Source organism: Bos mutus, chromosome 11, assembly GCF_027580195.1.
Source record: "Bos mutus isolate GX-2022 chromosome 11, NWIPB_WYAK_1.1, whole genome shotgun sequence".
Classification (NCBI taxonomy): Eukaryota; Metazoa; Chordata; class Mammalia; order Artiodactyla; family Bovidae; genus Bos; species Bos mutus.
The window spans coordinates 11,135,593-11,375,382 of record NC_091627.1 but is presented as its reverse complement, the minus strand read 5'-3'; the positions used below and the strand labels follow the sequence as shown (position 1 = coordinate 11,375,382).

At 40.1% G+C, this 239,790-nt stretch overlaps 1 protein-coding gene, 2 long non-coding RNA genes and 1 pseudogene across 8 annotated transcripts; 1 reads left to right on the top strand and 3 right to left on the bottom strand.

Annotated features, from left to right (window-relative positions):
• Nucleotides 1–8,261: 8,261 nt before the first annotated feature.
• NR6A1 (nuclear receptor subfamily 6 group A member 1) lies at nt 8,262–234,804 on the bottom strand. 3 transcript variants are annotated; one of them, XM_070379006.1, is made up of 10 exons: nt 234,672–234,804; nt 202,109–202,150; nt 46,682–46,924; nt 36,737–36,792; nt 30,189–30,343; nt 28,618–28,845; nt 26,958–27,212; nt 19,755–19,876; nt 15,169–15,321; nt 8,262–13,453 (listed from the first exon to the last, which is right to left on the bottom strand). In XM_070379006.1, exons 1-10 carry the CDS (start codon nt 234,769–234,771, stop codon nt 13,365–13,367), a joined length of 1,443 nt encoding a protein of 480 aa, XP_070235107.1. In that variant the 5' UTR covers nt 234,772–234,804; the 3' UTR covers nt 8,262–13,364. The 3 variants fall into 3 exon arrangements, with proteins under 3 accessions (XP_070235107.1, XP_070235108.1, XP_070235109.1); XM_070379007.1 differs by having other exon boundaries at nt 28,618–28,842; XM_070379008.1 differs by lacking the exons at nt 202,109–202,150; nt 234,672–234,804 and adding an exon at nt 76,134–76,268.
• LOC138989851 (uncharacterized) lies at nt 132,758–179,828 on the top strand. Of its 4 annotated transcripts, none has more exons than XR_011465983.1 (4): nt 132,758–133,116; nt 166,090–166,195; nt 177,614–177,741; nt 178,550–179,828. It is a non-coding gene; the product is annotated as an uncharacterized lncRNA (long non-coding RNA). The 4 variants fall into 4 exon arrangements; XR_011465982.1 differs by having other exon boundaries at nt 177,609–177,741; XR_011465981.1 differs by lacking the exon at nt 177,614–177,741 and having other exon boundaries at nt 132,761–133,116; nt 178,550–179,824.
• On the bottom strand, nt 212,590–213,426 carry LOC102286368 (large ribosomal subunit protein eL6 pseudogene; annotated as a pseudogene).
• A 398-nt stretch (nt 234,805–235,202) lies between the features above and the next one.
• LOC138989953 (uncharacterized) lies at nt 235,203–236,453 on the bottom strand. The gene is made up of 3 exons (XR_011466144.1): nt 236,364–236,453; nt 235,824–235,952; nt 235,203–235,693 (listed from the first exon to the last, which is right to left on the bottom strand). It is a non-coding gene; the product is annotated as an uncharacterized lncRNA (long non-coding RNA).
• Between the last annotated feature and the right edge of the window lie 3,337 nt (nt 236,454–239,790).

Sequence of the window (239,790 nt, the reverse complement as noted above, 5' to 3'; positions counted from 1 at the left end):
GAGGTCCCAGTTGGTCTGCTCTGTGCCCCTCCCATGCATGCCTCACTCTTTTGTGTATTCCTTCATTCGTCTCACATTCACTGAGGGCACACGACGTGCCAAGCACTGGTCTAGGCACTGGAGGAAAGGGAAAGAAAGAAGTCTCTGTCCTCAGAGAATTTACCTCCCAGCCTTTTGTCTTAGGGGGTGGGGAGGGGGCACAGGGGACCATGGAGCAATAACTGGGGAATCCACACACAACCCTTTTCATTTGCGGAAACAGACAAATCACGTAGAACACTTCACTCATCTGGCTTGGAAATGATAAGGGTTTTTCTGTATGACTAAAGCCAACTATATATATATATATATTTTTTTTTTTTTTTTTTTGTATTTTTTTTCTGGGTTTTTTTTTGACACACCCCAAGTCACATGGTATCTTAGTTCACTGACCAGGGATTGAACCACTGCCACCTGCAGGAGAAGTACCGTGTCTTAACCACTGGACCACTGGTGATGGTTTAGTCGCTAAGTTGTGTCCAACTCTTGTGACCCCATGGACTGTAGTCTGCCAGACTCCTCTGTCCATGGGATTCTCCAGGCAAGAATACTGGAGTGGGTTGCCATTTCTTTCTCCAGGGGATCTTCCCGACCCAGGAATTGAACCCAGGTCTCCTGCACTGCAGACAGATTCTTTACCAACTGAGCTACAAGGGAAGTCCTTAAAGCCAACTATATTTAAAACCTAGTGTGTCTTCCTCAATATGCCATGTAAAACATTGTCCCCCAGTTTTATTGAGAAATAATTAACACACACCATTGTATAAGTTTAAGGCATACAGCACGATGATCTGATTTACATATTGCATTAATCATATTATGAAATGATTAATGCAATAAGACATTTTATTGTGAAAATATACACAGGACAAAACGTTTACCGACAATCATAACTGATTCTGTTGATCCAATATACTCTAACTGTACTGTGATATAATTTGCAACTTATTCCCCAATGTGCATGACCTCATAATTATGTCTTTTTTTACCCACAGAAGTTCTTACAGGATACACTTCTCTTGTATATGACTGAATTCAACTAGTATCTCCATTTTAATATGATTTTGTTTCTAGATTGATACCACTCATCCTCTGAATTTAAAAAATAAATATTCCAGCAAATATCCTATTATCACCAACATATTGCTTACATGTGACAACAATGAAAAAACAAGTGCAAAGTCTTTTGCGCTTCTTTTGATGGGATACTTTGTGAAGATTTGGGGATGAAGTTAAAATATTTTTTAGTTTTTACAAATCATGGAGTCATTCTAAAACTACTTGACAAAGTATCTACTACTTGACAAAGTATGAAAAGAGGGGCAAATGTGCTTTCTCCACCTTCTTAAACAGGACAAACAGTGTCTTTCAACATCACAGCACCATGGAAAGAACCAGCCTGGCTTTGCCAGTCTCCTCACAAGGCCTTGAGTCTAGAGAAGAACTGCCAAGGTGCTAGTGGCAGAGACTCAATTAAATCCCAACTCTTCTGTGTTCTTGCTGTGTGACCTGGGACCTCTCACAGCTGGGACCTCTCTCTGGGTCTCATATCCTCTCCCATAAAATGAGGACAACATGAAACAACACACATAACATACTCAGCGGCTGCCTGATATGTCATATATGCTCAGTAAATATTAGCAAAACGCAACCAAATGGACCGAAGGACTGGCAGGTCTGTCCTCAGGGGCCCTTTCTGCGTTGAGATTGCAACATCATCCTGAACACTGTTTGCCCTTCTGTGATAGAATGATTCACCCCCACTTGGGGAACCCTCAAGGAAAGGCTCAGGGCTGATTTATTTCTGAGTCCACAGCAGCCAGCACAGAGCCAGCAGCAGTGTTTGTTGAATGACTGCTTGCCGCTATACCCGCAGGCTGGCTGTGAGTGTACAGTCCTGCTGCCTGTTTCCCTACCTGCCCTCCTTCTCTGTATGCAGTCAGCTGTCACTTTCCACCACTCGGGCTGGGTGTTCCTCACCCCAGGCATGCTGGATATTTAGACATCCTCTTCCTCTATGCCACCCCCTCTGCCCTCAGCCTTACTGGATGAGGGCTTGCTGGCAGTGGCAAGGCCCTAACACAAAAGGGCCTCCTTGGTTCCCTACTAACCATTCCACACCTGTGGTCAGTCTCAGACCCTCTCTACCATCCTGGAGGTAGTTAATTTTCCCCTTCACCTCCCATGAGTAACACTTGAGAGATAAGGAAACTCAGGCTCAGAGAGATGAGGTGTCTTCCCAAAGTCACAGAACAGGATGTGATGGAATTAGGATTCAAATCTAGGCAGGAGGAGCTGGGAACCTAGGCTTGCAGGCAGAGTCCTCTTCACTCCGTAGGAGCCCCTGGGTGGCCTATTTGTCCTTTCCTTCCAGTTCCTGCCTAGTGGTCTCAGGCCATGAGACCCACCCAGAGGGGAAGGAGGAGTGTAGTCCTGAACCAGGCTCCCTCCCTCCGTCCCCAAGTAAACAAAGCCCAGGGTCTCTCTTCTAAGTGGGGACTTTCCCAAAGTGCCAGGCGTATTTCCTGGAGGTGGACAAGGAACAAACAAACTAGAGACCCAGAAACTGAAATGGAAAAGAGAAAGAATCATCAGGCTGGGTTTGGGGTACAGTGTAGAAAGACAGAAAGAAACCACAGAGAGACAGAAAATGAGAGAGAAAAGGGAGACCTCCTGACAGTGTAACAGACACAGAGATGGCCAGACAGAGGGAGGGAGAGACAGACAGAGACAGAGAGAAGAGGGGAAAGCAGGGTGGGGGGTGTTGAGAAGGAATGAGTGCAGAAATGGGAGAGGGAGAGGGAAAGAGAAAGAGAGGGGAGAGAGAGACTGGCTGAAGCAGAGAGTGAGAAAAGAGAGAGGAGCAGGGGCCCTGAGCTGGAAGGAGAAACTGTGGATGTGAAGACCCCTCGCAGGGCAGTGGAGGGGGTGGGGCTGCTGGCAGCAGCAGAGGCTGTTTCCGCTGCACCCCTTATCAGCCTGCTGCCAGATGTTCAGATCCGATGCCAATGTCAGAGCAGTCCATAGTGCGGGGTCAAGGCCGTGGCCAGCGGGAGCCTCAGCTGCAGTGTGGGGAGGAGGACTGGGGGGACGGCAGTAGACCTGCTTGCTCTTCCCCCTCTGCCTCATGGCTCTTGGGGCTGGACCACCTGGTCAGGGTGGGAGAGACCAGGTGTCTCTGGGGGCTACTTCTCTACTCTGAGAGCAAGGACTTGTGGAGGCAGAGTGGGGCTCCTGGCAACACGTGGAAATGTACATCCTCGCACACCCCCATAAGCAAGGAAGCACATGGACACAGACTCACACACGTGCACGTGAGTGTGCAAAGCCACACGGGGGACAAGTCACAGTCCTGCTCATCGCTGTTCCACCACAGCACCCCTCTGCTGGAGCCCTGCTCTGCATGGAGAGCTTAGAGACCACCCACCCACCCCAACCCGGTCCCCCACCCCCCAACCCCCTCACCTGAGCCAGGACTACAGCCAGAGCTGGAGAAGTGACTCTGTGGCTGGCAGGGTTGCCAGGGCCCACCTTGGTCTATGAATGAGAATCTGCATGCCCTCAGGACTGGGCTGTGGGTCCTGAGACCTTCTAGACTGTGAGGCCTGGTGGAAACTCCCAGGAGGAGATGCAGGAACTGGGCGTCTGGGCAGTGCTGGGGCTCCAACCTTGGGCCCGGGCCTCTCCGCCATGCTCCTGGAGCGTGCAGCCGCAGCTGGGGCCCCCTTCCTGGGGTAGTTTATCTCACACTGCACACGCTTGGCCCTCAAGGGGTGACCCAGCCTTGCTCCCCACATTCCTCTTTAGCCATGCAGCCAGTGGGCCCCACACAGCCCTGAGACAGGGCCTGTACTTGGGGGTGGTCAGGAGCAACCACTCAGAGACACCCCACTGCCCTCTTGGCCCCAGCCCTGTGCAGCTGTGTCTTTATTTCTCTCTGCTTTTGCCTCTGTCACAGTCTATCTGTGTTTGCCTCCATCTTTCTCTGGGAATGTCCCAGCTTCTAAGATCCTTGAGTGGGACCAAATCTGGAGATACTCTGCTCTTCTGGCTCACAGTGGCCAGCCTCTATAGGAATGTGTAGGAGAAATCAGGCTGCGGGCGAGGGGACGAAGATCTTGGGCAAGTGGAGGCCTAGACTTGCAATGGGTGAACTGGGGTGGCCTGAGCAGCAGAAATCCAGACCCCCTCCCACCCACCTTCCAGGAGACAGCCCAGATGATGGACACTGGTCAGGGCCTGGAACTGGTGGGCTCCCCCATGTATTAGTGAAGACTGGGGGGTGAGGGGCAGGAGGAGGAAGCTGGGGCTGGAGGTCTCTCGGCCTGAGAGCCTCCTTCCTGTTTGTAGGGAAGTGACTGCCTCAGAAAGCTGCTCAGGGGGGGAGGGAGGCCATGGCGACTTCCGGGAAGCTGGCCAAGGGCCTGAGGCCACCCTCCCTGTGCCCACATGGGGCCTACTGGCCCTGGCTTAAAATAGTGCAGTTCCTCCACTGCTGCTGCCACTGACGCCCAGCCCAGAACTCAAGAAGGGCTGCTAGCTGCTGCTCATGCTACCAGCAGAGGCCTAGAGCTGAAGGGATTCACCCAACTTTCTAACCCTCCCCAGACTGAAGCTGGTGGCTGTGTCTTGACAATGTGTGTGTGTGTGGTGGGGTGGAGGGATTCAGAAAAAGGAGGCGTTCCTGGGTCAAAACCCTGTATTCAAGTCCTGCTCCAAGACTGACCATCAGCTGTAAGACTTTGGTCTGTCTTGTCTCTTTGAGCCTCAGGTTCCACTGATGTAAAATAGGGTGAGTGCCTGGCTTTTAACCTAATGAAACCACATAGGTAAGCTCCTCAGAACCTTGCCAGTCAAACAGTAGACACAAAAAACGGGAGTTCCTTTTGCCTCTCTTGCTGGCTGTGCCTCAAACTCCTCAGCCTGAGGAAGGGCCTCCTTGAAGCTTTCCTTGGTACCTACACTGCTCCCAGGACTAGGTGTTGAACAGGGAAGGTCTGTGGAAAGGGAGTTTGCAGGGAGGGCAAGGATGGGGCTGTGGTCTCCATGGTGAGACTTGTTGCCAAGGGAACAAGACTCCAAGAGCCCTGGGTCTGACAGTTGGGCACTTTTGCCATAGGATCTCAGAGAAGCTGATTACCACTATGGGCCTAAAAACCTGGTGGGCAGCCAGGCCAAGTGAGAGGAAGCAGCTTCTAGATTTCCTGGGTTTCTGCTATTGGGAGTATGAGGGGCTGCAGCTCCCTCCCCTTCCTTTTAGGGATTGATTTAACAGAGCCTCTCCTTGGAACCAGCTACAGTGAATCCTCCTTAAACCCCCAAGACACAGACACGGTCATCTCCATTTATCTCCCAGGGGCAGTGAGGACCAGAGGGGTATCTATCTGGGCCAAGGCCACACAAGGTAAAGGAAGGAGTGAAATTAGGACTCAGGTGGTGAGACCCCTGGTTGATGTGTATATTGTCACACAAACTGCCTGACGAAATGACCCCTGGGCAGGGCTCCATGGAGTCACTTTCGACTTCATCCTAACACCCTCCCCTGTTCACCATTTCTGGGGGTTTCTGGCTCCAGACTCTGAAAACCCAGAGCTGCCAGCATACCCTGTTTCCTCCTCAGTTAAACAGAGATGATGTTACCTCAGAGGATTTGCATAAAAATGAATAAGGAAGGATTTCTGCAGATCCTAATAGTGGGCATTCAATCAGTGCTGGTTTTTATTCATTCCTGAGGTTACCTACAAGTTGTATAACCTTAAGCAAACTACTTACCTTTTTGGGTCTTGGTTTTCTTATCTGTAAAATGGGATCATCAACTCCATAAGACGGCCCTGAGGAATCAGTAATCAAATGCACATAAAATACTTCTCTATACAGCACTTAGCTTTGCTCTATATATGTTACTTTATTATTCTTTACTTCCAGGTTATTGCTTGGCACTCAAAAAAAAAAAAAAAGTTCAGCATTAGTTAAGTAGCAATTTATAAATTTAGAGCAGTGTCCTCAATTTATTCCATGGAACACTGTCCCAACAGAATTTTACCAGGAGCAAAGAATGCTCCATGGTCGAATACTTTTGGTAGACCCTGGGAAACAAAATTAAAGCTTTCTTCAGGTAGGACTTCTCAGAGCCTTTAATAAGCCATTAAAGGTTGGGAACCAATAAGAGGAAGGTAGAAAAAGTGCAGTATTTCCCGGACTTTTGGCAGAACTCCTATTTTTTTTTTTTTTGGCCTCTCCATGGAGCCATATATGGGTTATCCATGTTCTGAGAAACCACAACATATATTTGGGACAACAATGCTTTTCAGATCAATTTGGGTCTGTTCATTCATCTCTTATAGAAATTAATCCTTTATGAATTTAATAGTTTTGTTAAGAGCAAAAAGTTCAACCAAAGGCCATTCCTGAGCTTTGTTACAAACTCCAGACATTCACATTCAGCAGTATTTGAGCTGCTACGGCCGAGCAGGGAGGAAGCTTGTTGTAACTTTGGTATCAGATAGACCTGGATTCAAAAGCCAATTTTGTCACTTATTCACGTGTCATTTGGTGTAAATGGCTGAACTTCCTCAAGCCTCAATTTGCTTATGAGTGAAATGGTGTTGAGATCTAAACCTTGCAAAATTCTTGAAGATTACAGGAGACAGTGTATGTAAAACACCAACCCTAGTGCCTGGCACTCACTAGGCTTTCAGCAAATACGTTCTCTTTCTTGCACCTCTGAATTATCTGTTCCCTCCTGTGGGGCAAGGAAGAATCTACTAATTAGTTCTGCTGCTTCCTTTATTCTAAAACCATCTCTTTCAAACCTCAAGAGCTCTCTGGTTGCTTGTGCTAGAGGAGGCTGAGGTGTGGGAAGGCAGCTGGACTTCCCCTCATTTCACACATGGGATTTAGTAGACTTTGACCAGACTCCTCAGCCTTTTACTTTTATTTCTGTATGTGTTTTTGGCTGTGCTGGATCTTTTTTGCTGCGCGGTCTCTCTCCAGTTGTGGCAAGCAGGGGCTACTCTACATTTGTGGCGCGTGGTTTCTCTTGTTGAGGAGCATGGGCTCTAGGCTGCTCGGGTTGCAGCAGTCGTGGTGCACAGGCTTAGTTGCTCTGTGGCATGCAGGATCTTCGCAAATCCTGGGTCAAATTTGTGTCTCTTGTGTTGGCAAGCGGATTCTTTTATCAACTGAGGCACCAGGCCAAGCCCAGACTCCTTAGCCTTCATCTTTCCAAACTGAAGACCTTTCATCTCTCCCATCTGTCTTCATAAAACCCTCAAACCAAACACTGCCACTCCTCTGACTGTATGGACTGCAGGATTACAGGACAGTTGGGCAGATCTTAGGTTCAAGTCAGGACCCTGACATTTAGTGTGTGACTTTGGGCACATACCTTGACCTCTCAGAGCTTCTGTTTTCTCAGCTCTAGGAAATTTATTTTCTGGAAAAACAAGTATGAACTGGTTGGACTAGAGTGACAGACAGGCAGGTCACTCAACAGCACATGTGGTCACTGAGGTTTAATTCTTTCCTGAGATGCAGCAGGTGGCTTTCCTTCCTCTAACTCTTCAATGTGGCATTCAAGGTTCCCAAGGGCTTCTCCAGCTTCAACTCTCACTAAAACTCCCACCTGCCCCCATTCCTGCCATGGCAGCCCCTTGTTATGTCTGGGTATTTTTACGCTTCTGACTCACAGCTGGACCTTCAAACATGTTGTTGACCACTCTACCTGGTCTGTCCCCCTCTTCCTGTCTGGTGACTTTCTTCAAGGCCTGCCTTTAATACTCATCTGTGAAGCTCATCCTAAGTCCAGAGACTTTTCAGAGCCTCTATTTTCTCAACTCTAGAAAACTTCACCTATTTTCTGGAAAGACAGGGATTAACTGGTTAGACCACAGTGACATACCGGCCCATACACATCAGCATGTATCAATACATCCTGAGTTTCAATCGTGATCCCACTGTGTGTGTGTTTGCCCCTCCCATTAGACTCAGTTCCTCTAGTTGTGCCACTTTCTGGCAGGTTAGTGTCCCTTCATCAGTATTTAACTTTCATTTCTTCATTTACAAAGTAAAGGTAGTAATTCTTGAAGTTCAAGGAGGTTCAGGTTTGTGAAAAGTCCCAACACATTGCTGAGCACAGGTCTGAAGGCAGAGCCCACTCCTTAGAACAACCCATCGTCCCGCCTCAGAATCCCAGACATGCTTCACAGACAAGATGCCGTGTGCAGAAGGATTCACATTTATTGGTTCAAATACAGTACCTAACATTTGCTAAACATGCATTTCACACTAATTGGTCACATTTCCACAGGTAGTCAATTCACAGAAAAGGGCCCATTCCTTGCCAGATGGCAGGGTGGGAGGTAGCAGAGGGCCTGGGTAGCAGAGCCCGCCAACTATCACTTGATCATGCAGGACTGATGGAGCCAGGTTGGCGGGCAGCCCTTGGCCGGCCCTTTGGGGACAAGGGCTCAGAGACATCCTGTTTACTCGACTCCTGTACAGGACTGTGGGTAGAGGTGGGCCTCGGGTAGGTAGCCCAGGGGGAGGCTCATGGATGCACGTGCCATTGGAACTCCTGAAGGTGGTGTCATGGGAGGTGGTGCTCCCTGTGCCTTGCATCATAGGAAGGAAAAGGAGGCCTCTTCAAGGGGATGGCTAGTCCCTGGCTGGGCAGGTGGGAAGGACTCCCCAGACATGGCCCAGACATTACAATGTAGCCACAAGCCCCTATCGCAGGCCTGGGATGGCAACACAGACAAAAACACCCAACACTCCAGGGTAGGCAGGGTTTCTTTCTCCACAGAAACATGTAAACAGAGCAGGAGCTACAGTATTCTTTTCCCACAAGATTCCTCAGAGAGGAATACACCAGGATGTCACTCAAGAGGTAGTTTTTTTTTTTTTTTTTTCATGGAAATTTGAGTCAACAACATTATCATCTAAGACATTTCAGAGAAAGAAAACAATGGTCACCAAAGGGCAAAAATGATCCTTTGGCTGGCAGGGCTGGCTCCAGGATTTGGAAGACTAGCCTCCACCAGTTAAGACAAATTTTTTCTTGGGCTTAAAGCAAGCTCTTGCCTGATTCATGGCTTCCCTTTGAGCCTGCAACTGATTCCTGAGCAGGCTGTAGCCCATTGAGGGCTGCAGGCCGAGAAGGGAGGCCAGATGGGTACTGCATTAGGCAGAGGAACCTGGCATCATGTGAGCCAGTAGAGGCAGGGTCACTGTGGTTCATATTACAGGACAGACTGAAGTCTTCCCAAGTCTCAAGGGAGCCCAGCTCTGGTCAAAGAGGAAGCCCCACCGTGGTCTGTGGGGCCCCTGCCTCTGAGGAAACAGTCCAGGTCTGGCTCCTAAGCCCAGAAAAGAAGCTGTTGCTTGTGGTAGCCAGGAGATGGGTTTCTGGGGACCCTGTAATTAAATACACATCCCTGAGCTGTGGCCCTAGAAACCCTTGCCTCAAGGCTAACCAGTTTCCAGCACCTGGTGGAATGATTGCCGTTTCTTATCCTGAGACACAGATAAAACATCATTTCACAGACACTGGACATAGATGCATCAAGCTGAGGGAAAAGGGAGGAATGATCAGATGCAAAAGCAGAGGGGAGTGCAGGGGGACTCTCATGGATCAAGTTAGGAAAGTAAGAGTGGTGGGTTTTAGTGGGGGGTTTTTTTTGCCTTTAAAAAATTTTTTTTTAACTTTAAAAAATCAATAAAGAAAAATTTAAAGTTTAATAAAAGGGTTGGTCTAAAAAATTGGATTTCTCAAAACAATTGCAGAATTTTAAAAAGCAACAAGAAAAGAAGACACAGACCAGGGGCCCAGAGCTAAAGACTTGGAACCACTGCTCAACTTCCTGCCCTGCTGGGAGGCCAGTCTTTTTACTTTGGCCAACCTTGGACATGGCCTAGATGTTGCCAATACTGGGTTTGTCTGTCTCTATCTGTCCCATTCCCCAGTAAACTGAGAACAAACAAAGGTAAGAAATGGGCAGCAGAGCAAGGCAGCTAGCTCAGAAAGCCCAGGGTTTTAAGGACTTGGTGACATACTGGCCATGGCAAGACTCCGTGCCCTGACAACAGGCGGCAGGTGTGAGGCAGGGTGCTGTGAAGTGGGTGGCTGTAGTGATGCCATGGAGACCCCTCAGGTGCCTCTACCCCTCCTCCTCTGGATCTGCTTTCCATCCCTGGAGGTTTGCCCACCTCACTATGCAACAGGCCTGGGGGATTGGGTATCCTCTGAGACAGGTGGAGTGCTTTGAGACAGGTTCTGGGGAGTCTCTCCAGACTGAGGGTAAAACCACCAAGCCTGTGAAAGACTCCAAAAGCCAACAAAGGAGCCAGAGAGCGTGAGTTGTGGGTGAAGTTCCAAGATTCCATAGTTTCGTCTTGGGTCAAGAAAACATGCAAAGGGAAAGGAAGAGAAAAGCTTGTATGTTTCAATGCAGTGCAATGATTGGGATTCTCCTTTAACACACAGCTTTCAGGGTCATATTTTTATGGTGGAAAGGTTCTCACTCAAAGTGAGTGCTGTTGGTGGCAGGGGATCAGAGAGAGGACAGAAGAGAGGGGAATTACAGACAAGATGCACAACTTTTTTCTTTTCCACTAGCAAAAAGGCTACCTGTTAACCAAACATCATGGAAAGAAAGGCAAAAAACAACACATCAAACCTCCCCCTCCAACCTTTCTCTGTGTCCTTCAAACTGAATTCACAAATACATCTAGTGGCTGACCTAATGTCTCCACACTGCTAGCTACACTCCTACCTTCCTCTCATAATACCTGAGTTTGCGACGCAACACAGTCACTTTACCCTGTTTAAAAAAAGCCCACGTCATAAAAGGACTGGGTGCAGAAGACATTAAAGGCGGTCCACAGGTCAGGCTCCGGCTCGGAACACATGGCCACTTGGCTCAGAGATTCTGCAGGGCTCTCGGCAATGAATGGGCTCTTTGTTCTGTGGAATCTGCTGCAAACATTTGTAAAAATGGATTTGTACAATGGCAACTTGCAGAACCTTTCCCCACTCCACAAATTAACAACTTGCTCTGTTTAATGCTGCAGTATTAAAGAGACATGTTCCTGCCTCATCAGAGAGCAATTCCTTTCAGTACCCGACCCAACCAGTAAAACACTTAATTTAAGAGAAAAACAATTTGAAAAAAATAATGATGATTTGACCAATGGAGGTCTAGCAAAGAAAGATAAGCACACAGGAGCTGTCTTGGAGAAGGGGTCTCTGACATGTGTATCCTCCCCTACTTTGAGGAAAGTGCCTCGGAGTCTGACCTGTAGCCAAAGACTGTGATCTAGTTTGGTTAAATAAAAGATCAGAGAAACAAAAATACTGTGAAATAAACAGATACATACAAATCTTCCCATTGACATGTGAAAAACATTCTGGTTGGAGCTTTTCCTGAGGAACATGTCTCTCCTTTCCTTTTTTTTTTTTCCTTTTCTCAGAGCAACTGGAGAAACAACATTCAGAAGAAATGCTCTGAGTTTTAGATCCATCAAAGGACAAAGTCTTCACTTTCTGTACCCGTAACAATTCACCGGAAAGAAAAAATTACAATCTGACACAGACTACCTGATATGCACACAGTGTGGTGGCCCTCTGAGTAAGTGTACTAGGTTGGGCTGGGAAGAGAGCAAACGGCCTTTGACTAAACAGGCAAAAAAAAGAGGTCCTGTAGGCCCCTCAAGCCTACCCAGGGATGTAACCAGCTAAATGGCCTGTCTGCTGCACTGGCTGTGGGAGGGACCTGGGTTTAGGCAGGGACAACTGCTGCAGTAAGGCAGAGAAGGAAAAAGCGCCTGAAAGAATTCCACGACAGACCTGGTGCGGCTGCTGGCCAAAGCCAAGAGGGTAGGGGACGTTTCCCGGGACTAGGTGGGGCAGGTAGTGAAAGAATAAGGGGTCAAGGCCACACCTGCAGAGGGGGCAGCCAGGCCTTTAGGAACATGAGGTAGTTTAAAGCCCCCCCTTCCCTTCCAGGAGCTTTGGACTCTAGGCTTCCAGACCTTGGTCAGCCAGGCCACGGATACTCTAAGGGGCAGCTGAGCCACGCTGGATCTTGGGCTTATTATTCTGAGGAAACCTTATCTTATTTTGGGAGACATTAGGAGAGCCTGGAGTAGAATGTAGGGGTAAAAATTCTGGTCAGGAGATGGGTGAATGGTCCTTCCAGCTGTTTGAGAAAGAGATTGCAGTTTCTGATTCAGATCTGGAGGTGGGATGGGACGGGGTGGGGAGATAAACGGGACCTCCAAAGGAAGAGTGTTCATTCTGTTAGCAGTCTGGCTTTTGTCCCACTAACCTCTGAAGGTGAAAACAGAATAAATCAGTAGTGGGCATCAGGATTTAGAATGACATTTTGTTCAGCTGTTTTTTCAAAGGGTCAATAGGAAGTCACGTTTATAAGGGAGAGGCGATGAGTGTGAGGAGAGTAAGCAAACTAGGTAGCTGTGAGTCCCAAGATAGCTTGTAGGCTAGTCCCAAGGATCGCTTATCACCAGGGCTTTGCCTTGGTGAAAAGGTGACAGCGGCAGAAATTAGTACTGGTGGTATGGATGGCGGGGAGCGGAGGCCCCAGAGTGTGATGTGAGCATAGAAACCCTTCTCCCTGAGGACTTGCTTGGAGGGTGGACACCTAACTTAGATTTGGTCACTGTGCCCAACTCTCAACTTCCATGCTTTCCAAAGAAAAGAGATGGTTAACTCCTCATCTCGTGATCTGTTCCCAATGTCTCACTCACTCTGCTTAGTAAACCTCCTAACACCACTTCCCCTTTTATGGTGTGCTCTTTTACCTGGTAATTCTGTAGCTAGAAAAAGGCAATTTGCTCTCTGACAGACAAATATATGAGTCTGCTGAGAACGTGTGGAAAAAGTAGGGTTGTTGACACCCTTCCCTTTCCACTGAGGTAGTCATCTTTGTCAACATTATGGAAATAGTCATCTCAGCCCCATCCCACCCTCTCCCTCAAAATACAAAAGAACTATCTCTAAACAATGACAACACTGTAACATTAAACATCTTCACATTCTGTAAACTGCAAGGAAATGCATTGGCTGCATTCACACAAAAGCATGTGCATCATGTTGAAGGCCATACATTCAACTCTGTCGTGAAATAAATATATAGAAAAATGAGGTTAAAAAACAAGACAAACAAACAAAAACTCTTCTTGCTGTGGAGGCAACTGGCAACGCTGCTCCACAGCCTCCATCTTGGTCTCTCTGGCTCTTTCTTCCGGAGCCTGTCCTGCCCACCCCAGGCGTTAGGGTTAGCCTGAGGAGGGGTGCTGAGGACAGGTCACTCCTTGCCCACACTTGTCTTGCAGGAATGCAGCACCACCTTAAAGAGGAGGGGCAGCTGCTCCAGGGGAACATTCACCATCTTTCCTGGGAAAGGTGGAAAAAGAAGAGTCAGCTTTGGCAGCCAGTGAAATGGTGTGTTTGCCTCCTCTTGGGCTGGGGAAAGAAGAACACTGCCTTTTTGAGTGACTGGGGTGTGGAAAGTGCCAGGACTATTACAAAGGTAAAACAGACTGGGCTAACATTCTAATATGCAGCCCCATTTCGGTGCCCTAGGGAGTCTAGTAATGGTGCAAGCTATAATTCTGGCTACTATCCAAAGAATACTGAACTCTGTGGTAAGTGTTTAAATACATTATCTCATTTAATTCTCACAATATTTCTGTATGATAGATATTATAACTTTTTATACCCATTTTACAAATGAGGATTCTGAAACTGAGAAGTATTCTTAGATGTCCTCTTAGAGAAACTTATATCCTGTTTTATTTCCTAGCAGAATCTTTAACTAGCATTCTATGAAACATTGCTCTTCAGAATGGTATAATGGGAATAAAATGTACTGAGGAAAGAGGTGGAGTTTACAGGGGAAGATAAATTGAGAAATTCAGGGTTAAAATAGGTTTGCTTGTTTTAAGCTGGAGGACTTCTAAGAGCATGCAGTGTGCTAATATACTTTGTAAATATCTGAGGCTACAGTTCTCCCTGACACAGCACTAGAGTTACCGGGGAGTTTTTTTTTTTTTAAATACTGATGACCAGGCTCCACTCCATTATCAATTAAGTCAGAATCTCTAGAGGTGCAACCCAAGCATGGGTATTTATTAAAAGCTTCCCATGTAAGTCAAAGGGTTGACAACTCTGTCAGTTCTGTGGGGGAGAGTGGGGTATAATTACTAACTTCTCTCTATTTCATAAAGCACCTGATTCATATCTCGTTTGGAAGAACATAGTTTTGAAAATGCTGAGACATAAACTACCAAAACACTCCTAAAATTCTACCAGTTTATTTAGGTCCAGGTCATATCTCCTAGACTATTCCGTGGCCCAAAAGTTAAAAATTGATTTTAATAGATTGAACATTTTTTCCCTTCAAAAATACATTCCTTAATTTTACAGAAACAATCTTAGCCCAGACATCACAATTCTGAGTTGCCCCTCAGTATGTGCAAGATAACAGTAAACAAGATTCTTTACCAAACGAAGTAAAACAACAACAGTAAAAGCCAGGATTTTATGTTGAAATGGACTTAATTAAATGTTAAGAAGCTCAGAAGGGGGTCAAGACCACAAAACAACGACAACAAAAGTTGCTTTGTGAACACAGGATCTTTGACAATTATTTTAAAGACACCACTTTAAGTGAAAGATCCTCAAAAACCTATAGGCAATTCTACTCAATAAAATTAATTTTAAAAATTGAGATATAGTTAGTTCACATGCTGTAAAACCCACCCTTTTAAGGTATATAATTCAGGAAATGAAGTTAATATGAAAAACTTTGAGCCTGTTTCCCCATCCATAGAGTGGTCAACCACAAGTCTTGCAGAAATTGTTCTGAAGTTGAGTAACAGGCCACCAAGTACCCTGCACTTTACAGGAGCCTAGGAAATGTTAGATTCTCTTCCCTACAAAGAAAAAATAAACTTCTCATTATAATGTAAATTTTTCTGAGGGCAGGGCTAGTACTTCTTTTATTCAGCTGGTGATGGGCCTGGCATCAGCATCCTGAAAACACTTTCCTCATTCCCTTCACAAGTTAAGAAAACCAAGGAAGGACTGGGAAGCCCAGGACCCGTTACCTGCAATATAGCGAATCTCAGGTAAGCACATCATGAGGTCAGGAAAACGGTTCGGCTGATGTGTATATTTATATTCAGTGAAATCCTGGCAAATGTACCAATATCGTTTGTTCAACTGTTCCAGCTGTGAGGCACTGGTCAGACCCCTGATATCTGTGAAAAAAGACCACAGGAAATGGGAGGGACTTCCGCCAGCTCCTTGAATATGTGTATCTTTCACTGAAAAGTTATTAAACACTGTCTCAACAGGGGATTTTTTTTTTTTTTTCTGACATGGAGGAATAAAAGCTCTGGGTAAGAGAAGAGAAATTAGATAAACGAAAAAATTGTCAAGGACTATCACTAGACTGAGCTCCTTGAGGGCTAGGCTGTCATCTTCCTCAACTTCATACTCAGCTCCCAGCACAGGGTTTGGCACAAAACTAGTGGATGCTGAACAAGAGACTGAATAATTTCCCAATTTATCCTTCACAATAGCTTTAAATTTGCTCTTTGCTGGACCCATTCAGAAATCATGCTGACACCCATACTCTCATGCTTGTACACACACTCACACATGGTCTCCTGTGTGCTTCTACTCAGACTATTCTATTCTAGTTGCCACTGGCATTCTTGGGTCCCTCCAGTTTTTGTTTTTTTTCTTCATATAAGCATATCTTGTTTTATTGTGCTTTGCTTTACTGCACTTCACAGATACTGCATTTTTGACAAATTGAAGGTTTGTGGCAACTCCGTACCAAGCAAGTCTATTGGTGCCATTTTTCCCAACAGCATTTGCTCATTTCATGTTTCTTTGTCACATCAGGTATCTCGCAATACTTCAAACATTTTCATTATTATAAGATTTGTTATGTGAATCTATGGTCAGTGATTTCTGATGTTGCTAAGTCGCTTCAGTCGTGTCCGACTCTGTGCAACCCCAGAGACGGCAGCCCACCAGGCTCCCCCGTCCCTGGGATTCTCCAGGCAAGAACACTGGAGTGGGTTGCCATTTCCTTCTCCAATGCATGAAAGTGAAAAGTGAAAGTCAAGTCTCTCAGTTGTGTCCGACTCTTAGTGACCCCATGGACTGCGGCCCACCAGGCTCCTCGGTCCATGGGATTTTCCAGGTAAGAGTGCTGGAGTGGGGTGCCATTCCACTGTAATTGTTTTGGGGTGCCAGAAACTATGATCATACAAGATGGTGAACCTAATCAGTAAATGCTGTGTGTTCTGACTGTTCCTTTGGCTGTTTCCCTGTGTCTCTCCCTCTCCTTGGTCCTCCCAATTCCCTGAGAAACAACAATAGTGAAATTAGGCCAATTAATAACTGTACAATTGCCTATAAGTGTTCAAGTGAAAGGAAAACTCACATATCTCTCACTTTAAATCATAAGCTAGAAATGATTAAGCTCAGTTTAAGAAGGCATGTCAACAGTCAAGACAGGCTGAAAGCTAGGCCTCTTGTGAGTTAGCAATTGTAAATGCAAAGGAAAATTTCTTGAAGGAAATTAAAAAGCACTACTCCAGTGAACACAAAAGTAACCAGAAAGTAAGACAGCCTTATTGCTGATAAGGAGAAAGTTTGAGTGGTCTGGATAGAAGATCAAACCATCCACAATATACTTAGGCCTAAGCCTCGTCCAGAGAAAGGACAACTCCTTTCAATCCTATAAAGCCTAAGAGAGGTGAGGAAGCTGCAGAAGAAAAGTTTGAAGGTAGTAGAGGTTGGTTCATGAGATTTAAGGAAAGACGTGGTCTTCATAAAAGGGTGAGGTAAAGAAGCAAGTGCTGACATAGAAGCTGCAGCATGTTATTCAGATGATCTAGCTAATAAGATAATTAAAGAAGATGGCTACACTAAACAAAGATTTTCAATACAGACAAAACAGCCTTATGTTGGAAGAAGATGCTATCTAGGACTTTTCATAGCTAGAGAGTAGAAGTCAATGACTGGCTTCAAAGGACAAGCTGACTGTCTTGTTAGGGGCTAATGCAGCTGATGACTTTAAGTTGAGGACAATGCTCATTTACCATTTCAAAAACTCTAATGCCCTTAAGAATTACACTAAATCTACTTTGCTTGTGTTCCATAAATGGAACATCAAAGCCTGGATGACAGGATATCTGTTCACAATGTGGTTTACTGAATACTTCAAGTCCACTGTGGAGAACTACTCCTCAGAAAAAAAGATTCCTTTCAAAATATTACTGCTCACTGACAAAGCACCTGGTCACCCAAGAGCTCTGATGGAGATGTGCAGTGAGATTAATGTTGTTTTCACGCCTGTAACACATCCATTCTTCAGCCCATGGATCAAGGAGTCTTTTCAACATTCACGTCTTACTATTTAAGAAATACATTTCCTAAGGCTATAGCTGCCCACAGATAGTGATTCCTCTGACGGATATGGACAAAATAAATCAAAAACCTTCTGGAAAGGATTCACCATTTCAGAGGCCATTCCTGAGTCACTGAAAGAGGTCAACATATCAACATTTACAGGATTTTGAAACAAGTTGATTCCAACCTTCATGGATAACTTTGAGGAGCTCAAAACTTCAGTGGAGAAAGTAACTGCAGATGTGGTAGACATAGCAAGAGAACTAGAATGAGAAGTGAAGCCTGAAAATGGGACTGAACTGATGCAATCTCATGAAAAAAATTTTAACAGATGAGTTGCTTCTTATGGATGAATGAAGAAACTGGTTCCTTGAGATGGAATCTACTCCTGGTGAAGAAGCTGTAAAGACCGTTGAAACAGTAACAAAGGATTTATTTAGAATATTACATAAACTTAGTTGATAAAGCAGCAGCAGGGTTTGAGAGTACTGACTCCAATTTTGGAAGAGGTTCTACTGGGGGTAAAATGTTCAAACAGCATTGCATGCTATACAGAATACACTGATGAAAGAAAAAGAGAATTCATGTGGAAAACTTCAGTGCTATCTTATTTTAAGAAATCACCACAGCTACCCCAATCTTTAATAACCACCACCCTGATCAATCAGAAGCCATCAACACTGAGGCAAGACCATCCACCAGCAAAAAGATTATGACTCACTGAAGGCTCAGATGGTGGCTAGCGTTTTTCAGCAATAAAGCAATTTTTTTTTTTTTGAGGTATATACTCTGTTTTTTAAGACAAAATGCTACTGCACACTTAACAGACCACAGCATAGTATAAATATAAATTTTATAGGCACTGGAGTCAAGAAATACATGTGACTCACTCTATTGCAACACTCACTTCACTATGGTCGTGTGGAACCAAACATGCAATACCTCCAAGGCGTGCCTGTAGATGTCTTTCTCATGTATGTGTATATATTATATAGTGTGTTCATATACATATAAATACACACAATCCCCTTTCTTCATACACAGAATATATTAATAAATATTCTCTATATAAATCTTACCCTGCCTTTGAGGCCCTACTATCAGATTTCTCTTTCTCCAAGTAGTTGTTACTGATCTCTTCCCATTTAAGCAGTAGAGGGTGTTTTTTGGTAAGATTTTTTAAAAATGTGGACCATTTTTAAAGTCTTTATTGAATTTGTTACAATACTGCTTCTGTTTCACGTTTTGATTTTTTGGCCAGAAGGCACGCGGGATCTTAGTTTCCTCACCAGGGATCGAACCTGCACCCCCTGCATTGGAAGGTGAAGTCTTAACCACTGGACCACCAGGGAAGGCCCTCTCCCCTCATCTGAGGCTCAAGCAATGTATCAAGTGCCATCAGAATGTGTACTTCTTGAGGCCAGGAGCCTGGGATCTAATTTATCGCAATGTCTTTAATGCTTGACACAGGGCCTGGCCTAAGGGAGGCACACAGAACACCAGACAAATGCATAAAAGGTGCGGAAGCAAGAGGAGGAGGTTCAGTTAGTACCAAGGGAGGAGTTGGCAAAGAGGAGGGGATCAAGAGTCTCTGGACTAGGAAACTGAATACAGGAATAGACCACTTTCAATGTCACAGGCAGCAAAATAGCCCAGTTCCACTCTGAGCAGCTTACTCACATGCTATTCTGGAAAAAAGGGAACACAAATTCTCTTGCATATTCTGGTTACCAGCAGCTACACGACGCCACTTCGCAGGTAATACTCTGTGTAAATCACAATCACCACTCTTCTAACTAAAGCCATGCTTGATATGGGCGTGAGTTTTTGTGCACCTCCACTCTGCCCTGAAGGGGCCCGTCAGAACCACTGCCAGCTTGTCACAGATTCCTTATCTCCAATAGTTTCATCAGTCACTCTGCTCTTCTTCAGTCACTGGTAAATTTGTGCATATTTTAAATGACGCATGTACTGTCCTTGGTGTCTGTGTTTAAATGCACTAAAACTGACTAAACAAAGCAAATCCTCTTCCTTCCTCTATGAGTTATAGAGGCTGTGGCATTTAGGTTTGAAGAAAAAAATCCAAACCATGCCCTGCACTACAGTGGGGCAGGGTGATGAGGAGGGCAGCGCAGGACTTCCAAGATCAGTACCTGTATGATGCCACAGGCCTGAGGGTAAAGGGGGTAGGGGGGAATCATGAGGGCAAATATCTGCTGGCCAAAGAAAACTAAGTCCTTTCTTCCTATCCTCAGTTACTCACCTTGATTTAGGAAGTTAATTGCTTTCATGCAAGCATACTCCTCATTGCTCACTTTTAGCTGATGGAACTTGTGATACAGGTAGATGAGCCGCTCAATCACCTCCATCCCTTCATCACTAAATCTGGAAAATAGACACAGGTGTTAATAGTGGGCTCTGACTACCAGTGGAGGTAATGGAAGGGAGACAGAAGTCTCCTACAGCTCCTTAAGGCAGATAAGACAGGAAAGAGGTTAAGCTTGGGGGAAATGGGAATCCAGAAGCACTTGTGAAGGACAGGTGAATTCATGGTTTCTCTAGAGGCCAAGGCAGCTCATACAAGCTGCTATTCTCAAGGTCAATTAGGGTCAGTCAAATTCAAGTTCAAATCCTCCTCCATCACATACAAGCTCTAAGACTTTGGGAAAGTCCTTGGACCCCTCTAAGTTTTGAGGATCTCTTCTGTAAATAACGCTTGCCTGCCTGGGGTGCAAGGCTCAATGTAAATGTAGAGAAATACATCATTAAGATACTGCTGCTGTGATGCAGCCTTCAGTAACAATGGCAGCTACCATGAGTTGTGACTCTATGTGTGCAACTGCCACAATGAAGAAAAAAGCTGCTGACTGTATCTAAGTTCACTGTTTCCAGCAGGGCTACTGGCAGGCCTGACTTCAGCTAGGGAGGGAGGGAAACATAAATTGAGCCTCCATGTCATGCCAGTCTCTGTGCTGGGTACTTTATATGTATGATCTCATTTAATTTAATGTTCTCAGTCCTATGGGCTAAGTGAGATTACAATTACCACTGTACAGATGAGACACTGAAGTTTCAAGGAACAGAGGAGACTGGTCCATAAGCACATGGCTAGCTTGAAACAGACTGAGAACCCTGAATCTGGGCCAACTCCCTAAGATCTTGTTTTTCTCAAAATCCGAAGTGCCCTCCATTAGCAGAGAAAACTCAATGCTGACCATGCTGCTTTCTTTGGATGAGAAGTTAGTTCCTTGAGGCAAAGACCAAGTTTTAGGCAAAGGAGCCCTGGGCTGGGGGACTAATATTCCAGGTCATAGTGGGGAATATCTTATACCAAAAATGGAGATACTCCCAAACCAAGAAGGCAAAGACTTAGTGGGGAAATAGGAGTCTATAAAAGCTGGGTTCAGGCCCAGTGTCTAGTCTTCTTGTTCCAGACAGCTGAGTCACAGAGAAGGTGCTTAGCTGCAGAGCTGCTTCCTGGCGACATGTTCAGATCTGGGTACTGTAGCCCCTTGCCAGGCAAGAAGGCCGTGTCTGGGTAGGGTCCAGAACTCCTGGGGATATTCTACTGCTGTCTGGGTCCTACTGCTTTCTGTGCTGACTCTGAAGGCTTTGCAAGGGCTTGGCTTCCTGGGCAAGCAGGACATTTTCTCTTCCCTGGGGCAAGTCTGGCTCTAGTTGGGGCCAGAGGCACCTGCACTTCTCAAGCAGCAGGGGGAGCTGCAGCAGCAGCGACTCGCAATCCAGAGCCCCGCCCCTCTGCCTCAAGGCTTGGCTCCCAGTCAGTTCACTGATTTGAACCAGCATGGCTGACTGTTTCTCTCTGGCTCTTGGCCCAATGGCTTTTACAACTTTACTAATACTTTCCCAGATTGGTTGATAGATTTATACTTAATAACCACTATAATAACCATATCTACTCTTCTACCATTTGTTGAGTGTTTGCTACTTGCCAGATACTTAGTTAAGTATTTTACATACATTATTTCACTGGATATTCCCAATAAATTCACAAAATGGATATTATAATCCTCTTTGTTCACACGTGGAAACAATGGCTCAGACAGATTGTTTACCATACCTTTATTGTGGTCTTATATTTTACCTTCTTGAAAATCTGATAATCTGTGAGATAAGTAATACCACCTTCATGTTAGGGATGAGGATGCAGAAGAGCTGTCTTCCCCAACGTTGCAAGTGAATAACATAAGTAAGTGGTGGTGGGGCCAAGGCTGAACGTTTTCTCATCCCAAGCCTGTTGCTTTCTCAGCATTATGTTGTCCATCTCCTGACCGTCTTGTTCTTAACTGGCAACTGGGAAAGGCCACTGCAGGAGGTCTGTGTTCCCAGAGCAACTCAGTTCAGCGCCCAACCCAGAGTGGGTGCTGCACTTGCTGCAGTGCACAGAACAGCCCCTCCACTGCTTCCAAGATGCGGAGACCTGCAGCAGGCAGTGTGCCCGGGGGGTGAAGATCACTCCTCATCACAGTACTTTGCCAGCTACTTCTGTTCTTGAGACGTAAAAGGTCTTTACTGAAAATGCCCACTAGTATCTGTGTGGAGGGGTAGGGAGGAGATGGGATGGGGTAGGGCATGAAAGAGGAGGATGCAAGTAAAGCAGCAGTGTCAGCATCTGTCTGGTGGCCAAGCAGTGTAGCGAGCAAAGATAACTCGCTCTCCCCTCATCAGTAACCTCTTGCCCCAAGTGCTCACTCTGGCTCTGCAGACCCTGCAGGTGTGTGGCTGGCAGCCAGTCCCCCAGACAGCAATGCCAAACCTATTCCTAGTTGAGTCTTGACCTGAGGGACACAAAAGAACTCCCACATGCCTGGCTTGGGTATATGACCCAGCTCTGCCCTCTCGCTTGGGGAGAGCACATACCCGTTTTCCCAAGTTTTCTAGGACAGGCAATCATCATGGACCCCTGGCAATCATGGTGGGGGGCTGGCAGCCAGCCCGGCAGCCCCCACTCAGTCTCCACAGCCTGACTGCGAAGCTTTCCTCCACACCCCGCATCCCACCCCCTGATAAACAAATTGTTCTCTGTTCCATGGGCCTGCTTTCTCCTGCAGCCGTGCCTCCTCCACATCTGCCCACTCCACAGTTCTAACGCCCCTGTATTCCCTGTCTACAAATTATCAGCACTCAAAGGCAGAAAGCAGGACAAACACACCCATTCTTCTTCTAGGTTACCATTACACAAGCATGCTGGGACAAGGAAAACACGCCTGCAAGGATCCCCCAAACCACTGGACCATTCAGTCAGCAATTGAAGCTGACACTGTGTAAGTTATGTCCCATTAAGGGAGCTGAAAGGCCCAGTTGTCTCTCTTTCATTCATCTAAATGCACCTACTCCCAGAGGCAGTCATCGGCCACAGCCTTAGAGGAACTGCCATCTCAGCACTCATACAGACTCCAAGATGAGAAGACAGACTGTGGCTGCAGGACAGAAAGTCAAACTTTTGAGAAGGCTAAAAAATGTAGCAATGGTAGAGTCTGGGCTTTGGAGCACAACAGATCAAGGTGATAATCTCAACTCCATCTCTTTTAGCTTTGCAGCCTTGAGTTTTCTCTCTTTGAACCTTTTGCTCCTCATGTGTGGAACAGGGATAATATCAGTATGGTCCCTTACGGAAGTGGTGAGGACTAAATAAATAATGTTTGTAGAGCACTTAAGGTGGATTTTGGCACAATAAACAGTCTCTAATCGTTAGCTATTATCATTATTAACGGCAGCAGCAGTAGCATCACTTCTGTTATCACAACCAAAAGACAAGACTGAGTTTCCTTGAACCTACAGCTAGGGCCTTAGCAAGGAAGCTAGGAGGCAACTTTCCAGAGATCTAGCAGAAACGGAGCTAGTGCTCACAAGATAGACATGCCCATTAAAGTCCATCTAGTGCAAGGCATCTTCTCCTAAGAGTGAAGGAGTCTTGATTAGGGCCAGGAGCAGTCACTGGCTGGTGCTACAATCTGCTTTAAATCAAACTCACCCAGCTCACTGTCTGATAACAGCCTGATTAAGGAAAATGGGCACCATAAATTTGATTCAATATTTGAGAAAAGAAAAGGAGGTGGTCATGTATCATCTGAGAAAAGTCTTTTCATGACAGCAGGAACTCACGTGCATTCAGCAGTTGTGAAAAACTAAAGGCATTTTGGGGGAGTGGGAGTAATGCTGGAGCAGGCAAGGTAGGAAAGAGCTATGGCCAATTACAGACTCCACAGTCTGGGTTTCCAGCAGAGTGGGGACTGCCTTACAGTGATGAGCCCGATTCCAAAGGTTCTTGTCCTTCTATTTCCTCTGGCCTCCTGGGCAGTTCCACATGCATCTCAGACTCTGAGTCAATCTCAGACAGGCACATCTCTCTTCCCAGGCTCCATTATCTTGGTTAAGAGAACTGGTGCCCACTTGCCTGGCAGTATCCCAACTTCTTCACTCACTGAGGTTTACCTCCCACTGACTTTACCTCCCTGGCATCTCTTAACTCTGTGCTGCCCTCTCTAATCCCATTGTCACTGTTGCCTTATCCAGGACTTGTTGACTTTTCCTGGGCTATGGACCAGCTTCTTACACTGTATTCTAGCCTTATCCATGCAACCCATCCTGAACTCTATAGCCACAGCAATCTTTGTAAAATGCAACCTGACACGCAATTGCTTCACTTTAAAATGTCCTATGACTTAATACCACTGACACAATAAAATCCAATTTTTTTTAGATTAGCATTTGAGTACCACGATGACTTGTCTTTCCTGTATCTTTCTCTCCTGTCATTCCTCCCCTCATTTCTCTCACTCTCAGATGTATTCTCCCTATACTCTAATCCACAGGATTGCATTTTGGTTACATGTTCAAACCACTCACTCAGAATCTCTCTAATTTTTAGGACTCTGTGTTATTCTCCTGCCTGCCTCCTATTCTCTATAATCTGTTTACAAAAATTCCTCTACAAGATGCAGCTCAAACGTCTTCTCCTCTTTGGCAAGCATTCCCTGATCATGCAAGTAGAGGTACTTATTCCCTAGTCTATGCTTTCACAGTCCCTCATACGCCCTCCTCGGAGAAGGCAATGGCACCCCACTCCAGTACTCTTGCCTGGAAAATCCCATGGACGGAGGAGCCTGGTGGGCTCCAGTCCATGGGGTCGCTAAGAGTCGGGCACGACTGAGCGACTTCACTTTGACTTTCCACTTTCATGCACTGGAGAAGGAAATGGCAACCCACCCCAGTGTTCTTGCCTGGAGAATCCCAGGGACGGGGGAGCCTGGTGGGCTGCATCTATGGGGTCGCACAGAATCGGACACGACTGAAGCAACTTAGCAGCAGCAGCATACGCCCTCCTCAATCTCCACTAGTATCACCCTGAACTGTAGATTCTATCTGCTTCTATTTGTCCCACAACCCCCTAAATCAAGAATATGAGCTTTCATCTCAGAGTCAGAAAGCATGTCTGCACCATCTGTTATCTCAACACCTCTCCTCCCAGCACACACAAAAGGTGCTCAATAAATCAGCGTCACATCAGAAATGACATGCTGACGTTTAACTTGTATTTTTCCACTGAAGAATTCCATAGTGGAGTGGGAGTACTAACAACGAATCTATTTCTTATCCTCAGAACTCACTTGAGAGCTCAGCTGCAACTCATGTTTCAGAGTTAGCACTGTTCAACAGAACTTTCTATGATGATGGAAATGTTCTATTGTGTATCTGCAATTGTCCGATACAGCAGCCACTAGCCACATGTGGCTCCAGAGCTCTTGAAATGTGGCTAGTGTAGAACTAAATTTTTAATTTTAAGTAATGTAAACAGGCACTTGAGGCTAGCAGCTATTATGCTGGATAGTGGAGCTCTAGATTCTCTCTGCTAAAGGCCCTTTGTAGAAAGTAAAACTTCCCTCACTATTTCAGCTGTTACTGGTCCCTGCCTTGTTCTTTCAGCTCAAGGGATTGGAAAGAGTGGGACAGGGTGTTTTTTATGAAGCATAAAGCCAGGGAACCCCGCACAGTCAGTTCAGGGTCAGTGATCCCTGCCTACCTGAAGAGGGTTTGAGAAAAATCATCATCCCACAGAGGGCAGAAAACACTTTTTAGACAGCCTCAGGCTGCACTGGTGGATTCCAGGCAAACAGGGAGGCCAAGCTCACTGGGCCAGCTCTGCAAACTCTGACAATATTAGAGCTGGCTTAGGCTATCCAAACACTCAGCTGGCCCAGAGCAGGAGACAGGAGATTGATGGAAACGAGTGAATTAGAGGCTCAAGACAAGGGGTTAGGTTATCTGCAAAATCAGATAGCTCTGTTTGAGGACAAAATGTCAGCTGGGTTAAAACTCCTGTCATTTACAGATTACCATCAAGACAGTAAGCATCATTAATAAGGAAATATTAGAAAACTGGTGGAGAAAGTACCCAGACTCTTCTATCCCTCAGCTATGCAAAGGGCCCTTGAAGGTGTTGGAGCTTTGTTCCTAGCCCAAGTCTCAGCTTATTATGATGAAGTGGCAGAGGGAGACGTGCAGAGAAGTTTGGGGGCTGGTATTCCACCTTCTCCAGCTTCCTTCCACGGAGGTACCTTTTCCTTTCTTTCTTGGTGTTCTACAATGTCGTGACTTCCATTATTTTAAATTGTCTAGTAAAGGTGAAATATTAAAATAGGATTTAAACTTTCTTTTTCACATAAATAAGTCAGCAAGTCAGAAATGTATCAATGAATCATTTTTTTCCTGATTTTGGGGTGTCACCTGCTCTAGGCAAGGGGTTTAGAAGGATCCTAGTCAGTGGAAAACATCAAGAAAGGAGAGTTCAGTATTTCAGTCCCATGATCTTATCTTACTGCATCTGAGATACAGTGAAAGAGCCTAAGATTTCAGTTGGGCAGGCACAGATTCAAATATAGACACTGGGTTCAAATCTAAAACCCTCAAGGGCAAGTCCCTCCAAACTTCAGTTTTCTCATCTATAAAATGGGCATAACAACACCTATAATGCTAGCGGCTGTGAGAAAGACAGACAATAATGTCAAATACCAAGCCCAGTGCTTGGCACACAGTAGGTATTACAATAACTCCAGGGTCCTGTTCTTGGATTGTAAACGATAGTTCACAGCCCCTCACCTTACAGGAAAATCTCAGATTTCTGTTTTTTCCAGATACATTAACTCAGTAATCCAGATGTGATCAAAGTAACAGCTTAGCACTTGCTAAGTGTTGCTGCACATTATCATTTTTTCCTTGCAACTACTCTGTTGGGGCGGTTATTGTCACTACCCTACTTTATGAATTCAGAACCTGAGGATGAGAGATCTGACCAAAGTTACAAGTAAGTCAGCATCTGAGTGAAGATTCGTGCCCACCCCCGGGTGGCTTTAATGCTCATCCTGTGGAGTGCCAGGCACCCTGCCTTGCAGAGATGACAATGGTCTGGTTGCCTGAGACTCCCTCCCCAGCAAGGAGCTCTCACCTGTGTAGTTCTTCATCTGAGGGTGAGTACTTAGCAGTGACATCAGCCAGCTCCCCGAAGATCTGCTTGCTGTAAACAGTGAGGGAGGAGAGCAGGATTAATTCCTGCCAAGTAGAGCTCAGGAGGCACGTGTAATCCTTGATTGAGAGCTCGCAGAAGAAAGGCAGTTTCTTGATCCAGGCAATCTGCCTAAAAAGCAGCTCGTCAGCCAGGCGGCAAAGCAGGGCAAATAGCTCTGCTTGAGTCACAGCATATCTGGAGGGGGTATGGAGAGGGGAGTTACTTCAAGTGGCCAAAGCAGTGAGGATGGGGGCCGAGGAGGAGGATACTCCTAAGGGCACAAAGGGTCTCTGGCAGTGGGCTCTTTGCCCTTGACCATGGATCTCCAGCTCCATTCAATTCAGTCTAATGATAAAAGGACAGGACTGGGGCCCGCAGCAAGCTCAGGGCTGGAGGGGTAGGTTTGGTAAGAAAAGGTTACAAAGGGGAAAGGAGGCTTAGACATTTGGGCAGTTGTCAGGAGTATGACTTTTTATGTCAGTGTCCACTAATGCTTCACGTGTTACAAAAAAATTCCCAGTCATTCGTGCACCAGTTTTGGCAATGAAAGCTCCATTAGGGTACCTCTGGTGCCCACTCAATACACGGGCTGACGTAAAACTGAGCCTCGGGGCAAGATAGCTGAAAGAGAATACAACACATTCAGAAGCTTTTCTTGCTCTCACTGCACCCCCTGGTGGTGAGAGTTCAGGAAACTAGAGTTGCTCGGCCCTTCTAAGCTACTGTGCCACGGAAGGAACAGGGCCTTCCTCATCTCTCGGCTGGAGGAAATAGGGTCCCAGTTATCTTTTTCTCAAAGCCCTGTGGTGTGACTCTTCTCCACACCCCAACACCCGATATGTAAAGGTTTGATGATGGCTTCATGGGGTCGCAAAGAGTCAGACACAACTGAGTGACTGAACTGAACTCAAGTGATGTCTTCCCTATAGGAAGATAATTGAATTTCCTCTTCTGAAACTGGAGACTAGCTTAAGAAATCTCAGGGTATCTTGGGCGGGCGGGGCAAAGGAGGAGATCTAAGCTTAATAACACTGAAAGAGCCTATGGTCCAGGTCAAATGACTACTGAGTACAGCAATGGGTAGGCCTAAATGGCTGAACTATTATCTACTCAAGCAGAGCTGACAGGATTGAGAGTATTTCTTCCACGTACTCAGGCCTGCACACAGAGCACATGGCACTAGGCTACCCCTGAGTATGTTGACTAGGGATACAGATGGGCCACAACCAGTACCATGTTAAGAAGCCTAAACTTAAAGTATGATTATATCCAGAATTACAGCTCATCTCTGGCACAGAAGTGGTCAAACCCATTCCAAGGTCTGGCTTACCTAAATCCAATCAGAAACAAAAGCCCTTTAATCCCAGTTCTGTAGGAAAAGATAAATAGCTCCAGTACTATGAGAAAAGATGTTCAAGAGAAAAATGAAGAGACCACTGACTTCAATGATAAGCACAAATTTGTCCTCTGATGCCTGAGTCATCACTTATTATACCCTGACTCATTTCAAAGCCTGGGGTAGAGAAGCCTGGGATGAAGGTGGGGGTGGGGAAGGGACCACATTGAAGCTGCAGGGCTAAATACAGCAAGGCTCACTCACCCATCTTCAATCAACATGGGTGTGCCCAATGGCTCCAGGTCCTCGGCTGACACCAGCTGATGAATCAGACTGTATGACTGGGGATCCAGGCTTCGAGCTTGTGGGGGCAGAAGTGGCGAGTGGGCAGAATAGCTAAAAAGGTGCGGTATATATTGATAGTGTGGAGGCACAGACATCCCCATGTACTGATCCCTGAACGCCACGAATCCATTTAGTTCCACAGACCTGCTGGAGAGAAAAGTCTCATGTCAAGCAGAACCATCACAGGTCCACTGCCTCCTCAGAGGAAGTGAGCCAGGAGGTGGCTCAGGTGTTCTTTGGCTATGCTCTCTGTCTTCAGTAAGCCAGGACCATAGTCAATGGTAACATGCATGTCTCCCCTACTCAATGGGGACTCTGTGCAAGTGTGTATAGGCGTGGCTCACCTTTGGACACTCAGGACCTGGCAGAGTTGTACTGAATAAATATTGATTACATGATCTCTTTGCCACATTTGGGGAGTTTCACAGAATATTCATAGACTGTGATGACAAGGTGTTTATATTTTATACTGCTAGGACAACTAAGTCAGAGACAGGCTAAATGTCTTGCCAGACCACAAAACAAATCAGCACCAAGCAAAGAACTTGGCATGTGGCAACAACTCCCTGGATATTCAAAGGAAGGAACAAACTAGGGAACAAATGAATGAATAAAAACGATAATGAAATATCAAGAGAAAGGCACATTCTTATCTTCCCCCCTTTTTGGAGAAATCTAACCATTCAGTCAACTAATATTACCTAGATGAATCTCCTGTAACAGGGCTGGCAAACTATGGCCCATGGCCTGTTTTGGTAAATGAAGCTTTATTAGAACACAGCCATGCTCATTCATTTACCTATTGTCTCTGGCTGCTTTTGCACTACAATGTAAGAACTGAGAAGCAGGTCTGTAAGACGTAGACTGTATGGCCAGCAAAGCCTAAAATATTTACTATTTGGCCTTTATAAAAAATGTCCTATTGTAGAGATTTCTGGAGAAAAGAATCTTCCTTGGTGATGGTTATATTTCACACCTAGCAGCTAACTTGAGATACCATTCTAGAACCAAGAGTCTTCAAAAACTGTTATTTCATGATACCAGCAAATCTGACTAACTTGAAAAGTTTTCACTGTTTCTTAAAATTTGTAATGTGAAAATCTTCATTCTTGCTGAGGCAGAGAAATGATAGCTTAGTCCAAAATTGTCAATTCCCGCCCCCCACCCCCCACCAAGTGAAAAAATAGCCAAGAGAAAAGAGCTACAATTAAAATGTCTTTCTGTTAGGTGAAGAAAGTATGGACACAAATAGTGGCTACAGCACTTTAGCAGTCTGCAAGAGAATGTCAACATTTTTCAGGTCTTTAGCTAAAATATGGCTGCAAAATGCTGCTTTGCATTATCCTGACTCCTACCCCAAAAGCCTGAGGAAGCAAGAGTACAGTGGCTGAGACAGATGGGCAGGAATATCAGCCCAGCCCAGAGGCTGCTTGCTTACGAGTCCACTCTGAGTGATCCCCAGATGATGCTGGGTTTGCCTTGAAGCTCACCTGGAGGAGAGTGTAGAGCCGGGTGAGGGCTGGTTGCTCTCTGAAGCCCTGTTCCCAGGGGAACTGTGGTCGCTGTCACCATGGTTGCTCCAATGATTGGCCTCTTCCTCAAATTCTTGCCCAGACATAATCCTTTCGATCTCTTCCTCTGATATCTTTGATAAGGTATTGATATATGTTAGACTGAGTGCTCAGGATACTCTCTGTTCCTTTTTTAGGACTGAGAACTTATTTAAACTTCATGGGGATTCCTAGAACTCTCTAGAGAGAAAACCAAATTTCCTCCCCTCCACTCCCATACTTCAGGTCTTTCTCTCATAATCTTAGGACAGCTTGGTTGCTTGCCTACCAGCACTATGGCTCACCACAGCCTTCCTTTTGCCCATTTCCCCTCCTCTCAAGACACAAAGCCTCTAGGTTCCTCATCATTCCTCTTTGTCCTTCATCTAGTCTTTCCTACTGCTGAAACACCACTCTTCAATAACAAACTCCTACTTGCCCTTTAAGATCCAATTCAAATGTCACCTTCATTTTGAATCCTTCTATTACTAACTACAGATAGAATTTTAGGTCTTTCTTCTATCCACTCATATAATTCCATGTATTCTGAGACAGAATAGCATAACAGTTAGAGAGTTTGAATTTTACAGTCAAATCACCTTTGTTCTAATCCAGGTTCTGCCACTTTCTAGTTGTACCATCTTAGAGCAAGTCATATAATTATGTAAACCTAAGTTCCTTCATCTGTATAGTGGAGAGAATAATAGTAAGTATCGTATAGGATTGTTGTGAGGATTAAATTAGTTAATATATTAATACATGTTTAGAAAAGAGCCTAGCAGATAGTAACTATTATAGAAAGTTGACAATGATATCTTCATTACCACTGGATAATGTATCACAAAAATATCCCCAATAAGACCTCAGGCTATGACAGGATCTAGAAGAAAGCAGTACTCAAATAAATGCATGATGGATAAATGAATAAATGTCCACTTATTAAGTACTGACTATACCACCTTTACACAAGTTTTCTTAGTAAGAAAGACATTTCTAAGCCTATTGAATAAAAGAAATTACAGCTCCAACAAGCAAACTGACCTGCCCATGTCTGAGCAGGAGTTTGAGGAAGAGGCCGGAGCAGCCATGTATGCAGTCCAGTGCTCTAACGACAATGCCATACAGGGAGTGGACAAACACTTCTTCCATAAAGTGTTTAACCCAGGGTTGAGGCCAAGGTGGCTAAAGTCAGCACACAGAATGAGAGTGAGTGTTGAGTAGGAAGAATCAGATGAATTTTTGCTTTTTGTTCCTAAGAAAAGCCTGGGAGGACATTTTCTCCCAAGTCTATCTGACTCAAAAGTGCATACTTCTTTGTTGCAGCAGCCTATGAGGGAACCTAGAGCTGCTCCAGTCATAAACACAGGAGACATTTAGAACTGGAAGCCAGCCAACACAGAGGACTTGGAGGGAAAACAAGAAATGTTTACCTGGTGCTCAAGCTGAGTGATTGGTTTTAAGTAGCTTGGACTGCATATTGAATTAGAGGGCTTGTCTTTTTTTATTCAGTCACACGTAGGCAGGAAAAAAACCCCCAAAACCAAACCAACCCAAATCTTTTTTCTTAGAAGTCCGTAGAACACAGAACATTGTTTACATTTTATGAGACATGCGAAGACAAATGGTGCCATCAAACTACAAAATATCTACTGAGGCTCTGAATGTGTAGCCTCAGTGATGGTGGTGAGAGCAAGACCAGAGCATGGAGGGCATGAAAGTACTTGAGTTTGGTGAGAAGGGCCAGTTATGGCGAAATCCTGCTGATTCTGGCTGGAGTCAAAGTTGGACTGTAGAGTCCCTCCCTGCGGGTCCCCTGGGACACTGAACAATACTAATGCCTTGAACAGGAGATGGGGCGAGTGGGAGTGCCTGAATCTGGGTTTAAATCTCATCCACATTTCCTGTCTGGGTACTTACTGTTGAGCAAATCACTCAAGTTCTCTGAACCTTAACTCCCTCATCAGTAAAACAGAGATAATAACACTCCCTCTTAGCTCCTGGTTCCCTCACTAGATGCTGGAGCAAACCTCACTATCTTACAGGTTTAAGTCAGATAGACTTGAAAGGTTAATCTAAGATAAAATTATTAAGTGCATGAACACAACAGGTGCTCAATAAGTGGAAATTCTATTCCTTTTTAAGTACAATTAAGGACTTGGAGATAACAGCTCTCTCTTCCTAACATACCACCTAGAAACAGAAAAAGACTAAAAGGAAAATTATATGTCCAGTATCAAAACCACAAATGCAATGACAGATGAAACAGATTTTTCTGAGCATCAGCTTCCTCAATTCTGGGGAGAGAGTCTGTAGATGTAAATGACTGAAGATCCCTTGGCATGGTGAGAGAGCCACAGAAGGTACAAAGGAACATTAGGTAATACTGAGGAAGGTTTTCATTGAGGAAATGCTTAAGAATTCTTCCCAATGGATAAACTTTCTATTGTATCTAAATATAAAATGAACAAATACAAATAAAGACTATATGTGAAAAGCCCATAGCTAATATCATACCCAATGGTAAAAAATGGAAAGTTTTTCCTCTTAGATTAGGATCAAGGCAAGGATGCCCACTCTTACCACATTTATTCTAGATATTAATGGAAGTCCTCGCAGAGCACTAGGCAAATTTAAAAAAAAGAAATAAAGAAAAGCCATTCAAGTTAGAAAGGAAGAAGTAAAACTATTTCTGTTCACACAAGACATACAGTCTTTCTATGTCTTAAAGATGTCACCAAAAAGCTATTAGAACTAATCAAAGAATTCAGCAAGGCTGTAGGATACAAAGCCAACACGGAAAATTAGTTGCATTTTTATATACTAACAATGAATTACCTGAAGAGAAAATTAAGAAAGCAATCTCATTTACAATAGCATTAAAAAAGAATAAAATACTTAGGAATAAACTTAACTAAGGAGGTGAAAGAAATTAAAGACACAAATAAATGGAAAGACATCCTGTGTTTACAGACTTAACATTGTTAAAAACTCCATACTCTCTGAAGTGTCCTATAGATTCAATGCAATCCCTATCAAAATTCCAATGGCATTTTTTTCTGCAGAAAAAAAAAAATCCTAAAATTCATATGAAATCACAAAGAACCCCAAACAGCCAAAACAATCCTGAGAAAGAACAACAAAGCTAGAGGCCTTGCATTTTCTGATTTCAAAACATATTACAAAGCTAAAGTAATCAAAACAGTAAAGTGCTGGCACAAGGACAGATATACAGATCCCCCAAATAAGCCCAGACATACAGTCAAAATATCTTTGACAAAGCTGCCAAGACTACACAATGGGAAAAGGAGAGCCTCTGGGAAAACCAGCTATCCATATGCAAAAGAATGGAATTAGAGTTTTACCCACACTATATGCAACTCAATGGATTAAAGACAAACATAAAATTAAAAAAGCTCCTAAAAGCAAACATAGAGAAAAAGTTTCTTGACACTAATTTTTTTTTTACATTGAAGTAGATGATTTACAACATTGTGTTAGTTTCAGGTTTATAGCACAATGATTCAGTATTTTTGCAGAGTCTATTCCATTATAGGTATAAGATAATGTGTGTAATTCCCTGTGCTATAAAGTATTATCCTGTTGCTTATCTATTTTATATATAGTAGCTCATATGTGTTAATTCAATAAGCCTAATTTATCAATGAATTTGTGACTATGACACCAAAGCAAAAACAGACAAATGGAATTACATTAAACTAAAGATTTCTGCAAAACAAAGTCAACAAAGTGAATAGGCACCATCCAGAAAATTTTTACAAACCACGTATCTGATAAAGGTTAATATTCAAAATATATAGGGAATTCCTACAACCCAATAGTCAACTAAACTAATCAGCCTGATTAAAAAATAGCAAAATACTTAATAGGTATTTCTCCAAAGAAAACACATGAATACCCAAAAGGCATAAGAAAAGATGCTCAATGTCACCAATCACCAGGGAAATGCAAATCAAAGCCATAATGAGAGATCACCTCATACTTATTTGGATGGCCAGAATCAAACAAACAACTATACAGACAAACAAAAACCCCCAAGAAAACAAGAAGTGCTGGAGAGGATGGGGAAAATTAGAACCCTGTGCACTTGGGTGGGAACATAAAATGGTGTGTAACTACATAAAAATAGTATGGAGGTTTCTCAAAAACTTAAAAACAAAATTACCATATGACACAGTAATCCCACTCAGGGTATTTATCCAAAAGAGTTGAAATTAGGATCTTGAAGTGATATTTGCACTCCCATGTTCATTGCAGCCAAGGCCACTGTCACTACAAGCCAAGAGGTAGAAACAATCTAACTGTCCATCAATGGATGAATAAACAAAATGTGCTACATATTACTTACAATAACCAGGCCATGGAAGCAACCTAAATGTCCATCAACAGAGGAATGGATAAAGGTGTGGTACATATATATGGTGGAATATTATTTAGCCATAAAAAAAGAATGAAATAAAAGAAGAAATAATGCCATCTGCAGCAACATGGATGGGACCCAGAGATTGTCATACTGAGTGAAAGTAAGCTAAAGAAAGACAAATATCATATGATATAGCTTTTATGTGGAATCTAAAAAAAATAGTACAAATGAATTTATGTAGAAAACAAACTTATGGTTACCAGAGGGGTAATGGGTGGGGGAAAAATTGGGAGATTGGGATTGAGAATCTCCTATACTACTACTATCTATAAAATAGGTAACTAAAAGGGACCTATTCTACAGTACAGGGAACTCTACTCAGCACTCAGTAATGGCCTATAATGGGAACAGAATCTAAAACAAGAGTGGATATATGTGTAACTAATTCACTTTGTTGTACAACAGAAACACAACACTGTAAGTCAACTATACTTCAATAAAAATTAAAAGCAAAAACCATAGAACAAAACCATAGAGCAAAAACAAAAAACCCAAAATGTGCTATATACAAAAATGGAGTATTACTCAGCTTTAAAAAGGAAGGAATCCTATCATGTGCTACACCATGGATGAATCTTAAGGACATTATGCTAAGTGAAATAAGGCAATCACAAAAGGACAAGTACTGCATGATTCCACTTATATAATGTATCAAAAGTTGTCAAACTCTTAGAAGGGGAAAGTAGAATGATGGTTGTCAGGGACTGGGGGGAGGGAGAAATACGGAATTACTATTGAAGTTTCAGTCACAAGCTTAAAAAAAAAGGTCTAGAGATTTGCTATACAAAATGTGCATATAGTTGACACCACTGTATTGAACACTTAATTTGTTAGGGAGGTATATTTCATGTTATATGTTTTTATCACACAAAATAGAGCAGATATGAATGGAGAGTGAAATATATTAATTTGCAAGACATATACATGATTTGAATAAATGAATAAAAATGTTAAATTAAAAAGAGAATCCAACTGATTGCATATGTATACCAGGCTCACAGGACAGAAAACCCTCCCATACATCATCAGTGTATGTCTTAAGACAACTCTGAATTCCTGTCTTTCTCTCATTCCCTCACATTCAACTGGATAACTGCTATCAATTTTACCTATTAAATATTTCTTGAATCTATTCCCTTTCCTCAATCTGCACTATTACTGCCCTACTTGAAACCAGTCTATATCTCTTGCCTGGACTTCTGTAACATTCTCCCCCCGCCTCCCGCTTTTTTCTTGCGGGGGCGGGGGGGGGCTCACATGGTATGTGGGATCTTATCTCCCCAACTAGGGATAGAACCCACATCCCCCGCAATGGAAGCATGGAGCCTTAACCACTGGATCACCAGGGAAATCCTATAAAATCCTTTTAACTGCTTTGCCACCAGTTTCACCTACCTTTAACTCAGCTTTTCAAAAACATGTCTTTCCCACTAGACTGAGTTTACAGTACAGGGGGTCTGGTAAACAGTAAGTATTAATCAAGTAAATGTTTGTGGGACTGAATGTATTACCTTCCTCACTTTACAAATAAGGCAATGAACTTTAGGTGGAAATACCTTTAACAACATTGAATAGCTAAGTAGTCTTGCTGATTTCTGCCAGACTAACTACAACCTACAACCTTAAGTGACTGATATAAAAATCCTCTGGCAAATTCCCTGGAAGTCCAGTGGTTAGAACTCCATGCTGTCACTGCTGAGGGCCTGGGTTCAATCCCTGGTCAGGGAAGTAAGATCCCATAAGCCATGTGGCCAAAAAGTTAACAAATAAATTATCCTACGGATGCTTTAGAACCAGAATTGGGTTTACCTTCTGTAAAAATCCTTTAAGCAAGTTGAGGGATCACAAGAACTTTAATTATTATCTTTATATATTTAAGATTTTCAAAACACATTCATACCCAGGTTGTAAAAGCAGTTTAACAGGAATGAAAGTAAAGCTGGCTCCCCACCAGAAGCAGATAAAAGGATCAAGGTGAGCAGCTTCAGGAGCGTCTAGAGGCTTCAGCTTCCAGGGTGCACCACACAGAGTAAGACCCAGAACTCACCTGGACTGGCCCAATGCTCTTATTCCGGCCTCCGGGCATGCCATCTTCTCTGATTGCTGGAAGTAAATATAAAATAGTAAGAAGCACGCCCACAAGAGACTAGGCACAAAGAGAAAACTTATTTGGCCAAGAGCACAAAGTAGTAATTGGTGAAGCTAAGATTAAAACACAGGTCTTTCTGGACCCGAAGCACATATTCTTTCCATCATAGGAAGCAGATACTTTTGGACTCCCAAGGCACTGGATACATACACTGTATACATTCAATATGCTCAAAAAACATGATGGCATTATTAGTAGTCCTACAGCTACAAATATCCCACCAGGATGATGAATTTGAAAGCCTTGATAAATTCAAGAAGGTTCAGTTCAGTTCAGTCACTCAGTCGTGTCCGACTCTTTGCGACCTCATGAATCACAGCACGCCAGGCCTCCCTGTCCATCACCAACTCCTACAGTTTACCCAAACTCATGTCCATCGAGTCGGTGATGCCATCCAGCCATCCCATCCTCTGTCGTCCCCTTCTCCTCCTGCCTCCAATCCCTCCCAGCATCAGAGTTTTTTCCAATGAGTCAACTCTTCGCATGAGCTGGCCAAAGTACTGGAGTTTGAGCTTCAGCATCAGTCCTTCCAATGAACACCTAGGACTGATCTCCTTTAGGATGGATTGGTTGGATCTCCTTGCAATCCAAGGGACTCTCAAGAATCTTCTCCAACACCACAGTTTAAAAGCATCAGTTCTTCAGAGCTCAGCTTTCTTCACAGTCCCAACTCTCACATCTATACATGACCACTGGAAAAACCATAGCCTTGACCAGATGGACCTTTGTTGGCAAAGTAATGTCTCAGCTTTTCAATATGCTATCTAGGCTGGTCATAACTTTCCTTCCAAGGAGTAAGCCTCTTTTAATTTCATGGCTGCAATCACCATCTGCAGTGATTTTGGAACCCAAAAAATAAAGTCTGACACTGTTTCCACTGTTTCCCCAACTATTTCTGGAGACAAAAAGAATATTTCCACTTTTAAATACAGTATTTTTACTTCTAGGCTAAGTTATCCAATCTATAAAGTCCTTAGGGCATGGTTGGTTGCCTGTAAAGGTAAAGGCTCCAAGCCTAACAGTTACCTGGGATAATTGAAAGGCTGACAGGAAGTTCATTTTCCTTAAAGTAGAAATCATTCTTGGTCTTAGAAGAATACACATTCCAACTTAGACAAGCTTGCATCTAAATCCTGTTTTTGCTAGGTCTGAGTAATTACAAACAAGTTTCTTCATCTCTCTGAATTTCAGTTTTACAGAAAAACAGAGGAATATTGGAACATGTCTTATGGGGAATTGTGAGGGTTATATATAATTTAGCTAAAGCTCTAAGAATAGGGCTTGGCATTTCCTGGTGGCTCAGAAGTCAAAGAATCTGCCTGCAATGCAGGAGACCTGGGTTTGATCCCTGGGTTGGGAAGTTCCCTGGAGAAGGAAATGGCAACCCCACTCCAGTATTCTTGCCTGGGAAATCCCATGGACAGAGGAGCTTGGTGGGCTGCAGTTCATGGGGTTGCAAAGAGTTAAATACGATTGAGTGACTACTTTCCACTTACGAAGTAGGAGGTAACAGTCCACTTTAAAAGGCTACTGTGAATTGGGGGCAAGAAACATATACAAGCTAGATATATATTACCTAGAGACATAATGGTTGTTCTCTTTTAACCTAATTTCAAGTTCTAAACATCTTAAAATTACTTGCTGCTGTTTCAGGGCCAGTGACAGTCTTTAGACACTTCTATTTCCAATACTGATATCTCACATATACCTTTGCTTCAGCTCACAGGTACAGAACAAAAATCTATCATTGGCAGGTATAACACTGAATATTTCTCACTTGATATTTCACTCTCAATGTCTTGGAGGTGAAGAAGGAATTCAACATGCTTTCCTTCTTGTTTAAAGTGCCATAAATTTTAAAGATTTACATCTTACCAATTTCTTGTTCTGTTATTTAAAAACTTGTGTTGTCCCTCAACCCCACCTGGAGTAAGAAATGCATATACATGTTAGGTATTGTCATGCGTAAAGTTAACCCACGAGTGAAGTATTATTAGTATTATCACTCCCACTGAACAAATAACTCTAATGCTCAGAAAAATATTTTCCTTTGGGTGATAGAAACTAAATATTAGAATCAAGATTTGGAGCCCAGGCTATCAGATTAAGACCAACTTTCTTTCCACCACTATAATTTCCCAAAATGTGTGTGCACCCCACTGGAGAAATATAATTTTAGGTTGTGCATAGATAATCTCTTAATTATACATTTATTCTAATGTGCATTAAAAAAATACTGATTTTCCATTCACTGAAGTGCTAAAAACTGTTTGAAAATTCACTTTGATATTTTCAAAAAGATAATTTAAAGAAGAACATAAAATAAACAATAGTACTGGTTTAATCAGAGATGGTAACATTTGTTAAAATGGTATGAAACTGCCTGAAGTGTGGGCAACAACATTATGTCATAGTGATAGTGCCTCTGCTAAAACAAAAATTTGGCTCATACTTTAAAACTTATATCATACTCAGATATATTGATCCTCACAACAACCTTAAAAAATATATATTAAAAGTCTGTTCTTTACATCTGTACCTCCTTTGCTACAGATGTAAAGAACAGACTATTGGACTCAGTGGGAGAAGGCGAGGGTGGGATGATTTAAGAGAACAGCACTGAAACATGTACAATACCGTATATAAAACAGATGGACAGTGCAAGCTCAATGCATGAAGCAGGGCACCCAAAGCTAGTGCTCGGTGACAACCCAGAGGGGTGGGGAGGGAGGGTGGGAGGAGCGTGGCTCAGGATGGGAGGGACACACGTATACCCGTGGCCGATTCATGTTGCTATATGGCAAAAACCATCTCAATATTGTAAAGAAATTATCCTCCAATTAAAATAATTAATTAAAAAATAAAACAGCAGCACGTGCACACACACACAAAGTATACGTTAATATCCTATGCAGTTTAAACAAAAAGGGACTTGTTCAAGGTTACTCAGTTAAGAATTGATAGAACAGGGATTTCAATTTAGGTCTTCTTATTCTAAAGCTGTACTTGTTCCTTGATGCTACACTGAGTTAAGAGCAAGTTTTTCAGCAGGGCTGAGTCTTTCTGGTAGTGAATTTAACAAAACAAAGGGCATTTGGGTAGGATCACAGAAAGAGTTATGCTGCACTTCTCATCTAAACCTAAAAAAATGGCATCAGCTACGGTTCTCCTATCTGCTTAGAAGAAGTACAAATATTTTTCCTGCTCTAGAACGCATTCCTCACCTGCTTAGGGGTGGGCAGCCAACGAAACCAACGAAACCAGAAAGACGGACACAAAGCTAACTACATCAAACCCCTGCTCAAAATCCCCTGGGTTCATTGTGGTCTATGGGTTAATTAAATTCAAGTTCCCATGCTTGGCATTCAAGATTCTCTGGGATCTGGTTCTTATGAGACTCTCCATTCTCATCTTATGCCACAAATGTTACATTGTACCTATAGAGAACTGTTAGTTCCTGAATATGCCATGCTGTTTTACAACACAGTTTGGCAGAAAGTGAAGAGAAACTAAAAAGCCTCTTGATGAAGGTGAAAGAGGAGAGTGAAAAAGTTGGCTTAAAACTCAATATTCAGAAAACGAAGATCATGGCATCTGGTCCCATCACTTCATGGGAAATAGATGGGGAAACAGTGGAAACAGTGTCAGACTTTATTTTTGGGGGCTCCAAAATCACTGCAGATGGTGACTGCAGCCATGAAATTAAAAGACGCTTACTCCTTGGAAGGAAAGTTATGACCAATCTAGATAGCATATTCAAAAGCAGAGACATTACTTTGCCAACAAAGGTCTGTCTAGTCAAAGCTATGGTTTTTCCAGTGGTCATGTATGGGTGTGAGAGTTGGGACTGTGAAGAAAGCTGAGCGCCGAAGAATTGATGCTTTTGAAGTGTGGTGTTGGAGAAGACTCTTGAGAGTCCCTTGGACTGCAAGGAGATCCAACCAGTCCATTCTGAAGGAGATCAGCCCTGGGATTTCTTTGGAAGGAATGATGCTAAAGCTCAAACTCCAGTACTTTGGCCAGCTCATGCGAAGAGTTGACTCATTGGAAAAGACTCTGATGTTGGGAGGGGTTGGGGGCAGGAGGAGAAGGGGACAACAGAGGATGAGATGGCTGGATGGCATCACTGACTCGATGGACGTGAGTCTGGGTGAACTCCGGGAGTTGGTAATGGACAGGGAGGCCTGGTGTGCTGCGATTCATGGGGTCACAAAGAGTCGGACACAACTGAGCGACTGAACTGAACTGAACTGAAAGAGACCTAAGAACTAAATACAATGTGTGATTTTGGACTGGCTCCTGGATTAGAAAATAGAAATTGCTACAAGGGACATTGGGATAACAAGTGAAACTTAAATATGATGGGCAATTAATTAATAGTATTGTTGCAGTTCAGTTGCTAAGTCATGCCCGACTCTCTGCAACCCCATGAACTGCAGCATGCCAGGCTTCCCTGTCCTTCACTATCTCCCTGAGTTTGCTCAAACTTATATCCATTGAGTTAGTGATACCATCCAACTATCTGTCACCCCCTTCTCCTCTTGCTCTTTATCTTTTCCAGTATTGGGGTCTTTTCCAATGAGTTGGCTCTTCACAGCAGGTGCCCAAAGTATTGCAGCTTTGGTTTTACCACCAGTTTTTTCAATGAAAATTTAGGGTTGATTTCCTTTAGGATTGACTGGATTGATCTCCTTGCAGTCCAAGGGACTCTCAAGAGTCTTCTCCAGCACCACAGTTCCAAGGCATCAATTCTTCAGCGCTCAGCCTTCTTTATGGTCCAACTCTCATATCCATACATGACTACTAGAAAAACCATAGCTTTGACTATATGGATGACTTGTCAGCAAGTGATATCTCTGCTTTTTAACACACTGTGAAGATTTGTCATAGCTTTTCTTCCAAGGAGCATACATCTTTTAATTTCATATTAATAGTATTATGTCATGTTAAATTTCCTGATTTTGATAACAGTGCTGTAATTATGTGAGAAGCAAAGGGGAATCAATCTTCAACTTACTCTCAAATAGTTAATAATACACATTAAGGAAGAGTGACTGAAGCGGGAATCATTTTTACAAAGCTCTTTAAGTTTCTAAGGAGTTTGAGCTTCTTTTCCTTTAAGATTTCTGCTCAAATCTTTTCTCTCCTTCACGGTACTCTGTGTTTATCCTGGTCAAGTGACATGGCAATGCCACAGCATCACTATCTCACAATGTCTTTTACAAACACCAACCTCCTCCAAGAAGGTTGACTTGGAGGACTTTTGAACTAGTTATCTAGCAAGTTATGAGACAACAAAGTTAGGGGAATTTTATATTTCCACAAAACTACTTAATTGATATGAATTTCCCATGTGGATCAGTGTAGTTTCCTCTTGCCCCTAATGATTTTAACAATATTCCCCTCACCCAACTTCCTATCCAGTCTCCCCTATCCCTGACCAACCACAGTCAATTCATCAAACCAGGAAGCATCCTACACCAAAAGGGATATAAGAGAAAAGTAAGACTTGGTCACAGCCCTTGAAAGGATCACTCAATAATGGGGGGAACAGACAAAGAGCACAAGGTGATCAGTACTGTGCAGAGGGCAAAAATGGGTTACGGAAGTACAAGAAGGTCATCGGGTGAGTGCGGGGTGGTGTCAGAGAAGGCTTCTTAGAAGATATTACAAATAAAAACTGAGTGAATAAGTCAGGTGAAGAAAAAGGGGGTAGAATATTCCAGGAAGATAAAACCAAATGTGCAAAGCTGCCAAAACATGAAACATCCTTGAGTTCTTAAGAGAACTGCTTTATGTGGGAAGAGCACATAATTCTTCCCCCTATATGGAGGGGAGGAAAGGGATGCCAGAGTAGTCTTAAAAATTATTCTGAGGACTCCTGACTTTACCTAAAGACTGCAAGATGTGTGAGAAGAACGTGTATTGGGGGCACTCAGGTAATAGTGGGGATGAAAAGAAAGGGTCCAGCCTCTACTTTCCACCATTATTTAAATCTCCCTCATTGATTTGTTAAGTAATTTCCTGACCAGCCAATTCTGAGTTCTGAAAAGATATCTGTGTCAAAGATGGGGGACATAGCCTGAAGGTACACATGGCAGCTGTATTTTTAAATAGTTAATCTTTAAAATTTGAGGCCAAGTTTAGATTTATAGAACACTGGTAAAATAATACAGAGAATTTCCATATACCCTCACCCAGCTTTCCCTTCTGTAAACTAAGCTTACATAGCCACAGACCATTCATCAGAACTAGAAAATTAACTTTGCACAACACTATTCACCAAAGACTTTATTCAGATTTTCCTAGTTCTACTAATATCCTTTTCCTGTTTCAGAATCCAACCCAGGATCTCACAATGCATGTAGTTGTCATGTTTCCATAGTCTCCTCCAGTCTGTGACAGCTTCTTAGTCTTTATCTTTTATGACCTTGACACTTTTGGAGACTTTTGTAGAATGCCAGTTATTCTGAAGAATATTGCTCGATTTGGGCTTGTATGTTTTCTCGTGATTTGATTGGGGAATGACTCTCTCCATCCCTGTGTGTGTACATGTGCATGTGTGCCCTTCTTAGTGATCATACTGGGGATCCATCATGTCCATGTAAACACACTCATGTTACTCTTGATCTCTTGGCTAAAGAATATCTGTCAGAATACTGAAAAGTACTATTTTTCTTTTTGTAATTACTAAATATTCTGAGACTTTTAAATATTCTAATTCTGTTTAAATCTATGGCCTTTTATTTTAGCATCCATCAGTAGATCTTGCCTATAGCAACTACTATGGTGCTCTAATGGTGACTTTCCATTTCTCTTATTTTCTCTACACTTACTAATTAGAATTCTTCAGTAAGGAAGAACCATCATTCCTCTATTTATTCAATTCGTTTTATCAGTATGAACTCATGGATATTTTCTTTGGGTTATGAACTAATATAAACTAACATATATCTATATCTATAGCACATTCTTTTTGGCACCACAAGATGCTCCAGACTCATCTTATATATTCCCTGCCTCAGTCCTAAAGTCAACCAGTTCTCCAGGGAGTCTTGATTCCTTTTACTGATAGTAAGAAACCAAGGCATGGATACTAGGTGTGCTCATTACTCTTGGGGTTGTAACTGCTTCTAGCTCCTCACAATGCCTAGAGTCGGGCAATACATGTATATATACCAAATCCATGTATCTACATACACAACTATTTTTTTTTAATCTATCTAAACATGAATCCATGTTACAACAACCTCTGAGTCTAATCTAGCATCTGAGGTTTCATTCTAGCCTTCCTCTTTCCTGATTTATAACTTCTTTCCGTTTTGAGAAACTCAACTCTCATTATCAACAATATATTTACTTATGTGTTCAATCCCAGTATACAAAGTAGTGAAAGAATTCCTAAACCATAACCTTGAGAGAATCAAATTTATAAATCAGAGTGCTTTGTTTATATACAGTTCTTTTTGTCTTTAGTTTTAATAGTATACAATCAAAATGCTATTTTCCAAGGCTAGCTCTTTTCTTCTTCATTCTCTTCAATGAGTCTTTGTGATTTAGTTTTATTATTAGTTAGATTCATTTGCCATAGGCTACAGTTTATCTCCTCCCCTTTCAATAATGGTTGCTCAAAAAAATTATATACAGTAAAATTCACTTCTTTTGTGGTGTTCAGTTCTATAGGTTTTGACAAGATACATAAAATTATGTGTCAAACACCATAGTTCTATTGCCCCCGAAATACTCCAGTGGCAACTGCGATTTTAATTCTGCTTTCTCAGCACCAACCAGTAGGTGGCAGGGTTTCTCTCTGAGACAAAGCCTTCACTGTGCAACTGAGCCTGCCTGCTTGGCATGCAAATAAAGGCAGCTTTACATCCCTCACACCTCCTGTGTCATTTTCTCCGAGATATGGTTAGACGGTTTCTGTGGATAAGCTTCTTCTTCTCTGAAACAGGCAAATTTGGCTGGAAGCCTCAGAATCTTAACACGCTGAATAAACAGGATGGTTCATCAGAGAACAGTCAAGAAGGCAACCCATAAACATGCTTTGATAAAACTCAATGAAGGCCCTGGTGGCTCAGATAAAGAATCTGCCTGCAATGCAGGAGACTCAGGTTCAATCCCTAGGTGAGGAAGATCCCCTGGAGAAGAGTATGGCAACCCACTCCAGTTTTCTTGCCTGGGAAATCCTACAGAGGAGCCTGGCGGGCTAGTCCATGGGGTTGCAAAGAGTCGGACATGACTGAGCGACTAACAGTCCCACTCTCTCAATGAGGGCAACAAAGGAAGCGGAGAAAACTGGAGACCAAAACCAAATTAGATAAATATGAGACAGATGAATGACCAGACTCTCTCTTCAAGACATTACTTGTTTGGTACTGGGGGATTTCTATAGGATAAACTGACAGTGGGGAAGGGAGAGGATTTTCAGGGAGAGGAAGGACCCCATGGACCAGCGTTTCCTGCATCAGCCAGTGAATTCTTCACCACTCAGCCACCTGGGAAGCCCGTTATCTCTCACCTTTCTTTGTAATAGGCAAGTTTACAATTTTAAAAACATATACAATTTAAAAAATCAGTCTGAAGGATATCTGAGTGTATCTACAAAACCAAAAGTTGAACAATTCATTAAATCTGACTAATCCCCACCCCATACTACTACTATGAGCTCCTAATAACTTGCTGAGTATTTTATATACACTGTCATATTTAACCTTCTAGAGAGCTCTGAAAGTATTATATCACTATAAAGGTAAAGATTATTGAGCATTAGAGACATAAAACAAACTGTCCAAGGTCACAGATCTAGTCTGTCATCAACCTCTGCCTCCTGAGTCTGGGCTCTTTTACTGAACTACATTGCACCACTCTCCACCCTCCATGAGAATATTCCTACAGTTCTGACACTGGCTCTCTCTTTTATATCCAAGTTTTCTCTGTGGGTGATTTCTACCCACTAACAAAACTTTACTACTCTATGCCAACAGCTCCACAAACTTCTACTTGTAGGCAGGGCTTGTCACCTCAGTTCCAATCCAATTTATAGATCCAACTTCCTTAGTGGATGTCTATGGGTGTCCTTCTCAGGTACTTCAAATTTAGCACCTACAAAGGTCAACATTTTGCCCCACTCTTTATTAATTAATTTACTATTAATTTGAGTCTTCAGTTTCAATTTCTGGTAAGGCCAAATACTCAGTATGTCACCATCCATGCCATTACTTTCCCCTTCAGCTTCTTCTGGACCCTTCTAAAAACTCTCTAGGGGTTTTTCTGCTTCCATCAGCCCAATTCATTCTTCAAAGCTGCCCTCCAGGCCAACTCCCTTAGAATATTGGTTTATTTGTGTCATTTTAAGCTAATGGCTCTTGGAAAACTTGCCAATAAATCCCCAATTCTTCACCAACTTGGATGCAGATTTCTGGGCATGTCTAACCTGAGTATGCCATGATTCTACCAAACAGAATGACAACACATTCAGGGGACCTACAGCTTTCTTGTCTTTTCATATAAAATTCCTACTTCTTTTCATTATGCCCTGAAAAAACTAGTGGAGTATATTAATCCTAGTTATTATCACCTGATTGTTGATTGGGGTCTTGCCACATGGAGCCTGTGCACTCCTTTTCACAGTATCCTTAATGCCTCATCTGTCTTTTACCCACCTAATCTGGGAGATCCTTGTAGGCAGATTCACTTTTGGATTATGAGTACATACACAGTACAAGGCCTGGTATAGACTGTAGGCGTAGGAAATGTCTAACTCCAAGGCTTACTAGCTGACACTGAAGATAAAGTGATGGGTGAAGGGTGGGCAGTAGAGCTGCAAGCACCACTCACCTTTCCGGTTCATCCCCATCTGGAGGCATTTGAGCAGGCGGCAGTACTGGCACCTGTTCCTCTGCTTCCGAGACATGACACAGTTCTTGTCACGACTGCACCGGTATACCCGCTTGTTGCAAATGCTCCGCTTGAAAAACCCTTTGCAGCCCTCACAGGAGATGATTCCATAGTGTAAGCCTGTGGCACGGTCCCCACAAATGAGACAGGTTCGTTGTTCAGCGCGATCATCTGGAACAGAAACTGAACACATGAAAGTTAGAACATAGTGGGAATGATGGCTTTAAGCCTGCAGTTCTAAAAGAAGCAACCCTGGGTAGATCCTGAACATAACCTCCAGACTAACTGGCAGAAGTGGCATCTTGCTGTAGGAACAAACTCCTTCATCTACCTGTAGATTCCACAAACAAAGCCTAACTAAAAAAGACCTCATGTTCTCTGAGTTTCATCATCACTTAGAGTATCCAAATCAGAAATGTGGAAGGCTTTTCCCTCTCCCTCACTTTCTTTAGCGGTAGCCTACCACCTACCCTGTAGGAAGGTGATAAGGATTACTTATCATGTATGTAAGTGTCTAGCATATGGTATACACCTAATAAATGATAGTTAAAATTATTAACCAGTGGAGAAGCTTCCATGCTCAACTATACATCAATTAAAACAAAAAACAGAAAAAAAGAAACCTCCTGGAAAGATTCTGATCAGAGGACAAGGCAGAAGACCAGAGATATGAACCGCACTCAGTCACAAGCAAGGTATAAGGACACAGCCCTCAAAATTAAAGGTTCTTAGTTGTACCCTAGTTCCAGCACTTAGCAGGTGGGTGAACTTGGGCAAATTAAGTTACGTCACTTCTCTGAGCTGAGTTTCTCTCATCTGTAAAATGGGGATTTTACTGTCATCTATATAACACGGATAAAATACTCAAGCACAGTTATTTTATAAAACACTGTGTGTTTTTATAAAATACTCAAGCATATATTTATATATATTGAGTTTATATTGTATAAAATACTCAAGCACAGTATATAGTGCCTGGGCTACCATAGACAGTTAATAAATGATAGCTATTATTTTCATTATCATCCAAATAGGTTCACTCTTAAAGTGATAGTAACATTCCAGAAAAGTATGTGAAAGCAATGTTAAAGAAGGGCATAATGGTATATACAGAAAGGATATAGAGAAGGAACGAGGCTAGCATTTATACAGCCTTTATTATTTGCCAAATTTGAGATATGTCTTTATGATCCCCATTTGTAGTAGGCTAGATAAAGGCCATTCAAAGATATCAGGTCCTAATACCTAGAACCTGTAAATGTTATAAGAAAAAAAAGTCTTTGTAGATATAATCACATTAAGGGCAGATTATAAAAGTGGGCCTACTTGCAATTACTTTTTTTGTTTTTTCCTGCACAACATGGCATGTGGAATCTTCATTCCCCAATCAGGGATCAAACCCTCATCCCTTGCACTGAAAGTGCAGACAGTGTCTTAACCACTGCATCACTGGGAAGTCCTCACATGGTTTTTTAAAATTTATTTTATTGAAGTATAGTTGATCAATTTTGTGTCAATTACAGCAAAGTGATTCGTTATACAGATGTACACTCTTTTTCACATTCTTTTCTATTGTGATTTGCCACAGGACATTGACAATAGTTCCTTGTGTTGTACAGCAGGACCTTGTTTACCCATTCTCTATGTAGTAGTTTGCATCTGCTAATCTCAAATAACCAATCCATTCTTCCCCTACCCTCCCCAACCACATGTCTGTTCTCTATGCCTAATCACATACGTTTTTATAAGAGAGACTAGAGGGAGACTTGATATAGATAGCAGAGGACGTGCACATGCAGGAGCACACACACGTGTTCAGGGGAAGGTGATGTGAAGACAGAGGGAAACACTGGCCACAAGCCAAGGACTAACCAGCAGCCACTACAAGCTCAAAGAGGCAAATAATGGATTTTCCCTCAGAACCTCTAAAGAAAGTGTGGCTCTGCCCACACCTTCATTTCAGCTTATTGACTCCGGATTTCTGGCTTCTAGAATTGTGAAAGAACAAATTTTTGTCATTTTAAGCCACCCAGTTTCTGGTAGTTTTTAACAGCAACATAGGAAACTAATGCATTTTTTTTTCATACAAGGACACAGACCTATTAAGAGTCTTGCTCAGAGTCACACAGCAAATAGCAGGTATGCAGAGAAAAGCAGACATATGAGACCACACAGCTCAGGAAATAGGGAAAGACATACAAAAAGGGGAATTGCCTAGGTTTTTTGAACAGTTCCTAGTTATAGACCTTTCTAAGTCTTTCTGAGATCTGTATTCACTTCCTAACTTTGGTCAAATTGATAAACATGGGAATATCAGTTTCTATAACACAATCCTTCCTTAAGCTAACTTAAATATGTTTATGTTATTTGCAGCTAAAAGAAACTTGGCTAAGATTTCCTATAAAGTGGCACTGGTATAATAAGCATTCCTTTTCTTTTCCTTTAAAAAATTCAAAGGAAGCTCAAGGAAAACATTAGCGCAAAGTTACAATAGCAAATTAAAAAACTAAACCAGGCAAGGCCAAATAGGCCAATGAATGGCGTGACAACAGCACTATGTGTGAGATGAAACCTCTTAAAGTGCTGGGCTTGAGCTGCTGAAGGGGCTTAGAAATAGGACATGGAATACTGTCAGGAAATCGTGATTGGCTACGGAGAATCTAAATTTTCTAATTTTAAAGTTGTCAATATTCTATTATATGCATACATTAAAATATATACAAGAACTCTGCGAGAATAGACTTTAAAATGGTTATAATTAATCAATATCTACAAGAACTACACCTCATGGATATGATTTCACTGAACACCTACAACTAGGCAGTGTGCTTTCTTTGTGTTGTGTCATGTAATTCTCATAATCCCATAGATGAGTACAATTGTTATCACTATTTTGTAAATGAATACATTTAGAGATCTCAAAAAAAGTTAAGTAACTAGTCCATTTAGGAAGTGGCTGAGCTTAATCTGCCAGTCTCAGGACTGGTGATCAATAACGTCTTCATACAGCACTTGTAGGCATTCTGTGCAGCATCTCGATGGATCAAGGAGCAAAGGCCCCCCCAGAACAATCAAATACAGACCTTTTAAGAATCTGCTCATGTCTTGTAACATGCTTGCTCTTTTCATAAGCATTAAAGAGGCCACACTGACATCAAAGACTAGAGGGAGATACTTCTCCACTGATGGGTGCAGAGACTAGATTCTCTTGGGGTCCTCTGACTGCTTTCTTTGGCCATAGCTATTCTTATTGCCATGTTTTGCTTCTATAAACCCTTGTCTATGCCACAGACTAGGAAACCAACTCAGACGGAAGCTTCTCAAACATAAATGAGAAAGGCCCTCTTCCAATCAAACTTGTAGCCCTTCAAAGAAGCATCTGGCAAATTTCTCTTATAGCATGTAGGGAAAGATCATAACAGAAGAGTGAATGTTACTCCCTCAGTCCTGTCTGAGCCCACAGACTATAGCTCACCAGGCCCCTCTGTCCATAGAATTCTCCAGGCAAGAATACTGGAGTGGATAGCCATTTCCTTCTCCAGGGGATCTTCCCAACAAAGGGTCTGAACCTGGGTCTCCAGCATTGCGGGCAGATTCTTTATGGTTTAAGCCACCAGGGAAGCGGGAAATAACAGAAGAAGCTATTGTTAACTGAGCACCTGGGTGTAGGCTCTCAGCCAAGCACGTAACACATGTTATTGTGCTGAATCACCACCACAAACCTAAATGAGGTACCCTACTTTATAGGTGAAGAAACTCATGAAGCTCATGAGGTGATATCACTTTTCAACAGTCACCCAGCCAGTAAGAAAGGGAGCTAGGGCTGGGACCCCCAAAGTCTATGCACCTAACTAACATACTCTGTGGCCAAAGCAAGTCAGATTTATTCAGTCTATGCAAGTAAGTCAGGCCTTTCTCCTCTTGAAAAACAAACATACAAAAGCTAAAAATCCAATGTTTTACTTTGTAAATGAACAAACATAAGCAAAATGTCCCTAAATGGTTCTTGGCCAGATGTCAGATAGGTTTTTGCAACTCCTATTCTTATAAAGGACTTGAAGGGTATTTAAAGCATGTTTACATTCCTTATCTCACCTGTACCAAGACCCAGGCAAGGATTATTTTTATCTTGTAGATATGAAAAAAAAAATTCGGTCGTGTACCATGCAATGTTCAAGTTTTTACATGTACTATTTATTCATCACAATGACTGTGAGAGGTATCATTATCCTCATATAACCAGGAATCTTGGAGTTAGAAGGGGCCTTTAAAGTTGTCTTGAACAAGTTGACCTGAGGCATGCATTCCCTCTATGATATTCCTAGACAAGGGGTTAGTTACCCCATACTCTACTTGCACATCTCCAGTGGCTCAATAAGGTACTTCATTCCATTCATTCCATTTTAGATGGTTTTAATGGTTCAAAAGTTTTACTTTACACTGAGCCAAAGTCTGTTAACCTGAAGCCTTCCTCATTGCCTTGAGTCATGTGCTTGCGGGCAAAAAATATATGTATAACCTAGCCTAATTCATAAACCAATCATTCACTTAAAGATAAATGGAGTTCCTAACTGTGAATTCTTCTATTTCTTAGTCTTAATCATACAGTATCAAAATTTCTCATAAAACCAAGTAACCAGAACTGAATGGTTTGTTCTCCTTAATTTAAGGCTCAATTAGTCTTATATATTTGCAGCTATCAGCAAACACCAGTAAACACATAGTATTTTATAATTATTGATGATATAATGCTATAAAAATGATATACATTTTACAATGGGAAAAATGAAGCTTAAAGAGGTGAGTGAGTGAATGAAAGTCATTCAGTCACCAGTAAACACATAGTATTTTATAATTATTGATGATATAATGCTATAAAAATGATATACATTTTATAATGGGAAAAATGAAGCTTAAAGAGGTGAGTGAGTGAATCAAAGTCATTCAGTCATGACCAGCTCTTTGCAACCCCATGGACTATACAGTCCATGGCATTCTCCAGGCCAGAATACTGGAGTGGGTAGCCTTTTTCTTCTCCAGGGGATGTTCCCAACCCAGGGCCGAACACAGGTCTCCCGCATTGCAGGTGGATTCTTTACCAGCTAAGCCACAAGGGCAGCCCAGCTTAAAGACGTAAGGAAATTTAATTGGTTATATAGCCAGGAGTGAAACTGAAATCAGAATTCAAAAACTTTCTAACACCATACATAAAAATAAACTCAAAATGGGTTAAAGATCTCAACGTAAGACCAGAAACTATAAAACTCCTAGAGGAGAACATAGGCAAAACACTCTCCGACATACATCACAGCAGGATCCTCTATGATCCACCTCCCAGAATATTGGAAATAAAAGCAAAAATAAACAAATGGGACTTAATTAAACTTAAAAGCTTCTGCACAACAAAGGAAACTATTAGCAAGGTGAAAAGGCAGCCTTCAGAATGGGAGAAAATAATAGCAAATGAAGCAACGGACAAACAACTAATCTCAAAAATATACAAGCAACTCCTACAGCTCAACTCCAGAAAAATAAATGACCCAATCAAAAAATGGGCCAAAGAATTAAATAGACATTTCTCCAAAGAAGACATACAGATGGCTAACAAACACATGAAAAGATGCTCAACATCACTCATTATCAGAGAAATGCAAATCAAAACCACTATGAGGTACCATTTCACGCCAGTCAGAATGGCTGCAATCCGTAAGTCTACAAGCAATAAATGCTGGAGAGGGTATGGAGAAAAGGGAACTCTCTCACACTGTTGGTGGGAATGCAAACTAGTACAGCCACTATGGAGAACAGTGTGGAGATTCCTTAAAAAACTGGAAATAGAACTGCCTTATGATCCAGCAATCCCACTGCTGGGCATACACACTGAGGAAACCAGAAGGGAAAGAGACACGTGTACCCCAATATTCATCGCAGCACTGTTTATAATAGCCAGGACATGGAAGCAACCTAGATGCCCATCAGCAGATGAATGGATAAGAAAGCAGTGGTACATATACACAATGGAGTATTACTCAGCCATTAAAAAGAATACATTTGAATCAGTTCTAATGAGATGGATGAAACTGGAACCTATTATACAGAGTGAAGTAAGCCAGAAAGAAAAACACCAATACAGTATACTAACGCATATATATGGAATTTAGAAAGATGGTAACAATAACCCTGTGTACAAGACAGCAAAAGAGACACTGATGTATAGATCAGTCTTATGGACTCTGTGGGAGAGGGAGAGGGTGGGGAGATTTGGGAGAATAGCACTGAAACATGTATAATATCATGTATGAAACGAGTTGCCAGTCCAGGTCCGATGCACGGTACTGGATGCTTGGGGCTGGTGCACTGGGACGACCCAGAGGGAGGGTGGGGGAGGGAGGAGGGAGGAGGGTTCAGGATGGGGAACACGGGTACAACTGTGGCGGATTCATTTCGATATTTGGCAAAACTAATACAATATTGTAAAGTTTAAAAATAAAATCAAATTTAAAAAAAAAAAAAAAAAAAAATTCAAAAACTTCTGAGACTGCTGTATTTCCAATCCCCCTATACTTAATTCACATCTGGTATACAGACATCTAAATCCTGAAGTATTTATCAAGTATACCATTAATATATGTCTTTCATAGTCCTTTCCTGAGAAAAGTAGGATTTCTTGAACTCTAGAGTTGGACTTTACATTTGTCTTTGATCAATTTTATCTTTATATAAGAAATTCCATATATCATTCTGGTCTGTGGAACTCTGGGGATCTGGCCACCCGGTATATTAGTTATTTTACCCTCCTCCTTTTTACCTTGTATGGTTAATACTAGATAATATTCATTCCTAACTTTAAAACTATATTCAACAGAAAGTGGCCTCAGGCAAGTTGTTGGAGCCTCTTCTCAACGTGACTTAAGCAAATTAACCAACTGGAAACAGCTGTTCAACTAGTTTTGTCTGTTAATTAGCCAGACACTCTAGTCTGGCCTGCATTTCTCTATCTTATACATAATGATACCATGAATGACTGTTAGATGCCTCACTGAAATTTCAGATTCATTACATCTACAGTATTCATTCACTAGTGAGCTACCATAAAGCAGATGGTTCACAAACATTTAGCACTCTTAACCTATTAATTCAATGTTCTTAACCTGTGTTAGTCTACCTGAAAATACAATGGGAAGAAAATCAGCCAAATAAGCACTTCAAAATGGAGACTATGGGAACATAACCAGTATTTTACAGTAATTCTAAATGGAGTATAATCTACAAAAATATTGAATCACTCACTATGTTGTATATGTAAAACTAATACTGGAAATCAACTATACTTCAATTAATACATACATAAATAAATAAAAGCAACAAAAACAAGAGCACCAAAGAAGAGAGTATGGTGCTTGGTAACTATAGTGCTCAGTAAGATAAGAGACAGAGTTATTGATGAAAATCTGAGGGTTTAAAATATGATAGGTATTCGAAACTCTGACAAGGGAGTTTGCTATCTACACAAATAGCAATGGGTTAAATAATAGTGTAGGAAAGAGAAGACTCTTATTAACTTACAGGGAAACAGAATGTTTGCCTTGATCAGGAATACTAGAAGGTGGAAGGGCTCAGACTGTGTACTCTAAAAATACCACTTCATGTGAACAGGAGCCAGGACTCCTAAGAAAAACATGTGATTTCAGGTTTGAGGGAGAATATATAAAAGATGCCTTTCATACTGTTCATGGGATTCTCAAGGCAAAAATACTGGAGTGGTGTGAGCAGACCTTACAATTAGCTGACAAAAGAAGAGAAGTGAAAGGAAAAGGAGAAAGGGAAAGATACACCCAATTGAATTTAGAGTTCCAGACAAGAGCAAGGAGAGATAAGAAAGCCTTAAGTGAACAATGCAAAGAAATAGAGGAAAACAATAGAATGGGAAAGACTAGATATCTCAAGAAAATTAAGAGATACCAAGGAAACATTTCATGCAAAGATGGGCACAATAAAGGACAGAAATGGCAAGGACCTAACAGAAGCAGAAGAGACTAAAAAAAGGTGGCAAAATAAAAAGAAAAAAGGAAAGAAGAAAAAGAAGAGGTGGCAAGAATACATAGAAAAACTATACAAAAAAGATCCTCATGACCCAGATAACCACAATGGTGAGGTCACTCACCTAAAGCCAGACATCTTGGAATGTGAAGTCAAGTGGGCCTTAGGAAGCACTACTACACAAAGTTAGTGAAGGTGATGGAATTTCAGCTGAGTTACTTCAAATCCTAAAAGGATGCTGTTAAAGTGCTGCACTCAATATGCCAACAAATTTGGAACACTCAGCAGTGGCCACAGGACTGGAAAAAGTCAGTTCTTATTCCAATCCTAAAGAAGGGCAATGCCAAAGAATGTTCAAACTACCACACAATTAAGCTCATTTCACATGCTAGCCTGGTAATGCCCAGAATTCTTCAAGCTAGGCTTCAGCAGTACATGAATTGAGAACTTCCAGATGTTCAAGCTGGATTTAGAAAAGGCAGAGGAACCAAATATCAAAATTGCCAACATCCGCTGGCAAGGGAATTCCAGATAAACATCTACTTCTGCTTCAATGACTATGCTAAAGCCTTTGACTGTGGATCACAACAAATGGTGGAAAATTCCTAAAGAGATGGCAGTACCAGACCACCTTACCTGTCTCCTGAGAAACCTGTATGCAGGTCAAGAAGCAACAGAATCAGACATGGAGCAATGGACTGGTTCAAAATTGGGAAAGGAGTACATCAAGGCTGTATATTGTCACCTTGCTTATTTAATTTAAATGCAGAGTATGTCATGAGAAATGCCAGGCTGGATGAAGCACAAACTGGAATCAAGATTGCAGTGAGAAATATCAATAACCTCAGATATGCAGATGACACCACCCTTATGGCAGAAAGTAAAGAGGAACTAAAGAGCCTCTTGATGAAGGTAAAAGAGGAGAGTGAAAAAACTAAGATCAGGCAACTGAAAAACAACAAAAAAATAAAACCACAGTGAAACAAAAAAAAAAAAAAGAAAAAACTAAGATCATGGTATCCAGTCCCATCATTCATGGCAAACAGATGGGGAAAATGTGGAAACAGTGACAGAATTCATTTTCTTGGGCTCCAAAATAACTACAGACAGTGACTGTGGCCATGAATTTAAAAGACACTTGCTCCTTGGAAGAAAAGCTATGACCAACCTAGACAGCATATTCAAAAGTAGAGACATTACTTTGCCAACAAAGGTCTGTATAGTCAAAGCTATGGTTTTACCAGTAGTCAGGTACAGATGTGAGAGCTGGACCATAAGGAAGGCTAAGTGCCAAAGAACTGATGCTTTTGAATTATGGTGATGGATTAGACTCTCAAGAGTCCCTTGGACAGCAAAAAAATCAAACCTAAAGGAAATCAACTCTGAATATTCACTGCAAAGACTGATGCTGAAGCTGACACTCCAATACTCTGGCCACCTGATACCAAGGGTCTACTCACTGGAAAAGACCCTGATGCTGGGAAAGCTTGAAGGCAGGTGGAGAATCGGGCGACAGAAGATGAGATGGTTGGATGGCATCACTGATTCAATGGATATAAGTTTGAGGAAATTCTGGGAGATAGTGAAGGACAGGGAAGTCTGACATGGTGCAGTCCATGGGGTTGCAAAGAGTCAGACATGACTTAGCAACTGAACAACAACAATACAAAAGATGAGTCTTGTACTACTCTAGACTAACAATAGGGTCATGTCAAAAGGATACAGGGAGCAATATAAAAGCCTCCCACTGGCCTAAAAGGAAGACTATCATCAAAAATAATGACGATGGCAATGGATTAAAACACTTCAAATATTAAAATCAATTCATTTATAATATTAAAACAGAAAACCTCATTAGTTACCACTGGAAGATGCTATGACGCCAACTCATTATTCTGAAAATTGATAAATAAGGGGAAAAAATCAAATAGTGAAGTAAAAACCGTTGGAATCGTCCTCTCTTGCTCCTTTTGCCAAGAGTAAGAGAGGAGGGTGGAAACTTAAGAGTTTTTAGAAACTTTTAAGCTTTAATTGAGAAGACTGGAATTAGATAAACAGATTTGTCTGGTGTCAAGGGATCAAGCTTTGCGGGGGGAGGTATAGAGTTGAGCTCAAGGCCCATGGCAAGGTAAGTCTCAACTCAAAGATGGAAAGGAAAGATACAACTGTCAGCTCTACAAAATCTTCTAAGCAGAGGCAGTAGAACATAGAGATTAAGAACTTGGTCTGTAGAGTCAGAATCCTTGGGCTTGAATAATCTAGGGTCTGTGACTTGCTAGCTGTGTGACTTTGGAAAGCTTCTTAAACCTCGCCAGAGGTGCCTCAGTTTCTTTTCTATAAAATGTGGATCAGATTCCCTTCTTCAAGGAATTGTTGTGAGAATCAATGAATTAACAGATTACCTATAAATAACATGGAGCTCTAGCTTCCTCATGGTCTATATTAGAATGAAACAGCTTTACAAACCAACAATATTGTCGACTGTCTTTTTCTTTTTTTAACTTAAAAAATTCCACTAGCACAAAGGAGGAGTATTCAGTTAGTCTGGTGGCAGAGTAAGATAATAACAGATTTCATAGAGGAGGCAAGTTCCAATGTATGACTATCAGTTAGACAAGTGAAAGCAGAGGAGGGCATAAACAGAAGAAACAATTGGTATATAATGTCTTAACTTTGGTGCTAGACACCTCTAACTTGGGTTTGCCTCAAAACAATCTCATTCGCTTTTAAAATAGCCAGTATAGTCCACTAAGCTTCAGCAAGACTATCGAGTTACCCACAAATATCTGCAGATAAATCAATTTATGTCCTACCCTTCTATATGTAAAACAGTGACGATCTGCCCACAAATTTTTTCCTGCAAAATGTTCTCAAGGAGGCTTGCTGGTTACTCATGAGAAATGAATGCAACCACTCTTTCAGTCACTAAGTTGTGCCTGACTCTTTATGACCCCATTGACTACAGCAAACCAGGCTCTTCTATACTCTACTATCTCCCAGAATTCACTTAAATTCATGTCCACTGAGTCAGTGATGCTATCTAACCATCTCATGCTCTGCTGCCCCCTTCTTTTGCCTTCAATCTCTCCCAGCATCAGAGCCTTTTCCAGTGAGTTGGCTGTTATCAGGTTACCAAAGTATTGGAGTTTCAGAAACAATCCTTCCAATGAACATTCAGGGTTGATTTCCTTTAGAATTGACTGGTTTGACCTCCTTGCTGTCCAAGGTACTCTCAAAGAGTCTTCTACAGCACCACAATTTGAAAGCATCAATTCTTCCGTGCTCAGCCTTCTTTATGATCCAACTCTCACATTCATATGTGACTACTGGAAAAACCGTGTGTGTGTGTGTGTATTCTTTACCACTAGTTGACTGTAGGGAATTTTGTTGGCAAAGTGCCATCTCTGCTTTTTAATAAGCTGTCTAGGTTTGTCACAGCTTTCCTTCCAAGGAGCATGTGTCTTTTACTGTCATGGCTGAAGTCAGCATCTGCAGTGATTTTAGAGCCCAAGAAAATAAAATATGTCATTGCTTACATTTTTTTCCCTTCCATTTGCCATGAAGTGAAAGGACGGATGCCATGATCTTAATTTTTTTAATGCTGAGTTTCAAGCCAGTTTTTTCACTCTCCTTTCACCCTCATCAAGAGGTTCTTTAGTTCCTCTTCACTTTCTGCCATTAGACTGGTATCATCTGCATATATGAGGCTGCTGATATTTCTCCTGGCAATCTTGACTCCAGCTTGTGATTCATCCAGCCTGGCATTTCTCATGATGTACTTTGCCTATAAGTTTAAACAAGCAGTGACAATACCCGCCTTGTCAAACTCCTTTCCCAGTTTGGAACCAGTTTGTTGTTTCATGTCCAATTCTAACTGTTATTTATTGACCTGCATACAGGTTTCTCAGGAGGCAGCTAAGGTGGTCTGGTATTCCAATCTCTTTAAGAATTGTCCACAGTTTGTTGTGATCCACAGTCAAAGGCTTTAGCGCTCAATGAAGCAGAGTTGATGTTTTTCTGGCTTTGAAAAGTGAAAGTGAAGTCGCTCAGTTTTGTCTGACTCTTTGCGACCCCATGGACTGTAGCCTACGAGGTTCCTCCATCCATGGAATTTTCCAGGCGAGGGTACTGGAGTAGGTTGCCATTTCCTTCTCCAAAGGATCCTCCTCACCCAGGGATCAAACTCAGATCTCCCAAATTGCAAGCAGATGCTTTTACCATCTAAGCTACCAGGGAAGTTCTTTGGCTGCACCTAAATACTGCATTTTGGACTCTTTGGTTGACTATGGGGGCTACTCCATTTCTTCTGGGGATTCTTGCCCAGAGTAGCAGATATAATGGTCATCTCTGTTATATTTGCCCATTTGTCCATTTTAGTTCACTAATTCCCAAGACGTCGATGTCCAATCTTGCCATCTCCTGCTTGACCACATGCAATTTACCTTGATTCATGGGTCTAATATTCCCAGTTCCTATGCAGTATTGTTCTTTATAGCATCAGAGTTTACTTTCACCACCAGACACATTCACAACTGAGCATCATTTCTGCTTTGGCCCAGCTACTTCACTCTTTTTGGACCTATTAGCAATTGTCCTCCACTCTTTCCCAGTAGCATACTGGACAACTTCCAACCTGGGAGGGCTCATCTTCCAGTAGTCATATCTTTTTGCCTTTTCATACTGCTTATGGGGTTCCTGATACAAGAATACTGGAGTTGGTTGCCATTTCCTCTTTCAGTGGAGCATGACTTGTCAGAACTCTTCACTACGACCCATCCATCTTGGGTGGCCCTGCACTGCATGGCTTGTAGCTTCACTGAGTTATGCAAGACCCTTTGCCATGACAAGGCTCTAAGATTCATGAAGGGGAAATGTAACCACACATGGGCATTATTACCAAGAAAGGTAACATGCTTTTCTTTGCTATAGTCTTCCAAAATTTAGAAATAATCTTAAGAATTTATTTTTAATCAGAAATTATTCTAGAGCAGGAAATAGGAACTATCATATTAAGTCTCATTTCTTCACATGTTAAATAACACTCTGGCGTAGAGAGAGAAGGGCTGATGGAGAGTTCAGTGAGGGTCTATATGGACACTGATTAATCTTTAGAAGTAGAAATGTCAAGTTCCAGATCCATAGAGAGATCTACAAAATAAAGCCATCTTTGTTGTTGTTGTTTAGTTGCTAAGTCACGTCTGCCTCTTTTGTGACCCCAAGGACTACAGCCAGATAGGCTCCTTTGTCACTGGAATTTTTCAGGCAAGAACACTGGAGTAGGTTGCCATTTCCTCCTCCAGGGGATCTTCCTGGGTCAGGGATAGAACCTGCGTTTTGTGTCTCCTGTATTGGCAACCAGGTTCTTTACCTCTGGTCCACCTGGGAAGCCCCTATCTAAAGAAATCTATACCAAATATCATACTTAATGGTGAAAAGCTTTAAAAAAAAACAACAAACCTTTTTTTTGAGATTTTAAGACAAGGATGGTACACTATCAATACTTATATTCAACACTGTACTGGAGGCTCTAATCGGCACAGTAAAATAAGAAATACACAAAAACTAACTATATTTCTATCCTAGTCACAAACAGAAATGAAATTTCAAAAGATACCATTTATAATAGCATCAAAAAATATAAAATACCTAGGATGTAAATCTAATAAAGACATCTCTACAGGAAAATTTTAATGTACTTATTTAATAAACTATTTCTAAGTTTATTACTAAATTGAAGTCTATTGAAGTTTATTACTAAATTGAAAAAGATTCCAGTAAATGGAGAGGTATACTATGCTAGTAGATTGGAAGAGTTATTATTAAGATCCACAGATTTAGTAAAATTCCATTCAACATCCCAAGCTGAAGCTCCAATACTTTGGCTAAAGAACGGACTCATCAGAAAAGACCCTGATGCTGGGAAAGATTGAAGGCTGGAGGAGAAGGGGATGACAGAGGACGAGATGGTTGGGTGGTATCACCGACTCAATGGACAGGAGTTTGAGCAAGCTCCAGGAGACGGGGAAGGACAGGGAAGCCTGGTGTGCTGCAGTCCATGGGGTCGCAAAGAGTCAGACACGACTGAGTGACTGAACAACAACAACATCCCAACTGTGTGTGTGTGTCTGTGTGTGTATAACCTGACAAGCAAATTCTAAAATGTGCATGGAAATGTAAACGAACAAAACAGAGCAAATATTTAAGAAAAATAAGATGACTTGACCTACCATATTCATTTTAAAGCTGTAGTAATTAAGATATGTTTTACTGGCCTACAAGTAGACAAACAGACCAAAAGAACTGAATGAAGAATCCTACAATATAATCATAAACATGTGATATTTAACCTATTAGTGGCACTGCAGAGCAGTGAGGAAAGTAACAGTTTTCAATGAACAATGTTGGAACAATTAAATGTCTATGTGGGGAAAAAAATGAGACATGATCCTACCTCACACCATGTAAAATACTGAATTCCAAGGAGAAAGCAAACCCAAATATCAAAAGCAAAATAATACACCACTCAAAAGATAAAGCACTAATATAAAGCAAAACATTGGTAACATTAGACTACAGTAAAATGAAGAACTTCAAGAGAGTGATAAGGCAAGTCACGGTATGAAAATAGACATACGTAGTACATACAACCTACAGAGAGCTTATATCCAAAATATATAAAACTTCTATACATCAATAAGAAAGAAGCAATGCAGGAGAAAGCTCGACAAAAGACGTGACCAGACATTTTCACAAAGGAGGCCAAAGATTTTATCCTACTGATAAAAGGCTACTGAGATTTTTAAATAAAGCTATGGCTGGATCAAAGCAGTATTTTAGAAATATTAATTTCACAATGATGTGCAGATTGCCACAAGATGGACGGCATGAGCATCTAGGTAACAGGAATATGGTAACAATCAAATGGCCAGACTAAAGTGAAAAGAAAGTGTAGGGGCCCTAGAGATGGCTTGTTGACTGACTAGATTCCAGAGTTGGGATAAGGACAGGATGAGATAGCAAAGTGATTAAAAAATGAACTCAAGGTGTTAAACGAAGGTGATTGTGAGAAATGTGATATCACTAATAGAGTAAAGCAAAAGCTGAGTGAGGGACAAAAATCAATGGCTTTAGTTTAAGAGAAGATGCTGGGGGAGAGTCAAGCAGAAGTTTTCTAAAGGGAATTATTTACAGGACAAACGGTTAAGGTAAGAATGAAGGATGTGGGAGTCATCAACACATGGGAGAGTTGACGCTGCGGCAGCAGACTAGAAATTTAAGGAGGAAAGGCATGTGTGGAGAAGCAGCTGTGCTGTGTGCTACGTCACTTCAGTCGTGTCCAACTCTTTGCAACCCCATGGACTATAACCCACCAGGCTCCTGTCCATGGAATTCTCCAGGCAAGAATACTGGAGTGGGTTGCCATTTCCTTCTCCAGGGATCTTCCTGACCCAGGAATCGAACCTGCATCTCTTATGTCTACTGTACTGGCAGGCGGGTTCTCTACCACCAGCACCACCTGGCAAGCCAGAGAAGCAGCAGGAGGATCAAATGAAGACACAGAGAGGGGAAGGTAAGTTAGGGAAAGAAAGTGAGACGACATGATCAAAGAAGAAAAGGGTAGAATATAAATCCATGATTATGAGAAATATAAGGGACAAAAAAGGTCTCACAAAGAAGAGAACACTATCAAACACAATGCAGGTCAAAAAGTGTGAGGAGAAAAGGCTCAAAGGTCATTGGTGAGAAGTTTCAGTAACTGGTTAGAACAAAAATCAGATTCAGTTAAAAACATGTGAGTGGTAAAGAAATAAAATAAGTAGTATTACTCATTCAAGAATGATGGGTCAGATGGTAAAAAGTTTGCCTGCAATGCTAGAGACCCGGCTTCTATCCCTGGGTTGGGAAGATCCCCTGGAGGAGGGCATGCAACCCACTCCAGTATTCTTGCCTGGAAAATCCCCCTGGACAGACGAGCCTGGCAGGCTACAATCCATGGGGTTGCAAAGACTCAGACACGACTGAGAGACTACGCACAAGAATGATAGAAAAAACTTTTGCAGGAAGAAGCAATAGCTTTAAGCAGATGTTTATTTTTCCTTTTTTAAATTTATTTAATTGGAGGTTAACTGCTTTACAGGCTTCCTTGGTGGCTCAGAGGTTAAAGCATCTGCCTGCAATGCGGGAGGCCTGGGTTTGATCCCTGGGTCAGGAAGATCCCCTGGAGAAGGAAATGGCAACCCACTCCAGTATTCTTGCCTGGAGAATCCCATGGACAGAGGAGCCTGGTGGGCTACAGTCCACGGGATCGCAAAGAGTCAGATACAACTGAGCGACTTCACTAACTGCTTTACAATGTTGTGCTGGTTTCTGCCATACATCAACATATTTTTTTAACTAGGAGAAATTTATATGCATTTAAAGAAGATAAACGTAAGAACAAAGCCTTTAAAAAAGGAGACTGTATGTCAGACATATTTTCAAAATAAAAAAAATGAAATAAAATGTAAAAAAAAATTTTAATTTTTATTAAGAAAAAGATAAAGGTACATGTTTTGGGTCAGAAAAGAAAAGTGACTTACTCAAGGTCACATATCCAGTCAGTGATGGATCTGAATCTCAACCTTACTAATTTGCCAAAGACAGACTTCCCATTACAGCTAACTATCTCCTGCTGGGGTGGGGTACAGAAAGAGAAGCATGGCACATATAAAGACAGCCTCAGTGCTGCCACTGCCTTTAAAAAAGAAAAAACACCACCAAAGAAGCAACAAGAGTCACAACAAAATCTGTGCAACTAGATGTATTCTTACCATGCTGTGAGTGAGCACTGAGTACCTTCATATTAGCAACAGGGTCTACCTTAACTTAAACGCAGACCAAACACTGTTATCAAAATGCCTTACTCTCATGAGTCCACTCAGCCCTGCTGCTACACAAATACCGCCCCAACCTCACGAAGAGCATTTTACCCATTCCAGTGGCTCAGGTTACGTAAATTACATTTGGAAACTGATTTTTATCAAAACCTGCTTTTCAGACTGTGATGAAGGCCAGATTTAGGAAATGGAGAGTACAGGTGCTCACTAGACTGTGATCAGCTGCATAGACTAAGTACTGACTGCACTCAGTTTTATAGGTTACCACTATCTGAAATGCAGGCTTCAGGTGGTGTGACAAAAATGAAATTGGGAATAACCTCAGATATGCAAATGACACCACCCTTATGGCAGAAAGTGAAGAGGAACTAAAAAGTCTCTTGATGAAAGTGAAAGTGGGGAGTGAAAAAGTTGGCTTAAAGCTCAACATTCAGAAAACGAAGATCATGGCATCCGGTCCCACCACTTCATGGGAAATAGATGGGGAAACAGTGGAAACAGTGTCAGACTCTATTTTTCTGGACTTCAAAATCACTACAGATGGTGACTGCAGCCATGAAATTAAAAGACGCTTAATTCTTGGAAGGAAAGTTATGACCAACCTAGAAAGCATATTCAAAAGCAGAGATATTACTTTGCCAACAAAGGTTCATCTAGTCAAGGCTATGGTTTTTCCTGTGGTCATGTATGGATGTGAGAGTTGGACTGTGAAGAAAGCTGAGCACCGAAGAATTGATGCTTTTGAAGTGTGGTGTTGGAGAAGACTCTTGAGAGTCCCTTGGACTGCAAGGAGATCCAACCAGTCCATTCTGAAGGAGATCAGCCCTGGGATTTCTTTGGAAGGAATGATGCTAAAGCTCAAACTCCAGTACTTTGGAAAAGACTCTGATGTTGGGAGGGGTTGGGGGCAGGAGAAGAAGGGGACGAAAGAGGATGAGATGGCTGGATGGCATCACTGACTCGATGGACGTGAGTCTCAGTGAACTCCGAGAGTTGGTGATGGACAGGGAGGCCTGGCGTGCTGCAATTCATGGGGTCGCAAAGAGTCGGACACGACTGAGCGACTGATCTGATCTGACCCTCAAAATTTAATTTGTGAATATACAATTTAAACAGAAATAAGTAAAAATCATAGGATTTCTCCTCTACTAATATACTCTACCTCCTCTACACATACCACTATAAAAATCCATCTGAGGCCACAGATGTAGTTTCACAAAGGACATTTCTAAAAAATGACATCAGTTGAATGAAAACAAGTGAGCAATTTACAAGATTGGTATTAACTGAATGTTTGGGAATTATCCTTCTAGGTCACTGAACAAAAGATGGGAAGAGGCCTGGAAACGAAATGGTTCACAAATTACAATTAACCGAATGCCACAGAAAATAATTTAGGGAAAATATTACCCCATCACTCAACAGGTAGGGGTAAGAACATAACATTTTAGACCAAAGTCCCTATTTCCAACCTGTGTCTTATATGTAGCAATTTTTGAGCTAGGAATCAAGTTTCCATTTGCAATGAAAACAGTTTTCATGTTCATGCAAATTTAGGTTTTCCATTTGGAGGAAAAAAGCCTAGAAGAGCTAGGTTTGTCCTATTTGGATTGTTAACGGGACTCTTCGTTTTTAAGGATTCCTTGTTTATTTAGGAAAAAAGAGACTGAGTCTGAGGCGTCTTCTCTGAGGGGGGGAAAACATATATAGATAGATATTTCATTAATAGATAACTCTGATCCACACATTATACTCTAAACAAATAAGTAATTTTAAAATTGGAAGTATAAAGTAGACACTGATTCACTATTAATAATCATTACTTCTTGCTTCAAATAATCTCTTGATATTTATTCACTAAATAAATATTTGAGAACTCTGTGCCTCTGGAACTGTGAATTCCAAAAAGATGGCCTTGTTTTAGAAAAGCAGAAGCTGCTACTGCTCATCTGTGTGATAGTGGTGGTGATGAGGGCTGGATATGAAGTGAAGCAGAGGTGTTATACCACATGGATTCATAAGGGTTGAGAGTAGTTACTACGGCTCCTGATGCTTAAATATGGCTCCCTGTAATAAAATATATTGATCTTGGGCACTTTCACTGAAGGGGCCCAGGTTCAATTCCTGGTTGGGAAACGAAGATCCTACCAGCTATGTGGTACAGCCAAAAAAAAAAAAAAAAAAAAAAACCCAACAACAAAGTAAACACAACCACCCCCCAAACCAAAAACAGACAAGCAAACAAAAAACACCATTCTCATCTTAATCAAGCTGTGGACACTGCCCGATCTGAACCAGCCTGCTGCTGCAGCTGCTAAGTCGCTTCAGTTGTGTCCGACTCTGTGCGACCCCATAGATGGCAGCCCACCAGGCTGCTCCCTCCCTATTTCTACGAAGAGTTTTGAGCCTTCAGAGTTTAATATTCCTAGTTTGCAAAACTGACTTACACAGTACATGATTTCTACTGCCCTTACCACACTGCTCATCTGCCTTCTCCTTTGGACATGTTCCTGCCTGTCAGGGTCACAGGAAAATATGATGCTCACAACAACCTAGTGTGGCTTGATGAGTACAAAACACAAGGGGCCTTAACCAAGGCTTCTCCCTCTGTAGTATCTGCCAAGTTGTAACAACCTAGTGTGGCTTGATGAGTACAAAACACAAGGGGCCTTAACCAAGGCTTCTCCCTCTGTAGTATCTGCCAAGTTGTAACAAAGTTAAGTATGGTTATAGCACACTCTCCCTAAATTTCAGAAGCAGTCATGTCCAGGCCTCCAGTTCTGGGGTGGACCCGTGCCCTTTTCTAGCAAAGTACATTAATCTCTTCAACATATTTGCAAGAGGAACACTGAAGGGAATGTGAAGAGGGTTCTCTTCTGCACATCAAGTGCAGGGATAGACAGTCACAGACCAAGGCTCTCTCTAGGGTTTCTCTGGCATCTCAAATCAAGCAGTGCTTCTGTATATGTGGACCTGGTATCACCCGGCACCCTGTTTGGTTGTTTTGTACTCTCGTGCGTTTGCTTACACTGCTCCTTCTGCCTGGGAGTCCCCTTTCCCAGTTCACCAGCCTGACAAACGCTGACCAAGCTGTCATAATGCCTTTCTGGTTGAAGCCTAACCTGGTAGTCCAAATAGAAATGAGCACTCTTGGACTTCCCTGATGGTTCAGTCGTTAAGACTCAGCACTTGCACTGCAAGGAGCATGGGTTCCGTCCCTGGTGGGCAAAGTTCTGTGTGCTGCACGGTGTGGCCAAAAAGGAGGGGGAAAAAAAGAGCACTCTTTCCTCTGTACCTTCCAGGATTGCTATTATCGTGCCTCACTTTGTTGCACTTGGGACTCCCTGGTAGCTCAGCTGGTAAAGAAGCGGCCTGCAATGCAGGAGACTCCAGTTATTCCTGGGTCAGAAAGACCCGGTGGAGAAGGGATAGGCTACCCACTCCAGTATCCTTGGGCTTCCCTTGTGGCTCAGCTGGTAAAGAATCCGCCTACAATGTGGGAGACCTGGGTTCAATACCTGGGTTGGGAAGATCCCTTGGTGAAGGGAATGGCTACCCACTCCAGTATTCTGGCCTGGAGAATTCCATGCACTGTATGGTCCGTGGGGTCACAAAGAGTAGGACATGACTGAGCGACTTTCACTTCCACTTTTTTTGCATTTACCTATCTCACTCTGCTAGACTGTAAGCTCTACGGAGCAGGAAGAGAATCTTCATTTTTCTGTATCCTTATATACACAGCTCAATAACTAAACATAAGGAAACCACTAGTGAATGTCAGCTGAATGAATGCCACAGTTTCTCTACTTGCAAAATCAAGTGCACAGTTTGTAAGAACTCTAGTTGAATAACTGGTGAGCCATCCCAAAAACCTTATGCCAATGCTCAAAGCTCAGTACTTAGCTACCAAGGTTGCTGCCCAGTTCTAAGGTCCTGGTGAAAGAGAGACAAATGAGCATGCTTTAAGTAAAACCACATGTGCCACACTGCCTTACCAAAAGGCTACTTTCACCAGAATTCTGACCAGATTTACCATGCAGGGCCAGAACACAGACATGTTGCATTATGAGATTCACACTCTAACTGCCAAAAAGTCTTTTGTAACTACTTTCAAAACACTGTTCAGAAAAAGTGCTAGAGTCTCTCTGTACTCATTATTAAGACCATAAATTATGAAACTTAAATAATGTACATAAGCATTCTTTCACAATTACACTCACATGATTTTACTAATGTAGCCATCAGAACCACAGGGTTCTGCTTCCCTAAGGCCCTGGATCAGTACTTTCATAAAACTAACACTCCTTCTCCACCACTCCCCAAGACTCCCTAGACATTCATCATTCTCTTTCTTTGGTAAGACTACTGGTTGGTGGAAAAAAAGAATTAAGAAACTAAGTTCAAATATTTTTCAGCATATGACATATGATGATCTTTCCCTACTAAAACATATTCTATGATTGGTAGTTTTTCTTTGGTATCAGATTTGTAACCCTTATGGCAAGTGTTTTAGTGTATATGACTCAAAGGTGTGTGAGGACAAGAGCAGAGGTGCTGAGGGAGAATTAATTTCCACACATTCAAAAGCGACCTAGAATCCTAATGGAACAATGTGATGGTCAGTTTCTTAAAGTACCATTTAAATATGTGATATGGTTAAAACAATTGCATGGACTATACCTAAAGACAAGGAAAGAAATTAATTGTAGCACACCATCACCAAACCCTTCTCCTGCCCCATCAATACAAGATATGAGGGTGGTAGATTTTCTTGCTGTCAGCAATCAACTATCTCGTGGCACACTTGAAAACCATGAACGAGTTTTTCACACACTTGTGAGTGTGTGCATGTATACATATTCTTATAATAGTAACAACAGCCAAGACTTCATGACCAGCAGCTACTGGGTGCCAAGACTTTCATTTACACATTTCTCATTTGCACAGACTCAAGTATATGTATTTAGGGATTAAACAGCCACTGGGATGGTATTTCTTTCTTTATTTTTAAAGGTCTAAAACATGCATTTGCTGTAGAGCAGTTAGTTAATAAACTTATTTTTTACCGTCTGAGCCACCAGGGAAATCCTTAATTAAATATATCTGACATTTAATAAGTTATCCATAACTTATCAGCTCCTTTGAAAAGCAAAGCTAGGTTGCTACAGTCATCACATCCACTTGCTGAAATTTCATGGAAGTAAAAAGTTTTGCTCAATGAACAGAATGCTAACAGAGAAACAGAGAAAAAAGATTCAGTCTCTCTCCACATTTTTACCAACTGCATTCCAGGACTCAAGTTTTATTAAAAAAATAGAAAAGTATTTCAATATTCTACTTTTCACATGTGTAACAGCAAAAATGCTTCAAGAAATGTCTAACTAGTCAAAAAACTAAAGAATATAAGGCCCCAAAGTGCAAACAAAACTTACTGCCAGTTTTGAATAATGTTTTGGCAGCCAAATGTTCTTCCTCTCCCAGCAACTGCCCTCAAAACCTGTTTTTTCCCTTAAATGTTAAATATTTTATACAAGCTTAAAGGTTGCTTTCCATTTATGTGCGTGTATGTGTGCCAACTCACTTCAGTTGTGTCAAACTCTTTGAGACCCTATGGACTATAGCCTGCAAGGCTCCTCCGTTCATGGGACTCTCCAGGCAAGAGTATTAGAGTGGGTTGCCATGCCTGCCTCCAAGGGCTCTTCCCATCCCAGGGACCGAACCTGCGTCTTTTATGTCTCCTGCGTTGGCAGGCAGGTTCTTTACCACTAACACCCCCTGGGAAGCCCTATTACAAAATATAGGTTGTATTCCCACTGCTCTGTATTAATACATCCTGAGCCTACCTTATACCCAAAAGTTTGTACCCCACACACACTGGAGATGGGAATACCAGACCACCTGACCTGCCTCTTGAGAAACCTGTATGCAGGTCAGGAAGCAACAGTTAGAACTGGACATGGAAAAACAGACTGGTTCCAAATAGGAAAAGGAGTACGTCAAGGCTGTATATTGTCACCCTGCTTATTTAACTTCTATGCAGAGTACATCATGAGAAACGCTGGGCTGGAGGAAGCACAAGCTGGAATCAAAATTGTCAGGAGAAATATCAATAACCTCAGATATGCAGATGACACCACCCTTATGGCAGAAAGTGAAGAAGAACTAAAGAGCCTCTTGATGAAAGTGAAAGAGGAGAGTGAAAAAGTTGGCTTAAAGCTCAACATTCAGAAAACGAAGATCATGGCAGCCGGTCCCATCACTTCATGGCAAATAGATGGGGAAACAGTGGAAACAGTGGCTGACTTTATTTTTCTGGGCTCCAAAATCACTGCAGATGGTGACTGCAGCCATGAAATTAAAAGATGCTTACTCCTTGGAAGGAAAGTTACAACCAACCTAGACAGCATATTAAAAAGCAGAGACATTACTTTATCAACAAAGGTCCATCTAGTCAAGGCTATGGTTTTTCCAGTAGTCATGTACAGATGTGAGAGTTAGACTATAAAGAAAGCTGAGTGCCGAAGAATTGATGTTTTTGAACTGTGGTGTTGGAGAAGACTCTTGAGAGTCCCTTGGATTGCAAGGAGATCCAACGAGTCCATTCTAAAGGAGATCAGTCCTGGGTATTCATTGGAAGGACTGATGTTGAAACTGAAACTCCAATACTTTGGCCACCTGATGTGAAGAACTGACTCATTTGAAAGACCCTGATGCTGGGAAAGATTGGGGCCAGGAGGAGAAGGGGGCAACAGAGGATGAGATGGTCGGATGGCATCACCAACTCAATGGACATGGGTTTTGGTGGACTCCGGGAGTTGGTGATAGACAGGGAGGCCTGGCGTGCTGTGATTCATGGGGTTGCAAAGAGTCGGACATGACTGAGTGACTGAACTGAACTGAACACACTGGTAACCACTAATTTGTTATCCGTAACTGTGAGTCTGCTTCTTCTTGTATTTTTTAGATAAGTGATATCATATAGTATTTCTTAGTCTGACTTATCTCACTTAGCATAATGCCCTCAAGTCCAATCATGTTGCTGCAAATGGCAAAATTTCGTTCCCTTTTATGGCTGAGTAGTATTCCATTGTGTTTATCAAAAACTCTAAGTGAGGAATTTTCCTGGTAGTCCAGTGGTTAAGAGTCTACACTTCCACTGCAGGGGGCAAGCGCTCAATTCCTGGTCAAAGAACTAAGATCCCACATGCTGTGTGGCCAAAAAATATATAAATAAATAAAAATTAAAACTCTGATAATGTTAATATCTGTTAAATAACATTAAAATTATTTCTCCCTCTTTGTAGCTGAAAAGGGGGAGCTGCAATTCAGGTAAGGAATTATGTCTGATTCACCTGTGTTCCCAGGGCTCAATGAATGTTGGCTACATAAATTATAATTTTAAATACAGAGATAAGAAAATGAATCACTGTTACATCCTCTCAAGTACAAGGCAGAGAGACTGAAGACTCCAAAGTTAAACAGGACAACGATATGCATGTTAATAATATTCCCAACGGTATTACCTCACCAAGTATGGCCATGGCAATCATCTTGGCAACTATTTATCTCCTAAAATACATGAAAGAAAATAAGACTAACATGATTATCCTTCCTTTCCTAATAATGACTTAATCTGTTTGCTCACTCAGAAGCCATCCCTTCTTCCCAACAAAACAACTGTTTAAAAAAAAAAACACCTCTCTTAGGGGAAAAAGCTTCAAATTCTGCAGGGGGGCCCTTACTAATCATTTTTATTAGCTCAGTAATTGGATATGAGCACAGCAGCTGGATGCAGGAGAAAACTCAGTAGCTTGTCTCACTGGTTGTACAGAATTTTCCAATTTCCAAAGGTTCCTCCCCTGATTGCTCCCTACTGAATGGAGGCACTCCCTGAGGACTTTTCTGACTAGAATATAAACAGCACCAGCCATAGCCTCACCCAAGAATCCTCTCCTTTCTAATCTCCCTAAATTCACTACTATTTAAAACTCATTTCAATGTCAAGGCATGTTAAGCATGTGTTGGGCACTGTGACAGAGGTTCTCTTATTCAATTCCTGTAACAACCCTGTGGAGATTGGTATTACCATCCACTGTTGTACATATGAGGAAATGGAGGCTCACAGAGGTCAAGTGACTTGGCCAAGTGACAGAGCAGGCTGCTGAGGTTCTTAACCCAACACTGGGAAGTCTGTAGCAAACCAATGGACGCAGTCAAGTTTTTATGAGCCATCTGGGCAGCACAGGACAAGCCCTTACCATTCAGGCCAAGGGATCTGCTCAGAGGCCATGGAAGCAACAGCAGGTTTTTTGTTCTTTAGTTTTTTGTTTTTGTTTTGGTTTGGTTTCAACGGCTAAAAATCTTATACGAATTCTGATTGGCCCCAACGACAATTCACCAAGGCCCACCAGTCAGTTGACTCCTGACCTTCCATGCTTCTCATCCTAATTAATGCAAGGTCCTTGGATCACAGTGTGAGCATCAAGACCCTGTTAGAGTTAGCAATGACCTTTACATCTATCAGGCTTTTCAAAATATGTAAAACAGCTGTGCATTGAGAACACCCCCAAACCCTCAACCTTGAAATATGAGTAGATGCATTTTTCCTAATTATGGTGTTTTTAACCAAGTCTTTGAGACATGACTTTTAATGTAACTAAAAAATATCTGAGAAACAGCTTGTTTTTCAAATGCCTAAGCAAACCACTGAGGCATGCAAAAAGAAGATTCTTATAAAGGGACTAATTTTCTTGGCTTAGAGAGACTCAGTAGCAGAGGACACAAAAAGAATGATCTGAAAAAAATTGGGGGGAAGGGAGAATGTTTGGCTTTCATACTTGTGCCTCTGATATCCTTTTGTTCTCCCACCTCATTGTATTAAGGATGCTAAATCAAACATGATTGCAGTGATGTTTGTGTGTGAAAATGACAAAAGCGATGGCCTAAAATCCCAACCTCATCTTGAACCCTGAAGACTTTTATGGCTTTTCCTTCACTAGGCCCTCCCCCTAAAGCACATTAAAGACCACATTGTTCAAAGGGTCATGGTAGGTTTCATACCCCATTTTAATACAAAGTAAATGTAACTGAACTTCCAGATTTTGTTAGTAATATTTGTATTTCTCTGGAAAATACCCATTAAAAGAATTGATCCCTTCTGCGATTCAGAATTACAATGCATCAGAAAGGCAAAAACAATGTTTTTGTGATGATTAAAATTTTCTTTTCATATATCATTTCCCCCAGAAAAGGTGTACAGGTTAGAGATGTGTTAAAAACACCCGAATGATCTTTTGAAGTGTTGATATATTCTCTCAAGCCTCAAAACTGTCCAGGAGAATATGTCAGGTCTCAATTAAAGAAGCATAAAATAAATTAAACTTGGGGCTCTTTTCAATACAGGTCTTCTCTCTCCCCTTACTGCATTTGTGTATCTGCAAGTCACATTATGGACCCCCAGTTAGCTTATGTATTTATTCCTGGGAGATTTTTAACTGGAAGAAGGACATTAGAAGTTCTTTATGATTCCATTTTCCACAGTCGTTACCATCAGTTGTCAACAATAATTTGGGAGTTTAGCAGAAGAGAAGCAGCAAAGACTCCATTACTCTTTCCAACTGCCATAAAGAATTTGCATCATAAAAATACCTACTGAATTACTGTCTTGGTCCTCTGAAAAAGGATACAGTAAAACAGGAATGTTACAGTTGGGCCTGAAAAATGGGAATTCGAAAAATGAAAATGTGGGCTGAAGTAAAAGAACAAACTTGGTAGTGCTTTTAAAATCATAACTTCATTGGCAGAATTTGCTCACTTTCCCAAGTATTTCAGGTATTTCTGTTTAACATTCATATAATGTGCATTAGGATGTAGCATATCACAACTTCAGTGTATTTTAAAATAAGACCTATGATTTTAGTAGATTTCGTGCCTACAAATCTGGTTTAAATGATCTCAAAATAACACTTAAGAGCATCTGTTTAGCTCAGTTGAAGTTTCAAGAGCCAATACCAGCTGTTGGGGAGGGGAGCAGGATTCCACACATGTGTTATTCAAATCCTAGCCAAATTTTTTTAAAATTCTTTTATGATGTCTCCAATATCAAGAAGGTAAAACAAACGTTAGAATAAAAAAGAAAAAAAGAGAGAGAAAAAAAGACTACTTACTCAAAGCTTTGATGCACGTGACTAAGACCAAAATGATCACCCTCTCCAATTCAATACAGTATTAGCATACGGACAAAAGGCATTTAAAAATCAATTTGGAGTTATTTCTAGTGGGGGTTGCCTGATCCCAGCAAGTTGAGGAATGAGAATATTCCCAACATTAAAAGGGCACTCAAGTACTTTTCCTCTTTTAAACAGCAATCTTATTTTCACAGGGAATTCATTCAGTGGCATTGTTTTGGTTTTAGGTGTCTGTCTTGCCAGGCAGGGGCCGTGCAAAAGGGCTACATCTATCTTGAAGTGTGCACAATGGCCTCTCTGCGGCTTGCTCTCTGTTATTGATCCTTACAGATGCTCCAAGGCCCTTCCCCCACCCACCTTTCTCCAAATCCCAACCCCCCATTCTGAAAGATAGCTTAAGAAATAAGACTTCCTGCCTAGCGACTGGCAGGGCTGAAAGACCAGATTGTATGACTCCACAGATCAGGCCTGCCACAGTGAAAGCTTGAATAGAGTTAACCCTCTGTGAACTAAAACAAAACATTTGTATGCCCAGCTGTGACAAAGGTTAATTTAAATGGACAAGGGCCCAATATCTAAAACCAGGCAATGCTTTTTTTACAGTAGCATTTTCACTGATTTCTTTTTGCTTTTTAAGCTTTCAAAGACCTCCTTCAGTAGGGTTAATTCATTATACCTTATTAGAATTTTGTATGGATGATTCAGGTGACATTTTAAAAATTCACTTGTTTTATAAAAGTTCTTGTTTTAGTACCATAGTTATTTTCTGCCAATGAACAGCTAAGAAAAATTGAAGTTTCAATATTTAATTAAGAACTGAGGGAGAACTTTCTGTTCAAACATTTTTTCTCTTTCAGAATGGGTGGACTACATACTGCTAACAGATTCAAACTGGTAGAAAAATATCCAAATCCTTCAGACCTATTCCCTCCAAACTCATATAACTATTGCTCTGGTATCTCTACTTACCCCTAAGCTACTCCAAGGATTGAAAGCAAATCTTCGTAAACTACTCCCTTCTGGAAAAGCTAGTATATCCAGATTAGTTTAACAAAGAATTTCTGTGCCTACTGGGGGAAAGAGAGGAAGTTGTTCAAGATAAAAAATATCAGATCATGCATGTAATTGATAATTTCTGTAAACTTTATTGTTTCCTCCAACTTATAATAAAAACCAATGAAGCAATGCTGGTAAAGTGTTGGGGGAGAATTTATAAGGGAGCATTACAATAAAGTATTACTATAAAGAAGAATTTTGCTGTGAGATAAGTTCCCATTTCTCCAGAGTGGGCATCCTCAGAGTAAGAATTAAACTGCAAAGCTGCCTATGGCAGATGTTAGGCATGCTGCAAGGGGGTGGGAAGCTTTGCTAAGAAAGCATTTCATAGATGAATGTCATTCCTAGAAATATACCAGTGCCTCAAAGAATCTGAAACTCTTTTGGCTATAACTCAGTAATGCATATGAGAAACCAAACTTTTGGTAAAGTCTTAGGCTCTGTATAAACACAGCGAACAAATACAGCAAATCTTTAATACTAAGATTCATTTTCTAGCTGTTTCTTTAGCTGTCTATGTCTTTTCTGGCTCAAATAATAAAGTTTTGGCACACTGGGGTTTCTCACACAAGAGCCTATTCCAAACATACAAATTCAACACTACTTGCTATTAATGAGAGACAGCAAGAGGGATTGAGAGAGAGAGCGAGAATATATCCATTTTAAAATCAGTCCACTTAAAAAGAAATTAGCAATGGCTTAGTCTTATACCGTAAAGTATCTAAGTTCCCCCAAAGGAAATGAGGTTGCCTTATCAAGGCCTCAAGACCCCAATACTATCTATAATTAACAGTACTAAATAAGGCTTTGGCAGATGGTGAACTGGATTAGGGAATTTAAAATATAAACAAAGTCTGTCAAGAAGTAAACAGAACAATTTTTTTAAATGTAAACTTTACCTAAGAACTGTGATGTAAAATGAAGTTAAGATTTTTTTCAAGTTACTTAATTTCAATCCATTTTTTCTTTCCTTTCTTCTGCTCATTAAAAAAAAAAAAACATCAATCACAATAACCAATTTAGTACAGTTCTCTCTTGTTTTTCTCTTATTTCAAAACATTCACAGTCAGTTGCTATTTACATAAAACTTGTTGGCTGAATTCTGCCAAGACACACACAAAAAAGAACTGAACTGCCTCTCTCTTCCCTCAAGGCTACTATCTGCTCTAAACCTTCAAAGAAAATTTCTAAACCTTAGATTTGAGCTCAGACGGAAACAGTCCGCTCCCTTACCTTCCCATGTCTCCATTTCATGCTTCTCGGAGTCTGTTGGGAAGTTCTATTGCAGCCATGAAGAAAAGGAGATTACAAGACAAGTCCAGCCTGATGACCACTCTTCCGACACTTGGCCAATTTCTCTCTCTTAGCCCGAACTACAACAGTCATCCTCACAGGTCAGTTTACAAGCCAGTCATGTGATTAGAAAGTTCAGGCGCTAAGGTCACAACGTGTACGGAGTTCGTTTATTACCAAAGGTTATCTAAGTGGAACTGATAGACTTATTTTCTTTAGTTAACAATACTGCCTACCATGTCTCTGAAAACTATTATGGAAACATTTAGTAGGAAATACTCCTCCCGTCTTTTTTAAAGCTGAGATTCTTAACTTAAAAGGCAGTACTCTAGAAGGACTTTGTTTTCATTTAAAAGAGTTCCAGTATGTAGGGTTTTTTTTTTTTTTTTTTAATTTTATTTTATTTTTAAACTTTACATAATTGTATTAGTTTTGCCAAATATCAAAATGAATCCGCCACATAGGGGTTTTTTTATCCTTTCTTTTAAGAGCTATTTTATGTTATATTCTTTTGTAATTTGAATTAAAAGTTTAGAGTTAGAACCTTTGGGAGAAGAAAAAGAAAAACAAAGACTCCGTGTTACGCATGTGTTGGGAGGGGTAGGAGTGGCATCCCCTGCTTTTTGTCATTATAATAAACAATGACATGGCAAATTCTTCTGAGAAAATTAAAATGTGAAGCTCTGAGTTATTTGCAGGGTTCACTTTAACTCCGGCCCTTAACTTTCATGCTGTGGCTATACACACTAGTTTGAAATAATGTGGAGAGAGGGAACTAGGTCTGCAAAATCCTTTTGGAAAGTAAAGGTTAGAAATTTCATCCCCCATTCCTAGTCAAGAGTGTAAATCTTGAAAGTAAGCTTCTTGCTTCATTCCTGTAAAACTCCTAAGACATTAAGCAATCATTATGCTATGCCTCCTTGATTTGTGAACCATACCAGTAACACATGGCAGAGCACATCATACCAGGTGTGTGGATAGTTGCTCAAACACTGCCACAGATCTGCAGAGGCTGGCAAATCAGAGCCATATGCTAATGACACATGATGTCAAACATTCAGCTATCCATTCAGATATTAGAACACAACATCAGGGCAAGTTCCACTGAGAAGGTGGGATGATCAAAGAGAGACCAGTTGCCAGGGATAAATGCTTTTTTTTTTTTTTTTTTTAAACTTACAATATTGTATTAGTTTTGCCAAATATCGAAATGAATCCACCACAGGTATACCCGCGTTCCCCATCCTGAACCCTCCTCCCTCCTCCCTCCCCTCCCCTCCCTCTAGGTCGTCCCAGTGCACCAACCCCAAGCATCCAGTACCACGCATCGAACCTGGACTGGCGACTCGTTTCATACATGATATTATACATGTTTCAATGCTATTCTCCCAAATCTCCCCACCCTCAAATGCTTTTTAACTTTGCAGTGTTTCATCCTATAATCTCCCAGCCTTGGAAATAACTTAAAGGCTAGGCACAGTTTATAGCAGTATTCCATAAAAAAGGAGACTTTTTTGGGGGTGGGAGTGGAATATGTCACTGGCAAATATTGCTACCACTATCACTAGAGGGATTTCCCAACCAAGAGAGAGAACACTAAGTCACCCTACAGTGTAGGGCCTAAAGGGAAAGTGACCAATGATTTAGAGGAGAAAACGTTATAATTTGTCTGCCTAAAAATAAATTTTCTGCCACTGCCATCATGCACCTCAGTCCAACAGAAACACATCAACCAGCTTTCCCATTCCTATTCTCACTCAAACAAGAGATTAAGTGTAGTGAATCTCTGCTTTACTGCAACAACCTTTGGAGGAAAATATAAAATGGGGAGCTATTGGTTAACCTACTAATATCAGGACTGAAGCAGCATTCTTGATTTTAAAGGGTGTGAAAGTTAGTCACTCAGTCATGTCTGAATCTTAGCCACCCCATGGATTGTAGCCCACCAGGTTCCTCTGTCCATGAAATGCTCCAGGCAAGAACACTGGAATGGGTTGCCATTTCCTTCTCCAGGGGATCTTCCTGACCCAGGGACTGAACGCGGTAGTGGGTCTCAGTAATAATCCTTGATGAACAAATCTTTAACATAGTTTAAGGCAGGTAAGTTTTATCTTTAGATACAGAGTCATATTTCTTCAATATCTTCAGTCCCACAAGTTTTTTGAGAGCCCTTTTTAAGTTCTACTGGGAGGAAAAGGCAGAGAATATGCACATGCACCTTAGTCACCATGCAAATGCAAAAGACAAACCTTAAATCTAAACTCGAGCTCCCAAGATTGTTAAAACAACTATAGTCAAGAAAAATCATTTAAATAGATTAAAAGGATTCATGGAATTTATCAGTGGGAAGGAGAGAAAAGAGTAAGAAATCAGCAACATTTTCTACTTGCTAATACTAGCTTTGTAATGTAGAAAAAAATTCTACATCCAACCAACACCTGCAATATTTGCATTCTGCATATCTAACAGAATTCAAAAGCTGAATTCAAATTATGAACAGCAGAACCTCAGTTAACCTTGCAAGAAACTGGTTCAATTTCATTTTAAAGATGGGGAAACTGAGGCCCAGGAAAAGGAAAAAAGCAAGTCATCAGACCACTTGAGAAGAAATCCAAATATCCTAGGTCCCTCATTTCCTCCATAATGCCACGTATCTTGGAAAGAAAACAACAAAGCCTCTTTTTAGATGCCACTATTCAACATTATTTTCATGTTTGTTTATTCAAATGGCAACTTTCAAAGAAGATGGCAGATTTCTAAGCTGAAGGGGGTAATCAAGATGTATTATGTTCAGTCCTTCAAAGTAAAACAAAAGATAGCAATTCTAGTGACTACACAATCACTGGAATCATCTCAGCCTTATTTGCCTTCAAGAAGTTTCAATGATAGTCTGATGCAAAGTGAAAGCCATGTAAGTACTGATAGAGAGGGACTAGTTAGAATATCTCTATCCATTTCAGAAAAACAGAATTATGCAGAAAATATATTAATTTCTTTTTAAACTTGAAAAACCACACAAAAAAACAAAAGCCCAAGGTCTCTAGTTTTCATCTGTCAGATGCTTGATTGCAGACATTTCTTATGGCAAGGACAGGAGTTTAATTCAACTAAACATGAATAATGAAACACAGCCAAATGAAGACCATACTAACTGAGACTAACAAGCAAAGCTCTCAAGTTCAGGAAAACAACAGGAGTAACCAAGAACATACTTAAATATGATTTCTACTTTTGCCATCTATTCCTGGAGTTTGAAAGAGGAGTCCATAGTTCAGGGGAAAAAAAAAAACAAAAAATAATCCAGAGCCACAAACTAAAAATATTTTAGAAACTAAGGACTAAGGGTTTTCATCCAATCCTACAAACATTCATTGAGTGTCTCCTATGAACTAGGCACTATGCTGACTGAACTGACAGAAATGAATGTTATGAGATTCTTACCTTAGATCTATGTATCAGGGAAATGGATGAAAGAAAATTGATTAGATTGGAGTGGTATGCCACAGAGAGGGAGCTGAACCTTGGTGTTCAACATGTAGACAGGCAGGAAAGGTATTTCAGGACTTGAAGGAAAAAGAATCACAAAAGACTTTTTAATGCTTATGATACAAAATCAGGAACTAAACCTATATGAAGAAGAGTAACATGAATGGCTAGAAAAAAAGACTGCAGGGTGTAAGAATAATCTTGGACTTCCCAGGTGGTCCAGTGGTTAATAATCTGCCTGTCAATGCAGAGGACATGGGTTTGATCCCTGGTCCAGAAAGATTCCACATGCCTCAGGACAACTAAACCCATGTGGCCACAACTACTGAGCCTGAGTGCCTAGAGCCTGTGCTCCACAACACGAGAAGCCATCGCAGTGAGAAGCCCACGCACTGCACCTAGAGAGGAGCCCTCCCTCGCTGCCACTAGAGAAAGTCTACAAGAAGCAAAGAAGCCCTGGTAATATTTTTTAAAAAATCAAGGGCAATTTTAAAAAAAGAACAGCCTTATAAGTATAAGCAAATGCAATGTATGCATCTCGTAAGTACTTTGTGATTTGAACAAATCGATTGTAAAAAGACATTTTTGAAACAATCAAGTAAATTTAAATGAGTCGAGTTTTTAATTAGATCAGTTTTCCACCCACAAACTGAAGACCGGGAAAGAGTGAGCCCTCCTTTAAAAAATTCTCTCCAGTCAGGATCTTGTACATAAATTTTTAAAGTATCATAGATCATAGTATGACTAAATCAGTCCCTTTGAAAAAAAAAAAGAAAAGAAACAGATATACAACATATAAGCATAAACACAGCCAACTATTCTGTCTCTTGAGAAGCCTAAACTAGTTGCGACTTATTCAACCCATATGGAACCTCTGCCTACCTTCTTCATAATTAAGCCTAGAGTTTAATGCAAATAAAATACTGCAGCTCTGAATATAGCAACAACTCAAACTGCTGTTAAGCAACATGTACAAATGAAGTAAAAAAGATCACAGAGGTAAAAAGCAAGACTTAGGGGCTGGGCAAATGGCCAGACAGCCTTTCTTCTTTGGTACCCCTAAAAAGGAAGACCACTTGAAACCCAGTAGTTTCTGGATAGACTCTGGCCTAGGCCCTGACTTCAAGTTGTTGTTTCATTTGTCTATCCATGTATTTGTCTGACTGGATGAAAAAAAATGGTCAGATGACACAGGAAGAGTTTTCTGCCTACGAGTAACTCACTTCTGTGTAAGTGAGGACTGTGGACAAAGGTATGCAAGATAAAAACTGCAGCATGAGCTGTGACTAGTCAACGGCTCCCAGGCTCCCTGTAACATAAAAATCCACAATCCCAATGCCCTTTACCATCTAGCCCCTGCTGATCTCTCCAGCTTCATTTACTACTACTTCCTACAAATACCCATCACTCCTGCCATACTAAGCCACTTGTAGTGCAAATATGCTAAGCTATAACATTTGCCTGGAATAACTCCCCTTGCTACTTTCTTATAGCTTCCACTAGCAATAACTCATCTTTCTGGACTCAATTTAAATATCAGCGCCACTGTGAGGTATTCTAACACTCCATCCTCCTAGCCCTCAAATCAGACAGTCAAACCACACTCTGTTGCCATGCTGCCTGGATCCCTGGGGCTTCCCTGGTGGCTCACAGGATAAAGCGTTTCTGCCTGCAATGCCAGAGACCTGGGTTCGATCCCCGGGTCAGGAAGATCCCCTGGAGAAGGAAATGGCAACCCACTCCAGTACTCTTGCCTGGAAAATCCCATGGATGGAGGAGCCTGGTAGGCTACAGTCCATGGGATTGCAAAGAGTCGCACATGACTGGATCCCTAAAATATATCATGGTAATACAAACTACCTACTGTTTTTACTTCACAGTTCTATGGGGTTGGCCAAGAAGTTTGTTCAGATTTTTCTGTAAGATGTTTCAGAAAAACACGAACTTCTTGGCCAACTCAGTATCTTCATTATTAGTCTGAATATAACCCCAAAGAGTAAAGCTTTGGTAATTTCAGAGCACAGTCTTGCATTTAGCATGTATCACATAGCAGGCAATTAGAAGGCTTTTGGTATGTATATTGTGTAGGTGAGCAGGTGGCGTGCAGCTTTTTTTGTTGTTGTTTTTAATTAAACTTAAGAGTGCATTCACAGTCTACTTTCATTTTCACATTTTCTACCTCTTCCATCTTTCTTCAAAGGAGCTTTTTTTTTTCCCCCTAAACAAACTCCATTTCAAAGTCCTTATGTGTCAGGCCTTTTGTTTTAAATATGTTTTCTCATTTGTAAACTTGACACCTTATCTTCCAATAAAGAAGATCCAGCACTGGTAAGAAAAGATTTCTGGCCAATATGTCCTATTTACTGAGTTCCTGTATTAGTATGGAAGGATATGTTGCTAATGATCTTCTGATTAACATGTGTAATATATATATGTATCTCCTAGATTCCAAGCTATATAAAGGCAGGGACTGTGCCCCTTATTCTTGTTCACCATTGTATACCCAGTGCGTGACACAAAGCAGGTGCTCAATGAATATTTTGTTGATTAGAGAAAGGAAGGAAAGGAGTCGCTTCAGAAAGCAGGAACATGGGAGAGGGAAATAAAATCCTTCAGGAATACAAATATTCACAATAGATTGCCCTAGGCTATTCCTGCAAAGCCAAAACCAGTTCACCCAGCCTCAATTCCAACTCCAGTAAATTCTACCCATACACAGAGCTCTCCTCTAATTGAGGGACTGGTTGTAATAAATCTGAAAACCAAAAGGACCGGTTGTAAACCGGACAAGTGGCAATCCTCCCTACAACCAGTTCTGTCCTTTCTGCTCTACTAGAGATTGAACCTGACTCTCTAAAGATAAGCACACAGAAAAGAGAAGGCAACAGGGCTTAATAATCTTACTTTGGGGTACAGTGTCGTTTCAGCTGGCAGAGGGACTGATTTCTATCAAATAAGATATAACACACATAATCAAATGAGTCAATTCCACATAGCAATTGAGCTCTATCCTGGGTCCTGGACTCATGGACTGCTCCTCTGAGCCTCACATCTTATTATCCAACTGCCTTCTGGGTATCTCCAAGATGCATCGATCATATGCACCTCAGACATGTCCAAATATGTCTGCCCTTTGAAACCTGCTCCTCTTTCTCAGTTTCAGTGTGTACAGCCTCAACAACCCAAGCCAAAACCTGGAACTCTGACTCCTTTCTCCCTTTTACCCCACTTACATTCAAAACCTATTATTCCTGTCTCCTCAAAAGCTACTAAATCAGCCACTCTAACCAAACATGAAACAATCTGAATATCGTTTAAAAAGAATAACTAAAATTAACTGAACACTGTCACCATTGAAGGATGCCAGGGAACTAACACAACCTTTTGAAAATTATTAAATACTAAAAAGGTAAAGAATCAAGTATTTACCCTGCTTTTCCTAAATGAGATACAGCATAGGGTAATCAACAGCAATGGAAAAATTTCTCTTTGTAGAAACATTCCAGCTAATAAGTGAACAAGAAATACTGGAATTAGAATGCTACTATGAAATAATGGGTCCTAGATACTGATCATCAACAGCTACTAACATAACAAAAAGAGAAAACAAGAGATACATATCTTCTGATTGAAGAACTCAGTATCTTGCCCGGAAAGCAGAATCTGAAGATGATCAAGCCTCTATATCCAACTACAAAAATAAAAGTACTATAGACTTCAGAGAAACACACTCATCTACATCAGAAGGATGCCAATCAGCAAAATCTGGGTTGTGGTAAATTCAACAAGACAAATCACCCAACCTTGTAAACTTTAGAGAAGGGAAAAAGAGATTGAGGAGAAATCTATAGATTAAAAAAAGAAATCTTCTGAGATACATAACTGGAATGCTTATGGATGAGATGATACTTTGGAATGCTTCAAAGTAACATGGCGAGGCGGTACGCCTTCCTAGTGAGACTGTAAACCTTGAGGATATTCTGCCCCGCCGAATTTTTGCATCTCAGAATCAAGCAGCCGCAATCGCCTCTTAGGGGAAGTTCATCAGATTCACCGCTGCTGGGAGCGGTCCTTTCTTTTCCATTGGAGCGGAGAGAGTGCTGCCATGACGGCCCCTGCTCAGCCCAAGAAAATCGTGGCCCCTACGGTGTCCCAGATCAACGCAGAGTTCGTGACCCAGGTGGGCTAGGGCGAGTCTGGTGTGTGTGAAGGGATGAGAACTCTGAGGCCAGGGGGTGGAATTTTCCTCGGGAAGGGAGCACCCAGGAAGCATTTGTTCATCGATTCATTAACTCAAGTCTTTTTACTGAAGTGTATGTGCTGTGTGCCAGCCACCACACTAGCTCTTGGGGAAACCATGGTTAAAGAGCCTCTGCCCTGAGGAGTTCACATTCCGGGGGATACAGATACATGAAAAGAAAGCTTTTATGTTAGAGTTTGTCGCTCGAGCGATGAAGTCACAGAAGGAACACCCCAGTCTACCTGAGACTGGCAAGATTTCGTAGCAGAGGTGATGCTGAACTGAGTGTTGAAGGAGGAATAGGTTTGTTCTTATCCTTAGAGTAACCTCGATCTTTGAGCGGAGCGATGAGAGTCAGACAAGAGACTTGCTCCAAATAAATGCGTTTAGGAAGAGCAGTCTCTGACACTAATGCGTGAGTGCTCCTCTAGAACCCGTTACTGTGTTTTATTGTGAACCGCGGTTGGCTTTGAACAGGGAAATACAATCCCCGGTAGCTCTTAGCAACATTCCTATCCTTATTTGTTGTTTGGGGTATTGACTAACAGTGCAAGTAACTCAAGGTAGAACTTACTACTCAGCAACTTCTCTGTGCCCTGTCTCAGCAGATTTGCCAAGGCAGAAGCATAGGAGTCACTTTGAGTCCTTCTTTTCCTAGCCTGCACTTTGCTACATTCTAAATGTCTCCTAAATCTGTCTGCTTTCTGTGCCCTAAGCCAAGTTTCCATGGTTTTCTTCCTGAACCTAGGTATCCTAACCTGTGTTCCTGTATTTCCACTTGCTCTCCTCAGGCTCATTTTTCATATTGTTTTTTGTGTTTTTTTTTTCATTTTTTCATATTGTTGTCAGAGTGATTTTACCCAAGTACAAATCTGATCACCTCACTTATCTTCTTAAAATTTCTAATAAGTTCTAATTGCCCTTAGGATAATGACTGGAATCATCCAACGCGTTTTATAGTCTAGCCTGTGCTTATATCCAGTTTTGTCTGTTATTTCCCCTTTTCTAATTGTGTTTTAGCCATACTAAAAAAAAAAAAAGAAAAAAAAAACAAAAACAAAGTAACATGGCGAGGTGAGGGAGGTAAAGACATGGATGGGATAAGATTAGTCACTGGATGATTATTGTTGAGGCTGGGTACATGGATTCATCATACTACTTTACGTATTTTCTGTGTATGCATAACAATATAAAGTTGCTGTTGTTCAGTCACTAAGTCATGTCCAACTCTTAGTGATCCCATGAACCACAGCACGCCAGGCTTCCCTGTCCTTCACCATCTTCGGGAGTTTGCTCAAACTCACGTCCACTGAGTCAGTGATGCCGTCAACCATCTTATCCTCTGCTGTCTCCTTCTCCTCCCCAACTCATACATTTATTTTCATCTCTACCATCCTATTCTTGGCCATCACTATTTCTCATCTGGCTTATTTTGAGAGCCTCCTTATAGGTCTGTCTTGTTGGCTATTTTTTTCTACCTTTCCACTTCGTGTGCATGCAGGCAAAGTTGCTTCAGTCGTGTCCAACTCTTTGAGACCCTATGGACTGTAGCCCGCCAGACTCCTCTATCCAAGGGATTCTCCAGGCAAAAATACTGGAGTGGGTTGCCATGCCCTCCTCCAGTGGATCTTCCCAACCCAGGGCTTGAACCCACATCTGTCTCCTGCACTGGTAGGTGGGTTCTTTTACCACTAGTGCCACCCGGGAAGCCCTCTTTCCAGCGGGTGTGTGTGTGTTGTCACTTCAGTCCTGTCCAACTCTTTGCAACCATGTGGACTGTAGCTCCCCAGGCTCCTCTGTCGGAGGGGATTCCCAGGCAGAGTACTGGAGCGGGTATTCCACTGCCCTCCTGCGCGCTCTCCTCCAGGGGATCTTCCAGGCCTAGGGATTGAATCCTCATGTCTTAAGTCTCCTGAACGGGCAGGCAGGTTCTTTACCACTAGTGCCATTTCAGAAGGTCCTTTCCACCTCTCCCCTCCCAAATTCATTCTCCACTCTGGCTGCTTTCTAAAACTCAAATCAAACCATACACTCCCATTTAAAATCTATAAATCTGTAATTTCTTTCAGAATAAATCACCTTCCCAAAGTTAAGAGAGCCTTCCTGATCAAACCTCTTGTCAACTTCTCCATTTTCCCTTCTCATATTCCCAATGCTCTCAACGAAGTGCTATTTGCAATTTCCCAAATGTGCCTCTGCATGCACTGTTTTCCTTCTACCTGGCTAGTTTCCATGAACTATTTAATTCTCAGCTAATTCAGATATATCTTCCAAGAAATCTCCAATTCTTACCTGCTCTAAAGGTTCTAATCCTATGAATTTCTGTAGTTTCATCACGTTGGATGCCTGCCTGCCATGGATCTGTAACCATTCTAAGAACAGAGACATAATTTGATTCATCTCTACATTCCTGGTACCTACTACAGAATCTAGCACAAAATGAGTACAGTCATCCATCCCTAAGCATCCACAGGGGATTGGTTCTAGGACCTTCATAGACACCAAAATCCATAGATGCTCAAGGCCCTCATATAAAATGGCATAGTGTTTACACATAACCTATGTACATCCTTAATACTTGAAATCATCTCTAGTTTACTTCAGTTCAGTTCAGCCACTCAGTCGTGTGCGACTCTTTGCGACCCCATGAATCACAGCACGCCAGGCCTCCTTGTCCATCACCAACTCCCAGAGTTTACTCAAACTCATGTCCATTGAGTCGGTGATGCCATCCAGCCATCTCATCCTCTGCCGTCCCCTTCTCCTCCTGCCCGCAATCCCTCCCAGCATCAGAATCTTTTCTAATGAGTCAACTCTTAGCATGAGGTGGCCAAAGTACTGGAGTTTCAGCTTTAGCATAAGTCCTTCCAATGAACACCCAGGACTGATCTCCTTTAGGATGGACTGCTTGGATTTCCTTGCAGTCCAAGGGACTCTCAAGAGTCTTCTCCAACACCACGGTTCAAAAGCATCAATTCTTCAGCACTCAGCTTTCTTCACAGTCCAACTCTCACATCCATACATGACCACTGGAAAAACCATAGCCTTGACTAGACGGACCTTTGTTGGTAAAGTAATGTCTCTGCTTTTCAATATGCTATCTAGGTTGATCATAACTTTCCTTCCAAGGAGTAAATGTCTTAATTTCATAGCTGTAATCACCATCTGCAGTGATTCTGCAGCCCCCCAAAATAAAGTCTAACACTACTTCCCCATCTATTTCCTATGAAGTGATGGGACCAGATGCCATGATCTTCGTTTTCTGAATGTTGAGCTTTAAGCCAACTTTTTCACTCTCCTCTTTCACTTTCATCAAGAGGCTTTTTAGTTCCTCTTCACTTTCTGCCATAAGGGTGGTGTCATCTGCTTATCTGAGGTTATTGATATTTCTCCCAGCAATCTTGATTCCAGCTTGTACTTCTTCCAGCCCAGCATTTCTCGTGATGTACTCTGCATAGGAGTTACAGAAGCAAGAGTGACAATATACAGCCTTGACGTACTCCTTTTCCTATATGGAACCAGTCTGTTGTTCCATGTCCAGTTCTAACTGTTGCTTCCTGACCTGCATACAGGTTTCTCAAGAGGCAGGTCAGGTGGTCTGGTATTCCCATCTCTTTCAGAATTTTCCACAGTTTATTGTGATCCACACAGTCAAAGCCTTTGGCATAGTCAATAAAGAATGGATGTTTTTCTGGAACTCTCTTGCTTTTTCGATGATCTAGAGGATGTTGGCAATTTGATCTCTGGTTCCTCTACCTTTTCTAAAACCAGCTTGAACATCTGGAAGTTCACGGTTCACGTATTGCTGAAGCCTGGCTTGAAGAATTTTGAGCACTACTTAACTAGGGTGTGAGACTTACAATACCAAATATGGACACAATGCAAATGCTATGTAAATAGGTGCTGGTATGCAGCAAATTCAAGTTTTGCTTTTTGGAACTTTCTGGAATTTAAAAAAATTTTGATATTTTTAATCCATGATTGGATGAATCCATGGATGTGGAATCTGCAGGGCCAACTGTACTTGATTCGTATTTGATGAATCAAAAATAAAGTTAAAAGGCCTAGACTTCCGAGGAATCCATAACTCTACAGAAACAGATAATTACAATAAAAGGCAGCCTGAAACTGGATTGTTTTACAGGTATATGTGTGTGAAAGTATTGGTTGTTTAGTTGTGTCCAGTTCTTTGCAATCCCATAGACTGTAGCCTTCCAGGCTCCTCTGTCCATGAAATTTTCCAGGCAAGAATACTGGAGTGGGTTGCCATATCCTTCTCCAGGAGATCTTCCCAATCCAGGAATCAAATTCACATCTCCTTTGTCTCCCGCACTGGCAGGTAAGCTCTTCTCCACTGGGCCACCTGGGAAGCCCTTCTAAGTATATATTTGTCTCTAAACTCATCAAGTTATACACATTTTTTCATACATCAATCATACCTCAATAAAGTGATTTTTTAAAAAGATCATTCTCCCTTCTTTTGTCCAGAAGTAGAGACAAAGAATTAAGCATTCTGAGCAGGTCAACAATGAGCAATTTGTGTTCTCTGCCAAGCTAGATGAGAGTGAGTCAAAACAAATGAGTCAAAGTTCTGTCCTTGAGGAGCTCAAGCCAGTGGGAGAAGAAAATACATAGGTCTTAAAAGAGGGGCAAAATATAAGGTGTGCTCAGAAGAGATGTACTTGTTTTTAAGTACATCTTAAAACAAGATGTACTTAGTTCTTAGTGCCCAGTATATATTTGATTATTTGATGAACTAAACAGAAAGTTGGAAGGGCTTCCTGAAGAGAGTAATAACTGAGTTGTGTAGCTGTATTGTTCAGCTAATAGTATCACAGAGACTTTTGCTTTTTCAGAGATTTTCAAATAAATCTAAAGAAGGGATTAAAACCAGATGTCAGGTAAAGAGAAAGAACTTCCATTTGGTGAACTGGATCACTCCTCTCTTCTGTCCCTAACTCTCAAGAGTCCATCCCGATTCCAGGGAGTGGACCTTAATTTGGAGAGAAAGTAGTGAATTATGCAGAGCCTTCACTGACTTCAACGTGGAAGCAGCTGTGTGAGGACAAACCAGTACAGAAAGCTGAGAAAGGACCACCCCCCAGGCCCACAGAGACCAGAGACTTCCGGAAATGCTTTCCTGGGATTTGCCAAGCATCTTCTCTTGGTGCTTGGACCAAACACTAGCATCTCTGCAGGACTCAAGTGGCACTCTAGCCAAAAAGAACAGTATCAGGGCTATAGGTAGTAGGAGTCATATCTGAACACTTGCATTAGTAAACTCTTCTGAGTTATTTAACTGGGTTAGCAGACAGATCTGTTTCAAATCACATCAATGTAAGAATCTGCCTGCCAAGAAATATCCTTAGAAATTACCCAATTCCAATTTCTTTATCCTATAAAGAAAGCAAGTTTCTCCATGTATCCTATCAGTGTTAATGCAAAGTAGTTTAGGTGATTTTTTTTTTTCACATCTTCCATCATACACTCATAAATTTGTACAACATTTTGCCAAATCACTTTTGGCATTATTTATCAAAACTAAGTCTATTCTTTAAAAGGCACATATCATTTTTTAATCTCTTTGTGACCCCATGGACTTGCTGCCCGCCAAGCTCCTCTGACCATGGAATTTTCCAGGCAAGAACACTGGAGTGGGTTGCCATTTCCTACTCCAGGGGATCCTGCTGACTCAGGGATCGAATCTGCATCTCTTGTGTCTCCTGCACTGGCCGGCAGACTCTATCGCTGCACCACCTGGGAAGCCCTATTTCTTTTTTTTAATAGCAATTTCAATTCTAGAAAAGTATCCTACAGATATACTTGCTCAGGGATGAGAAAACATTCACTGTAGTACTGTACATAATAAATAAATAAGAAAAGAAATTTTATAATCTAATAAACCCATTAGATATATTTAGCTATTACCAAAAATGAGGTAAGTCTTCACAGTATTGGCATGTAAAAAAGTTTGCAACTTACTGTTAATGAAGAGAGATCAGTTTGATCTCTTTTATGAAAACTTAAATATATTTAAAAATACATAAAAGTTACAAATGGACTTCTGCCTCTGGCCAAGATGGAATGATGGGAACTAGTTTGGCTTCCTGACTAGAGAAGACGGAACTGGACAAAGTATATAAAATAATGGTTTTCCTCTATTGATTTGAGATAACAAAGAACAGTGATTCCTAAGGGGAAACAAGGAAACACCTGTGAACATCCCACATAACTGCCTGATGGGGTTCTAGAGTGAGCATCGTGAGAGCTCACATGGAGTCCAACAATCTGCAGCTGGGAGTCCAGGCGAGGTGGCTGGAATCACCAGGGCAGAGGGCTGGAAGAGAGAGCACTACATGGAGAGAGCATGACTGAGATCTGCAGAGAGTTCTCCTGAGTCTTCAGCCGAGGAAAGATGATTGCACATGTGTGAGGAAACTACCCAAAGCTAGGGAAAGAGCCACCCAAAAGGCGCAGGGAAAATTATTTTCAGGGCTCACAAAAAGCCAGGAATAGTTATTGTTTTCACCAGCCAGAGCAGAAAATGCTCAAAATTACTGAATTTATTTCCTGAAGTTCCTGATTAGTATTTATATATATCATCGACAACTGGCCTTCAAGTATCCCCCTAAAAGCACTGACTGTCTTCTCAGGTTAGCTGCTGCTGTATTCAATTCATACAGGATAGAATCTAAGAGAGGTTGTGACCATTGCTTTGGGGAATGAGAAACCAATTACAAAGTTGCTGCTGCTGCTGCTGCTAAGTTGCTTCAGTCGTGTCCGACTCTGTGCATCCCCAGAGACGGCAGCCCACCAGGCGCCCCTGTCCCTGGGATTCTCCAGGCAAGAACACTGGAGTGGGTTGCCATTTCCTTCTCCAATGTATGAAAGTGAAAAGTGAAAGTGAAGTCGCTCAGTCATGTCCGACTCCTAGCGACCCCATGGACTGCAGCCCACCAGGCCCCTCCGTCCATGGGATTTTCCAGGCAAGAGTACTGGAGTGGGTTGCCGTTGCCTTCTCCGAATTATAAAGTTAAGAGGAGCCAAAGTGGTAAGTCCAATAACTGGAGAGAGCAGATCCTAAAAATAAATTTTGCCTCAAAACCCTGACTTTGACAAAATTCACGAATACAAGCAGAAGTCCCCTCTGTAAATTTGGTTTAGTACAAAAATGACTGTAAAGGTAACAATATCATAACCCCTCTTAAATGAACTTAAATTTCATATTGAAATTCTCCCTTTTTTCTTGGATGTTTTTCAAGCCTCTACAACTCTGCCCAAAGCTTGCCTGCCCATTCACCATGTCTTCTTTGCAAGAGACACCCAAATGCATTAACACAATCCTTTTGAGCATATTCCTGGAAAACAACTCTGTACAATAATACTTGTCCTTTTGGTATTAATGATATAATTATGAATTTGAAATGTGATATTGCCCTTTTAATGGTGTTTTCTCAGTCTTGGTGAAGTATATTTTGCATAAAAATAATATACTTGAATTCCATTGAACATCTCTCTTTTGGTCAAGTTAACTCAAAACTGGGAAACTTAGACGCTTTATCATGTAACACTGAGAACTCTCAAGATAAATGCAGCATAAAAAGAATCTTCTGAACTTCTAGGCTAAGACACTGCAATGCCATTGTTTTAATGGCTAAAAAGAGAAGTTAAAAAGAAAATGCGTACTTTTTACAGTAAAGGATTCATTATAAGAGTCCCAGTAATCTAAAAGTCAACACCCAGCAGGATAGGCCCCACAGAAGCTGCTGGTGGCAGGCATGTAGCTGGGGTTCTGGAATGAGAGCCACGGACAGAATCAGAGATGAAAGCCTGGTCTATGAAAGGCTCACTCAGCTCCCTTAAAACTCTAAATGTTTTAGAGTTTAGAGTATATGGAGAATTCTACAAAGGCAAGGCACTGGAAACTGTGAAAGGCCAGCAGCAACAGAGCGTTTATTCCAGCTTCAGCAAAGCTGTATTTCATTAAATTCTAGTTATCCCAACCGTCTTCCAACCCTCTCTGTCCTCTCAGAAAACACCTAAGAAACATTTGTGAGGCATACTGAGTTTCTTCTCTTTTTGTTTATTTCAGGAGGATGCAAAAATTTCCACACAGATACTGAGCCATAAATCTTTTTTAAGGAGATAAACAACAGACAAGCGATACAGGTTAAGAGTCAGATGTTCTTAGAATTTGGGTAACTAAAAAGAACCGTAGCAAGAATAACTGGAGCCAGAAAATTCTCTGCAACTTGTTGCTTATATAATCTCAGTTTCTTCACCCATAAAATGGGGATAATTATATCTACTGTTCTAGATCAAAAGTGTTCTGAAGAACCAACCAGAATGTGTGTGGAAACATTTTATAAACAGAAGTGTCAAACAGTTATTATTTTTAGTAAAAATAACATATACTTTAAAAAAAGATAGTTAAGAAAGGACAAACACAATTGGAGCAGAGCAGAGAGGAGAAGGAAGGGCAGCCTGGTCCCAAGTCTATAATCCCAAAGTAATCATTACCAAAAGGGCATACATAGTGTTTTTGTTTTTATGATCTTTCTGAATTAAAACTTCATTATTTTTCCTTTGGCAGTAAAATGGGTTGACAGCTCATGAAATAAGAATTTCATGAGATATATAAAAAACTAATCACATATATAAAGTAAACTAGAATATTATTAAAATAAAAAGTGAGAATATATATATATTTTTTTTTACTATTGAGGGGAGGGAAAGTCTAAGCATAACATGAAACCCAGACATCATTAAGGAAAAGATGATTGTATTTACATTTATATAATAAGTTCTGAAAGGCAAAGCCACCCAAACACACACACACACACATTTACAAATATGAAGAAATCCTACAAATAAGGATTAAGAAAAAGGTAAGCAAACCTTCCAATGGGGAACTAATATGATGAAACAAAGATGTCCTAAAATGACTTCAGTGTCAATAAATACTGAAAGGTCACTAATAATAACTCAAGTTAAAACAACTATTATATACTACTTCTTATCCATCAAATTGGCAAAAAAATTTAAAATGCTGAGAATATTTCACTCGAAAAGGTTTGAGAAAATGAGTATGCTTATACATGTTGATAGTTGATACACAGACTGAATATAGCTTACAGTATCTATTAACATTTAAACTTTGCACACTCTTTGATCCAAAGACCCTTACTACTCTATCTTACAGAAATACTTATGTTCACAAAGATGTATATATATGGATGATCAATGGAAAGTTATAATTTTTTTTTTTTTTGGAATGTTACAATTTTTAAAACCTGGAAGAAACTCAAATATTTTTCAATATAAAAAAAGCCAAGAAACAGGGAAATGATTAAGGAGATAAGAAACCTGACTATTTTAGGCCTTACTTGGTCATTTTGCAAGATTCATTCTGGATTTTAGACAGGCTCTCATTAGTGGGCTACCCCTTCTGGGCTAAACCAACAGCTAAAAGTCAAGTGGTTGATCAAAATCTGCTCAACCAGACAGCTGCTTCCAGAGTGCAGGGGCCCTAGGCTCTAGGTCAAGGCTCAGACTAAGAAAGGATAATAAACAATCCATCACATCACATCAGGAATGATGTCTTCCCAAGAGCTGAGCAGGGTCTGACAGCGATTATTTGAGAAATAGGGCTGATCCTGAACTTGCATGACCCTGAGAGTGACTGTTGTCTTAAATTTTGTATTATAGGTATCTCATTTGCTTCACTCTAGTCCTGCTATTGAAAATAGCAATTTACTTGTTAAATAACAAGGATCAAGATATATAAGCCAATACTTTTTATTCTCATCCAAATGTTTGTGAAATGAGGTGCTTAGTTTTAAAAAACATAAGTGGGTTTCTCAAAAGGCTCCCTTCCCTCCTTACGGTTCTTTAAAAAGAAAATTCTCAGAAATATCATAACCTGTAGTTGTCACCATCCTACTGGGTGGGGGGTGGGCATCATTTGAGGTAGAGACCTATACCAAGGAGGCAAGTCAGTCTCTCATCAAATCATACAAAGTAATATCTATACTCTATCTGACCTCCTCTATTATAAAGACACCATAGGTGAAAAGGCTGCCTACGAACTTCCCATCACAGTTGGGGTGCCTGTTTTAGACAGTTGCTACATACGGCGCCACCCTTATTGTCCTAGGAAATCAGGTCTGCAGGCGAACCACACATCACAGAAATGTTTTTCAGCAGGCTACTCAAATGTCAAGTATTTGTTTCAGGAGAAAATACAGATATACAACAATACTAAAGAAATATTAGGCACACTGTTTTACTAACTGTATTAATGAAATATCAAGAGAAATTATCCTAGCTTTGACAACTAGTCTTGAGGACTTCCGATTAGCCATTATATTACTTAAGAGGTATGTACCATGGCTGCAACTGGTACATTCTGCTTGGTGTTTGTTTGTGATACATATTTTCATTCTTTTATGTTGTTTTTTACACAGCCAATTTTAGCAGCTATAATTACAATCCCAAGTGTTGGACATCTAGGTTTTATTCTTTTGCTACTACAGATGTTTGGGCTTTCCTGGTACCTCAGACAGTCAAGAACTGGCCTACAATGCAGGAGACCTGGTTTGATCCCTGGTTTGGGAAGATCCCCTGGAGAAAGGTATGGCAACCCACTCCAGTATTCTTGCCTGAAGAATTCCAGGGACAGAGGAACTTGGTGGACTATATAGTACATAGGGTCACAAAGAGTCAGACATTGACTGAGTGACTTACACTCAACTATAAATGTTACAATGAATGTCTCTGTACTTGTATATTTTCCAGTGATTGATGAATTATTTTCATAGCGGAAAGTCTTAGGATTAGTTCATGAAACTGGAGACTAGAGAGCTTGATGACTCTGGCTCTGTATAGCCTTGTCAGTTCCTCTAGTGGTCAGACCTATCTAAACTGCTCTGGGTAGCCTACAGTCCACCAGCAGAGGGCAGCATCTCCCAGAATAACAGGGCCAAGAGATGAAGACACCCATCATGGAGAGTGGAGAGGAAAAGGATAGTCAGAAGACAAAGGCAAAATCTACAAGAAAATGCTATTCATGGTTCCCAATGTCTGAAAGATGTAAGATGTGGTAGGCCCTGGCTCCTGCAAGAGAACTATCCAAAACTCTGTGTCCTTGATTCCTTTATTGGCACCAGGATGGAAAACTTACCTCCCCTTAAACAGGGGTATATAGCTCTATACTGGCCACAGAGACCATGGCAACTTGGATCCTGCCAGTAACAGAGATGACAAGAGCCTTATCTTTGGAGAGACTAAAAAACGATAGTATTAGGCTGTTGGTCTCACTCTGGTGGTTTTCATTGAAGGAAAGAATGGAAGCACAAGTATCTATCCCAGCTGTCCAGGTTCTCACCTCCTTTTCTTGGCTTCACTTTAAAGTGAGTTTAAAGTGAGTTAGGGGCAAGGCAAGGATAGTGTAGGCAGCAGTGAGGTGAAAGGTCACCAGCAGGCCAGAGCAGTTAGCGAATAGGCCTAAGAAAATGGAAATAGCTATGGCTGAAATGTCTTAAGTGTTCATTTTAAAACATCAAACAGGTAAGCCAACCTAAGTTAACCTGAATTACAGTTTGGGTTACTCAATATTGTACCTCTTGAGAGCCCAGATAAATGCCAAATCCTGACCTATCAAAAGGCTAGAAACTACTTAAATTTAGCAGCTATTCAACAATGCCCTTCCCTGATACGTTAACTTCTCTCTAGAACACATACATGATTGATAACGTATAACCACATTACAAAGAAAATAATGCACCACTGAAATGGTTAGGGAAAATAGGCTCTCTTATATGCTTATTTAAACTGTGAAGAGGTCGGAGGGGGTTATTTACCATCTTCAGTGGAGAGATATTTAACCACACCAAAACTGAAATGTACAAAGCCTGTCATTTGGAAATTTCACTTTCAGGACCTAAGGCCACAAAAGTAATACCATCAGAAAGCAAGGATATTTGCTATAGCCCTATTCATAGTAGAGGGCTTCCTTGGTGGCTTAGCAGTAAAGAATCTGCCTGACAATGCAGGAGACGTGGGTTCGATCCCTGGGTCGGGAAGATCCCCTGGAGAAGAAAATGGCAACCTACTCCAGTATTCTTACCTGGGAAATCTCATGGACAGAGGAACCTGGTGGGCTACAGTCCATGGGGTCACAAGAAGTTGGACACGACTGAGCAAATAAGCAGCAACAATTCATAATAGAGGGGGAAAAAAGCAACCAAATGTCTACTAATAAGAGATGAATTAAACAAATCCTGGCATAGCTATTCATACAATCTGTAAAAATAATGATAGATCCATAAATCCTACCATGGAATAATCTGTAAGACAAATTAAGTGAAATAAAACAAACTACAGAATAAGATAATTTTTGTTTTTAAAAAACTGCATGTTCTGGAAAGTCTCAAAGAACATACACCAGAATGCCCAAGCTCAAATTCTGGCTCTGCCACTTATTAGAAGAGTGACTTAACATTTAGTCCTTAAACTTCAGCCTCCTCCTTCATAAAATAAAGAAAAATAGTATCAACTTCAATGGGTTATTTCATATATATGCTATATGACATAACTGAATTGAATTGAATATATAGGGCAGCACAATGCCTGGCATACAGTAAATGCTCAAAACAGTCAGATGCTAACAATTATTATTACTACCATCACCACCCCCTGGAAAGTGTAATTATGGAGATGACTCACTCACCAAGTTTCATACTTTCCTATATAAAAAAGCATATATACATGCTTGTTTTTCAGAACAAGCATGCATTACTTTTATAATTAAAATATACATCTTAATACTCAAGAGAAAAGAAAACACATGTCCATAAAAAGACTTGTATGTGAAGGTTTGGAGCAGCATTAATCATAATAAAAAACTGGAAATAATCCAAATGTCCATCAACTACTGAATGGATAAACAAAATGTATGTACAGTATATCTGCCTCATGGAGTGTTATTCAGAAACAGAACTATACTATGACATGAACAAACTTCCAAACCATCATGCTAAGTGAAAGAAGCAAGACATGGAGAACACACAGTGTATGCCTCCATCCAGATGAAATGTCCAAAAGGGCAAAACCTCGAGAGAAAGATTACATGGACAGCCTGGATCAGGAGTTGGGAATAGTATTAACAGTGAAGGGACACAAGAGACTTTATTGGGATGATGATGAAAATATTCTAAAAATGACTTAAGGTAATGGTAAATTTCCCTGGAGAAGGGAATGGCAACCCACTCCAGTATTCTTGCCTGAAGAATTCCATGGACAGAGGGGCCTGGTGGGCTACAACCCATGAAGTCACAAAGAGTCAGACACAACTGAGTAACTAACACAACGACACGACAAGAATGGTAAATTTACTAAATATCACTATTTTACACAGTAAAATGTGCCTAAATGTAGTTTGTTTGTTTTTTTTAAAGTTGGAAAAAGGTATTCTTATAAACCATGCATTAGTCTATGCTCATACAAAGCTTTGCCCCTTGGAAAAAGATTTTCATATGCATTATTCTATTTGACCCTCATAAGCAAGAGTAAGGATCATGCCCTTTGAAGAGAAAAGGAAAATAACGCTCACAAAAGTAACATAACTAGCCTACAGCCACTGTTAGCAAGTAAAGCTACTGGAGCCCAGCTACTGAACGTAACTAAATCAATAAACACGGTAGTAGCAATGTGTCAGACTGCAAGGTCCAGGTATCAGCACCAAACAGTGATCACACCTTAGCTGAATATTGAAGGACAGGGGTTTTTAATTTTTTTTTTTTAACTTTTTGAGTAAGTGTATATTTACAAAATTTTATATAAAATGTGCTTTTCCTCCCTTATACACTCCACTAAAACTGAGATCATAACAGACTAATTCCCAGAAGCAACAAGATATATCCTTTTCTTTAGCTCATAAAATGCTCAGCACACAATTGGTTCAACATATGATTTTAACAACGATGAAAAATTATAAGTTTTAAAAGGCTTGAATTGAACATTATTCTATTAATAAATGCATCCTGCACTTTATTTTGTACAGAAAAACCGGAGGCAAATGACAAGAGACAAAATTCAAACCATAAACTACATGGAAGATTCTTTCTCCTCTCCCCCACCTCACTTTTTTTGGACAGATGGTTACTTTTCAGCATTTTGCTTAAAAGTGCAAAAGGCCACCTGCATCTGCAGTCTCCATAGGTCTTTCTAGCATCAGGCAAACAACTAAGAAAACAATGAAAGCCTAGTACAACCAACCAACAATCTCCCTATGGTTTTTTTTTACTGACTAGGTCCAGAGAACTGCAGTAGTCTAAGGTAGGAAGTTAGGCATGAGCAACAGGCATGGCAGAGCCGAAAAGGATGCAGGCTCATCTCTAAACCCCATACCAGAAACGCCCCAGAGAGCTCACAGATATGCTACAAAAATAGCCACAGAAACTTTTCCAACTCCTGCACATGTGCCCTAGGCACAGAGTGGATTCAAACTAACCACAGGAGCTTCTCCAACTCCTTCACATGTCTTCAAATAACCTTAGGCAGTTAGGAGCCAATTAAGGGTTTGTGAATACTCTATACACATATACACTGATTATAACATTAATTATGGGAAAGACATGCACAATAGAACCTGCTGTTACGTAACTTGCAATCGTCAATCGGCCTTAAGCATTCACCTATTTGCATTCCCTTTTCACACTGGGATTATTGCTCACTCTCAGTCCTGTCTAACTCTTTGCAACCCCATGGGCTACAGCACACCGGGCTTTCCTGTCCTTCACTATCTCCTGGATTTTATTCAAGAAAGGCAATGCCAAAGAATGCTCAAACTACTGCACAATTGCACTCATCTCACACACTAGTAAAGTAATGCTCAAAAATTCTCCAAGCCAGGCTTCAGCAATATGTGAACCGTGAACTTCTATATGCTCAAAGATGGTTTTAGAAAAGGCAGAGGAACCAGAGATCAAATTGCCAGCGTCCGGAGGATCATCGAAAAGGCAAGAGAATTCCAGAAAAACATCTATTTCTGCTTTATTGACTATGCCAAAGCCTTTGACTGTGTGGATCACAATAAACTGTGGAAAATTCTGAAAGAGATGGGAATACCAGACCACCTGACCTGCCTCTTGAGAAACCTGTATGCAGGTCAGGAGGTAACAGTTAGAACTGGACATGGAACAACAGACTGGTTCCAAATAGGAAAAGGAGTACATCAAGGCTGGATATTGTCACCCTGCTTATTTAACTTATATGTAGAGTACATCCTGAGAAACGCTTTGCTGGATGAAGCACAAGCTGGCATCAAGATTCCTGGGAGAAAGTAATTAACCTCCAATTAAAATAAATAAATTTATATTAAAAATAAAATATATTTAAAAGAAAAAAAAAAATTGCTGGGAGAAATATCAATAAGCTCAGATATGCATATGACACCACCCTTATGGCAGAAAGTGAAGAAGAACTAAAGAGCCTCTTGGTAAAAGTGAAAGAGGAGAGTGAAAAAGTTGGCTTAAAGCTCAACATTCAGAAAACTAAGATCAAGGCATCCGGTCCCATCACTTCATGGCAAATAGATGGAGAAACAGTGGAAACAGTGGCTGACTTTATTTTTCTGGGCTCCAAAATCACTGCAGATGGTGATTGCAGCCATGAAATGAAAAGATGCTTACTCCCTGGAAAGAAAGTTATGACCAACCTAGACAGCATATTAAAAAGCAGAGACATTACTTTGTCAACAAAGGTCTGTCTAGTCAAGGCTATGGTTTTTCTAATAGTCATGTATGGATGTGAAAATTGGACTATATAGAAAGCTGAGCACTGAAGAATTGATGCTTTTGAACTGTGGTGTTGGAGAAGACTCCTGAGAGTCCCCTGGACTGCAAGGAGATCCAAGCAGTCCATCCTAAAGGAGATCAGTCCTGGGTATTCATTGGAAGGACTGATGTTGAAGCTGAAACTCCAATATTCTGGCCACCTGATGTGAAGAGCTGACTCATTTGAAAAGAGCCTGATGTTGGGAAAGATTGAAGGCAGGAGGAGAAGGGGACGACAGAGGATGAATTGGTTAGATGGCATCAGCGACTCAACGGACATGAGTCTGGGTAAACTCCAGGAGTTGGTGATGGACAGACAGGCCTGGTATGCTGCAGTTCATGGGGTCGTAAAAAGTCGGACATGACTGAGCAACTGAACTGAACATGTCCATTGAGTCAATGATGCCATCCAACCGTCTCATCCTCTGTTGCCCCCTTCTCCTCCTGTCTTCAATCTTTCCCAGCATCAGGGTCTTTTACAGTGAGTCAGCTCTTTGCTTCAGGTGGCCAAAGTACTGGAGCTTCAGCATCAGTCCTTCCAATGAATAGGATGGATTTCCTTTAGGATTGACTGGTTTGATCTCCTTCCTGTCCAAGGGATTCTGAAGAGTCTTCTCCAGCACCACAATTAAAAGCATCAGTTCCCTGGTGCTCAGCCTTCTTTATGGTCCACCTCTCACGTTCATATACAGCTACTGGAAAAACCATAGCTCTGACTATACAAACCTTTGTTGGCAAAGTGATGTTTTTGCTTTTTAATACACCATGTAGGTTTGTTATAGCTTTTCTTCCAAGGAGCAAGCGTCTTTTAATTTCATGGCTGCAGTCATCGTCCACAGCAATTTTGGAGCCCAAGAAAACAAAGAGTCACTTTCCACTTTTTCCCCATCTATTTGGTAAAGAATCCACCTGGAATGCAGGAGATGCCGGTTTGATTCCTGGGTCAGGAAGATCCCCTGGAGAAGGGATAGGCTACCCATTCCAGTATTCTTGGGCTTCTCTTATGACTCAGCTGGTAAAGAATCTACCTGCAATGTGGGAGACCTGGGTTCAATCCCTGGGCTGGGAAGATCCCCTGGAGAAGGGAAAGGCTACCCACTTCAGTATTCTGGCCTGGAGAATTCCATGAACCATATAGGCCATGGGGTGCAGAGTCAGACACGACTGAGTGACTTTCACTTTCACTCACCATGAAGTGACAGGACTGGATGCCATGATCTTAGCTTTTTGAATGTTGTGTTTTAAGCCAGCTTTTTCACTCTCCTCTTTCACCTTCATCAAGAGGCTCTTTTTAGTTCCTCTTTGCTTTCTGTCATAAGGGTGGTGTCATCTGCTTATCTGAGGTTATTGCTATTTCTCCCAGTTATCTTGGTTCCAGCTTGTGATTTATCCAGCTTGGCATTTTGCATAATGGTGGCAGGTACAAGCCAAATTTTGCACAGGGCAGAACCAAAAGGAGGTGACAGGGAGTATAAAAAGGGAAGCCAGGAGGGATCATTGCCACTCCTTCAGGGTCAGCCCACTTCCACATTTTGGGAGTGTACTATCCTCTGTTTAACAAAAGACCTGTTTTGCTTGAGCTGTAACTAAGCTGTAAGCAGTCTGCTGTTTCAAATCCTTGCTACAATAAGATAGGAGCCAAGAAACCCTGTAGGCTAGAGCTGTAATCAGTCCACTGTTCCAAATCTTTGTTATGATGCAACAAGAACCAAGGGAGAGAAATAAACTGACCTAACAGTAGCAAATAATTGGTTCCATGTAAAAAATCCTGTGTCTGTACATTAAACAGGGTTGTTAATGTGATTGATTTTGCTCACTCCCATTTTAAAGATAGAAAAGTAACCTTGGGCAGGCAAAATGCCAAAGTTTCTTCAGCATTTTCTGTTGATCACAACTAAAAAGAACAAGACTCCTTGAACCATTAATTAAAACACCTTGCACTTAGCCTTGACAACTGTGATAATTTTACCTAATCAGTCTCTGAAAAGAAATACCCAGAGGTAACTGGTAAACTAGAAACAATATAATATCAGCAAATTATAAATCCTGGACCATTTAATATATTTGGGATTTGTTTTTGTCTTTACACCTGACATTATATTCTTTAGGACTTGGGAACCTAAAAGAAGGTAAAGCCTATCAGAGAAAAAGCCACAAACAGGGTGTTTGAATTATGGGCAAACCACAGAAAGCACTATAAAACTTGACAAGGGGAAAAAAAAACTCAGCTCAACTCTGGCTCCTGAGGTTTTCTCATGGAGACATAGGTTTGGAACAAGCAAGACAATGTAAAAATGGGCTCAATTTTTACATGATTTTATTACACACAGAGAAACAGACCTTGGAAAATAGTTCATAAATCCATGGTTGGTGGGATGCCTCAGAAGACTCACACTGTAATATAACCACAGAATCTTAACAAGGGGGCTATGAGCCCAACACCAGACAGCATACTTCTAAAGGTCCAGAAATAGAATTCCTTTGCAACGTGCCAAATAAGAGGTCTGTCTCTACAGGCTATGATAGGATTCTCTTTGCCCCTGTTAGTAGCCAGCCCTCTTCAGACTGTCAGGCTGGGACATGAGGCCCTTTGCTGCAGTGCTACAATGCTTACAGCCAGACCCACCTCTCCTCAAGCAACAGAATAAAAATAAACTGTATGGCACTAAAACTAACTGCATGCCTACACAGTTGGGGCAAATTCTGGACCCAAATGATACAGAGAGCCTGGAGCAAAAACAGGGTGTGAGGAGCAAAAGGAGGATACTGAGCATGTCCCCTTGTGCACACCACCACCAAAGGGGTGGGCAAAATACCCAAGCAACCCCTCAGGCCTGAGCCCTGGACACTGCCCTACCTTCACTCCATAAAAGGAACAAGCTTGCCCCTCTCCTCAGCAAGTGGAGCAAGGGAACCTGTTGCTTTTCTTGCTACCCCCTGCTACAGCAGAGACCCCAATTAAGCCTTGCCTAAATTTCTAATCTGGCCTCTAGTCAATTTCTATTGGTTGGGGATGGTCAAGAACCCTGGTTGGTAACAGCATGGTAAGAAAAAAAATTATCAGAGTGACGTGACTTGAAGACAGTTAAATATATGATGGCAGAATATTAAGACTTGATTTTTGGTCGGTTCTGAGTTGTCAGAAGATTTCAGAGTGGGAATGGGAACAGGGATGGGGGTGGGAGATGTCAAGTCAAGAGTCAGGAATGAAAGGTGAATCCCTTCACATGGCCAAAAGCAATAATCTATACCGTGAGTCTGAATACTTAGAATCATAACACTGTCTTAATTTCCCCTTCCCACTGAGTAGTAACTAAAGAAATCCCAATTTAATTTTTTTAGTCTTACCTCAGCTATACTATGGGATCTTGAGGCATAACCATTTATCTCTGCTCAAACCAGAAATCTGAAGAACAGATGTCTAGCTCCCCACTGAGGCTTGCTGGGTAGACAACTTCAGACAGGCCCCACCCTCCTACACACCCTCCCACTCCATACTTTTACTTCTACCCTTACTGCTCATGACTTTATGCCTGGCATCTGGCACAGTACTAACTGTTTTAAGTGTATCACCTTACCAAAATCCCAAAAGAAGTCTGGAAGTATACTTATTATCCTTATTTTAGAAATAAAAACACTGAGTCTCAGAGAGGTTAGGTAAATTGCCCAAGGTCAAACAGCTCATAAAGAACAGAGCTAGAAAACAAACCCAGGAATGTCTGAGTACTAAAAACACAAGCTCTTAATGACACTAACATAGTAGTGGTAGCAACTAGCAACAGATTTCAAAGGTATGGTGACTCACTGGGGAAAAAGTTGATCTACTTGTGCAGATGTCCTTGCAGGCAAATATGGAAATTCTGTTTCTTGAGGATCGTGGCAGTTTCCTCATACGTGGTGGCAGCAGTGGGATCATGGACACAGGTAATCTAGGCTAGTAAATCTGTCATCAACAGATGAGAACATTACCATCTGCCTCTCTCCAGGGTGGCTTTTAATACTAAGCTGCATTTTGATTAAGACTCCTTTTCTATTTCATTTTCTCTCTGAATAGGTAATACACTTCATATTTGGTATCTTCTCTTCCAAATCCCTGTTGACATCATGTCCCTGCCTAGACTAGACATGTGCAGGGACAAAATGCTGGGATGGGAGTTATCCTGGGACACTGACTACCTACCTAAGACCATGAGGCCACTTCCCAAAAGCCAAAATCAAGAAAGTAGGTCCCGTGACACAGTAGTTTCTCCAAACAACATGAAACAACTCTTTGAGATATCAAATACTGTTCAGTCAAACCTTGAGATTTGAGCTTTGCTACTGGCTGTGTCTCTGCAGTTTGCGCAATGCCCTGGGTTTTGCTCCAGATCCGTCACATTGCATTAGTGCCCTTCCTCCTCACTGCTTACAGAAATAACAATCTTGAACATGGCAGCACAATCCATTTGTCCTGCTCTAATTACTTTTTGACATTACTCTTTTTGCTGTTAAAGTTGTTCCTTCCTCTCTTTCTTCTTTTCTGCCTGAGGGCATCATCAGAATCATCTGAAAGGAAGATCTTTAGGTTCCACCAATATATATTTTGTTAACTTTTTATCACAAAACGGTTCCAAGGAGGAGTACAACAGTTCCAAGAAGAAAAGCCACCAGGCTCTCAAAACCATTTCCAGAATTTTCCAGCTGGCACAGAGAGAATGGCCAAGAGGAAAATGTTCAGATTTGAAGTTAAAGGATGTGGACAAACTGTAGCTCTGCCACTCTATGTGACACCGTGGGCAGGTCCCCTAATCTGTCTCAGTCTCAGAACTCCATTCAGACAAGTTGGGTTGTATCTGATAACCTAATAAGAGCTTCTATGGAGATCAACTGAGATAGGTATGTGAAAGTACTATAGAAAGAACTACAGTTGTGTTAATATTAAGAGACACGAAAATAATGATCAATGTTGATAGCAATCTCTGAGTCTTGTGTTTTTCATTAAACTTAGCGTGATGGTTAATTTTATACGTCAGCTTGGCTGGGCCATCAGATCAAACATTTGATCAAATATTACTCTGTGTATTTCCATGATGGATGGAATGAAATTTTTTGAATAAAATTAGCATTTAAATTTGTTAAGTTTAACAAATTTAATTTTGACTTTGAGTATAGTAGATTGCCCTTAATAATGTGGTTGGGCCTCATTGAATGAGTTGAAGGCCTGAAGAGAACATAAAGACCAGCCTCCACTGAGCAAAACAGAAATCTCCAGGAGAGACTCTTTGGACTTGACTGGTACATTGGCTCTACTGGGTCTCTAGCCTGCCAGCCTTTGGACTGGAATTGCACCATTGACTTTCCTGGGTCTCCAACCTGCTGGCCCACTCTGCAGATTCTGCACTTGTAAGCTTCCATAATTATGAGAGCCAAATCCTTATAATACATCTTTAGTTATCTACATGCACATATACACAAACATACACAGCCCATATTGCTTCGGTTGCTCTGGCGAATCCTGACTCATATTGACTAACCTGAGCATGTGTGTACGCTCGGTCATGTCTGACTCTGTATAACCCCAGGGACTATAGCTTGCCAGGCTCCTCTATCCATGGAATCTTCCAGGCAAGCATACTAGAGTGGGTTGCCATTTTCTACTCCAGGAATACACACCTAGGACCTAGTTTTGTTTAGGATTCATAAGAACCTGGATACATTAAATCCAAAGGTTTATCTCCAGAGCTCTTTTTGCTTCAGGATGACAGATACTTTTCTATAAATTCATGTGCTCTCAAAGTCACTTTTAAGCCAACTTAAAAGGCTTTCCTCAATAATAAAATGGAGTTTAAAGACAAAGGATTGACATGCTATCCTTATAGGAGAGATTAACACAGGGATTAATACGCTTGTTGGGTTAGTACAAGATTCAGTGTTGTTCTATCTAGAAAATACTTTTGGAAGAAAAGAATACAACATTTATTAAACACTTCTCATGTATTAAATAAGCACTACACTGGGTGTTTCACATATAATGTTATATTCAACCTTAATACCTGTAATACAAAGACATTTCCCATTTCTACAAATGAAAAAAAATTGAGCTCTGAGAGAAGAGTTTGGACATAGGTTAAACACAACTATAATGTGGTAGACCTGGAATCAGACCAACTCCCCATCCACCCATTTCAGACTACAGGACAGACATACTGAATAGTCTCTATCCTAATACGGTAAAAAAAAAAAAAAAAAAGTAGGGGATGATGAACTTTGATAGACTTGTTTCCTTTTCTCCACTCATTCTTAGATGTGGGGTGACAAAAAGCTCAAAAGGTAGAAAACAAGAAGCACTGGGCTAAAGCAGGCTTTGGCAATCTACAGGCTGAGGGATTTTCAGCAGTATGTCAAACCAAGCACTTTCATTATAGCAAAAGATTGGATATAAAGAGCAACGTCTTGGCAGAGAGAAGGTTTTGTTTTTGTTTTGTTTTTTAAAGAAAGAAACAGAAAGTGCAATGGTCCCAGTCAACTAAATGTAGATGGGAGAAAGACGGTTTGTGAGGTGGGGAGAAGCTGTTTGGTCTTTGTTATTAACCTTAACAAGCCAACATAGCCTCTCTGTGTTGACCGCCTCATGATCAAGTGATAAGTCAAGCCAAAGCCAAGCCAAAGAAGTCTCGTCTCCTGCAGTGCTTCCCTTTTCCCATCTCAAATGGCCTTTCAGGATCCAGCCTTAATTCACATTCTTCCTACCATAAACGCATACACTTAACAGGGAAAACTAATTTTGCATTTTGTATTGTTGTACAGAGCCTGCCAACCAAGGACGGGAACTGGCAGAATGGTAAGTAATGGAACAAGAATTGCTTGCTATTAAGCCAAATAAATTTAATTTCAACAACATTAACACAGGCCAAGTAGACCAGCTGCATGAAAAGGTATTTTCTTATAACAAAGTGTGACAGCAGGTTATTTAAATGTAGCTACTGTTGGAATTACATCACTGATAAAATGCTGCAACTCTAGTCATTTCAAAACATATTCTTTCACCGTGACTATTAAAAATGACTTCAGAATAACTCTGTAATATGGTATCATTACCCCACTTTATCAGTGAAGAAACTGAGGCTCAGAGTGGTAGGCAAGCTCTTAAATGGGCAGAACTAGGATCTGACTCTAAGTTCTGAGTGTTTTTTCCTTTCTCAAGGCAATTGCCCGAAGTTATTAAGGTCCAGTCTGTTAGGCCTATCACTTTCCTGAGGTATCCTGCTTCTAAGGACAATGTCAGATCACCACTAGTTGTAGCATCTTAGACATTCCAATCTAAAGAACAGCAAAGTCATCCCGACCAAGTTCTAAATCATTTAGAATGATTTTCCTAGATAATGTAGTCATTGGAAAAGTTAAGATTTACCTTCAAAGATACTGATTTTTTCCTCCAAAAGTCAGGGCAATTTTATCTCATTAATCATTTGTTACTTTGTAAATCTTTTGTGTACTAAAAGCAAGAGCCTTTTCCTGATGAACATTTGAGATGCTAAAGTAATAACCTACATTTTCTAAATTTTTTCATTTGTGTAATCAAAAGAAAAAGTAACAGAACCTGTGAAATGACAGTTATAAATCAAAATGAGTATTTATGAACACATAAGGTATATGTGGAGAAGGCAATAGCAACCCACTCCAGTACTCTTGCCTGGAAAATCCCATGGATGGAGGAGCCTGATAGGCTCAGTCCATGGGGTTGCTAAGGATCTGACACGACTGACCAACTTCACTTTCACTTTTCACTTTCACGCACTGGAGAAGGAAATGGCAACCCACTCCAGTGTTCTTGCCTGGAGAAATCCCAGGGATGGGGGAGCCTGGTGGGCTGCCGTCTATGGTGTCTCACAGAGTCGGACACAACTGAAGTGATTTAGCAGCAAGGTATATGTAAATTCTATTTTATGGTACAATACCTACATAACCCCCTCCAATCATATTTTGAATTATTATACCTTTCTGTACTTAGCCCTTCTAGTTTTACCAATCAGCTTCTTCTTAAAACTAGTAGAGGCTACCTGCTGAAAGGGAAAGCAGGATTCTGACATCAGACAGATCTGGGTTCTAATTCTTGCTCTACTATTTCTATACTTTTGGCAAGTTACTCAACTGCTTGGAGTCTCACAGCTTTCTCGTACAAAACAGGGATATCATCCCTTACCTTTAATGGTTATTGTAACATAAAAAATAAATGAACCACTATATTAGGCAAGCTCAGTTCCTGGGATACAGATGGCATTCAATAAATGCTAACAGGTGCTTAATGAATGCAGCTATAAATTATTTTTAAACCCCATAAGAGGTATGTCTATTGTTCCTTCTATGACCTAGAAAGGGGAAATGAAGATCAGTGATATGACATAAAGTAAAAAACTTATTTCCACTTCTAGTATTTCTAGCATTTATTTTTCCCAAATTAAGTTAGAATACTGTTGTAACTGTAAGTGGACATTAAGATGAAATATTTGGACAAAGGGATCTACATTAGTTGATTAAATTTAAAAATTTAAAGACAGTGTACTAAATAGTCTCCAAATTGCTACAAAGCAAATCCATTTTCTACACAGCTTGCATTTCTGCAGCATAGCTTTGAAAGAAATGAAACCACTCTGTAATCCCATAGATTATGTCTAAAAATAGAATGACAGGCCAGCTGTCAGATGCATACGTTGTAGGCAAAATGGGGCCAAGAATCTCTCCCCTAAAATCACTGCAACTCTTTTTGCACTTGCTCCCATAAAAATTGAAATCTATTCAACTCTAGCAACTGCTACTTTCCTTGTGGACTAGGACAAAAGTTTGGAATTCTGAAGATTTATGGGACCTCTTTCAAAATCTCTCCAAATCTGCAAAATGCTGCTCATAACAGGCTTATAACAGAAGTCTCATGTGTGATCTGGAATTACAGCTTTAACACAAGCTCATTTTTCAAAAAAACTTTTGCTTTTTTATGAACTCTTCCTGTCACAGTTATTTAACCTAAAAAAAATCAATAAAATAAAATAAAAAGATGCAATGACTGGGTTGGGTTCAAGACTCTGCCATTACCTCACTGGATAGCCTGAGGCACAGTAAGCCCTTTGTGGGCCTCAGCTTTGTCATCTGCTTAATGACAAAGTTGTGGGAGATGTGTGTGTAAGTCTATCTTTCAGCTATGATGTTCTAGGGATTTTCTGAGTCTCAAAATTTCCAGATAGGATGAACAGAAAACAAATACCCTTTTGCAGCTAACCTGTGTTTTAAGCTGCTTCAGTCCCAATTCCATAAGCAAACCAAGAATTCAGCAACCCTAAAAAGGTGAACAGAAGAATCTTCTGTTTCAGAATCTTTTCTACTGACTGTTAAAGAAGCATTGGGCAAATTATTATGGGAAAGGGTAGGAAGTGTCCTGGTGAGAAGAAAGGAAAGTGCCATCTGAAAAAAGTGGACACACATCAAGGAAATACATACAAGTGTGTGTGCTATGCAGGCCACACATACATTCATTCTATTATACAACTGAAAGTTTTCTATTTGCCAGGGATAGATTGTGAGATAGACAGACATTTAAGAGTCTCACTTTTAACATCTGCTCAAGGCAGGCACAGATCCTGCCCAGGTCGATTTCAAACCCCAACCCTTAACAGCCAAACAGAAAGACTATAAAAAGGTACAGCCTCACATCTGGCACACTCAATACATGCTGGCTATACCTGGAGCTTACTCCAATGCCTGTGAAAGATGGGCATTTCCAAGAAAAATATTTGCGTGTTCAGTTTGAGAGAGGAGTTTTTAGGTGAGACATTGAGGATCAAAATACTGTGTCAGCCATTTTGAGCATTCATTTCTTATTTTTTTGTGCTTTTCAGGGAACAGTCGTACCATTATTCAAACACCAACAGCAGAAAATGCAAGAGAAAGGAGGACTAATGTCAAAGTTGTCTACTGTGCACTGTAGAGCTCAGAACCCAAGGGATTTGTCTGTAAAGGACACAGGTTTGGCCACCTAACTATGTCACCACAAGGACAATAAATCTGATGGAAGATGTTTCTCCCACCAGATTATAGGCTTAATTTTTCCTAAACCTCACACACACTATATGTTGGGGAGACAATCTAAAGACTTGAGGAGTTCATAAGGATTCATTCATTCATTCAACAAATGTTTATTGTGTGCCTACAATCCTGGCACAGGATTGATACTGATAGGTATCAGTGCAAACAAGACCGGCATGGTCACTGCCCTTACAGACTAGTAGAAAGGACAAGCATTAAACAATTATATAAAGAAATATTTAATTATAGCTGTGATAAGTGTCATAAGTACACAAGGTATGAGTAACAATGACAGGACCAAACTTGGCCTTGGAGAAGTAGGAAAACATTTAAGTGGTGGAATAAGAGAAGAGTAGGCAGAAGCCAAAGTATACACCAGAAAAGAATCAAACTCATGATTTCTTTCTAAAAAATGGTCTAGCCTTTCTGCTCCCAAAGTCTCACACATATGTCTCTCCTCAGTGCTCTTAGCATCCTGTACTCCTCGGCACTAATGAGCTAATTTTACTTCAGTGTGACAACCAGTTTTATGATTCTATCTCGCTATATTTTTGTTCAGTCACTATGTCATGTCCGACTCTTGGCAACCCCATGGGCTGCAGCACGCCAGACTTCCCTGTCCTTTACCATCTCTCAGAGTTTGATCAAATTCATGTCCATTGAGTCAGTGATGCTATCTGACTATCTCATCCTCTGCCACCCCCTTTTCCTTTGCCTTCAATCTCTCCCTATCTCCCTTACTAGACTGCAAACTACTCCAGCATAGGGATCTCATCCAACCTACTTCTGCATCTCAAATACCTAGCATTGGGCTAGATACTCAGTAAGCCCTCAGAAAATGGTAATTGTTATTGTTGTGATTACTGCCCTTCATACTGGTCATTACACAAATTATACAGCTTTGTTTTATTAATTGAGATCGCTTCCCCCTTGGCAGAGAAACGTCAACAAGTCAGTCCCAGAAATAGATCACCTACTACTGATCCCAACACATGCCATTGCTCTCAGCTCCTTTGTAGTGGTGATTTTTGCTTGTTTCCATCGATGATTCAGAGGTATCTTCTCCACTCTTCTGCAATGACTTCCAATGCAAGACTATCTATCAGCCAAGGATAGAAATGCCTTAAAAGGTAGTGATATGAAAATCACAAGGTAGGAACGGGATAGGGTGAAAAGAAGTAGGACACAGCTGTAGTGTTCTGCAGGCTAAAACACAGACTCAATGTGTCACAGAAAATTAAATCAGAGGCTGAATGTTTTTCCCAGTCTCCTGAATAAACATAAGTAAGGCCACAGTACTCCTGTCACTGGCGACACTGTGGCCATGCTAGGTCCTCAGGGACATCTAGTTTTATGTCCCGGGATCATTCTAAACTGGGGAGGCAAGGTCATTGCTCCTCCAGGCTAAATTCTACAAAGCTCCATTTGCCCCAGACAGAAAAGAGAGGATGTCAACTGCTAAATCCATTTTGATAGCTAGAGGAGGATTAAAGAAACTGCACACATGGTGATGTCCAAATCTGAGCAATGAGATTAACCTCCACGTGGACTGCCTGCATCTCACAGAGGTTTAAAACAAAGAGATCTGTCATCACGTTTTTCACATTCAGAATTCAAACCGAAAGGGAAGTCCCAAGTGAGATAGAGCAAATGCACTCTGCCGCCCCAGAATTCCACAGAAACACTAAGACAGGGTCACTGCCCTCTAGAAAGTGTTGGGGAGACAGACCAGGAAATTATCTAAGGTGCCCAAGAAAATTACAAACAAGGTGCTAAATGGGAACTCACAGGCAGGAGTGATAAATCTGTGGAGTAAGAGTAGATCTGATGGAAACTTGACAATCAGAAGTAGCGTTAGAGCTCAGTTTTGAAGGCGTATGCTCTCAATGGGCAGACAAGGGGGAAGCAAATAGCATGTACAAAGACATGGCAACATAAAAGCAGAGGTTGTTTTGAAAGTAAGAATACTTTCGTGGAGCTTGGATTTAAGGAACATGACAGTGAGTGGCAGGAAAAGACTAAGGGATGTTGAGAGGAAAGCCAGATTTAGAAAGATCTTACATACCAGGCTAAATATGGACTTTTTTCTGTAGGTGGGAACAACATACATTAAATATTAATACAGTTTTGGGATTTCCCTGGTGGTCCAGTGGCTAAGCCTCCACACTCCCAATGCAGGGGGCCTAGGGTCGATCCCTGGTCAGGGAACTAGCTCCCACATGCCACAGCTAAAGATCCTACATGCTGCAACCAAAACCCAGCACAGCCAAATAAATATTTTAAAAACATATTATTACAGTTTATTTTTACTAAATACCTGCTATGAATGAGGCAAAATGGCTTATATACTTTACTGTATTTAATGTTAAAAACTCTGGTATATGGGTTATTTTTCTCCTCACTGTACACACAAGAGACTAAAGAGAGGTCAGGTAACTCCAATCAGGTCTGTTTGACTTTAAAGACTACACAAAATCTCCCCGAAAAGGATTCTTGGTATAAGAACTCCTAGACTTCTGATTCCAAACAATCTAGGGCTCCTTCCAACATACTATTGGTTATAATGTTAAGTCTCAGAATGACCTCACTTGGATGTATAGCAAACTGGATTGGTATAAAAATGTTCAAAGACCCTTGAAATCACTGGCATTAGACCAAGGGAGGTTCATCTACTCATTCTTAGCAGTCTCTAAAACACAGGAATACTAAGAAATCTAAGATCAATTTTTCCAATGGTCCTTGTCTGAAGGTTTCCTCTCTTGACATTACTGCAGTATTTTACATCAACAGCTATTTCAGGAGACAAGGTGACCAGATTCCCCAAAGCAGAAACAGGAACATAATGAGACTATGGCTTAGATACCACCAAATCTGACACCTGGCCACGAAAACTCGACACAACTCTGTGGAAACATGTCGAGGCTCTGAAGCTCATCAGCTGATTGATTTGATCATGGTACTTAAACTTTCTGAGCCTCAGGTCCCTTATATTTAAAATGTAGTAATAAATACTACCTTTCAGGATAACTATGAAAGCCAAATAAGATAAATATGGTGAAGAAGAAAGGACTTAAAACCTAAAGCATGGCAGACACCCAAACCTTTCCTACACAAACTTATATTTAGCTAGCATTTTGTCTGCCTACCTCATATGATTTTTGTGAGGCTCAAATAGGGTGATGTCAGTGAAAGTCCTTAAGCAAGTAAAATATAACTACATCATTATAACTAAGTTCAAAACAGTGCTCAGGGCTTCAAAGGGTTAATCCTCAGATAAGGAGTTACACGTATACAAATGAGTTGAATAGAGGTTAAGAAGTAGTAAGCGCTAATAATGAGTTAAGTAGTAAGAGCGGTAATAATAGCTAACATAATTGAGCACTTACGGGCCAGACCTAGTCTAGGTGCTTTACCTACATTGTCTCGTTTAATCCTGAAATAAGCCCTAATGGAGCACATACTATTATGTGCATAGATGTGGAAACTGAAGCACATGATAGCTAGGTAATTTGATTAAGTTTACATAACTAGTAAGTGATGATACCAGGATTTAAATGCATGAATTCTGACCCTACAGCTTACACTATTAGAGATGCAGAGGTGTGAATTAAAGAAGTGGAAAATTAATGCAGTAAAGAAATTCTATTAATGGACTCCTTTAACACTCACATTGTGCCAGGCACTTCAAATGTGAGCTCTCACTGAATTTCGAAAACCCTCTGTGAGCTCAAAACCACCTCAATTTTACAGATAAGCAACAGACTTAATGAGGTTGGGTTACTTGCTCAAGGTCTCACAGCTGTACTTATCAGAAAAAACAGATCTCAAACTTGACCCTATCAGTGTGTAAAAGCACATGCTCTTAACCTCTCCGCTCTCCAGATCAGTGGCAGGCAGTAGTGTTCAGGCTGGGCCCTGGTGGCCAAAAAGAATTTGAATCGCTGATAATGAATTGTGTGGGATTCCAAACAAAGGACACAGCATGAACGAAGGATTACACAGAGGAAGTCTGGGGGCTTTAAAATAAAAATACAATCACTTTATTTTCTAATTCCTAAATCATCAGATAGGCTGGATTTTTTCTGCCATTAAAACATTTTAAATTACAACAGCAGTATATATGTTATGGAATACTGGAAAATACTAAAGAAGCAAAAATAAGAAAGAAAACACATCTTTGAAAAGAAGAGAGCTGTGAAAAATTAGTTGGAAAGGTCATTCAGGGACTGACTGCAGTAGCTCTGGCCTTAACACCCAGGCTAGGGAACCAAAACTACATTCCAAATGCATTAGAAGCAGAGAGGCAGTATAATTAGAGCCTTATGCCATGCTTAAGACAGACTTAAATGGAGAGACAAGAGGCAAGAGGATCAGGGAGGAACCCATTATAGTAGACCAGGTCGAAGTTAAAGGTCTGAGTTAAGAGCAGGCTAGGTACCATGACCAATTTAAGCTCAGACTGAGTCAGACAAAGTTTGAACTTGGCTCCATTACTTACTAGCTGTGTGACTCTGATTAACTTAAATCTCGTGAGCCTCAGTTTAATCATCTATAAAGTAGGAATAATAAAACCCATGTAAAGAGTTGTGAGGATTAAATAAGCTATGAAATGATGTGATTCAGGTTTCTCCATTTCTACACTATTGACATTTTGGGCCTAATAATTCTTTTTTATGGAGGACCTGTCCTGTGCTTTAAGAATATTTAGGAGGGTCCTTGGTCCCTACTTACCCATCCCCGACCACTGACCCCAGGTTGAGACAACCAAACTGCTCAACATTGCCAACTAAACTCCAATTGATACATACCTGGCACAGTTTCTGGTATATAAAGTATCAATACATACAAGCTTTAAAAAATGATTGCAGGGAACAAATGGAAAAGGTGGTTACTCAGTCATGAAAGCAGAAATGTCAAAGTTAAGACAGAAATGAATTGTCTGGCTGACAGGATATGGAGGCCATGAAAAAAGAAGGTAGCAGAGGTGACCACAATTTTAATTCTGTGTGATTCATCCCACCAAACAAAATAAGGTAGAAAGGAGAGTGTGCAGGCGTGAGGGATCAAGGGACATGCAAATAAAGATATTTGAAAGAATTAAGAATTTTGGGTCTGTAGCTAAGGAGAAGGATCACTGTAGGTAGAAGGGTCACTGTAGGTCTACGAATCAAAATATTAAAATCACTGTTTATGTCTCTTGGGTTTTTAATGGTTTCAGTTATATCTAATAGTTCCAAAATGAATACTAGTCATATGCCTTAACTACAGAGCTCTCAAGAAAAATAAACTTAAAAGACATGTTTGACAATGAATATGAATAGCCACTGGAGAAGAAAATGGCAACCCACTCCAGTGTTCTTGCCTTGAGAATCCCAGGGACAGGGGAGCCTGGTGGGCTGCTGTCTCTGGGGTCACACAGAGTCGGACACGACTGAAGTGACTTAGCAGTAGCAGCAGCATGAATAGCCATTAAGAAAAAAAATGTATTCTAATTTCAAAAGGAAATATAATCAGAAAAAATGTAAAGCAAACTGTTGTTCAGTCGCTCAGTCATGTCTGACTCTTGGCGACCCCATGGATTGCAGCACACCAGGCTTCCCTGTCCTTCACCATCTCCCGAAGGTGCTCAAACTCATGTCGATTGAGTCAGTGATATCATCCAACCATCTCATCCTCTGCCATCCCCTTCTCCTCCTGCCTTCAATCTTTTCCACCACCAGGGTCTTTTACATGAGTCGGCTCTTTGCGTAGGGTGGCCAAAGTATTGGAGCTACAGCTTCAGCATCAGTCCTTCCAATGAATATTCAGGACTGATTTCCTTTAGGATTGACTGCTTTGGTCTCCTTGCTGTCTAAGGGACTCTCAAGAGTCTTCTCCAACACCATAGTTTGAAAGCATAGATTCTTCAGTGCTCGGCCTTCTTTAGGGTCCAACTCTCACATCCATACATGACTAATGGAAAAACCACAGCTTTGACTATACGGACCTTCGTCGGCAAAGTAATGTCTCTGCTTTTTAAATATACTGTCTAGCTTTGTCATAGCTTTTCTTCTAAGGAACAAGGGTCTTTTAATTTCATGGCTGTAATCACCATCTGCAGTGATTTTGAAGACCAATGTCACTGTTACCACTTTTTCTGCATTTATTTGCCATGAAGTGATGAGACCAGATGCTATGATCTCAGTTTTTTGAATGTTGACTTTTAATGACTTTTAAGCCAGCTTTTTCACTCTCCTCTTTCACTTTCATCAAGAAGCTCTTTAGTTCCTCTTTGCTTTCTGCCATCTAGGGTGGTGTCATCTGTATATCTAAGGTTATTGATATTTCTCCTGGCAATCTTGATTTCGGCATGTGATTCATCCAGCCTGACATTTCACATGACGTACTCTGCACAGAAATTAAATAAGCAGGGTTACAACATACAGCCTTGACATACTCCTTTCCCAATTTTGAACCACTCCATTGTTCCATGTATGGTTCCAACTGTTGCTTCTTGACCTGCATACAGATTTCTCAGAAGGCAGGAAAGGTGATCTGGTATTCCCATCTCTTTTAAGAATTTCCCACAGTTTGTTGTGATTCACACAAAGGCTTTGGCATAGTCAATGAAGCAGAAGTAGATGTTTTTCTAGAACTCTCTTGTTTTTTCTATGATCCAACAGATGTTAGCAAATTGACCTCTGGTGCCTCTGCCTTTTCTTAATCTAGCTTGTACATCTAGCAGTTCTCAGTTTATGTACTGTTGAAGCATAGCTTGAAGGATTTTGAGTATTACCTTGCTAGCATGTGAAATGAGGGCAACTGTGCAGTAGTCTGAACATTCTTTGACATTGTCCTTTGGGACTGAAACGAAAACTGACCTTTTCCACTCCTGTGACCGACCACTGCTGAGTTTTCCAAATTTCCTTTCATATTGAGTATAGCACTTTAACAGCATCATCTTTTAGGATTTGAAATAACTCAGCTTGAATTCCATCACCTCCATTAGCTTTGTTTGTAGTGATGCTTCCTAAAGCCCCCTTGACTTCCTATTCCAAGATATCTGGCTCTAGGTGAGTGATCACACCATAGTGGTTATCCGGGTCATTAAGATGTTTTTCGCTTTGTTCATAGTGATGCTTCCTAAAGCCCACTTTGCACTCCAGGATGTCTGTCTGGCTCTAGGTGAGTGATCACAGCATCGTGGTTATCCAGGTCATTAAGATCTTTTTTGTAGAGTTCTTCTGTATATTCTTGCCACCTCTTCTTAAAATTGTCTGCTTCAAAAACCACTGCAACATAGTGACAGGCTTCTTTAGTTTTCCATCCTTTCACAGGAAAACTGAAAAACTGGTCTTTACTGATCCTTCTGAATATTAAAGCAATTTCAGAGCTTTCAACATGTGCCATATATTTTAGAAACACTGGTGAAAAAAATGGTGACTCTAAACCAATGCATGTTCAAATTCCAGTTGTTTGATACCTTTAGGGAAAGTCAGATCTATCTGACTCTACAGCCTCCAGGTCCCCAACAGCCCACCATGGGAACTCTTGCAATCTCTGCCAAGCCACCTGAAGCAAACAAAGACTGCATCTTTGCTTATCTGCTAGGTAGTCTATTCCAAGGCCCTTTCAAGCACTAGGTCAAAGCAGAAAAGCACTGAAACAGATCTGATTCATCTACATACAGTGCTTGTACTTGAATTTTCCAAGATAACAATATTCTGCAGTCTCTGTGAACCAATGTCCTATAAATTTCAATATTCAGGAATTTAAACTAAATCTCCATACAGAAAGCCCATGACACATTTGCCAAAATCTGCAGTATATAAAATATGAAGAGTGAACCCTCAGGTAAATTATGAATTTTGGGTGATAATACTGTATCAACATAGGTTCACTGATTGTAATAAATGTACCCTTCTGGTATGGGATGTTGATGGGAGGAAGTTGTACAATATATGTGGAAGGTAGAATATGGAAACTCTCTGAACTTTCTGCTCAATATTGTTGTGAACCTAAAATAGTTCTTAAAAATAGTCTATTTAAAACTTGGGGGGAATCTCATATGACATATGTTGTCCTGATTTTGAATTCAGAAAATGTGATCCTTATCAATGTGCAGAGAGAGGACTTATTCTAAGGGCCAGAGACAAGGTCTGAGAAAGCAAGCTCTGATCTGCATGACCAAGATAATCACGATGGTATGATCACTCACCTAGAGCCAGACATCCAGGAACGTGAAGTCAAGTGGGCCTTAGAAAGCATCACTACAAACAAAGCTAGTGGAGGTGATGGAATTCCAGTTGAGCTATTCCAAATCCTGAAAGATGATGCTTTGAAAGTGCTGCACTCAATATGCCAGCAAATTTGGAAAACTCAGCAGTGACCACAGGACTGGAAAAGGTCAGTTTTCATTCCAATCCCAAAGAAAGGCAATGCCAAAGAATGCTCAAACTACCTCACAATTGCACTCATCTCACACGCTAGTAAAGTAATGCTCAAAATTCTCCAAGCCAGGCTTCAGCAATATGTGAACCATGAACTTCAGATGTTCAAGCTAGTTTTAGAAAAGGCAGAGGAACCAGAGATCAAATTGTCAACATCCGCTGGATCATGGAAAAAGCAAGAGAGGTCCAGCAAAACATCTATTTCTGCTTTACTGACTATGCCAAAGCCTTTGACTGTGTGGATCACAATAAACTGTGGAAAATTCTTCAAGAGATGGGAATACCAGACCACCTGACCAGCCTCTTGAGAAACCTATATGCAGGTCAGGAAGCAACAGTTAGAACTGGACATGGAACAACAGACTGGTTCCAAATAGGAAAAGGAGTACATCAAGGCTGTATACTCTCACCCTACTTATTTAACTTATATGCAGAGAACAACATGAGAAACACTGGGCTGGAAGAAGCACAAGCTGGAATCAAGATTGCCGGGAGAAATATCAATAACCTCAGATATGCAGATGGTACCACCCTTATGGCAGAAAGTGAAGAGGAACTAAAAAGCCTCTTGATAAAAGTGAAAGAGGAGAGTGATAAAGTTGGTTTCAAGCTCAACATTCAGAAAACGAAGATCATGGCATCTGGTCCCATCACTTCATGGGAAATAGATGGGGAAACAGTGGAAACAGTGTCAGACTTTATTTTTTTGGGCTCCAAAATCACTGCAGATGGTGACTGCAGCCATGAAATTAAAAGACGCTTACTCCTTGGAAGGAAAGTTATGACCAACCTAGATAGCATATTCAAAAGCAGAGACATTACTTTGCCAACAAAGGTCCGTCTTAGTCAAGGCTATGGTTTTTCCTGTGATCATGTATGGATGTGAGAGTTGGACTGTGAAGAAAGCTGAGTGCCGAAGAATTGATGCTTTTGAAGTGTGGTGTTGGAGAAGACTCTTGAGAGTCCCTTGGACTGCAAGGAGATCCAACCAGTCCATTCTAAAGGAGATCAGCCCTGGGTGTTCTTTGGAAGGAATGATGCTAAAGCTCAAACTCCAGTACTTTGGCCACCTCATGAGAAGAGTTGACTCATTGGAAAAGACTTTGATGCTGGGAGGCGTTAGGGGCAGGAGGAGAAGGGGACGACAAAGGATGAGATCGCTGGATGGCATCACTGACTCGATGGACATGAGTCTGAGTGAACTCCGGGAGTTGGTGATGGACAGGGAGGCCTGGCGTGCTGCGATTCATGGGGTCGCAAAGAGTCGGACACGACTGAGCAACTGAACTGAACTCTTGGAACAGTCACAAGGAAAGGTTAAAAGTAGGAAGAAATGATAGCCATATCTCAAGTTTTTTAAAAAGCAATACCACTTTCAGTTTCCAGTTGGCCATGTCAGGAGCCTAGAAGTTGCCACTCTGTCCCAATAGGAAAAAACTGAACAAAATGTAAAATCAACAATTCTTCTTAGACACAGCAGAGAAATGAGATCACATGGCAAACCACTGTCCCCAAAATGGAGACAGATACAGACAACAGAGGGGCTTCCTGGTAACTCAGCCGGGAAAGAATCCACCTGCAATGGAGGAGACCCCAGTTCGATTCCTGGGTCGGGAAGATCCCTTGGAGAAGGGAAAGGCTACCCACTTCAGTATTCTGGGCTGGAGAATTCCATGGACTATATAGTCCGTGGGCTTGCAAACAGTTGGACACAACTGAGCAACTTTCACTATCACCAAAGCTGAAACTCATGAGCAGAAAGTTTCATAGCAACCTGTGCCAGGGTTAAGAACACATAAGCTGTAGTTGATGAACTGTTGGAGAAGTGTGGATAACTCTGAGAGTTAAACTTCAGAGAGACCCAGTCACAGGATGGCTCCACGCTTTTGTGAGTTTTACCTCCAAGACCTCTACCAGGACCTCACAGTGAGTGTCACAGAAAAATTCCTTCTTGCTTCTGGAATAGAGAGGGGAAAACGACCCCTGAAATATACCAGAGCATTTTGTTCTTAACATGGCCCACATCTGGGAAAAATTATTTTCAGATCAGATCAGATCAGACCAGTCGCTCAGTCGTGTCCGACTCTTTGCGACCCCATGAATCACAGCACGCCAGGCCTCCCTGTCCATCACCAACTCCCGGAGTTCACTCAGACTCACGTCCATCGAATCAGTGATGCCATCCAGCCATCTCATCCTCTGTTGTCCCCTTCTCCTCCTGACCCCAATCCCTCCCAGCATCAGAGTCTTTTCCAATGAGTCAACTCTTTGCATCAGGTGGCCAAAGTACTGGAGTTTCAGCTTTAGCATCATTCCTTCCAAAGAAATCCCAGGGCTGATCTCCTTCAGAATGCACTGGTTGGATCTCCTTGCAGTCAGAGCCTAACTTGCTAGAGTTTTATCAGAGACTAACCAATTCAGAAGAAGGTAAATACCCAACTCTAGCCTCATCTTGCTTCCCATATGAAGGAAGAATACCCACTTTCAGACCACCCAGCCATCCTGTTCCCCCAAGAGGGGAAAAAAATGAGAAGCACTAGTAAAATTCACTGTTCTGGGGCCCAGGCTCACCAGAGGACTGAGACCTCATCAAAGGACTATAGAATGCTTCCCCTTGCCCACATCTTACCACTACATTACTCAAGGCCTGTTTATAGCAGTTTTTACCTAGTATACTGCATTCAATTTTTAACAACAACAACAAAAAAACCCACAAGGCATATTGAACAGCAAAACAAGCATCAGATATCAGAGAAATGTTGGAATTATTAGACCAGGACTTCAAAGAACTATGATTAATATGCTAAGGGCTTTAATGGGAAACAGACAACATGAAAGACAGATGGATAATTTAAGTAGAGAGAAATTCTAAAAAAATTAAAATGAGATGCTAAAAATAAAAAATACTGTAATAGAAATGAAGAAGGCTTTGATAGGTTCATTAGACTGGGCATGGCTAAAGAAAGATCCCTGAGCATAGAGATAAGACAACTGAAACTCCCCAAACTGAAAAGCAAAGAGAAAAAAAGATTACAACAAAAGAACAGACTATCCAAGGACTGTGGGACAACAAAAGGTATTACATGTGTGTAAATGGGAATATTAGAAGAAGAAACAAAGAAACAAAAGAAATATTTGTGGTAATAATGGCTGAGAATTCCCCCCAAATTAATGTCAGATACCAAACCACAGGGCTTCCCAGATGGCACTAGTGGTGAAGAATTTCCCTGAGAATCCAGGAGGCGTAAGAGATAAGGGTTCTATCTCTGGGTCGGAAAGAGCCCTTGGAGTAGAAAGTGATAACCAGTCGAGTATTCTTGCCCAGAAAATTACATGGACAGAGGAGCTTGGTGGGCTACAGTCCACGGGGCTGCAAAGAGTTTGACATGACTGAGAGACTCCATACCCATTCACTCACCAAACCACAGATTCACAGAAGTTCAGAGAACACCAAGCTCCCTTAAAATTGCTTAAGGAAATTACTACTTGCCATGTTATATTTTGTCAGTGGGCACTTAGGACTCTGTTCAGAATGGTAAACGTGTAAACTTCTAGAAAGCATATAACTTCAGTGGCAGTTATCTCCTGAACATGACCTCTCTATGCATCAGGCTAATAGCCCTGCTTGGAGAGACCTAGTTAGTAAGGCCAAAGCACTGGCCACCAATGGCCTGCCTCAGAAATATCCTTTGGGAGTTCTGGTACCAGCCTAGGTTCAGCTCTCTGTGACCTGAAATTTAGCTCTGGCTTCTTCCTGTAATATAATTTGACCCCACATGGGGTCCAAAGCCAAGTACCTTTTGCTCTATCACCTTCTGCCTAGTAACCATGAGGCTCTGGATCAGCAGATATTCCAAATATCAACAGCCCTAGGTCCCTCCATGTTGCAATCAGCTCCTGAAGATTTTGACAGCCTGAATTTGTAAATGATGCTGACAGCACCATAACACAACTCTAAATTGAATCTGTTTTTAAATTTAACACGCTCAAGAATGATTTTGATACTTTAGAGGAAAAAAGTCTGTCCTAAAGGGTACAATCACCACCACCATTCTCTGAACCCTGGCAATGCCCTTAAGAGGCACTGGAAGTGCTTTAGTGAATACAGCAAATAAGATAATACAAAGAGACAGCACTGGAGCCACACCAAAACAAATCAAAATCCATAAAGACCAAAAACCAAAACCCATAAAAAACACCTGAGTTAGGTTACTGGCTCTGTCTCAGGAATGATGAAGAAGAGACTTAACCTCTCTGTATCTCAGGTTTCTTCATTTGTGTAAGGAGGAAATGACCATGCCAACTCAATAAACATTATAAGAATTCAAAATAACAGTTTTGCAAAGCACCTACCATCTGGCTTGGCCCATTGTGGTTCTCAAATCTTTTTTGTTTTTTTCCCCACTCTACTTTCCCATCTTTACCTTTGGTGTGATCCATGGGAAGACAAAATGGGGGAGGAAAAGTAATTTTATCATATACTGAAGAAATTATCCAAAATTCCTACTTTAATTATATAATCAATCACTAACATTGGACCAGCCTCTTAAAAAAAATGAACTTTCTTGGCAGCCATAAAAGTAATGTTTTATGGCTCATGCCTTCAACCCAATCCTACCCATGTGATTTTACTCTACTCCCTAGCAGACATTGAGGTACCTGACTATTTTTGTCTATTCAAGCAAGAAACTGCTTCAGAAGCTTTGGAGAGTCAACTCCATTTAAGCCCGGCAAAGAAAAACACCTATGCCCAAGTCATGGCAGAAGAAAGCAAAAACAAAAACAAGACCCAGCTGGTTACTAAAGGACATAAGTGGAAGATTAAACTTCTGTTTTTCATTGAAAAGCTACTCCATGAAGACAAAAACATGAATCTGTACTGATTAAGTGTTGGAGGTATACAAGGCAAATCCCACACTACACAGGAATAAGAAAGGAGCTCTATTTCCACAGTGTTGGGTTTTCAAAGGTTTCCATCTTATGACATAACCCTTTATTCTTTAACCCTAGAAATGTCCACTTCTACAAAGTCTCATCAATTCAGAGTTACAATTCAGCTCTGATGTGAAGGTATGATTTGCAAAGTTAGGTACAGTTTAGTTTCCGTCCCAACCTCAGTCACTACCTGACTTTCTGACTGTTTAAGAATCATTTCCTCTCTCTGAGTCTCAATGTTTCTTCTCTGTAAAATAAGGGTAATATGCAAAATAGTTTTGGGGCAGGGGCACTGTAACTGTTCTGTGTCCTGATGGTAGAAGTGGTTACATAAATCACACATGTGTTGAAATTCAAAAAAAGATATAACCAACAATCAGTTTTCCTTTATGCTAACTTGAGAAATAAAACAAATGAAAAAAGTAGGGATAATAACTTTTCTCTCATGGAATTGTCAAGAGAATTAAATTAAAACCTCTGTCAAAAGGGCCTAGAGTAAACCACGTGACTCACAGTAAACAACAAATATTAATTCCCTTCCCTTCCCTTATCCTCCAGGGGAAAGGAGGACATGATTTCTCCTTTCTTTAAAATTAACTCAACCAGTACTACCATAACCAGGTCAGAAAACAGAAGGGCTGGACTCAGACACTGGATATATCCTGTCTTGTAGCTGAGCACTGACTACAAGTTACGTTGCAACAGCTCACTTTTGAGAGGCCATGTTCTCACTCTCAGAAGCTAGGTCTCACACAGCTATTATTTTAAGAAGCCAAGATTAGCTCAGGGCTAGGCTGAGTAATGAGATACAAGTGCTTTGGGAATCTGCTGGTTCCCAGTACAACTAATGAGTAATATCAACTGCATTCTGTCCAAGATACAGAAGACAACTCTAAGTGGCCAACAGCTCTTTGAAAAAGGCAGAGGACATGATCAGAAAAAGAATATTTCTGTCCCACCCTGCAGCCTCTGTTTTAGAAAATTTACATTTTATATAATCATTATTGGGCTTCTCCTGGTAAAGAACTCCCTGCCAATGCAGGAGACAGAAGAGATGCAGGTTCAATCCCTGGGTCGGGAAGATCCCCTGGAGGAGGGCATGACAACCTACTCCAGTATTCTTGCCTGGAGAATCCCATGGGCAGAAGAGCCTGGTGGGCTGGAGTGCACAGGGTTGCAAAGAGTCAGACATGATTGAAGTGACTGAGCACAGGCATGCATATTATTATCAAAGATCATTATCAAAGGTCATTTATGGTGTTTTAGTTTTGTTCAGATCGACTGAAGGTTATCACCACTAGAAAAGTTATACAATGTACCAAGTAAGGGCTTTAGAATCAAGCTATGGTTTAAGTACCAGCTCTGATATTTCCTTGCTATGTGACACTGGACAAATTATAACCTCTCTGAGCCTCAGATTTCTCCTCTATAATATTTTCAAAGTTCAGGATGCCCCTTAAGTGGGTTTTAAAATCAATTTAGTGGTTTATAAATAACATTTTTAAGTAAAAAGAAAATCAAATGACTATAAGTAATAAGGATAAGTATATTCTGGTTCAAGATGGCGAAGTAGAAGGAAATGCACTCATTGCCTCTTGCAAGAGCACCAAAATGCAAATAGCTGTTAACCATCAACAGAAGGATGCTGGAAACAACCAATAAAAGATAAGCCACATCCAAAGACAAAGAAGAAGTTTCAGCAAGATGGCAGGAGGGGCGCAATCACGATTAAACCAAATCCCATACCCGTGGGTGACACACAAACTGGAGAACAATAATACCAAAGAAGTTCTCCCATTGTTAGTGAAGGTTCTGAGCACCATGTCAGGCTTCCCAGCCCTGGGATCGGACAAAGAGACTGGGAATCTCCAGGGAATCTGACCTTGAAGGTTCAGTTCAGTTCAGTTCAGTCGCTCAGTCCAACTCTTTGCGACTCCATGGACTGCAGCACACCAGCCTTCACTGTTCATCACCAACTCCTGGAGCTTGCTCAAATTCATGTCCATCGAGTCAGTGATGCCATCCAACCATCCCATCCTCTGTTGTCCCATTCTCTTCCAGCCTTCAATCTTTCACAGCATCAGGGTCTTTTCCAGTGAGTCAGTTCTTTGCATCAGGTGGCCAAAGTACTGGAGTTTCACTTCAGCATCAGTCCTGGCAATGAATATTCAGGACTGATTTCCTTTACGGATGGACCGCTTGGATCTTCTTGCAGTTCAAGGGACTCTCAAGAGTCTTCTCCAACACCACAGTTCAAAAGTATCAATTTTTTGGCACTCACCTCACTTTACAGTCCAACTCTTATATCCATACATGACTACTGGAAAAACCATATCTTTGACGAGATGGACCTTTGTCAGCAAAGTACAGTCTCTGCTTTTTAATATGCTGTCTAGGTTAGTTATAAGTTTTCTTCTAAGGTGCAAGAGTCTTAATTTCATAGCTGCAGTCACCATCTGCAGTGATTCTGAAGACCAAGAAAATAATGTCTCTCACTGTTCCCACTGTTTCCCCATCTATTTATCATGAAGTGATGGGACCAGATGCCATGATCTTAGTTTTCTGAATGCTGAGTTTTAAGCCAACTTTTTCACTCTCCTTTTTCACTTTCATCAAGAGGCTCTTTAGTTCTTCTTCACTTTCTGCCATAAGAGTGCTAGCATCTGCATATCTGAGGTTACTGATATTTCTTCTGGCAGTCTTGATTCCAGCTTGTGATTCATCAAGCCCGGCATTTCACATGATGTACTCTGCATATGAATTAAATAAGCAGGGTGACAATATACAGCCTTTACGTACTCCTTTTCCTATTTGGAACCAGTCTGTTGTTGTCCATGTCCACTTCTAACTGTTGCTTCTTGAGCTGCATACAGATTTCTCAGGAGGCAGGTCAGGTGGTCTGGTATTCCCATCTCTTTAAGGATGTTCCACAGTTTGTTGTGATCCACATAGTCAAAGGACGTCAAAGTTTTTCTGGAATTCTCCTGCTTTTTCGATGATCCAGTGGATGCTGGCAATTTGATTTCTGGTTCCTCTGCCTTTTCTAAATCCAGTTTGAACATCCGGAAGTTCATGGTTTGCATACTGTTGAAACCTGGCTTGGAGAATTTTGAGCATTATTTTCCTAGTGTGTGAGACGAATGCAATTGTGCTGTAGTTTGAACATTTTTTGGCATTGCCTTTCTTTGGGATTGGAATGAAAACTGACCTCTTCCAGTCCTATGGCCACTGATGAGTCTTCCAAATTTGCTGGCGTCAAAATTTCAAATTTGCTAGCATATTAACAGCATCATCTTCCAGGATTTGAAATAGCTTAATTGGAATTCCATCACCTCCACTAGCTTTGTTCATAGTGATGATTCCTAAGGCCCACTTGACTTCGCATTCCAGGATGCCTGGCTAGGTGAGTGATCACACCATCATGATTATCTGGGTTGTGAAGATCTTTTTTGTACAGTTCTTCTGTGTATTCTTGCCACCTCTTCTTATTATCTTCTGCTTCTGTTAGGTCCATACCATTTCTGTCCTTTATCAAGCCCATCTTTGCATGAAATGTTCCCTTGGTATCTCTAATTTTCTTGAAGACATCTCTAGTCTTTCCCATTCTGTTGTTTTCCTCTATTTCTTTGCACTGATCGCTGAGGAAGGCTTTCTTATCTCTCCTTGCTATTCTTTGGAACTCTGCATTCAGATGCTTATATCTTTCCTTTTCTCCTTTGCTTTTCGCTTCTCTTTTCACAGCTGTTTGTAAGGCCTCCCTAGACAGCCATTTCGCTTTTTTGCATTTCTTTTCCATGGGGATGGCCTTGATCCCTGTCTCCTGTACAATGTCACGAACCTCCATTCATAGTTTATCAGGTACTCTGTCTATCAGATCTAGTCCCTTAAATCTATTTCTCATTTCCACTGTATAATCATAAGGGATTTGATTTAGGTCATACCTGAATGGTCTAGTGGTTTTCCCCACTTTCTTCAATTTAAGTCTGAATTTGGCAATAAGGAGTTCATAACGACAGAATGATCTCTGTTCGTTTCCAAGGCAAACCATTCAATATCAGGGTAATCCAAGCCTATGCCCCAACCAGTAACGCTGAAGAAGCTGAAGTTGAATGGTTCTATGAAGATCTACAAGACCTTTTAGAACTAACACCAAAAAAAGATGTCCTTTTCATTATAGGGGACTGGAATGCAAAAGTAGGAAGTCAAGAAACACCTGGAGTAACAGGCAAATTTGGCCTTGGGGTACGGAATGAAGCAGGGCAAAGAGTTTTGCCAAGAGAATGTACTGGTCATAGCAAACACCCTCTTCCAACAACGCAAGAGAAGACTCTACACATGGACATAACCAGATGGTTAACACCGAAATCAGATTGATTATATTCTTTGCAGCCAAAGATGGAGAAGCTCTATACAGTCAGGAAAAAAAAAAAAAAATTACTGAGCAAGGCCCAAACTAAAGAGCCTCTTGATGAAAGTAAAAGAGGATAGCAAAAAAGTTGTCTTAAAGCTCAACATTCAGAAAACTAAGATCATGGCATCTGGTCCCATCACTTCATGGCAAATAGATGGGGAAACAGTTGAAAAAGTAACAGACTTTATTTTGGGGGTCTCCAAAATCACTGCAGATGGTGACTGAAGCCATGAAATTAAAAGACACTTACTCCTTGGAAGAAAAGTTATGACCAACCTAGATAGCATATTCAAAAGCAGAAACATCACTTTGCCAACAAAGGTCCGTCTAGTTAAAGCTACGGTTTTTCCAGTGGTCATGTATGGATGTGAGAGTTGGACTGTGAAGAAAGCTGAGTGTCGAAGAACTGATGCTTTTGAACTGTGGTGTTGGAGAAGACTCTTGAGAGTCCCTTGGACTGCAAGGAGATCCAACCAGTCCACCCTAAAGGAAATCAGTCCTGAATATTCATTGGAAGGACTGATGCTGAATCTGAAACTCCAATACTTTGGCCACCTGATGCAAAGAACTGACTTATTTGAAAAGACCCTGATGCTGTGAAAGATTGAAAGCGAGAGGACAAGGAGACGACAGAGGATGAGATGGTTGGATGGCATCACCGACTCGATGGACATGAGTTTGAGCAAGCTCCAGGAGTCAGTGATGGACAGGGAAGCCTAGCATGCTACAGTCCATGGGGTCACAAAGAGTCAGACATGACTGAGCAACTGAATTGAACTGACCTATGAGACTATCAGGTATGTGATGTTCAATATTTTTCAGAATATTTGAAAAAAATCAAGTAATATGGGAGAAATGTTAGCAATTAATTCTACTAGAGTCAGAATATCTAATTACAACTTTATTTAAGAATACTGGGAAAGTTCCTGTTTATTTATCAATTTCAGATTCCTATCAGTATGACTTTAAGTATATTACATAAATTAAACAATGAGTCATCAACATGTGTGAAGGAAATGCTTTTTTAAATTACTGACACTGAAAGATCAAGTGTAATTAAAATTGAATTTTAGCCTAAATTAACACAAAAAAACAAGCATACAAAACCCTATCCAAACAGCAATGTTGTGAAAACAAGAGACTCTTGTTGATGTGGAAAGAGCAATGCAACCAATGGTAGCTCTAGCACTCTTCTAAAGAGGTATCATTCTGCTAGGACAACTAGAGCTGGCCACTAACATACAAAAGCCTTGGCAAAGTCTCCAGCCTGGGAAGGACTCCAGTTAAAGGTATTGTCAGCAGAATTCACTGGTGTTCCAGTAGTTATAACTCTGCATTTCCACTGCATAGGGTATGGGAATTAAGATTCCATGTACTTTGCAGTAGTGGCAGGAGGACTCTTCTGCTTAAAACCTTCCAATTTCCCACCATTTGGGGGAAAAAAAATCAAATTTGGGAAAAAATCCAAGTTACTTATCACAGCTCTCAAGACCCTACATGATAGGGTCCCATCCCACCTTTTCAACATGACCTCCTCCCTGCATTCACTCCACTCCAGCTATTCTACTCTTTCTGCTCCTCAAACACACCACACTCAATCCTATTAGTATCTTAGAGCTCTTATATCTCATTCTCATTGCCCAGATCACACTTCTTCAGAATCTTTACACTCAAGGATTCTTCTCGTCATCATTTGTCTTTCAGCTTGTATATTCACTTCCTCAGAGAAGCATTCTTTTTTATTCCTGACTCTTCTTAGAACCTAGAACAGTACAATATAAATATATATATGTATATATATGAAGAACATCCACACATTTGTTTTAGTGCATTCATTTAACTGCAATTTGAAAATAATGTAAGAAAGAGAATTTACATACACAGGAATATCTGCAAACTGAGTTCAACAAGGGATTGTTCAGCCCTATTGAAGGTTCAAGTAATTAACTGGCAAGCTTTCCTCCAAGTATCCACTCAGGAATCATATCTATCACAGGGCTATAGCTCCTGATGCCTAATGAAAGAATAACTGATTTCGAATCAATGCATAGGCTTAATCTGCATTTAAACACACTGATCATCGTCTCACTATTAAGTTTCCATTACAGCTCAGGAGCCAAAAGAGACAAGGTTCATATCCCAGTTTTATCTTTTAAATGCTGTGAAGCCTTGAACAAGTTATCTTACTTATTAATATTAAACAAAGATAACAGTACTTATCTCAGAGTTGTTTTGAAAGTTAAATAATGCATATAATAAACATCTGTTAGAGTCTTGCACATAATAAAAAACCAATAAATTATTCTATTATTAATTCACACTCTTCCAACTAATTTTTATTGATATAAAAGGCACAATTCAAAAAAAATTGACCATAGTCCCTGCCCAGGAAGAGCTCACAGTGTAAAAGGAAAAGAGAGTGAAAAGTGAAGTTGTTCAGTTGTGTTCGACTCTTTGCAACTCCAGGGACTGTAGCCTACCGGGCTCCTCTGTCCATGGGATTTTCCGGGCAAGGGTACTGGAGTGGGTTGCCATCTCCTTCTCCAGAGGATCTTCCCGACCCAGGGATCAAACCCAGGTCTCCTGCATTGCAGGCAGACGCTTTACCCTCTGAGCCACTAGGGAAACTCAAAAAAAGGAAAAGATAACCCCATAAAAAATAAGCATAGAAGAATTATATATTAACTCTCATCCAAGAAGCCTGAAAAGAATCTGCCCTGTTCTAGTAAATTTGATATTAGGATCTAGTCAGTCGGAGAAGGCAATGGCACCCCACTCCAGTACTCTTGCCTGGAAAATCCCATGGACGGAGGAGCCTGGTGTGCTGCAGTCCTTAAGAGTTGGACACAACTGAGCGACTTCACTTTCACTTTTCACTTTCATGCATTGAAGGAAATGGCAACCCACTCCAGTGTTCTTGCCTGGAGAATCCCAGGGACAGGGGAGCCTGGTGGGCTGCTGTCTATGGGGTCGCACAGAGTCTGACACGACTGAAGCGACTTAGCAGCAGCAGCAGCAGCAGCAGCAGTCAGTCTAGAGTTAAAAGGCACACCAAAACGCTTCCAACTTATAAAAAGGAATAGCTTTTAAGATGGTCAGAACAGCTCTGTAAAGAAGCCCTCTTAAGATAACAAGAAGAATGGTCAAGAATGATTGTCTTTTTTAAAACGTATTTTAAAAAATTTGTTGTATTTATTTGGCTTTGTTGGATCTTAGCTGGGGCATGTGGGATCTTCATTGTATCAACTGGATCTTTAGTTGCAGAACACGGATTTTCTAGCTGTGGCGAGGGCTCAAAAGGGCATATGGGATCCTAGTTCTCCAACCAGGGACTGAACTTGAATTCCCTGCACTGTAAAGCTGCAGATTCTTAAATCATTGGACCACCAGGGATATCTGCGAGAATGACTGTTTTAATAGCCAAAAGGTGGAAGCAACTAAGTGTTCATCAACAGATGAAAGGATAAACAAAATGTGGTCTATACATACAACTGAATATCATTCAACCTTAAAAAGGAAGGAAGTTCTGACACATGCTACAACATAAATGACCCTAGAGGACACTAAGCTAAGTGAAGTAAACCAGTCACAAAAAGATAAACACTGTATGATTCTACTTTTATGAGGTATCTTGAGTAGTCAAATTCATAGAGACAGAAACAATAGTGGTTGCCAGAGGCTCGGGGAGGAAGGACTAAGAAGTTAATGTTATGTTAGGTACAAAGTTTCAGTTTGGGGCAATGATGAAAATGCTCTGGAGAAAATGGCAGGGATGATTGCACAACAATGTGAATGTACCTAATGCTACAAAACTATAGACTTAAAAACGGTTAAAATAATAAATATTACGTTATGTGTATTTTACCACAATTTAAAGAAAAAAAAAGGAATGACTGCTCTGTAGTTTACAGAGAGTGAACATCCCTTTTCTTTGACTTTGATCACTGTTATATCCCACAGTGTATCAACTCAGCTTCTCCAGGTTAAGACAAGAGAATTCCTAGGCAGTTACCATATATAAGATACTACATGACATCTAAGAAATAACAAGTCCTTAAACACCCAAACCTAGAATTTACAGAAAAATTGACAGATGTTACACACTGCCCGTGGATTTATTTCTAAAAGTCTAAAAAGCGCAGAAAATAAACCAAAGTATTTTTATGTCTAAATACCAGTTTAGGATTATATATAAGTTAATTCCTAAAGAGACAAGAAAGTCTCCGGGGTTGGGGGGGCGGAGGGGGAGATCAATTGGTCCATGTAGGGTAGATTTCCTATTATCAGTGCTAAGCTCCCATAAAACAACTTTATTCAATTTTTTTAATGTCAATTTACATTAAACAAAGCAACTTTCATACACTAAACAAAAATGTCACAACCAACAGTCCAAATAATGGTCTTGTTTCCTAGTGGCCCAGAAAGACAGAAAATAAATCCCAAGGACCCTAGTTCAGATAGACTAGAGAGAGTAGACTGTGGTTCTTGCATAATTAACGACTATGTCACAGTTCAATGGGGTAAACACTTCAGTAGCTTCCCCCCAGCAGCTGCCTATGTGATTAAGGACTAGGATAAGAGTGACAGCTTCACAAAGGCAATAGTAAGAGATAAAGCGTCTTCCTAGCACATTCAAAGACTCCAGAATCCCAAACTTCTCTGCTGTCCTTCCATCCAATTTTCATTAAGAACAATTTATATCATCTAGGAAGCTTCAAAATCAAATGCTACCTTTATTTTTACTTTATCAAACCCATAAAATCACAGCTGGGGTGTGGTCTAGACATAAGCCTTGGTTAAGATCACAAAAATTCTCAAATCAAATAATTGGGCTAAGTTAGAACAAAGTTCATCAACAAGAAGATGATACAGAATTCAAGCCAAGTTGGCTTCCTTCTGGCATTTCAGAAAGACTAGCATTGCTCCAAATACTAGTACATAGGTGTAAGTAGCCTCTGAGTGGGTAATGTCACCAAACAAAAGCAACACCTTCAAAGTCTCTCTCAGTGACTAGAGGCAGCCAGACACTCAAACTGCCAGTCCTGAATTACGGCCTCTGAATGGTGAGGGCTTCACATTTCACTGATCAGGGCACAGCCCAATCAGAAGACAAACCCCAACACTGCCAGGGACCAGCAAATCCGCTTTCTTCCAGTGTGCACATGACTGAATGTGCTTCTGTCCATCATCTGGGTCATATATAGTTCAATGCGAGCTGAGCAGACAGGGCTGCAAGGAAATCTGGTGCGGTTCAATACCTCGTCTAGTCTGGGTTCCAGTACCTTTTTTTTTTTTTCAAACTGACAAACTCATTTCTCTACCGGGACAGGATGCTGTGCTGGCTGGGAGTTCCATTTCTGCAGCAAGAATCCTATCTGGAAACACAGAAGTTGTCCTCTAAGCCACAGCAGCTCGAACTTTTTTGATTGTTGTTGCTGCTTTCTCCCATCACCCCCACCCCCTTTTGACAAAGATCCAACTATAAAAAGTCTTACGTAACAGTTCAGGACTACTTCGGTTCTTTTACTGGGTAAGCACTTTCAATTTTTTTTTTTTTAAACTAAAAACCATTTTAACATTGAATCTGTTGAGAGTCTTGACTAAAATCTTTTAAGTAATTTGTGTGGTGAAATACTGTCAGTGGATTTTTTAGTCTCATTTCTGCACGTGCTCCTTTGTTCTCAGAACAGAAGCTTTTTATACACACCCCATAACGCAGCTGGAGAGAGTTATGAAGTCAGTTATTATAAGGAACACAAAGGTTGCTCTGCATTCTTTGCCTTTAGATAATTAATTTCGTATGTGTTTTCTTAAAATGAAGTATTAAAGAAGGGAGAAATTGAATAAACGAAAGAATAAACTGTTGGAAAATCTAGCAAAGTTTGTAGTTTTTACCACCTTTTCTATCTGTAGTTTTGTGTGGCCAAACACTTGTGCCGCCTGGGGCGGTGGGGGTAGAGGCAAGCGTAGACAGAGAGGAACTAAGCCAGACATGGACAAAGGCATGAGCCAAAACCAGACAGTCCTGGCCGTTCGATAGGCCAGCAGTGGGTGAGACAGGTCAGCCAGCTGCAGGGGCGGGAGAGGGGGGGAAAGGGGCATGGATGTGTGAGGTGCTCATGCGTGCGATCGTGACTAGATTCTGAAACTGCCAGCCATTTTCCCAGCTATGCTTTGTGCAATCTAAAGGAATGCATCTTCTCTGAAGCAGTCTTGCCAGGGCCCAGTGATAGCAAAGGAGTGTGATGAATACCACAACATATGGAATCAGAAAATACTGGGATCTGGGGTGGGCAAGAGGGAAACGCAGAGGGTGTGGAAATTTTTTAGTGATCTGGAATGTGTTGAGTGACAGGAAGTGCCCCAAGCTCTCCCCCCTTCAACTCTTCTCAGTCGCGCCTGCTTTTGTCTAACTCTTGTAATCTACACACTACTGCTTACAAAGCTGTCTGAGTTTAAGACAAAAAGAAACATAAAAGGCTCTCTCGTTCCATAGTACCTACAATATGGAAGGAATGTAAAAAGCATGGCCCTTTAAGCCTGTGGACATTTTTTCAGGTATACAGGAGAAAGATAACATAACAATTTTCCAAGGGTAATGAGAATTATGAATTATAGTCAAGCTTCCAACCTAATTTTAAAAAATCCCGATTCTGCTATACTTACAAATGTTTACGATGGTTCCTAATTTGAAGGAGGTTTGCTTGTTTGGTTAATACATTGCATTTGAAGTTGTTTCTATTTTCTTTGTATAAATCTGTGCTTTGGGAGGAAAAAAAAGCAAAGAAGTATTCAGAATGCACTGGAAAAAAGGAGATTTTCCCTTCAATGGTTAGAAAGCACTTTTGCTTGATTTCTCAGAGAAAGCCACTCTCTCTCTCTCTCTCTCATTTTTGCAAATATGCTACAAAGATAACTTTATGTCAGTTAGATGTAAAGTAGAAAACTTTTCACAGAAAACAACAGTACTCTACGTTAAAAACAACTTAGCATTTTCCCAAACTTCCATATTACCAATAGAAACACTACCACTTGAGAGAAAAGTGCCCAAATAGTTGAATGGCTAACTCTACTTCTGGAAGATGAAATGGAAAATTAAGTATGAATAAAATGATACTTGGGAATGTTTCTACCTCCTATCACAAAAAATGTTAGTGGTCAGCCTAGGAGTTAATCTTTCCTAGTATGGCTCTGAGCCTTCATGCCGAGCAGACGTTATTCACATGACGATTCGAAAAGTCCATTCATATATCTCACTACCTGGATTTGAATAGAAACCAGACAGCAATTCTTTAGTTCCAGCCACCATTCGCCCCACTGGACAATAGCGATTTGTTAGCACAGAGTCACAGGCTGTGGGACACAAAGCTTGGAGCTGGAGAAAGATGGGGGATTCAGAGAACAGGAAATTACAGGCCCGATGCACTCCTGGCAGCTCTAAGAATACAAAAAAAAAAAAGGGGGGCAACACGGCAATGCCATGTTTAAGAGCTACTTCTAGCTTTTTTAACCACCTCCAATGTCATAAAAGCTCCATTGTTGGAGTACATAAAGTCACGAGTCCCATGTGCTCTCTTTTCTCACTACAGGGAACTTCATTCAATGCCCTGGCATAGTCAGAAAAATCAAAAGCACCCAGAGTTGATTAGTTGTGAACTCTGATAGAAAGGAGAAGGGTATTTTACAAATAAAATGACAGCAAAAAAATATACACTAAGTAACACAAGTGACACATAACAAAATTAATAGGGTCTACAAATTATTTCATAAGACCAAGCAAGCAAAATGAAGCTGGATCTATCAAAACTTCAGGGAAACAAATTCATTTTCAAGTTATCATATAAAATCTATTATTTAATTCCATCCAAAGTTTCTTTGGAAAACATCAATTTAAAAACTAATCTTAGGTAGAACATTTCTGAGTTCTGGGTCGTATTTTCCAAAACAACTAAAATTGAAGCCCTGAGGATTTACTTTGAAATTGTAGAAAGGAAAACTACATTTTCTTTTGTTGGATATCAAACTATTATAGCTTGCTGGCTAAATAAAGAAACCGTCTCCACTTTCTCTTTAGATATAAGAAATGACATTACTGGTAATTCTAGGTGAGGGGAGAGGGATATTCTTCGATCTCAATGAGCAGAAGAGAACAGTACATGGGTTTCTCTGCAAGCTCTCATGCTGCAACCTGAGCACCAAGGGGCCAGAATAATGTCCATTTCAAAATGAGGGGACACGGCACAACAAAGTTGTAAATGGTTTTGTTCTTCTTTCTTCTGTGATCCATTAGCAAACACAAGTTCCAAATGATAGCATACCTGAAATACTCATCAGATGAGATTGTGAATGATCAAAAAGTGCTTTGGAAATATGAACTGTTGTACTCTATTTGGTTCTATGGCTTTAGGATAAACACACACCAAATTTTATGTTGTTGGAAAACCAATATGCAACTTTTAAACTACTACTAATTGTTGGATTTCTTCAAATTCTATCATTACTCACCAAACACAAGGATCAATTACAACCTCAAACTATGCTATAATTACATGTGGCTATTTTTATTTGAATTTAAATAAAAAGTAAATAAAATTTAAAATTTCAGTTGCTCAATCACACTAGCTGCATGCATTTCTAGCACCCAATAGCCCCATGTATGTAACTAGTGACTATTATACTGGACAAAGCAAAAAATTGTATTTCGAACCGCAGAAAGTTCTGTTGGACAGTACTGATCTAGAGCGTATGATTGCTAAGTCACTACAGTCATGTCTGACTCTGCGACCCTATGAACTGTAGCCCACCAGGCTCCTATGTCCATGGGATTCTCCAGGCAAGAATACTGGTGTGGGTTGGATGCCCTCCTCCAGGAGATCTTCCCGATACAGGAATGGAATCCACATCTCTTATGTCTCCTGCATTGTCAGGCATGTTCTTTAGCACTAACACCACCTGGGAAGCCCAACTAGACCATGCTTATATCCAGAACACGTTTTTAACTGCACATCCAGCTCGACATGAAAGAAATTGATCTCTAAGCAAAAGCCACAGTGACAAGGTAGTGAGTACCATGATACTTCAGAGATGTCTAAAACAGACATTTTGAAACCAAAGATTTCATTTTTTCCCTTGGTCTATAATGAAGGTTATAAAGAATATTAAGACAGTAATGACAGACATGCAGCAGTGGCCACAGTAGAATGTTCCAGAATGGCATTTAGTGTCATGACTACATGTCTTAACCATCAAATTTACCATCAAATAAAACAGACATGATAAACATGAATACGAGGTTCTTCAATTTGGATGCATTCTCAACCCATTCTATTCCTGCTTGGTGCAAGAAACTGGTTTTTAAGGTCAGGTGGACATTGGTTGGATTCTTGGCTCTGCCACTTATTTACTATGTGATCTTTAATAAGTCACTTCCTCTCTTTGTCTCAGATTCCTCATACATAAAACGCAAATATTAATGCCTTCCTGACAGTCATTTTAAGGTTCAAGGATCATATATATAAAAGATCTTGAACTCCCGGCACATTAGAAAATACTCTGGAAATGTCAATTCTGTGAAAATACAGTAAGGGCTTAAGGTTCAATTCACTGTCTGAGACTCTTCCCAAACACAGAGAATGGAAATAGAAGGGTCAAGGCTGATATACAGCACAGACAATTCTCTGTTTAAATTTTAATTAAAACAAACATATGAAGATGAAAGCTGTCAACACTGCACAAAGAATTTCACAAAGTCTTAGAAATATTAAATGGATTGAATGAATATAAGAAAATTATCATTTGAAAAGGTAGGTGGAACAACAAATTTTAATATCATGAGGTGTTTTTAATACTAATTTAATGCTATTTAGTATATAAGAATCATTTCTTAAATTAAGAAATAATATTTCCTGGAGATATTTTTTGAATAACATTTCTACTAATTCTTGGTGATTAAAACAAAAACATGAAAATTCTAATATTGCCCATGACTAAGAAATTAAAATAGCTTCCTGCAGGTATGAGAAAGAAAATTCATGTCTTTTAAAAATCAAAGCCATACATCTAAAACTAACACAACAATGTAAACCAACTATACTTCAATAAAAACTTTAAAAAAGAAAATAAAACCAGTCATAGAAGGAATTCCTGGGCAAGAGCTGTACTATATCTGTACAATCATTTTAATGTTGAAAATAATCTAGCAGAAACTAGAAATAGTAGGTGTTTCTTAATGATGATGCCAAATAACTGAAGAATGTTGAACATGTCACAAAATCTTTTCAGAGCATGAAAAGCAAGAGATTTTCAAAAGCAAATAGCAGAACTACGTTTAGGGGAGATAATGTGCTATACTGTAAAATCCAAAAACCTAGGTTCACATCCAAGAAACTGGCTGGATTAGATACAGCATGAAATTTTAGCTCTGCCACTATTTAGCTAGGTGACTTTTAACAAGTCACTTATAAATCTTTGTTACCAGTGGTGGTTCAAAAAATACATCTAATACTGGAGGCTAAATGACAGAGCACTTGGGAGGTGAAAAATTTTGATCTGCCAGAGACTATTCAAACATGTATCATGCACAGTGCTAGACCCAGGCTGAATGATGAACAAAACAGATATAGAAGTTGCCCTCATGGAGCTGCTAAGTTATTAACTGAGATAACAATTGCTAGGAGTCACCTCATTTAAAAAATAGTAGGCATGTGAGTTTAGAAACTTTGAGAATGGATCCAATAATTTGGGGAATCTGCCCTGCCATCCTTTGAAGCTGAAGTTCATAAGAATATGAAAGAGGGTACACCCTTAGCTCCATTTGATTCAAGGAAAAAGAGATGCTAAACTATAAGATCTTAATGGATTTCAAGCAATTAAGGAAACACCTTCAAATACACAGAGTGGTTTCACAGTGATCACTACTCAGATCTGTGGCAAACCACTATCTCATACAAAAGCTCAGCTCCTTTTGATAGATGATGATGAAGAACAAGATAATTTCTGCAGGGGACAGCGTAAAGGTGGTCTGAGTTAGGACTGTCTAATTTGGGAAAAGACCATGATACACTGGAGCATTAAATGTGATACATATTTCCTTCACTCCCTCTCCTAAGACTATGCTCTTAGAACTTACCACTTCAATGGTGCATACTACGATCATCATGATTACACAGCTAGCTGTTAGCAACCAAAAATATCTGAGACATGGATGATAAATATAAAGAGAAGGCATGGCTAGGGCTAGTCACAAGTGGGCTTCTGTACAAACTAGAACCATGTCTATGAGGTAACTAAATATTAACTGGATTAACTCTTTTCCAACTGGAATTTAGTCTTTGTTGTCATAGGACTATATCAAGAGTTACTGTTAACAATACATAAAGTATATCCATATACCACAACGGCACAATGTTATTTCCACAGAATCTGAGGCTCCTGCTATCCAAATCCCAATCAAGAAATACCATTCTAGTTTCTCAATATTTACAGAACTTGGATTTCCAAACAGATTTTTTTTCCCCACCAGCAAGGACCCAATATCAGGTGGTCTTTTGCCTTTTCTTTGTTCACTGAATATCAAAGTCAAGTGGAAAAGAGATCTGGCAAATGTACGTAGAACAAATTTGACAGTTAAATAAAAAAATAGGTTCCCAATCTGTCATATGTTACTGTGATCTAGATTTTGTTAGAAGTACCTCCATTTGGCTTTCTAATAGCATTACATTTTGTCAGGCTCACTTCTCTATATAATCCTGTATTACTGGAACAGACAGTCTCTACTTCTGCTTGGCCACTTAAAAGCTTCTAGGTATACAATTCATTCTTTCAAAGGCTATCTGTTGAATGCTTAGTACATGCTAAGCCTCATTCTAGGCTCTGAATATACATACAATAGCAAACAAAACAAAGATCCTATCCTTCAGCATCATAGTCACAAAGACTTGAACCCAGTCTCAGCTTAAGCACTCACCAACTGCATGACCCTAGACAAATCTGCTTCTCTGGGGCAGGCAGGTGCAGGGCGGGGGAGGTTGGGGGTGGGGAATGCGGAGGGAATACTACTGCTTCAAAGAACTGCTGTGAAAAGCAGTGCCTAGCATAGTGCCTAGAATACCACAGATGCTTGACAAACATAGCTCAAGTTTTACAAATAGAAGATATTACTATTATCCATCCTGCTTTCACATCCATGCATCTGAGAATTACTCTAGTTTTTTTTAATAACAAAAGGTTTCAATGGCATATATGTACCTAAAATACGTATTTCAGGTGTTAAGAGATAAGCAGAATAAGAGTCATTAATGGATGAACTACTATTTCTGGCTATTAAATAGTTTCTGGTTGCATATGCTAAACACAAGACAGCAAGAATATACGAGAAAAAAAATTCTTTGAAGTTAGGATTTTAATGGTGAAATGGATCCTTGCACTCACACAGATTTTAAAGGGTAGGACATTTTATTTCTAGTAGTACACTATTTCAGTCAACTTAATCAGAAATTGTACAGATGAAACATAACTAAAAGATCTGGATTCTCAAGTCTACCACAGACATAAGGCAGGGCAAAGAAAGTATATCTTTTCCTTTAAAGATCATTATAGATAAGCCTCATTGAGAAAGGAATGTCTCTGAAAGAAAATTCCTGGTCAACTATAGTGATATACTTTATAAAATAACTTATAAAATGACATGGAAAATTGTAATGATAATTTAGGATGCACAAAATCGGTATTTTCACATCTGAATTAGTTTCATATTTTAGGAAGCAGCAAAGAGTATTAAACATGGAGATAAATTTTTGGTTTCCCAAATGCAATAAAATACTATAAATTCTTAGCAAAGCAAGAAAATAACCAAGAATATCACTTATTCAACAAAGCTTTATTGAATGACACCTTTGTTTCAGGTATATGTACAAGAAGACATCTGAAGTCCTTAAGTTCTTTCCTGGAAACACAAGCCGTTAGTATGCTTACCAGTCTGGCCCTCTTACATTATGAAACATATGCCCTGCCTAATTGTTGCAACACTAAATACTTCATACCATGGCTAAAAAAAAGGAAAACCTTTCAGGACACACAATGTACTGAATGATCAACTTAAAAATCAAAACTTCTTTAAAAAAAAAAAAAAAAAGCCCAAACCCAATACAATCTAACTGAATAGATTCCACTTGCATGACCACTTATCGGCACAAAATAACGTTTATCCAAGTACCTAGAGTCAAGAGGAATTCAAATAATGCCAGGAAGAAAAAAAAAACTATCACTTCCCATGGACTAATAAAATTACTACCATTTTTCATTTCTTCATAATTTTCCCTGTAAATGCTTATTTTCAATCTGAAAAGAGGGATTTCTCCTTAGGAGAAAATGATGATCCAGGTTTCCTGTAGATATTTTAGAGTATGTGTATGTAATAGAAGAGAAGTTGTCACAGTAACTGCCTGCTCCAAAAATGAAAGCTGATCAGCTCATGTGAAAGGACTGATTTCTGGTAAAGTTTTGCATCTGTTAGGACTCTGTTATCTATACATAACTAACATGTTTCAAAAACACACACTTCCTAAATAATAACAAATAATTATTAAAGGTCTACTACGTATCATTTGAAAAGACCCTGATGCTGGGAAAGATTGAAGGCAGGAGGAGAAGGGACGACAGAGGATGAGATGGTTAGATGGCATGAGTTTGAGTAAACTCCAGGAGTTGGTGATGGACAGAGAGGCCTGGAGTGCTGCAGCTCATGGGGTCGCAAAGAGTGGGACACAACTGAGCGACTGAACTGAATCGAACATATCAGAACCTGTGTAGTGTTTTTCTACACATGCCATTTAATAAGCAAACCACCTCAAGAATCCAGTACTGTTATTAGCACCTATTTTATTGACGAGGCTACTGCAGCTTGGAAAGCTTGTCCATTGTCAAAAGTGCTAGGAAGAAGCAGAGTCCAGATGAGTGGTTCTTGGGAAATTGCTCAGTTCCCTTCAGCAGTTTGATTTTCTATGGTTTGCTGGCACATTTACCTCCCTTTAAAATTTCTCCTGTCAAAAACTGGGTAAATTTTTTTCTGCTTCTAACTTTGAAAGAACTAGCTTCCAGGATCACGAGAATATGGGACAGTACATTGCAATTTTACATATGATGAAAATAAATTCCTGAATGTCAGCAAGTATATAGTCTAAATTATGCATGGAACTTTTAAAATAGCTAGATATCATTTATTTATAAGGTTTCAAGTCTCAAGAAAAAGTAGAAAGAACTATATGATTTCTCAAAAACTTACTTAAGTATAAACAATATAGTCTAATTCGGGGAAATCCAGTGTTTTCAAAAATAGATTAGTGTCCACTGTACCAATGCTCTATGATTATACTTTAATGTTGTTTAAATGGATATATAATATCTTGAAAGAACGGCATTTCTGGATTACATGTGAACGTGAAAGCCTGTTGTTAACAGTAAAGCAAAATTATCATTAACATTATTTTGAGGTACTTCAGCTTTAATAGTTCCTAGAAATTCTCATTTACTTTTTGATAACAGATAACTAGAATTCTTAATTTTGGGCAGGTAGCAAAATATAGAGAAAAAAGCACAGACAGTGTGACAAAATGTCAAACCATCCCCAAGAAAAAGAAATGCAAAAAAGCAAAATGGTTGTCTGAGAGGGCCTTACAAATAGCTGAAAAGACAAGCAAAAAGCAAAGGAGAAAAGGAACGATATATCCAGCTGAATGCAGAGTTCCAAAGAATAGCAAGGAGAGATAAGAAAGCCTTCCTAAGTGATCCATGCAAACAAATAGAGGAAAACAACACACTGGGAAAGACTAGGAATCTCTTCAAGAAGATTAGAGTTATCAAGAAAACATTTCATGCAATGAAGGGCACAATAAAGGACAGAAATGGTATGAACCTAACAGAAGCAAGAAGGTATTAAGAGGTGGCAAGAATACAAAGGAACTATACAAAAAAGATCTCAATGACCCAGATAACCACAATGATTAGATCACTCACCTAGAGCCAGACACATCCTGGAGTGTGAAGTCAAGTGGGCCTTGGGGAACATCACTACGAACAAGGCTAGAGGACATGACAGAATTCCAGCTGAGCTACTTCAAATTTTAAAAGAGGATGCTGTTAAAATGCTGCACTCAATACAGCAGCAAATTTGGAAAATTCATCAGTGGCCACAGGACTGGAAAAGGTCAGTTTTCATTCCAATCCCAAAGAAAGGCAATGCCAAAGAATGTTCAAACTACTGCACAATTGCACTCATCTCAGACTCAAGCAAAGTAATGCTCAAAATTCTCCAAGCTAGGATTCAACAGTGTGTGAACCAAGAACTTCCAGATGTTCAAGCTGGATTTAGGAAAGGCAGAGGAACCAGAACAAATTGCCAACATCTGCTGGATCATCGAAAAAGCAAGAGAATTCCAGAAGAACATCTATTTCTGCTTCATTGACTACACTAAAGCCTTTGACTGTGTGGATCACAACAAACTATGGGAAATTCTTAAATGGGGTGAGAATACTAGATCACCTTACCTGCCTCCTGAGAAATCTGTAAGCAGGTCAAGAAGCAACAGTTAGAACTGGACATGGAACAACAGACTGGTTCCAAATCGGGAAAGGAGTACGTCAAGGCTATATATTGTCACCCTGCTTATTTAACTTATATGCAGAGTACATCATGAGAAATGCCAGGCTGGATGAAGCACAAGCTGGACTCAAGACTGCTGGGACAAATATCAATTAACTCAGATATGCAGATGACACCACTCTTAGAGCAGAAAGCAAAGAGGAACTAAAGAGCCTCTTGATGAAAGTGTAAGAGGAGAGTGAAAAAGTCAGCTTACAACTCAATATTCAAAAAATGAAGATCATGGCATCTGATCCCATCATGTCATGACAAGCAGGTGGGGAAGCAATGGAAATAGTGACAGACTTTATTTTCCTGGGCTCCAAGATCACTGCCAAAGGTGACTGCAGCCATGAAAAGACATTTGCTCCTTAGAAGAAAAGCTATGACAAACCTAGACAGCATATTAAAAACCAGAGACATACTTTGCTGACAAAGGTCCATATAGTCAAAACTATGGTTTTTCCAGTAGTCATGTATGGATGTAAGAGCTGAACCATAAAGAAAGCTTAGCACCAAAGAACTAATGCTTTGAACTGTAGTGCTGGAGAAGACTCTTGAAAATCCCTTAGACTGCAAGGACATCAAACCAGTCAATCCTAAAGGAAATCAGTCCTGAATATTCATTGCAAGGACTAATGCTGAAGCTTAAGCTCCAATACTTTGGCCACCTGATGCAAAGAACTGACTCACTGTAAAAGACCCTGATGCTGGGAAAGACTGAAGGTGGGAGGAGAAGGGGACAACAGAGGATGAGATGATTGATTGGCATCACCAACTCAATGGACATAAGTTTGAGCAAGCTCCAGGAGTCGGTGATAGCAGGGGAGCCTGGTGTGCTGCAGTTCATGGGGTTGCAAAGAGTTGGACATGACCAAGCGACTGAACTGAACTGATAACAACATGGGTTTAATTAAAGCTTTACTACTAAATTTCTGACTAACATTCTCTGAGCCTCAGTTGCCTCAGCTGTAACATGGGAAAATACTAAAGTTCTTCACACAGCTGCCTTAAATGACAAAGTGCCCAGTGCCCATCAGAGTAGTGTTCAATTATTAATAGTTCTTTTCCTTTAGGAAGTTTTTTTCTTTGAAAGAGCCAGACAGAGTTGTTCCAAGTTTGCTGGTGGATATGATCTAAACAAAAATAGAATTGCACCGCTCAAAATTTGTGGCTGGAAATCACAAATTTAAAGTAAGTTTAAAGTTGGTCTTTTCTTATTCATTCAAATATTCTTATCAAACATTCAATAACAGTTCAATTTATTCATCCAAAGAGTCACTGAAAACTTACCCTATAGCATGTTAAGCACAAAAACGCCTTCATCTTGTGCAAAAGGAGCTCACAATCTAGTAGTAGAGACAAACCTTAAACAGATAACATGGTGTTCTAAGTGCTATATTAAAGAGAAGTTCAGGATTATGGGAGCCCAAATTAAAAGCACGTAACCTGGTAAGGGAAAGACAACTAGGAGGAACATCTGAGATGCGTACTGAAAGATAAATGTAATTTGTAGAAAAATAGAGAAAAAGAAAAGGTGCTTTTCAGGCACAGGAAATAGTGTGAGCAAAAAGCACTAACATGAGAGACCAACCTGTGTATTCAAGAAACCACATGTACAATGTTGGTGGAGCTCAAGAGGAATAGAGACAATTGATAGGGTAGGCAGAGGCTTCCTCTGTCAGGTTCAAATAGTGAAATTCATTCCAACCCTATGTAGTAATTCACTAAACTTGTATAAAAAGGGTGACTTTAGTTCAATTTTACAGCTTAATATGTTAACTGTCACTCAATCTGATAGCTTTAAAATATACACACACATACAATACACACACACTTGGTTTTGTGGTGGGTACATGCACTCCACACACTTGTCATTTTCCATCTAGATCAGAAGACCCTGCTTGAGAAACCAAATAAGTTATCTGAATTGGGTAATTACTGAAATATGTATAGTCATTCAAGATATACAGACTTCTCTGGACTTTTGTTGACTCACACAACTGAATATACAACAGACCCTCAATACACACTAAATGGATTAAATTCCAGTGAGTGAGAGAGAAACCTTTCAGATTTCCTGTTTTAAAAAGCCAAGTGGAACAAAGACTTTATAATAATTTCCCCATCTTTTCCGCCCCCTCTAGCCTTCCCCTCACAGGAATTTGGTTAATATGTTTCTTAAGATTTTTGCTTGTTTGTTTTAGATCAGACTATTTTTAGTTGTCTAAAAGTCTAAATACCTAGGAAATGAGAAGTATTATTTTATTACTAAATTACATACTGACATTAACACACTAGGTTAGCTCCATGCAAAAGCATCTGACAAACATCCTCACTAAACCCCACGATTCATTCAAGATTCACTGTCAATAAATACAGACTGGGAACAGGAAATAATATGATTGAGAAAAAAATTAAGATGTATATTTAGTTTGGGAGCCAAGGGTGTACCAAGTTTAGGAGCAATGAGGAAACAGATGTGACTTAAGAATCACTGTATTAGGGCCCCATAGTGAAAGCTTTTGTCAGGTTAAAGTATTTAGACTTTATCTAAGTTGGGGCATCAAGATTTTAAGTAAAGTCAAATTTGCATTTAGCCACTGGGTTAAAGATGAATTAGAGGTAGGCAAGACTGGGTTTCCCTGGTGCCTCAGACAGTGAAGAATCTGCCTGCGATGCGGGAGACCTCGGTTCAATCCCTGGGTTGGGAAGATCCCCTGGAGGAGAGCATGGCACCTCACTCCAGTATTCTTGCCTGGAGAATCCCCATGGACAGAGGAGCCTAGCAGGCTATAGTCCATGGGGTCGCAAAGAGTCAAGCTCAACTGAGCAACAAAGCACATGACTGGAGGCAAGGAAAATACTTGGGCTATTGCAGTAATTCAGATGAATAGATGATGGCTTTGACTACAATGGTGGCAGAAAAGATGCAAAGGCTGTCACATGCTATAACACGGATGAACCGTAAGGGCATTATGAAATAAGAAGCCAGACAAAGACAAATACTGTATGCTTCCAATAATATGGTCTATCTAAAGCAGTCAAAGTTACAGAAACAGAAAGCAGAATGGTGGTTACCATGGATGGGGTTGGAAGGGAAAACGAGAAGCTGTTTAACAAATACAGAGTTTCTGGTCTCCAAAAAGAAAAAGTTCTGGAGATCTGCTGATCAACAATGTGAAATTACTTAACATTACTGAACTGTATATTTTTAAAAGGTTAAGAGACAAATTTTACATTATGTGGGGTTTGCCACAATTTTTCTTTTTAAAGATGTAAACAAGAGACCAGGGCTTGTTTTACTTTGACATTTTGCTCTGTTCAACCTCTGAACAATTCCCTTGCTGTTTTACTGAATTATAAAATAAACATGGCTAAATGAGATCTGATTTGCAGGGCATCAGAAGTTCCACATGATCTCAAGTATCTAAAATACTTTACCTGTCATGCTACTTACTTAACATTTCCTTCATTAAAGTTGCTTTTTAAAATATTATTGTTTAAAGCATGTTTAAAATATTATTGAAAAATAACTCAAAATGTGAGAAATGCTAACTGAATAAAAAGCAAAACCCCACCAATTCTCTCAAAACCCTACCCTTGATCCAAGTATTATTGGTTTGGTATGATTCCTTCCAGCTTTCTACTGTAAATTTTAAAAAGTCATTATTTAAAGCCACTTTTAAGTGACTAACCCCAAGTCATTAACTAGAAATGATCTAACACATAAGTCCTTGAGCCTTATGCTTCTCCTCAAACTTTTAAACCAAGCTTCTGCCTGTTTTTTTAAAATTTTGTTTGTTCAAGAGGAGAAGGGGGTGACAGGAGATGAGATGGTTGGATGGCATCACCGACACAATGGACACGAGTTTGAGTAAGCTCCAGGAGTTGGTGATGGACAGGGAAGCCTGGTGTTCTGCAGTCCACGGGATCGCAAAGAGTTGGACACGACTCAGCGGCTGAACTGAACTGAACACACTTGTGAAACCGACACTCAAATCAGGATATAGGATATTACTAACTTCTCAGAAAACTCTTCTGCTCCCCCTCACAGTAATTATATCCTCTCAGTAAAGGTACTATTATGACTTCTATCACCACAGATTAGTTTAGCCTATTTTTGAACTTTACACAAAGGTACTGTTGTTCAGTCGCTCAGTCATGTCTGATTTGTTGTGACCCCATGGACTGTAGCACAGCAGGTTTCCCTGTCCCTCGCCAACTCCCAGAGCTTGCTCAAACTCATGTCCATTGAGTCATTGATGCCATCCAACCTTCTCATCCTCTGTCATCCCCTTCTCCTCCTGCCTTCAATCTTCCCCAGCATCAGAGTCTTTTCTAATGAGCTGGCTCTTTGCGTCAGTGGCCAAAGTACTAGAGCTTCAGCGTCAGCCCTTCTAATGAATATTCAGGATTGATTTCCTTTAGGATTGACTAATTTGATCTCCTTGCAGTCCAAGAGTAATCACATATTATATAATCTTTTATGTCTGGCTTCTTTTGTTCAACATTTTGTATAGGAGATTCATCCATGCTGCTGCATACTGTCGGTCTGTCCATATCACTGCCATACAGTACTCTACTTTGTAAATTATATAATTCATTTACCCATTTTACTGGGTTGTTTTTTAATATAATTTTTTAAATTTATTTTTTGCTGCCCTGGGTCTTCATTGCTGTGTGTGAGCTTTCTCGAGCTGCAGTGAGAGGGGGCTCTTCTCTAGCTGCGATGCACAGGTTTCTTGTGGTGGTGGCTTCTTTTATTGTGGAGCACAGGCTCTAAAGCTTCACCAGTTGCAGCTCCCGGGCCCTAGAGCACACAGGCTCAGTAGTTGTGGCACACAGGCTTAGTTGCTCCACAGCATGTGAGATCTTCCCGGACCAAGGATCAAACCCCTGGTCTCCTGCATTGGCAGGCAAGTTATTTACCACTGAACTACCAGGGAAGCCCCCATTCTACTGCTGATAGATATTCAACAGTCTCCAGTTTAGTTGTTGCCAGTTTGGGACTACTACAAATAATGTTATTATGAACATTCTCGTAAGTGTTCATTCAGCATATACTTTATCCACTATTTGTTGGGTATATGTCTAGAAATGGAACTGCTTATGTTCAACTTCCAAAGATGTTATTACTGAAGAGTTTCAAATGTTTGTACCAGTTTACGCTCTACTTCTGTTGGTAAAGGGTGTTACAGCTGTTCTCTCCAACACTTTACATAGTCAGGGTTTTTTTTGTTACTTTAATTTTAGCTATTCTGGTGGCCATGTAGTAGCATATCATTTTTAAAATTTTTTCATTTTTCTGATTTCTAGTGGTGTTGAGTACCTTGAACCAGAGTTTGATGGGTATCTCGGAGGTAGATTTAATAAATCACAGTGAACAACTGACTGAAGATAAAGAAGAGAAAATCTAGAATGACAAGAAAGACGAAAGCTATTTAGCAAAGGAAAAAGGGGCAGAAAACACACTCCCTTTCTGAAATTATTAGTTCTGAGTTTGCCAATGGGAATATGTGAATTTTGAGATTCAAGACTTGAATGCAGCTAAGATTCAATGACCATATAAAGGTTCTCATGTTAAAAAGTAATTTAAAACAAAAATCTTCAACACCACATGTTAGGTTGTAAAGAAAATAAATTTACAATCCAAAGGAAGCAAAATAAAGATAGACTAAAGTGCTGTATTTAAAAACAGAGCCTTATACATGCTTAAGATTCCTCCCACTATAACTTCTAGGAATTCCTGTGAAGATAATGGAAAGAAATCTACAGAGAGATGAGCCCAGTAAATGGAATTAAAGAAAAATTCAAAGCGTTAATAAAAGACAAATTCACTAAATCAGTTAGACAAGGACCTCCTGTGTTCTTACAAGAAGGCCATCTCTGACACTTCAAGTTTCTCTGTTATGAGAACAAGAAGAAGACGAAAAGCAAGGCTTACAATTAATCAACAAACTATGTGAGGATTATAGATGAGAAACAGATTTGGAGCTAGGCTCTGTCTTCTGAGATTCTTCTCATCACCAGAACATCTATAGCTAATTATTGCTTCACATTATTATGTGGTATCAAGTAGCTTGGGGTCTGGATACAGACCCTGTATTTAAATCATAACTCTATCTCTCAGTAGCTATCTGTACATATTTGTACACATATATGTACATACATATGTGTGCATACATATATCTTAAATTTTTTAAATATTGGAATATAATTAACAATGCTGTGCTAGTTTCTAGTATACAGCAAAAATGAGCAGGAGACCTCCTTAGCTATTTGACTCTAGGCAAGTGCACATCTCCAGCTTCAGTTTTCTCGTATCCAGAATGAGAACAGTAATTATCCACAGCACTACTATGAACATTAAATGAGATAATACAAAGTAAAGCAATTAAGTACAATGCCTGACCCATATTAAGTGCTCCATAAAATTTGATATTATCATCTGCAAAATGGGGCCAATTCACACTTGCATTAAGACTGAAAAGAAGTAAAATGACATGTATAATGCCTGTACAGGAGGCACTCAAATGGTAGATATTATTATTACCTCCTACTTTTAGGAAACTGTGTCATTCAACATCAAACTGCATATGAAATGGTATAATGCACTGGTTAAGAACACGATGGGTTTGAAACTCCTGAGTTCAAAGCCTGGCTTTGCCACTCATTAGCTATGTGATCTTGGGCAAGTTACTTACCTTACTGTGCCTTTCAGTTTTTACCTGTAAAATTGAAATCATAAGTATCTATATCACTGGACTGTTCTGAGGATTAGATAACTCTTTTTAAGTGCTTTATTTATAAAGCTCTAAAGACAAAACATGGAACATAAATAGCATATAAGTATAAACTGTTATTATTTTAATAGCAGCGGTATATATGTTTTGTCTGAAAGAAATGGGAGGAAATTAGCTCAGTTGGTAAAGAATCCACCTGCAATGCAGGAGACTCGAGTTCAATTCCTGGGTTGGGAAGATCTGCTGGAGAAGGAATAGGCTACCCACTCCAGTATTCTGGCCTGAAGAATTCCACAGACTGTATAGTCCATGGGGGTTGCAAAGAGTTGGACACGACTGAGTGACTTTTACTTTCAGGGAATTCCCTGGCAGTCCAATGGTTAGAACTCTGCTTTCACTGCTGAGGGCCTGGATCTGTCCCTGGTTGGGGAGCTAGGATCCCATAAGCTATGCAACACAGCCACAAGAAAAGGGGGGGGAGGTAATAAGTTTGGACATAGGCAATTTAATGTTCTTCTTAGAGATAAGAGAAGCCCAATGAAAACACTCATCTACTCAGCCTTAAAAATCGGGAGGAAGACTGAAAGAATAAAAAGTTAAACACAAGAACTGTATCACTACTAAGGAAATATGACCTCATCTGTCCAGAAATAGTTAGGGGGTAAATGTGCTTTCTGGCTCCGCCCTCACTGTGCAACAATTCAGACGAAGGAAGCCTACATTCCACAGAGAGAAGGAAATTACTTTTCCTACTTTCACCTTACAACAGCCTGATAACCTACACAGTGAGCTAGAGAGACTGGTGCATCTTCACATCTTTTTAGATAAGGGAAGATTGCTTAGAACAGAATAATCAATCCTAGAAGCCATCTCAGAAATGTCTTTCTGCATTATACTAATATTTTCTTTCCACACTCCACAAATCTTCATTCCTGGGCAAGGCAGAAGAGGTATCTAAAGAGGCAAAAATGCCAACAAGTAGCACACTTCAGAATTAAAAAGAAATCCCATGCTTGTTCTTAGGTTATGAGGTCAATCCTGTGTTCTGGTTTTTGTAGCTGACTCACAAAATGAACAAAATACTGAACTGCGTCAACAAATAAAATTAGTGATTTGCAATTTATCTGTTTAAGTTTGTGCCTCCTACCAGACAGATCTTTGAAAAAAGATTTTATTCAACATCAGCATTCGGTACATACAGAAGGTGTTCGATAAATGGTGACTGATTTTAGTCACTGAGCACCTCCCCCTTGTAAAAGGTACTATGGTAGATGCCAGACAGCCCAAAACAGTTCACTTATGTTTATGTCAAAACATTTTAGACTACTTAAAAATTAAACAAGGCCAGATTTGATTACGGAGAAGGCGATGGCAACCCACTCCAGTACTCTTGCCTGGAAAATCCCATGGATGGAGGAGCCTGGTGGGCTGCAGTCCATGGAGTCGCGAAGAGTCCACAACTGAGCGACTTCCCTTTCACTTTTCACTTTCATGCATTGGAGAAGGAAATGGCAACCCACTCCAGTGTTCTTGCCTGGAGAATCCCAGGGACGGCAGAGCCTGGTGGGCTGCCGTCTATGGGGTCGCACAGAGTTGGACACGACTGAAGCGACTTAGCAGCAGCAGCAGATTTGATTAAGGAGTGTCAGCTGCAGTTGCACCTGCTGTCATCCCAGACCTAACCCCAAAAGCAAGGCTACCCTCCTCTGCATGCCTGCTGAAGCAAATCAAGTATTTCTCTCAAATGATGGAGAGCCTCTTCCCATACAGCTCAAATGTGCTGTTCTTTCTGCTCAGCAAAGGAGGCAAACTCCAGAATCTCTGGTCATAAAAATGTGATGTTAGCAAGAACAGATGCTGAGTAAGTCTGGTACACTTCCAAGTAAAGTCTTGCCATCTAGAATTCTGAATTAAGGATGCCAGATTCAAGAACATCTGGATTTGCTCCTCTGGCTTTGAGCTTTCTCTAAGAGAGGCCAGGAAAAAGTATGCTGTTGCCAGTATGTGTAATTGCATACTCAAATACTGTACTTTGGACAAGAGTCCAAGACTTGGCAAATGGATGGAATGTAGCACATGAACCATGCAAAGGGACGGGTTTCCTTGCAAAACATAAATTAGGCAAGGTGTGAACTGCTCTTCTCTGTCACATTTTGGAAAAATTCACCCAGGAGAATAAATACTTGGGAAGGGGGTAGTTTAGGTGGGAGGGAATGCTCAGAAGTATATGAGAGGCAAAACAGCACCATTACCTCAGAAAGCAGTAAGTTTGTCAAACAGTAATTATTTTTCCTCCCTCAATGAGATAAATATATGTGATTATAAATTGGTATGTACAGAAAAAAAAATATCAAGCTGTGGACGTTGGCAGACAGACGGTGTTGAAATTAAACAGTGTGAGCTTTGGCAGCTGCACTGTGTACTCTTTTCAAGTTCTTACATCATTACTCTGGTAAGGGCCCTGTACCAAGTTGGCATGGGTTCTAATGTGGTTTAGAGGGAGAATTTCTGGCCTTTAAAAAAAAAAAAATGACCTACAAATAGCCTTTTTCATACAACAGGGTAATAAACACTTCCCTTTACCCCAGATTTTGTTTTAAAGGACAAAGCCATATTGCCAAGATATTAAAAAGTGTTAGAAATGATTCTGAGACGTTAAAGGCCACTCAATACAAGCTCTAAAAGGACATCTCAAACAGTACATGGATGTCTCCTAAACCAGTGATTATCCTTTGTGGCAACAGAGTCAGTTACAAAGGATGCTAATTATCTTCATATTTATACTCTGACATCGGCAACTTAGGTATCCTTTGGAGGCCAAGAACAGGAAGCCCCCTCTATTTCAGTCATGAGAACTTGGAAAAGTTACTTGACCTCAGAGCTTCAAATGCTAAGTGAAATAGTAACATTACCCCAAGACAGTCCTCACAATATCAAGTACATGGCAAGTCCTCAGTAAGTATTAGATAGACTTATGAAAGATAGAGGCTTTATAAGTGATGTTTAATTACAATTTAATAGAGCTAAGTGGTCTTGGCTTTTCTCTACTCAGATTCAAGAATAAAAAGAATTTACATATAATCTGGTTTTAAGGTCAAGACTGGGTTTGTCATCTTTTAACAAGTGACAGCACAAAAATAAGACTTCATTCTCCTCTCCAATAACACTCAATAAAACACAAAATTCCAAATATGAAAAATGATGACAGGTTAAAGAAGAGAGAATAAAAAACCACCTGTACCTTTCTTAAAGTAGATACAATTTTATTTGTTTAGTGATAGGATTTTTTTATTTCATTATGTTCAAGATTTTGCCACATTTCCTTCAGAAAAGATTACTATTTAGGTTACATACAGTAAGGTGAACAAACCTTAAGTTAAATAAGTCTGATTCTTACATATGTATACATACATGTAATCACCACCCAGAACAAAATTATGGTTTATAGCAGATCACAAATTCTCTTGTGACTTTTCCTCTTGATGTATCTATTATTCTGAATTCAGTTAGTATTATTCTTAACTTGTTAGGTTTTCCTTTCACCACTACTAATCTGATCTAGGCTTTACTTTTCTGTTTTCTTAAATAGTTCACCAAAGTTTACCTCAATCAAACATATTTTGGCTACATTAAACATAAGAAATTTATGCAAGACTCAAAGTAGTAATAGTAGAAACAGGCAAAAGACCTAAAAAGTATAGTGGGAAAAAAGTCTACATATTTAGAACACCCATAAGACCCTCAGCATTTTAAAGGGGTCAGAAGACTGAGAATGTTAGCATAAAAGTGACCAAAACGAAAAGTGGAATTCATTTTGATTTAAATAAATCCTAAAGAAAACACACTAGACAGTTTTCTAAATAAGAAAGTTTGTACATTTCTAAATAGAATATTCAACTGAAATTTTAAACCTTTCATATGTTGATTTTTATTGCCTGTCAGTGTCTGAATAAATCCCACTCCAATTACAATTATATATCCTTTAAAGTTCACAACCATTTTAAGGTCATGCTCTCATGCCTAGAAGCTGACATTCTTCCTAAATGGGCCAGATCCCTATATAATATTATACCTAATACACACACAAATTTAGAGTGCCCTAATAAACAAGATTATTCATTGAGTAAAGTCTTGTATTTGGTAAGTACATATCACCACCCCTCGGTTACTGTAGAATTTAGTATTTCAATCAAATGACACAACTGAGTTGATCCGATCTATTTTTACCAATAATCATCACTGTTAAATTAACAGTCATGTGATTGGAGAACATGTATATTAAATTACTTTGGTACATGCAAACCAAGCAATTCTAGGGTCAACTGGTAAACAGTGGAGTAGGCCAGATATTTCAGTACAGGGAATTATCACAAGTGTCGCTGGACGCATTAACTAAGACAACACAAAGAAAGGGTGTTACTTCTCTCACCTCCTCAGCACTCCTCACCTCCTTAGATTTACACTGACTAAGCTGTGATCTAACAAACGCCCTCTCCTCAGCTCAACGTCCTACAGCAGCACAAATATTCTGCTTCAAATAGCCATAATTTTCAAGAATTCATTTTGTGTAACCAAGTATCTCTGGAAGACTTAAGAATGGAACTTTGTGATAAAATCCTTTAAACAGTTTGCTTTCATATATCTTAGTTAAGACTCCACTGTGGAAATAAAAACTTGAGAAGGTATTAAGAAAGCCCTAGAGCGAAGAAATAAAGCCCTAAGTACTTCCGAGAAACAAAAAGAAGCTGAGGCTTTATTAGAAAGCAAAGACCCAACTGCACGTGGTTTACAAAGAACTGACAACTCATCTCCCTCCTTTATCCATACCTCAAGTTTCCACTCACAAAGCTAGCTAAGCATTTATGGTTAGTCCTGTACACAGATGTTACTATTTAAATAATCTTTTTATAGAGTGTACAAAAATAGAACAATTATCATACTGGCTGCTTCTGATCACTATTAATTTTGAAGACATAAATAACCCCTGCCAGCTACTGGTCTTATCGTGACTGACATCTTATGGAGGGTGCTTTGATCTCCAAGTTGATTTATGAAGCTGCAAACTATTTCTTATGTTAAAAAGATTAGCAAGCTGGACTTTTATAACTTTCTTCCATCTGCCTTCATCTGAAAAGTAAATATAGTATCTTATCAACTCAAGTCAGCAACCTCTCTCCAATTATCATAGAACCATCTCTCAAGAGCCAAAAAGTATACTGCTTAATCAAAGGTAGCAATATGAACAAAAATGTTCATATTTTTCATTGTTCTTCAAACCCAGGAATTAAAAATAAAACATTTGAACACACCTCCTCCCATCAAAATAGATGCATACTTCAACTTTTAGAATAGACAGATTACAGGGTTATTAGTCACATCTCAGAAGGAAATACTGAGTATGTTTTTTAAATTGACTTAATATATATTTGTGAATGTCAGTCATGTCCAACTCTTTGCGACCCCATGGACTGTACAGTCCATGGAATTCTCCAGGCCAGATTACTAGAGTGGGTAGCCTTTCTCTTCTCCAGGGGATCTTCCTGACCCAGGGATCAAACCCAGTTCTCCTGCATTCCAGGTGGATTCTTAACCAGCTGAACCACAAGGGAAGCCCAAGAATCCTGGAGTGGGTAGTGTATCCCTTTCTCCAGGGGATCATCCCAACCCAAGAGTCACACCAGGGTCTCCTGCATTGCAGGTGGATTCTTTATCAACTGAGCTATTAGGGAAGCCAATTTATATTTAAATTATTTCATTTATATAGTGTTTAAATAAACAATGAATTAAGTTTAATTCACTGTTAATGTTTATAAACATTTATCAAGTGCCTGACATATATCTGAACAAAATGTTTTTCACTGAGGTACATTATAGTAGAAAAGATAAGCCTTGCAAACAACTCCAGTAGAAGGCACACCATGAGAAATGTTATAGAACCAAAGAGGAAAGAAGAGACACTGGGGAGAAGTCTGGGAAAGATTAAGTAAGAATCTGGCAGTGGGAAAATAATTAGTTCTACCCGGTCCAGCCTGTACTCCTTTCATCACTCTTAAGCAGGTATGAATTTACTAAAAGTTTACACCAGACAGACCAAGATTCTATGATTTTGAGAAAATTACACCCCCTATTAGAGTCTCATGTATAAAGGGTTAATACCAAATACCTGGTGGAACTGTCATGAAGATTAAATGTGAATGATTTACATATTTATATAAATTTATAACTATATGTACATGCTATGCTAAGTCACTTCAGTCGTGTCTGACTCTGTGCGACCCCATAGACGGCAGCCCACCAGGCTCCCCCGTCCCTGGGATTCTCCAGGCAAGAACACTGGAGCAGGTTGCCATTTTCTTCTCCAATGCATGAAAGTGAAAAGTGAAAGTGAAGTCGCTCAGTCGTGTCCGACTCTTAGCAACCCCATGGACTGCAGCCTACCAGGCTCCTCCATCCATGGGATTTTCCAGGCAAGAATACTGGAGTGGGGTGCCATTGCCTTCTCCGATATGTACATATATAATACATATTTATATATTGTGTCTATACAAACTTTACTGTAAATATATACTTACATATATGTGTTATGTTGAATATATATATATATACAAAGTCACAATGGATGGTGAATGTTAATTAAACCTATTGTGGTAATCATTTCACAATACATGTAAGTCACACCATTATGCTGTACACCTTAAACTAATACAGTGATGTATGTCAATTACTTCTCAGTAATGCTAGTGGGGAAAAAATAACAATGCCTGACACTGAAAGAAGGCTCAAGAAAAGGAGATATTTATTACAAATACCTTCTAAACACTGAATTCTATGCCAGGTACTATTAACCTCTTCATCTGAACAGCGCTTGGTATGTTGTTTAACTGCTTATTTTCCCCAAGATCACAAAAGAGTAAATCCCATGGGGTTTACTTTTTATCCACCCAAAAAGAGAAAAAAAAACACATATAGGACACATGTCCATCTGATAATCTGGTAAATAAATTTAACTTTGTTATAAAAAGATAACTTTGAACAAACCGAAGACTCAGCAATACTTAGAAAATGCATGCTGTTTACCACAAGAACATTTAAAAACTGACATTTTAAGTATAGTAGAAAAAAGAAATTTCTAGAAATATTATTTAGGCAATCTATACTGATAGATCAACCTTTACTGAGATCCACGTGTATAAACTAAGCCCTCTGGGGATACCAAAACAGTATGCCAGGGGTTGTCTTCTCTATAGCAGCCCCCTGATTCTGAACGGATTAAGGAGGTTTCCAACATTTGCCTACAGTTTCCTAACATTTGAAACTCCACAGTAGTGGTTCTCAAAGTGCGGTTCACAGACGTCCCCAAGACCTGTTCACAGAGTCTGGAAGATCAAAACTATTTCTGTACTAATTTGCCTTTTTCGTTTGACATTTGCATTAATGGGATGAAGCCAATGTTAAGTTTAATTGCTTAATTGTAACACTCATCAAACCAGTGGCATCAAAATACACTGACAGTCACTACATTCATCATTGCCACACACGGGGGTTGGGAGGGAGGAGAGGACCTCATCTAGCCACTTTAACTGAATGCCCTTGATGAAGCAGTAAGATTTATTGGTTATTAAATCTTGATGCATGAGTACACAACTTTTTTGTATCTTGTGTACAAAATGGAAAGTACACATAAAGCAATTCTACTGCACACTGGTTGTCCCCAAGGAAACGCACTTTGAGCTATTGTTTGAACTGTATACTGAACTAGTCAATTTTTTCATGCATCACCAATTTACCTGAAGGAACAACTAACAGAATATTATGGTAATTCAGATGTGGATGTTTGACAGATATTTTCTTGAAAATTAACAAAATGAGCATGTCATTTCAAGGAGAATAACTTAATAAATCCTTGTTGCCAATGAAACAATTCAAGCCTTTAAACAAAAATTAGAATTGTGGCTAATTTATATCTGCCACTGTGTGCTTCACATGGCTTCCCAATATTTAAAAGTTTTTTCAATGAGATTGGGCTTCTTCCCTTGTGGCTCAGCTGGTAAAGAATCCGCCTCCAATGCAGGAGACCTGGGTTCAATCCATGGGTTGGGAAGATCCCCCGGAGAAGGGAAAGGCTACCCACTCCAGTATTCTGGCCTGGAGAATTCCATGGACTCTACAGTCCATGGGGTTGCAAGGAGTCGGACATGACTGAGTGACTTTCACTTTCAATAACATTAGTGGTGATACTAATGAAATTCATTTGATTTATATAATGAAATGTGTCAACGTTCAGAAAATCTGCATAGCTCAGTGAATTAATATTTTCCAAATGGCCAATGCATGATGTCACAAAATCATTTATGGGTATTCAAAGATCCATGCAAAGTATAAGATGGACCAGCAGATTTGAACAGAATAGAGTATAAGAAGTTCATGTATGGTTTCAGATGCCAAATTGGAACTAACTTTTAAGAAACTACCAACTACTAGATATATTATTATTAGATACTTTTAAGAACTACCAACTTTTAACTTTTAAGAAACTACCAACTATTAGATATAGTATCAAAGAATAGTTAAGTATAATTATCTGAAGAAACTACAAAAATTCCCCTCCTTTTCTATATATGTAGGGATTTTTGTTGTTATTGTTTAGTCACTAAGTCCTATCTGACTTCGTTGCGACCCTGTGGACTCTAGCCCACCAGGCTCCTTTGTCCATGGGATTCTCCAGGCAAGAATACTGGAGTGGGTTGCCATCTCCTTCTCCAATATGTATGGACAGATGCCAGATTTTCTTCATATACCTCAGCCAAAATAACATATTGAACAGATAAAAGGCAGATGCAGAAACATGCAGATATGAGAAATCAGTTAACTTATATAAAGCCAGACATTAAAGAGAGCTACAAAAATATAAAATAATCCCACAGTTCTCACTAAGCTTTCTGGGTAAAATATAACTGCTTTTAATACTTTTCTTATTTTAAACTGTTATTTATGTTGATAAGTAATGGGTTTATTCTTTTATTTCAAATTAATAAATACCAATTTCTCAGTTTTAATTTCTAATATAGTAAAAAATGACGGCTATAACCCAAATAAAAGTTCCTGGAAACTTCAGTAATTTTTATAATTTTTACAAATGCAAAGATTTTTTGTATGGCAAGAGATCTGACCTTGTGTTTGGTTGGTATAATTTTTCTTAATGGAAAAGTACGAAAACTGAAGTAAAATACAGCACAGTCAAGACTGGGTCTCCAGACTTCAATTTCACATTCATTCTAGACCACAATTCATGTATTCACTAAGACAATAATTTAGAAACCCCTCATTCTATTTTTCTCAGTAAGCAGAAAATCATTACAATAATAACAGAAACTGAAATTCGAATGTTATGTCCTGCTGCTGCTAAGTCGCGTCAGTCGTGTCCGACTCTGTGCGACCCCATAGACAAGCCCACCAGGCTCCTCTGTCCCTGGAATTCTCCAGCCAAGAACACTGGAGTGGGTATGTTATGTCCTAGGTATTGTATATTGCTGCTTTCATTTAATTCTCACAACCCTATGATGTAAGTATAATTAATTACTAACCTCTAGATGAGAGGCAGAAGTTAAACCAGAAGTCACAGAGCTACTAAATGGCAGAGATGGGATGTGAAATTAACATTTCTAACAGAGAGATATACCAGCAAAAAAAGATTTCTCATAACTGTCAATCAAAACATTTGTGTGGTCATTGGTAGTGGCATTTATGGAAAAAGAGGACCTGTGACTCTGGCCCAATACACCTTCAGATGTAGACAGACCAATACACCAGACTGGCATATGGACACACAAATTTAGTCCTACACTAAGTGGCAAGAAAACAAGCAAATTGGGAGATGTGCCAGATACATAACCAAGTGCCTCTCTTCTTTAGCCACCCAGCAACTTTACCATCACCCATTAAAAAGAAGTGACAGGAGTCAAGGGTGAAGGATTTGTTACTGACACACAACTGAGGCATTGAAATCTCTTGGCAGGTGTTCTCTAAGCTATAACTCTTCTCTTATGCAAACTAACCCCTAAGCTGAGCCCTCCTGGCTTTATCACACTGAGCCTTGACAAGAACCATCATTAGTGTCCAAGCTCCACTTTTTCCAGGCTGATGACATGTGTCAGACCTTGATTCCTGATGCTACTTCTGCCTGCCAACTCAGGAAAGACTTCTGTAATGGCTTTGGGTTTTTTGAAATACTAAAGTCACATGGCAGCAGCTGACACCAACTCCCTCCTGAGGATGGACACTTGGCCAGGAGCCCAAGCTGAAGTCGATTTGGAGGTTCTTGATCTTTTTAGAAATAATTCCTAACATCCCACTGGCAATTAAAATAAAATCCTCCCCAGAGAACAGCCAGAGGTCAGGCAAGCCTCTTCCATCCATAAAATAAGTCACCTCTGATTAGAGAAAAGTGTTAAAGTATAGCAGCAACTGATAAATGTCAGAGCCTGGAGGGCCTTCACAGAGTTTTGATAACTTACAGCTATTTCTCATTTCATACCATGGACGGTTTTAAGCCAACACCACTCAGCATTGCTTACTTAGTCAAATGGGGCAAGTCAGCATACCAAACTCAAGTCAATGGTCCTGTTTGCACTAGTTCTGGGTTCATCCCTAAGGCTAAGACGTTTGACCTGTCAGGCAAATGACCTGAAGTGCCCTGCAGATGCCCAAGAGGACATTAGGAAACGTCTGCAAAAAGCTGGCTTTTTCACGGTGGAGAAGTTGTGTGACATAAATAAGCGAACACACACGTGCAAGCACACAGACAGAGTCAAGGATTTCAATTTTGATCTGCTGTGTGACTTGGGGTTGTTTCCCTTCTACATCTGTTTCCTTATTTGTTAAAGACACATTGTGGCCTAAATCAGAGACTACCAAATGTCTATGAAATGGTTACATCAGACTGCTCTGGGGACTTGATAAAAGTACAGAACCCATCCCTAAGGATCTGATTTACTACGTCCAGGGTGATACGTAGGAGTCTGCATTTTTAGCAATCTATATTCCCTACCAATACCACTTTAAATTCTGATGTAAGGTCAGGTTTGAAAATCATTCAACTAAATGACCTCTAAGACACCCGATAGCTTTGAAAGTTATAAAACTATGGACGGGAACGTATTTTCTATTCTTTCATCACAGAATTTTTTCCCCTATTCACTATTAGCATTCCCATTCAAATATCAGGATTATCTAATTTCAGGTTAACAACAAGACGTAAAGTGTAAAAGCCATTTGTCAAGTATTAATATATTAATAGCTTACCAAACATAGTACACTACTATTTCGTTTATGAAAGTAGATCTAATTAATAAGCATAGCTTTTCTAGACAAAATACACTCAAAAGTAAAACTTTTAAGACACCATATTTTAAAAAAGACTCAACTATTTGCTGGAAATAGTCAAGAAAAGCAACATTTAAAAAGCATTTTCCCTAAATGTTATGAATAACTTAAAAGCTATGGAATGAATATACTTAATTAGTATTTATATTAATAACTTATGATGTTTCAATATAAAGGTTATAAAAATAGATGTCAAGTTTTTAAAGCATAAAGTACCATATGAATAAATTTTTAACCCAATAAACTAAAATAGGCTAGAGGAGAAATCAAAGTCTTATATTACTGATGTATCAACAGGATTTCATTATAAAAAAAGATTTTGAGTCTTCTGTTCACTGTTCTTATTTATTTCACTAACTGGTTGTTGCAAAACACATGCTTGTTACTCTATATGACTTTTAAAAATCTCTGCCAACACTTTTCACACACTGAAATAAAATCCATTATCTCTCCAACTAATTCCTTAATTCCCATGAATATTAGCTACTACATGATTTGGGTTTCTACTTCTTTTACAACTTTATAAGCCTAACTCATTTATGTACTCCATTATTTAGCTCAGCTTGACAACAAACCTTGGTACAGAATTAGACTGATTACAGATAGCCTGTGAATTAATTTACCATGGAAAAACAAAGTCTTGTTTCCAGTGGGTTTTCAAAATAATATAAAATAGTAATACCTCAAAACACATGAAATCACTGCAATGAGGTGATGGAGAATTCAGGTGGTCCTTATAATATTTTGATAGGCTTTGAAGTATGCATCCCATAATGCCTCTGGCACTTGGCCAATTTGCTATCTCACTGAGTTGGTCTCTTACCTCCTTATTTTCTAGACTCATCTAAAATAGCTGAAAAAACCTGTTCCTACATCTCAACTCCCTGGTAAAAAATTCAAGGAGGGCAAATACAATAAAGAGCAATAATTACATATACACCCATCCGCAATCCCTGGCACATTCTTTCCCCCATTCCCTGACATTGAAGTAAACACTCTGAATTCAGCAGGCTCCTTTATAAGCTTTGCCTTGAAACAACACAATTTTTCAGCCTAATTTCGAGTCGGAATTAGTAGTCATACTGCTGGAATCAGATCCAAACCAAATGGTTGCTGGGGAAGTAAGGGGAGGGGAAAGATGGGGAACCGTTGCAAGATAAATTCATTCAAATATTTGTGTTAACTTCTCACCCAGCAACTTCTTGCTAATTTTATAAGCACAGAATTACTAGTTAGTGATTTGTACCTGAAATTAGCACAAAACAATGAAGTCAAAATATCCACTTTCCCAGAAAACCATCATCACGTTACATCTTTACAGTTACCACTGTCTCAGGTTACACTGCACAGGTTACACCACAGGGAAAGGTGTGACTAGATGATGGTGAATCTACACTACTGCTGGCATGTAGCCATCCAAATAAGATGAAGGCGGAGACTTCCGAAACTAGAGATATTATAGCAAAGACAAGACTAGACTGCAAAACCTTGGTCTAAAAACTCCGGTCAGAATTTCTCAACCTGAAGTTCATAGTGAGTCTATGGATGTGTTCTTAGATTCCATAACTGAAACTCCTTTTAATTTTTGTGTTTATATGCATGTATTTAGGTAGAGAATCCATAGCTCTCCAGAGAGGTTTAAATTATATTAATATATCTAACTTAATCCTCACAATCAATATGAGACAGGTACTAACATTCTCATTTTTACAGATTAAGGAAATTGAAGTTTACAGATTAAAAACTTTACATAAGGTCAAAATGAAAGTGGTACAGCACTGTTTTAAAAAATGTCTTTAAAACACACATACACATATGTATACTAACGCATTAGCTAGTCAGACATTATATTACTTATAAAAGAAGGTTTTTACATTAGTATATATGCACGGAAACCAAATTCTGAGCAAAAAATGTAATTTTATTTAGTAACATGTAAATAACACTTGAAAATGATTTTTAACAATTTAAATCATTTTGCAGTAACATAAAAAATACATATAGTTTTTAATATGTACCGTGTGCTTTCACAGATCTGACATACATCATCTCATTTAGTCCTCAGAACAGTCCTATGACATAGATACTATCATGATCTCCATTTTATAGATAAGGAAAGAGAAACAAAGTGGTTAAGTATGGTCACATAGCTAGTAAGTTGCAAAGTCAAGATTCTGGCCCCAAAGTTTGTGCTCTTTTAATACTGCTTCCCCAAACAATATATAAAAAATGTAAACTATGGTCACTTTATGCAAAGATGGGCACAATAAAGGACAGAAATGGTTTGGACCTAACAGAAGCAGAAGATATTAAGAAGGGGTGGCAAGAATATACAGAGAACTGTACAAAAAAGGTGTTAATGATCTGGATAATCACAATGGTGTGATCACTGACCTAGAGCCAGACATCCTGGAGCATCACTGTGAACAAAGCTAGTGGAGGTGATGCAATTCAGCTGAGCTATTTCAAATCCTGAAAGAGGGTGCTATTAAAGTGCTGCACTCAATACGGCAGCAAATTTGGAAAACTCAGCAGTGGTCACAGGACTGGCAAAGGTCAATTTTCATTTCAATCCCAAAGAAGGGCAATGCCAAAGAATGTTCAAACTACTGCACAATTGTACTCATTTCACATGCTAGTAAGGTCATGCTCAAAATCCTTCAAGTAAGGCTTCACCAGTACTTGAACTGAGAATTTCCAGATGTACAAGCTGGATTTAGAAAAGGCAGAGGAACCAGAGAGCTCAAACTGTCAACCTCCGTTGGATCATGAAAAAAGCAAGGGAATTCCAGAAAAACATCTACTTCAGTTTCATTGACTATGCTAAAGCCTTTGACTGTGTGGATCACAACAAACTGTGGACAAGTCTTCAAGAGATGGGAATACCAGACCACCTTACCGGCCTTCTGAGAAACCTGTATGAAGGTCAAGAAGCAACAGTTAGAAATGAAGATGGAACAATGAACTGGTTCAAAACTGGGAAAGGAGTATGTCAAGGCTGTATACTGCCACTCTGCTTATTTAACTTATATACAGAGTACTTCACGTGAAATGCCAGACTGGGTGAAGCTGAAGCTGTAATCAAGACTGCTGGGAGAAATATCAATTTCAGATATGCAGATGACACCAACCTAATGGCAGAAAGTGAAGAGGAACTAAAGAGCCTCTTGATGAAAGTGAAAGAGGAGAGTGAAAAAGCTGGCTTAAAACTCAACATTCAAAAAATGAAGATCATGGCATCCAGTCCCATCACTTTATGGCAAACAGAAGGGGAAACAATGGCAATGGTGACAGACTTTATTTTCTTGGGCTCCAAACTCACTGTGAAGGGTGACTGCAGTCATAAAATTAAAAGACACCTGCTCCTGGAAGGAAAGCCATGACAAAGCTAGAGAACATATTAAAAGGCAGAGACATCACTTTGCTGACAAACGTCCATATAGTCAAAGCTATGGTTTTTCCAGTAGTCATGTACGGATGTGAGAATTGGACCATAAAGAAGGCTGAGAGTCAAAGAATGGATGCTCTTGAACTGTGGTGCTAAAGAAGATTCCTAAAAGTTCCTTGGATTGTAAGGAGATCAAACCAGTCCATCCTAAAGGAAATCAGTCCTGAATATTCATTGGAAGGACTGATGCTGAAGCTGAAGCTCCAATACTTTGGCCACGTAATCTGAAGAGCTGACTCATCGGAAAAGACCCTGATGCTGGGAAAGACTGAGGGCAGGGGAAGGGAGCAACAGAGGATGAGATGGTTAGACGGCATCATCAACTCAATGGCCATCAGTCTGCACAAACTCCAGGAGACAGTAAAGGACAGGGAAGCCTGGAGTGCTGCAGTTCATGGGGTCACAAAGAGTCAGGACACCACTGAACAAACAACATGGTCATTTTAAAGGTGAAAAAAAAGAAAGCCAAATATAAATCCAGTTGGAAAAGTCTATCATGATAAGGTACTTCATTTATTCTATTTTAGCACATATGAGCCAAGAGCAATGAGAAGACAGACCAAGCAATTTCATTTGCATGCTACTTTCAGATACATAACCTCCTGTGATTTTCACAGCTGTGTGCACAGCAAGAGCTAGTACTATTTGTCCTGCATCTCAAAGATGAGCTAACTGATGCTCTGAGGGGTTACTTTCAATACTATTCTGCATTATCTGAACTTTCCTGCCTCTAGGATTTCCTGTGCAGTTTTCTCTCTATTCGACTATCCGTACTTCTCTGTCTAGTAAAAGTTCTACTAAACTTTCATGGCCCAGATGAGACATGACCATTTAGTTATACCTTTCCTGGCACTCCTAGGCAGAATTAACCGTTCTTTTCTCTATTTTCCCTTAACATATTCATACCATCTTGGCAACATATCCTGTCATCAGCTGTGTCTATGTCTAGTTCTCTGGGTAGACACTGGGCTCCATGATGGCAAGGGCTATATGTAGAGAAGGAATTCCTAGAAAAGATTCTGCTGTTGAGTTAGCAAACGAATGAAACAGAACACTGGCACCTTGGCTAAGAGGAACATAGATTCATGCTGACATTTTGTTGTCATCTTTATAACTTAAGACCTTGTCCTCAAGAACAGCAACACTCGACATTTCTAAGACATATTCCCTGAATAGTGCTTGGGAAGTGTATGGGCAGAAAGCCACCTAAGACAGTGACTCCTCTTCTATGCTACAAATCTCTCAAATACATATTGTTCTAACAAGTTTATGCTTCTTGTTTCTTTCAAGTATATCAAGAGGCCTCAAGAGGACTATGAAAACATTTACATCTCCAAGCCAAAGCATGTGGGTTTTACAATATTTCATAGTATCTCTGGAAAAGGAATGAAAGGAGGTAAGTGAAACACTAAAGGAAGGCATAGTGAGTTTTGACAAACTACTCAAAACCAGTCTAAATCAATTTATTAATTTGGACTAAACTATCAAATGTGTACTATAAAAGTAAACTGTAAAAAGTATAGCTTCTATAACCTGGCTAATTTAACCCTTATCTGCTTTTAACCCCTAGACTTTATCCTCACACTGAGTACACACATCTCTTAGCCAAACACACTGAAAAGATCCAATCTGTGCCTTAGACTTGCTTGATGGTAAAAACTAAACATAAGGATTTAAAGTAAATTGAAGGAATGAAGATAATGAAGGCCTTTACTGCCCTGAAAATTAATTATCTCAATGGAAAACACCCCTATGTCACTTTAGAAACTTACCTTTTACTCTTCTCTAGTTTTTCAAGTCTATGAAAAGAATTCCTCTTAGAATGTCATGAATTTAAGAAATGGTATTTTGTACATGTCTAATAGTTTGGGGTAGCAGAGGTATTTTTTAAAATAAAGCCTGATTATTTATCAAAATGAAATAAGGCACTGACTTCATATTATCAGCCCAATGGGAAGACCATTCAAAATAAACCCATTAAAGAGTTTTTAAAATACTACACAGTAACAGTTGCTTGATTTTTTTGTCTCTTTTTTTTTAATGTAAATTTATTTTTTATTATTATTTTTAAATTTTATTTTATTTTTAAACTTTACAATACTGTATTAGTTTTGCCAAATATCAAAATGAATCCACCACAGGTATACCACAACTTACTGTCATACCACTGAGGACTCAATAAAGCTGGCTAACTGAAGTATTTTGACAGAGGGTGAAATAATTAAACTGATGTAGAATGTAAATGGAGAAGGCAATGTCCCACTCCAGTACTCTTGCCTGGAGAATCCCATGGACAGAGGGGCCTAGTAGGCTGCAGTCCATGGGGTCGCTAGGAGTCAGACACGACTGAGCGACTTCACTTTCACTTTTCACTTTCATGCACTGGAGAAGGAAATGGCACCCCACTCCAGTGTTCTTGCCTGGAGAATCCCAGGGACGGGGGAGCCTGGTGGGCTGCCGTCTATGGGGTCGCAGAGAGTCGGACACGACTGAAGCGACTTAGCAGTAGCAGCAGCAGCAGAATGTAAATAGCTTATATTCAAACCAAATTCTCAGTGGTTGACATTTTTTAATGTCTACCATTTGGCTATTTAAAAATGAATTTGAGAACAGTCAACCTTTAATATTTAAACTTAAAGCAAGTGATAATAATTATTCCTGATTAAAGATTAACCTCAATTCAGTCGGCAGTTCTGTAAGCCCTCTTTTCTACAGGGCATGTCTGGATCCTTCCTGTTATAAATCCTATACTCTGAAAAAGTCTATGTAATTAATTCATTTTCCAAGTTTTTCATCAAGGATATTCAACAGGTAATAAAAAATAACCAATATGTCTACAATGCACTGACAGCATTTCTGCCCAAAGCTAAGACACCTGACATTTTAGTTACTCTCTATGACCTTACTAAGGAGAAATTCAGGCTTTCTACTAGGTAGCAGTGTTTATTTTCTTTGTTTTTTCATTATTGAAAATAACTTGAAGACTACCCCTGAACCTCTGTGATAACTTGGTGATTTAGGATCAGCTAGAGATCATCAATTATAAAGGTCAATTTTTTTTTTTCATCTTCTTCTATGAAACATTCACCTGCTATTACTACAAGCAAACAAGAAGAGGATTCCCTTCTCCAAGATCTCTTCAACCCAGAGATCCAATACAGGTCTCCTGCAGGCAGATTCTTTACTGTCTGAGCCACCAGGGAAGTGTTGGGAAAATTGAGAAAGGAGTACATCAAAGCTGTCTACTGTCACCCTGCTTATTTAACTTACATGCAGAATATATCATGAGAAATGTTGGGCTCAAGGTGAAATCAAGATTGCTGGGAACAATATCAATAATCTCAGAAATGCAGATACCACCACTCTACTGGCAGAATGTGAAGAGAACTAAAGAGCTTCTTGATGAAGGTAAAAGAGGAGAGTGAAAAATGCTGGCTTAAAACTCAACATTCAAAAAACTAAGATTATGGCATCCAGTCCCATCACTTCATGGTGAATAGATGGAGAAAAAGTGGAAATAGTGGCAGATTTTATTTTCTTAGGCTCCAAAACCCATGTGGACAGTCACTGCAGCCATGAAGTTAAAAGATGCTTGTTCCTTGGAAGAAAAGCTATGACAAACCTGGACAGCGAAGACATAACTTTGCCGACAGAGGTCCGTCTAGTCAAAGCTATGGTTTTTCCAGTTTTCATGTACGGATATGAGAGTTGGACCATAAGGAATGCTGAGCCCAAAGAATTGATGCCTTTGAACTGTGGTGCTGGAGAAGACTCCTGAAAGTTCCCTGGACTGCAAGGAGATCAAACCACTCAATCCTAAAGGAGATCAACTCTGAATATTCATTGGAAGGACTGATGCTGAAGTTCTAATACTTTGCCCATCTGATGCAAAGAGCGACTGACGGGAAAAGACCCTGATGCTGGGAAAGATTTGAGGGCAGGAAGAAAAGGGGGCAACGGAGGATGAGATGGTTGGATGGCATCACGCACTCAATGCATATGAGTCTGAGCAAATTCCAGGAGATCGTGAAGGACAGGGAAGCCTGGCGTGCTGCAGTCCATGGGATCGCAATGAGTCAGACATGAGTTAGCTACTGAACAATAAAAGAAGAGGATGTTTACTTGTTTAACTTAGATCTCACTGAAAGTACTGACCCCAGATATACAACAGCTAAGTTTTGAGGTGGTCAATGGAGTAAGCATCATGATAGTTTTCACTATCATAAAGTCCAGTATTCAAGTTCCAGCTTGTAACGTTGACTCCTCGCTATGTAACTTTGGACAAATTGCTTGATTTCTTTAAGACTCAGCTTTTTCACAAGATCAAATTGGGTTGATAATTTACGGAGGTTAAAAATATATAAATCCCAGTATACATTAAATCCTCAATATGTATGTTAATTTCTTTATTATCCGTGCCCTTCAATAATTAAAGTACTGCTATAAAACGGGATACTTGATATTTTCAGAATTACAAAATAATACTATTCAAAGTTTTTTCTCAGATGTCCATTTAGTCTGCTTATAAGTAAATAACTGCAGCCTCACAATCCTGAAGTTCATTAGCTCTGGGCTACACACAAAGATTTCTTAAATACTATCACCTTGGAATGTGAGAAGCTCCATCACCAGTGGTCTCTCGGCTCACTGGCTCTTGGAACATGGGTGCAGGCTGAAGAAGGGCTGCCAGGGCCAGGACCCAGTCTTCAGAGGACTCCAAGGAACATTCAACGCTGTCGGTGAGTTTGGGATTTGAAAAAACCACCGACCGTTGACTGTACCTTGGGTTCCTTACAGACAACACTATATTTCCTGAAGCAAAGAAGCACAGTGTACCTTCACACGTCACGTGAGATCACCAAAAGCAGTTCTGCTCCCCAACCCCCAAAAGTGGTCCAGTTAATTTTTTAAAAGCTCTCCTTTCTCTTGCTCATTGTTCCTTGCTTTTTGTTGTGGTATTTCATTTCAACAAGATAAGAAAAGCTCCGTAATGCTGTTTTTAAATGTCTCCTAAAAATAGGCCATTCTGATGAGAAATAGCAAGAAGAGATTTATTAAAAACATGTATTTCATTTTGAAGTGAAATCCAATTAAGTACTTTACAGCCATTTCTCCCATGTTCTCTCAAAACCTTTAATTAGGAACAAGAGGAGGATTTAATAAGCAAAAATAGCACAAAACTGTCCAATGTCTGCACAGCTCTTAACACATTCCACCTCAATTATAGTTAATGTGGTTAAGTTTTGACAGTCCCATTAGAATACGAGCTGTTTGAAAGCAGTAACTGCCTCACCATTTCCATCCACATGAGCTTATTTAAATGTTCATTAAAGTCAAGTAAAAAGTAAGGTCAGGAGTCAGAAGGATCTGGGATGAATCTTGCTTCAACTCCCTAGCTGTGTGACCCTGGTGAGTATCTGAGTCTCGATTTCCTCAGGCTCATGGGAGATAGTAAGTACACCTACCTTATTAGAGTTTGAGATACAATAATATATACAGTGCTTTGTACCATTCCTAGCAAACAACAAATGCTCGGTATATGTAAGCTATTATTATTACTTAACCTAAAGCATAATCTGTGCTAATTTACCTTGAATGGCACTAGTATTTCTCAGTTCAAAACACAGAGGAAGAACCAGGTTCTCAACTCTTGTTACACCTACCAGTATGTAAGCACTGCCTGTGTGGTCACAGAGGTACCCATGAGCTTTTCCAGGAGCTCCTTCCATTCCCTGAACCATAGTTTCTCACAGCCCTACCATCAGTGTCATCTATAATTATGTGGATTCTCAATGGTTGGTTACTAAGAGAGATATCAGACACACACCTCAAAAACCTAGAGCAGAAAAGAAGAGTCAGGAGTTGGGATGGGCCAAGGTAACCCCACCAACTGAAAATACTGATGGCTGCACTCAACATTCATTGCTGTCGGTGGGTTTGACTTTGAATCAACTCACTGATCAATGAATGTAAACTGCGGACCAAACAACCCAAGGGAAGCAAAAAGGATGTGCAGAGAATCACCCAAGGGTATCTGCTACTATGCTGGGTGGGAGGTGCTGCTATTTCCAATACACTGTCTAAAGGCTCTCTTTGATTCTAATATGAAATAAACCGTCTAAATTCCTAATACTTTTCTTATATCTTTTTTTCTTTAAAGATGTTCTGAGTTAAGGAAATATTTTATAGAAAGAATGAACATTACACCATAATTTAAAAATGATGCTTTCATAATTTTTAAATTAAAAAGAATCTATGCTCATTATTTAAAATTCAAATATAGAAACATTAAATAAAAACTGAAAATTCATTTTCTCATCATCTGCAATCTCTTTCCTTAATGGAAATCACTATAAATATAATAAATCAGTTTAATAATTTATTTTAAATAATAAATGTAATATAATAAACAGTATTTACTTGTTGTATTATCTATTACTAAAATAATAAATAAATATCATGAGCAAACTATTTAATTTCCTTGAAGGCCTTTACCCATGAACATACAAACAGCACAACTCTGTGGTTTCTTGGAGGGTGGCTTGTAATAGAAACAACCTCATTTTATTTTATTTTTGGCCACGCTGCATGCCTTACAGGATCTCAGTCCCCTGACTGAGAGGGATTGAAAGGAAGTGAAACCCTAGAATCTTAATGTCTAGGCAACCCAGGAGCTCCTCAAAACGACTTCATTTTACTCCCATGTTGTTGTTCAGTCGCTAAGTTGTGTCAGACTCTTTGTGACCCCGACTGACTGCAGCACACCAGGCTCCTCTGTCCTCCACTATCTCCCAGAGTTTGCTCAAATTCATGTCCACTGAGTCAAACATCTAAACATCTCACTAAACATCTAAACATCTCATCCTCTGCTGCCCGCTTCTCCTTTTGCTTTCCATCTTTCCCAGCATCAGGGTCTTTTCCAATGAGTTGGCTCTTTGCATCAGGTGGCCAAACAATTGCAGTTTAAGCATTAGTCCTTCCAGTGAATATTCAGGGTTGATTTCCTTTAAGATTCACTGGTTTGATCTCCTTGCAGTCCAAGGAACTTTTAGGAGTCTTCTCCAGCACCACAGTTCAAAGGCATCAATACTTCAGGGCTCAGCCTTTTTTATGGTCCAACTCTCACATCTGTATATGACTACTGGAGAAACTATAGCTTTGACTATACAGACCTTTGTTGACAAAGTGATGTCTCTCCTTTTTAATACACTATGACTAGGTTTGTCATAGCTTTCCTTCCAAGGAGCAAGCGTCTTTTAATTTCATGGCTGCAGTCACTATCCTCAGTGATTCTGGAGCCCAAGAAAATAAAACCTGTCATTGCTTCCACTTTTTCCTTCTACTTGCCATGAAGCAATGGGACTGGATGCCATGATCTTAGTTTTTTGAATGTTGAGTTTCAAGTCAGCTTTTTCATTCTCTTCTTGCAAATTCATCAAGAGGCTCTTTCATTTCTCTTCACTTTCTGCCACTAGAGCAGTATCATCTGCAAGTCTGAGGTTGCTGAAATTTCTCCCAGCAATCTTGATTCCAACTAGGGATTCATCCAGCACGGCATTCTCCATGATGTACTTTTCACAGAAATTAAATAAGCAGGGTAACAATATATAGCCTTGTCGTACTCCTTTCCCAATTTTGAACCAGTCAGTTGTTCTATGTCTGCTTCTGTTGCTTCTTGCCAACAGGTAAAGTGGTCCGGTACTGCCATCTCTTTAAGAATTTTCCACAGTTTGTTGTGGTCCACACAGTCAAAGACTTTAGCATAGTCAATAAAGCAGACGTTTTTCCATAATTCCCTTGCTTTCCCCATGATCCAAAGAATGTTGGCAATTTGATCTCTAATTCCTCTACATTTTCTAAATCCAGCTTGACAATCTGGAATTTCTCAGTTCACATACTGCTGAAGCCTAGCTTGTAGGATTCTGAGTATAACCTTGCTAGCATGTGAAATGAGGGCAACTGTACAGTAGTTTAAACATCCTTTGGCATTGCCCTTCTTTGAGACTGTAATGAAAACTGATCTTTTCCAGACCTGTGGCCACTGATAAATTTTCCAAATTTGCTGACATACTGAGTACAGCACTTTAAAGCACCCTCTTTTAAGATCTGAAATAGCTCAGCTACAATCCCATCACCTCCACTAGGATTGTTCATAACTTACTCCCACAGAATCTGCTTTATTCACTAGCTATACAATATAGGCAGCCTTCCAAAACAATCTTATACTGCACTCATTCTTTTAAATGATTATGTAGTATGCCTTAGTATGAACACCTTGGTTATTATTGTTCAAATATATATTCTCTATTAATTTATTATTTTTGGTTGTGCTGAGTCTTTGTTGCTGGATCTTTGTGCAAGGGTTCTTCTCTAGCTGTGGCAAGTGGGGACTACTCTCTGTCACAGTACTTGAGTTTCTCATTGCTGTGGCTTCTCTTGTTGCGGAGCACAGGCTCAGTAGCTGTGGCACGCTGCTTAGCTGCCCCATAGCATGTGGGATCTTCTCGGATCAGGGATCAAACCTGAGTCTCCTGCACTGGCAGGCAGATTCTCTACCACTGAGCTACCAGGGAAGCCACAAATATATTTAAATATTTTCTTTTGACCAAAACTATAAGGTCCATTCATTCTGAATTTTGCAAGCCACATTCCTCAAGTTAAGAGAAAAAAACAAGTGAGATGGGAGATTCACATTTCTCTTAACAAAAATTGAAATGTACTATAACTCTGAATCCTTTAAAATGAGATGAGATGAGCCACTAAATCTTTCATGATAATGACAGGAAAACAAGCACTTTGATCATGAATAGTTTATCATACACTTAAGTCCAAGATAGAATCTCATGGTAGTGGTGGTGGTCAAATAAAATAAGGCAGTAGGAGAAGAGGCTTGTCAACTCAGCCTTCTGAAATTTTCCCTGCCATGGGTAGGAAGGAAGGAGAAATGCAGATGTATTGAGATAAGAACTAAAAAGAAAAATCAAAGCCAAAAGAAAACTGGAAAAAATTCAGGAAAAATATGAGGTTCAGGCCAATGTTTCCTAAAACTGGCTGTATATCAGAATCATCTATAGTTTCTTTTAAAAATGCAAATCCCTAAGTTCTACTCCAGATCAGAAGTAGGGTCCTATAATCTGTATTTTATTATAACACATTCACCAGGTATTTTGCCCCATGGAAAGCTGGTGTGAAGCAAAATGCCAAGCCCACCAACTTAACATCGGCTTCCAACCACCACACTTCATGTCACCCACTTTTCAACTACTGCCCAAACTTCTCTGCTGCCATTTGATACTGCCACTGGTCTTCTGAGTACAGAAAAGGTATACTTATGTTGCTATTGAGTATCTCTTTTCAGAGTAAATACAACTTTGTACCATGTCGTGGCAGCCAAACACATCAAATTGTGTCTGATATTTTATACAAACAGATACATTTACAAGCTCTCAAAAACTAAAATCTAAGTGAAAAACCAAATGAATGAACAAAGTTAAATTCAGATTTAACTGTCCCTCCCAGGAAGCCTTCATAGAAGTCAAAGTTTTCTTTCTTTCATACTGGTGGTCACATAAGAGGTAATTCACATCCTGCTGCTTTTCAGGATGCCATGCATTTTATAGGCATTTACTTTCAACCATCAATTATTTCCAAAGTTTCTGAAAATGTTAGAAAAGAAGGTCTGACGTGTTCTTTGAAAAATGTACAACTAAACAAGCATGCTATTTATTTACCCAGAGAATCAATTGTCTTTACATATGCCAATGAAAAAATTGCGTATTTTAGTCACCAAAATCCCCTATTAGTTTCTATTGGATAAAACCAAGTGCTTCAGGAAGGGAGGGGCTTCCCAGGTGGTGCTAGAAGTAAAGAACCCATCTGCCAATGCAGGAGACATGGGTTCAATCCCTGGGCCAGGAAGATCCCCTAGAGAAGGGCATGGCAACCCACTCCAGTATTCTTGCCTAGAGAATCCCATGGAAAGAGGAGCCTGGCGGGCTACAGTCCACAGGATCATGAAGAGACTGAGCACACACACACATAATCATTATTAAAGGTTATTTAAGGTGTTTTCGGAGAAGGCAATGGCACCCCACTCCAGTACTCTTGCCTGGAGGGTCCCATGGATGGAGGAGCCTGGTGGGCCACAGTCCATGGGGTCGCTAGGAGCCGGACAAGACTCAGCAACTTCGTTTTCACTTTTCACTTTCATGCATTGGAGAAGGAAATGGCAACCCACTCCAGTGTTCTTGCCTGGAGAATCCCAAGGACGGGGGAGCCTGGTGGGCTGCCGTCTATGGGGTCGCACGGTGTGGGACACGACTGAAGCGACTTAGCAGCAGTAGCAGCAAGGTGTTTTATTTTTGTTCAGATTCACTGAACTTTATCATCACTAGAAAAGCTATACAATGTAACAAGTAAGGGCTTTAGAAACAACAGTTTAACTACCAGCTCTGATACTTCCTTGCTATGTGACACTGGACAAATCATAACCTCTTTGAGCCTCAGATTTCTCCCCTATGTATCTTTCAAAGTTCAGGATGCCCCTTCAGTGGGTTTTGAAGTCAATTTAATGGCTTATAAATAACATTTTTAAGTTAAAAAAAAAAAATTAGATGACTACATGTAATAAGGACAAGTATCTTCCGGTTCAAGATAGCGGAGCAGAAGGACATGCGCTTGTCTCCTCCTGCAACAGCACCAAAATAGCAACACAAAGAGCTGGACACAACTGAGCACACCCCCACACAGGAAGAAAGACAATTAAGTGAGTCTGAGGGTGCTTCCTGCAGATGAGACTTGTAAGTAAATATCTGCAACAGAGAAAACACGCAGCATCTGTAGGGGACAAGAGGAGAATAGTTCAGAGACTATGTTAAGGTGTCATGAAGAGCAGCACTGAAAAAATAAAAGGATAAATTACAGCCAGCCTTGTGAGCCAGGCAGAAAAGTTTAAAACTGGTGCTATAGGGAGCCACTTTAAGTGTTGAGCTCTGAAAGGCAATAATGAAAGCATGACTTTCGGAAGATTCACTAAGCAGATGAGGTAGGAGAAACGGAAAAGACTCTGAAAGAGACAAAAAGAAATAGAATCTTTTGCACAAAAGAACTAAGCTGAAAGTGAAGCAGCAGAAATAGACAGAATGAAAAGGATATCTCAAAAAGGCATTTAAGCTGTTGGTTTAGGTTGCTTTTTGTTTTTCAAATAGGAATTTTTTTTTTTTTTTGGTCCTACAGAGTCACTGAAAATTCTACAAAAGAGAGAAAACTAAGGTCCACGGGTTGGCCCCTTCAATCATTCTACTCAGTGTATTATCTTTCCAGACGTCTCAGAGAGATTTAAAATATATGTAGTTCTGTTTAGAGAAAATATCACAAGTTATATATAATTCTCTGTAACCTTCTTTCACTTAAAATGATATGGCTATCTTTCCAGTTCAAAGGACATGAGCCACCTTCCAAGGAACTGGCTCATACAGAAAAAACTGTGAGGAGCCAAGAATGGTGCCAAACTTTCCTGACTATAATAGGAGCCCGGAGTACACTAAGAAATGAGCGATTTCAGACTAGAAGGAAGAGGAGTTCATTTTTTGAACAGAGGATTCAAATTTGTGATTTACAAGCATGGAGTTGAGAGTAAATGAGCCAAGCACAGAAAGAAAAACATAGGTAACAAATTTTTATTGGACATCTACCATGTACCTGGACTGCAAGAGAAGCCTGGAGACACAAAGGGAACAAAAGTGCAGAGTGAAAGTGGCAAACCAAGTTCTAATGAACAAATTATTCTAATGGTGAAAAGTTCTGCAAGCGATAAAAACAAAGTACTACGGGAGCAAATAAGAGACCAAGTCAGCCTTAGGGGTTAGAAAGGTCCAGAAAGTGACCTCAAGGAAATGATGTGTAAGTTAAGACTTGAAGGATAAATATAATTACCTGGGTACGGTGACCATTCCGAGTAGAGGGAACAGGTGGCATATGTTCAGGAGCAGAGTGCTTTCAAGAAACAGAAAGTGTGGCTGATGCACACAAAAGAGGTCATGAGACAAGGTTGGAGAAGAAGGCAGGAACTTTGAAAAATTACCAACATTCTTGGAGAGTAGAATTTTAGAGTGACAGTCACGGATGAAAATAGATTTCTGAAAAGGAGTGGTAAAGTCCTTAGGATAAATGAGAGGGAAAACTTCAGCTCCATTACTTATCAACTATGTGAACCTGAACAAGTCACTTATCCTCTTTAAATATATGTCATCTGTAAACAGGGGTCAAGATTCCCAGATGTCACTAGTGGTAAAGAACCTGCCTGCCAATACAGGAGATGTAAGAGACATGGGTTCGATCCCTGGGTTGGGACAATCCCCTGGAGGAGGGTATGGCAATCCACTCCAGTATTCTTGCCTGGAGAATCCCATGGACTGAGGAGCCGTCAGACATGACTGAAGTGACTTAGCACACGTGCATGTAAATATGAGATATGGTAATAGTATTTACTTCAAAGGGCTACTTGAGGAATAAGAATACATATAAAACACTTCACACAGAGCCTACCACAACAAAATGCTAACATCTTGTGTATGTATGTGTGTGTGTGTGTTCGTACTTGTGTGTATATGTGCAAGTGTGCACTGGTTGATAGGAAGTAAAAAGCTAGAAGGAAAAGGGTTAACAGTTGAAATCTCTTAAGCTGTGGAATAAAGGTGATTTTTATGTTTATTATTTATAACTCACCTATGTCTTTGAAGTGTTTAACAATAAATATGCAATATTTCAATAATTAATAAAATTTACTTGAATGTCTTTTTTTAAAAAAGCACAGATTTCTTTTAGATGCAAGATCTACCTACATTTGGCTGAAAAGCATATGGAAGAATCCACAGTGGGAAAGGAAGAAAAGACGGACTATTTTTACTAAGAAAGAGTACCTGCAGAAAGCACAGCTGCAGGGTTAGTAGAAAAGGGCGCCAGGTCCACAGCTTAAGTGGTCACCTGGGAGGGCAGACACATCAGCTTCAGAGAATGAAAATGACAAAGCACATTCCAGCCTGCTTCTGTATTCCTCTCCTACTGAGGCTGTATCTCAATAGGATCTAACTGGACCTTGTGATCTCAAATCTTGAAAGGGGCCTGTCATGGAATAAACACTCAATAAATGGATGCCAAATGAGTTCCCTTTTGACAATTAACATTTATAACTTAGGAAGCTCCCTGAAGTAAGCACAGGGTACCTTCAAGACATCTGTGCCACAAACTAGAGTTTCAACACAGGTATAATTTTAGTATCCACCAGATACCAGCAAGATCATACTTGGTATAGAACCTCTGAATTTACACAATAGCCCAACTTCCCTCTTACTCTTCAGACTAACTAAATCTACTGAAAAGTACATGCAGTCAAAATCACACACCCCTTTTTCTTCTCTTTCCAGTACAGTGGGTCCTCCATATCTAAGATATGGAAGACCAACCATACTACACCATTTTCTAGAAGGGATTTGAGCATCCTCAGATTCTAGTGTTCAAGGAGGGTCCTGGAATCAACTCCCTGTGGATACTGAGGGACGACATTAAAGAGTTGAGGCAAACAGTACAGTTAAAAAAGAAATAGATGGTTTGGGATAGTGTGGAGTTAGAAAATCTGATTTTAATTCCAACTCTTCCATGGTTATGTGTTCTTGGACAAGTGAATCACATCTTAAGCCATACTTAAGACTTGTACCTACAGAGACTAAATATACCTCTCCTACCTTCACAGGATTGCTGTGAGGCCTCCGAGAGAACACAGTGGAAAATGTGCTGCAAACAGCACACAGCAGTACCGCCCAATGCATCCTGGTCTTTGATGGCACTACTCCATGGGTTATCCCTACTTTTAGCAGATAAGATTCCCTCATTCCCCAAACTCTCATGTACTTGTTAATCAGAAGCACATATTTGCAAGTTGTCTAGCTGAGGCTATTAACCAGTAACCTGGGTCTGAATGCAGGTATTTTTCTGTGTATTAAGTGTCACCAGCCTAGACAGTCCATCAGAGCCACACTCTATGTTTGCATGCTCAGTCATGTCCAATTCCTTGCGATCCCATAGACTGTAGCCTGCCTGGCTCCTTTGTCCATGGGATTTTCCAGGCAAGAATACTGGAGAAGGTTGCCATTCCCTTCTCCAGGGGATCTTCCTTACCTAGAGATCAAATTGCAACTTCTGCATTGGCAAGCGGATTTACCACTGTGCCACCCGGGAAGCCTCTCTTATTTATTTAGATCTTTTAAACTTCCCACAGAAATATTTTAGTTTTTAGTGTACATATTTTATACTTCTTTTGTTAAATTTATTCTTAAGTATTTTATTCTTTTGATGTAATCATGAATGGAATGATTTTCTCACTTTCATTTTTTAGATTGTTGACAGTTATGAAAATACAACAGATTTTGGTATATTGATCTGGTATCCTGTAACCTTGCTAAACTAAATTAACTCTGTTTTGGGGCTTTTTTGTGAATTGTTTAGGATTAAACATAGGATTATGTCATCTATGAATAAAAACAATTTTAATCCTTTCCAATTTAGATGCATTCCTCCTTAACCCTCACCTTACTGCACTAGCTAGAACCTCCAGTGAATGATGAAAAGAAGTAGTAAGAGCACATTGTTACCTACCTTATTCCCAATCTTAGGGGAAAGACGTTTGTATTTCACCAATTAAGTATTATTAGCTTTAGGCTCTTCATAGACGCCCCTACTGAAGCTGTGGAAGCTGCCTTCTACTCCCAGTTTGTTGGGAGATTTTATCATGATTGAGTATTGAATTTTGCCAAATGTTTTTCCTGTGTCTACTCAGATGATCAGGTAGGGCTTTTTAACCTTCACTTTATCCGAATTATTTTATGGCCCAGGATACTCTTAGAAACAGCTCCATGTATACTTGAAAACAATGTATATTCTGCAAGGTATATTCAATAAACATGACCTATGGTAAGTTGGCTGATTACTTCTCAATTGGTTATAAGCCTATGGTGGTGGTTGTTATTGATAGTTTTATTCAGGTTTATAGTTGCTTTTCTGGGGACAAGTTTCGTTCACCTTTTTACTCACTTATGCCAGAAATGAATCTCTTCCTATGTTTTCACAAATCTCACAAGTGATAAAATCCTAATCTTGATGAAGCCAAACAGTTAGCTTGAAATCAAGTCTATTTTCCTGGAATTAGACCCAACTGCCATAACAAACTGGTCAAATATAACTCAATTCCAAAATACACTTGGGAGGAAAAACTTCCTGAGGAAGACAGAGGAGGAAAGTCACTCTGGACTACTGGAACGGTTTTCAAATTCCAAAGGCAACAATACAGAAACTTGAATACCAAAGACTTATCTTCAGTTCCCACTTTCTTTTTCTTTTTAATTTAAATTTACTTTAATTGGAGGCTAATTACTTTACAATATTGTATTGGTTTTGCAATACATCAACATGAATCCGCCACGGGTGTACATGTGCTCCCCATCCTGAAACCCCCTCCCACCTCCCTCCCCGTACCATCACTCTGGGTCATCCCAGTGCACCAGCCCCAAGCATCCTGTATCCTGCATTGAACCTGGACTGGCGATTCATTTCTTATATGATATTATACATGTTTCATTGCCATTCTCCCAAATCATCCCACCCTCTCCTTCTCCCACAGAGTCCAAAAGACTGTTCTATACATCTGTGTCTCTTTTGCTGTCTCCTATACAGGGTTATCATTACCATATTTCTAAATTCCATATATATGCGTTAGTATACTGTATTGGTGTTTTTCTTTCTGGCTTACTTCACTCTGTATAAAAGCTGTATCTGTGGGAGCCACTAGTACCATCTATGTGTATATACAATCTGAACCAGCCCCAGAGCCAATCATGGCTAAGGCAAGAGAGCCTGGACAGCCTCAGCTCTTATCAGCAGGTAGGTACCAAACAGGTGGTATGCAATGAGTTACACTGAGGGCTACAACCAGCCCTGTCCACTGCAATTAAGTCCATCATATTTACACACCCAGCCAATAACAAGGTGGTTTCAAAGTATCTTTTCTACTTGCCAAACTTCAAGCACCACCTAATGCCTGGGTTTTCACTGTAGTTCCCAGATCCCCATCCTCTCTCACCCCAGGGCTACCAAATTCCTAATAAACTATGCCCCTGCATTTGCCCTCTCTTTGCACTGTCCCTCAAATATTAATACCAGACTTAATGGGAAGTTTCTACAATCTCCATGCTACCTGTTTCCTGACTAAAGCTATCATATCAGAAATTTCATCTGCTCTATTAATATTTTCCTTACAATTTCTGCTATTTCTGCTGAATAGTCAGTGGCCATAGTCCCAGGTAAACGGATACCCAGACTCAAAGTTGGGTTTAACCTCTTTCCTGAGTATTTAAGATATGAACACAAATGTCAGCCTGTGTTGAGCACGGGTGCTAGAAAGACAAGTCAAGTCAGGGCAGAAAAGGGGCAGCCATTTTTCATCATGGACACAGAAGCAAAGAGTTAGCAGTCTGAAGGAGAAGAGACATGTGAAACAGAAGTACCAGAGAAACAGAAATAAGCCTCCACAGAGACATTTGAAAAGAATCCTGGTCTTGCTCCTTCATGAAATCCAATTGAATGCTCCCTCCTTTGTCTCCAAGAGAAACCCTGTATTTTCCACCAATATCCTCATTTTAAACTAGCTTAAGAAAAGTGTCTTTCTTGCAATTTAACTACTCCAGTCAACACCCCTAGTTATCCTCCCTTGTTACCAGTCTATATTTCCCAGACACCAACAGTTGTTTACACGTTAGTGAGTTACTTCGCCATAATACAGCTCTTTGTGTTCAACTCTTATTTTTCTGACTCTACCAAGTTTCTTTACAACCCCCTAAGATGAGATCATATTCTCTAAGCTCTAAAGTTTTCTCTGCTTATGATGAAAAGGGCAATGAAAGGCAGTGTGGTCCTAACCTTTTAGTCTTAGCTTCTCATCTGGAACTACCATCTACTACATAAGGTTGTGATGGAAATTATATAAGGTGAGAATAAAGTGCTTAGTACAGAATCTGACATACAGCAAGCCCCACTAAAGGAGCTCTTTTCTGCAATACCTTGATTGAACTTGTGCATACTGAACAATAGGTAAAAATCACATCACTAATAATTAGGATCTAAATGGCACCAAGTATGTCAAGAAAACTAATGGAGAGTAATTCCTGCTGGGCAGCATTCTTTTCACATGACAGCACTACATCACTAACGTGTGAGCAGCCATATCAACTCCCAATCAACATCTACTTCTTCCAAACTTTCTTCCAGTCCCACTGTATTTTTGAAGCTTTTCAAATTACCCTGCTATCTTTCACCTGCATTTGTAGGATCATTTCCACTAATTTACAAATGGTGCTTATGAGGCTTGTTTTTTCAGTGATATTTTTTACCCAAGGTATTTCAAAAGAGAAAACAAAGGTCAGAAGTTGAAACTAACTGGGCAGACTTAACTAATAAAGCTTAAGAGAATGTGACATATTTTTGGTGAAAGATTAAGAGTCAAAATTATCATGACTATTAGGAAACAGGGATTAAAGCATTTTAATTTTAAGTTTTTGTGTAATAAAACCTCTCACACAGAGAAAAAGACAGAGAAACAAAGGGATAGAGACAGAGACTAAATTTCACAATTAAGATTATTTTGATGAAAATGATATTTAGAGCTTAGCTTTTACTGCATCTTAGTTATGTTGAAACATTCCTGAACAACAGAGATGCTAAATAATGCAGACACCAAAAAAATCAACAAAAATCTCAGCACAAAATAATTTCATAAAGGATTTAACTTCCTTCTCAATTACAAAGGTCTACTCCATCCAACATACAAAAAACAATTCCTAGAAGAATCAGTTGTTGTTACTCATGTAGCAAATAATTCTGTCAATAGGACTGATCACGAGTAGTAATTCTATCCACAGTATTACAGTCACTATTATAAACATCTGCATACACATAGTGAAAACACAGATTTTGCTTCAAGTCATAGAAGACATACATTTTTTAATATTTCACACCTAGCTCCAAAGGCCATAGCACTGAGGCCTCTTCCTGCTAGCCTGTGGCTGTTTTCTACCTTCTCCTCTTCCTTCTCAATCTTGTAGGCCCATGATTCTCAAGGTATGAATTTAAAGAATCCTCTTGGTATATTAATACAACTTTCATCCATCTTATGAGTGACTGACGTCCCATTTATTTCTACTTATGAAGAAAGGCTATTAGTAACTTGTTAATGGACTGTCAACAAAATTTGGTGTTTATAAACTAAACATAACAAGAGATTCTTTAACATTCTGCTAATAAGCCTGGCAGATAATCCTCTCTGCTAATAAGTAAGAGAAACCCAAGCAAGACGGTAAGTGTTGCGAGAGGGCATCAGAGGGCAGACACACTGAAACCATACTCACAGAAAACTAGTCAATCTAATCACATGGACCACAGCCTGGTCTAACTCAGTGAAACTAAGCCATGCACTGTGGGGCCACCCAAGACGGGCGGGTCATGGTGGAGAGGTCTGACAGAATGTGGTCCACTGGAGAAGGGAATGGCAAACCACTTCAGTATTCTTGCCTTGAGAACCCCATGAACAGTATGAAAAGGCAAAATGATAGGATACTGGAAGAGGAACTCCCCAGGTCAGTAGGTGCCCAATATGCTACTGGAGATCAGTGGAGAAATAACTCCAGAAAGAATGAAGGGATGGCACCAAAGCAAAAACAATACCCAGTTGTGGATGTGACTGGTGATAGAAGCAAGGTCCGATGCTGTAGAGAGCAATACTGCATAGGAACCTGGAATGTTAGGTTCATCATTCAAGGCAAATTGGAAGTAGTCAAACAGGAGATGGCAAGAGGGAATGTCCACATTCTAGGAATAAGAGAACTAAAATGGACTGGAATGGGTGAATTTAACTCAGATGACCATTGTATCTACTACTGCAGGCAGGAATCCCTTAGAAGAAATGGAGTAGCCATCATCGTCAACAAGAGAGTCCAAAATGCAGTACTTGGATGCAATCTCAAAAACAACAGAATCATCTCTGTTTGTTTCCAAGGCAAACCATTCAATATCACAGTAATCCAAGTCTATGCCCCAACCAGTAACGCTGAAGAAGCTGAAGTTGAACGGTTCTATGAAGATCTACAAGACCTTTTAGAACTAACACCCCAAAAAAGATGTCCTTTTCATTATAGGGGACTGGAATGCAAAAGTAGGAAGTCAAGAAACACCTGGAATAACAGGCAAATTGGCCTTGGAATACAGAATGAAGCAGGGCAAAGACTAATAGAGTTTTGCCAAGAAAATGCACTGGTCATAGCAAACACCCTCTTCCAACAACACAAGAGAAGACTCTACACATGGACATCACCAGATGGTCAACACCGAAATCAGAGTGATTATATTCTTTGTAGCCAGAGATGGAGAAGCTCTATACAGTCAGCAAAAACAAGACCAGGAGCTGACTGTGGCTCAGATCATGAACTCCTTACTGCCCAATTCAGACTTACACTGAAGAAGGTAGGGAAAACCACTAGACCATTCAGGTATGACCTAAATTAAATCCCTTATGATTATACAGTGGAAGTGAGAAATAGATTTAAGGGGCTAGATCTGATAAAGTGCCTGATGAACTATGGACGGACGTTCGTGACACTGTACAGGAGACAGGGATCATGACCATCCCCATGGAAAAGAAATGTAAAAAAGTGAAATGGCTGTCTAGGGAGGTCTTACAAATAGCTGTGAAAAGAAGAGAAGCAAAAAGGAAAGATATAAGCAGCTGAATGCAGAGTTCCAAAGAATAGCAAGAAGAGATAAGAAAGCCTTCCTCAGCGATCAATGCAAAGAAATAGAGGAAAACAACAGAACGGGAAAGACTAATTTAGAGATCTCTTCAAGAAAATTAGAGATACCACAGGAACATTTCATGCAAAGATGGGCTCGATAAAGGACAGAAATGGTATGGACCTAACAGAAGCAGAAGATATTAAGAAGAGATGGCAAGAATACACAGAAGAACTGTACAAAAAAGAGCTTCACAACCAAGATAATCACGATGATGTGATCACTCATCTAGAGCCAGACATCCTGGAATGTGAAGTCTAGTGGGCCTTAGAAAGCATCACTACGAACAAAGCTAGTGGAGATGATGGAATTCCAGCTGAGCTACTTCAAATCCTCAAAGATGATGCTGTGAAAATGCTGGACTCAATATGCCAGCAAATTTGGAAAACTCAGCAATGGCCACAGGACTGGAAAAGGTCAGTTTTCATTCCAATCCCAAAGAAAGGCAATGCCAAAGAATGCTCAAACTACCACACAATTACACTCATCTCACATGCTAGTAAAGTAACGCTCAAAATTCTCCAAGCCAGGCTTCAGTAATACGTGAACCGTGAACTTCCAGATGTTCAAGCTGGTTTTAGAAAAGGCAGACGAACCAGAGATCAAATTGCCAACATTCGCTGGATCACCGAAAAAGCAAGAGAGTTACAGAAAAACATCTATTTCTGCTTTATTGACTATGCCAAAGCCTTTGACTGTGTGGATCACAATCAACTATGGAAAATTCTGAAAGCGATGGGAATACCAGACCACCTGACCTGCCTCTTGAGAAATCTGTATGCAGGTCAGGAAGCAACAGTTAGAACTGGACATGGAAGAACAGACTGGTTCCAAATAGGAAAAGGAGTACATCAAGGCTGTATATTGTCACTCTGCTTATTTAACTGCTATGCAGAATACATCATGAGAAACACTGGGCTGGAAGAAGCACAAGCTGGAATCAAGATTGCCCAGAGAAATATCAATAACCTCATATATGCAGATGACACCACCCTTATGACAGAAAGTGAAGAGGAACTAAAAAGCCTCTTGATAAAAGTGAAAGAGGAGAGTGAAAAAGTTGGTTTCAAGCTCAACATTCAGAAAACGAAGATCATGGCATCTGGTCCCATCACTTCATGGCAAATAGATAGGGAAACAGTGGAAACAGTGTCAGACTATTTTGGGGGGCTGCAAAATCACTGCAGATGGTGACTGCAGCCATGAAATTAAAAGACGCTTACTCCTTGGAAGGAAAGTTATGACCAACCTAGATAGCATATTCAAAAGCAGAGACATTACTTTGCTAACAAAGGTCCGTCTAGTCAACACCAGTAGTCATGTATGGATGTGAGAGTTGGATTGTGAAGAAAGCTGAGCGCTGAAGAATTGATGCTTTTGAACTGTGGTGTTGGAGAAGACTCTTGAGAGTCCCTTGGACTGCAAGGAGATCCAACCAGTCCATTTTAAAGGAGATCAGTCCTGGTTGTTCTTTGGAAGGAATGATGCTAAAGCTGAAACTCCAGTACTTTGGCCATCTCATGTGATGAACTGATTCATTGGAAAAGACTCTGATACTGGGAGGGATTGCGGGCAGGAGAAGGGGACAGAGGATGAGATGGCTGGATGGCATCACCGACTCAATGGACGTGAGTTTGAGTGAACTCCGGGAATTGATGATGGACAAGGAGGCCTGGTGTGCTGCAATTCATGGGTTCGCAAAGAGTAAGACACAACTGAGCAACTGAACTGAACTGAACTGAATAAGCCTGGATGCCACAAAATGGGTGACAATGTTTCAAAGGTCCTACTGCAAACACAAACATAAAATCACTTGGAAATCTTGCAGTTCTCTGAACCCCATTATCACTGTTAAGGGAATGTGGTAGTTTCCAATTACTGTTATTCTAACTTTTCAATCTTCATTACAGTTCATTGAGCATCCTCATTTTCAAGTTAGTTTGACACATGTTGTGTATGCTAGGTAGTACATCAACTGTATCCTTACTCTAAAATTTTCTAGTACTATAATTAGACTTTGACATGTATATGCCATTTCAAATGTGAACCATACCTCAACCGCTAATGCACACTTATCATCTTCCCTCCAAATTTATTTGTATGTAATAGTTCATGGTCAACGAATTATTTTCAACTGGAAAGCAGGAATAGAAAGGTTAGGTAGATAATGGGGTCATGCCTAAGTCAACTGTGTTCATAAGCTAACTAAGTCACTGAGGTCAAAAAAGCTGGCATCATGGCCATTATCAAGCACGCTACAATAGGTCAGATTGCTTTCAGCCTAGTTGTCGTCTCAAATCTCTTCTCTTCTTAACTACTTCAGGGAGCATTAGAAACTCACTCCACGTATTACCTTTTAATTTTCACAGCCTGATAATTCTACCTATGAGCTTCTTAGAATCTTAAATCCCTTTAAGTGACCTTGTTCTTTCACTACTACCTTAAACAAATCCTTGTCCAGGAAAATTTCTGTTCTCCCAAGTTCCATTTTTATAAGGAAAACCCACACCTTCAACTGTAACATTCAAAAAAAAGTCTTTTCATACCCTAGGAAAGACGTCTTAGACCCAAGGGATGGCAGGGAGCTAATAACACCTCTTCTTGCAGCCTCCATGGAAGTAGATTGTCAGCTCTTGCATATAGCAGCACATCCTTCTTACTCTGACTCCCCAAACTCAGATCCCTTTGCATTAATAGTCAGCTCTATCACATTCCTCTTTGTCTCCCAATATTACACACACACAAAAAAAGCAACTGTATAGTTATTGAATAAGCTAAGATTTTGAAGTTTTAGAAGCAATGGAAGTCAGGCAGCAAAATGGATTCCCATGATACTAATTAAAGAGTTTCCACTCCAAGTAGTTTCTTGGAATGAGCTAAAGGTTCATTCCTTCTCTCAGATCTTGAGGACTAGTAGTATTACTTTAAAGAAAATCTTGGTTTTCTGTTCCATTTAACTACAAGTTCTACAAGCATTGTTTTCCATTTTTCAGTCTCGTTCCTTGCTCTTGGCTCTTCAGTTAGGACCTGTTGCCACCTAGCGGACAAAGTGGGAATAAATGCCAATGTATTATGCCAGGTTCTCACCACTGGGCTTGCAGAAGGGACCACTAGGTGGAGACTTCAAATCTGAAGAAGAGTGCCTACACCAAAACCAGTTGGTTTAAGCTTACACAAAAAACTAGTATAAATTCACACAAATAAAAGCGACTGTGTTCAAAACAATGAGTTAAATAAAGATAAAAAAATGAGAATACATCATGACCATAAGAGGTTTATCCCAGTACTGCAAGGCTGGCTCCATTTTCAAAAATCAATCAGTATAATTCACCATATGAACAGACTAAGTATCTAAACAGATGCAGAAGCAGTATTTGAAAAATTTGACAGCATTTGTGCTAAAAACCTTTTGAGAACTAGGAATACAAAGGAATTTCCTCAAGCTTATAAAGGGGCATCTCAAAAAATGTGTAATTTCCAGATTTCAAAACTTACTATAAAGCTACTGTACTCAAAACAATGTGGAATAAAGACAGACACATAGACAAAAGAAACAGAATAGAAAGCCCTGAAATAAGCTCTCGCATATATGTTCAATGACTTTCAACAAGGTTGCCAAGACCATTCAATGAGGAAAGGACAAACTTTTCAGCAGTGATGGAAAAACTGAGTATTTACATGCAAAAGAATTACTATGAACATTACCATATTATACAAAAACTAACTCAAAACAGATCAAAGACCAAAATGTATAAAACTTTTAGAGGAAAACAAAGGGCAAAGATTCCTGGCATTGGACTGGGCAATGATTTCTTGGCTATGACACAGACAACAAAAGAAAAAATAAGTAAACTGTACATCAAAATTTAAAATCTTCTGTATATGAAAGAACACAATCAACAGTGAAAAGTCAATCCATAAATTGGAAGAAAAACATCTGCAAATAATATACTTGATAAGGGATAATCTACAATATTTAAAGAACTTGTGAAACTAGTAAAACAAAACAACAAATGCAAATCAAAACCACAATGAGATACTCACACCCATAACGTATCTGTGATACTATTAAAAAAACAGAAAATAGGAGGATGCAGAAAAATTAGAACCCGTGGCACTTTACATGGTAGAGCCACTGTGGAAAAAAGCCAATACGGTGCTTCCTCAAAAAAGTAAAAATAGAATTATAATACGATCTTTTAGGCTATATACCTAAAAGAACTGAAAATACAGACTTGAAGAGCTACTTGTACACTCAATATTCATAGAAGCATTATTCATAATATTCACAATAGCTAGGAGGTACAAGTAACCCAAGGATCCATCAATAGATGTATGGATAGACAAATGTGGTATATAACGAACAATGGAGATCAGTCAGTCTTAAAAAGGAAGGAAATTTTGACATGCTAGAACATGGATCAACCATAAAAACAGTATGCTAAGTAAAGAACTCAGGCACAAAAGGACAAATACAATATGACTCCACTTATATGAGATACCTGCTGCTGCTAAGTCGCTTCAGTGGTGTCCGACTCTGTGCGACCCCATAGACAGCAGCCCACTAGGCTCCGCCATCCCTGGGATTCTCCAGGCAAGAACACTGGAGTGGGTTGCCATTTCCTTCTCCAATACATGAAAGTGAAAAAGTGAAAGTGAAGTCGCTCAGTCATGTCCGACTCTTAGCGACCCCATGGACTGCAGCCTACCAGGCTCGTCCACCCATGGGATTTTCCAGGCAAGAGTACTGGAGTGGGTTGCCACTGCCCCCTCCTATGAGATACCTAGATTAGCCCAATTCACAGAGACAGAAAGTAGAACAGTGGATGCCAGGGTCTGGAGAATGGGGAAATACTGTTAACAGTTACAGGTTCATTTTTGCAAGATAAAAAGAGACCTGTGTATGGGTGGTGGTGATGACGGTTGCATAACATTAACCATCATGAGTGCAGAAATGACGCTAAACTGTACATTTAAAAAACGGTTGACAGAAAACAACAAAATTCTGTAAAGCAATATTCGTTCAATAAAAAAGAAAAAAAATGTTAAGATAATAAATATTTTGTCTGTATGTTTCACCACAATTAAAAAGAAACAAAACACTATAGCTAACATCATACGTGATGGTGAAACACTGAACTCTTTTCCCCAAAGATCAAAAACAAGACAAGAAGGTCATTCTCAACATTTTTATCTACTATTGGACTGCAAATCTTAGCCAATGCTATAAGAAAAATAAAAGTCATAAACATCAAAAAAGAAGTAAAACTGTCTTTATTCATAGTCACACACATAAAAAGTCTCAAAGAATTTATTTTTAAAGTTATTAGAAGTAGTACACAAATTTAACAATGTTGTATAACAATCTCAATATACAAAAATCAATGCACTTCTATACACTAGCAACACAAATGGAAAATAAAACTTTAAAATAATATTTACTACAGCATTAAAAAAAATAATACTCAAGGGTAAGTTTAAAGAAAGAGGTACAAGATCTCAACGCTAATCTTTTAAAACATCACTGAGAAAAAATAAAGTTCTGAGTAAGTGGGAAAATATACTGAATTAACAGACTAGAAGATTCAATTCTAAAATGACAAGTCTCTCCAAATTGATACGATCAATGAAATCCAAAATCTCAGCTGCTGCTGCTGCTAAGTCACTTCAGTCGTGTCCAACTCTGTGTGACCCCAGAGACAGCAGCCTACCAGGCTCCCCTGTCCCTGGGATTCTCCAGGCAAGAACACTGGAGTGGGTTGTCATTTCCTTCTCCAATGCATGAAAGTGAAAAGTCAAAGTGAAGTCGCTCAGTCGTGTCCAACCCTCAGCGACCCCATCCGTCCATGGGATTTTCCAGGCAAGAGTACTGGAGTGGGGTGCCATTGCCTTCTCCGAAAATCTCAGCAGGCTTTGTTTAAAAAAAATTTTTTTTGATGAACTGATTCTAAAATGTATAAGGAAATTAAAACAAAACCCTAGAATAGCTAAAACAGCTAAAATAACTCTGAAAAGGAAGAATGGAGTTGGAGAATTTTAAGATTTACTATACAACTATAGCATTCAAAATATTGTGGTATTATAAATAGATTATTGAAGAAAATAAGAGTCTACAAGTAGATCATACATAAGAAGATCAAATTATTTTTCAGCAAGCATATCAAAAACTCAATGGGAAAGTCTTGTCAACAAAAAGTGCTGTAACATAAATATTCATATAAAAAGACTCTAATTCCTATCTTATACCATACCAAAAAAAAACCCAAAAAAACTAACCTGAATAAAGCTAAAACCATAAAGTTTCTAGTAGAAAGCAGAATAATACCTTAGAAACCTCAGGTTAGGCCAAGATTTCTTAGGGAGGATACAGAAGGCATTAATTATAAAAGAAAAAAATTAATAAACAGAACTTCATAAAAATGTAAAACTTTTACTAATCAAAAATCATGTTTAATAAAGTAAAAGAGAAAGCCACAGATTGGGAGAAAAATTCACAACATATATACTTGATGAAAGACTTGTATCATAATAAAAAATATCCACAACTCAATAACAGGACAAAGAACATGATTTCTTACATTATCAAAAGATTTTGAATAGACATTTCTAAAAAGGAAACACGAATGGCCAATAAGGGTGTGAAAAAGTGACCAACATAGTCATGAGGGAAATGCAAATTAAAAACACATCATTTTTGCTCACTAGAATAATTAAAATTTAAAAGTTTACAACACCAAACACATGCAAGGATGTGGAACCATCAGAACTCATACTAATGGAATTGCAAAATGCATACACAATTTGGAAAACTGACAAGTTCATAAAAAGTTTAACATAAAGCTACCATCAGACCCAACAATTCCTAGGTATGTTTAAGAGAAATAAAAATATATCCACAAAAACCATGTACAAGAATATTCATAGCTGCTTTATTCCTAGTAGCCCAGACCCAGAAAGAGACTAGGTATCAACAGATGAACAGATCGACTATGATATAGACAATTGAATACTACTCAGCAATAAAAAGAATTAGTAACACCTGCAACAATATGGATGAGTCTAAAACATTATGCTGAAAAACACTAGACACAAAAAAGCACATGTTGTATGATTCCATGTATAAGACATGTTAGAATAGACAAACTCATCTATCATGACAGAAGTCAGAAGTTACTGCTTCTTAGGGGCAAAAGAGTATGATCAACTGAAAAAAGCCTAAAGGAATTTTCTGAAGGGATGGCAGTGTTCTACATCCAGATGAAACATGAATTTCAAGGGTACATACATTTGTGAAAACTGCTTGAATCTTGCACTTAATATTTCACTGTAAGTAAATCATACCACTATTTTAAAATGATAAAAAGTACATTGGCTTTGGAATCACATTGGCTTCAGTTTTGCCACTTAACTGCTGTGTGATCTTGGCAAAGTGTTAAACTGTCAGTTTCCTTATCTATAAAATGGGGAGAACAAAAGTTGAAAACAACTTCACAGAGTTGAAAGAAAAAGGAGACAAAGTTTTAAAACCATAAGCATATAGTAAATGCTCACTAAATATTAGCCTAAAAAGTTAGAAACTCTTCATATATTTCAGCAGTGAAGAAACATTCAAGAACAGCTGGAGCAGCTAAATGCTGGGCAATTCACTTGTATTATCTGACTTATTTAAAAAAAAAAACAACCCCTAACAGGGATTATTACTGTTTTATGGATGAAGAAACTGATCTTCAGAGGTTGCCCATGATCACCTAGCAAGGACTGGCAAAAGCCAAGATACAAACTCTCGTATTTTTTCCACTACACCATGTCCATTAGGGTCACTTTTAGCAACATAACCCTGCAACCGCCAGGGCAACACAACTCATATGAGAAGCTTACTTAAGGCTCCCTACATTTTTGACAGCAGGATAAAAAGTAGGCCAATTCTGATGCCATGATTAGTGAATGAAGGCAAGGCTGAAAGCAGAAGCCTGAAAATGCTGCTCTAAGCTTTTACCCTGTTGCTGAGTTTCAAGACAGTTCCTGATACTTGAGGATACTGATCCTCATTCCTTAGAGCAATTTCAAGATAAGAGAATTCTGAATGTAAAATCTGTGATCTAAATGCGAAACTGTAGCCTGGGTGGCCCAATTTGGCAGAATAGCCTTAGAAACTTGGCAGCTGAAATGAGAGCCAGTAGATTTTTTAAAAATCTGTATCTCATTTCTTAACATAAGAACCTCATTTTTAAAAAATTAAAAAATTAAGGTCAATTCCCTGGTGATCCAATGCTTAGGACTCCACACTTTCACTACCGAGGGCCAGGGTTTGGTTCTTGGACTGGGAACTAAGATCCTGTAAAATACGGTGCAGCCAATAAATAAATTAAAAAAAAAATTAAAACACAGTAATAGTGAATATTACTCTGTGATACCATTTGCCCAAAGACATCACTGTTAACAGTTCAGTGTATCTTCTTCTACACTAAAATTTACCTTCTCCCTAACAATTCTACAGTATTTCACTACATGGATAACTATAATCCATGTAACAAGTCCCCTATTAAATTTCTGAGCTATTCTTTTTTTTTTTTTTTGCTATTATAAATGCTGAAAAGAATATCTGTGAATATACATTTTGCACACCTGTCATTTCTTATAGGATAAATACCCAGATGTGTTAACTGCTAAATCTGCAAATTTGAATTTAAAAAGTTTAAATTTTAAACTGCTAAATCTGCGAGAATAAACCCAAACATTTTTAGTGTTGACAGATAATATTAGATTATACTCATAAACTTCTTATTTTCCCACATCTTCATCTGCACTGACAATTATTTTTTAACGTAGGAATTGCAAACTCAAATGCTTACAGAAGACTAGGAGGAAACGTAAGTGTATCAAAGAGGTCATGCAGGTTTGTGACAAACCTGAGCACATGCTCATTTAAAGAGGCAGCCACTACTCTATTCAAGCCAATAGATCACATGTAGAAATCTAGGCCTACAGTTGAACCATCCAATTTATCAAGAAGGCCAGAAATCCAAATTTTCACAAAATTCTTGCAGGTTTTAAATGTTGACAACTAATATGTTTTTATTTAAACATCCAATTAGTCAAACAAAATAGATCTTTAGGCCAGATTACATTTAGCTCATGGAATTTCATGCTAAGGTGAAAACGATATAACATTTTCACTTTGAATCTTATTATTCATGCAGTTTATCCTTCCCTATGTTTACCAACAGAGGGTATACCTATTAAAACTTAATTTTGGCTCATATTGTCAGCACCTTTTAAAGAAAGATGCTTCTTTTCTTCTTCCAGATTCACATCTCCAACAAATACTGGACCAAAAAAAACAAAGAAATATAACTTCAGGTATGGAAGCTAAGAGTCATCTTAACTAATCTCTGCCCAGAAAAGACTTATAAGGACTAATTTGGGATTCAATTGCTATACTCTCCTCAACATAGAGAACCACAAGATTTTTAGAGAAAACACCAATTTGTAAACCTCTGTATAACTCTGAAAAAGGAGGATTTAATAATCCAAGGTTTGCCTCCACTACCTAACACATTTGTCTAACACAAAAAATTTTCTCTTCGGTGAGACATCAAAAAACAAAGAATTCCCACACATTCTCTTTGTTATCATATACTGAATTTAAACAGTCATCTTCCACTTTTTTTTTTTTTTTGGTTAAAACAACAACAGGTTTATAGAAATCTTTCTCTGCTCTCAAAATATTACTGCAACACTGCTCCCACAGAAATAATTTCAGCAACCTATCTAATTTCAGAGTTTCTTCTCATTCCTTCTTAGTCATCTATTACAAATCTCCAGACCCAGATGTTCAAGCATTCCCTGAACCCACCAAAGATAATAGCAGAGATCCATGACTCTCCGAGGACCCAAAAACAGCCTTTGAATGCAACTATCTTTTCATCAACTGTAAACAAGTCCTAAACTGTTGGCTCCATAGGGAGTCCCTACCAAGTCAGTATAAACTCTGAAAAAGGGGCAGAGGTCAAGGGGATGAGAGCTCAGCCTAAACTCTGGATCTCATCCCACCCCCATCCTATTCAAAAGAATCCTTATCAGAAAGGAACTCCCCAGCAAAAGGCCACATTCAGGAGACGTGATCTTGCAGTGACCTAGCAGATTCTGCTGAAGCTTTAGAAGCAAGGCTCTTGGAACTGTTATGAATGTGAAATATCAATATCACAACCAGAATGTTCTGAAGGAAAGGTGACACAAAGAGGGAAACCAAGGGAGATTTGTGAACTTATCTTCATTTGTTTCAGGAAAGAACCCATTTGATAATAAACAATGCAAATAATCCTGAACTACAGAAGAAATCTCTTTGGGAACCTATTTCATAGAAAATTACTTTACATCCAAAATAATTCTAATATATGCAAAACAGCCCAAATGACACTTAGAAAATAGTCTTTATTCTGGACACAAAAGGCCCCACTGTATGTTATAAATCATTATACTGCCTTAAACTCTTCCATTAGCATCTGAGACTTGTCACAGTCAAGAGAGCCAGAAACAGGATAGAAGATTCATTAAAACAGCAGCTCTGAAGTCCCAGATATTTCTCCACTGTGTACTTTGGGGTGAGTCATTTAACCTCTCCAGGCCTCAGCACTCTGGTCTGTAAGACAGGAATAGTATCTTTTCAATAGGTTTCATGAGTGCTTAATGAAAAATGCACATGAAGCATTGAGTGTGTAACAAATATTAGCCATTATTACTATCATTATCATTATTTTTATTATTATGGAGTAAAAGCCACAGATCATGTTTTGTGTTCGCCATTCCTGATCAAATCAGAGTCCCTTGAGGGCAGGAACTGAGTCTTAGCTTGGCACACACATCAGAGGGAAAAAGACAAGTGGGAAGGGAAAGAAACAATGGGGTAAGTATCACAAAGTCAAACTTAAATGTAGGTAATTTTAAATGCTATAACCAACCCTCCTCACTCCCACTGAACATGTTCAGAGTACCTGGTACATAAGGAACACCCAGTAAATGTTCATTTTCTTTGCTCTCTAACACCCAGCCTTAAGTTCATTATCTGCAGACCACACTTGGGCTTATATGAATTGTTTTCTGAGATCAAAAATTGTAACATACAGTTTGACAACTAGGAATAGACCGATAGGACACAACACAGAATGTTGTAATTTTGGAATGAACCTATTCCAAAATTGGGTATTCTAGCTGAGATGTACATTTCTCTCTTATAGCCTGAAGAATCCACAAAAAGTCTCCTTGGGACCCCAAAACACTTGACAGATGAACATGAAGCCAGAGCAAACTAGTATTATTAAGTTGTCTCACTCTGAAGCTGTGCTTTAAATTGCCTGTTCCTCCCACATCACTCATGAATCTCTGCCTGGTGGGAATCTATCAGTATGGTAAGAGAGTGCAAACATTAATTTAACTCTCAACTCTCTTCTAAAATGCTCATTTATCCAGGTGTTTAATCAGTAATGGGGGGATATATGTGTGTGTGTGTGTGTGTGTGTGTGTTAAAGTTTGTGTCAGGAAGAATCCGAACTATGCAGTCCTTTTAAAATGGTAATGGTAGATCTTTAATGATACAAATTTCTTCCTCAGCATGCTCTCTATAAGACCTTGCTACTGACCAAAGAGCAAGTGCACAATCTGAGTATTTATTTTGAATAAACAGAGGGTTAACTTCTTTAGTTTCTTTCCTAAGAGGTTAAATAAATGGGCTGGCAGATGGGTCATTTGGGTTACCTGCTGCTGTTGGAGGAAGGGGTCCAAACACCCAAATAGTCAACCAGATGGTAAAGAATAGCCTTGGCCAGCAATACATAAGCTCTGCTCCTTGGAGGAAACTACTTACTTGAAGCAGTAACTTACACCTGCTAACATCTGGAATGATTTATCTTTGTGTCATTAAGAAACACAGGCTACTTTAATTGAATAAAGTGGTTAGAACAGCCATAAGTACAAAGAGACTGAGACTTTCAACATTATGCTACACAGAAAAACATCTACTCGAAAGCCTTTGACTGTGTGGATCACAACGAACTGTAGAAACACTTAAAGAGATGGGAATACCAGACCACCGTACCTGTCTCCTGAGAAATCTCTATGTCGGTCAAGAAGCAACAGTTAGAACCCGACATGGAACAACGGACTGGTTCAAAATTGGGAAAAGAGTAAGACAAGGTTATACATTGTCACTCTGTTCATTTAACTTCTATGCAGAGGACACCATGCAAAATGCTGGGCTGGATGAAATCACAGGCTGAAATCAAAACTACAGAGAGAAATATCAACAACCTCAGATATGCAGATGATACCACTCTAATGGCAGAAAATGAAGAGGAACTAAAGAGCCTTTGATGAGGCTGAAAGAGGAGAGTGAAAAGCTGGCTTGAAACTCAACACTCAAAAAACTGAGATCATGGCACCTGATCCCATCACTGCATAGCAAATAGAAGGGGAAAAACAGAAGCGGAAGATTTTATTTTCTTGGGCTCCAAAAACACTGCCAATGGTGACTGCAGCCATGAAACTGAAAGACACGTTCTCCTTGGAAGGAAAGCTATGACAAACCTAGACAGCATATTAAAAAGCAGAGACAACACTTTGCTGACAAAGGTCCATATAGCCAAAGCTATGGTTTTCCCAGCAGTCATGTATACATGTGAGAGTTGGACCATAAAGACTGAGCACTGAAGAACCAATGCTTTTGAACTGTAATTCTGGAGAAGACTCTTAAGAGTCCCTTGAGCTGCAAGGAGATCAAAGCAGTCAATCCTAAAGGAAATCAACCCTGAATATTCATATCTGAAGCTGAAGCTCCAATACTGTGGCCACCTGATGCAAAGAGTGAATTCACTGGAAAAGATCCTGATGCTGGGAAAGACTGAAGACAAAAGGAGAAGAGGGTGACAAAGGAGGAGATGGTCAGATAGCATCACTGACTCATGAACATGAATTTAAGCAAACTCCAAGAGATAGTCAAGAACAGGGGAGTCTGGTATGCTACAGTCCATAGGGTCACAGAGAATCGGACACGACTTAGTAACTGAACAACAAAAACAATAGTGTTTATCATTTACCAAGCGTTGTTCCAAATGCATGTTATTACTTCATTTAATCTTCACAACAGCCTTGTCAAGTAGAAATACTTTTTCATTGTCCCCATACAATAGAAGAGAGTACTGAGGCACAGAGAGGTTAAATAACTAAGCCAAGATTACAGAATTCAAGCAATCTTGAGCTGGAGTCCATGCTCTTAATTCGGAAGAGTTCTGGCTTATATTAAATAAAAAGCTAAAGGGCTCACTTAAAATGCAGACAAAAAATTTATATAAAATTATGTTCATTGTGGCATTACTTATAATGAAGAAAAAACTGGAAACAACCGAAATGTCCAACAGTAGGAAAATGGTTAAATAAACCACAGTAAAGTTATTCACTTACAAAGAAATATTATCTTGCCATTAAAAAGATTTATGAAAAATTTTTCATGACTTAGAACAATGTTCCCAATGTAATGCTGAGTGGGGGAGCAATAAATAGTAAACAAAATTGTATATATGATTTCTAACCATATAAAAAGTTCAGACACAAACTGGAAGGACATATTCTCAAATAAGAAGCAATGGTTATTTCCAGGTGATGGAATTAGGGGCTTGTATTTTTCTTTTAGTGTTTTCCACAATGAACATGCATTATCCTACCAACAGTTTAAATAAAGGCAATTTCTGTCTTTTAATCAAGCTACAGGAAAATCCTCAAGCAGATGGTATAAACAGCTAAAAAGCTACTAATCTGTCTAAACTTCAAGTTGTTACTTTCCTTGGGAAACACCCTTTGAATACCAAACAACCACAGTTAGCACATACCAAAAAGAATGCTCACCTTCAACTACAGAAACTGAATTAAAATATCAGTATTTTCAATTTTGGTCAATATCCATTCTCCAATTATTTATAGGATTATTTTTATAAGAAGAGGAATGGATTTAACTATTCAGAGGCCAAAAATCCAGGAATGGATTTGCTAAAATGTAATAAGGGACAAAGTCTGACTAGGGAAGAAGAACAGCTGTTGCTAATCCAACTATTTACCCTTTGACCCTCTATCTGGCCAATAACTGAAGAGTATCAATTGTTTTCCTGTATTATGTGCTGTTTACAATCCCTGAGAGGCATGAAAGGAATTAATAATTTAGCCTAGAAAGCTGACAGCCTTTATTGGGGAGCCCCTTGTCTGTGGGACAGAAATCAGAGCAAGTAGCTGTCCTGAAGTCATAGGTCCCTTTACTGTTCCTGTTTTATAGCCTAATTGGCCCCCAAACATAAATCAATTATTTCTCCTGTTTTAAGCAACAATGACTTCTATTCTCTAACTTCCCTTGTATCAAGTCAGTCGTTGTTCTCTTGAGTTTTACAACTACACAGCAAACATGATGGCTGAGAAAAAAAACTTGGGGAGCAGGGCAGACTGGGGTTATTTGGAAACAGAAGCAGAGAAAGGTTATGCTGTTTTGAACTTCTCTTGACCTTTGACTGCCCTTGTCCCTAGCTTATGCTAATAGGCAGGGTACAGAGATGCTTCTTGTAGAAATGAACTTAGCCTGAACCTGTGCCGTAACATTGGACTCCAGGAAGCCCAGGAATCATAGGAAGGCGGCCAGAGTGTGAACAGCTGCCCATATTCTAAGCATGGCTACCCATCTGCTCTACCACTGAAAAGGGAGGCGGAGGCCTATGAATTGGACAAAATTGGTTTTCCTCATCCAGTTCCAGTACATACCACATGTCCCAAACTTGCTGTCTACAACCACTGACAAGCAAAATGGGAAATCAGCAACAATGGTATTTCTTGGTTCAAAATAAGCCAAGAATGAGCAGGCCTTCCCTATCAGGAATTTGAGGAGTAAGGGAGAAACTGGAGCCTCTAAATTCCAAAGATTCATCACAAAGAAAACCCTACTGTCCTCCATCTAATGCGCAAAAGTCATGAGGTATTAACATAGGAGACTTTACTCCTTCCCAATCAGAAGCCATAGAATTTGTAATATCAACAGCCATAACCAACACTTTCACTTTTCACTTTCATGCACTGGAGGAGGAAATGGCAACCCACTCCAGTATTCTTGCCTGGAGAATCCCAGGGATGGGGGAGCCTGGTGGGCTGCTGTCTACGGGGTCGCACAGAGTCGGACACGACTGAAGCGACTCAGCAGCAGCATAGCCCATTTCAGTAGAGGTTTCCTATTATTCGATAGGACTGAGCATGCTCATTTGAACCCCAAGACTGATTCAAACAGGATGATAAACTTCTATTTCTGCCTACTCATTATTATGTCAGATCTTTACGTATTTCAAACAGACAGACCAAAAACACTAGTAACTTCACAAAAATAACATGGGGACTACTGAAAATATTGGCCACATAAGCTAAGTACAATTTTTAAAAGAAAAATGATTTTTTTAGGTAACTCTCATTCCATACTGACATATATTAATAAAATTATGATTCAGTATCTGTTCATTCTCATGGAATGGAGAGATCTATAAAGCACAAATCTAGACAGGGATTCTATGCAGAAATGTTAAATGAGTTAGAATTACTTGGGCCAGCAGGAAGAAAAATCCAAAAATAATCTTCCTAAGAATATCAAGTACCTTTCCTAGAAGATGGGCATGAATATTTCTAATTGCTACTAAATGAAGAATAAATTTGGCTCCCATATGCTTAAAAAAGAGTATTTTTAAATAATTTCAGACTAGGAAAGGTTTTCTGATAGACTGTTAACAAATGAGAATGGGACTTAGATTTATTTTTGTATCCCTGGAGCCTAGAACTAGGCCTGAGCAGAAAACATTCAATATTAAATTGAGTTCTCAACTATCTGGCTTGTTTTATGTGTAGTTCTATCTGAAAGATCACAAGGCATGTCAGTATCTTTCCTAGTGTTAAAAAATTCTTCTAAGTGGGGCTTCCCACTGGTGGTCCAGAGGCTGGGAGTCTGCCTGCCAATGCAGAGGACACAAGTTCACTCCCTGGTCCAGGAAGATCCCATGTGCCACAGAGCAACTAGGCCCAGTGCCACAACTGCTGAGCCTGAGGGTTACAACTACTGAAGCCTGCATACCTAGAGCCTATGCTCTGCAACAAAAGAAGCCACTGCAATGAGAAGCCCATTTATTCCAACTAGAGAGTAGCCCGTTTGCCACAACTAGAGAAAGCCCATGCGCCCCGAGGAAGACCCAGAGCAGCCAAAAACGACAAATTCTAAGAAGTGCTTCTAAGAAAGGCCCATGACTCAAGAATTTACCTTTTCCTCCTCCTAAATGACAGCTATTCATAAAAGAAAGACAAAGTGAAAATAGTGTGTTCCCTCATAGGTACTGGGATGTGAGGTAGGAAGGTGGGGTAAACCAAACCTATAATCCAAAGTTGGATATCCAACTTTGTAGGTAATATCTGGTATTACCTACAAAGCTGATTCAGAACTTTATAACTTCTAGAAAGAAAAACCTATTTCCTTAATGTTTGATAATCATTATGAGACTTACTTTTGTTTTGCAATTAGTAACTATTAGTTGAACAAACATGAATTTTATACTATTAAGGTGTGTGAGGAAAATATGAGAAGGTCCACAGATGTTAGTCAGGATGGTGAGAAGGTGAACTTTATCGCTTAACTCAGCAAAAGAATGGTAACAAATAACCAGCCCCATAACCCTAAAAAATACAAGAACTAGAAAAAATAACTCTAGATCATTTCCTAGAGTCTCAATCTAAAGTACCATTTGACCTTTTAGTATTATGGCAAAATAATATGTGTATACACTGAATATTCCCATGTCCATAACCCAGAATGGTGTCTGTGACATTATGAGAGCACTATAAACACAGATGAAAAGCATCATTTAATTAAGACTTTGAAATGGTCATTCTCGTACCTTAAACTTAAGAATGCAGATGAAGATGCTTAGAAATTAAACTGTGGTATGAAGGTTATCATCTATAAATATCTAAACCTGTACCTAATCCTTCTTTGAAAGAAATGTCAAAATTAGTCAACACTTTTAAAACGTGGCTGTGGTACATACACATGCTTGTATGTGTACACAAACGAAAGCACAATTTTTGTCAGTGGTACCTTCATGGGATGATGAAAAACAAGACTAGCATTAAACAGAAATTTTCAGCAAAAAATTTTCTATTAAATGGCTAGAGTCCGACCACCAAAAAGTATTAGGAGAAGAAAAATAAAATATAAGTAGAAAAGAGAATGTCTTCCCCATAATCATAAAGTGAAATAAAATCTGTGAATAGGCGTATAAATGACACCTTAAGTTATACATTTAAAAGTACACACACACATACTTTTCTTATCCATTAACACTGGGGAACATTTAGAACTTACTAGTGCTTGAGTCGAGCTCTGCCAATTCATCCTGACAAAAGCCTGAAGAGAAAAAAACAGGAAAAAAAGATTATAATTCATGAATTACTCCAAGGTGCCTCCAAATATGAAAAGTATCATACAGTGAAAAAAAACATCCAGACTCATAAGTCAAATTTGGATTTGAATCCTGGCTCTATAACATTTAGCTACTGTAGATCCTTCTTTGAGCCTCCATTTCATCATTTTTATATTAAAAATGGAGATGGTACAGCACTTCTCATGGAGCAGTAATGAGGATTAAGTGAGATAATGACATAAAATGCTTATTAGTTAGCACAGTCTCTGGCACAGAGGAGCTCAATAAACAACAGTATAAGTAACTATGAATAAGCATGCCAAAGTTAGTTACAATAAAACATGTGCAATATGCATACATATGTAATACACATGTTGAAAGTTGCTCTGTCATGTCCAACTCTTTGCAATCCCATGGACTACACAGTCCATGGAATTCTCCAAGCCAGAATACTGTGGGTAGCCTCTCTCTTCTCCAGGGGATCTTCCCAACCCAGGGATCGAACCCAGGTCTCCCGCACTACAGACAGATTCTTTACCAACTGAGCCACCAGGGAAGCCCAAGAATACTGGAGTAGGTAGTCTATTGCTTCTCCAGGAGAACTTCCTGACCCAGGAATTGAACTGGGGTCTCCTGCATTGCAGGTGGATTCTTTACCAGCTATCATATTTCGTAGTAAATTTACAATGCATTTAATATTTGTCATGTTCTACTTATACTATCAATTATTTTCCAAAAGAAAGCAAAATATATGAACTTATAAAAACAAAAAAAATGAACTTATAAAACATCAAACAGGGTAATTTTACTTAAAATTTTCATAACTGCCAAAGAATTTTACCTATACACACAAATAGAAGCAATTCTTCCATTAATGTATGCTATTCAGGTTGGAATAAACAGCCCTCAAAGCACATTTCAGGCCCCAAAACTCTAAGCTACATCTTTCCGATTGGTGTACAACTATCACACTGAAGAGAAAAATCAAGCACAGTGAGTGCCAAATAGACAATAGGGGTTCAATACACAGTTGACCAAAGTTCTGTTTTCCTGGAATGACTGCTTACTCTCTCCAGTTTGTTTTTGACCCATCCTCAGTTTAAATATTTCCTCAGAAAAGCTTTTTCTTGCCTCCTTTACCCTCACCTCATACAAAAGGTCAAAGCTCCCTATAATAACTATCTACAATGCTTTGTACACTCATCAACAAAGAATTACTTGTTCAATGTCTGATGCCACTATGAGGCTGTTCCACTAATAATGTTCCACCATCCTAGGGGAAGGAACCTGGCCTGTCTCGTTCACAGCTGTATCCCCATTATCTCTCACAAGCCTAGTACAAAGCAGCTGTTCAATAAATATCAACTGTAGTATCTCAATGGTAAACTCAAAAATAATGGTGCAAAACTAGGACTAGATGGTTACAAGAGTATTTTGTGTCATCAGAGTCAGGCAACCAGAAGCCAAAAGAGCAACTGGGAGTCATGTGGAGAAGGATTCAAATAGCAGACTGTTTAAACACCACTTTCAAAGTCCTTGCAATCCTAAACACTCACCAAACAAACCACATTCCTTGTCTTTCTGCGCTTCCTCCTCCTTCACTTGGTAAAGAACTACTCATCATCCTTCAATGAAACGTGGAAAACAGGAGATGCTTCTCCCGTGCTCACAACTTAAATAACTGCCTCCTTCACAAGATAGTGAATTCTTCAAGCGTAGTGACAGTGCCTCATCCATCCACAGAACTGTTTCTATGCCCACAACAGTTGCCACTGATACAAAATGTAAGGTGTTCAAATGTAGGATGAACAAAACAGAAAACACTACCCTGTCTCTAGATCAAGGGAAGAAAGTCACAGGATCAGAAAATCTAAGTCTGGCCTGAAAAGTGTGTGGAATGTCTAAGTGAGGAAATCTGATCTGGAAAACCAGAGTTTGGAAGGTGCTAAAGTGACTGATATGCCTAAAAAGGATCACCTTAGAGCGACTTTAAATCTTCTCTATATAAACGCCTGGGGATCAGAAAAGCTGTAGAGAGATGCCAGGCAATAAGGAAATCACTCATCATTACACATGGGTCCAATATTGAACATTCTGCCAGAAATGAAACTGAGAATAAGCATACACTTAACATAAACTGACTCAAAAATAGGACAAAAACATGGGAAGGTAGAATAGTATAATGGGAAAGTTATAGTTCAAAAGCCACTTTTGGTTTAGTCATATGATGTAGGCAAGTAACTGCTTATATTCTGGACCTCAGATTCTGGACATTAAGTGAAAGAACTATACTGGGTTTCAAGAAAGACAAAGTCTAACAACATTTTCTGAAAACAACATTTGGAACTCAAAATAACTAGATCAAACACAAATAAAGAGGGAGTGACTAAAAAAACAAAGGCAGTACTAAGAAAAACAGTTAAAGTGGGCATCTATTGCTTTTACCTGCCTAGCAATCACTCCCCCTTCTGTTAATGGCATTCTGATTTTCCTTTAGAGACTTAGCCCTTTTACACTTTCAGCTGATACGACCCAAGTAGGATGGACCCTAGCCCTGCTATAAACTGAAATTAACAGCATTTACCTGATAGGTCTGTTAAAAGGATTAAATGAGACAGTGCATGTAAAGACTTTACACAGTACTTGACAAAGTCAAAGCTCAATATATGTGAGTTGCTACTAACTAACCCCAAGGGTCCAAGACAAGGCTGTATCTATGACACCAAAGAGCAGATTATAGGAGAGTTAACTATTAATTCACTCATGACATCATCCTCAAAGACCTGGAATGGAATCCCCTAACGTTACTAACATAGTTTAGTTACTTGCTGTGATTCTTGAACCTTTTTTTATATTTTGTGCCTATAAACTGCTTGATACAATAATTCCAGAGGTAGTATGTTACTCCTGAGGAAAAGAAGAACTCTTTATATTTGCCTTGAAACAAATTCCTCCAGTGGTCACAAAAGATCCCTGATTATGAAATTCAGTAACCATGTCTATATATTCCCTCTATCCAGCCCAGAGACCACTGGCTAATAATGTTGTCTCTGGCTTTACAGATCATTACTAACAGAGGAGGTCTGAGGAGATACAGAGAACAATGTTAATCCTACCTCCTGACAACAAGTCAATGGAATGGCTATATCTGGCTACCATTCTCAAACAGTCTTACCCAGATTCTCAGAAACCAGATCTGGCTAGCAAAAGAGTTTCTAGCTACAAGAACCCAAACCACTGCTAGAAGTAACCCCTCTATGTGTTGAATTCAATTCAACACAAAGGCAAAGAAAGGATATCAGAATTGTTCAGTAAAAAGCAGACTCCTAAGCCACCTAAAAACACAAAAATAACCCCCAAACCTCCTGCCTCACAGAATATAACACATTAAACAGATTAGGGAAATATTCTGAGAAATCTAGAGCCTTTGGCTGGTGGCTTAAATTGCTTTAAAAAGGGAGAGTCAAGAAACACAGATTGGGGGCTTCCCTGGTAGTCCAGTGGTTAAGAATCTGCCTTGCAACACAAGAGACACCAGTTCGATCCCCGGTCTTGGACAATCCCACATGCTGAGAGGCAACTAAGCCCATGCACCCCAATTACTGAGTTGGCATTCTAGAGCCAGAAAGCAGAAACAACCGGGTCTGCATGCTGCAACTACTAAAGCCTTCATGCCTAGAGCCTTGTGCTCTGCAACAAGAGAAGCCACCACGGTAAGAAGCCTGCGCACTGCAACAAAGAGAAGCCCCCACCTGCTGCAAAGAGAAAGCATGCGTGCATACAGCAACAAAGACCCAGCCAAAAATAAAAAAGAAACAGACTGGCTCCTAAAATGACAGATATACCACTCAGTCAGCATGTTCATAAGCAATCTGAAATTTAGAGCAAGGTTTGTATGTTTTCAGTTGTTGTTTTTGTTGTTTAGTTGATGTCACGCTCGACTCTTTGTGACCCCATGGACTGTAGCCCACCAGACTCTTCTGTCTGTAAGATTTTCCAGGCAAGAATACTGGAGTGGATTGCCATTTCCTTCTGCAGGGGATCTTCCTGACCCAGGGATCGAACGAACCTGTGTCTCTCGCACTGGCAGGCAGATGCTTTACCTCTGAGCCACCAGTGAAGCCCATATATTCAGCTACCGCAGTTCAGCTTAGAAGCATAGAGAAAAAGGGCATGGGTCTGAGTTGGAGTCAAATCCCAGATTTGCCACTGTTTTTGTTTAATTAACTACCCAAGAGCTAATTCCTGAAATGAGGATAAAAATAACCATATTGTTCAATTGTTGTGAGTCTCATGGTGCAACAGAGGCTTGGATCTTGGTCAGGATCCTGCCAGTCAACAAAATTTGGTAAGTATATATAAATAAATAAACTACTTTATGGCAAGAGCTCCAAGTTTAGGAATTTTCTTTAATACAAAGGAAGAATACAATTCTTTAATACAATCTCTAGCTCCAAGTCTAGGAATTTTCTTTGAAACAAAGGAAGATCCAGTTCACAAGCTTTTCTCCAATAGGAGAGAATTTGGCAAAAAGAAGTGACTCCTCAATCTATGATTGGCTACCGTTAACAAATTTTTTAAATATTGATTTTTTTAATTTATATTTTTGGCTATAAAGTTACACATTTACCACAAAAGGATCTTAAATAAACTCTGAGTATTCTTTTTTTTTCCAAATGTGAACAAACAAAAGCTTGTGGGTAATGCCAGTTAATAAATTCAAGCCCAAACATCAGCTAACTATAATCTACTGTGTCTTTTACAAAAGCAAGTTAAATATTACTCTAGGAATGTTTCAATTTGACTAGAGGAAAGCAGCATGGTGCAACAGAGACTTGAATGTTGGTGAGGATTCTGCCAGTCTATTTTGAAGTCCACAGGCAAAAATTAAGGTAAGGCCCTTAAAAATGCAAAATTCTGTAATTCTAATCCAACATCTCACCTTTCCCCAGAACAGAAACCACATACTAATATCAGATTAAATGTTTTAATTAAATATGAGATATAACATTATTTCTCCTAGTCAACTGCAATTCCAAGTTTCATATACCTTAAAATGTGAGATATGAAGTGAAGCAGAGCTTCCAGAAATAAAGGATCTAAAAGGATTTTTAAACTCCTCTGCTTAATTAGGTTCCCTACCCTATGATCTCAGTTCTCTGATTTTCACACCAAATTATGGTCATGGCTACTGACCACGAATTCAGGTTTTAGAAAATTTTGTTTTCCATTCTCCCCGTGAAAAAAGCTAAAAATCTCTACCCTGGATTTGTACTGATACACAAGAGCCATTTTGCTCCTTTCCGGACCAACATTTAGTCATTTATATCAATTTCCCATCTGTTTTGTGCCCCACCCACCCCACCCCCCATCATGATTAGGTTCCCAATGAAACTGTGTCCTTCTCTCAGTCAAATCTGGTCTCACCCTAAATATCCCAAGCCAAAGGCTAAGGTATATCCCAGGATCCCAGGAAAGGTAGCTTAGTAAATGCTGAGTAACTACTTCTTTCTCCAGAAAGCAATGGTATTAAATCACATGCCACTACAATGCAGTTCTTGCCAAAATATCAAGTTCTAAGAGAAAATAAGTTTTACTATTCTCTGCCTTTAAAGTCTAAAGCAACAGTGTTGAATTCAAATAGCTACAGTGATGAAAAATGTTGTCTATCTTCATTGCACAAAATGATAGCCACTAGCCATGTGTGGCTATTAAGCACCTGGAATGTGACTAGTGTGACTGAGCAACTGAATTTCAACTTAATTTTAATTAGTCACATAAGGTCAATGGCTATTATAATGGAAAAACATAAGATTAAAAAAAATCTCCCCTCTTCTAAATTTTTTTTTTTTGGTTGTGCTGGGTCTTCATTTAGTTGCTTTTCAGATGCAAGCGGGAGCTACTCTTTGTTGTGGTGCAGGGGCTTCTCACTGCAGTGTCTTCAAACAAGCTGGCGCTTGTTACAGAGCGCCAGCTCTAGGTATGTGGGCTCAGTAGTTGTCTGCACGGGGCTTAGTTGCTCCTAGGCATGCGGAATCTCTCTGGACCAGGGAGCAAACCTATGTCCCCTGTCTTGGCAAGTGGATTTTTATTCACTGCACCACCAGAGAAGTCCTTCCTTCTTCTAAATTTATCATGACACCTTTTGGATTCTGTAGCAGCTTTAAATTAAATGAAATAAGGAAACACTTACACAAGTGTTATTTACTAACCAATTCATAAGTTCATCCATTGTTATCAGAAAGTAATTCCATTAGCCTAGCAAATATAGTCACTTATTCCTTCAAATGTTATTAAGTACCTGCCCACACTGTAGCAGGTCCTAGGCCTGGAAGATACAGGTATCAGTACAACTGAGCCTGAGTGAGTGAGTGAAAGTCGCTCAGTTGTGTCTGACTCTGTGAGCCCATGGACTACAGTCCACCAGGCTCCTCTGTCCATGGAATTCTCCAGGCAAGAATACTGGAGTGGGCAGTCATTCCCTTCTCCAAGGAATCTTCCCAAGGATCAAACCCAGGTCTCCCACACTGCAGGATTCTTTACTGTCTGAGCCACCAGGGAAGCCCAAGACTGAGCCTACGGTCAGAGAACAGTCTAAAGGGGTACAGAGTAAAAATTATAGAGCACAACAATGTGAATATACTCAGTGCCACTGAAGTGTATACTTAAAATGATTTAAATGGTAAATTCTGTTCTATATATTTAACTACAACAAGAAAAAATTAAAGCCAAATGAAAGACAGGAACTTCCCTATCTGGTGGTCCAGTGGTTAAGACTCTGTGCTTCCACTGCAGGGGATATGCATTCGATCCTTCATTGGGGAACTAAGATCTCACATGCTGTGTGGTGCAGCCAAAAATAAAAGATAGTGAAGTAAATAATATTTTAAAAAATTGATGGTAGGAGAGAACAATGGACAGACAGATTGGGACAGATGGACCTGATGAAACAGAAGCAGTGGTAAGAGCATATATTTTGACATAAGAATAGGTATGAGTCCTGGCACCATCACTTACTACTGTTAACTGAGGAAGTGACTTCACCTCTCTAAACCAATTTCCTCATCTGTAGGCTATTGTGAGGTTCAATGAAATGATACACTTAGGTCAGTGGAAAGTGCTTAGTAGTTGTAATCAATATTAGTGAGAACAGAGCAGCAACCATGGGGCCAGGGGCATGTGGAAGAGATAAGCATTCACCAGATAAACAGGGCTATTTGAGAAACGTATGCAGAGGAAGCCACATGTACGAGGCATGAACAGAAAGGGAATAATGTTACCTGATAATGTGATTTTACTGGAGCCCCAGCCAGGGCCATATCATAAAGAACTTTACTGCCACACATGGGGAGTTTTAGGCTTTTATTCTATAGGTAGTAGAGTCACTGCTGCTACTCCTAAGTCACTTCAGTCATGTCCGACTCTGTGTGACCCCACAGACGGCAGCCCACCAGGCTCCCCTGTCCCTGGGATTCTCCAGGCAAGAACACTGGAGTGGGCTGCCATTTCCTTCTCCAATGCATCAAAGTGAAGAGTGAAAGTGAAGTCACTCAGTCATTTCTCACTCTTAGAGACCCCATGGACTGCAGCCTACCAGGCTCCTCCATCCATGGGATTTTCCAGGCAAGAGTACTGGAGTGGGGTGCCATTGCCTTCTCCGAATAAAGTCACTAAGGAAAGGAAATACATGGATATACCTATGAAGTTTGTCAACACCAGCAGAAAGTAAAAGTTAAAGTCTCTCAATCATGTCCAGCTCTTTGTGACCCCATGGACTATACAGTCCATGGAATTCTCCAGGCCAGAATAGCCTTTCCCTTCTCTAGGGGATCTTCCCATCCCGAGGATCAATCCCAGGTCTCTCGCACTGCAGGCGGATTCTTTACCAGCTGAGCCACAAGGGAAGCCCCAATACCAGCAGAACTCTCACTAACTTCAATATAGTGGTTCTAATATTTTAACCAAGTAATTAAAAAGTGTTAAGGCTTAAAAGGAGGAGAGGGAAGCACTCTGAGGGGGTAGTCAAGATACACATGGCAAACCATCCACAGCTCCTGAAATTCTAGCAACTCTTCCCATTTTTCAGAGCCCCTCCCAACTCCATCTCCTCAGCTCCTTTTGGTACAAAAGGTGGCTTGGATAGAGGCTGAAAAGGAATAAATGTAGCTGTTTTTTTGGTAACAAACATTAGCTAGCCAGACCATGGCCCACCTTACAGCCTTGCAGCCTGCAATTCAGCACCAAACCCAAGCAAATACAGAAACACTTTTCTTTGGATTGGTTGAGCATTAAATTCACATCTGCCTCTTTCCTTTCTATCCAGTGAGTGGGATGCCACTTGGACCATTAGCTTTTGTTTCTCACAGGCAACCTGATAAACTATACTTCAGGAATAAAAGAAAATGCTTTTGAATACAAAGACATAACACCACAAGTCTGCACAGCAAAATCCGGCTGGCAGAGCTTCAAGCTGTACTTCCCTTTTCCACCTACAAATGTCAAGGTCACATTTTAAAAACTGCAACAAAAAACAAAGCCTTCTCCCTAATGTCATTTTCTTAACATGAAATCTTAGGGATAGAGAAAAAAGAGTAGGGGGAGAAGCCAAGGATTCTCAGTTATATAATCTATTGTGCCCATGTATTTGCTCAGCTTAAATGCTGCTTACAAGAAGTGTCTACATTTCTATGGAAACAATAAATTCCATCTGATCAACCTACATCACCTTTTATACAGTTTTTCAGGCTTCTAGCTTTGTAACTGCAGCCTTGAAACCAAACTGAAGGCAGAAAAGCCAGCCTAAGATTATGACATTTCAATTTTAACATTTTTTTTTAAAAGCAGTACAGAGCTTCAAGGCTGCGGTAAGAGAGAATCAGAAGGTGAAAACAGTTTAGGAAGGCAATTCGGTTTGATGAGTCAGAGGTCATTAGTGTTTCTATGGAAATATAGTACAGGCATTTCTCAGAAAACTGCATGTACTGTGAGCCTCTAACATTCTTCATTTACAATTTCTGGATGTCTGGAGTAGCAAAAGAGACTGTTGATAATTCTTCATTCAGCTCGGAGGTTAAATAAATTTCAAAAGGCACACATGCCATGAAATGTAGAAAATAATCTGTCAGCTGTCATTTTATTGAATCTTTACTATATGCCTGGTACTGGCTTGATTCTTCACATGAATTCTACCTGAAAGGAGTTCCTATTACCTCCATCTTGTAAGTTTAAAGAAATAACTGTAATTTGTTACATGGAAAGAGCCACAAAAGTCAAAACAAGAGAACTTCTATTCAGAGCAATTTGGCTAATAAAACACCACCTTTGCAAGGTATATATGCTCTGCAACAGCCAGATGGAAACTTGACGTTATTTCAAAAAACAAACCCTGACATTCCCACAAAAGCGGGGCCTCAGAGTCCAAGAAAAAAGTAGATGAGTCCATTTATAAACCTCCTTGAATAATCCAAGATGTCCACGTCAGAAGCAGCTACAGTAACTTCACTAACCAGATCAACAAAGCAAAGTATAAAACCTTACATGAATGAATGAATTAAATAATTAGACAAGAACTAGCATCTTTTGAAAAAAATATATGTTATTGCCAGCAGGAGTAGGGAGACTGAAGATTTTTTTTTGTTCATTGTCATTTCAAAGACTAACTGAAGAAGAGTCTCACACACCAAAGAGTTTGTTTGACCACAGACACAGAGTTTCCAAGGTCATTTCAGAACCATCTGCTGAGGGTGATATTTTTTTTTCCTCCTTCTACTTTTTTGATTGAAAATATATTGCTTTTACAAATGGAAACTTGCACATTTAAAAAATCCTAAGAACAATGGAAAATATTTTTTAGAAGAAGAATGTATATATACATATAACTGAATAACTCTGCTGTACAACAGTAATTAACACAACTTTATAACTATACTTCAAAAAAAAAAAAAATCCTAAGAACAAAACGATTTGTGTTATTAGCTCTCTAAAATTGACCAGTTCAACTGAAGGGAAAAAAATCTCCCAGACATTCTCTAAATGACTTTTAAATTACTTCTTATTAGAAACATAATTCTGGGCACAAATCTTTCTGTCATACTAGTTAATCATTAATGCTAAAGCTCAGTACCATCTCTTATGTCTGTTTCAGAAATCCATTGTGTGGCAACAAAGAGATACAACATCTTTAACCTTTCACCCCAGAATCTTTCAAATCCGAAGCAAAGCTAGTAGCTGGTTAGTCATATCTACAAAATAACCCCAAAAGAAATTTTTTTAATTATTCAAACTGGAGTCAAGATACAAGAACAACAAACAACATATGTTTATTTCACCACATAAATGTAAAAGACACTCCATAAACAGGATTAAGGGTGAAAAATTCCAATTTTTTTAATGGATTATTTTAATTAGGTTCTTCTTAAAAAGTTTAGAACAATATTCTGTGAGGATAAATTTCAACTGTAACAGCATACACAGAGTGCAGACAGCCCTGGAACTGAGGAAAAGCTATGATTCTTCCAGAATTTATGAGTCCACAGCTTTCTGATCAACCTTGCACTGCTGCTGCTCTGTAATTTCATATTTCTCTGTGTCCCTTTGAAGGGCTTGCCTTCCTGATACCTGAGCTTACATAGCTTCGTCTTCTTGAAGTAAACATCAGTGAGATGTTCTGGGATTTTTCACACCATTCAATTTCGGTGGAGATGACAATGACAAATTTCTGGTGTGAGGGACAGAGCTCAGCCACAAGTAGCAAGCTTCAGGAAAATGACCCTCCTGCCTCTGTGGTGCCCAGTGAGGAAGATCAGAATCATCCCAGAAGCAATGTTAGTGCACATGCGGTTTTCTCACATGTGAGAAAAAACTTAGAAGGGTTTTTTTTTTTTTTTTTTTGCCATGACATAACAGCTTTCCAGGCACACCTTCAGTAGGATAATACCTAGGCATTTTGGGAAATTTAACCACTCAAGTACCACCCACCATTCTTGTCACCACCACCTGATTTTGTGACAGTAGCAAGAACCATCACCTTCTTTTCCTTTTCAACCTTGCATTTAGCTGTTGAATACTTCATCTTATGAAAGGCCTTTCTGGACTACATAGCTGATTAGGAATATCTGCCAATTCCTCTGACCACGATAGTATTTCAGCTGCAGTGGGGTTCACCTTTTTAACCTTTTTAACTCTGCCACCAGCATCAAACTGCTTGGCTTCTGGGCTTTTTCTCCTTAGTATCTGGCTTCTGGGCTTTTTCACCTGCCATCTTCTAAGATGAGAAAACAGGTTTAGCCATTATTAACATCATTAATAATCATATCATTTGAGGCTCCCCTAGCAGTTCAGATAATAAAGAATCTGCCTGCAATGCAGATTGCATTGTTCGATCCCTGGGTCAGGAAGATCCCCTGGGAAGGGAATGGCTACCCACTCCAGTATTTTTGCCTGGAGAATTCCATGGACAGAGATGCCTGGTAGGCTACAGACCATGTGGTTGCAAAGAGTCAGACATGAGTGAGCAACTAACACTTTCACTTTCATCATAGGTAGTAAAGTTATTCTTATTTTCATCCTCCAAGCCACGAGTTTAAGTATACGTGTGAAACAGACTTATTTAAAAAATAAAAACCACTTTTCAGAAACTCTAGGTTTGTTGCTGCACTCTGTGCACACACAGAGAATAGGATCTTTTATTAAGTCATCACTCAGTGCTATTATTAAGATGTTGGCTTCTTGATGAAGCTACAGCATTGACCTCTGGGTCAACCATTCAAATCTTGAGATCTCGAATCAACAGACCAATGAAATAAATGATTGAGGCATGTTTAAGAGTCACAGATACTAGTCTACCCTGCCCCACTAAAATCATACTCTACTTGTATAAGACATGCTTCCTTTTAATTTTTGATACCTGTTTTAAGGTCTGTCAGCTTAAAGTTCCCCTTCCAGCATTAGTAGGCATTAGCACTAGCAGAAACACAATGCAGCATTCTTACTTCCCAATACGTATCCCAAAACTCAGTGAAATACAAAAAATGTCAGGCTTCCAGAGTGGGAAACCATTACTTGGTATACAATAAGCACCTACACCTACAGAATGAGCTCCATTCTGAGAGCACATTCATAAGTACAATTTGTTCAGAAGTCCAACAAAGTTAGCCTAGGTACCCAACTAACAGCATCATCATCTGTATAGTACTGTAATAGGTTTGTAATACTTTTCCCACACTACATTAAAAACAAACACAAAAACTGAAAAAACACTTTAAATCTTACAGTACAGTACCTTGGAAAGTACAGGGTACAGTAGAACAGTTGGCATACAGGGGCTGGCATCAAGTGAACAGGCAAGAGTTACTACTGACTGGAGCAGGGAGAGGAGGTGGGAGATGGTAGAGTGGAAGGATCGTCAGCAGTAGGAGACGGAGGGCAAGCTGCCATTGCACCCACGCCTGACGCTGATGGCACAGGTTTGGGTTCCTTGCTGGATTCAATTCTATCTACTCTCTTGAGAAAAGATGCAGTGATGTCTGGGTAGAAACACGTTCCAATCTTTGAAAGTTCACAACTTGAAGGTTCATATGTAGGAGACTGACGTACAACACTTATGTGACTTGACTTTAGCAATCCTGTTTCTGGATATGCTTCACATTCCTGAGTAAGTCAAAAGTGAAAGTCTCTCAATCATGTCTGACTCTTTGAGACCCCATGGACTATATGGTCCATAGAATTCTCCAGGCCAGAATACTGGAGTGGGTAGCCATTCCCTTCCCCAGGGGATCTTCCCAACCTAGGGATTGAACCCAGGTCTTCCACACTGCAGGCGGATTCTTTACCAGCTGAGCCACCAGGGAAGCCCTGAATAAGCTGAAATGGCCATAGTTTTTAGAATATTATAACTAGTTTTTAGAATATTAACTAGCGATGTCAAGACGAGGAGTGTACTCGTAAGGTTGAGGCAGACTGAAATGCAAGCTGGCCTGGAAACTGAAGCTGTGCTGACATAGTTACAGCCACTACCATGTCACAGTCTTCCTGTTTCCAGTTTACATTATTCAATTTTTAATCCTGCTCCACATGGTATTAATTACCCTAATGCCATTTTGCTTTATTTCCTAAAAGGCATTAAGTATTAAAATTTCCTCCCGTTCCCCACAGAGATCTACTTCGGTAGATCATGCTCAGGGCCAGCATTGCCTCCCTGTTTGCAAGGCCATGTCCTCAATGGCAGGCTATCGTCCACAGGGTCACAAAGAGTTGGACACGACTGAGAAACTGAGCTCGCACACACTGTCTCCACTGGAACAGGATGCAATAAAATGTTAATTAAATGTAAATTGTTGTAAATGTAAATTACAAAACTACGAAAGACTATTACAAAATCAAAGAAAATACATTTTATTGTACTTGAGATGACATCAAAAACTGCTGGCAGTTTTTTTTTTTCAAACTTACTTTTCCAATATTCCTAACTCCTAATTCCTAACATAATTAGGAATCAAAGGAAGGTCTGTGGTGTCATTATAGCTATTTAGTTATATAGTTATTTCATAAATACTTTATGTAGGAGTACAAATACCTACAAAATAACTGAATATTTTACGCCTTCTGGAATTACAGTAAGAACCAAGAAATGCAATGTTTGTAGAAAGACTTGAGTTTCTTAAGAGGAAATCCTATCTCAACAATTGTTAAACAAATGAAAAGACATCAGAAATATGCATCAAAGAATCTCCTTCTCAAACTACCTTGGAGTCAGCTGAATTCTCCTAGAGGATGGGGAAGAAAAGAAAAGCATGATGGTAACAATAACCCTGTATACGAGACAGCAAAAGAGACACTGATGTATAGAACAGTCTTATGGACTCTGTGGGAGAGGGAGAGGGTGGGAAGATTTGGGAGAATGGCATTGAAACATGTATAATATCATGTATGAAATGAGTCGCCAGTCCAGGTTCGATGCACGATACTGGATGTTTGGGGCTGGTACAATGCAACGACCCAGAGGGATGGTATGGGGAGGGAGGAGGGAGGAGGGAGGAGGGTTCAGGATGGGGAACACATGTATACCTGTGGTGGATTCATTTCGATATATGGCAAAACCAATACAATATTGTAAAGTTTAAAAATAAAATAAAATTAAAAAAAAGAAAAAAGAAAGAAAAGCATGGAGAGGAGGAGGCAAGATGAAGGGTGAGAAGGGAGGTGACAGAAGGAAAACCCAGGAGTAGCAGGGTGGCTTGGACAGTAAGGTCTGTGGAACCAGTGGCACTACATTGAACAGACTTTCTCCTCTCAGTTTATTCATCCGGAAAATGAGAACACCTTCGGCTCTATCCGTGTTTCCCCAAGTGAGGAGACTACTGGAAGATTTGAAGTGAACCAAGAGAAAGCACTTTAAAGCATTTCAAAGCTGTTACCTTTTCACTTCTCTTTCAACCCTTCTAATTACATCAGAAGAAAAATCTCAGTTTGATACTAGTTTCTCTATTACCCCTCTAATGCTTGCTAATCTCCCTTTGTAACTAGAAGGCCTGGTCATACAGACTTGAGCAGGCAACATCTTAACTAGAATTTAATGCAGTATTTTTTCATTAAATTTATTTTTATTGTTACCTTCTCTACAGCATATAATTTTACATATAGGATAATAACAAAATATCCTTTTAAAATAAATTTTGGGTTGCAAAGTTTTAACAATTCAATATTTAATATATTAAATACATAAATATTAGGAAATGACAAAAATCATGATAGTGATACAGAAAAAACAAAAGTTTGGAAATACTGATTTAGTGGAATAGTGGCATAAGCCATGGTAAGTTATTTTCAACTTCAAGCTTCAGTTAACTCATATGTAATATGGGAACATCACCACCTATCAAAAGAAAAGTTGTGGAAAGGATTATTTTGGATAGTTTAGCAAGAACCTGGCACACACTGAACATTCAACAACCTCTTTTTAAAGATTTTACCAGAAAGCCCTTTTAAGAGACCTTCAGAAGGCTTTGGGTGAGGGGGTGGTGCAGCCAGGTTTCCTGTGTATTAGAGACAGGAGCATTTGCTCTGGTTGTGATACTTCCCACCAAGAACCTCCAGGGACTTGGCCTTGCTTCTTACCCTGATAAAGCTGCAGTTTACTCTCCTAAAGCTCATAATTCTAGTTACAAGTGTCTGGAAGTAAATGCTTCAGAAAAGCGGTACATATCTAAATTCACTGAGAAGTCTAACCCCAAAGGGTACCAGGGAAGGCAGGGCCATTTTGTAACAGTTATCCAAGATAAAAAAAAAAAAAGGTACTTCATTTGGGCACTTTTAACAATACTATAATGAGGGGGAAGTCACAGGGTGGTCTATAAACCAGCCTTGATACTTCAGCATCAGATACTGTGCAACTAGATAGCCCAGGTGAGAAAATCCTTGAGTGAGAGTACAGGGAGACTGTTCCCAGTTTCCTGAGTAAGAGTACTTCAAGAAAAAGAACACCTGAATACTGACTTTAATCCAACAACTGTCTGGTAATAAGCACTTTACATGATATTGCCTAATTTCTCCAAACATACCTGAGCGAGGTAGTTTCAAGTCTATTCACCAAATAGGCAAAACTCCAAATAGTCAATTCTCTAAATTTACTAAAAATTTATTTTAACTATGAAGACAATTTATAAAAACACATACTGATGGGAGAGTTTAATTAGCTTTTAAAGATTTCTGCCAAATTAAGACAGACAGGATAGCAGCATTTTCTTTTTTTTAATATAAATTTATTTAATTGGAGGTTAATTACTTTACAATATTGTACTGATTTTGCCATACATCAACATGAATCCGCCAAAATGTTCAATTTGTCTCTGCTGCTGTTGCAGCTGCAAAAAGTTAGGGCAGAGAGGGGACCTCTGCTGGTGAAAAGATACAGTCTGGTTTCGTCTGCAGGTAATGGGGGAAGAGATAAGGTACAGGAAGAGAGAGAGAATAAAAGAGTAAAAAATGATAAGGTAGCAATTTAGAAGGAAACTGACAACGAATTCTACAAATTAGATTCAGCAAATTGACTTCTGTTGAACTGAACATTAGGTAAATTGGATATTTACAAACTAGTTTCAATGAGATGCATTTTGGTGAACTGGCTTGCTTATCTATGAAGTAGGTCTATTAACCTTACTTACTTTAGTTGCTAAGTCATTTCCGACTCCTTGCAACTCCATGGGCTGTAGCCTGCCAAGCTCCTCTGTCCATAGGATTTCCTAGGCAAGAACACTGGAGTGGGTTGCCATTTCCTTCTCCAGGGGATCTTACCAACCCAAGGATCAAACCCGCGTCTCCTGCATTGACAGGCAGATTTGTTTTTGCTGAGTCACCAGAGAAGCCCTTACTTATAGAAAAGGAAATTGAGAAATGTTAAATAATCTTTCTACAGTAACGCAGCTACACTCCAGGTTCTTCACACACTGCATTAATTCATTCTTCAGTAAGAAATTCTGTGTGGTGATTCTACATCCTTTCAGCACCACTACTCTGCAGGAGAGAGAGGTTTTAAACCCAGGTCCAACTAAAGCTAACACACGTAGTTAATCACTATATCATAGTAACAGTTTGCTGAAATAATCTTAAATTGCCACTCACACAAATACAGTTTGTCTACCATACTACAACGACTATTTATTCTACCCTCCTGAAAAAATTTGTACCTGCTATTCAGAGGTCGAGTGGCACAGCTGCCAGACTAAATTGGAACACTTTCAAGACAAAAGTCAAGATTTTAGAGACATTATTACTTCATTTAGGCTGGACAATCATGATTTCAGATCAAATTTTGCACAACTAGAACTTCCTGAGAACCCCCACTACCATCTTTAATGATCCCACACTGACAATCCCTGATGTGTGTGACACACACACAGAGGTATATAATTTTATGATCAATTATTTCGATCAAAGTGTAAGCTAATCTTATTAAATAAATGTAAAAACTAAAATAACCCTAGAGCCTACATGATCTATATAAGACATCAGTGCTTGCTCAAACTATTTGTCTTACTGCTGGGCTCTTCAGGGATTTATCACATTTATGATGCTAGGAGAATGTCCTATCTCACCTACTGATGCATAAAATCTGACTTTTCTTACATTTTTAACTTTCCTTCTATTAATAAGATAGTAACTCAAGGCTCTCTAAACAACTGAAAATATATTCTGCCCTTTTTGGTAAGCAGACAAATTCTCTACTCATAGATCTTATGACATAGCCCAAATATAAAGCACTTCTGACGTGACGTGAAGTCGCTCAGTTATGTCCGACTCTTTGTGATCCCATGGACTGTAGCCTACCAGGCTCCTCTGTCCATGGGATTTTCCAGGCAATAGTACTGGAGTGGATTGCCATTTCCTTCTCCAGGGGATCTTCCCAACCCAGGGATCGAACCCAGGTCTCCCGCATTGTAGACAGACACTTAACCATCTGAGCCACCAGGGAAGTTTTGTCTGAGGATAAATAGGAACTTTCATTAACAAAGCTACCACTACTGTAAAATATTTTAAGCATGAATTAATAAGCTGTTACTTTTAAACAGCATTAAACGTTTATTCTGATTTCCCAGCTGGGTTCAAAAATCTCTGTGTTAAAATGGGGAAAAGAGATCTTTACAGCAAATCTGAATACTGCAAACTGACACTCTGAAAAATGTCACCCTACTTTAAACCTCCTCAAATACATATTTTGAATGCTCAATGAAGAAATGACAAATCTAATTTTTTTGTCCATTCCAGGTTTCTCTTCTGTACTTAAAAGTGCCTCTCATTAATTATTTCTGATCTTCAACGTACACCCAAGGCTATCCTTAATGTTTCAGCAAACAGAATATGATTCTTTCTAACCTCTTTTGAAATCAACAAAGACTATAAATTTAACTCAAGACAGCTTTTGTAGTTCAGTTAGATTCAAGGTCATCTCAAGGCTTTTAATTATGAACCAGGATTTGAGGAGCTCTGCAATTGGTGTAGTCGAAGGAAAGAGCAGCTGGCTTATTCACTTTCTTATTAAAGAGCCTTATAAAAACTGTCTTGGCAAATAGCAAATTCTCTTACCACCAGTGGTGAACATAAAGAAGCAGAGCAAATAATCTTCAAACATTTGTGTTTACTCTCAATCAACAAATTTTTTAAATTACCAGAAGACTCTGAGGTCTTCATTTCATATGATTTATAATTTAATTCAAAACTTGTAGATAGCCAGACTCCAAAAATATTTCTATTTCCACTCTGAAACCAGCTCTGCTAAAAATTATGAATGTCCTTCAAATTAGCATAAAATTTATTTAGGTTTTCACTATCAAACCCTGTGCAGGATCAGTTTTTCAGTCACTGAGGAAGGAAACCATGCAAAGTATGCAGATATCTAAAGGAATGTAAATTTAACTTCTCTCTCCATGTACTTAATTTCCAATCAAATTCAGTTGTAAGTTTCAGGACATATTCAAGACTTTGAGGCAACTGATACAGTTGTATTTGAAAAGAGACATACAGACACACACACACACACACACACACACTAATCCATCCTCCTAAGATTTTGAGAGGCAACCAAAGGCGGCTCCAGAGTGTCTTTGTGACCCACTCACCCATAATCTATAAGAGAAAGAAGGCAGTCTCAGAAGGGTCCATAAGCACTGCTCTGACTAGGCTGGAGATATGGGGTAGGCAGCAGAAGGCAATGTGCATGCTTCCGGGGGGTGGAGGCGGGGGGGCGGGGGGTGGGGGGCGGTGTACTAATGCCAGAAATCTACAAGATTCAGAAAACAAAAGGCATTGGGAATGATTCCACATACCCCTCTATAACATGAGACTAGAGGAAACAGCCTACCTGTGTCTCAATTCTATCTCAAGCATCAGGCATTTATTTAAAAATAGTAATAAGCCCTAGATGTTAATATACAAGATGTATTAGTGTAAATTAAACTGGTTGTTGGTGATGGTACATTGAGATAGACACATTCTTCTAAAAATCTGGGCCCCACAAAATAAGCCAAAAGAAAGCACAAGATAGTCTAGGGAGTACCATTAAAACAATGAGAAACTATAAACTGTCTTAATGTTCAACAATGAAAAACAATGAGATATCACATGGCTGTTAAAAGTTTCAAATGAGTTACTGTTGAATCAGTAAAGCTTAAAACATGAGGAAAAAAAGTAAAATCAAACAAAAAGCATAAAACAATGGTATATACTGTAAGACCACAACAATAAGCAAAAAACTAGGATTTGAAGAAAGACTAGAAGAAAACATAAGAAAATGCTAATAACAGTCACCTGGAAGGAAAATTATAGGTAATTTTCCCTTCAGTTTCCATATTTTCTACAGTGATGACACATTCCTAATTTTAAAATCATTAGATTCCTAAGTAGCTCAAACCTAAGGAACCTAAGGGCCACAGGCAATTCAAGTCCAGAATTCAGAGATCACACCATTTAAATCTAAATACAAGATACAGCTAAATCCCTCCTGCTTTTATTGATATGCAAGCACTTCCAACTGAGTTCCCCAGGAAGTGTCCCTAAGACAACACTCTAAACTTGCTTTCCAAACAAGGCATTGGAAACACTAGGTATTCTTCAGCCAAGAGCCCATCTATGCTCTGAAAACTAGGTTTGGAAAATAAATTTACAGTACTTCACACACTTCATATTACCCATAAATGCTCAGCAATTGTTAATATTAATGGACATACTACATGAAAAGTACTTTACTTGAAATATTTTAAAAGGCTCATGGCAGATAGCACATTTTATCTTCAAATGTTAAATACATTTTTTCATCACAGTAGTACTTTCAGTAACTGAGCTGCTCGCCAGCAGTTAGCTCTGAATTCCAGTCAGCCCAACTATCTTTCAGATTTAAACTGTCAGCAAGTAAGAGAATATTTTTTTGCGGGAAAGCAATTGTAATTTCCGATTTTAGGTGATTGATTAAGTTCTCTCCTCTAAAAGGCTGATTGGTTTCCTGGTGCCAGTAAAATGATTGATGAATATTTCAACTGCAGCTCCCTTGCTAACCCCCCTCCACCCCTCCCCCATGCATTGCCGCCCCTTTCCTGCTGGGTTCCCTTTTTACTGACCAACAGCATTTAAGGAGGGTTTGCAATTTTCCTTAATGAATCCAAGTTCTCAAACTCAGGGCATTTAAGTCTTAAGAGGACAGGACTCTTCTCAGTGCTGAAGGAATATTGCAGGTAAAAATTCCTTTACAAGGAATAAGGGAAAACTCTGAAATTAACTATGGGTTTGACTCAAGAATGAAATTGTCCTTACAAAAGAAAAGTGTGGCATGGTTGTGGGGGAGGAGGTATAAGAATAGTGATCATGCTAAAAAAGAAAAAAACACTGAATCTCGAGTTTACATTACAAATTATCATAACATCATAACTTTATCTGCATACATTTCTATAAGACAGACCCAGAGAACTGAATTTACATGTAAATTATGTGATTCCACAGACCTTAATTTAAAGCAGCCAGGTGTTCTAATAAGGAGACAAAGTATGGTAAGCATTAAGAAATGTAAATATGCCTTGAGGGATGACTGAACAGTATCTAAAGTCAAAATCATCCCAATGAATCCGTGCTGTGAGTACCACAGTTATTTGCTTTCCTAAATTCCAACTTCCTGTTTTATCCAACTCATTTCATCATAAAGCTGGGAAATTCCTTCAGTGATTACCTAATTTAGCGCCTTCATTTTATAGGTAGACCCATAGAAACATGCTTTTATAAGAGAGCTAAAATCAGAATCCGGGCAAAACCTAGGCCCACCAACTATTTCCTGAGCCTCATACCTCCTCAAATAATGTGGCTGCTCTCCTCTCTCAAGTCCTTCCCTGCTCAACACTACATTACTACCATATCTATTAACCCCCACTGTCACACCGTTCTCACTATCTCCTTGCTAGAAAACCACTTTCTGTATTTTACAAGCTTTGGACAACCAGTTCTTCTATTTCCACTTTCAAAGGGTCACATCAATCTTGGATTGGTCCTCTTTTCCATATAGTCGGCTTTTGTGTGGCAGAATTTTTTTTAAAATGTACAGGGGACAAAAGCTACCTTTTCCTAAATGGCATTCCCCAAAGTACTCAAGCCAACAACCAGGGATCTACTGACCATCTCATCTTAATCTGGTGTATCTGGTCATTTTAGTTATAAGGAGCGCTGTATTTCCAAACAGAAATGTACTATATTCTGGTTCCAGGAGGGCTTTTCAAACCTTGGATTTAGCTTCAACACTCAGCTTGACTTACATACTGCCCCAATTCTCTCAAGTGACTGAAAAGCATATTCTCTTCCCTTGTGTTTTGTAGACTTTCTCTGACTACCTGCAAAGAACTCAGACTCAAAGGACTCTGACATAGGAAAAGACTCAAAATTCCTGACCTGATTATTCTTTCATTTATCCACTCATTCATGAAACACCAATTACTTGTGTTTTTAGTGCTACAGATGATAATTTGTAATGTAAACTCGAGATTCAGTGTTTTTTTCTCTTTTAGGCTACAGATTCAAGATATGGTATCACTGCCCTAAATAGCGCAAAATCCCCTCTTTCCTTACCACTCAAAGATAGTCTCTGATTATATCAAAACTGTTTTCTGGTTGGCTTATTAGAGCCAACATGAAAGAGAAATAAATCACTTGCAACTCTAACGGTGGATCTCTGTGACTCTATTCTATAGGAAGTTGAGTTGTGTATAATCCTCAACAATTATAAATCGCCTGGATTCACAAGTATCTGCTTTGAGGCAAACACTATGCTTGGCACTCTACAGGCTTTATCATGAGTCCTAATAACACTACCCTTAATTTCAGAAACATTATAGTACATGGGGAGAAGGGGAGTGGAAGGAGAGATTAAACCTAGGAAACAAATGATTAATGGTGTTACTAACTGTAAAAATATAAAAACTAGGGTTTAATCTCTGTGGGCTTCAGTTTCCACATCTGCAAAATGCAGGAGACAGTCGAACACCAACCTCACAGAGTTATGAAAATAGAGTGAGTTAACATATGTAAGGTGCTTAAAAATTATATAATAGCAACTATATAAATGTTAGCTGCTATTATTGTTCAATGAGAACACTAAAGTTCAGAGAAGTCAAGTGACAAAGTCACACAGCTGTGATCTTTGTACTGCCACACTCCAGAGTCCCTGCTCTTTCCCTCTCACATTATCTAACCAAAATCCTTCCTCCCTTACTGAAACTACTGCCACTTCCAAAAAAACAAAGCCCTCTAAACAGATATCAGTGGGGGGTTTCCCCCAGGTGGTTTATTATCCTGCCAAAAAGGCATTTTGGAGGAAGGATTGTAAGGCTAAAGAGAAGCTTCCAAACAGGTTAGATTTCAAAGTACAGCAAAAATATGGAAGGGAAAAAAACACACAAATCTGCCTCAGTTATTAAGCTTAGTAATTAACATCATTTAGCTCCTCTGAAACTTGAAATAATATCCAAGCATTAAAATGAAAAAGGAAAAGCTTTTATTTTCTCATTACTAAGCTGCAACCCCTACAGAACACAAAAACGCTTAGAAAGGTACATTACACGAAACTCCAAGAACATCAAGATGACTACAGAGCTCTCAGGAAGGTAGCCCAGATATCTCACTGATCTTTCATCACCCACCAGGGTTTTCACTTTAAATTCTGATCCAGAAACTCCTTATTGTTATTCACATTGTTCTGTGACATTTCTTTTGCCAGCAAACTCACTTCAGAATGAGTTCTACCTAGCAACTACCCTAAGGAGTAAATCCCTAACTCTTAAAGAACACACTAATTGACTTACACTAAAATGTTACTCACACTAGGAAAAGGTATTCTTACATCAGCAGAGGAGATACTTCTCCTATACAGACTTTATTACAACCTCCCTCAGTCAAAACTAGGTTAAAGGAAAACCAATCTACAAACTGACACTGCCAAAATCACAGCTTTAGAAGGCTCAGTGAAAGCCAAACACACCTACTGAAAGCAAACAAGCAAAGTATTCTTTTATGTTTGTAACTTTGTGTCCTTTTATTTTTTTAATTGAAGTATAGTTGATTTAAAATGTTGTGTTAATTTCTGCTGCACAGCTAAGTAATTCAATATATATACATTCTTTCTTTAATATTCTTTTCCATTATAGTTTATCACAGGAAGCAAACTATTCTTGAAGGAAATTTTGAAAAGATAGAGGGTTTTATCTCATAAATATTTAATTTTTTATAGCAATGACTCTTTATCAAGTAATAAAGTATTTTTTGTATAGTCAGATTTATTTCCACAATTATAAATCCACCCTTGGGGAGGAAGCAGGTTCTATTGGAAATTTTCTAATACAAATAATTAACAGTTAAGCAACAGGTTTCACATGGCAAGTAACAAAAGCCTTATCAGAGAACTCAGTGAGGTGAACTATGACATACTTCATTTAGTCTCAAGCAAAGAAAACTTAAAATGAACTCATTTTCATTTTTTTTTCCTCTATAGCCTCTTTACAGAGTTTGTTTTTTTTTTTTTTTTAAGAGAAAGAGAAGGAATGAAAAACCCAAAGTAACTAAGTGCTAACAATAATACTTGGCAAAGTCACCATTTTCTTACACATTAAGTCAGTCTGTTTAGAAAAGAAGTTCTCTCATTACTGTGGTCTGCGTGGTCACAGGACCCCTTTTACACAACTAAAAATTACTGAGGACCCAAAGAGCTAACATTTACACAGGTTATATCTAGTGATATTTACCACAGTGTGAAATCTTTTAAAATATCTATTAATTCATCCAAAAGTAACAAGAAACCTGTTATATGTTAATATAACCTATTTTATGAAAAGTAACATAATTTCCAACAAAACAACAAAATTGATGAGAAGAGTAGCACTGTTTTATATTTTTACTAATCTTTAATATCTGGTTTAATTCTGGCAGTTAAGATTCTCCTGCATGCTTCTGCATTCAGTATGCTGTGCTATACTGTTTTGGTTGAAGTATACACAGAAAATCTGGTCTCACACAGATTTGTAATTGGAAATGGAAGAACTATTTCTTAATGAAAATAATTGTAGGTATTTTCCTTTGATAATATACCAAAATTCAGTAAGTAGTGGTTTCTTAAAGGTCAGTTCAAAGGGAAATCTAAAACCATATCAATGAACTTTGTGTACTCTGTTACATTAAAACCCATTGGTCTATCTAGCACTTTGAACCCATCTTTTCTCCATTCAGAATTTTTTAACATCATACACTGGATAATTTGGAAACTGCTCCTTCACCAAAATGTGATCTTCAAAATGTTAACACATTTCATTATATAATATTTAAAAAAAAAATCAGATTTATCAGTAACATCAACATTAGGGCTCATCAGAAAAGGCTTTAAGTACTGGGAAGTTCTCAAGCTCAAAGTGGCAAGTACAAGTTTTCCAAAATTCTAATTGTCACTTGAAAGTTCAAATTTTATTCACCATCAAGAAGCATTGTCAGTTTTTCCTGGCCTAACAGGCTCCCTGTTCGTTTTCCAAAACATGGTCTGCCAAACACCCAATCTGAATATGGTCTGTCAATTGTTCTTTCAAGTAAAACTTGTGTTTCATTAAAAAAAAGCAGCTAGTTCCGCTCACAACATAATTGCAGAAGCACTTTTCTTAAAAACAATTATTCTATTTTGGTAAGCAGAAGAAATGCTTTGTGCATCTGCCATTTCCTCACACAGAATATCAAAAACATCTGTACTCAAGGGTAGAGATTTAATAAAATTAATCATTTTTACTACTTCATCCAGGACATTCTTAAGTGAAAATAGCTTAAAAAAAAATACAAGTGACTAGAATTGAAGAATATAATGACTACTAGTACAGTTTGATGCTTTGATCTCTGCTAAGGTGCCAATAATTTACCTACCACCGTTTCTCAACATGAGCCCAAATGTCAACATCGCAAAAAAGGCAAATAATGTCAGCATTATTATAAAAATAGCTCTGACCTCAAGAACCTCCTGAAAAGGTTTCAGGGCCCACTCTTCCGTGGTTCATGGATGACACTTTGTACTGGTTTACACCATACAGTAAATTATTAATAACAAATTTAAGTACTCAATCAATAGGGAGAGATTAAATCTGAAACAAACAATCTAGTAACAAATGATCAAGAAACCACTGACAAAAATACAATCCAACTGTTTATTATTTCATTACTCATTTATGAATTTTTAAAGGCAAGATATGAGGAAACAAGATAAAAAGTGTGTAAGACTTCAAGTGTCCTCTTCTTTCTTGTGAGAGAAAAACTAAATTATACAAACTGGAGTTAACTGTGGTAAAAAGAACTCTGCACTGTATCTGATGCAGTGTGTGTGTGAGACTCACTCAGTCACAACCAACTCTTTGCGACCCCATGGACTATACAGTTCATGGAACTCTCCAGGCCAGAATACTGGAGTGGGTAGCTGTTCCCTTCTCCAGGGGATCTTCCCAACTCAGGGATCAAACCCAGGTCTCCCACATTGCAGGTGGATTCTTTACCAGCTGAGCCACCAGTAGAACACAAGAAATTAACAACAACAAAAAAATCAAGACTTTTTAAAATCCTTCCAAGACAGTATGGCTTCAAGACTGAAATGAATGCAAGAATTAATTTTTTAAATGAAAACTAACACAGGTTAAGGTAGTCCCCCCAACTCCCCATCCTTTCACAGAACCAGTACATCCATCATTTTGGCACAGATTTGTTACTGAAATGTTTCCTAAATCTTAAACCATGAAATTATACCTCTGGACCCGAAGTATAACAGGAAATTTAAAAATCTGTTTAATTATGTCCTTTTTCAATCAATGTATTCAGAGGGAGAATTAAAAACAGAGAATTTAACACTACAATGATGGGTTGGAAGAGCAGGCACTCATAGATCTCTGAACTGCTTTTATAAAAAGATACAAAATTCACTGAAATATAAGGAAGAGCTGGAAATAAAAAACTGAGAAAGTTATCTACTTCTGCTACATGAGGAATTTAGTTGTGCATTTCACTCTCAAAATTACAATTCTCAAGTTTATTTTCTAAATAATTACAAATTGTTTCCAATGCAAACTTGTTAAAGCAAATATCTGTTTGATATATCCTCTACTAATACACAGTGCAATTCCAATGTGATATAACTTATCACTCAAATAACTCCCTCTATCATTATTACCAGCTTCTCTTTATGATTTCTCACTCTTAACAATGGGAGCAAAATCACCACTCTGGTTCAAACCACCCACAGAGTATATCTTCAAATCAAATGCCCGGATTTGTTTCCAGAATACATTACATGTTGCTGCCTAGGGAATTGGTTTTGGAAACATTACACTTGGCAGCTGACCTATCAACAGTGCCAGTAGAATTGACACCAACTTAAAGGCCAGAGTCCCTCTAGAAAACAGAAAAATATGCTGCTACTGCCATCTGTGGTTTATGGTTGAATAGCTTCTCCTGTATAAACAAATTGAAAGGTATGTACAGTTAGCAATTAGGTTCCAAAGATTTCATCATTTGAAGATACTTTTTAAACTCTGAATGTAACAAATTATAGAGTTTATTAAGTGTATGACATTAAGAACTTGTGATTCCTTATTCGAACTTATGAATATAATGCTGATGGAGAAACCACAACTACTTTGATTGAAAATTTTTCCATTGCATAAAGGCTAACTTTTGTTTTCCCCAAACACACACTCCTAAAGAAACTCAAAACACTTGAATGCCTCTGTGAACTTAAAATGAGAATAATTTCTCTTTTGAAATAATGACTATCAATACTACAACATCCCCCAAATTTTTAAAGCAAAAAAAAAAAGTATTTTTAAAGAAATCCAGGAATTTTCTATTCAGACATAAGAGTTTGCACCCTTCAAAATAAATTTTAAAGACTCAATTATCCCTATAATTTTTTTTTAAGAACAAAACATCCAAGATGCAAATGAGGCTGAAAGTAGACTATTTTCAACTTATTTTCTCTCAGTTTGCTTTCTCAAATGACAACCACTGTAGCTTAGGGATCAAAAGATTTGGTGTAGCTGGGGGTGGGGAAAAAAGCAATTCAGGTCCCCAGCAGCCAGCTGAGGAAATCCTGGTTCGCTCCCCAACTAAATCACTGTTAATTAGAATTACCGGGTTACATAGTAAAGTCTTATTTAAATAATCGTAAACAGCAAAAAAATCTCTTTTCTTGAGAAGCTGTTCTCCCCAGGCTACTATTTAACAGCAGGTAGTAAGGGAAGAATGAAATAAAGTAGGAAATGTTTTAATCTTTCACATAAAGTTTTCTATTTATAGCTATTTCTAAACCACACTGAAAAAGCAGGTTAGACATCTCACAATGGTTTTCTTCTAATTTTCCGATATCTAAAATAACAGCCTTATCTTTCTCATAAAGACAACCCACGTCGGAAAAGAAGCAATAAACAGAAGCCTGGGCCTGATTCTAGAAATAATATATATATCAAAGTTAATCCAGAGTTGGTTTTTCTGTTTGTTTTTTAACATAGATTAAGCTCAGACAAATCTGAAACTTCGGCTCTGAGAGGGACTCAACACCCAAAAAAGAATTAGCTGCTTAGCACTTCTTGCTGACTTTAATAATTCTGGTATTTCTGAACCCTAGTCATTAACAAAGGCACCCATAAACCCTTAAGAAATTACCTGAATCAGGAAAAAGTTGACCTTAAGAATGTAAAAGTTTGACAGAAAACATTTTCCTTCACAACTTGTTGGTCTCAGAAATACTTTTAAAGTATTACAAAGTTGGGTATATTAGATCATCACCTGTGTGGACATATTCAATAGCTACTTTTTATTTAAAATTGTTTCAAGGACACTTTTATTCTTTGCTGAAAAGCAAAATTTATCTGTTGATTCAGAACTTTCTATTTTCCTGATTGTGAACCTTTTTCACATATAAGACAACTGGTACACATAAAATGAGGCATTTTTCTTGTCCTACTTTAATAGAATAGATTTGACCAACATTAAAATTTACTCATAAATGGCATCTTACCAAATTTAACTTTCAATCTAATTATATAAAATACTGCAAAAAATACTTAAATGGAGAATGTAATTTAACTTGACTACAACACAAAATTAAATAATAACCAAAACTTATGAAAAGGCCCCAAAGATCTAAATGAGCTTGCTGAAAATGAAGTCTCTTAATTTTGGAGACTATCCCAAAGCCAGAAGTTACCATGTGAACACAATTCATTAATGGCCAATTTATTCAATACAAACCAATAAATAGTTATAAAAACAAAATGATGATGTCTTAATACAGGATGAAACTCCAAATACAGCCCCAGGCCCCAGAACATGCAGGCATCATTAGCAATTTAAAGCCAGCTTGCACAACAGGCACTAGTTCTGAGAAATTTCACCACATTTGCAGTTGGCATTTCTATCCTCCATTCTCCACTAAACTAAACCTAGATATTTAAACCTAAAACTATTTTCTAACCTTTGCTCCACAATCCCAGGAAAAGGGAAAAAATGAAAAAAAAAAAAAAAAATAAATTATTAATAAAATATGAAATACAGGATTTAAGCATAGTTTAGGAAATTCACCAGCAGTTTTATTCACTAGCTCATCTCCCTCCTCCCCATCTAACTCTTCACATTAATTCATGCTCACACACACACACACACACACACACACACACACCTTTTTGCTACAGAATTCACAATGATTTATGGGTTTGGAACATGTTCATACTTAGATTACATGAAAGAATATGGTACATGGTAAATCTGAGATTGGAAATGTGGTCATCTCACACCTCAGCTCACTGATGAATCTGTTCATTGTTGCCTTTCAATGTTCTTTGGAGGTCACAGAACCCACTAAAAAACACCTGTTTGCTGTTTGGACTAAAGAACAACAGTACTATAGTATGCTTTTTTGCTTGTTTGTTTAATGGAGGTAGAAAATTCTGGACTGACTCAGAACTAACTTGATTTTTAAAGTCACAGAACTGAAAAGTTACTTTTTTGCTTGTTTGTTTAATGGAGGTAGAAAATTCTGGACTGACTCAGAACTAACTTGATTTTTAAAGTCACAGAACTGAAAAGTTACACCGTCATTGAAAATATCTGCTAAAGTATTTTCAGGGATAAACATTCAGATGGCACAGTCTTAACAGAAAAAGGGCATCAGGTTTATCTAGTGAACTTCTCTCCAATTCCTCTAACATGTAATTATATAAAACATGCTTTTAATTACTTATAATGGTTAATAAACTTCCTTTGCTTGAAACATTTAGAACTCCATTATTCTCTCAAAATAAAATGATCAAGTGCAGTATTGACATATACTTCTTCAAATCATTCATCTTCCTTTGAAATTCTGATTGAGTTCATGTTTGTCATCAAAACCTAAAAGCAACAACTGAAATATTTAGTGCAGTGAGCACAGGAAATTCTTGGAAGGGTAATGGTGCATCAAAAGACTAGCAATTCTGTTTGGATAGAATAATAAAAACCATTTAAAGGACTGTAAATTCATCATCAATGGCGTTTCCAGCAGGAAAACATTTCTAAAATTTCACTTTCAGTTTATTTATTCATGACACAAACCAAAAGATCTGCTATCTAGATGACTATCTACTGCAAATAATTCGTATAAAATAGAAATCAGCCACCAGGATAAAAAGCCAGGAGAATTCATTTTCTCTGCTTTGACTCTAAGCAGTTTCATTTACTTTTGGAGAAAAACATGAATTAGGAAGTATATAACGGGGAAAAAAAAAACACCATTCCAAAGATAAACTTTTTTTCTTTTTTGGTAATTCTTCTGTGAGTATGTTAAGTTGTAAGAGATAATGAACATACACTGTTAAACAGTACACAATACTCATTTTTACACTGGGAAATAAAACTTTCCACAACAGTCTAATGTTTCATGTATTTTCCTTAGAGCCCATCAAACTGCCAAAAGTCCCATTCTGTTTTCAACAAAAAGGAAATATTTGTAGCACTAAATTGGGCTGATGTAAAATACTAAAGCCACCTTAGCCTAAATGGATTGCTTGATAACATTCTTTTAAATGGTCCTGACCGATTGAGGAAATGAGACTGTGAAAGGGAAATTTGATTAAGAGTTAAAATTACCGCTGAGTTCTTTAAAATGTACTAATGAATAATTAATAGCAAATGCAGTTCCTAGGCTTCCCTTACAACAATATTCTCAAGTAGAACTTAAAGTATTGACTGTAGTAAAAATCCATCAGCTACGAGTCGCACAGGTGGGTACAGGAAGCATACACACATAGATAAACATTACAAAATTACACACACTAATATGGGCCATAATATAGATCTGAGCTTCTATAGATCTGGCTTAAAAAAATCAGCATGGTAAAATTTAGATCAAAATTTACAACTTTAACACATTAACACCAAACCAAATCACCTCTTAAAAAGCTTAAAAGTCAAAAGCACTAAAGAAATCCTTTGTTCCTATGATACTATCTCCTTCTACCCTAACTGGATTCCTGCCCCTTCCTTTGTGACACAGGATTTTATTGATCTCAAACATGTTCACATTCAGAAATTAGTCTCCAAAGACAACCCAAGGGACTGCAAGCCACCTAGATACTACACATCACAGACATCTCAAAAAAAGACAAGAGCTTTGAAAACATATCACTATTTGGTCAGCAACAGTAAATGAAGCTAACCAGGCTCTCTTCGAAACCGACTTTTTCCTTAACTGGTAAAAATGCCAGATCTACTCAACTGGCAATAAATGTCTGACGAGTTCATAAATTTATGAAGGCGGAGATACACCCCAAAATTGCTCCCCATTCGTTCAGCAACTGAGCGCCTAAGTGACCTATTTTCAGGTTACTTTCCTCACACCTGCCAGGCCACTGTCCTGATTGAGAAACTTCTTGCTGAAGCAATTAATTTTTAGTGCCTACTAACTGTCCCGGGTGTTTGCATTCAATTTGAAATCTGTTACTTGTTAGACACTGTTCGGTCCTAGATCTTTCAGAGAATTGCGCGTTTATGGCGCAGAGAGGGGAGGAGGCGCGGATCTCCGAGAGCCTGCCCTTTATTCGGAAATGAGGAGATGTGAAAGGTGGAAGGCAGGGCAAATAAATAAATAAATCGGGTTTGCCGCCGAAGCGTTTGCCGGCCGGTACGAGCACCCTTTGTAATGCAGGCCTCCCGGGGCTATCGCCTGCGCTAATTGCTCCAGGGCGCTTTCCAAGTTCAAAAGTTCACCTTTTACGACCTCACAAAAGCTCCTTACACGTTACCAATAAAAACATTCCGCGGCAAACACTATGGGGGGAAATATCAAACAGATACAAATAAAACACCCCGCGGGGGCAGAGCGCCGGCGGGGGCGGCGGGGTGGGGGGGGGGGGGAGAGCGGTGGGGGCCGCCGGGCCCAGCCGCAGCCCCGAGGAACCTGAGGACTTGGCCCGGACATGGGGGCAAAGCGGCGCGCGGAGGGAAGGGCCGGGCCAGGTGAGAGTCGCCCGGGCTCCGGGAGCGCCAAAGGGAAGAGGAGAAGTAAGGCTGGGCGGGCGCGGGCCAGGACCGGCGGGCGGAAAGAGGAAAGAGGCAGGTGTCCCGGGCCCCCGGTCGGGCAGGAGCGCCGAGGCATCGGGAGACCGGGCTGAGCAGGGCGGGCAGGAGAGCGCGGGGCAGGAGCGCGGAGAAGCGGGGTCCGAAAAGGAACCGCTGAGCCAGGAGCTCTGGGACTGGGGGTGGGCGCCGAGAGGGAGGCGGGTGGGCAGCCCGGGAAGCGCGGCAGAACGGAGGGGAGAGAAAGAGGCTCCCAAAAGGTGAGGGGCAGAGAGAACCCAGGGGACGAGGGTGTGGCGGCGGCAGGGCGCCGAGGGAGCGTCCGCGGAGGGAGGAGGGACCCGTGAGGAGGAGCGCTGAGGAGGTCGGCGGAGGAAAAGAACTCGGCGCTGAAAGGACCCTTTGGAGGAAGAGATCCTCGCACGGGGGTCCCCCGGAGACCGGGAAGGGGACGGTGGGAAAGAGGGGACCCGAGGGGCAGGGGACGCCCCCACTGACGGGACTGGAGGTGAGGGGGGCCGGTGGAGAGGGGCCGGTGCGGAGGGGATCTGAGAGGGGGGGTAGGATTCGCGCTGAGGGACGGGGCCGGGGGGAGGGGAGGCCTGTGGTGAGGGGACAGAGGGGAGGGGGAAACGGAGATCGGGGTGGAGGAAGCCAAGCAGGAGGAGGATCCGCGCGGAGGGGAGTCCGCGGGCGGCGGCGGCGGCGGCGGGGGGGTGGTGGGGGGGTGGGGAGGCGAAGGAGGATCGGCGCTGAAGGGGGACCGGGGTGAAGGTCCGCGCTGAGGGAACCCGGGGCCGCCGCGGCTTCCCAGAGAGAGAGAGAGAGAGAAAGAGTCAGCTGAGAGGAGGGGACTCCCCGGGGTAAGGGGACAGAGGCCCGGTTCTAGCCGGGCCGAGACTTTGCACGCCCCTCACCCACCGTTGCGCGGCGGCGGAGGGAGCGCGGCGGGCGGCTCCAGGAACCCCGCCGAGCCCCCGCTGCCTCCCCCTCCGCTAGGCGGCCGTTCGTCCCGCTCCATGCGGTGGAGCTCAGGGCCCGCGCTCTGTTCGCTGCTCCGCCATGACCGGCGCCCTCGTCGCCGTCGTCGTCCGCCAGGGGGAGGGGGCTGTCAGGGGCCAGCGGGCTCCCGGCCGCGGCGCTCTCTGGGCCCCGAGCCGCCGGGCTCCGCGCCCCTCCGCGCCGCGCCCCCTCAGCACTGGCCAGCTCCCACCCCCGACGTCACGCGCCGCTGCCACGCTCTGCCCTGCGGGGCACGCTGGGAATTGGAGTCCGCCGGAGGAGGCCGGCCACGCTGGACCCCACCAACTGAAGGGGTGGGAGGAGGGAAAAGCGACCTTGAGAAGGGGAGGCCAAGGCCTGTTAATACCACGAACCCTGATGAAGACTTCCGGTACAAGTTGAATAAAGGTTACTTCAGGACCTTCTCTTTATTATGACTTGTCCGTGTATTCAACCTTCCCTATGACGCCTCGGATCCCCCCACTCCGAGAATGAGTCTTTCCTAGGAGGCGGATCGCCGAGGAGCCGGGTGAGCACGTGCAAAGAGGCCCAGCCCCGTAGGCGGGTCTCAGAGGGGGCGGTGTTTGTAGGTATTCACGAGGGCCTTCCTCCGCGGCTTCGGGACAAATTGGACCCGAGATTAAAGGACCGGAGTTTAACTCGAGGTGACCGCGTTCGTATGCAAATGGAATCTATAAAACTCTGCTTTCCGGGGTACTCTTTAAAGCCTTTTTACCTCCGGGTGGGCGGGAAAGACTGAAGTTTCTCTTCCTCCTCTTTCATTTTCCCCCTGCCCAAGGAACGGAACAGAATGGCAAACTAAGCTTCAAGCCATTCGTGCTATTAAAGAAACTCAGGCTCTTTACTCCTGGGTTCTTGAAGCCCTTCGTTTGAGAGCGTCCTTCCTCGGTCTTGGTCGCCTTCCTTGCTCCTCAGTTTTCCTATCAATAAAACGGGGTTAGACTAGAGACGGGGTCAAATTGGAAGATCCCAACCTCCCCCACCCGTGCTCCTTGCCTCAGTTTCCCAGAGCACAATCCCGGATTTTGCAGTTTCCGCTGCAGAGCCCACCTACTACTGCCACCAGGTGGCGCGCGGCCATCAGCGTCTGGGCTTGCCCCGGGAGTCCGCCTTCAGCGACCGTCTCTGTAAAGGGCTCATCGTGGCCGCCTCCCAAGGTCTAACCAGGCTCTACCTGGTCTGTTCCAAGACAAAGAACAAGAACACTGATTCCTTGCCCGCCTCTAGTCTCCCGGGTTATGCCGCAGCTTCTTCACTGGCTGCCCACTCCCCAGCTTGTCTCCCACCCTGACTCCCACCCCGCCTTACCAATCCGTCGGCTTGTCTACGTCATTGCTTGCTTATTAATTTTTAAGTCCTTATACTGGCATTCGCACTCCTGCCTGATGTGACCCCTTCCACATTTCTCATCACACTCCTTCCCTCACCTGCTTGGCAGGATGTTGTGTGATCCGTCCCTGTATTTACGGGTTGAGTGGCTGTACCTTACCAGCACCGGTTAACCTGTACTGCATCCTTAATCTGTAACTGCTACTGTTCTGCGGAGAAGGCAATGGCACCCCACTCCAGTACTCTTGCCTGGAAACTTACGTGGATGGAGGAGCCTGGTAGGCTGCGGTCCATGGGGTCGCTAAGAGTCGGACATGACTGAGCGACTTCACTTTCACTTTTCACTCTTATGCATTGGAGAAGGAAATGGCAACCCACTCCAGTATTCTTGCCTGGAGAATCCCAGGGACGGAGGAGCCTGGTAGGCTGCAGTCCGTCGGGTCTCACAGAGTCGGACACGACTGAAGTGACTTAGCAGCAGCAGCAGCAGCTGCTGTTCTGAGAGTTTGACATTAACTCCGTGTTCTCTAAACCTCACATCTGCTTTATGAGGAGCTTTAGCTCCAATATTGCCCCTATCATATACTGATGAAATCATCCGTCCGTGATGGGGATTCCAAACCCAATCGGTCAAACACCAGAACTTGAATGCTTGGCTCCTTCACACTGTTGGCTTCACCCAGTCCACTCCCAAACTCTTATTCATCTTTCAAGATCCTGTTCAAATATCCTCTGTTGGATATTCATATCTCCCACCAGGGTACACCTAGATCCCCAGTTTGTCCTCTTACTGCTGTTGAGTTCTCTGTGGACTGTGACAAATGATCTCTGTGTGATTGCCACCTCACTACTATTCCCCAGCTCCAGAGGGGAAGGGGAGTCCTTAGAGTAGGGGCGGGAGGTGGGGGTGTTGAGCCGGGGAAGGAGACAGAGGAGATGGGTCTTCGGGGCCATTCCTTCAGCTCTAGGTTCTAAGATGAGTTAGGATCAGATGGCCTTCCTAGAGCCAAAACTTCCCTTTGTCACAGACTTCTGGAGGTAGTAACTTCCCCTTCCCTGGAGATCCAATCAGGAGCTAAGTGGCACTGCAGAAACCTCTGGAAGGCCTCTGGAAGGGGTTTTCTAAGTTGACTGTCAAAGATGGACAGAAAAGTTCAGTCAAACTCTCAGCCCTTGGAAGCAGCTCCTCCTCTTCCTTCAGAGTCCAGCTCCGTTGTCAACTGCCACACAAAAACCTTTCTAGATCTTGACTGGTCAAATCCCTGTGTTCTCACTCTCATCATTATAACCCCAACTGCTGAGGGCAATAATCGCTGAGGGGGTGAAAGAACAAATAAAACATATCTAATCTTTTTACTTAATAACTGTGACCTTGGTTACCTCCAAACCTCAAAGTCCTGGTTTCAGGCTTCTCTTGTGGCTCAGTGGTAAAGAATCCATCTGTCAATGCAGGAAACATGGGCTTGATCCCTGATCTGGGAAAATTCCACATGCCTCAGAGTAACTAAGCTGGTGTGCCACAATTATTGAGCCTGTGCTCTGGAGCCTGGGAGCCGAAACTACTGAGCCCATGTGCTGCAACGACTGAAGCCCGTACACCTAGAGCTTGTGCTGTGTAACGAGAAGACACCACAGTGAGAACCCTGTGCATGGCAAAGAAGAGTAACCCCCACCGCCACATCACGACTGAAGAAAAGCCCTCGCAGCAATGAAGACCCAGCACAGCCAAACATAATTTTTTTTTTTTACAGGGCGGGAAAGGGGGAGGATAAATAGTTACTACCTCACGGGTTGTTATGAGAATCAAATAAGATGATGCATGCAAAGCAATTAACAAAGTGGCTTAAGGAATAGGACTTGTTACTAATGTTATTTAAAAAGTGGTCCTAATTCTCAGTTACTTCTCTTCTGAAAATGCTTCTTGGGAAGAGTCAACTAACACAAAACTGAGAAGGGTGAGGGAAATGACTGTGTACTGAGACCCCAGCCATTGTTCTAAGCAGATAGGGTCCTGTGAGTTATGTCCTTTCACCTACATTGCCGCCCCCCAACAATCCCAAGAGGCCAACACTTTTCTCCACAAATTAAAAATGAGGAAACAGGCTCAGAAAGATGAAAAGACTCCCCCCCACACATATACACACCAGCCGGACAAATGACAAAAGAGAGGAATAAAATTAACTAAGGAGAAGGATCTGTGGGGGGAGTGCTGAGGCCAGAGGTAGAAAACCAGTCAGAGCTATCACTAAGAGCAAGGCAGGTGTAGGCTCCATCATTAGGGACTTGTCCTATGTGGTAGAGACAGACACTTATCAAAATAATCACATACCCACAGTTATGACAGAATACACTTAGAAGCTCCTGGTGCTGTGGGAGTGTGTGTGACAGGGTTTATTTTGGTCAGGGGTGGTGATGGAGGGATCATGAACCTTGAAGATGAAAGGATGAGTGGGAGTGAGCCACACTGGGCGAAGAGAGAGTGTTTCAGGGGGAAGGAACAGCCTGTGCAAAGGTCCCAAGGCCCTGTTGAAACAGAAAATTCACTGTAACTGGCCCACCCACCCAGGGGAGAGAGGGCAGGAGACAAGGGTGAAAAGGAGGAAATCATGGGCTCAGGTAGGAGCCTACCAGCAGGGGGAGCAGAGTTCTCTCGATGACAGCAGCCTTGTCCGGGACCTAGCCAGAGTCCCATCCAGGCTGCATGGGGAGAAAGGGCTGGGTAAGGGAAACCCCCACCAGGTTCTGTTTGTTTTCAGTACATTTTGTCTATTTTTGAATAGCTAGGACACACATTGCAAAACTCCCAGGTTGCAAAAAATTATTCAATGAAAATCCTTTCTCCTTACTACATTCCTAAAGGCTGGCTCCTCTCCTTATCCATTAATTGTGTCCATTCCCAGATTTTCTATGCACCTAAAAACACACACCGTATTTATTTTTTAAGCTAATCTAGCCCTCCCTAGGGAATCTCTAGTTATGAAAGAAGCCAATTTGTACTGAATGCCTACTGCACATGATTCTATCATTCAACTGAAAGTTAAGGAGCACCAGACCTTGTACTGAGGCAGTGGTTCTCAGATTTTAAATCCCCGTGGAGGGTTGATTAAGGAACACAGATTGCTGGGCCCCACCTCTAAGAGTTTCTGCTTCCTTAGGTCTGGGTTGAGACCTGATGTTTGCATTTCCAACAGGTTTCCAGATGGTGAGGCCGCTGGTCTGGGGACCAGGGACCACACTTTGAGACCTCTGAGCTAGCTGCTCTGTGGACAAAGCACATGGTGTGGGGAGCCTTACTCCTCTCTCAAAAGGGAAAGCATGAACAAACACATCCCAACAATATAGTTCATAAAGTGATCAGTTCTACAAGGAAAATGAAGAGGGTAGGGGAGTGGAGGAAGGGGAAGTGCTGGAGAGTAGGGTTGGGGTAGCAACATTTGAGGGCACAAGTAAGTGGCCCTTTTTGAGCAGTTGATGTTTACAAAGCCAGGCAAACACAAGAGGAGTCCTGGGCTCAGGGGAGGGGAAACCTACAAGAGACAGTATGCAGAGACCAGAAAGGGGTCTCCACCCCCGCCACAGCGTCCACAGTGCCAGAAGGACCTGCAAAAGTGACTGTGGAATTCGGAATGAGATGCGAGGGGGAAAATCCGAGACAGGAGACTTGGAGAAGGGGGCGCGATCGAGAGAT

Bases quoted from the DNA above. Each gene is read 5' to 3' on its own strand.
- NR6A1 (XM_070379006.1), bottom strand. From the start codon at position 234,771: ATGGAGCGGGACGAACGGCCGCCTAGCGGAGGGGGAGGCAGCGGGGGC. The intron at 15,322-19,754 runs GTGAGTAACTGA...CTTTTTTCACAG, and splicing joins AATTAACTTCCTAAATCAAG to ATATCAGGGGTCTGACCAGT. The intron at 13,454-15,168 runs GTAACGGGTCCT...CACCTTTCCCAG, and splicing joins TGAGATTCGCTATATTGCAG to GAAAGATGGTGAATGTTCCC.